The following is a 229259-nucleotide window of genomic DNA, read 5'->3' as shown; positions in this document are numbered from 1 at the left end:
CCCTGCGCCTCTCAGGGCCGGGTTTCCTCCTCGCACAATGAGGGCGATGACCCCTAACCGCAGCGCGCCCCGCGGTGACTTGCCCAAGGTCACCACGGTCCCGGGCCCGTGGCGCCCCGGCTCGGGAGGACACGGGCCAGGCGGGCGCGGGGTTCTGGGGTGGGGGCCGGCGCGGGGCGGTCCCGGGGCGCGGCGCGCGCTGACGCCGGGGCCCCGCGATGCGGCGGGGACTGGGCGCGGGGGGAGGCGCGTCGCGAGGCGAGCGTCCTCCTTTTGTGCGAGCGCCGGCGGCTCAGCTTCTCGAAGGTAAACAGCGCTTCCTCTTCCTCCTCGCCGCGCCTCTTCCTTTTATAGTTATTTCTCGCCTGGCACTCGCCCGGGCTGCTGCTGCTGCTGCTGCCGCCGCGGCGGGGGCAGCTCGCAAACCTGTGGCGGTGACGTGAGCCCCGCCAACCCGGAAACGGCGGCGGCGGCACCGGAGGCTCCGAGGCTCCTGCGCTCCCGCGCCGCGCTCCCCTCGCCCGCCCGGGCCGCCAGGTACGTGCCGGGGCTCTGAAGGCGCCGCCGCCCGGCCGGCCCGCGCGCGCGCCCCTGGAGCCGATTTGCCCCTGGAGAGGGCGCGGGGTGCGGGGCGCGCGCGTGATGGGTGCGGGGAGAGGCGGAGGTACCATCCGGGCCGCCGGGCCGGGCGCTGCCGCGGGTGGACAGGGGGCGCCGCCGTGGTGGGGGCGTCCGGGCCGGCGGGCGCGGGGGTCCTGGGGGAGGCGCCTCGAGTGCGCGGGGGGCGGCGTGCGGACGCAAGGGGAGCGCGCAGCGGGGCCGCCGCCCGGGTCCACCCAGCTGCGGAGCCGGCGCCTTGTGCGCCTCGAGGCAGGGGGCGCTCGGGTCGGGGTGGCTGGTCCCGGGCAGACCCTTCCTGCGAGCCAGGTGTCTGTGCGGGGACTGACCCCGGGAGCAGCGCTGGCCCCTGGCCACCTCCCATCAGGGTCTTGGAAGGCCAGTCGCATTCGATTTGAGGAACTAGAGGGGGTGAACAAAATCTCCACTGGCCTCAAGACTTCCTCCTGGGGTAGCCACCCGCCTGTGTTTAAAGAGCACTTCCTCTTCGCCTTTTATCTTTTCATCATCTTTCTTTTTAAATGAAAGTTCAGTGTTAGCGGGTGGGTGCCCTTGCAGCCTGCAGGGCTTTCCTGGGGCTGTGTACACACACACTGGGGGTGGGAGAAACCTGTGTGTCCTTTGAAACGTGTGTCCTGTGTCAGGAATGGAAGGAAGGAGGAATCGAGGTCTTCCCATGCTGGAGCTACTTGGGATGTGTCTTTGCTACCCACCCTGCTGCAAGAGGTGGAGGGGTGCGGAGGGATAGAGTGGGAAGCTGGGGCTGCGGGGGAGTGTCACGTGCACTTTGCACCTATGTTTAATTCCTGGCCCTGCCGCTTACTAGCTGTGTGACCTTGGGCAAGTCGCATACCCTCTCTGAGTCTTAGGGTCCCGTCTGTGAAATGGGCTGCTGCGAGTGGGGCCTTGAGAAAACAAGCGTAGATTTCCTGGCCTGGAGGGGGCGCAGTGATAGAAAGTGTCATTGCCAGTCACCTTGAATTTCTGCATCCCCAGCACCTACAAAGGGTTCCTGGGAGCACGTGGGAAGCACCCCATAGATAATTGTAGGATGAACGGGTGGGTGGTGAATTTTGAGAGGTGAGTCGGTGTGCTTCCACATTTTGGCTTCCTTGCCCTGTAACATCCATCCACGATCCCCAGGAAGCAATTTTGCTATCTGGGTTGGATGGACTCCTCCCCTCTCTGAGGAAGACCATCTTGTGAAAATACTGACTCCCTTGTGAAAAAGGGCTTAAACTCTGATTATGAGACGCTCCCATTCTTGGAAGATTACCCTGGGGGAAAAATAAAAAGAAGGCATCATTTTGATTGCCACTGCCAGGTGACTGGCTGAGGCCAACAGCCAAGACTGAGCCAGGGCTGATGGCTGGGATGGTTTCCCAGGCCTGGGGTTACTGTAATGTAGGGGAAGCCCGGAAGAGGTGGCTTTTCTACCTTGGTCGGCATGCAGAAGTGGTCAGCTGGCCTGAGTTTTCTTCCTGGGGAGGCACATTGGAATTTGCACTCTAGATCCTTGCTGGGCTCACAGCACGGAGAAGGGCAGAGTGTGTGATGCAGGAGGCTGAAGTGGGTTCCAGCACGGGGAGACTTGGAAATGGTTTTCAGATAAAGGCCGATATATGTTTCTTCCCTTCACTTCGGGAGATTTTCAAGTAATTTTGCTCCTCTGACAGCCACCCCTTCTCCTTTCTCAGCTCCTAAAGTCTTCTGCATGCCTCTCTTAGGATCCTTAGCTATGTGGGTCCCCCAACTCCCGACCCCCGTAAGTGCTACTATTATTTTTAAGAGACAACGCAGACCCTTCTGTGCAGCAACATGCTGCAGTTTGAGCATGTGCAGATTCATTTTGTTTGTGTTTTGACAGGGTCTCATGGTATTGCTGAGGTTGAAGTAGTGCAGTGGCGTGATCATGTCTTACCACAGCCTTGACCTCTCAGTCTCAAGCCATCCTCCTACCTTAGCCTCCCAAGTAGCTGGGACCACAGGTGTGCACCACCATGCCCAACTAATTTTTTAATTTTTTTTTTTTTTTTTTGAGACGGAGTCTCGCTCTGTCACCCAGGCTGGAGTGCAGTGGCACGATCTCTGCTCACTGCAAGCTCCGCCTCCCGGGTTCACGCCATTCTCCTGCCTCAGCCTCCGGAGTAGCTGGGACTACAGGCGCCCGCCACTACGCCTGGCTAATTTTTTGTATTTTTTAGTAGAGACGGGGTTTCACCACGTTAGCCAGGATGGTCTCGATCTCCTGACCTTGTGATCCACCTGCCTCGACCTCCCAAAGTGCTGGGATTATAGGCGTGAGCCACTGCGCCCGGCCTATAATTTTTTAATGTTTTGTAGAGACGGGGTCTCCCTATGTTGCCCAAACTCCTGGGCTCCAGGGATCCTCCCTGTGTTAGCCTCCCAAAGTGCTGGGATTACAGGTGTGAGCCACTGTGCCCGGCCCAGATTCATTTTTAATGACTGAACTGTGGAGTGGCCAGGGTTACCTGTAAAGGAGAGCTAGGGTTCTCATTTTCCTGAGACTTAGAGAGATTGCAGGACTTGGCTCAAGACCTTCAGTCAGGAAGGGGCAGATTGAGGGTCCTCGCCTAAGTTTTTGGCCTGCAGAGCTCACGTGTCTTCTTGCAGACACCGAGTGGTCTTTGTGCTTCCTCTGGCACCTGACCTGCTGCCTGGCACATGCAGGAAACAGTACGTATCTTTTGACAGAATGAGCAGAAGGATGATGGGTTCCCCTTTGCTCTTTGAGGATGTACATTCTTTTTCCATCTCAAGGTCAGCACACTAGCCTGTAGTTGACCTTGAAATGGTTGTCCCGTGGTTCCTCCCTATGTGGAATCCTGGTCCCTGACAGCTCTTAGATCAGGATCCAGAGACCCATGCACAGGAAGCACAGGAAGGATGCCCGAGGGACGCGGGTGCCAGGAGGTTGTGGCCTCACCCGTGCCCAGCATTACTGCCATCTCGTTAATTGAAGAGACCACGATTTGTGTGGCTTTGGCGGTCTGGGACTTGGATGTCTTCAGCGAAATCGTCCACGACTGAGTATTGTAAAGGAAGTGTTGTATAGCTGAAAGTTCAGATTTTAAGTATGAATTTTGTCAGATACACCTTCACTATCTCTTGGCTGTGCAGCCTTCTAGAGGTCACTACACTCTCGGCACCCTCTTTTCCTCATCTCTAAACAGGCAAAAGAATCCCCATTGGTCTCCCAGGGCTCCTGAGTAAGAGAGTAAGATCCAAATTCATGCCTTGGTTTTCTTTCTCACTGCTTGTATGCATGGAACCAAGTTTGTTCCCTTCTTGGAGCCTCAGTGTTCTCATCTGTAAAATGGGCGCATATGTTATGGGGATGTGTTGCTCCTGGCAGTAGCGTAAGCGAAGCCCTTAGCGAAGGCCCCTGTTCCCATTGCACACCCCGTATAATAGTGATCACCATCCATGATTATTGTTATCATCATCACCAACAGTAATAATCACTGTTACCTCAGCAGGCGTATAGGCATCTCAAAGGCCAGATTCAGCTCTCTGTTTTAGCTTGAATTGGAGCTTCTTAAAAGAAAGAAATTCGGGTGGGAGGACTGAAGGATTGATTTTTTTTTCTCTTCCCTAAAGGGGATACTTGATAAAGGCCTGTTGAAGACAGACACCTTGTGATCTTGTTTTTCATCCTTCTCTGGGCTCTCAAATGGATCAAGTCCTTTTGCTTCAGTAGAGCTTTGGCAATTAAGTCTTTGATAGTCTTAAAACGGGTGATTGGCCTCACCAGGCTGAAAGAAAGGCAACTTTGTTAGCCTAGGATGCATGAGGTTAAGAGCAATATTTTTTTTTCCTCTCCTCCTTTTCTCGTTCTAGAGGCAGTGAAGGTTTTGGGGCCCTACAGCCTGGGTTCACATCCTGGCTCTGCCACTCACTAGCTCTGTGCCCTTGGCCAAGATACTTCCTTTCTCTTTGTCTTTCTCTTCATCTTTCAAATGAGGACTAACAGTTGCCACCTGGAAGTGTTGCTGTGAAGATCAACCCAGAGGTTGTATGGAAAGTGCCCAGCAGAGAGCATAGCACCTAGTAGGTGCTCAGCAATGTCTGTTTCTTCCCTCGGCCCCTGGTGCTCTTTCTGTCCCTCCCCTGGTCCCATCATCTGTCCCTCCCCTGGTCCCATCATCTGTCCCTCCCCTGGTCCCATCATCTGTCCCCGCATCCATTGTCTTGCCCTCCCCTGACAGAGCTTCAGTTTCCTTTGGGAATAGAGCCCTTGGCTGGCAGGTCATTCCTAGATTAAACTTGGAGCCTCCAAGCTTTATGAAGTCCAAGTGTGCTATTTTAAACCAATCGTGGACTTTTGTGTGGTGCTTCCGCTGAATGGAAAGATAATTGTACCAGAGCTTATCGAGAAGAGTAAATGGACGAGTCATGGAACTTACATTCTGTCCCATTGATTTTTTTTCCTTCTTTTGGAGGACTTACTAGCTGCCATCTGCTCCTTGAACATCGTGTTCATAAATATATAAATAATCGAAGTTGATGAGGAGGTTTGCTTAAAGAAGTGTTGCTGAGAGTGATTTTTATAAATATTTAAGATAATCTGAAATCATTAAAGGAATTGCGGGGTTTATTAAAAAAATGAAGACGTGTTTTGGAAAGGATCCTTTTCTTTACAAGCTGAATAAATGTCAAGAGTAGAGAAATGAGGGAAGAGAGCTTTCTGCGCGTGGACATGGGATCCATGCGGGTGAGTGGGCAGCCAGTCTGTCTGACTCTGCCAGGCCTCAGCGTTCTTTTTTTTTTTTTAATTATTTTTATTTTTATTTTTATTTTTGAGATGGAGTCTCGCTCTGTCGCTCAGGCTGGAGTGCAGTGGTGCGATCACGGCTCACTGCAAGCTCCGCCTCCCGGGTTCACACCATTCTTCTGCCTCAGCCTCCTGAGTAGTGGGACTACAGGCACCTGCCACCACGCCCGGCTAATTTCTTTTTTGTTGTTGTTGTTGTTGTATTTTTAGTAGAGATGGGATTTCACCGTGTTTGCTAGGATGGTCTCGATCTCCTGACCTTGTGATCCGCCTGCCTCGGCCTCCCAAAGTGCTGGGATTACAGGCGTGAGCCACCGCGCCCAGCCTAATTTTTATTTTTTGAGATGGAGTCTTGCTTTGTTGCCCAGGTTGGAGTGCAATGGCATGATCTCGGCTCACTGCAACCTCTGCCTCCCGGGTTCAAGCGATTCTTCTTCCCCAGCCTCCCGAGTAGCTGGGATTACAGGTGCGTACCACCACACCAGGCTAATTTTTGTATTTTTAGTAGAGACAGGGTTTCTCCATATTGGCCAGGCTGGTCTCGAACTCCTGACCTCAGGTGATCCACCCGCCTCAGCCCCCCAACTTGCTGGGATTACAGGCGTGAGCCATTGCGCCTGGCCACCTCAGCATTCTTGAAAGCTTCCTGGGCTTCCTTGAGGGTCGGAGAGGGCCAGTGAGTAGTGTGTGCCAGGAGTCCCCCCGGGGAGCACACATTTCAGATTCTGCTTATGAGAGTCAGTGGTGGGCTTCTAGAAGGTTCCTAAGGCAGATCTCTTTTGGTTAATGACGGGCTATGTTTTAGTGAGACCTGCTAAGGCTCACAGTTCCAGAGGCTTCTAGGTGGTAGAAGCAAGGGAGGGAGGAGTTGGAAGAGAACTTTCCAAACTTGAGTGTGCTGCGCATCATGTGGGGATTGCCTTGGAGGTTCTGAGCAGGGGCTGGGGCAGGCCGAGATGCTGCATTTTGAACGCTTTTGCACATGATGTGATGCCTCTGGATTGTAGACCGTACTTTGACTGCAGTGGGCCAGGAGATCATCCAACCTGACCCGCTCCCCGTCATTCATTCAGGAGCCAGGCTGATGCTGATGGTGCAAATCTGTGCATGACCCTGGAGGTTCCCAAGGTAGCTTGGTGGAGGAGGCAGGCATGCGAAAACACATACGACAAAGTGATGAAGGCCTAGCTAGGATGGACCTCAGGACAGGTGACAGTGGGAGCAGGAAGGGGTGGGAGAGAGACCGCCTCTGTCTGCCAGCAGGTGCTGAATAAGCCCAGGAGGGCCTAGATGCTGTGAGCCATTGAGATGGGGCTGCCTTCAGGAAGGGGGGGAGGAGAGGCAGTGTGAGCCGAACAGCTCCTCCACTTAATGGTGGCCTGTAAGGACTGAGCAGAAACCCCATACTCAGAGTTTCAGGCCTAAGCATCCAGTTCTCTAATTTTAACACACAAGGGAACTGGGACCCCCCGGGGGGAAGCGTCTTGACCAAGAGGCACAGTCAGGACTGGAACCCAGGCCTCTGGCTCCTGAGCCTGGTTTTTGCTCATCGCTCCACAGCGCCACCATCTGCATCCACTGCTGTGTTTAGCAGTAAGGCTGTGAGAGCAGGAGGATGCTGAGGACTTTCCCTAGTTCAAAATGTACCTCTGCCCTTGACCTTCCTTCAGCAGGGGACCAGGCACTTAAATCCACAGTGAAAAAGAAGGCCCAACGTGGGAAAAGCGGCAGCTTTGAAATCAACATAAACCATGCCAGAGACTAATCCTCTTTCTGTCTTTTCCCCCTCCTGGCACCAGCATCCTTTGATAAGAAGGTCGGGGAAGGACAGTGAGGGCCCCGTTGTGCAGAGGAGTTAAGGATGGGAAAGCCTTGGGCGGTAGGAGGAAGAAAAGCTCCATTCTTTCCTCATCTGCCTGATAGAGTCTCCTGTCACTGGCTCTGTCTGGCTGCTTTAAGCTCTTTGGAATTTTCATCCAGTGCTCACTCAACAAAGCCTATTGCATGGCAGGGCTGATGGAGCCCTGGCCCTGCTTCTCAGCACCACATGACCTTGGGCAAATCACATCCCACTGCAGAACCAGAATTGTCTTTGATGAAGCTGGGCTACTATCACCTGCTTCCCTGGAATGTTTGGAGGATTGAGTGGGATAATGTGTATCAAAGCATCTAGCATAGTCTAGCAGAAAGCCTCCATATACATGTCCTTCTCCCATGGGACATAGTCACAGGTGGGTGAGAGCTGTATGATTTGTCCAGGGCTATCCTTCTGGCAGAGATGAGATCTGAATTTAATGCAGGGGGGACAGTTTTTCAAGATGCTTTTGGGCCGGGCACAGTGGCTCACACCTGTAATCCCAGCACTTTGGGAGGCCGAGGTGGGTGGATCACCTGAGGTCAGGTGTTCAAGACCAGCCTGGCCAACATGGTGAAACCCCGTCTCTACTAAAAATACAAATATAGCTGGGCATGGTGGCTGGCACCTGTAATCCCAGCTACTCGGGACGCTGAGGCAGGAGAATTGCTTGAACCTGGGAGGCAGAGGTTGCAATGAGCCAAAATTGTGCCATTGCACTCCAGCCTGGGTGACAAGAGGGAAACTCTGTCTCAAAAAAAAAAAAAGGTGCTTTTGAGCTCCTCAGGTGGCTTTATGAAAAATGAAACACTTTGCCATGTTAGTGGTTGGCACCTTTGAAAAAGGACAGTGGCAGGTTGAGAAGCAAGGACCTTGGAGCCAAGGAGATCTTTGATTCAGACCCGACTCCCTGACTGTGAAGTCGTTTGCACATTGCATAACCTCTCTTGGCATCTCAGTGTCTGTTTTCCAGCTTGTTGTGGCTCTTAGGTCAGAAGATGTCTGAATATGCCTGACACAGGGTCTAGCATCAGTGGGTGCTCAGTAATTTGAGGCCCTGGTCTACAGAGCCTCAGTGCTGGGACTCAGGGAGAGGAACGTGTAGACTAAAGGAAGTTTCTTTACCAGCCCCAGCTTTGCTCAAAACTAGAGTTGAAGTAGAATGCAGAAGACAACGTGGAAGTGAAACTTGGGCAATAACTTCCTAAAATGTGTGCTTTGCTCCCCTGAACTCTGGTTTTGTGTATTGCCCTCTGCTTCTGGGACACCAGAGACCAACTGGTGTGTAGACAGATCAAACAGGCTTGCAAATGAAAGAATCAAATGGAGGTTTCTGTGTTTTCTGAAAAGTGGTATTTTACAGTCATTCCTAAACATGTCTTCGTAACTCTCAAGTTTTCAGGTCTTGAGGGAGGAGTGAGATTCATCCTGCCATTCAACAACAGAACAGTCACTGAGTGAGCACCTCCTGTGTGCTAAGCCCTGTGATGGATCCACATGGGGAATGATAGCGTGCGCCCCACAGCCACCTCACACACGTCCCTGAGGCCTGAGCAGCTTGGAGAATGAAGGAGTTTGGGTTTATTTCTTTGGGTTAACTTAAACTCAGCCCTTCTAGGCTCTAGGCCCATTCTTCTCACTCAGGAATTGGATAAGCTTTTCTGAGGGGTTTGGAATGGGATGGCAGGGGGAGTCACCAGAAACCATGAATGACAGGCCAGCAGGTTGATGGTGGCGAGTGGAGCAGGAGCTAGGGAGTGAGGTCACATTTCTGGACTATGTGTGCAGGCAGCTATGGACCTGGCAGAAAGCCCCTCTATTTATTTATTTATTTAGAGACAGAGTCTTGCTCTGTCACCCAGGCTGGAGTGCAGTGGCACGATCTCGGCTCACTGCAACCTCCACCTCCCGGGTTCAAGCAATTCTCCTGCCTCAGCCTCCCGAGTAGCTGTGACTACAGGCACCTGCAACCATACCTGGCTAATTTTTGTACTTTTATTAGAGATGGGGTTTCACCATTTTGGACAGGCCGGTCTTGAACACCTGACCTCAGATGATCTGGCCGTCTTGGCCTCCTAAAGTGCTGGGATTACAGGCGTGAGCCACCATGCCTGGCCTGAAAGCCTCTCTTAACAGGGCTCCCATTAGGATCATGTCATGGGTTTCTGTGATTTTTTGGTCTCCTTTATGGCAATATTAACTTTGTTTTATGGAGCATGGAGCAGGTGTCCTGTACTTTTTGTTGTTGTTGTTGTTGTTGTTGTTTTTGGAGATGGAGTTTTGCTCTTGTTGCCCAGGCTGGAGTGCAATGCTGCAATCTCGGCTCAGCGCAACCTCCGCCTCCCAGGTTCAAGCAATTCTCCTGCCTTAGCCTCCCAAGTAGCTAGGATTATAGGCATGTGCCACCACGCCCAGCTAATTTTGTATTTTTAGTAGCAACAGGGTTTCACCATGTTGGGCAGGCTGGTCTCGAACTCCTGACCTCAGGCGATCCACCTGCCTCGGCCTCCCAAAGTGCTGGGATTACAGGGGTGAGCCACTGCACCCGGCCATGTCATATACTTTGAATATTTTATTTCTTACTTTCATGGTAACTCTGCGAGGCAGGTAATATTATTCCCATTTTACAGATGAGGAAACTGAGAAAACCTGGAGACTAATAAAAAGCAGAGCTGGAATTCAAACATACCAGGCCAGCTTCTGTGCCCACCTCCTCCTTTTACTACCTCCTTTGGGTGAACCTCGAATGTAACTGGAAAAGTCTATGAATGGAGTTGTGTAGCCGAGAGCAGACACTGCTCCTGCTGGACCCTGCTGGGAGAGGGCGGTGGTTTTCTCACTGGGCATCTCATAGCGATGGTCATCTCAGCAGCCCTCAGGGCCAAGAACCACCTACTGCAAACTCGTCAGCCGAGGAAGCTCAGAATTTATAATTGCGGTTGTAAGTAGATTACTTGAGCTAATATGAGCAGTGAGGTTTTTGGTAAAGTTAGTGTGAAACTGACTCATACTAATAATCTACCTCTTGATGCATTTGGTGTTGCGATTTGTAGCGCTTTGCATTGTCTGTATACATGCATCCCCACAAGAAAAGATTTGGGGGAAAGAAAGGTCTTGAGACCTTACACTCTGGGGGATTTAATTTGAAAGGAAAATTTCAATGTTTGGATACTGGTCTGTGTAGACTTGAGCAAATAAGGTGCACATAGGATTTATACCTCTGCTTTCAAGTTCCCCCACCCATTTTCTATATGTGACCTTGCCAGCATACTCTATGCACGTGTTCCCTCTTCTGCAGGATTTCTTTAGTCTGCTCATACCTTGGGTGTGCTTACGCTTCCTGGATGGGAGGGTCCAGATGTATATATATCTAATTTGTGTTTTTAATAGAGACGGGGTTTTACCATGTTAGCCAGGCTGATCTTGAACTCCTGATGTCAGGTGATCCACCTCCCTCGGCCTCCCAAATAAATAAATAAATAAATAAATAAATAAATATTTTATTTTATTTTATTTTTTGAGATGAGAGTCTTGCTACATTGCTCAAGCTGGACTCACTCTCCTGGGTTCAAGGGATCCTCCCACTTCAGCCTCCCAGTTAGATGGGACTATAGGTGCACACCACTGTACCCGGCAAGCCAGATTCTTGTTTTTCTTTTTTTCTTTTGAGACAGAGTGTCGCTTTGTCACCCAAGCTGGAGTACAGTGGCGTGATCTTGGCTCACTGCAACCTCCGCTTCCTGGGTTCAAGTGATTCTCGTACCTCAGCCTCCCAAGTAGCTGGAATCACAGGTGTGGACCACCACGCCCGGCTAATTTTTATATTTTTAATAGAGACAGGATTTTACCATGTTGGCCAGGTGAGTCTCAAACTCTTGACCTCAAGTGATCTGCCTGCCTTGGCCTCCCAAAGTGCTGGGATTACAGGCGTGAGCTACTGTGCCCAGCCTGGAGTCATATTTTTAATGAGCATTCTAAGTGATTCTGATGCAGAGGTCCCTGTCACTGGGTTAGAGAAATACCTATTAAGGGTAATCTGCCAGTTGTCATCTATTCTGAGTGTGTTGGGCATGGGGTGGCTGGTGTGAGATGGAAAGGACAGTGGAGATCACCTAGTCCCATCTTTTCCAGCCTTTACATTTTTTTTTTTTTTTTTTTTAAGAGATGAGGTCTCGCTATGTTACCCAGGTTGGTCTTGAACTCTTGAGCTCAAGTGATCCTCCTGCTTCGGCCTCCCAAAGTGCTGGAATTACAGGTTCCCAGCTTTTAATTTTTAAGGCACAGATGGAGCTGTGAAAGAGGAAGCATCTCCCAGCTAGAGGTGACCCACCCGGGGACCCCATCACCCTAGATGCTGAGGAGGTCAGTATCTCACACAATTAACCTCTTGTTGGAATCTCACTTTTGGGGCTCTGATTCCAGTTGAAGGTGGAAGACTGTTCAGAGGCAATGGAAGCCCAGAGAGGTGATGTGTGTTGTCCAGTGTCACACAGGAGTGTGACAATCATCTAGGCCACTCTTCATTTAAAGAAGGAGGGACCAGGCCAGGCACCTGAAAGCCCGCTAAGGGACCCAGCAGTGAGGAGGGCAAGTTCTCTTGACCAGATAGCCTGTCCCTGGGAGGCAGGTTGGGAAGCCACAAGGCCCTGCCCTGGCACCCACCAGCCTGGGTCCTGGTTTCCTGTTCTGATCCGAGCTGGGCTGATTTTCTGCTAGTTCCTAACAGACAGACACATGCCCCCAAGACCTAAAAGCACCAAAGGGGAAGAAACTCTGTTCAACAGAGTCACATCTTCATGGTGAAGTTCAGAAGTCAGCACAGTAGGCAAAAAAATAAAAAATAAAAAATTCTGTGAAGTTCAGAAGTCAGCACAGTAGGCAAAAAATAAAAAATAAAAAATTCCTGGCCAGCCACGGTGGCTCATGCCTGTAATCCCAGCACTTTGGGAGGCTGAGGCAGGTGGATCACGAGGTCAGGAATTTGAGAACAGCCTGACCAACATGGTGAAGCCTTGTCTCTACTAAAAATGCAAAAATTAGCCGGGTGTGGTGGCACCTGCCTGTAATCCCAGCTACTCGGGAGGCTGAGGCAGGAGAAATGCTTGAACCGGGGAGGCAGAGGTTGCAGTGAGCCGAGATTGTGCCACTGCCCTCCAGCCTGGGCAACAAAGCAAGACTCCATCTCAAAAAAAAAAATTCCTGACAATCTCCCAAGTTGCTCCTGAAGGTTAGTTTTCCATGCGCTGGTTTTGTGTGTGTGATGCCGTACAGGAACATCAGTGAGTCAATGCACAAAAGAAACTGCAGTAGACAATATACAATAAAGTACAATGCACAGTATACAAAAAATAGGAAACAGAGTGCTATAGCTCTTTTAGAATTTGTCCAGCAGGCGGCCGGGCGTGGTGGCTCACGCCTGTAATCCCAGCACTTTGGGAGGCTTAGGCGGGCGGATCACGAGGTCAGGAGATCGTAGACCATCCTGGCTAACACGGTGAAACCCCGTCTCTACTAAAAATACAAAAAAATTAGCCAGGCGTGATGGAGGGCGCCTGTAGTCCCAGCTAGGCGGGAGGTTGAGGCAGGAGAATGGCGTGAACCCGGGAGGCGGAGCTTGCAGTGAGCCGAGATCGCACCACTGCACTCCAGCCTGGGCGACAGAGCGAGACTCCGTCTCAAAAAAAAAAAAAAAAAAAAAAATAATTTGTCCAGCAGGCTTTCTAGTTTTCCCACACTAAAAAACAAAAACAAAAAACCCATAGAAACAAATACAAATAAATACAATAGGCAAAATACACTTTTATATTATTTAAGGTTTTTAAAATGGAAAAAGAAAAGCATTTGGCCCTTTGAGTATAGCTGAATTTGGCTCAGTGAAATGAGGGTGTGGCTGGGTGGCACACGCCTGCCATCCCAGCTTCTCAAGAGGCTCAGGTGGGAGGACTGATTGAGCCCAGGAGTTTGAGACCAACCTGGGCAACGTAGGGAGACCCCTGTCTCTAAACAAAAAATAAAAAATAAAATGAGGGTACAGTGGAATCCCATTGTATGTTTGATGCACTGAGGGCATCTTTGGAATGTGCGATGTTGTCTTGATACCAAGTGGGGGTGTTACCTGTGTATGTGTGATTATCCCAGGGTCTCTCATGCTTGAGTGTGATAACCTTGGAGAGAGTTTCTGGATGTCTAGTTGTCTGCTGTGAGAGACAGAGTGGACAGAAGGAGACAGCCTTTCTTGACCTGGTGAGGCCAAAATAAATAAATAGATACATAAATAAAGCAGAGTCTCTTTGGTTACCGCAGCCCCTAGATTTAGGCCCCTTCTGACTTTGTCATTGTTCCTGCATGTCTCAAATCTGCAGTTGAAGGCCCCATCCAGGAGTTGATCTGAAAGGGCTTTGGCCTCCTGGGCCTTTGGATTGGATCCCATAGTCCTTGAGGCCCTGCCTGAGAGGACCTGTCTCAGAATAAATGAGGAATAAACGAGGTATGACCTTTGAACGTCCCCCACTGTCCCCCATGATCAGTGTGGTTGGAAAATGCTTCTCTCTAGATAAACTCATCATTGTCCCAACACCTTGGACACCTAAAACCAAAAGAAGAGGAACCTGATCTTTCGTTTTCCCTGATCATCCCCAAATAGCTGCTGGGTGAGGAGGGAGCATTTGATTCCACCTTGGAGCTTATTCTCAAATGCATTATGGAGCTCTCATTCAGCAGGGCAGAGCTGAAAAGCACCTGAGATTGTGCAGCTATGTGCAGAGACCAGAATGTTCCCTAAGAACTCACTCCAGAGAAAACCCAACAGGTGTCCCTGACCCTGCCCTGTGATGCCTGTGAAAGGTATCACCCCAGTGAACCCTTATCTCCCTAACACAACCTCTGACACCATTTTGGTGGTGGCCAACCAGGTCTTTGAGTGACCCTTCTGGGCAACTATTGCAATTGATGTCAAGAGCCATGAACATCTTCATAACCTTTGACCCAGGGAACCCACTTTGGGAATCTTTCCTAAGAAAAACAGTAAAAAATATGGACAAAATGTTGCATAAAGATTTTTAGCTCAGCTTTATGTTGTTTTTAAGACAGGGTCTCACTGTGTCAACTAGGCTGGAGTGTAGTGGCACGATCATGACACAGCCTTGACCTCCAGGGTTCAAGTAATCCTCCCACCTCAGCCTCCCGAGTACCTCAGTTTTCAGTTCAACTGGGAACAGCATTGGTTCTCTAATTTGATTCCATAGCCTACTTCAGAATCCTCTGGAGTAACTACAGATACTCACATAGATTGGCAAGTGCCATCTCTAGAGGCAGAAGCTTGGACCACAGGTGCCTGCCACCACACCTGGCTCATTTTTTTATATTTAGTAGAGATGAAGTCTTGCTGTGTTGCCCACACCGGTCTCAAATTCGAGCTCAAGCCACCCTCCCCACTTGGTTTCCCAAAGTGCTGGGATTACAGGCGTGGGCCACCGCACCTGGCTAGCTCAGCTTTTTACAGTAACACAATAAATTGGAAATAATCTAAGTGTCTGACAGTAACCACATACTTAAATCAGTCATGCTTTAGCCACATGGTGGAATATTACACAGCCCCTCAAAGTCAGGGCCATGGAGGCTGTGAGGAGACTTAGAAAACCATCTGTCATCTATAGGAAACAAGACTTTGAGGAAATAGACCAAAATGGTGTCAGAGGTTGTGTTAGGGAGATAGGAATATGGAGATATTCTTTCCCTTTCTTTCGTTTGCACATTTTTTTGTAATGTGATTATGTTACTTTTATTGTAAGAAAACCTTCCCTTCTCCCCTTCTTTTTTCCTCTTCACTAAGATTCTCCTTTTCTTCTCTTCTGTTGCCCAGGTTGGAGTGCTGTGGTGTGATCACAGCTCACTGCAGCCTCGACCTCCCTGGCTCAGGTGATCCTCCTGCCTCAGCCTCCTGAGCAGCTGGGACCACAGGTGCATCCCACTACATCGGATTAATTTTTTAATTATTTGTAGAGATGGGGTCTCCTTGTGTTACCCAGGCTAGTCTAGAACTTCTGGGCTGAAACAGTCCTCCTGCCCTGGCTTCCCAAAGTGCTGGAATTACAGATGTGAGCCGCTGAGCTTGGCCTCTTTTCTTCTTCTCTAAGAAACCTAGAATACTGCTGCTTTCAGGAAAACAGAGAAAACCAAAGTTTAGATGACTCTTCATAAAAGATGTACCACAAAAACAGTTCAATTAATAAAACTTAGGCCCAGGCATCCCTGAGGTGAAATACGGACAGGCCTGATTAAAGAAAAGGCAGCTAGCAATTCTTGAATATAACAGCCACCACAGACCATCTCCTAGGTCTATGCAGAAGACATTATTGTTGCCATTTTATAAATGAGGAAACCTGGGGTCAGAGGAAGGTCACAAGATTTTTCTAGAATCTCACCATTCCTTCCAGGCGAACCACTGATGGGATTAAGGAATCTAGAGACATCCCCATACCAGTACCCATCTTCAGGTCCTTTAGAAATTATTTTCAGGGCCGGGTGTGGTGGCTTGCGCCTGTAATCCCAACACTTTTGGAGGTCGAGGCGGGCAGATCACTTGAGGTCAGGAGTTTGAGACCAGCCTGGCCAACATGGTGAAACCCCACCTCTACTAACAATACAAAAACTAGCCAGGCGTAGTGGCGCACGTGTAGTCCCAGCCACTCGTGAGGCTGAGGCAGGATAATTGCTTGAACCCAGGAGGCAGAGGTTGCAGTGAGCCAAGATTGCGCCATTGCACCCCAGCCGGGGTGACAGAGTGAGACTCAGTCTCAAAAAAAAAAAAAAAGAAAGAAATTATTTTCAAGGAAAGGTAAGATGAATGAGAGCCACTGATGACAAGTTGCCAAGTGTTTTCTGTTTGGGGACTTTATGTAATTTCCAAAGCGAAATGAACTTTGGTTCAGGTGGTGGGAGCTGTGTTCAGTGTGTTCTCAATGGAAGGTGAGCGACCTTATGGCTCCAAGCACCTGACCAATCTCTCTGCTCCTGCCTCCTGGTCGTCCAGGGAGCAAGGGTGCAGAGGGTGCGCCCAACTTCTCTTGGGGAGAGGGACCACTTTTCAGAACCCTCTTCCTGTGCTCTGTGGTGGGAGGCAGGGGCCGAAGAAAAGGATGCATCTGCCTCTGAGAAGCCCATACGGAGCAGACAGACGAAGGCACCCCAGCGGCTGGCTGAGCTATAACCGTTTATGGGATTGCAAATTTCCAGACAGACTCTTATGGTGTGTGATGCAGCCCACTTGTCATCTTTGCGTGTGTTTTGGAAGGGTTCGGATTCAATGCTCCTCAGCCATTTTTTAAAGGGAGGCACCAAATATAGAAAGTACCTGGTAGGTAGGTACCAAACATATGTTTGATGAATGAGTATATGAGTTAATTTTCTACTTTGGGTGGAAAATTATTTTTTTGGGAGGACAGTTTTTTATTATTAGATTTTTTTTTCTTTTAGAAATAGGGTCTTGCTCTGTTGTCCAGGTGCAGTCATGGCTCACTACAGCCTCTAACTCCTGAGCTCCAGGGATCCTCCCACCTTGGCCTCCCAGAGGGCTGGGACTACAGGTTCTCTCCACTGTGCCTGGCTGATAATTTAAATTGACATCTTTATTTATTTATTATTTTATTTTGAGACAGAGTCTTGCTCTGTCACCGATGCCAGAGTGCAGTGGCACAATCTTGGCTCACTGCAACCTCAACCTCTTGGGTTTAAGTGATCCTGGTACCTCGGCCTCTGAGTAGCTGGGACTATAGGCTTGAGCCACCACAGCTGGCTAATTTTTGTATTTTTAGTAGAGATGGCGTTTCACTGTGTTGGCCAGGCTAGTCTCGAACTCCTGGCCTCAAGTGATCTGCCCGCCTCAGCCTCCCAAAGTGCTGGGATTACAGACGTGAACCACTGCGCCTGGCCTAAATTGGCATCTTTAAAAATATTCATTTCATGCCCAGGATTTATCATTTTGATGTGTGTATGTAAGTATTTCTGTGATTAGATGCAAAAGGGGGACATGTCTTAGCATCTCAAATAGGCATTTATTGAATGTCCAGAAAAAACCCTAGGTTTGCTCATTGTCTTCCCCATCTCTATCCCTTACCCCATCTTTCTCTTGTCCTCACCTCTGGGCTCTGTGCTCCTCAGCACCTGGGAAAGGAAGTGATAAGTATAAGTCAGGTGCTGTGGCTGAAGGAGTGAAGAAGGAACCCAGCTACTTGCTGAGCTGGGCCCTGGGCTCACCAAGCTGAGTCATGCTGAGTCATGCAGGCTCCTTGTCCTTACAGTTTCGAGGGTCAGAGGAAGAAAATGAAGGACTAAAACACAAGGGGGACACGGTAACAGTAGAGGTTTCTGCTGGGTGTACATCATCTCATTTAATCCTCAACAAAACCTTATGGGAGGCTGGGTGCAGTGGCTGATGCCTGTAATCCCAACACTTTGGGAGGCAGAGGCAGGAGGATCGCTTGAGCCCAAGAGTTCCAGAGCAGCCTGGGCAACATCAGGAAGCCCCCATCTCTACAAAAAAATAAAAATGTTATCTGGGCATGGTAGCACTCACCAGTAGTCCCAGCTATTCAGGAGGCTGAAGTGGGAGAATTGCATGAGCCGGGAGGTCGAGGCTTCAGGGAGCCGTGTTCGTGCCACTGCACTCCATCCTGGGCAACAGAGTGAGACTCTGTCTCCAGCATATTAAAAATACAAAAGCACAAAACCTTGTGGGAGATTCCATCCAACTTAGCCAGTCGTTGGGGGTGCCCACCAGGCAGGAAGCAATTCTGGTAAAAGGTTTAGTTCTGGGAGGAGTTGGGGCCTGTGGCAGCTCCAAGGTTTTCATCACCTGAGGGTGTCAATTGCATCTGCTCCTTGGATGCGTGGCACACATGGGCCTCGCCTCTGCGTCGTGTCACTAGCCCTGCCATTTGCTCACTCTGTGTTGCTGGTGGGTCATGTCACTTGTCTGAGCCTCCCTTCCCTTCCCTGTGGACAGGGATCCCGAGACGGGCCTGGTGGATGCAGTTCAGCATGTTTGTTGCAGGCCCTGATGTGCTGCGGGCCCTGGTGACTAAGGTCGGCTCCTCCCCACTGGCCATACCTGGAGGGTGCTGTCACCTTGCTGCTCTCTCAGAGGAGTGTGGCTGCCTACTCGGCAGCAGCTGGGGTCTCTTCTAGTCTGTCCCTGCTCCTCTGCCCCTCCTGCCTCCCACCCCTCCCCCTGCCACGTTATTCTCAGAGCATGGGACAATTCCTCTGTTAGGGTGAATAATTGAGCGTTAACTCTAGGAACAGACGGCTATGAATAGATGTGAGGGAAGAAAGCGTTTTGCCAAGTTTGAGCTGAGCTGAGGATTGTCGGCGCTGAATTAAAGATGAGCTTCCTGGCTCTCTGTTCTACTTAGCATTGATCAAGCACCATGTCTTGAATTTTCAAAAAAAGAAGAAGGAGAAGAAAAAAGTCAGAAAGGGGTTTATGTATTTCACTTGAGGTCAGGAGTTCGAGACCACCTTGGCCAACATGGCGAAACCCCGTCTCTACTAAAAATCCAGAAATTAGCCAGGTGGGGTGGCACATGCCTGTAATCCCAGATACTTGGGAGGCTGAGGCACGAGAATTACTTGAAGCTGGGAGGCAGAGGTTGCAGTGAGCTGAGATCATGCCACTGCACTCCACCCTGGACGACAGAGCAATAATTCATCTAAAAAAAAAAAAAAAAAAAATGAGTTTCCTTAAGACATTGCAAAGCCAACAACCCCCCGGGGAGCCAGATTAAAGCATCAATGGGAAATTTTGTCAGCAGTGCTTAATCAAAGGCATTGATTGTTTTCCGGGCCCCACTGGTTCCTGTCCCATTTTTGTCCTTAATTGTGGAAACTTGTTCATTAGGGTTTCATTAAGGCTGGCCCTGGCTATTATCCCTCCTTTGCTCTCTTTGATCTCTGCAAAGTCATCCACTTCCTTGTGGAATCCTCAGGGTTCCCCAACATCTTTGCCACTCATGTTCAAATTCAGACCAGACCGCCATATATTTCATAACAGGGTCCTCCTCTGTACCCAGGTTCCTACTTGGAAGGACCTAGTGTGTGAGAAGCTGTTATTGGGAGGGACCTTAGCCAGTATCTGGTGCAGTGGCCAGATGTGGACACTGAGGTCCTGAGATGAGCTGACAGTGCTCTGGAAGGGGCAGCCTCCGTTTCTGAGGTGTTTTGTTTTTTTTTTTTTGAGACGGAGTCTCGCTCTGTCACCAGGCTGGAGTGCAGTGGAGCGATCTCAGCTCACTGCAACCTCTGCCTCCCGAGTTCAGATGATTCTCTTGCCTCAGCCCCCTGAGTAGCTGGGACTACAGGCGTGCACTATCACGCCCAGCTAATTTTTGTATTTTTATTAGAAACAGGGTTTCACCATGTTAGCCAGGATGGTCTCGATCTTTTGACCTCATGGTCCGCCCTCCTCACCCTTCCAAAGTGCTGTGATTACAGGCGTGAGCCACTGCGCCTGGCCTGTTTCTGAGCTTCTTTAGGTGCCTCTTGTAATTTGAGCACAGTTTCTTCCTCCAAAGGCTGTCCCCAAGGAACCTGCAAATCCACAGGATTTTTAAATGCAGTCTTGACAGGCTATGTGACAACCTAGTGGCAGGAGGGGGAGGGGAACCCACATTAGCTGCATCGTGATTCTCTGGCTCTGTCCAGAGGAACTTAGCACGTATCTCCCACCAGGGACCAATTAATTCTGCAGGAAGTTATGGTTTACATTTTCCCCTGGAAGCTCAGGCCCTGCACACATTTATGTGCCTTGGCCCTCAGAGCATCCTCCTGCGAGTTTTGTTTAATCACAGTCATGATTGAAAACGCACAGCATTTTCCTGTGATTTTATTAGCTAGTCCTTACCCACATTTCATCTGCTTTCTCTTAAACACTTTTTTGGGTCTGTGTTTATAGACCCTGAATAAACACAAATCCTTGACTTTAATTAGGAAGCCAGCAATGGCGAAAAAAGGAGGCTCATTCTGTCTGTTACTCTTCTGTGGATATTGAAAGGACAGTGAATGAGGACAGGGTATCCTGCAGTAGATAATAGAGTGGTCTTGGGGTGAAGGATTGTGTGGTGTCTCCTCGCCCCCAATAGACCATGTTCCCTGGGTCAGCTTAAGTGACATCTTGAATAGATCACTTGGTGTTCCCTCTCCCTCCTTCCCTCCCTCCCCCTTCCTTCCTTCCTTCCTTCCTTCCTTCCTTCCTTCCTTCCTTCCTTCCTTCCATCCTTCCTTCCTTCCTTCCTTCACAAAGGCATACCGGCTTTTCATAACACCATTTCATGATGGTATCTTAGAGGGCAGTGATTTTTGCTGTGTTCACGCTGGTATCTCTGCACTTAGAATAGAACATACTCTAGGTGTTCAGTAAATATTTGTTTAATGAATAAGTGAGTATCTGCCATTCCATCGTTAGGAATCCTCTTCTTTCTTTTAATCCCAGGCTTCTATCTTCAGGGTATCTGAAAAAAAATACCCAGGAAGGAGGGTACACAATACATTAGATCCCAAACAGTAAGTTGGTCACAGGAAGAGAGATGGAATTCTGTGGGCTGTGGGGGAGGGAGGGCTCAAAGCTGTCTGAGATATAGAGAGTTGGTTTGGAAATTGGTCTGAAGAGAGTGAGTGTAGAGACCCAGCTAGTTTACTAGCAGTAATATTGTGGGCAAGTCCCCCAAGCTCTCTGAGATAAATGTCCTAATCCACAAATGAGGAGGGAATGATAAAGCCAGATTCTTACCTTGAGTCTCCCCTGCCCTTTCCCACTTGGCTTCTGTTTCCCCACAGCCCCTCAGTCCTCCTGGGTCTTCCCACTGGCACTTCCTCAGGACATCCGTTCTGCTTCACTGTGTGCCAGGCACTGTACTAGGCTCAGAGGATGCAGTGGTGGATGGGGTAGATGAGTCCCTTTTGCATCTAAACCAGGAAGTTTAGATAGAAAGAGACCCAGTGCTGATACAGGGAGCTTGTGATATAGGGAAGTCTGGGCTGCCGTGGCCTGTGGGGTGTGAGGTGGGGGTTGGGGGACATTGATCCCAGCCTGAGAGGTTAAGGAGGGCTTCCCATAGGAAGTGGCAACCAATCGGCTAGCGGCTGTGTTTAATTACTCTTTAGATTCTTAGCTCTAAGCAAAGTGCCTTGGTGTTCAATGAATGAATGAAGGAGTGGATGCCTGTAAAAGTGTCTTATAAACTGGAGTGTGCAGTGCAAATGGTAAGCACTGGTATTATGATTGTGGAGGGTAGAGCAGGGGCACCTAAAACAGGGTTCATCTCCCAGTTTCCTGAGGACCAGCTGCTGACCAAGAGCTAAGGTCTGGCCAAGAGCACAGCCAACTGGCATGTTGGGGTCAGCCTCTGTGTCTTGTCTTCCATCCAGGGAAGCAGATTGCCATCTACCATGTTGACATCTTTAGCCTACCCGGTAGCCCGCAGCCCTTCCTAAAAGGACCTAGGTTGGCATATCCAGGCCTAGTCCTCTGGATCACGGTCCTAGGGCTGGTGGCTGACTAAGGAGGTAACTGACTGCGAGGAAGTATGTGTGTGTGTATGTGTGTGTGTTTAGAAATGTGTGATGCCCAGCAAATGCTAAAAAACATCTGGAATGCATATTCACATCACTAACCTCTAACCCTCTGTGACAGTTGCCATCCCCAGTGAAGCCTTCTCTATTGTCCTCTCCTCCAGCTTACTGAGCTTGTGGTCAGGGATGGCAACTCATTCATCTTTGTAACTCCAGTGCCCAGCATGAGGCCAGGCACATCTGGGTCTTAGGACAGTTTGCTGAATGAATGAACAAGCTTCAGATAATGTTATTCACAATGTAGCTGATGCTGAATGGCTTCTAGGGTAGGGGAAGAGGGATGTTTCTGGAAATGACCTTTTGCTACTACTTTAGATGTTTTGCAATAGCAGATGCTTGCAATTCTGCTTCACACTTGTTCTCTGTGGTGAGAGATGAAGAAACACTTCCTTTGTTCACACTTGGCTCTGGGGCTGTGTAGACATGCAGAGGCCTCTCCCTCACTTCCGCCACCCTGGGAGCCTGAGTGTGATGGCACTCAGGGATCTACCTTTACTTAATTCTGCAGCTTGGTGGGTTGGTAGGTCTCATGGGTAGTTTTTATATTTTGGGGTGCTCAGCATTCCACCCACCTTCCTGGTTGGGGGAACCCTCAGTATGTAAGTCTTGGAGGGAGGCAGAGCCTCTTCTGCCAGTATGGAAGCTGAGGTGGACCAGATATTCTTTCTTGCAGCCTGTGGCCTCAGCTTGGCCACATGACCACTGCCACCCTCTGCCCTGACCCTGGGCTGAGGACTGCACAGATGCAGGGGCAGGAAGCGGTTGTCTAGAGTCGAGGCCCAGTAGGAGTGGCAGTGTCTGCAGCAGACGTCCTGTGATGTGGCCTTGGCCACATTTTCCCCCTGCACATTGTCCGTGGTCCTTTGTCTGAGCGTGGCTGTGCACTTTGCCTGTTGATTCTGGGAGTTTCTCATATCTTCAAATCAAAATCCTCTTTTCCATAAAATAGTCATAGCTGCTTTCTGTTGTCGATGTTCCGTAGCTCTGACTGGTGTGTACTGCCAGGCTGTAGCAAGGCGCCCTGTGCCTGCTGTGGGCCTTGGTGACATGGTGAGACGGGGAGCTTGGGTGTCTCTCCGCACCTGCCTCCCATTCTGGGAGGTAGACGGCCCCCCAGCCTGATGCCGTGCCTTGAACACCCAGGCTTCTGCAGTTCAGTTCCATAAAGGTGAACCCATTTTCTGTGTGGCAGGCACTGTGCTAAGCACAGGCATACAGAGATAAAGAAACCTCATCAGCTTCCAGGGCTGCTTTACACATCTCACAAACTGGGGACTCAACAGACACCTACTGTCTGAGAGCTGTTCTGGGGACTGGCAGTCCAAGGCGAAGGTGCTGGTAGGGTTGGTTCCCTCTTGGGGATGTGTGGGAGAGTCCATTCCATGCCACCCCTCGCCCCAGCTTCTGGAGTTTTGGGGCAGTCTTTGGCGTACCTTGGCTTATAGGTGTGACACCATGTGCTCGTGTGCACGTGGCCTTCTCCCTGTGTGTGTGTCTGTGTCTTCATGTGGTTATCACCTTATTAGGGCCCACCCTACTCCTCTATGATCTCATGCTAACTCATTATACCTGCAAAGATCCTAAATCCAAATAAGGTTACATTCTTTGACATTAGGGGTCAAGACTTTAGTGTATGAATTTTGGGGGACACAATTCAGTATATAACCAAGCAGTAATTCTGGACTTTAAGGAGCTTACAGTCCAGAGGTGGAGAGAGACACACAATTGGATGATGGTGTCCAGATGGTGGGAGAAATGAGGGAGGTAGGCAGAGGTGCTGTGGTGGCACAAGGACTCCTTTTTTTTTTTTTTGAGACAGGGTCTGGTTTTGTCACCCAGGCTAGAGTGCAGTGGTGTGGTCTCAGCTCACTGCAACCTCCACTTCTTGGGTTCAAGTGCTTCTCCCACCTCAGCCTCATGAGTAGCTGGGACTACAGGTGTGAACCACCATGTCCGGCTAATTTTTTTTTTTTTTTGAGAGAGTTTCGCTGTCGCCCAAGCTGGAGTGCAGTGGCGTGATCTTGGCTCACTGCAACCTCCACCTCCTGGGTTCCAGAGATTCTCCTGCCTTAGCCTCCCAAGTAGCTGGGACTACAGGTGCCTGCCACCACACCTGACTAATTTTTGTATTTTTAGTAGAGACTGGGTTTCCCTGTGTTGTCCAGTCTGGTCTTGAACTCCTGACCTCAAGTGATCTGCCTGCCTTGGCCTCCCAAAGTGCTGGGATTACAGGTGTGAGCCACTGTGTTCAGCCAGAGTTCTTTTTTTGTTTTTTTCAGGCAAAGTCTTAGTCTGTCACCCAGGCTGGAGTATAGTGGTGTGATCTCAGCTCTCTGCAACCTCTGCCTCCTGGGTTCAAGTGATTCTCCTGCCTCAGCCTCCCAAGTAGCTGGGATTACAGGCACGTATCACCACACCTGGCTAATTTTTTATTTTCAGTAGGCACGGGGTTTCACTATGTTTGCCAGGCTGGTCTCGAACTCCTGACCTCAAGCGATCCGCCTGCCTTGGCCTCCCAACGTGCTGGGATTACAGGCGTGAGCCACCGCGCCCGGTGGGGAAGATGAGTTCTGTAATGAACGAGATGAATGAGAGGGTGCTTGCAACCACGGTTACCCTGTTGACCCCAGCCTTGCCCATCCACAGTAGGCCCCACCTTTGTTTTGTAGAATTTAAAGGCAGCCAGGAAACGCTGTGCTACCAGAGAGGAAAGGTTGCTCTTCCTTCTTGCCATGTATTCCTTTCTTCCCTGGCTGCCAGGAAGCTCAGAGCCGAATTTGCGCTTAGTCACAGCAGCTGTCACCAGCCCGCAGGTTCAGGCCATTTGCTTAGTCATGGTTCCCACTATCATATTTTCTTCTGTTTGTAATCCTCACGTGTTCTTTTCTTGTTGTAAGCAATCTCAGCTGTCTCTTGGAAAGAGGCAAGGTATAATAAACACATACATGATAAAGAAAGGTAGAGATATGAACAATGGGTGATCAGGGCTCTGGAGCTCTGCCCTCTTCCAAAAGTATTGGTCTGAATTAAATACTTCTCTGGAAAGACTGGCTGATCTTGGAGATTAGGAATTTTAGGCTCTTGGAAAACAGGGTCTGTGTGTCCTTCATCTCAGGGTCTCCAGCATTTATCACAGTGCCTTACAGTGTTCATTAAAGAGCAATGAAAAACAGTGAACTAATAATAATGATGGCTGAAACTCTGTTATCTTTCTGAGCGCTGTTCCAAGAGGGGGTTGCAGTAGGGTCATTTCTTGCTCTGACAAGTGGGCAGGGTCCTGAGGGGACATTTTCCCCTCTTCCAATTCATTTTCAGATTGTATCAGATTTTTAAAAAATGTTTTTTTTTATTTTTTGAGGCAGGGTCTTACTCTGTTGCCCAGGCTGGAGTGCCTTGACTGCCTGAACTCAAGCAATCCTCCTGCCTCAGCCCTCCGAATAGCTGGGACCACAGGCATGCACCACCACACCTATCCAATTTTTCTATTATTTGTAGATACAGAGTCTCACTATGTTGCCCAGGCTGGTCTCAAACTCCTTGGCTTAAGCACTCTGCGTGCCTCAGCCAGGCCTCCCAAAGTGCTGGGATTACAGGCGTGAACCACTGTGCTCAGCCTAAAAAGTGTTACTTGGATCATACCATACCTCTGCTTAAAACCCTTAATAGCTTCCTGTTGTCTCTTTTTTTTTTTTTTTTTTTTTTGAGACTCTGCTGTTGCCCAGGCTGGAGGGCAGTGGCGCAATCTCAGCTCAGTGCAGTCTCCACCTCCCAGGTTCAAGCGATTCTCCTGCCTTAGCCTCCTAAGTAGCTGAGACTAAAGGGGTGTGCCACCACACCCAGCTAATTTTTGTATTTTTTGGTAGAGACAAGGTTTCACCATGTTGGCTAGGTTGGTTTCGAACTCCTGGCCTCAAGTGATCTGCCTGCCTCGGCCTCCCAAAGTGCTGGGATTACAGGCATAAGCCACTGTGCCTGGCCAGAAATTTATTTCTTACAGTTCTGGAGGCTGAGAAGTACCACGTGGAGGGGCTGCGTCTGGTGAGTCTTTTTGCTGGTGGGGACTCTCTGCAGAGTCCCGAGGCTGTGCAGGGCATCACATGGTGAGGGGGCTGAGCTTGCTCACATCGGTAGCTCAAGTCTCTCTTCCTCTTCCTATACAGCCACCAGTTCTCCTCCCATGATAACCCATTAATCCATTAACTCACCAACCCATAATCTATGAATGGATTAATCCATTCATGAGGGCAGAGTCCTCATGATCCAATCACCTCATAAAAGCCCTGCCTCTCAATACAGCCACATTGGGGATTATGTTTCAATATGAGTTTTGGAGAAGACTTTCAAATGTCCATTCTATTCAGCCAGTATTTATTGAGCACATACTTAGTGCCAGGCAGGCACTGTGTTAGGGCCTAGAGATACAATGGAGAACAAAAGACACAGTATTTGCCCTCCTGGAGTTTTCATTTCAACTCCTCAGCCTGTTGTACCTTTTTTTTTTTTTTTTTTCCGAGACAGAGTCTTGCTCTATTGCCCAGGCTGGAGTGCAGTGGCATGATCTCGGCTCACTGCAACCTCCACCTCCCGGGCTCAAGCGATTGTTCTGCCTCAGCCTCCCGAGTAGCTGGGATTACAGGTGCCTGCCACTGCACCTGGCTAATTTTTTGTCTTTTTGGTAGAGATGGGGTTTTGCCATGTTGGCCAGGCTGGTCTTGAACTCCTGATCTCAAGTGATCTGCTCACCTCGGCCCTCAAAAGTGCTAGGATTATAGGTGTGAGCCACCGTGCCTGGCCTTGCTGTACCTTTAAACCGTGTCTTGGCTGGGCACAGTGGCTTGCAGCTGTAATCCTAGCACCTTGGGAGGCTGACCTGGGAGGACTGCTTGAGGCTATGAGTTCAAGACAAGCCGGGGCAACATAGTGAGACCCTGTCTCTAAAAAAATAAAAAGGAAATTAGCTAGGTGTAGTGGCACGTACCTGTAGTCCCAGCTACTTGGGAGGCTGAGGCAGGAGGATCGCTTGAGCCTGGGAGGTGGAGGCTGCAGGGAGCCGTGATCCTGCCACTACACTCTAGCCTGACAGAGTGAAACCCTGTCTTGGGGAAGAAAAAAAATACACACACACACAGACGCACACACACACACACTGTATTGTTCTTTACCTATTATTTGCTCAGCAGCATGAAATATTATACATATTATGTATATACCAGTCATTTACTGAACACCTATTATGTGTTATAGATGAAACATACTTTATCTAGATCTATAAAGCATGCATATACATGTGTGTGTTAAGACTACATAAAACAAGCATTTATTGAATGCCAACTATATGCTACAAATAAACACGTTTGTATGTATAAAACATGTATATACAATATATACATATATGTATATTCACGTGTTTATGGAGCACCTACCTGGTGCCCACACCGTGCTGGGCACCAGGGAGAGCACAGCCTAGTAGAAGAGATGGAGAAGAAAACTGTGCCTTCATAGATGGGGAAGTGCCCTAAAACTGAGGACGAGTTGGAGAGGTGGTCCTCTTACTGCCTCGGAAAGTCAACGATGTGAAATAAGAAAGGGCATCAGGCTTTCGAGGTCCTGAACACATCCTGAGGCTGGGGTGGGAGTGACTTCTGGTTGCGCTGCCCTGCTGCCTTGATGAGGACCCCTCTGGCCATGCACCTGCTACCTACACCCCGGTCCCTGCAGAGGGAACGACTCAGAGTGCCCCTTACGTGTTGATTTAGGTGCTTGCCAAAATCAGAGATTGTCTGAGGAGTAACTTAATTTGAGTTCCTTCAAAATAGTCAGTGAGATGGAAACTTGAGAACAGCCTCGGTCCGCTTCGGGAAGTAGAGACCGCCTTTCATTGCTCAGTGGGCAGCTGCCATCTGTGCTGCTGGTGTTGGCGATATTTATGGGTAGGAGAGAGGGTGAGAGACCACAGAAGGTCTAACGCCTGGAAGGCTCCAGTCATCCCGCTGGTAAACACAGAGACTCCATTTTCCAGAGACCCACTGAGAGGTGGTACCAAGAGCAGAAATCACATATGCTTCTCTGTGGCTTCCATTCTTGAGTGCGTAATGAGTGTTGTAACAAAAAAAGTGAAAATGAAGATTCAGTTATTAATAAATGTTGGGGGGAAAAGACAGAACCTAGTGTTTGTCCTGGCAGGTCAGCCTCCTAGCTGTGTGATGCTGGGCAGTGATTTCACTTCTTGAAATTTCAGTTTCCACTTCTGTAAAATGGGAAGGTTGTACTAGAAGATCTCCAGGGTCTATTTTGAAATGAACTCTCCCAACGTTGCGATGATAAGTGCTCTCAGTTCATGTGCAGCGTTGAGAGAAGTTTTCTTTGTAGACTTTTTCTTAGGGCTCTTGCTGAAATGTACACATCTGGTTGTTTTTCAATTAAAACAAGGAGGAAAAAAAAACCCCACCCGCCATAATTTACATAACAAGGACATATTGAACTCAGCCTCTTTCTGTCCCAATGTGGGTGTTAGACAGCTTGGGGGATTATGGGCCTTGGTAATCACGGAGGGGAAGAAGCTATGTTTATGAGGTCCTTTCAATATTTATCCAACGCCCACAGGGAGCGGAGGCTTTGACCTCAGTGGACTGGTTGTGGGTTATAGAATATGAGCAGTTACCCTCATCCTCAGAGAGCTTATGGTATAAAGTGGGCTTGCTAAGACTCCTAAACATTTGGAAACACTGTTCCTGTCAGGTGACACGTGCAAGTGCCTGGAGGTGGGAAGGATCTCAGCATAGTCAAAGAACATTCACAGGTCCACGTGGCTGAATTAGAGGGTTCCTGAGTGTAAGATTCTTCCCGGGGGCCTGAAAGCTTAAGGAGATGAGTAACTCCTCCCTTCTCAGGCCCAGTCCCTGGGCGCAAGGCTACTTGCGTCAGCAGCGTGCGTCAGCAAGACAGCGGAATCGGGAAGATAGCCGGCCGGAAGACACCCGCCCTGGCAGGAAGATACGTATCCCTGAAGATCCAGAAAGAGGCCATCCGGGTACCACGTAGAAGTTTCGTACGGCTAGGAGACTTCCTGTTACAGGAGACTATGAAACCTTTGCTCCGTCCTCACTTGGGGCTGCCTCCATTTTAGGCCTCAGCCCGCCTGCATCCAGGCGCTCATTAAAATAGCATGTTGCTCCACACCGCCTCGTGTTGTCTGTTGGCGTGCTCTCAGGGTTCGAACCGATACAAAAACTTTACATTGAAGACATCAGCGTCAGGTGATGGTGGCTTTGTAAGCTGTGTTAAAGGGACTTGCGTCCCAATCTGTAGGCCATGGGAGCCAGCGGAGGATTTGTGTACTAGAAACGGTGGGGCCGGGCGCGATGGCTCACGACTGTAATCCCAGCACTTTGGGAAGCCGAGGCAGGTGGATCACTTGAGGCCAAGAGTTTGAGACCAGCCTGGCCAACATGGTGAAACCTCATCTCTTCTCAAAATACAAAAATTAGCTGGGCGAGGTGGTGCCTGCCTGTGGAATCCCAGCTACTCAGGAGGCTGAGGCAGGAGAATCACTTGAACCTAGGAGGCGCAGGTTGCAGTGGGCCAAGATCGTGCCACTGCACTCCAGCCTGGGCGACAGAGCGAGACTCAGTCTCATAAAAAAAAAAAAAAAAAAGAAAAAAGAAAAGGTGGGAGGTGGCAGATGAGAGAATGGAGTCCGGGGCCCACAATGAGAGAGGGATGTTGTGTTTGCATGAATGGAGGGCTTGGGGACTTAGCCCAGCCTCCCAGGTGCCATCAACAAGCCACAGTCACACCCGAAATGGTAGCCAGGGTAGGAAGTGGGGCCTAGTAGCAACCAGCAGCCTCTCATTAACCCACAGAACATCGTGTCAGTCAGCGCTGTGTTGCAAGTGACAGTAACCAAACTCAAGCTAGCTTAAATCTAGGAAAGATCATTTATTGTGTCAAGTCACTACCTGGTTAGGCATGGCTGATCCAGGGGCCCCAACTGTGTGGGCCAGGTTTTGTCTCCTGTGTCCTGGCCCTGCTTTTCTTTCTTTTTCTCAAGCAGTCTCTCCTTTCAAGATGGCAAGAGGCCATCAGCTTGGATTCAGGTTTCTATCTACTCATGTTAGCAACCCTGTAGGGTAGGGGGAAGGTACCCCTTTCTTAGTGGCTTCAGCCAAAGTGTGAGAGAGGTCTCTTATTGTCCAGTTAGGGGCACATGGCTGCATTTGAGCCGGCTATTGGTTCTGGAGGTCCCGTGTTTTGACTGTCCTCCTCTAGGTAATGTGCCACCCCTGGAGCATGAGGGGAGGGTTAGGGGATGCCCCAGAGGAAGACAGTGCCATTACCAGAAGGGGCTTGGAGGCTGGCATGCAGTGCCGGATTTGCTTTTGCCTGGTGTCTTTGTCCGTTTTCTGTTGCTTATAACAGAATACCTGAAACTGCGTAACTTATAAAGAAAAGGAAGCTGTTTCTTACAGTTCTGGAGGCTGAGATGTCCATGGTTGAGGGGCTGCATCTGGTGAGGGCCTTCTTGCTGGTGGGAAATCTGTGCAAATTCCCGAGGCTGTGCAGAGTGTCACATGGTGAGGGGCTGAGAGAGCTCATGTGCTAGCTCAGGTCTCTCCTCCTCTTCGAAAGCCACCAGTCCCACTCCCAAGATAACCCATTAATCCATTAACCTATTAATCCATGAATGGATGAATCCATTCACGAGGGCAGAGCCCTCAGGATCTAGCCATCTCTTAAGGTCCCACCTCTGAACACTGCCACATTGGGGATTAAGTTTCAACATGAATTTTGGGGGAGTACAAATGTTTAAACTGTAGCACCTGGCTTAGGAGATTTCTGCAGTGGTGACCTGAACTGGGATAGAGTGAGTGGCCTAGAGGAGGGAGGCGTGGGCAGTTCTGGGGCCTGTCCTCGAGGCCACTGAACTACGACTTGAATCACTTTCCCTTCTCTCTCCACTTCGACTGCTTCCCCTCTCTCTTCCTTTAGCAATCATTTATTGAAACCTTGTCCCTCTTCTGAATCCCCCAGAATTTCGTTTGCATCTTCATGCCCCTTACCGGTGCTCAGGGGTGATGGCCAGAATATTTAACCTCGGGCACAGATCGCAGTACTTTCTGGAAGCCTCTACTGGTGCCCCGACACTAATTCTTTCCTTGCTGCATCCTGGGGGAGGTCTGGGAGTGCTGGGGGAGGGACACTTAGGGTGAGGACTCCTGGGGCATCAGCTACTTCCCAGCCTGTGTGGAAGGACAGTATTTTAACAGCTGGGCAGCCATGCCGGTGGGAAGTGGCTGGTTTGAAAGCGTTCAGGGTAGGGCTGGGGTAGACTTCCTTCCATCGCTTCCCAACCCCTGCTCACCCTCAGGGGCTTTCCAGTGGGCCTTTTGCAAAGTAAATGTTGCATTAATTTGTTGTGGAGGTGGACTGAGAAAAGTGGAGGGCGACTGCTCTGGGCTGGTGTGATTGTTCAGGACCTGCTGCCCTGTACCCTGAGGTCCCGCCAGACCACCTGTGCCACACTCAGTCTATTTGCTCTGAAGCATTTTTTTTTTTTTTTTTTCTGAGAGCAATCAGGTTTATAGGCTTTGAAGAGTGTGCAAATATTTGATTTTAATTAAGGAAGTCTGGAATAGGGAATAGAAAAAGGTTACTTCTCGTTTACTATTTCTGGGGCGTAGGGGAGGAGGTGGTACCTCCAGCCACATGGTGGGTCACCATTGTCTCCATGGTGGACCAGGCACCCAAGAAGAATGGCAAGTGAGAGGCAGTGGGTCACTGGCTCATGGAGCCTGGGGAATTTCAAGGGGGTGAATAAGGCAAGAGGGTGAGCAGTGTGGAGCTTTCCCGGGCCAGGATGGAGTGTGGAGAGGCCGTGAGAAAGACTGGCCTTCTGGATGGTGGCACCTACTGCCTGTTAGTACTTGCTGCCAGCCGCTGTGGTGCCCATCCCATCCTCTGGATGATCTCACCTAATAATCCTCACCACAACCCTTCCTGGTAAATATTATCAGTCCCACTTTACAGCAGAGGAAACTGAGCCCAGAGAGGTTAAGAAACTTGTCCTAGATCACCCAGCTACTGAGTGTGTGTCAGGCTTCAAAGCTGTGCTAAAAAACCACCACTTGGGTCGGGCACGGTGGCTCACGCCTGTAATCCCAGCACTTTGGGAGGCCGAGGCAGGCGGATCACCTGAGGTCAGGAGTTTGAGACCAGCCTCAACATGGAGAAACCCCGTCTGTACTAAAAATACAAAATTAGCCTGGCATGGTGGTGCATACCTGTAATCCCAGCTACTCGGGAGGCTGAGGCAGGAGAATTGCTTGAACCTGGGAGGTGGAGGTTGCGGTGAGCTGAAATCGCGCCATTGCACTCCAGCCTGGGCAACAAGAGCGAAACTCTCTCTCAAAAAAAAAAAAAAAAAAACAAAACAAACAAACAAAAAAACCCACCACTTGGTGGTTGGAGGGCATTCCTAGAGGACTCAGGACTATTTTGAGGAGGACAGGTGGGGTCCTATGAATTAAAGCCCTAGCGTGTGCAATGAATGAAGTGTTATTCTGACTGGTAGAGCCTGCCTGTTTTCTGTAAGAGGGAGGAAAAAAGGTGTTGGGGGAGGTCAGGACAGTGGCCGCATCCTGGGGTACAGGGAGGAGAATGAGCCCTACAGCCCAGTGTTCCTGTGCCAGCCCTGCCCCCAGTATCATGTGGCCTTGGGTGACTCATCCCATCTCTCTGAGCCGGCTTCCTTCCCAGTGAGATGAGGGTAGCAAACACAGTAACAGCAGTGACTGTGGGCTTTCTAAGTGCCAGGTGCATGGATTAGGCCTCCCGCACTTGGATGCTCAGTGGGTGGGGAAGAGGGCCTCCCTGTCAGCCCTGCCTGGGAGACACTGGATGGGGAGGTCCTGGGCAACTGGAAAGTGCTCAGCCATCTGCAAGGAGAGGGAAACAGCTTGTGTCCCGTGTCTGGCTTCAGGCCCCTGCAGCCCTCTGACTGTTGTCCCTGCAGCCAGAGAGAGGCAGGGGACTTTTAAGGATAGGACTTCTTGCCACAGCCTTAAATAGTGCTTCTCTCTGCTGGTGGGTGGTGCTTCCCGTCTTGGCAGCTCAGCAGGATCACCTCCTCAGGCATTCAGAGGAAAAATACAGAGGCCCCAGCTGTGCAGCACCATCACCTGGGAGCTGTCTGTAAACCCTGATCTCCGATTCTGGGGAACAATATTTTTAAAAAGCTCCCCGGTGATTCCAGTCAGAGGCTGGCTTCTCCTAGGACCTGCTGCCGGTTCCTGCCAATGGGATGTATTCATTATGGCCTGGGAGGGGCCCCGGAGAAGATCTGCTTTATGGGGCAGCGCTTCGGCCTCTTGCACCCGGTCCCGCACCCAGTGGGAGGGAGAGGGCTGCGTCCTCTGCAGGCCTCACAGAGCCCGGCGATGCGCAGGACGTGCTCCTGGGCGGTCCCCGGTGTCCCTGCATCCCCGCGTCCCCAACGTCCCCGCATCCCTGTGGCTGGTGCAGAACGCACGTGAGCGCTGCCTTGTCCCTGCTCTGGGACTGGCCTGGATCCCTCCCTGCCCTGGATCCCTTCCTGCTGGTGGGGCTGTGTGGGGCCACACTCAGGGTGACCTGGCACAGTAACTCCCATCCTGTGCCTGCTGCCCAATGGTGTCTTATTTAAAAACTTTTTTTTGTGGTTAATTTAGCAGGTTTAGCAGGGTATTTTTTTTTATATCTTTTATATATCTAATATATATATTAGATATATATATATTTATTTTTCAGTTTTTTTGAGTCGGAGCCTTGCTCTGTCGCCCAGGCTGGAGTGCAGTGGCGTGATCTCGGCTCACTGCAAGCTCCGCCTCCCGGGTTCTTGCTATTCCCCTGCCTCAGCCTCCCGAGTAGCTGGGACTACAGGTGCCCACCACAACGCCTGGCTAATTTTTTGTATTTTTAGTAGAGACGGGGTTTCACCGTGTTAGCCAGGATGGTCACGATCTCCTGACCTCGTGATCTGCCCACCTTGGCCTCCCAAAGTGCTGGGATTACAGGCGTGAGCCACAGCGCCCAGCCTTATTTATATGTTTTTTAATAGAGAGAGCGTCCTGCTGTGTTGCCCAGGCTGGTCTTGAGCTCCTGGGCTCAAACAATCCTCTCTCCTCTGCCTCCCAAAATGCTGGGATTACAGGCATGAGCCACTTTCAAGGGTATTTTTTTTTAACAGCTCTACTAAGGTATAATTGGTATATGAAAAAAATTGCACATATTTAGTGTATACATTTTGGAGAGTGGGACATGTATGTTTGTACCTAGACTGTTGACTGCGGTACCTTCTGAAGTGGCTTGGTTACAGCCAGCTGCAGGCCTGGGGACAGAAATTAAGACGTGGTGAGCCCAGCTGGACAGCCATGACAATTTAGAATGAGAATTTAAAACAGGCAAGGGTTTTAGAGATCTGCTGGAAATGATGTTCATGCATTTGCTTTTTTGGTTCAGAATCAGATTTTTCTTGCATTTGTACATATATTTGGTTGAGTTGCTTCTAGACAAATCCTATTTCTTGACGTTCTGCTACTGGCCAGTCACTTCACTTTCCATACATTGTTGCAAAGTAAGTTTGTGAGGATTACAGATGAAGAAACAAGATTCCCTAAGAAGTGCTGTATTGGTAAATGAGTCAGGATTTGGATCAAGGTCTGTCTGGCTTTAAAGTTCATCCCTGTGTGCAGTGATGGATTTGGATCAAGGTCTGTCTGGCTTTAAAGTTCATCCCTGTGTGCAGTGATGGCACACTAATTCCATAAATGGAAAACCAGAATCGAATTGTCCAACAGAGTAGCCACTAGCCACATGGGGCTATTTATGTTTTGGTTAATTAAAATTAAATAAAATTAAAAATTCAGTTCCTCAGTCACAGTAGCCAGAGTTCAAGTGCTCAGTAACCACATGTGGCCCAAGCTAAGGTACTGGACAGTTCAGATAGAAATCATCTTCATCGAGGCAGAAGGTTCTATTGGACAGGGCTGAGCTGGAGGGACCGCATGGCACAGACAGGGCTCATGGGCCTGGGCTGGGTGTTGGAGGACGGTTAGAGAAGGGGAAAGTGTGACCAGGCTGTCTGATCCTGTTAATGTCGCTACCAGTGACCAGCCATCTTGGTTGAGGGGTTTTCCAGGACTTGGGACTTGCATTGCTAAAGCTAGGAAATTCATTGGCCAATGGGGACAAGTTGATCCCCTGTTCACTACACACAGTGTCCATGTGATGTCATTACTGCACTCAGTACCAGGACACAAAGAGGAATGCCCACTCGAGTTACTGTCAGTCCAGTGGGGAAGCTAGATGAAAAGATGATGGTGTCCTTCGCCTATAGCGTGAGGAGTGCTCTGAGAGAGGGGGACAGTGGTCGGGTAGACCAGCGGGGGCACCTGTCTGGACAGCAGGCTCCCTGAACTGAGACCTGAAGCCCGGGAAGCAGTTCACCAGGTGAAGGGCTTTGGAAATAGGAGGAAGCTCAGTCAGGAAGCTTGGTCCTGGTCCTGCTCTGCTGTGATCCTACTCTCAGGCCCCAGGCGTGTTCTTTTCTTGCAGACTTTAGATTCCCTCACCTATAAAATCAGGGAGTTGGACCAGATACCCAGAAATAATATTCTCTATCTCTGCAAATGTCACATTTTCAAGTAAATAGTGACATACCTTTAAAAGTGATACATGCTTACACTGGGGAAGTATTTGATAATCAGTTCTCCATTGCCTCAGAAACATCATTTTTATTTTGCTCATCTATTAGTGAGCTCCTGTCCATGTCTCCACTTAAAAAAGGGTGGGGCTGGGGCCAGGCACAGTGGCTCACACCTGTAATCCCAGCGCTTTGGGCGGCTGAGGTTGGCAGATCTTTTGAGTCCAGGAGTTTAACACCAGCCTGGCCGACATGACGAAACCCCATCTTTACCAACCAACCAACAAACAAAAATTAGCAGGGCATGGTGACATGTGCCTGTAGTTCCAGCCATTCTGAAGGCTGAGGTGGGAGGATGGCCTGAGCCCAGGAGGTGGAGGTTGCAGTGAGCCGAGATTGCACCACTGCACTCCAGCCTGAGCAACAGAGCCAGGCCTTGTCTTGGAAAAAAAAGGTGGGGGATGGGGGGCTAACTCTGTCTCTCAGTTTAACTGAGATGGTATTGGGATCTGGCTTTTCAGTACACAATAGTTTGTTTCCTTCCTCCTCTATCTCCTTCCCATCTTCATATTATGTTGTTTTGTTGTTTGTCTTGTGAGTGTGTGTGTGTTTTTTTTTGAGATAGTGTCTCACTCTGTTACATAGGCTGGAGTGCAGTGGTGCCACCTCTGCTCACTGCAGCCTCCACCCCTCAGGCTCAAGCAATCCTCCCACCTCAGCCTCCTGAGTAGCTGAAACCACAGGTGTGCACCACCACAACCAGCTAATTTTTTTGTATTTTTGGTGGAGATGGGATTTCACTATGTTGCCCAGGCTGGTCTTGAACTCCTGAGCTCAACTGATCCTTTCGCCTTGGCCTCCCAAAGTGCTGGGGTTACAGGCGTGAGCCACCGTGCCTGACCTCATATTACGTTTTTTTTTTCTTTTTTTTTTTTTTGAGACAGAGTCTTACTCTGTGGCCCAGGCTGGAGTACAGTGCAACCTGTGCCTCCCAGGTTCAAGCGATTCTCCTGCCTTAGCCTCCCGAGTACCTGGGATTACAGGCGTGAGCCACCGCGCCCAGCGCATATTGTTTATTAAATCAACAGTGTGCTGAACTGGACTTCTTGAAAAACAAGACTGTGTATTAAAGTACACAGTAATAATTAATGTTATTGGTTTAAACAGATGATTGGCCTAAAAGCATCAAAAAACTTCTTTTGAACATTTATGAACATGTTAAGCACCACATTATGTAGTTGTCCTTCCCCACCCCAAAAATCAGATTTCTTGAAGCAGATTTATCACTTGGACATAGAGTTACAAGTACTACAGCTTTTTTTCTTTTTTCTGTTCTTTTTTTTTTTTTTTTGAGATGGAGTCTTGCTCTGTCGCCCGGGCTGGAGTGCAGTGGTGCAATCTTGGCTCACTGCAACCTCCTTCCCTGGCCCATTAAAAACAATTTTAACTATGTAAGCAATAGATCATGATACTGTGGAAAAATGAAGATGTGTGTCTTAAGCTGTGATCAGCCTATGCCAGGAGTATGGTAGGCAAAATGTAGAAACTGTGTTTTTATTTTTATCGTGCGTCAGAATTTGTTCTGGAAGATGGTTCATGTTTCCAGGATAGAATGAGTTTAAAGGGAAATGATAATTACTTTATTTTATTTTATTTTTTGAGGTAGAGTCTTGCTCTTGTCACCCAGGTTGGAGTGCAATGGCGTGATCTTGGCTCATTGCAACCTCAGCCTCCTGGCTTCAAGCAATTCTCCTGCCTCAGCCTCCCAAATAGCTGGGATTACAGGCGCCTGCCACCATGCCAGGCTAATTTTTTTTTTGTATTATTAGTAGAGACTGGGTTTCACCATGTTGGCCAGGCTGGTTTCAAACTCCTGACTTCAAGTGATCTGCTTGCGTTGGCCTCCCAAAGTGCTGGGATTACAGGCTTGAGCCACCACGGCCAGCTGGGAAATGATAATTAATAGACCCTCCTGCTGTTTATCATCTTGAAAGAGAATGGCCCAGTATTATAGCAGTATCTCCCCAGATCTTGGGCCCCAGTTCTGGGCGAAAGGTGTACTCTGGGCGCTGTTCTAACTTATCCTTCCAGAAGAAGTTTCCAGCTAATAGTGGTTCAACCTAAAAGGTTATAGTCTCAGAGAAGACAGTTTGTGAATAAAAGAACCTCTAATAGGCTTTATTCCTTCATATGTTATCATAGCAAAATGTTATGCTACTATTGACAGAAAATCCAAGCCAGAGAATGTTTATAAACTTGTGGTGGACCCAAGAATCAGTTATGTTATTTCCAAGGCATCCCGAAACGTGTATGGGATTTGCATCTTGGTGGTAAACATGCATTGAAAATCAGAAGTACTTTGTATTTTCCTTGTGTTAGGGTTGTAAAACATTGATATATTATTTATTTATTTGTTTGTTTTGAGACAGAGTCTCGCTCTGTCACCTAGGCTGGAGTGCAGTGTCACGATCTCTGCTCACTTCAGCCTCTGCCTCCCGGGTTCAAGTGATTCTGCTGCCTCAGCCTCCTGAGTAGCTGGGATTACAGGCGCACACCACTACGCCCAGCTAATTTTTTCGGTATTTTTAGTACGAGATGGGGTTTCACTATGTTGGCCAGGCTGGTCTCGAACTCCTGGCCTCAAGTGATCTGCCCGCCTTGGCCTCCCAAAATGCTGGGATTGCAGATGTGAGCCACTGCACCCAGCCAACATTGATATATTTTTAAAAAGGTGTGTGTGTGCATATGCATGCACGTGTGTGTGTGTGTGTATGTACACGCACTTAGCTGGTTAGCAGTAGTTATGAATAGGAAATTAAACACCTGGGAATGTGTTTCAAAGGACACCCCCCCAACCCCAATGTATTAGCATCTTTTCTGAACTGCAAACTTGGGAAATAATAATAATAACACACATTGACGGAGGGGTAGAGAACCTGGCTAATATAAAAGGACATGTTCTGAATGGATCGAGGGATACTTTAGAAAACTAGCACAGGGGAGGATTCCTCCAAATGCATTCATTTTTGAGGTGCATCTTTTGTTCTGTATGATCCTGGCACATGCCTGGGGAGATGCTGCCCACAGCACAAGGCTCGAGTCTCTAGGGATTCTCTCTAAATCTGTTACAGTGGAGGTTTCAGACATTGCGGTTTTTCCTACAAGTTCAAATCAACCAAGACAAATTGGAATCACTTGTGTGAAGCCTGCCCCACAACCATCTCACAATAGTCATTTAGTGCTTGGCTGATCGAATATTAAATGAAAACATAAGAAAGAGAAGTTTTATTATTGAGGTAATCTGATTGTCTAGCTATATAACACACTCTAGACAATTCAATTAAGAGGATCAAAACTACAATTAGACTGGGCACGGTGGCCCACTGTGGCTTTGGGAAGCCTAGATGGGAGGATTGGTAAGGCCAGGAGTTCAAGATTGACCTAGGCACATAGCAAGACCTCGTCTCTACATAAAATAAAAAAAAATTAGGCATGGTGGCACACGCCTGTACAACTGAGTAGTACCCCAGCTACTCGGGAGCTTAAGGCAGGAGGATCTGTTGAGCCCCGGAGTTCGAGGCCACAGTGAGATATGATGGTGCCACTGCACTCCAGCCTAGGTGACAGAGCAAGATTCTATTAAAAATAAATAAATAAATCAAATTAATACTTTTACTACTGCTAATACAAGATGTCCACCCTTAAGGTGCTTATGATCTCATTGAAAGAGTGAAGACAGGCTGGGCGCAGTGGCTCACGCCTGTAATCCCAGCACTTTGGGAGGCTGAGGTGTGCGGATCACAAGGTCAGGAGATCGAGACCATCGTGGCTAACACGGTGAAACCCCCATCTCTACTAAAAACACACAAAAAATTAGCCAGGTGTGGTGGCGGGCGTCTGTAGTCCTGGCTACTTGGGAGGCTGAGGCAGGAGAATGGCGTGAACCCGGGAGGCGGAGCTTGCAGTGAGCCAAGATCGCGCCACTGCACTCCAGCCTGGGTGACAGAGTGAGACCCTGTCTCAAAAAAAAAAAAAAAGAGTGAGGACAAATATTAGGTGACAATACCAAATGGTATAGGATGGGAGTTGGCCCATGTGTGATCATTTTGTACCTTATTATTGACATTTACATACAGAGACGTGCACATCATTATTATTTTTGGCTGGGTGTCGAGTCCAGTTGATTTAAAACATGAAATGGCAGACTGGGAGCTGGATGGCCTTAGGAAGTGAAGCATAGCAGAGTTCATGTGTGAGCCATACAGAGGTCTACTGTGAATGAGTGTGAATCTTGAGCTGCACATGGCTGAGCTTCCCACATACCTGTTAGATGCCTTCTCTGTCTGGCACAACACAAGAAAAGATGACTGGGGCAGTTTGTGCCAGCAAGGCAAGACATTTGGAAATGGCCTTAATAAAACCTCTTTGTTCTGGCCGGGCACGGTGGCTCACGCCTGTAATTCTAGCACTTTGGGAGGCCGAGGTGGGTGGATCACTTGAGGTCAGGTGTTCCAGACCAGCCTGGCCAACATGGTGAAACCCTGTCTCCACTAAAAATACAAAAATTAGCTGGGCATGGTGGCACATGCCTGTAATCTCAGCTACTTGGGAGGCTGAGGCAGGAGGATCACTTGAACCCAGGAGGCAGAGGTTACAGTAAGCAGAGATCGTGCCGTTGTACTCCAGCCTGGGCAACAGAGCTAGACTCTGTCTCATTAAAAAAAACAAAAGCAAAAACAAAAAAACCAACAACACATAAACACACACACACAAACTCTTTGTTCTGATTCAGAAATTCTGTTTCTTTTTTTCAAACAAATGTTTGGCTTCTCAGAACTGAGGGGTAATGTAAACATTAAGAATCACCTTCCAAATTCATGCTCAGAGAGGCAGCCGTAAGGAGAAATTGGAAGGAAAAACCACTTATAACTAATTGCAGTATTAGCCTCTCCAGGTAACTATGGGAACAACTGAGCAGGGCCCCCTTGAATGGGAGATAAGTTCACCTGTGTAATGACTGCATTTAGTTTTTTCCCAGGAAATTATAAAAAAGAATTGCTTTGCTTGAAGGTCTGTTTTCTTAAGTTTGTTAAACATTGCCCTAATAATTTTTTACGTTGTTGCTAACTGGTCCTAATAATGTGAAATAAATTTCAGTCTAGTTTAGAAAAACGGTCATGAATTCTGAATTAAAGTAATTCTGAATATCCATTATTATTATAAATAGCAGATGTTTATTGCAGATTTGCTATATATTAGCCACTGTACTGGGGGAAAGTTTTATTAAATAAAGCAATAAAGGGTTTTTAGAAATATTACAGAGCTCTTGTAATTGAACAGGATTATAGGTATAAGTTTATAATTTTATTAACAGGGATAGAATGAATCATGGTAAAGAAAAAAAAAACAAGGGATAAACAAGCCAATAAAATAACAAGATGAATCCACTGAGGGGAAGGAGTAATTATTTAAATTATTATTTTTTGTTTAATTAACATTTATTGTCTTCTGGGTAACAGACACTGTTAGGGACTTTTACATCTGCTATTTTATTCAATTACAAGAGTTCTTCATTTCCAGATAAGATTTCCCATGGGCTTCCTTTGACTAATGAGTTATCTTAGCCTGGTTCTTGTCAGTCCCAGCTGCACATGAAAATCACCTGGGGAGCTTCGGCGCAATATGGTGCTGGGGTGCTTCCCCAGAGAGTCTGTTTAATTATGCATAGTGGGGACCCGGCTGCAGTATTTTTAAACTCTGGCCAAACCAGAGATGTCATTTCACTTGCAGGAAAAATACAGCAATAAGCAACTGCTGCAAACTTCGGCAGTAGAGCATGCTATGCCAGGTAGAATAAGCAAAACACCTGTTTTCCTTTGTCTGTTTCCTATTAAGTGGGATGTGGAAAGTGTCAGAATAATTATGGAATGAAGCAGGCTAGAAAATATTGCTTTAACAGTCTCAAACCCAGAATTTCCAGGTGCTCTTAACTTGTATCCTGGGTTTTGCTCCGTGGCGTTTATCAGAAACATGGTGTCAGTGACTTGCATAATAAAAGTTTTTGTCTTTTTTATTTTTTAAGAAAAAAGGAAATTATTTAACAATCTTTTATACAAAAGGTTATGTGTTTTAATGAAATACATACATATCTCCAGAGTACAGAACTGTGGATAAAAAAGTTTAGGAGGACACAGAATTGTAAGGAATTCTTTCTTTTGGTGGAGGGATTATGGGTAGAAATGTCTTCCTTAAAAATCATCTGTTCCAGGCGCAGTGGCTCACGCCTGTAATCCCAGCACTTTGGGAGGCCGAGGCGGGAGGATTGCTCGAGGTTACGAGTTTGAGACCAACCTGGGCAATATGGTGAAAACCTGTCTTTACAAGAAATAAAAAAAAATTAGGCCAGGCGCAGTGGCTTACACCTGTAATCCCAGCACTTTGGGAGGCTGAGGTGGGCGGATCCTGAGGTCAGAAGTTCGAGACCAGCCTGGCCAATATGGTGGTGAAACCCTGTCTCTACTAAAAACACAAAAATTAGCTGGGCGTGCTGGCGGGTGCCTGTAGTCCCAGCTACTCGGGGGCCTGAGGCAGAAGAATCTCTTGAACCCGGGAGGCAGAGGTTGCAGTGAGCCAAGATCGCACCACTGCAGCCTGTGTGACAGAGCAAGATTCTGTCTCAAAAAAAAAGAAAAAATTATCTGGGTATGGTGGCACGTGCCTGTGGTCACAGCTACTTGGGGGACTGAGGCAGGAGGAGCACTTTGAGCCCGGGAGGTTGAGGCTACAGTAAGCCATGTTTGAGCCACTGCACTCCAGCCTGGGCAACAAAGTGAGACCCTGTTTCAAGTTTAAAAAAAAAAATCATCTGTGATTTTTTTTTTTTTTTTTACTTCTAGTAAAGTTGTTTAATAGCAAAACATTTTAAAATAGCAAAACATTTTTAAAAATCGGGAAAGAACTAAGTGGTTTGGGAGGTGCAATTGTTTAAAAAATTATTATAGCCTTAGATCATGTAATAGATAATTAACTTTAAAAATGATCCATAATCAAAAATACATCCAATCCCTAAAACAATTCCTGGTCGCCTTTGTAAATAGATTTGCTTCAGTGGGAACTTTTAGTGCTGCCTAGAGCATCCCAGGAGTCATGAAAGTATGGCGAAATTGGTCAGAGAAAGGAAAGCTTCCATTTGACTTGCCAACATTAAGGGTTTTCTTCTTAAAATAAGCAATGCTTCTGGTAGGGGTGATAGATAGGCTTCCATTTAAGCGATGTTTTGCTCCTTTAAAAAAACCTTATATCACATTTGCTGAGAGACCTTGGGCAAGTCATATCATTCTTTTGGGCCTGAGGTTCTTTGTTGATAAAATGAGGGAATTAGACTAACATAGCTGTCAGTTTTCAAATTGGGATTCACAGGGCAGAGTCTCCTAGAGAGTGCTGGGGGGAGGAGTGTTGGGTCAGCTGGATTCTGGGTCTCCCGCCTTGGCCTCAGACAAGCTGCCCTGTGGGTGAGCTCTGGGCAGTGCTCATTTACAGGGAGGGAAATCGGTTTGGTCCTGTCTGCATTTGGGGGATCCACTAGACATCAGGCATAGTACCAGGTGCGGGGGACACTAGGATGACCAAAACCTAGCATGAGCCCTCAGGTGGCTCAAAGCTTAAAGTCCCTTGGAGGATCCTGATAAGGACACAGAGCATTTCTCAGCTAGGTGAGGGAATGGGTGGGAGAAAGGAGGGAGCTGGTTAGAAGGCTAGTTGGGTATAGGAGTCCTGGGTATTTTTTAATTTTTATTTTTATGGAGACAGGGTCTCACTATGTTGCCCAGGCTGGATTTGAACTCCAAGGCTCAAGTGATCCTCCTTTCTCAGCCTCTGGAGTAGCTGGGACTATAGGCGAGTATTTTTTAAAGAACTAAATGACAAATAGAGGACAGCTCCCTTCCCTGAGTCACTGTCTGGTCACTGCTGAGAGGAGACGAAAGAGGAAGGAGCAGGAGCCCCCCGTGAGGTGGTTGGGACTCCCCTTGTCCTCTGGAGCTGACTTCAGCATGCTGGTGGAAAGGCTGTCAGGGAAGGAGAGGACCTGGGCTCTCAGAATACGATAGCATCTGCCTTGAGGGCTGGGAGGGACCTCGGGGGGGGCACCTGGCCCAGGCGGGTTACCCTGGCAAGCCCACCCCTGACATACCGAGGCCCATCCCTCTTCCACCTCCTGTGCTTAACTGAATGGACCAGCAGTCTAACCTGCTGGCCTTTGCCTGTGCTGAGAGCTCTGCCTGGATCCCTTCCTGCCTCTGGCCAATTCTAACTTAACTTTTACTTCTCAGCTTCAATATCACCTCCTTGGGGAAGCCTTTCTTCGATTATCCATCACTTTCCATCCCCTGCTGAGTTAATTAAATACCCTTTTCAGAGATTGCCTCATCCCCTTTCCTTCAGAGCATTCATCTGCCTGTAATTGCTCCCCTAATCTTGGAGAGCTCCTGGGTGGCTGGGACGGTTTAATTCATGGAATTATCTCCATGGCCACAATGCTTGGCACACAATAGGTGCTCAGTAGCTATTGAGTGAATGAGTGTCCTCACTTTATAACAGAAGTTAAGTGACTCGCCCAAGTCAGATGCTCCGAAAGACTGAGAAGGGATGAGACCCATGGTATGAGTCTGAAGATGAGGCGAGATCTGGTTTCTAGAGCTGTAGTCCAGGCTTTCTGCCTATAGCTTGGAAATGAAAAGAAGCCACACTTGTTTAGAGGCCCATGTTACTTCTATCAGAGCCACACTCTATGCCCTTGGGTGTGCTGGGTGTGTGTCTGAGTGATGTGGGGTGTGTGTGTGTGGTGTGCATGTGTGTGGGGTATGTTCCTGGGATGTGTGTGGGGTGTGTGCATGGGATGTGTGTATGGTGTATGTGTGGTGTGTGTACATGGAATGAATGTGTGGTATGTGTGGAGTCAGTGTGTGTACATAAGAGGACATAGTTTGTGAGTATGCAGTATGCTTAGATGGTTCTTTTTTTTATTTTGTTTGGAGACAGGGTTGCTCTGTCACCCAGGCTGGAGCACAGTGCACATTATGGCTCACTGCAGCCTCGACCTCCTGGGCTCAAACAATCCTCCTGTCTTAGCCTGCCAAATAGCTGGGACTACTGGCATGTGCCACCATGCCCAGCTAATTTTTAAATTGTTTGTAGAGACAAGAGACCCCTAAATTACTGGGCTCAAGCAATCCTCCCACCTCAGCCTCCTAAAATGTTAGGATTATGGGTGAGCCACCATGCCTGGCCTAGATGGTTCTTAAATCCTCTTCTTGGCCACTGAGCAGTTGGGTGATTATTATTTAAGAGGGAATGTGAAGCCACGCTCATGCCATAACAAGAAGAACAGAAAGAAAACCTACACTGGCAAACAAAAAGAGAGCTGCAAAAGCAGCCGAAGTGGCTGAAATTATCAGCAGATAGGGTTCTCTCTGGACAATTAGACATGGCCCCTAAACCTTTTGTGAATAAAACAAGGCTGGTTAAGTGGCTTCCGGTAGTTCCAGCACCCAATGAAAAGCAAAGAGAAAACACTAAGGCAGCTAAAGATTTAATCAGAATAAAAGCCAGAGAAAAAGTCATCCTGTTTCTCTTCCATTCAATAGTAAGAGTGTCTAGACACTGCCGACTTTGCTCTGATCTTCACACTAACTGCTGGCGGATGCATTAAATGGGATGTTAACTGTGGTTTTACGAAAATTCTCTTTATTTCATCAGCTTTTGTTGCTGTAGGAGATTTTGGAGGGTGACAAGGCTGGCGTAATGTACCTGTTTGTGTTTCTTTCTCTGCAAAGTAGAAACCTAAAACAGGAAGTGATTCAGGGGACAGAATGACTAAGACTGTTTTAAATTCAAGTTGAACTGAGCATTTTGCTGGGACCAAGACTTGCTGCTGCAGCCAAGGGTCCCAATATCCTTTATACTGAATCTCCATGGATAGCCCTGGCCCCACCATATATGCTCCTAAGGACAATACAGTCCAGCCAAACTGCCCTTCAGTCATAGGAGTTTGGTTTAGGTCTTTGTTCTTTACTTGCTGTGCAACCCTCAGCAAATTATTCAACTTCTCTGAATCTCTATTTATTTGTAATATACCAGACTATTTTGAGCCTTAAATAAGAAAACTGTTTGCAAAACAATTCAGTGATATAATGGACTGTACAAATGCTATCTGGGGCCGGGTGCGGTAGCTCATGCCTGTAATTCAGCACTTTGGGAGGCCAAGGCTGGCAGATCATTTGAGGTCAGGAGTTCAAGACCAGCCTGGACAACATGATGAAACCCTGTCTCTACTAAAAATTAAAAAATTAGCCAGGCATGCTTGCTGGAACCTGGGAGGCGGAGGTTGCAGTGAGCCGAGATCTTGCCACTGCACTCCAGCCTAGGCGACAGAGCAAGACTATGTCTTAAAAAACAAACAAACAATCAAACAAACAAATGCTATTTGGAGTTGTTATTCCCAAACTGTGCCTCTACTATGGGAAAAAAAACAATAGCTAGGATTTACCGGGGGCTTTCTGTGTACTGAGAACTGTTGTAACTTGCTTAATCCTTGCTATAACTCTTTTACAGGAGAAGAAACTGAGGCCTGGAATTTGATTAACTCATTCAAGGTTACCCAGTTGGTAAGTAACAGAGCTGGAATTTGACCATGGTCGTCTGGCTCCAGAGCCAGCACTCTTAACCACACTTCCTATGAGGAAAAATTAAAGTGGATGGTGATGGCTACAAGATGGATTTCAGTTGCATAGAAATAAGAACCTCCTACCTCTGCTGAAATCAGAATACGTATACATCCCTTCATTCACTCTATGAATATTCATTCACTCCATGAACCTACAAGGTTTTTAGGTCAAATTATTAGTTTAAATAAGAACTATAGGCTGGGCGCAGTGGCTCACACCTATAATCCCAACACTTCGGGAGGCTGAGGTGGGTGGATCACTTGAGGTCAGGAGTTCAAGACCAGCCTGGCCAACATGGTGAAACCCCATCTCTACTAAAAATACAAAACTTACTAAAAATACTAAAAATACAAAATATTCGCTTGAACCCAGGAGGCGGAGGTTGCAGTGAGCTGAGATTGCGCCGCTGCACTCCAGCCTGGGTGACAGAGCAAGACTCCATCTCAAAAAAAAAAAAAAAAAAAAAAAAGTAAGTCAGTGCTCTTAACTAATGTAGTCTTGTCAACCCTATAAGGCCCTTCACGGAAAACCATTGACTCTTGGAGCCTGGGTGCCCTCTGTCTGTGACAGTGCACTTCCCTTTTCTACTTCTTTTTTCCCCCAGTTTCCTAGACTCCCTACTATCCTCACTGGTGAGGCTTAACCATAGGATGGGGACCTTTGGCAAAATACTGTACAGCCATCTCTACGTAGGCATGCTTTTAACTTTTATTTTAATCGAGTTACCTTACATGCTGTAAAATGCACAAATCTTAATTGTACAGCTTGGTGAAATTTTGTTACGTTACACCCATCTAACCACCACCCAAATCAGGATATACAATATTTCTAGAAAGTTCCCTCATGCCCTTTGCACTTAGTATTGCCCCAGAGCTAAGCACTATTCTGACGTCTGTCAACATAGATTCATGCTTCCACCTTAGCTGTATCCAAATATACTTGCTCAACAAAAACAAAAGGATAAAAACACCACTTTAAATAGTGTAGGTGATCCTGTCATTCTACCCAATGGGCGTCTCTCTTGGAGTGGGTGTGAATGGCAGACATAGATCTGCTGTTCCGTCTGTTGGTCTTTGTTCTCATGGCTTTTCAGGATGTGAGTATCTTGTGCCACCAAGTATGTTTCTCATATTTATGGATTTTCATTATCACACAACATGGCCCCTAAATCTAAGCCAGTTATTACATATGGTGCCCAACCCTAAGAAACCAAATCCAGTGCTGAAGGAAAGACTGGCTGTGTTGGACTTCATGAAAGATGGTTTGTTTGTCTCCAACCTGAGACCTTATTGTGGGATTTTTCAAGAGGAATTTTGGCTTCTTTCAATTTTCACACAACATGCTGGCTTTAGAAGCTAACCCTTGAGTAGATACAATTTTAATGTGGGCAGAACTCAAGTGTGGATAAGTGGTTATATTAAATTTAGTGACCTGGAATACTTCTGGCAACATGGTGGACTAAGCTGACTTGTCCTTCCTGGTATGAATACAGAATTGATGGAAATGTAAGAATTTTTATCTAGGGGAGCGCTGAAGAAAGGGAAACCTGCGAATGTCAAAAATGAGGATAGGCCGGCCGCAGTGGCTCACGCCTGTAATCCCAGCACTTTGGGAGGCCAAGGCAGGCAGATCACTTGAGGTCAGGAGTTCCAGACCAGCCTGGCCAACATGGTGAAGGCCTGTCTCTACTAAAAATACAAAAATTAGCCAGGTGTGGTGGCACATGCCTGTAATTCCAGCTACTCAGGAGGCTGAGGCAGGAGAATTGCCTGAACCTAGGAGGGGAAAGTTGCAGTGAGCAGAGATCACGCCACTGCACTCCGGCCTGGGCGACAGAGCAAGAATCCACCTCAAAAAAAAAAAAAAAAGAGGACAAATTTAAGCTAAAGGGTGGCATGTGAGCTGAAGCCATGACTGTTCCTGGGGCTTTTGCACAGAAGCTATAGAGCCTGGGGGCCAAAGTTTTAATGCCACAGTGGCTCTAGGAAGGAGACCTGGGCTCAAGGTAGAATTGAGTGCTCTGGAGCCTTGAAGTTCTGACTTTTTCATGAAAAGGCGCTAGAAAAACTTCAATACTTGGAGAAACAGAGAGGAAGCTTGTCTTGACTGGAACAAAAGTTACCAGCAAGAACTTAAATACATGGGATTGTACCATATGTGGTTGTGGAATCTGTATTTTTTATTACTTATGAGGTATGAGACCCTTCAACCTGAAAAATTAACATAAAAACTGGTCTAGTACCATGGAAACCTCTACTGCCAACACAAAGTCATTCCATAGGCATATTTCAATAACCCATACCTAACAGCACTCCCACAGTGAGAATGACCTCTGAAGACAGTTCACAATGAAAAACTATAAACTATTCAGGAAACCATTCCAAGTTGGAAATAAAACCATTTAAAAGAGATTATAAAAATGATATATTTAAAATGATTAAGATGTCTTAGTTTAGGTTCATAAGAAAAAAGAAATAAAATGATTAAGAACTAAAGGTAATATTAAAAATGTAGAGAAAGATGGAAAAAGAATAGGTTGACTTGAAGAGCAGCTGAATTGAAAGGAAAAATAATCATTAAAATTGAAATCCAACAAAAGAGTTCAATGACAGATTAGACATAGCTAAAGAGAGAATTAATGAGCTGGGAGACAATGACAGTTAAAATTTGTTAAGTGCATAGTACATGCCATTGTTCTGTGTACTTTATTTGCATTAACTCATTTCCTCCTTAGAACAAAATTATGAGGAGGCATTATTATGATCATCTGAATTTTGTAGACAAAGAAACTAAATAGCAGTTTAAGCCACTAGCTCATGGTCACATAGCCGGTAAGTGATGGATCTGGGATTTGACTCCAGTCTGTCTTGGGTAGCCTTGAGTCTGTGTTTGCAAGTATTATACTATGGGAAATCACCAAGAGTAGGCACTAAGCGATAAAGAGATGGGTATATGAAATAATGGTGAAGAAGTATCAGTGGCACTACTTACATCTACATAGAGGGACTAAGGGAGAGGCAGTATTAGAAGACATAAGGATTAGATGTCCTTTCAGACATCTTCCAATCCTTAGGTTCCAAGAATTTGTGACCAGGTCACCATTGAGGGCAAAATATTCAAAGGAGGGTGGTATACCCTCAGTTTTTACTGTAGTCTACATTGGTGTGCTGGTAAATGTTTACAGTGATTTAAAAAGAAAAGAAAGCCGGGCACAGTGGCTCACACCTGTAATCCCAGCATTTTGGGAGGCTGAGCACGCCTGTAATCCCAGCACTTTGGGCAGACCACGAGGTCAGGAGATCGAGACCATCCTAGGTAACAAGGTGAAACCCCGTCTCTACTAAAAATACAAAATATTAGCCAGGCATGGTGGCGGGTGCCTGTAATCCCAGCTACTCGGGAGGCTGAGGCAGGAGAATTGCGTGAACCCAGGAGGCGGAGTTTGCAGTGAGGCAAGATCGCACCACTGCACTCCAGCGTGGGCAACAGAGCGAGACTCCGTCTCAAAAAAAAAAAAAAAGAAAAAAGAAAAAGAAGAAAGAAAAGAAAAGAAGCCCTAATTTGTAGCATTTGCTGATTCCTATGGTGTAAATACTTCCACCAGGACCAATTTCAAGCTACCAACATGATGCCACTGAACGCGGAGTTTGGAAGAAATGAACGTGGTCAGGACTCTTGAGTCAGTATAGCCACCTTCAGAACACCACTGCCTTTGGCATTCATTTTATTTTAAAATCTGTTTGTTGTTGTTTTTTTATTTTTGAGATAGGGCCTTGCTCTGTTGCCCAGGCTTGAGTGCAGTGAAGCGATTATGGGTCACTGCACTAATTTTTTAAAAAAACACTCATGGATAATTTTTTAAAAAATTTATTTTTGTCTGTGCTTGGTGGCTCATGCCTGCAATCCCAGCATTTTGAGAAGCCAAGAAGGGAGGATCACTTGAGCTCAGGAGTCTGAGACCAGCCTGGGCAAAATGGCAAAACCCTGTTTCTACAAAAAATATATAAATTAGCTGGGTGTGTTGGTATGCACCTGTAGTCCCAGCTACCTGGGAGGCTGAGGTGGGAGGATTGCTTGAACCCAGGTGGCAGTGAGCCAGGATTGCTCCTCTGCATTCCAGCCTGGGCCATGGAGTGAGGCCCTATCTCAAAAAATAATTAATTAAAATGTAAAAAATAAAGTAAAATTTATTTCTTATAGAGGCTGGTCTTGAATTCCTGGACTCAAGTGATCCTCCTGCCTTGGCCTCCCAAAGTGCTAGGATTACGGGCGTGAGCCACTGTGCCTGGCCTATTTTAAACTTTGATCTCTGGGTTTTGCATCCAGGGGTGGAATTTTTAAGAAGTAGTCATGTCATTTATGATGTCACAGGGGCAAGAAGAGACAATGGGACAAGAGTGAGCTCTGCCTTTCTTCTTTTGTATTTAAAAACAAAACAAAACAAAACAACCTTTTGTGACTGTGATTGGAGAAACTGGCATACTCATTCCGCTACTGATGAGAGTGAAAATTAGTACAACTTCTTTGGAGGGCCATTTGGCACTGTCTACCATTTTAAGTGCACATACCCTCTGATCCTGCAATTCTGCTTCAAGGATTTTGTCTTATAAATTCTATGTTTCCTATAGTTATACATGTGTGTGAAGGTGCATGTAACATATATTCATTGCAGCATTGCTAGTAATAGAAAGACTGTGGAAGCAACTTAATGTATATCAATAAGGAATTGATTTAGGCCGGGCGCAGTGGCTCATGCCTATAATCCCAGCACTTTGGAAGCTGAGGTAGGCAGATCACTTGAGGCCAGGAGTTTGAGACCAGCCTGACCAACATGGTAGAAACTGTGTCTCTACCAAAAAATACAAAAATTAGCTGGGTGTTGTGGCCCACACCTGTAATCTCAGTTACTCAGGAGGCCGAGGCAGGAGAATAGCTTGAATCTGGGAGGTGGAGGCTGCAGTGAGCCAAGACTGCACCACTGCACTCCAGCCTGGGTGACAAGAGCAAGACTCTGCCTCAAAAAATGAACAAACAAAACCGTAAAAAACAAAAAGTAAGGAATTGATTGAATATATATTCTTTTTTTTTTTTTTGAGACGGAGTCTCACTCTGTCACCCAGGCTGGAGTACAGTGGCGCGATCTCGGCTCACTGCAAGCTCCGCCTCCTGGGTTCATGCCATTCTCCTGCCTCAGCCTCCCAAGTAGCTGGGACTACAGGCGCCTGCCACCACGCCCAGCTAATTTTTTGTATTTTTAGTAGAGACAGGGTTTCACCGTGTTAGCCAGGATAGTCTCGATCTCCTGACCTCGTGATCTGCCCACCTCGGCCTCCCAAAGTGCTGGGATTACAGGCGTGAGCCACCGCGCCCCGCCTGAATGTATATTCTTAAAGTAGATTGCTCTGCCACTGTTTAAAATAGTAGGTCATATCTGCTAAGAAGGAATTATTTTCAGGATATATTCTTAAGTTTAAGAATAAAGCAATTTGCAGGAAAGTATATGTGGTATGCTGCCAGATGTAGGAAAACAAGAAGAGGGTATAAGTGTTTATACACACCCACCCACACACATACTCATGCTTGATTATGCCTAGGCGATTGCTGGAAGGACACACACACACACACACACACACACAGCGTCTGGGGAAATTCTGTTTACCTCTTGGAAAAACTTAGGGGATTGTGGGTCTTGGGTGGGTGGAAGATATCCTGCTATATGTCCTTTTATGTTTCTTTGAATGTTTATAGAGGAGATTTAGCAGGTCTCCTTGGTGGGGTTGCACATGCCCCATAGGAAACAAACATTTATTGAGCATTTGCCAAGCACCAGGCAATTACCTGTGATATCTGCTCACAGGTAAGACAGATCACACAGGTAAGGATGTGAGGATGTGTCCTCACACACCCATAACACTGGAGTTCTCTCCATTGCCTGCTGATACCTGGACTGCAGATCTGCTCAGTAAATGTGTGATAAATTATAAATCTCATTTTCTTTTCCTTTTTCTTTCTTTAGAGACAGACTCTTGCTTGATTACCAGGCTGAAGTGCAGTGGCACGATCACGGCTCACTGCAGCCTCGACCTCCCAGGCTCAGCCTCCTGAGTAGCTGGGACTACAGGCATGTGCCACCACGCCTGGCTAATTTTTTTCATTTTGTAGAGACAGGGGTCTCCCTATCTTGCCCAGGCTGGTCTTGAACTCCTGGGCTCAAGTGATCCTCCTGACTTGGCCTCCCAAAATGCTGGGATTACAGGTGTGAGCCACTGTGCTTGGCCCCATAATCCCATTTTCCAGAAAATGGGTGGTACCTTTGTTGTGCAAAGTCCTGTGGCTTGCAGGTAGAGGAAGGGAAATTCCGTGACAGCCTGCAAGGTGTTTTGGAAACAGGGGTAACCCAGCTGCTTCATAGAAATCGGAGTTATCTGGGAGGCATCTCATGCCTTTGTCTCACCTGACAGTAGTCCCTGGCACCTCTCTTGAGTTCACACAGAAGTATTCAGTCAGTACTAATTTTTCCAACTGTAAGATTCTTTGTTCTGGAAAGCTGTAGCTTGTGTTTCTGGACCACATGAATTGCTGATGTGTTTAGAAACAACAAAGGCAAGGAGAATTTGTCCTGCGATGTCCTCCTTTTCTGAATTATTTTATCTTTACAACTTTCCCGTTGAGTATGCATCATCAAAGGTCTAAGAGACACCGGCGTCTGTTCACTTAAAAAGAGTGACCTTTAGGGGCCTTTCTTCTCAAAATAGATGTTCCCAGAGATGCTTTTTATTGTCGTTATTGTTGTTTTCTGCAATCAGCCACATTTCTAACCCATCAGGAAATGTTTTATAGAACCAGAGGCTTTCTCTCTTCCCCTTCCCTTGATCATCTGGAAATAAATTCAGTAAGTAGGTTATTCATCTTGAAAGGGCTGTTTTGATGCTGTCGTGATGTGATCAACACACGAATGGACAAGAAATCCAAATGGTCAAGAAAACTGGAATGAAAATTTAAGCGTATGGAATCAAAATCACAAAAACTGACCTGGGTAGTATTTAAGAGCGTTCCATTATCTGCACAATTCAGATGAAACACTTGCAAGTGAGAGTTATTTGACCTGAGCACTTTGCTGGTCTCTTAAGACAGTATTTTGTAGGCTCAGAGAGAGCTGTTAAGAGCTTTAAGTATCATCGCCCTTATGTGCAATGTGGGATGTAATGGTTTTAGTTTACTGTAAGATGAATGTGAATCAACAGTGTTATCTGACTCCTCCAACTAGTAATTCCATCGTCACTGCCTGAATAGAGATAGGGAATAGGTTTAATCGCCATTGCTGTGTGAGGCCTTCCTGGACCCAGGTGCTTTGCTGTGCTCATATTGCACTGTGTAGCATTTAATTAAAGCAGTTATCTTATTGGCTTTAAATAATTGTAGTTGTTTGTAGCTATCTCCACATCAGCCTGTGAGTGCCTGGAAGGATGGTATGGATCACCTTGCTTCATCTGTGTATAGCCAGCATGCAGCATACACCACAGCACTTCGGATTTCATTAGTCAGGATTCTGTCGACCTTGAAACAGAATCTCGCCTCGAACTGGCTTCCGCAGAAAGGGGATTTGTTGGTTTATGTAATTGAAGAATCTAGGAATGAAACATAAGGCCTGGAGGATCCAAGGCTTAAAGTGTTGCCAAGGCTTACACAGTTTTTCACCATCTTCAACGCTGCCTCCCTTTTCTTTTGGATTGTGGTCCAAAATGGTTGTCAGCGGTTCTAGCAGGAGGTAAAAAAAGGCCACTGTTCCAGTAGTTCAACAAGTCTTAGAACTGAGTCCAACTGTCTTTCTGATTGGTCTTTTCTGGATAACATGCACAGCCCTGAACCAATCGCTGTGGCAGGCAAATGCGACGCTCTGATTGGCCATCTTGGATCGAATGCCCTCCCTCTGAGGGAGATTGGGTGCAGCCTGCACCTGCTCAGGTACAGAGACTGAGAATGAGGGAAAAAGACTACAGGTCTCCAGGGAAATGCGGGTACCGTTTGTGAATGGTGGGTAGGCAAAAGCCAAGGATGTCCAGTATAGTAGGTTTTTAATCAGTGTTTACTCAGTGAATGAATTAACAGATGAATGAGCAAACAGGAGCGTGCTGCTGATTCTGCGAGCTGGTTATGCAATACCCCAAGTGGGGTTTTAACAGATGGAGCCTTTGCAGAGGGGAGGGATAGAAGAGGACTCTGAAATCAAGTCATTTAAGGATACCATTAAGTTAGCTGAAATATTTAACAAGAAATAGAAGACAGAGGAGACATATGATAGCTGTTTCCAAACGTAAAGGGCATTCATAGGGAAGGGACATTTTCTGGGTCCCTATTTTATGCCATAGATGCTGGGCTAGACACTTTAATTGACATCACCCCACGTTTATTTTTATTTTATTTTATGTTATTTTATTTTTTTGAGACAAGGCCTTGCTCTGTGGCCCAGGCTGGAGTGCAGTGGTATGATTCTAGCTTACTGCAGCCTCAATCTCCCAGGCTCAAGCAATCATCCTGCCTCCCTCCTGCGTAGCTGGGACTACAGGCACACATCACACCCAGCTAATTTTTTTTCTTTTTCTTTCCTTCTTTCTTTCGTTCTTTCTTTCTTTTTTTTTTTTTTTTTAAAGCAGGGTCTCACTGTGTTGCCCAGGCTGGAGTGCAGTGGCACAATCATGGCTCACTGCAGCCTTGACTTCTCAGGCTCAGGTGATCCACCTCAGCCTCCCCGAGTAGCTGGGACCACAGGCAAGCACCACCATGCGTGGCCAATTTTTTGTATGTTTAGAGAAGGGTTCTCCCATGTCGCTCATGCTGGTCTCTAACTCTTGGGCTCAAGCCATCCTTCCGCCTCAGCCTCCCAAAGTGCTGAGATTACAGGCACGAGCCACTGCACCTGGCCGCAATTAAACATTTTTATTTAATCTTGATAATTATGTTTGTTAAACTAGCTCAGAGAGTTTAAGAACTTGCCTGAGGTGGTAGGCCTGGGCTCTGACAAGGCCAGAATTCAGCCTAGGTCTGCTAGTTTCAGAAGCCCCTTGCATTGCCTGGTATTTGATTTAGCTGCTGCATAGCCAGTAGACTGTACTAAATAATAGGGTTTTGCCATAGTTCTCTTCTGAGATCTTGATTTCATCAATATTTGTTTATCCACTCATTCATCTTCACTCATGTACTCACGAAATATTCCATTGATTGCCTACTGGGTACCAGAGATAGAACAGTGAATGATTCAAGCCCCTGCCCTCCTGGAGCTTACAGTCTGGCCGAGTTCCATATTACTTCTAAATGGTTAAATGACAGCCTCTAAGGTTGTACAGATCTGTGATAATGGGAGTTGCACTAGTCCTACCCCTCTGTAAGGAGGCAACCAGCAAAACCAAGAAGCTGGATGGCCCAGTTTTGTCTATGATGTCTGCCTAGGATGCTGCTCCTAAAGGGACTGATGGATGTTGAGGTATGGGAGGCTTAGGGTGTGCCTCACCTGTTCTCATGCTCCCAGGGCTGGCTCTGCTGGGTGATCTGGGCTGTGTCCCACCACTCTGTCCATATGATGACTCCCGTTTCTGAACCCCAGAGCAGAACCCATGGAATGAAGCAGGGTTAGCTGAACAGGGGGGAAATAAATATTTCTTGAATGAGACCTCCCCCTGGTTCTTTGACATGGCTCCTCCTGCCCAGGGAAATAGGTATTATTGTCCCCATTTTTCAGGGTAAGAAGCCGAGGCTTATTTAGAGTCACGATTTGAGCCCAGTCCTGTCTGATGGCTCCAAAATCATATGGGCTTCCTCTTGACCCTCCTTTGATCCAGGTAGGTCTGGGGAGTAGGGCTTTCAAAGCTTCTGAAATGTGAGGTGATTGGTAAGTTTCCTAGTTTCTTTCTTTCTTTTTTTTTTTTTGAGACAGTTTTGCTCTGTCGCCCAGGCTGGAGTGCAGTGGCATGATCCTGGCTCACTGCAATCTCTGACTCCCAGGTTCAAACAATTCTCCTGCCTCAGCCTCCCGAGAGCTGGGATTACAGGTGCGTGTCACCATGCCCAGCTAATTTTTGTATTTTTAGTGGAGATGGGGTTTCACCGTGTTGGTCAGGCTGGTCTCGAACTCCTGACCTTGTGATCCGCCTGCCTCGGCCTCCCAAATTGCTAGGATTACAGGCATTAGCCACCATGCCCAGCCTTTTTTTTTTTTTTTTTCTTGAGACAGAGTCTCGCTCTGTCGCCCAAGCTGGAAAGCAGTGGCTTGATCTTGGCTCACTGCAACCTCTGCCTCCCAGGTTTAAGCGATTATCCTATTCTCCTGCCTCAGCCTCCTGAGTAATTGAGATTACAGGTGCCCGCCATCATGCCCAACTAATTTTTGTATTTTTAGTAGAGGCGGGGTTTCGCCACGTTGGCCAGGCTGGTCTCAAACTCCTGACCTCAGGTAATCCGCCCACCTTCGCCTCCCAAAGTGCTGGGATTACAGGTATGAGCCACTGCGCCTGCTCATGATTTGTTAAGTTTCATTTCATTCACTTATTTAAAAAAGTACTTACGGAGGGCCTGTGTACAGAAACTCTGTTTGGTCCTGGGTGACCAAGATTGACCAGGGTTTCTGCTCCCAGGGAACTTAAAGTCTGAGTTAAATAATTGGAAGTATGTAATCTTTCATTCAGTGATTTATTCAGCCATGCACCAGGATGTATCAATCAGTTAGATGCTTTGAATTGGAAGTGTCAGAAATCCCAGTTCAAATGGAATAATTGATAAAAGCAGTTAAGTGGCTCACATAACCAAAAATTGGAGAGGTAGGATAGGTCAGGGCTCCTCTTCCTTTCCTTATGATCCTTCCAGCTCTGTACCTCTGTCTGTGGGCTCTGTTCTCAGGTTGACTTCCTTTATGGTCGTGAGAGAAAAGAGCTACCATCTCTCCGTAGCGCCACTGAACAAACTTTCTGAACTTTGTCCTGATTGGATCATTTCAGGACATGCATTCATCTTTCAATTAATTGTGGTGGGAAATAGGATAATACTGATTGGCTTAGACTATTCAGGACCTGCCCTTGGAATTGGAGGTGAGGTGTGCTTGACTGAAGAATGCCTCTCGATGGGGAAGGAGTGGAGTAGATGTGGTAGGATTGGCGTACAAAGATGGATAAAAATATTATCTCTTCTTAGACACTCACCTTTTTCTTATTTTTTAAAATAATAATAGAGATGGGGTCTTGCTAAGTTGCCCAGTCTGGTCTCAAACTCCTGGGTTCAACGATCCTCCCACCTCAGCCTCCTAAAGTGCTGGGATGACAGGCGTGAGTCATCACACTGGACCAGAAACTCACCTTCTCTAGTATGGTTCCTGAGAAGGGCATTTACCTAGTCTTAATTGAATGCTAGGTATTCTACATGTATTTTTCAGAGTAAATTCTCATAATATCTTTGTCAAATAAATAAATATTTCCAGTTTGCAGATGAGGAAACGAGTTCAGAGAGCTGGAGTTGCTTGCGGGCAGTCACACACCACACACACCTAGGAAGCAAGTGGGGTGTGGCTGTGGCTGTGGCCCCTACACTACTTCCTCTGCTTTTTTGTGACGGGGGTAGAGAAAATAAATTGTTAATAGAGACCCTAAAAAGATTTGTTGAATGACTCTTCCACAATAAGCAGGGCCTTGGGAGTAGTTACTGCTTTTCATTTCAAGCTTTTGTTTGAGAAATCCTGCCTGCCTTTTTTTTTGAGACAGAGTCTCTGTCCCCCAGGCTGGAGTGCAGTGGCACGATCTCGGCTCACTGCAGTCTCTGCCTCCCAGATTCAAGCAATTCTCTGCCTCAGCCTCCCAAGTAGCTGGGATTACAGGCGCCTGCCACCACAGCCGGCTAATTTTTGTATTTTTCGTAGAGACGGGGGTTTCACCATCTTGTCCAGGCTGGTCTTGAACTCCTGACCTCGTGATCCACCCACCTCAGCCTGCCAAAGTGCTGGGATTACAGGCGTGAGCCACCGCGCCCGGCCTCTTTTTTTTTAAAAAAAAAAAAAACTAGTGGTAGATGGGAGGAAAACTCTGCTTCCAGGTTCAGGTAAATAACTGAAATTGAATGAGCTCCAGAGAAAAAGCAGAACCATTGTCAACTGACAATGTCTCCAAAGAGATGATTGCATCAGATAATTTTACAGAAATGGTTTCTCTCTCCTTTTGACTTTTCTGCCGGGGGCTGCCATTAGGTTTTAAAGTAATAGAGTAACTATTATGTAATTGTATACAATGCTTCCTTCCCTTGGGCCCACGTTAACTTGTGCCTTCAAAATACAGAATACAGTTTTTTTGGTAAAGAGTTTATGTAAAGCCAGTGTGATTCCTAAATTAAACTGCCAAAATGAGGGCAAACAAGCTGGGTTTTCTGGTTTTCTCCAGGTTCTGCAGAGACATAACATCCGACAGATTAGGAAGATGATTTGCCAAAAGTCATTTGTGTGCTGGTGCAGAATGTTTTCACACTGCTCTGCCCCCAGTGTGTGTGTACTGCATTTCACTGCCCAGTGGAAAGGCCCTCTTTTCTTCATAGGTCCCCCAACCTCACCTACTTCCATTCCACCCCAGCAGATACAATTTTATCCAGGGAGAAATTAATAATTTGTTTTTTCCAGAGACAGAGTCTCACTCTTTGCCCAAGCTGGAGGGCAGTGGCACGATCTTGGCCCGCTACAACCTCCGTCTCTCGGGTTCAAGAGATTCTCATTCCTCAGCCTCCCAAGTAGTTGGGATTACAGGCGTGCGCCACCACGCTTGGCTAATTTTTTGTATTTTTTGTATTTTTTTTTTTTTCTTGAGACGGAGTCTCGTTCTGTCGCCCAGGCTGGAGTGCAGTGGTGCGATCTCGGCTCACTGCAAGCTCTGCCTCCCAGATTCACACCATTCTCCTGCCTCAGCCTCCCAAGTAGCTGAGACTATAGGCGCCCGCCACCATCCCTGGCTAATTGTTTGTATTTTTAGTAGAGATGGGGTTTCACCGTGTTAGCCAGGATGGTCTTGATCTCCTGACCTCGTGATCCAACTGCCTCGGCCTCCCAAAGTGCTGGGATTACAGGCATGTGCCACCGCGCCAACCAATTTTTTGTATTCTTAGTAGAGACGGGGTTTCACCATGTTGGCCAGGCTGGTCTCAAACACCTGACTTCAAGTAATCCACCCACCTCCACCTCCCAAAGTGCTGGGATTACAGGCGTGAGCTATCGTGCCGGCAATAAAAAAATTTGAAATCCAAATGGTGGTTGGTGACAAGTTGATAAATAAGGTTTTCAGCTTAGATGCTGTGCTTTTTGAGTTCTTGTGTCTGCTTTTCTTCTAGGTTATTACTGATGATAACTGATTTAACTATCCAAATTTCTACCACATTGTGTGCTGTGTTTTAAGTCTTGGGGACAGAGAATTGAGCAAAGTACAGCCTTAAGTACTGATAGCCTTTAGTGGCCTTCCTCTAACCAGATTTCCCCTAAGTCTGTCCACATTGGTGTCATCTTTGGGTGCTGATTTACTCTGGGCCAGGCAAACTTTAACTGGACTTGGGGAAAGGTATGAAGTAGAAGTAAATAGAACATGAGAAAGGTCTGAGGATAAAATGCAGAGGCTTAGGCCATGCACAGTGGCTCATGCCTGTAATCTCAGCATTTAGGGAGGCTGTGGTGGGAAGATTGCTTGAGCCCAGGAGTTTGAGATCAGTCCTAGCAACATAGCAAGACCCTGTGTCTACACACACAAAAAGAAAATAGAAAAGAAAAGAACAAAAATCAGCCAGGCACAGTCGTGTGTGCCTGTAGTCCCAGCTACTTGGGAGTCTGAGGTAGGAGGATCACTAGAGCCCTGGAGGTCAAGGCTGCAGTGAGCCATGGTCATGCTACTGCACTCCAGCCTGGGTGACAGAGCAAGAGCCAAGAAAGAAAGAGGGTGGGGGGGAGAGAGAGAAAGAAAGAAAGAAAAGGAGGGAGGGAGGGAGGGAGGGAAGGAAAGAAGGAAGGAGGGAAGGAGGGAAGGAGGGAGGGAGGGAGGGAAGGAGGGAAGGAAGGAAAAAATAGGCTTAAATGTCAAGTAAAGACCAAAAAAGAAAAAAGAATAGGCTTAACTGTCAGGTAAAGACCAGAAAAACAGGGCTTCTGGGCTCATTGTGACCCTGCAGGGGTGATCAATTGGTTTTCATTAGGGATGAGATTCAGGGGCTCTGTTACCACAGCATAACCCAGCTCACCCTAAGTGATATAACCACTACTATCATACAGGGAGCACAATTCATGGAACTTGGGAGCAGGTGCGTGTGTGTGCAAACACAAAGACATGTATGTGTATATATGAATCTTGCTGCCTCTTGAAGCTGGTTTCCAAACTTGTCTACACTTTGGAATCACCTGGCAATCTTTTAAAATCCCAAGCCTAAGGTCATACACTAGATGAATTACGTCATAGACTCTAGGGGTGGGACACAAGCATTAGTAGGTTTTTTAAGCTCTCCAGGTGATTCTAATGTTCAGGACAAGTTAAGTTCAGAAATCACTGCTCTATGAGAATTATAATCTCATTATTATTATTATTTGAGGAGGGGTGGGGATAATGGAAGTGACAGTGGTAGTAGCCATCATTATTATTTACTGGCTGCTACCTATATGCCAGGCAGCATCCTGGGTGTTTTACAAAGATAATCACTTCAGATTCTCACTGCACTCCACGAGACAATTTTGTAGGTGGTTGGAGAAGGAAAGGAGAGGGTCATATCTTTCAAACTTATGTAAGCCACAGAGTTGGCTAACCAGATTGTCAGGTGAAAATGAGAAAGATGGGGCTGCTGGACTTACCTTCTTGACCCCAGAGGGACCATTGTGGTCATCCTTAGGGCTGAGATTTAGGTATTCTTTGTTACCACAGCATAACCTATCCCATCCTGATGGATGCAACCATCCTTTTAATAACCACAGTGGATTCAGGCATTGGTGCTCAGAAGCACATTTTGCAACATTATAAATTGAGGATGAGTTTATTTTGGCTTGTGGCTTGGAAAGAGAAAAGAGTGCAGTAAACTAGGCTATTAATCTTGGATTTGTTGGCTCATCCATCAAAACCACTTTGTATGTGTCTCAAGGAATCAGATTTAATAAATTAATAAAATGCTACCTTGTGTTTTTGTAGCGCTTTTCTCAATGGAATACACAGTGCTATGCAAACCTCTTACTGTTGTTAGTCTTTTTGATACACCATAGAATGCTTGTAAGAGGTAAATAGGGCTGTTACCATAAGGTAAAATGAGGACATAAGTTACGTTGAAATGCTTATCTAACATCTCTATAGATTTCTGATGTCTGTAGAGATTTCTGATGGGAGCTTCCATGTGTAGGTAGGGGTTTGGTTTGGAAATGTGGGAGTGTTGTGGAAGGTGTTTCTAGCAGAGGAACAGCATAGACAAAGGTGGAACAGCAAGAAACAGTATTTACATGAACTCTGTAAGCAGGTTAGTGTTGTGACTGAGAAAGATACCATTCCTCGCTGTTATGGGTGATTGGGAAATCTCATAAAACCTGCATTTCCACTTACTTCTTCATCATGCAGCACATACTTTTTTTTTTTTTTTTTTGAGATAGAGTTTCGTTCTGTCACCCAGGCTGGAGTGCAGTGGCACGATCTTGGCTCACTGCAACCTCCGCCTCCCGGGTTCAAGCGATTCTCCTGCCTCAGCCTCCCGAGTAGCTGGGACTACAAGTGTACACCACCACGCCCAGCTAATTTTGTGTTTTTAGTAGGGATGGGGCTTCACCATGTTGGCCAGGCTAGTCTCAAACTCCTAAACTCAAGTGATCCGCCCACCTCAGCCTCTCAAAATTCTGGGATTCTAGGCGTGAACCATGGCGCCCAGCCGCAGCACATACATCTTCTAACATTTTGCAATGGTGGAAGAGATTTGTGTGTTGTGTGTAGTAAGGGCCGAATAAGGACAGCAATTAATTGACCTACTTTTACCCTGAAAGATCACACCAGATACCATACCAAATGGTGCACACTGCTTATTAGTATAGATATTTCACAGGACTTTACTGATGCCTCAGTGATGTAGACTAACCTTTGGAAATAAAGACAGTATAGACATAAATCCCTCTAATCTTCGCCCTGGGCCCAGAGTTCATGACTGGGGGATTGTGCCCCTAGACAAGTTCCTTAACCACTTGGGCCCTGCATTTTCATAAGCAAAAATGTTGGATTGAAGGTGAATCCCAAAGTTTCTCCCACTTCTAAAATCAGTTGATTTCATCCAGAAACTCTGATGCAGGCACTTATAAGTACAAGCGGCCTATTAAATTAAAAAGCTAGGCCAGGCGCAGTGGCTCAAGCATGTAATCCCAGCACTTTGGGAGACTGAAGTGGGTGGATCACCTGAGATCAGGAGTTCGAGACCAGCCTGGCCAACATGGTGAAACCCCATCTCTACTAAAAGTACAAAAATCAGCCAGACATTGTGGCGGGCACCTGTAATCCCAGCTATTCGGGAGGGTGAGGCAGGAGAATCGCTTGAACCTGGGAGGCGGAGGTTGCAGTGAGCTAAGATCATACCACTGCACTCTGGCCTGGGGGACAGAGCAAGAGTCTGTGTCAAAAAAAAAAAAAAAAAAAAAAAAATTAAAAAGCTAAGTAAATACTGAAATGGACTATAGACATTTTCTCCAAGTGTGTGGGTTGAGATAAGACCAGAGCTTGGGCAAGGTAACATTCTCCCCTTTGCCCTCTTCTGTGCATTACAACTTGGGGAGAGGGATGCATTCTCATTAAACCTGTGTTCTAACACGAAATCGGCACCAGGATTTTAGAACGGAAGCTTGCTAAACCAGTTACACTTCTTAACTGGACCATTTTTTTTTTAAGGCTTATGCAATATCTTTCCTTCTGTAGCCTCAAAAAGTGACTGTGAGAACCTAAGCTCTTTCAGACTTTTAGTTTATGTTTGACTTTTTCCTGTCATTCTGTCTAAATCTCTGTATTTCAAATACTAGGTTACACAGTAGTGACCTGATCATTTAGGCCAATTTTGGGCGAGGGTTAAATCTTACCTCCTTGTCTTGCTTATCTGATTCCCTGGTTCCAGCTCTGTGGCCATGTTGGGGATTCACAGTAGCATTAAAACCTAGGCCTGTGCTGATTCAGGCTGGACCAATGCCATCTCCTTGACCAGCTGCAGCTGTTTGTTGAGTGCATGCCTTGTGCCAGGCTCCATGCTCTCACTGGGGATATAGTGGTGACAAAACAGTGTGGCCGCTACTGTCCTGGAGCTCACAGTGTTCAAGGAACCACACAATAACCATACAATTACAGTGATGGTGTGTGCTGTAAACAAAAAGCACAGAGGTTAAGAGCACCTGCACAGGGGAACTGACCTGGTTTGCTCAAAATGGCAAATGCATGGCCGTGATGAGGAACCCAGGCAAGCAGCTGGGGGCTGGGGGCATTAAGAGCAGCAAGTGATCTCAAGTACAAGTTGGGACCAGGTGAAGGGGTCAAGAGTCCACTCACGAACAGCACTAGGGTCCCTGTTATTGGATAAAGTGCAGGACAAGTCCTTCCCTGGACATCTCCCTGCCCCCTCTCCCCTGACCTTCCCAAGCTAGAAGGAACACTTCTAGCCCTTTAATTTTACAGGATATATCATCCGTGTCATTTATTTGGCAGTTGTGTGTTGCTTTGTATTGGAGTAAGTAGTGTGCCTTTCATCCCCTGGAAGACAAGTCTGTTTCCTACACTCTGTTCCCCCAAGTAGGTGGCCCTAGATGAAATGCTTGATGGATCAGTTGGCTAGTGAAAATGCCTGTGGCATTCAGTTAGTCTTAGAACGTGGGCCTCCTTCTTCTTGCCTCCAAAGCAGCAGATCAACAGAAGGTTCGGAATGAAGAACAGTAACACATAACAGTTGCAAGTGTTCCTTTGTGCTGAAATTTACCAAAGCTTCTGTGGATTGAGGCAGTTAATGGGGGAAATTCTATCAACCTAGGAGTAGTTTAATAGATATTAGCTTGGAATTAAAAGTTCAAGGTAAATTGTCTTTCCTTTATCTATTTACTTTTCTTTCTGCCTGTGTGATTCTGTTTCCATTAATAGAGTAACCACCAGCCATGAGCCTTCTGTTTGCTTTGGCCCCTTCTATCTTTCCTCATTTTCTCCATCAGGTTCTCTCCCTTGGCCACTTCTGCTTCCTTTCTCTTCCATATTTCTCCTGTTCACACTCTTTCTTCCTTTTTAAAATGCCATCTTTTTGGACAAACAAAATGGTTCAAAACGTTAAAGGAAAATGAAAAAGAATATTATTTCATTCCCACGTTCATCTTATTATCATTGAGTTTTACCTTCTCTGATCCTCTCTACTATTTCTCCATAGGGGTACATATTTTATATTAATTGTATATACAATTTTGCATTCTATTATATATAACTTTATTACATATTTGTTATATACATACATATACATGTAATATACATAATTATAAATGTAATTTTTGGCCAGGTGCGGTGGCTCACGCCTGTAATCCCAGCACTTTGGGAGGCTGAGGTGGGCAGATCACCTGAGGTCGGGAGTTCGAGACCAGCCTGACCAACATGGAGAAACCCCGTCTCTACTAAAAATACAAAATTAGCTGGGTGTGGTGGCACATGCCTGTAATCCCAGCTACTAGGGAGGCTGAGGCAGGAGAATCGCTTGAACCTGGGAGGCGGAGGTTGCGGTGAGCCGAGATCGCGCCATTGCCCTCCAACCTGGGCAGCAAGAGCGAAGCTCTGTCTCAAAAAAAAAAAAAAAAAAAAAAAAGTAATTTTTGCACTTTATGACATATGTAGTTTTGTACTTTGTTCTTTTAAATTAATATTCACATTTTTAAATTCAACGAATGCTAACTGAGCTCCTACTATATGCCAGACATTGTTCTAGGGGCTGGGGACACATTTGTGGACAGACCAGCCATAAACTCCTACTGTCATGGGCTTAGGTCTAGTTCATGGAGAAAGATAATAAACATAATACAAATGATGTTAGGAGGTGACAAATGCTATGGAAACAAAGAGTAGGGTGAAAGAAGATTGGGAATATTAATTTATAAAAGTTTCTTGTGTTTCTACCATTTTCTTTTTTTTTTTGAGACAGAGTCTCGCTCTGTCACCCAGGCTGGAGTGCAGTGGCACAATCTTGGCTCACTGCAACCTCCTCCTCCCGTGTTCAAGCAATTCTCCTGTCTCAGCCTGCTAAGTAGCTGGGATTACAGGCACGTGCCACCACGGCCAGATAATTTTTTGTATTTTTAGTAGAGACAGGGTTTCACCATGCTGGCTAGGCTGGTCTCGAACTCCTGACCTCATGATCTGCCCACCTCGGCCTCCCAAAGTGTTAGGATTACAGGCATGAGCCACCGCGCCTGGCCGTTTCTACCATTTTCTTATGTCCTCAGTGGTATGTTGTCCTTGATGTTGATGGATTTTAATTTATTGAGAACCTTAGGACTATTTAACTTTATTATTATTTTTTTGCTTTGTTTTGTTTTTGAGATGGAGTCTCACTCTGTCGCCCAGGCTGGAGTGCAATGGCACAATCTCGGCTCCCTGCAACTTCTGCCTCCCAGGCTCAAGCAATTCTCCTGCCCCAGCCTCCTGAGTAACTGGGACTATAGGCGCCCGCCACCACACCTGGCTAATTTTTGTATTTTTAGTAGAGATGGGGTATCGCCATGTTGGCCAGGCTGGTCTCAAGCTCCTGACCTCGAGTGATCTGCCTGCCTTGGCCTCCCAAAGTGCTGGGATTATAGGCGTGAGCCACCCTGTCTGGCCAGGACTATGCAACTTTAAATCATGAGAGGATGTGGGAGTCATTGAGAGCAAACCCTTCATTTCTGAGATGAGGAAACGGGTCCAGAGAAAAGAAATGACGTGCTCAAAATCATGCTGCCCCCGAGTAGCAAAGCAGGGCCTTGGATTATAATTAAAGTGATCTTCATTAATTCTAAAGATGGTTCTTTCAGAATCCTACTATGCCCTTTCCCTATAGTGGGAAATTTAATTTGTGTCTGGCTTTTATTATAAATAATGCTGCAGTGGGCAGCTTTATACAAATAGCATCTTAATGAAAGCAAGTCTGTTAATAAAAACAATAATAAATAATAGAAAATGTTAATATTTACTGAGCTCTTAAATTTTCTGTGCCCTGTGCTAAGCACTCTACATGAAATAATTTACATCTGACAATGAATACCATTAGTTTCTTCATTTTTTTTTTTTTTCTTTGAGACGGTCTTGCTCTGTCACCCAGGCTGGAGTGCAGTGGCACGATCTCTTCTCACTGCAACCTCCGCCTCCTGGGTTCAAGTGATTCTCCTGTCTCAGCTCCCCAAGTAGCTGGGATTACAGGTGCACGTCACCACGTCTGGCTAATTTTTGTATTTTTAGTAAAGATGGGGTTTTGCCATGCTGGCCAGGCTGGTCTTGAACTCCTGGCCTCAGGTGATCTGTCTGCCGTGGCTTCCCAAAGTGCTGGGATTACAGGCCTGAGCCACCGTGCCCGGACACTTTCTTTATTTTATAGATGAGAAAATGAAGGGATTAAAACTTAAGCCTGACCAAGCCCAGGGTCTGACTGTCAGCTTCTATCATATACAACTTTGCGAGTTTGAATATTAAAAGAGCAATTGTCAACAAAAATGCCCCAAACTCTCAAATTAAAAAAAAAAAAAAGCAAATGTCAAAAGCCAAGATAATCAGGTACATACATTTATTTAAGAGTTTACCAAACATTAAGTTTTACCCAACCTTTTACTGATTATGTTTCATATGTAATTGTTGCTTTTTATAGCCAAAGACAGTTGGAATTGGCAATTTCCTAAGTTCTACCTATTATTGTAGTCAGTGCTCACAATAACACAGTGAAGTAGGTGATAATTGTGGCTGCTTTATAGATGAGTAGTGTATTATTATTATTATTATTTTTTAAGATGGAGTTTCGCTCTTCTTGCCCAGGCTGGAGTGCAATGGCGCAATCAACCTCTGCCTCCTGGGTTCAAGCGATTCTCCTGCCTCAGCCTCCTGAGTAGCTGGGATTACAGGCAAGCGCCACCACGCCTGGCTAATTTTTGTATTTTTTTTTTTTTAGTAGAGACAGGGTTCCTCTATGTGTTGGTCAGGCTGGTCTCGAACTCCCGACCTCAGGTGATCTGCCCACCTCGGCCTCCCAAAATGCTGGGATTACAGGCATGAGCCACCGTGCCCAGCCTTAGTGTAATATTTCAGGTGGAGCTTGGACACTGAGGGATTTAGTTAATGTTTACAGAAAGGAAAACAGGGTGGGGAAGCAAGGCAGGTGGAATGATTTATGCAAAGCAGGGAGCTAAGACTTGGTCTAGAATCCTGGTTCACCTCCTCCTAGGTATGTAACCTATGGCAAAGTACTTGAACTGTTTGTCCCTCCATTTTCTCATCTGAAAACAGGGAAGTAATAAAATATCTTTCATAATGTTGTAAGGATTGCATTATAAATGGGTAGAAATCACTTTCTATAATACTGGCAGAAACTAAGCAATTGATCAGAGGTATTGGTCGTAATAGTTCTTCTGTCATTATATTTCACATTAAATCCTTTTGTCTTCTAATGATGGTATTTCTGTAAAACATACAACAAATCTTTTTTTTAACAGCATTGATAAATTAATATACTTTATCAATCTTTTAAAATGTCATTGATAAATTAATGACTGTGGACACAATTAAGAATTCTCATTTTCTTTTCTTCTGAGACAGGGTCCCACCCTGTCGTCCAGGCTGGAGTGCAATAGTGCAGTCACGACCCACTGCATCCTTGACCTTGTGAGCCAAAGCAATCCTCCTGCCTCAGCCTTCCAAGTAGCTGGGACCACAGGCTCACACCACCATACTCGGCTAATTTTCCTTTGTTTTTAAATTTTTTTCTACAGACAGGGTCGTGTCATGTTGCCCAGGCTGGTCTCAAACAATTCTGGGCTCAAGCAGTCCTCCCACCTTGGCCTCCCAAAGTGCTGGGATTACAGGCGTGAGCCACCACACCTGGCTGGAATTCTCTTTTTCTATAGGCAAAGATTTAATCTAATTATGCTGGTGTGCTATGTAAGATGGGTGGAAAAGCAGAGATGAACTAACCTCTCCTTAGGTTTTGGGGTCACAGTGGGGTGAAGCTCAGAAATGAATGGCCCACCCAGCCATTTTTCTCCCTTCCGTTCCTCTGGAGCCATCTATGATTTTATGGCATCTTGTCCCTCCCTTCAAGTGGCGCCCTCCTGTGCCTGTGCCTTTTCCTGATGGAAGGAATGGGATTGTCAGAGCTAAACATGCCAAGTGAGCAGTCCTTTGTGCTGCTGAACCACACCAGGGGCTGCAAGAGCTGTTCGTGGAAGGGGTGGCACATTCTGAGCATGCCCTCTTGGATTTTTTTGCAGCCAGTGAGTCTGTAAATGGAGCCACGGACTTGGTCTGCAAACTGCTTACAGCATCAGTCAGCATGGGGGGCGGGGGGGAACAGCCTATCCCTTGGGAAAAACCTCTCCTCGAGGGTAGGGCTTGGGAAGAAGTGAAGGCGTGCAGAAAATCTTTTCCTCTTCTCCCTATTCAAATCTTGGCAAGAAAGCACACTCTTCATTTCTGTTTCCTGTATCAGCAGCACATTCCCCATTTGAACTTCAAGGCATCGTCCTTGCTTCGTCATACGTCAGCTTTTCCGGCTGCAAACAATTTTGCTTCTCTAGTTGACGAGGACTCTAATAACTCCAGGTGGTGAATGGGCGGTGGGGAATACAGTTCTGTAGAAATACAGCTCTAAAGCAATACAAACACAGAGGGAAAAAATGGGAAGCTTGGCAAGGGGGAAATGCTGGAATAAAGCATTTTACCTTTATCGACATTGAAGAAACCTCCCTTCAGCTGAACTCCAGAATCATTCAACACTTCATGGTTTAGCTGCACAGCAGAGTATTATATAGCCTTTAACAGTGATGTGGCTGACGTTCCTTTATTAAGGAAGGTTGATAAACTGTGAGGTGAAAGACAGCAGATTACAATTCAGTAAATGAACCATTTTAATAAAAATATGTGCTGCCTTTATATAGATATAGACAGGAAAAACATTTGGAAGGGTGTCCACTGGTGTGGGTGGTTGGATCATGGGTGTTTATTTTTTCTTTCATTTGCTCATATGTATTTTCAAACGTTTTTGCTGCAATCAATATGTATTACTCATATAATCAGGGTGAATAGTGCATCGGGGCACCTCATTTACTGCTTGGGTCCTCCCTTTTTTTAATCCATTCATTCAACATATTTAGGGAGGCTCTCCTAGGGGCCGGGCACCATGGCAGGAACTGCAGTGGGCACGGTGATAGCTCTGTCTCTGCCATCACAGCTGACATTGTAACAAGAGGTGGTTTTTGGTTGTTTATTTCTTTGGTTTTTTTTTAGTTAAAACATTTTTAAGCTAAAAATGTAAAATAATTAGAGGCTGGGCACAGTGGCTGACATCTGTAATCCCCACACTTTGGGAAACTGAGGCAGGAGGATCACTTGAAGTCAGGAGTTTGAGGCCAGCTTGGCCAACATGGCAAAACCCCGTCTCTACTAAAAATACAAAAAAATTAGCTGAGCATGATGGCGTGTGCCTGTAGTCCCAGCCACTCGGGAGGCTGAGGCAGGAGAATCACTTGAACCTGGGAGGTGGAGGTTGCAGTGAGCTGAGATCGCACCACTGCACTCTAGCCTGGGTGACACAGTGAGATTCTGTCTCAAAAAAAAAAAAAAAAATTAAAAGAATTAGAGTTTGTGATAAGCGCTGTGAAGGAAAAACACCAGTGACATGCTAGGGAATGAGTGAAGGTAGGTGGGGTTCACCTTTGGAAGGGTGATGAGGGTTCACCTTTGGAAGGGTGATGGGGTAACCGCTTCGAACCTGAAGGCTGACAAACAGCCAAGTGAAGAGACTCGAAAGTGTACTCGAGGTACAGAAGGGAACAGCCAATGTGACGCAGTGGGACCCTTTTTTCTTCCTGCAGGTCACCTGAAGGGTTGGGGAAATGAGACTTGGAGTTGCCCCACTTAGAAATATGTTAGATTTGCAAATGTGATGGAGGCTCATAGATAAACCTTATAACTCGGGGGAAATATGGCCCTAAGGACAGCTTTATGGCTCCTGTAAGATTGGTTAATGTTTTGCTAAATAACAGGAAGGTGTCAGTTTGATTGGTTGCCTTCTTACTTGGGTTCTTTTTGAATAGCGGCTCTGATGTCATCTTTCAACGCTGGATGAGCTTCTAGCCCTTCCCAGGGGATTCTCAGGCCTCTGTCCCATGTCCTCTTCCCCTTTCTTCGTTAAATATCCACGGAGTCCTCATCCCTAAGGCAACACTGGAGTCCCTGACTATGGTGGAAATGTTTGGAGCTGTCTCTTTTCTAAAGGATTCAGTGTTCATTCATCCTGTGAAAAGGAAGAGAGAAACAGTTGGTAGAACTCCCTGAATGTTCAATTGAGGAGTGAGACTGGGTACAGAGGCAGCAAAAACTATACTCTAGGTGCTGAAGCGTATTGAAAGATGTCTTTGAGTGAAGGCTGGCAGCAAAATATAGAGTCTTCTCTAAGGACAACTGGGCAATAACAAATCAGGAACCAAAAAATTTTCAGATCCTTTGACCCAGTAATTACAATCCAGGGAGCTTATGCTGAGGTCAGAGTTTTTTAAAGGGAAAAACAAAGACAACAAAATGTCTCTAACAAAAGTTAACAGTCAATAATGACATAGTGCTTTGGAGCTTTGAAAGTATTTTCTTATACAGTCTTCATGAGAGCTTCCCAACATTTCTGAGAAGTAGATAGTCTTATCCCCATTTCACAGATAGGAAGCAAAGATCAAGTGAGTGGGTCTAGTTCACTCTGGCAGATTCAGGACCTGAGCTCCAGCTCATGGATGGCTGCCCAGTGGGTTTGGTCAGAAACTCAAGGTACAGCTGGGTGCAGTGGCTCACGCCTGTATTCCCAGCACCTTGGGAGTCCAAGGTGGGTGGATCACCTGAGGTCAGGAGTTTAACACCAGCCTGGCCAACATGGTGAAACCCCGTCTCTATTAAAAATGCAAAAATTAGCCGGGTGTGGTGGCTCATGCCTGTAATCCCAGCTACTTACTCAGGAGGCTGAGGCAGGAGAATCACTTGAACCCGGGAGGCGGAGGCTGCAGTGAGTGGAGATTGTGTCACAGCCCTCCAGCCTGGGGCGACAGAGCAAGACTCTGTCTCAAAAAGATAAATAAATAAAAACAGAAAAAAAGAAACTCAAGGTACAGGGATGGGGGTCAAAAAAGCATAAGACTGAAAACAGTTACTGAGCTTAGTCTGTGCCTCGTTCAGTCCCCAGCATTTTACAAGTTTTCTCTGAGTTAACACAACAAACTTGTGGGGGAAACTGAGGCTTTCAGATATTGAGTAACTTGTGTAAGTTGTAGAGCAGGTTTCAAAGCCTGACCAGAGCATAGAGGTGGTTTCAGCTCTGCTGTGTTGCTCTCTGCATTCACAGGAATGCTTTGTAGAAGGAGTGAATACATGAACACATGAATGAACAAATGGATTAGGGAGGTTAGGACATGAGAACTAGCTTCTGTGGAAACTTGGACCTCAGGCTCCCTGTGGATGACAGGTTCCTTTCCATAGTTCTGCATTTTCTACCTGCAATACAGTAATGCGGTTGCCCAGGCCCCTCCCAGGAGAGTTGCAGCTTCCCCGGAGGCCAGAGTTCTCCAACACCTTTTGCCTAAAGGCTCTTTTTCCCTAAAGGCTCAACTCATCCCTTGCAAAATACCCAAAGCCAAATGATTATAGCGGGTACACCAGCCATGTAGGATGTGGACCTTTAGCAACTAAAGGAAACTGAGGTATTTCAGTATGATGAAATACTCTGTAGTCATTAAAATGATAGGTGTGTGTAGAAATATGAAAGTATTGGGAAAGAGTTGCACATATCTGAAGAAATCAATGAAAGCAATGTGCATTTATTTATTTATTTTTGTTTTTTATTTTTTTGAGACAGAGTCTCACTGCATTGCCCAGGCTGGAGTGCAATGGTGGGATATTGGCTCACTGCGACCTCTGCCTCCTAGGCTCAAGAGATTCTCCTGCCTTAGCCTTCAGAATAGCTGGGAATACAAGCGTGTGCCATCATGCCTGGCTAATTTTTGTATTTTTAGTAGAGACGGGGTTTCACCATGTTGGCCAGGCTGGTCTCGAACTCCTGGACTCAAGTGATCTGCCCGCGTTGGCCTCTCAAACTGCTGGGATTACAGACGTGAGCCACCGTGCCCGGCAAAGCAATGTGCATTTAAATGGGTAAAGATTGGAATATAAGAGGAATGAAAACTGTGTAAAAGTATTGATATCACATGGTGTCACCATCCAGTTTGTCTGCTAAGCCAGGAGCCTCTGGGTCATCCCGACAACCCCAGTCTCCTCTTCCCCCAGATTGAACTTGCAGATTCTGCATCAGTTAGCATCTTAATTCCGGTGCCTGTTCTTCATCTTCGCTACCAGTTTCCTTGAGCAGGCTCTCCTTATCCCTCCCTTGGACCCCACAGCAGCCTCTTAACTGGTTTGCTGGCCCTCTGTTCTCTCTACCACTGTAGTCCATATTGTACCCTGTGGTCAGAGTGATCCTGATATAAAACATATCTGATTATGTGTCTCCCTTGGTTAGAAGCGTCTCTTTACTTATTGTTGCCTTCAGAAGGCAAGTTCAAATTTCTTAGTATGGTGTATGATGTCCTTTACAATCTCAGTGTGTCACAGCACCCCCACAATCCCCCCAACCTTTGGTCCCCTGTGTTTTCTCCTTGGCCCTTTCCCCTTCCTGCTTCAAGACCAAGCTAAGAGGTCCCATTCTTTTTTTTTTTTTTTTTTTTAAGATGGAGTCTCACTCTGTTGCCCAGGCTGGAGTGCCGTGGTGCAATCTTGGCTCATTGCAATCTCTGCCTCTTGGAGTCAAGCGATTCTCCCGCCTCAGCCTCCCGAGTAGCTGGGATTATAGAGGCGTGTGCCACCATGTTCGGTTAATTTCTTCTTCTTTTTTTTTTTTTTTTAGTAGAGATGGGGTTTCACCATGTTAGTCAGGCTGTCTTGAACTCCTGACCCCAAGTGATCTGCCTGCCTCAGCCTCCCAAAATACTGGGATTATAGGTGTGAGCCACTGCACCTGGCCAAAGGTCCCATTCTTTGTGAAGCCTTCACAGTTGTCCCAGGGAAAGCTGGTTCCTCCACCCTTCTGAATTACAATGAATCATGCTTTAAGTGCAAGATGACAGCCTGTCCTTTCACTAAACTCTCAGCCCCTCTGGAGCAGGGACTTGGTGTCTTACTCTCCTTCTTCCCAGACCCTCAGCCTGACACCTAGGATACAGGGGGGGGGGGGGGGGGGGCGGGGAGAGCAAAAATGTGTGTTGATTGAATGAATCAATGATTGAGTGAAACCATTTATTCTCTATAGTGTTTTAAAACTGATTTAATAATAAATAAAAATTTCCAAGAAAACAGCACTGAAGGAAAGCCACAGGACCTTGTGAAATTTAAAAAAGTAGACAGAGACAATGCAGTGTCCATAGAAGCTGTGGAGTTGACAGATTGGGTTTGAATCCTGGATCTGTCACATATGGAGTTTCGGTTGCCTCATTTGTAAAATGGGCCTGATAATAGTACCATATAGGATGGTTGTGAAAAAGCAAAAGAAGAAAACAAGTCAAGAGCTTAGAGCTTAGTACAGTGCCTGGCACATTGTAAGGACTCACAAAATACAGCTAGCCACAATGCTTAAATCATCAAGAGACTAGTGCTCTTATGTAAGCCCTTTTTTTTTTTTTTTGCATCCTTTTGTTCAGTTTTTCAACATAAATCTTTGAAAGCTTTGACCTCAGCAAAAATGTGATCACATTCATGCAGAATGATGAAGAAAGGATTATAGAAGAATAAATTCAGCACTTCTCATAGGAGTCTTGTTTTCTGAGCCAGCTCCCTCTTTCAGGGAATTCCCACGTGGGGTAATGGAAGAACTTACTTGTGAGTTCTTGTACATGGCAGGAATGGGCCCAGGGCAGCTAAGGAGAAAGGTGCATCTGAGAGGGGTATTCCATGTTCCTCACAGGACTCATTGTATTTTGTTATTATTATTATTTGTTGAGACGCGTTTCGCTCGTCATCCAGGCTGGAGTGCAAAGGCAAGATCTCGGCTAACTGCAACCTTCACCTCCTGGGTTCAGGAGATTCTCCTGCCTCAGCCTCCTGAGTAGTTGGGATTACAGGCGCCTGCCACCACGCCCAGCTAATTTTTGTATTTTTAGTAGAGACGGGGTTTTACCATGTTGGCCTGGCTGGTCTCGAACTCCTGACCTCGTGATCCACCTGCTTCGGCCTCCCAAAGTGCTGGGATTACAGGTGTGAGCCACTGCACCTGGTCCAGTATTTTATTATTATCACTTCTCAGTGGACTGCTTCTTTGCTAGACTGTAAGCTCCCTAGGCCAGCGTCATGTCTATAGTGCTTTCCATAGAGAAAATTAGGACCAGTGGATGAAAATTGTTGTGCATCAGATTTTTGCTTACTGTAAAAGAGGTTCCTCACAATCAAAGGCTGATGATTGCAGTAATGAGCTCCCTGTAGTTGGAGATACTGGAGCTGAACTAGATATTCATGTCTTGAAGATACTATGAAAGATTTCTGCTTTTGGTGGGAGATAGGGTTAGAGGTGTGTGGTTACTCAGAGCTCACATCTAAGGGACTGTGCTCATGTATGAACTCTTCCTCTGGTTCACATTGAGGACAGTGGTCTATCTGGACCCAGGTTATCTGAGGTTGGATGTCAGTATGTCAGACAAGTGGACCAAGCTTCTTGGATTATGAGGACTTTTCTATCAGCATCAACATTTGCAAAACATCATCTCCAGCCAGGTGCGGTGGCTCACGCCTGTAATCCTAGCACTTTGGGAGGCTCAGGCAGGTGGATTGCCTGAGCTCAGGAGTTCAAGAGCAGCCTGGGCAACATGGTGAAACCCCGCCTCTACTGAAATACAAAAAATTAGCCGGGCATGGCGGTGTGCGCCTGTAATCCCAGCTACTTGGGAGGCTGAGACAGGAGAATCACTTGAACCTGGGAGGTGGAGGTTGCAGTGAGCCGATACTGCGCCACTGTGCTCCAGCCTGGGTGACACTGAGACTCCGTCACGAAAAAAAAAAAAAAAAAAAAAAAAAATCATCCCCTTCGGTTTCATTGAAATTGACCAGAACTATAATAGCTACAATATAGAACCCCTGAATCCTCCTGAAGTATGATAATTAAGGTAAAAGTCTGAGGCCTAGGAATGTTGCCCTTAGTGTGTGCCTTGAAAAAGCCACTTAATCTCTCCATGACTCAACACGTTTCTAAGTAATATGCCCACCATGTTACATACCATTTGGTTTCTACAAAACTCAAGAGGAAGACAAAAAGGCTAAGGTAAGGGCTGCCCTTCTGTGTTTTGTGGCAAGGAGTGATTTCTTGGCCCCATACAGTAAGGCGCAGATAATTACTGGAACCTTAGCTCTTTGACTAGAGCTTCGTTCATAATCAGGATTTCATGGATAGGCTCCCTGGTTGCATGAAACTCCTGAAATTTTATGCAAACGTGTGTGCATGTCTGTATTTTCCTGGGGGGAAAAGTCCATACTTTTAAGGGTTTTTCAGTTGGGCCTGTGACCCCAAAATGTTCATAATCATTTACCTCCATCTTAGTGATCTGCTCAGCTGTCAAACTGAAAACAACCCTGGGAGAGACAACATTGTCATCTTTTCCCCTTTAATGTTAATGAAAAAAAAATCAGCTTTATAACAGGATTAGGAGAAGGTAGCTAGATGGGATGTTCTGTTTTTGTCTGTAAAGGGGAAGGGATCATTTATGTTCAAAGAGTGAAAGGGGAATTAGGGAAGTAATTAAGAGGCTGCGCCCTCTGTCACATCCAAGTTTCTGCCCACTAGATATTTTTGCCCAGAGTCGACCCCACAACAGGGGTCTGATTTATCTGAGAGTGTTGTAAGTGGAGTCTAATTGTTGTTCTCAGAATGATCATTTTTCACCTCCCAAGGGCGTCTCCGCGATACCATCGCAGGCGGTAACGGTACAGTCTCCTGGCGTTGGGCGCCTGCCAGGAACACGTGCCGCGCCAGGAATCGCGGGCGAGGCTCAGTACCTGACCCGCGGGGGAGAGGCGCGCCCGCAGCCTAGCGGTTCCAGGCGTGGGGGGAATATGGCAACTTCGCAGGGCTCGGCATTGAGTCCCGAGGTCCAGTTCCTGCCATTTTCAAGCCCGCTGACAAGAGGCAGGTCACCGCCACCTCTGAACCTCCGTTTCCCATCTGTACATCTGGAAGGCTGGAAGACCCCAACCCACTCCGAAGCTATCTCGGCGCGAAGGTACTGCCCCTTTAAGGAGGCTGGGGGTGCAAGGGGGTGGCCACGCCTCCTTCCTCAGCACGCCGCGCCCGCCGACCACCTGTCTCCGGCTTCGCCCCGCCCCTTCGGGAGGGGCGGGGATGAGGGGCGGAGAAGATAGGCTAAGGATTTACCTTGCGGGGCGGGCGTGCAGCGCATGCGCACGGCCGGACAGGTCCGCGGCGCCCTCACTTCCTGGCATTCCCTCCTCCCACTCCTCGTCGTTACCCTGTACATCCGGGTCACTTGCCCTCCCCGCTCGGAGCTGCCGCCGCTGCCGCCTGGCTTGTCGCGGCTCCGCCACAGGGGCAGGTGTTGAGGGGCTCCCGGTCCGGCTGCCGCCGCTCCCCCGCTCCGGACCCGGGGCTCCCCCTAGCGCCGCTGAGGAGCCGCCTCTGCGGCTCGAGGAGGGCGCAGGAGCGGGACTGAGAGTGCCTGGAGGCTCGAGCGGAGGGTGAGTGATTGGTTTTTGCCATTTTCTCCTCTTCCTTCACACTCCTAGCTTTCCTGCTCCGCGACCCCATTTTGGCGAAGAGGCGGGTGCGGCGGGGCCCGCGCTGGCGCGGGGCTTCCTCCTTCCCAGGCGCGCTGGGCCCGCCCCCGGCCCCGCGGCGCCCCGGGGCCGCTTCCTCTCCGGCCCCGCGGCCCCGGCCTGTCCCCGGCGCTCATTCATTCGGGTTTTCCTTTCTTCCGCCCCCTTCCTTCCACTGGCACCTCCACGCGCGCTCTCGCCGCCCCCTCCCACCCCAGATCCTGCGCCCGCCAGTGACTCCTGGCTCCCCGGCTCGTCCCTTCCCGCGTCGGCGTTGTCCCCCACCCCCCAATCCTGGCTCCCACCACTCCTTCCTCTTCGCGGCCGCTTTTCCTCCTTCTCATCTCCTGTTCCCGTCCCCAGCTCCACACCTCCTTCTCCCCCGGGCTTCGCCACGCCTCGCCTCGACACCCAGCCCTCCTGGTCCCTGGTGTTGAAGTTGGTGTCTTTATCGCTTCGCATCACTTCGCCTTCCACCTGCGCGGCCAGACCTTCCAACTTAGATACTGCGTTGTCCTTTTAGTTAATGCTCAGCGTTTAAAGTCCAGATTCTCAGTCTTAGGGTGTGGTCTTAGTGTATTTCCAAACACACAATTTCTACTATAATTACCCAAATCTATAACTGTCAAACTCTACAATTGCTCTCTCTCTCTGTGTGTGTGTGTGTGTGTGTGTGTGTGTGTGTGTGTGTGTGTTTTAACCTCATGGCTATTCTGGGTCATACTGAGTACCTTTTTTCTTTTTTTCATGGAAGACTTCTATGATGGATTAATTTCCTCTGAGTGTAAAATTTGGCAGAAAATTATTATTCTTTCTACTCCTCTGGATTCCTCCTCACTTGGTCCCTTGACTGATGTGCAACATTACCCGTTAATACATTGCTGTAGAAATGTTTGTTGGTGAGACTTTCTTGTCTCATCTGTCAGCAACATTGTTTGAGTACCTACCCCCTATGTGCGGAATACTGATGAAATGCCTGAATCCTTGGAGTACCACAAAGTGCCATTCTGGATAAGACAAAGGTTTTTGGAATTTGCTTACACGTTTTTTCCTACTTCTGTGTAAGTGTATTGAGTTTGCCACCTTTTTACTGCTTAATCTCTATGTGAAAAATGTGTGTCAATCGATTTTGTGTGTTTTAAGTCTTACGGTGTGGGAGATCGGCATTCCAGAGGAGTGTTTTATATAGCTAAAAGAATTTCAGTCACTCGGGTGTTTGGTGACTTACTATCGCAAATCATTTTAGACTAATATACCTCAAGAAAAACAGATTCTTTTAATTCTTTAATTGTATTTAGTAATAGAAACAGAAGCTTTGTGTCTAGAACTGCTTGATAACTGGGGCTTATTTGGTAGCCTGTTTGTAAAGTGTTGCAGTTAACTGAAACTCCCTAATCAGCATTCATAAAATGAAATGACAGCACTTTTTTTTTTTATGTGACTTTCATATCCATAATAACGAACTCGAAGAGAGGCTCTTAGTCCTAAAGTACACCTACCTGCATATCATTATGATGATGCTATTGCTGTCAGTATTTATGGCAACATTTTCTAACAGCTTCGTTTTTGGGGAGCTTGGTGTTAAAAAGGTACTTGGCTGTTTGTCCCTGCTTAGGTTTTGGATAACCACTTCAGCAGTAAGATTCTTAACTCATGAGAGAGAGAGAGAGAGAGAGAGAGAGAGAATGTGTATTTGCAGAACAGTTTTGCTAGATAGTAATCTTTAAGAATTCTTTAAAACTTTAATAGTGATGTAGCTGTTCGTGAGGAAACTCCTGCTTTGTAAAATGTTCTAGGATATATAGTATGAATTCTAGATTATATCATTGGATGGAGGCTAGATTTTTGTCTCCCAAGAAAGTGGTTGGTTGATCAGAGGGAGGCGTGGTTAGTAAGTTAATTCTAGTTGCCCCAGAAAAAGTATAATTTCAGATGTTGAGTAAAACTAAGTCAATGCAGTTTATTTTTGATAGATTTTTGATTGACATTTAAATTAATCAAACTTAAAATTCATTTCTCTGAACTCTCCAGGAATAAACGGGTTTTAAAAATTTACAGGTTAAATTAGTGTCGCTCTTGAGATTATTTGACTCATATTTGAAATGGTCATTTACCTTTACATAGTAAATAACAATTGATGGAGAAGTATACAGGGGTGCTTATTTTACTCCTAGTCTCCATGGGGGGAGATATTGGATTGTCACTTATTTGAGGTTACTTGACTCTTACTAAGTATTAATGCATTCAACTGTGAGAACTTACAATTTTCTCTTACATTGTTTAAGGAAAGCAAGACTATAATAGTTGGAAATAGCTTAGTGGCATACCTTCTATTTTTGGTCTCTTCTTTTCTGTAACTATACCAGAGTTTAGCACAGTGCCTGCCTGGTGCATGGTGGATACTCAATAATTATGTTTTGAACAATTGAGTTAATGGCAAGGTCAAAGAATCTTAGACTGTAAAGCATTTTGTAATTATGTGGCAAAAAATTTTGAAAAAGATGTTGATTGCTCTGAGCTGTAGTTTTTTCAGGTATCTTGTATATTTTTAAGACTGCTGGCCGGGCGCAGTGGCCCACGCCTGTAATCCCAACACTTTGGGAGGCCGAGACGGGTGGATCACGAGGTCAGGAGATCGAGACCATCCTGGCTAACACGCTGAAACCCTGTCTCTACCAAAAATACAAAAAAAATTAGCCGGGCGTGGTGGCGGGCGCCTGTAGTCCCAGCTACTCGGGAGGCCAAGGCAGGAGAATGGCGTGAACCCGGGAGGCGGAGCTTGCGGTGAACCGAGATCTCGCCACTGCACTCCAGCCTGAGCGACAGAGCAAGACTCTGTCTCAAAAAAAAAAAAAAAAAAAAAAAAAGACTGCTATATTGGGTTATTTAATTTGCTTTGAGATCTTTGGGTGAGGAAGTATAGACATGATTTTGTATTATACTTTAGTTCATAGAATGGATTTGTTTGCTTAGAATGGGCACTTGATATATGTATCTTGTCAGCATTCATGAACAACAGTGAATTCAAATAATTTCTTGTGCATTTAGAGTTTCTAAAATTATACATAAATGTTCTTGGATGTGTGAACTCATTCTATATTATGATCAGTTCACTAAACCCTGGCTCTTAATTATGCTGTAGTATTGAACACCTACTGTATGCCAGATTCCTTATAACCATTAGGTTAGTTTTAGAACAACTCTGTAATGTGTAGGTTAACTTCTGTTTAATTCCCAATTAACATTAGGAAAGTAAGGCTCAGAGAGCTTAGGTTAGAGGTATGTCATTAGTCATAATTAAATATTTCCAATTAGGTATACTTGTTCAAGTATACTCCCAAGTGGGAAATGTGGAAGACTGGCATTTGAACCCATCATGTTTGCTTAAATTCTATTTCAACGTACTAATTTGAGGTCTTATATTTTATATTAAGTATTTGTAAAACATACTTAAAACAGCAAATCTCAAAACTTTTTCAGCTGCCAAGGAGAATGGATAATGTTCACTTGTTCTGTACTCTCCTGTAAGCATATACAGGATTGACAGCTAGCTATAGCTTCACCCCTTTCCCACTTATGCAAGTAATTAGAATGCAAATGAGTCACATTTGTAAACTTTTTAAACAAAGAAATCATTCTTAGAATTTTGATTATTTAAATATAAACATTTCTTGCAACACACCTTCACATCTGGATAATGGTACCATGGGTCAGAATGACTACTTTCAAAGATATTGTGTGATTTTGTTTAAGTAGAAGACTTAATGCAGAGGTATATTTTTGTAGCTATTTAATTCATTTTGAAAAGATTGATCATCAACATTAAGGTACTATTGTATGTGACACTGTGAAGCCTGAGTCCTGTACAGTTATTTTCTGCTAATAGAGTAATCTCTTCGTGGTATATTTTAGTTGATGGATTGTGTATGATATATATTAAATTCTAGATTGATACAGACCCTTTCTACTGTGTCTAGAGCAGGGGTCCCCAACCCCTGGGCCATGGCCTGTTGGGAACCGGACTGCACAACAGGAGGTGAGCGGCATTACTCCCTGAGGTCTGCCTCCTGTTAGATCAGCAGAGACAGCATTATATTCTCATAGTAGCACGGACCTTGTTGTGAATTGTGCATTAGAGGCATCCAGGTTTTGTGTTCCATGTGAGAATCTAACGCCTGGCGATCTGAGGTGGAACAATTTCATCCTGAAACCATTCCCCCTGTCGCCCTGTCCGTGGAAAAATTGTCTTCCACGAAAACATTTCCTGGTCCCAAAAAGGTTGGGGACCATTGATCTAGAATATTTATTCCTTCCATTGGCATGTCCTTAGATAATCCAGATTAACCTGAATACTACTTTAGGTCAAGCATTTTCAGAAAACACTTGCTAAGAAAGAAATTATGACATAGTCCTGGATGTCATAATGTGACATAATATGTCATACTGTTCCCGGACCAAACTGAGGATCACTCTGCTATTTCTCATAGCCCAATAACGAGATGCAGGTGATCTGGAGAGGAAGAGAGTTTTTATTTTCTGCAACCTAGTTATAGGGAGAAGGCCTGGAAATTATTGCCAGACCAACTCAAAATTACAAAATTTTCCAGAGCTTATATGCCTTCTAAGCTATATGTCTATGTGTAAGTTTGCATTCATCTAAATACATCAGTGATTAACTTCTTTTAATCTATAACTAAGGTCTAAGTCTTGAAGAGCCTCCTCTGGACCCTCAGTAAATTTACTTAATCTAAATGGGTCCAGTTGCTGGGAGTGATTACCCTTATGTTGTCCCCTGCGAAATCATGAAGGTTTGGGGAATTCCTTCGGACCCCCAGTAAACTTGTTAGTGGAGGCCCAGGGAGTTTCTTCAGACCCACAGTAAAACTTGTTTAATCCTAAATGGGTCCTCTTAAGAATTCCTTCATTATTTTGTCATGCTTTAAGGCCCAGGAAAGGCCTAGGCAAAACTCGTGATGGGCTTTTGTTAATCCCAGGCTTTGTTTAAGGGCACTGGCTTTTAATATTTAACTTAACCACTCAGTCAGTACTGAAACAGTTGTTGTGGAGGCCTGCATTAGTGAGACCTGGCCTGCCGCAATATGACATAATATAATATATATTATGACCTATCATGATATGACATATCATAATGTGCTATTATATTTTAAGGATTAATTTATGCCATTTCTCTTAGGATAGTAGAGAATCAAATGCACTAGTTTAAATGAAATCTGAAATCTGTGACTTGAGGTACACTTTTATAGTTTGTTGACTTGACCTTTTGCCAAATCTTCTAATCAGTAAAAATCCTGTAATTGAGAGATTCTTCTCATTGTAACATTCTAGTATGTATGGACAAAAACATTGAATTTAATTTGACAAATTTGCTTCATATGATAATATGAAGATCCTCAGATTATTAAATGGGAATAATGTCCCTCTTACATGCCTCACTAAACTGTTGTGAAATTTTTATGTTAATTTCAATTCAGCATAATAAGGAAGGCAGCATCTAATTTTACTAATGTATTTCTAAGTCAAATGATTATTAAAAATAATTTTGTTTTTGATCACCTGGCACAATATGTGGTATATAGATTGCCATTAACTACCCAAGTAGTTATTGAGCACATAAGTGGGGTTATATTACAGTGAATAAATCATTTGTGATTCTTCCTTACAGTAGAATAGAAGATACAGAAAGAGTATGAATTCAGTGATATGTGTTACATGGGTACCTAATCTTTTTTTTTTTTTTGAGATGGAGCCTCACTCTGTTGCTGGGCTGGAGTGCAGTGGCACGATCTCGGCTCATTGCAACCTCCGACTCCCTGGTTCAAGAGATTCTCCTGCCTCAGCCTCCCCAGTAGCTGGGATTACAGGCACATGCCACCACGCCTGGCTAATTTTTATATTTTTAGTAGAGATGGGGTTTCACCATGTTGGCCAGGCTGGTCTCGGATCTTCGGACCTCGTGATCTGCCCTCCTCGGCCTTGGGTACCTAATCTTAACTAGTAAAGATAAAAGTCCCTGTTGTAATGTCATCTAAACTCTGACCTGAAGAGTAGACCAGTCAGTCAAGAGGGAGAGTTTACATGGGGGTAGGAAGAGAGAGAGAGCTAAAAAGCCTGAAGATAAGAGAAGTCGTGTTAGAAACTGATACTGGTTGTAGTATGACAGCAATGGAGGCTGTAAAGGAAGAGAGAAGTAAACCATCTGCATGAGTCATGTTAACAAGTCCCATTCAGTTCCAGCTGCAGGCAATGGGGAAACCATTATAGGATCTTAATAGGGAAGAGTAAAATACTCAAGTTGTCTTTTGGAAAGATTGTCCTGACTGCTTTTGGAGAATGTATTAAAGGTGAAGTGAGATTGGATACAGGGAGACAAGTTAAAAGGCTGTTGCTAAAGTCCAGGAAAGAATATTGATGATGTCAAATCTATAAGATGTGATGATTTACTGGATGCGGGCTTCATTGAGCCAGTAGCTTTGCCTCCAGTGGTAGAGTAGGGGATAAAGTTTTCCCCAAAGGGCTAGGTGCCAGCCCTTTTTCATGTAAAGTTGAGATCCTTTTTGGGGCTAAGGCTAAGCCAGGTGTGTTTCACATAAGCATTTTCCATTGATTGACCGCATTGTTAGTCATTGAATGTAAGCTGACCCACCTCGAAATAGGAACATCAGACTTGTGAGGCCTCCATGAGTTAGGCATTCAATTTCCACTGGAATCCAGAAGCAAGCTAATGGCTGCTTTTCAGAAGGCGTAAACTTGATTGCTGTGTCAGGGAGGCAAAGCGTTCAAAACCCCAAGGGGCACCTGTAGGTGGAGGCTGCCTCCTTTTGCCAAATCCTCTAATCAGTGAAATCATGAGACTTATGGCTCAAAGTGATCCTTAGGATTGTGGGGCCCCAAAGGTACTAGTGCACTTTTCTACATACAGCCCTTTCTGATTGGAAAAACTCTCTCTTGAGTCTTGTAAGTACAAGCACATAACACATCAGGTTCTTCTTCTTTTTTTTTTTTGGTGACAGAATCTCACTCTGTCACCCAGGCCGGAGTGCAATGACGCAATCTTGGCTCACTGCAACCTCCACCTCCTGGGTTCAAGTGATTCTCCTACCTCAGCCTCCTGAGTAGCTGGGACTACAGGCGCATGCCACCATGCCCAGCTAATTTTATATTTTCACTAGAGACAGAGTTTCATCATGTTGGTCAGGTCTCGAACTTCTGACCTCAAGTGATCCGCCCCCCTCGGCCTCCCAAAATGCTGGGATTACAGGTGCGAGCCACCGCACCCGGCTCATCAGTTCTTACTATACATTATGATGTAGAGGCAACAATAAGCACATTGAATTGGTCCAAAACATCCCACCCATAAGTCACATTTATTTTCCTAACCACTGTAAACCCTGCCCAGACCCTATTAGCTTAATCTGGGTGTCTGCCTGACAGGACTAGATAGAATGGTTACCTCGGTGCCTATTTCCAAGAGAACCATAAAATTTTGAGTCTCTCCCTGAACTTCTCTGGGCAAACCTCCTGGTATGTCTGGCCTTCAGTCCATCTTGGGGATCAGGGAGACCTCAGCCCCATTCCTAACCATTATTCTCATTAAAGCAGAAGAGTTTGGGGGTGGGAGCAGAGAGGGATCAGGGAGTGTGGAGGGGGAGAGAGCAACTCGGTGCTGGTAATCAAGGCTTTATATTCACTTTGGGGCATTCTCTCGCAGTTTAATGTTTCCGGTCTACTTGAAGCTCTGTAGTTGGCAGCAAGGTCATCATTACTTAGGCCATTTCTTTTAGTTTAGGGGATTCCTTGGCTCAGCAGTCACAGCCACAGCCTTTCACGTGGGACCATGGTGCTTGTTGCCCTTATTGTTATGATACTCCCCTCCTTCCACCAGCCCAGAGGATAGTGAACAACTACCAACCCACCATTTGGGTGGCTAATTTCAGCCTCACTTCTCACTGCTCAGTTTCTAAACTTTAATTCCACCCTGTTCATTAATAGGTAAATAGGTGGGGGAGTCTTTATTCCCACCTTTTTCCCATCCACCACTAGGATCACTCTCAGATTCCAGGGTAACTTCCCTTGTCCCAGAACTCAGTCTGCAGGGCCTTTATCCTTTCTCTTAGAGAGTTATGGCTATGTCAGCATCCCATCCTCTTTCCCCAGAACTGTCAAGAACCATGATGGTCTGAGATTTTATCCTACTTGCAAGCTAATAAGTTATCCTACCACATTTTCATGGAATCTGGTAGAAGACATGAAACTCCTGTGTTAAAGATCAAGGGCAGAGTATTATTCTCTATAATAGTAGTAGCCAGAGTATCAGCATTTGTGCTGGTTTTCTGAGACTCAGTCTACAGGATGACATGAAGAGGACCAGGTAGTACTTGTACACACAGTGGGCTATCTTGTTGGAGAGAAGCCCTGAGTTAAGGGAACCCAGATCTTTTCTAATGAGCAATAAGCATGCCTGCCCTTTGCTCTGGAGGGATACATTGTATTTATTATACTGAACAGACAGTAAGCATGCTTGTCCTTTGCTCCAGAAGGAGATACTATCTTTATTTCTCAACGCTGTTCACTCTACAAACATTCTTGAAAAGATACTCTCTAGAGCAAAGGGCAGCTGGTACCTCTGCCTGTACTGTATGCAAAAGAGATACCTATGAAGCAGCCTACCCAACATGGGGAAACCCTGTCTCTACTGAAAATGCAAAAAAATTAGCTGGGCGAAGTGGCGAGCGCCTGTAATCCCAGCTACTCAGGAGGCTGAGGCAGGAGAACCTGGGAGGTGGAGGTTGCGGTGAGCCGAGATCGCGCCACTGCACTCCAGCCTGGGCAACAAGAGTGAAACTCCATCTCAAAAAAAAAAAAAAAAGATACTTATGAATTATTTCCTAACATATATAAATTATACGTCATTAAATCTGACATTTAAAGAAGTACCAGGCATACTGACTCACTCCTGCAATCCCAGCACTTTGGGAGGCTGAGGTGGACAAATCACTTGAGGCCAGGAGTTTGTGACCAGCCTGGTTGACATGGTGAAACCTTGTCTCTACTTAAAATACAAAGATTAGCTGGGTGTGGTGGTGCACGCCTGTAATCCCAGCTACTTGGGAGGCTGAGGCACAAGAATCACTGGAATCTGGGAGGTGGAGGTTGCAGTGAGCCGAGATCATGCCACTGCATTCCAGCCTGGGTGACAGAGGGAGACTCTGTCTCAAAAAAAAAAAAGTTCCTGGCATGTGATAAGAACACGACACATATTATTATTATTGGTGCTGTTCGTTTTTTAATCTGTTTTTGAGGGCAAAGTTATATGTAATTTCCTTGGTGGAAATTTGAGATTAATTTTCTCAAAGATGAGTTGGTCACTTTAATAACATTTACTCAAAAAATAATGACTGACATGTTCATACGTCTTTCAATTTGAAAGAGATCACAGGGTTTTAAGAATTTCAAGGACATTGAATTTAAGTGAAATATGAGAAAACCATCTTGGGATGCAAGGTGTGAGATTAGTTTGCTTTCTTTATATCAAACCACAGTTCTCTACTTTAAATTCTGGCAAATTCCAACAAACTAAATGATGTTAATTAAGCACATTTTTAGGGATGCTTCTTTCCCTTTATACTATAGATTTAGGTAAATCAGAGGCTGGCATAGTTAGTGAAGGGAATGTTCAAATTCACAATTTTTCTTTTTTTTTTAGGGGAGTAGGGCTCCGTTTTATTTATTAGCATCTTATAAATTATCCTCCCTTCCAGTGATTTTCTGTAAACAAGTCTTGTAAAAATGTTATTTTGAAAGCTAACTTGCTGAAGATTATTTGTTATATTCGAATTTATTTTGATTTAAATGTTAAATAATAAATGTGTCCTGGTATTTAGTAAATATATTTATCGAGTTTTTTTCAAAAGTATGGAGAAGTCAACTTCATTTATTCCATTCATTTGGGTTAAAGCATACATGAATTTAGAGACTTGGAAACTTAAAACAATCTTCTTGCTATGGAGCTAGGTCTCAGTTGCCAGTGGGTAAAAGCAGGTGGATCCCTAAAATGAGGGATGAAGCATTTTGGAAAGTCTTTTTGATAATTGGAACTGCCTGTATTAAAATGTGAATATAGTTAAGCTAAAGCTTTGTCTCTTTATTTATAGAACAGTATGTTGAAGCAGTAGTCAAAATATGTAGCCTGGTTGGCAACCTTTTGAAATGGGTGTGCCAAAGTTCCATTATGGTATGTGTGATGGTGACAACTGGCCGGTGTTCAGTCTTTGGTATGTGGCACTGACCTCTTAGTAATTTATTAACATATTAAATGTGTGTCTTTTAAGAACTTAAGTTTTAGCAGATTTTCATTATTCATGCCTTATAAGCAACTTTTAAAAACAGTGTTTTATTAAAATTAAAGTTTTTAAACCATTTTCAGTATGCCTAGTTTGGATAGGAAGGTAGCCTATGGATTTAAATAATTTAAAAAATATATATATATAAGCACTTCACAATTCTTCCTAGTTGAGGTCTGCAAGTGGAACTTTTTGTGAAATTCTTTTACTGCCGCTTGTCTCTCAGATCCCTTCTAGGATCTTATTAGGGTCTCATAAGTAAGAGATAAATGAACAGTTCTATTTGTTTGTTTGTTTTTTGAGACAGAGTCTCGCTCTGTCACTCAGGCTGGAGTGCAGTGGCACGATCTCGGCTCACTGCAAGCTCCGCCTCCCGGGTTCAAGTGATTCTCCTGCCTCAGCCTCCTGAGTAGCTGGGATTACAGGCACGCGCCACCATGTCCGGCGAATTTTTGTATTTTTAGTAGAGATGGGGTTTCACCATGTTGGTCAGGCTGGTGTCGAACTCCTGACCTCGTGATCCACCTGCCTTAGCCTCCCAAAGTGCTGGGATTGCACGCATGAGCCACTGCACCTCGCCAGTTTTGTTTTTAAAAGCATAACTGGTTAACTGTATTACAGAAACTGTCCTAAAGTCATAAAGTAGGGCTAAACAGGTACCAGTACCCTAAGACAATTTATTCCAGGTAGTTTTAACCACTGTATCCAGGTTACGTTGCACATAAAGTCTTGTAGCAAATTCCTATACCTAATCATGACCCTTAGAAGTATTCCACTAAAAGGTAGAAAGTGAAAATCACTTATATAATGGGGATAAGTGGTGTGTGTGCCATTTTGGTATGCTATTTTAATTTATGTTTTCATTTAAAATGTTTTGTTTTCTTACTGGTTTTTGGCTTTGGCATCTAGAAAAACCTAATCTTTCCTTCAGTAAACATAATTATGTACTAACTTTTTTTCACCATCTTTTTAAAAACAGTTTTATTGAGGTATACTTTATACACCATAAAATTCATCCATTTCAAATGCACAATTCAGTGATTATTAGTAAATTTATTCAGCTTTGCAACCATTACCATAGTCTAGGGTATTGTCTGTTAACCCAGTAAGATCCCTTGAAATCGTATTCACCTTCCATACTACGCCCTGCCCCAGGCATCCACTTTCCTGTCTTCTAGCTCTTACACATTGCCCTTGCCTTCCTGTCCCTCTCCCTCTCCCTCTCCCTCTCCCTCTCCCTCTCCCTCTCCCTCTCCCTCTCCCTCTCCCTCTCCCTCTCCCTCTCTCTCCCCGTCTCTCACTCTGTCCCTCTCACACTCTCTCCCTCACTCTCTCACTTTTGCTTGATTATTCTTTCCTGGACATTTCTTATGAATGGAACATACAGTATCTTTTATGTCTGGCTTCTTTCATTTAATTTGTGGTTCATGCATGTTGAGTGTGTCGGTAATTTGTTCCTTTCTATTGCTGAGTAGTAGTCCATTCTGTAGATATGCCACATTTTGTTTATTCATTACCAGTTGATGGGCGTTTGGATGGTTCACAGTTTTTGGCTGTTATAAATAATGCTGCTATGAACATTTGTATGCAGATACGTGTGGACATATGTTTTCTTTTGCGTAGATGCCTAGGAATAGAATTATTGGGTCATATGGAAAACTTATATAATTTTTAAAGAAACTGCCAAAACCAGACTGTCGGTGCTATTTTATGTCCTACCAGTAGTGTATGAGGATTTCAGTTTCTCTGAATCTTCCCAACACTTGTCATTATCTTTTTGATTATAATTATTCTACTGGGTGGGAAGTAGTATACATTGTGGTTTGAGTTTCCCTAATCACTAATGATGTTGAGCATCTTTTCAAGCCATTTTCTTCTTTTCTTTTCTTTTTTCTTTTTTCAGAAAGGATTTTACTTTGTCACTCAGGCTGGACTATAGTGGCATAATCACACCTCACTGCAGCCTAGAACTCCTGGGCTCAAGCGATCCTCCTGCTTCAGCCTCCCAAAGTGCTGGGACTACAGGCGTGCGGCACCAAGCCATTTTTTCCATCTGTTTTGGTGAAATGTCTGTCAGGTCTTTTTGCCCATTTTTAATTGGGTTGTCTTCTTACAGAGTTGTAAGAGTTCTTTATATATTTTGTATCCAGGTCCTTTGTCAGATACATTATGTGCAAATATTTTCTCTCAATCTGCGACTTGTCCTTTTATTTTCTTAATGGTGTCTTTTTTTTTTTTTTTTTTTCTTAAGAGATGGGGTTCAGAGTCAAGGTCTTGCTGAGTTGCCCAGGCTAGACTCAAACTCAGGGCTCAAGTAATCCTCCTGCCTCTGCCTCCTTAATAATTGATGCTACAGACGTGCACCACCACACTTGGCTGTTAACGGTGTCTTTTGAGGTGTAAGGGTTTTCACTTGGTAAACTCTAGTTTATCTTTTTTTTTTTTTTTCTGTTAAGAATGGTGCAGTGTGTGTCATATCTAAGAAATCTTTGCCTAACGAAGGATTATGAGATTTACTCTTGTGTTTTCTTCTAAAAGTTTTCTAGTTTTGGTCCTTACATTTAGGTTTATGATCCATTTTTGTTAACTTTATGGTGTAAGTTACTAAGTTCAACTTTTTGCATGTGGATATCCAGTAGTCTCCGAACCATTTTTGAAAAGACTATCCTTTCCTCTACTGAATTGCCTTGATATCTTTGTTGGTAATCAGTTGACTACAAATGTTTGTGTTTTTCTGTAGACTTTTATGTCTGTTTCATTGATCTATCATTCTGCTTAGTACCACATGGCTTGATTACTGTAGCTTTCATACTGTATTTTAATAATGAAAATTCTTGTAAACATACATGCTCATATTTATAAAAAAATTGAAACAATATAGAGTAGTAAAAGAAAAAAGCAAAAATCACCATCTAGGTAGTCTCTGTTTTGGTGACCATCTTTCCAGCCATCTTTATGCATGTATATATATGTTAGATGACTACACACACATACTCTCCACATTTATTCATAGAGACATATCAGTATTTGCCTACGCTCATTGTTCTTGTGTACTTTTTGAGTGAATACATTTATTGTCAGCTTTAAGAGAGAGCTGATTATTTTTCTTTCTGCGGGGACTTTTGTAATTTTGTGCATTTTTACTGACTTAAACTTCTCAGCAGACCGAAGCCTCTTTGAGCTAAGAACTATGAGTGCATTTTTCTTGGTAGCATGTTTAAATGGAATTTACTTCTCACTTCATCTGGTAAAAGATGACTTTAAAACTTTTTTTTTTTTTTTGGAGACAGAGTCTCGCTGTCACCCAGGCTGGAGTGCAGTGGCGCAATCTTGGCTCACTGCAACCTCTGCCTCCCGGGTTCAAGCAACTCTCCTGCCTCAGCCTTCCAAGTAGCTGGGATTACAGGCACGCACCACCATACTTGGCCATGTTTTTTTTGTTTTTTTTTTTTTTTTGTATTTTTAGTAGAGACGGTTTTACCATGTTGGCTAGCCTGGTCTCAAACTGCTGATCTCAAGTGATCTGCCCACCTCGGCCTCCCCAAAGTGCTGGGATTACAGGCATGAGCCACTGCACTTGACTCTAAGACAATTTTTTAAATGTGTGCTCTATGAATGGAACACATTATGTGTAGAACTTCCAACAAAATTAATTCCCAAATCCAGTTTAAGACATTTAAAGTTTTTATAAATCTGCTCTTGAGTATTAGATTAACTTTTTGGCAGTTGGTGATAATGAGTGTGGAGCCAGTAGATATATGTGTAGTGATACAGAATATTATTTGCAATCATGTGAGAACTGATCCCCACTGCAAGCTTAGTTTTATCATGCTGATAAAGGAATAGCCACCTTTGTTCTTTTGCATTTCAGAATTTGGTCCCAGTTCCTGTTGAAAATATCTCAGGATCCAGCTTCGTTGAGGGGTTACAACGTTGAATTAGCAAATTCTGAAAAGTTTCTCTCCTGCTAGTGTAGGTCGCATCCCATTATTAGGAACTCCTCTAACACCTGCATTTTTCTTGTAGTATGATTTTATATGGTGCATACGTGGTTCAAAATCGTATTTAGAGATGTAACACCTCTAGGAGACTGTAGATTACACTTTTAAAAGATTGAAGTTTAATCTCTGGTAGGGAGCCATTAAAGGGTTTGGACTTCAGAGTGGCACAGTGAGACAAATTTTAGAAAGAGCAACACACTAGTTCAGTGGAAATTTGAAAAAGGTAATGTGCTTAAATTAGGTGGTAAACTGGATTGCTTAATGAAATTATATAAATAAAGTGTTATTGTATAAGGTTTTAAAAAATTTAAACTTACATTTTTAAGTGGCATAAAGAGACAGTGTTAACAGTGGCTGAGTGGTAAGGTTGTGGATTTTTATTTTCTTCCTGCTTTTCATGGAAAATTTAGAAAATACAAAATATGAAATAAGGTGCTAAAATGGGTGGAACTCTTGTATTCTGTGTTTGACCCTAAGTCAACAGATGCATATTTCTAAAGTGAGTTTTAAGGACACCATGCGGGCGTTCAAGAGAGCCAGAAATTGGATCTTGTGACTTCTAATACCTATCCATCTGTTGTTGTAAAAGGTTTCATTCAGAAAGTTGGAAATTGGAAAAGAGTTTTTGACACGTTGTTAGAAATTGGAAAAGTTTTTTAACCCAGTTGGTATTCTAGGAGTCTTTCCTAACCTGTTTCCTCCGTCTTTGTGGGAGGGATGGGAAGTACTCCCCCTCCATTAGAGATAGAAGGGCTTTATAGTGACCACTTGGGGAGCTTAATATGTAACTCCTGCAATTTGGGGGACACAGTGGATTGATGTCTAACTCATACCTGGAAATTTTCAAGGGTGAAAGAGAGACTATCTGCTTTGGCAGCACAGCAAAAGAAAGCAAGGTTGCTGTGTAGATGGACTGCCAGTGCTCCCGAAGTTTTTTGGACTAAGAGATCTGTGTTTCCCATAGATCACATGAGGGCCACCTGAGAGAAGTGGGACCACATAAGGGAAAACCCAAAAGAGTAGTATAAGGGGGACAGGATGGAGGCTGGATTCCCAGAGGAGATGCATTACAGGAATTGGACTGAGAGCTGCCAACTTTCAGGGAACCCCTGAAAGCATTCCTGAACAGAATCAGCTTTAAACTTTATTATCATTATTATTATTATATATTTTTTAAGACGGAGTCTCGCTCTGTCACCCAGGCTGGACTGCGGTGGCATGACCTTGACTCACTGCAGCCTCCCTGGTTCAAGCAATTCTTGTGCCTCAGCCTCCTGAGTAGCTGGGACTACAGGTGCACACCACCATGCCCGGCTAATTTTTGTATTTTTAGTAGAGGAGGGGTTTCACCATGTTGGCCAGGCTGGTCTAGAACTCCTGACCTCAGGTGATCCGTCTTCCTCGGCCTCCCAAAGTGCTGGGATTACAGCTGTGAGCCACTGCGCCCGGCCTAAACAATTTTTGAGTCATGAAGGTGTCTAAGCTCTCTGATAGCACATAATTGCCCCACCCAGGGTTAGCAAGGTGGAAAGGAGTGGAGTAAAAGCGTAGTGCTCTTGTACTGTGTCGGGCTGAGCTGGGAAAGCAGAGAAACTAACTTTAAATGAGGAAAATTTGACGATTATACTAAAGATCTTTCAGTCACTGCAGCCTCGACTTCCCAGGCCTGAGCGATCCTCCTACGTCAGCCTCGTAAGTAACTGGGACTATAGGCATGTACCACCACATCTGGCTAATTTTTTTTTTTTTTTGTAGAGACAGGTTCTCCCTGTGTTGCCCAGGCTGGTCTCGAGCTCCTGGGATTAAGTGATCCTCTGTCTCAGCCTCCCAGATTGTTGGGATTACAGGTGGGAGCCACTATGCCCAGCTGGATCTTTCAGTTAAAAGTCAGATTGTTTTTATAACTTGGGAGTGACCAAAGTCATTATCATTAGCCTAAGTGAAAGTTCAGGGGCATTAACTATGGCTACAGAGTAACTTTAAAGGCTAGTCGTGGACAAAAAATTGCTTTTTATAGTTACATCCCACAGGTTCAGCTTGTTCAGTATAATGGTTACAATTGTTTTTCTAATAAAAAAATTAATGAGAATGAATTTTTAGAAGAATGTGCTCATGGAGGCATTTTGTTGTGAATAAAGTGGCATCAACTTTGGGATAGGCAGATCTGTTCTGGAAACAGATCGACCCCTTATTGTCAGTGACCTCGTATTAGCACTGATGTGAGGTAAGTAACACCCTCCTCCCTTTTTTTTTTTGAGGCAGGTCTCACTCTGTCACTTGGGCTGCAGTGTGGTGGCATGATCATAGGTCACTGCAGTCTTGACTTGGTCTCAAGCAGTCCTCCCATCTCAGCCTCATGAGTAGCTGGGACAGCAGACATGTACAACCACACCTGGCTAATTTTTATTTTTTTTTTGGTAGAGATAGAATCTCACTTATTGCCCAGGCTGGTCTCAAATTTCTAGGCTCAGGCAGTCCACCTGCCTCGGCCTTGCAAAGTGTTGGGGGTACAGGCATGAGCTACTGCAGCTGGCCTAAGCCAGTTTTTGAAATTCATTTTCCTCATTTACTTTTTGTAAAAAGGTAACATCACCAGTTTTGCAGTGTTTTACAAAAAAAATTATCGTCTATAGCAGAATGCATGGTACATACTAGATATTCATATATATTCGTACTTTTTTCCTCCTTAAAGCAGATACTCCCTATGAAGTGTTTTTACTCTTTTTCATGTTTTACTTCTTCAAAATGTATTCCTTAAAAATACTAAATGGAGGTAGGGAGTTTAGTACATAAATGGTGTACTATCAAGGATGTAAGAAATGTTTAATCTTTAGTATAGCCAAAAATTATACTTTTGATTTGAAATGTGAAAAGTTTTCAGAAAGAATGAAAAGTAGTTTTACTGACATGTGTGAGGGAAATGTATGAAGTAAGAGACTAAAGGTAGACTTGGCCGGGTGCAGTGGCTCACACCTGTAATCCCAGCACTTTGGGAGGCTTAGATGGGTGGATCACCTGAGGCCAGGAGTTTGAAACCAGCCAGGCCGACATAGTGAAACTCCATCTCTACTAAAAATACAAAAATTAGCTGGGCGTGGTGGCGGGCACCTGTAATCCCAGCTACTCAGGAGGCTGAGGCATGAGAATCGCTTGAACCTGGGAGGCAGAGGTTGCAGTGAGCCAAGATCATACCATTGCACTCCAGCCTGGGTGACAAGAGCGAAACTCTGTCTCAAACATACATACATACATAAATGTAGACTTAAGTGGAGATGTTTTTCTTTTTCTTTTTCTTTTTCTTTTTTTTTGAGATAGAGTTTTGCTCTTGTTGCCCAGGCTGGAGTGCAATGGTGCGATGTCGGCTCACTGCAACCTCTGCCTCCCAGGTTCAAGTGATTCTTCTGCCTCAGCCTCCCAAGTAGCTGGGACTACAGGCATGTGCCACCATGCCTGGCTAATTTTGTATTTTTTTTTTTTTTTTAGTAGAGACGGGGTTTCCCCTGCTGGTTAGCCTGGTCTAGAACTCCCGACCTCAGTTGATCCATCCACCTCTGCCTTCCAAAGTGCTGGGATTACAGGAGTGAGCCACCACGCCCGGCCTTTATTTGATATTTTTTAAATGATCTTGGTGTTTTGCCATTTTTTCTGGATGTTCTACTTTTATATTAATGTTCAAATTTTATGTTTTGAAACTTAAAGTTTTCTTTTTAATTATCCTGGGACCTCTTAAATATCTCAAAAAACTGATCTATACCATCTTTAATTTTTGAAAATCTTTATTATCTGTATTTATACTTCGGAGTTATATTTGTAACGTAAATTCTGCTTGTTTGTAGGAATGGCTTTAAATTGGGAAGGAAATTACAGTTAGTTTTCTATTCGAGACCAGAATATTCTTTATAATTCATTAGCGGGTCCTTGGTTGCAAATAGCAGAAACTGACTAGGTAATTTGGATATAAAAGGAATTTACTGGGATGATGACAGGTAGGTTACAGAATTGATGGAGAGAGTGGGAATCCAGGTTCACAAAATGAGCAATAACCAGAGGCAGATGAGCAGCAAGAAAATACTGCCCAGATTATGTTACCATAACAGTGTGGTTAGTGCACTGTGGCCACTGGTCTCTTACTGTTGCCGCTGTGAACCATTTCAAATGTCCTTGGTCTTTGGATACAAAGTCCTGCGGTGTAGATAAAGTATTTGTGATCTGACCTCTTCCCTGAACTCCATACTTCTGTATCCATCGTTGCCTTCTCAACATCTTCAGATTGGTGGCTCATAAGCCTCTCAAATTTAACATGTCCAAAACTGAACTCCTCTTCTTTTTTTAATCTTCACACCTGCTACTTTTCATCCAGGCAAGCTGTCTGATAGAAAATATTTCATAATCAAGATTTGTCTGCTTTGTTTCTTGATAAATAGAATCAGTTTATATATACCTGACAAGTTTATTACATAGGGTAATGTTGAATACATCCCATTGCATTACATCATCAGGCATATAATGTCTGTCACATTTTTGGTGATACTAAATTTTATCCCTCAATTCAGATGGTGTCAACCAGCCTGGGCAACACGCTGAAACCTTGTCTCTACAAAAAAAAAAATACAAAAATTAGTCGAGTGTGGTGGTGTGATCCTGGGAGATTAAGGCTGCTGTGAACTGTGATTGTGCCGCTGCACTCCAGTCTAGGCGAGAGAGCGAGACCTTGTAAAAGGTCTCGGTTTGGTGATACTTTTAAACCATGTGAATATCTGGTTGCCCAAAACTTTTCACTGAGTAGCCTAACATAGGAGAGGACAGACACTCAAATAATTTCTGTTAATGTATATCTGAATAATAGCTATTAGTTATTATCAAGAAGTTAGCGAAGAAGAAAACCTTCCTGTTTTAGTTTCAGTTTTTAATAGTGTAGAGGAAAGTTAAGTAAATTATTATGAATCTCAAATTCTGAAAAGAAGCATTAACAGTCATTCTCCAATATGGACTGCAAAGGTGACAAATGATGGCTACATACAATTTAACTTTTTTTTTTAATAGATAAGACTCATGTCTGAGTAAAAGATACATTAGGAAGGAGGCTGAAAGAAATGGCTAAAATAAATATTGATGATCTGTTCACTTCGGTGGTCAGTACTTTCTCATACATCATTTAGCATAGATCAACATTTTTCTCCATTTTTGTGGTTTTAGTACTTACAATTTTTTTCCTATTCTTGCACTTTAATATTTTTTCTGTTAATTCAAGGAAGCAGGGTCTACTTCCCAAATGACTAAAAATTTGTCTCTTGTTATAAGAAATCTATCTCTGTAGATAAAATAAATTCCTAGATACTGCAAATAGTAAACTAAACAGTAAAATCTGGAATATGTAAGTGCTTCTACATTTGGTGGAAATCAAATGAAAGGGGAAGGGGAATTTCTAAAATGTACAGGTTTTTGTAAGGTATTAAATTAGTGAATGAGTAAGGTAGCAGAAGGTAAAACATCTAGGATGTTATGAGTTAATGGTTTCAGAATTTATTTTAAAATCAAATTTTGTTTCTCTTTTCCAGTCTGAAATACCTAGGTAAAAATTACTGATGATACGGAAGTCTGTCACATAGCAGTTGAAGTACAGTTATGGCACTCATTCTGTTTGTGGGTGACTATCTGTTAAAAATCATTTAAACTAAGATGTTTAAGTCTAGGAAATAAAGAAATAGCCAAAATCTGAAAATACTGAATGTTTTCTACTTAATTATCTCTATGAAACTTCTAAATGTTAGGAAAAATAAAGTTCTTCTACTGAAGAATTATGAGCTCTTTTGAGAAATGAACGTGTCTGATACGATATATTTATAGTTGTGTGTATTGATGTCTTGTCTGTTGAACCCATTAGATTCCATGTGGCTACTAATGAGCACTTGGGAGAAAAGCTCATAAGACATGTAAGGTAGTTTTTAAAAGAGAAGATAGACAAGAAAGAACCACTTCATAGGACATTTAACAGGCTGGACTTACGTGTTTTAAAGATAAAGGTTTACTACATAAATATATACTCTGACCATGAAAGAGTAATTTTTAGAATAGTACATTTTTTTTTAAAGTGTTTTCCCCTGATTTGGTTTGTAAGTTCAGACTTGATAGTCCAAATTTTGGAATTATATAAGCTATCCAATAAGTAGAAATAACAGAAGGGCAAACAGATTAAGGTTCAAACATGGATAGCAAATGGGATAGAAATTATTGAAGAAATCAGTGCAGTTTTGTATTTATTAGGACTGAAAAATCTTACCCGGTGTTCTTCTGAATTCTTGGAGTTGTCTCAGTCTCAGTTTAATAAAGCCTTTTTCTTAAGGATTTTAGTATTATTTTATTATGTTACCCCATTGTTAACAATCGTAGGTAGTAATTAAAATGCTTTGTATAGGAGAAGATAAGATTTTCCTTTTCCAGTTTAGTGTATATGCTAACATAAATCCTAAAATTAAGTTATTTGACTTAATTTGAAGCATATAAAAATGTCTTTGGAAGTTGTTAGTAGTATTGGTGTTTTTTTAAGTATGTAAGGCACCTAGACATCTCACTTCTCTAGCTTTCTCTGACATTCTTCTCTAGACATAATGAAATTACTCCCTCATCCGTTTTCCCATAGCAGTTTAACCACAGAACTCTAGCACAGCATTTTATTTAATTGTACTGTATTGTAGTAATTTGTTTACATGTCATCTCATAGACTGTGAGCTTTATGAGGACAGGTCTTGTTTTTACACAGCATTTTGTACTTTGCCGTACATAGAATATCTGGCCTATTGGGAGTCTGTAACTGATCTTTGTTGAGTTTTGAGGATGTTTTTAACACTATGTGACAAAGTATTTTTCATAGTTTTAAAATCTATTGTTTTATTGCTACCAAGACATGCAGTAATATATATTACCACATATCAGATATATAGTATCACTCCAAAGTGGTTATCTATGCCTATTGGTGCAACGGAGTTTTATCGGTCCAGAAAAACTATATCTATCTGTAGGCTGGGTGGGCACAGTGGCTCACACCCACAATCCTAGCACTTTCGAATGCCGAGGCCAATCACTTGAGGCCAGGAGTTCGAGACAAGCCTGGCCAACATGACAAAAACCCATCTCTTAAAAAAATAGGTCGGGCGCAGTGGCTCACGCCTGTAATCCCAGCACTTTGGGAGGCCGAGGTGGGCGGATCACGAGGTTAGGAGATCAAGATCATCCTGGCTAACACGGTGAAACCCCGTCTGTACTAAAAATACAAAAAATTAGCTGGGCGAGGTGGCGGGCGCCTGTAGTCCCAGCTACTCGGGAGGCTGAGGCAGGAGAATGGCACGAACCCGGGAGGCAGAGCTTGCAGTGAGCTGAGATCGCGCCACTGCACTCCAGCCTGGGTGACAGAGCGAGACTCCGTCTCAAAAAAAAATAAATAAATAAAAATAAATAAATTAATTAAAATAATTTAAAAACGGTATCTGTAAAACCGTGGTGGACACAATTACATATTTTTCTAAATTTTACCAGTTTTCTGCTAACGATACATTGACCTCTCCTTATCTCTCTTTTCCCCAAACAAATCATTTTAGCAGAATGACAGCCTTTTGGAACCTTAACTTTAGACGAGTTGCATTTATTCTAATGTACTTATATCATTTATGATGTTTGCTTATTCACTCATTCAGCATCTATACTTTGGAGACTGTGATGTTTCAGGCATTGTGCTTAGTGCAGAGCGGAGTGTAGTAACAATGAACAGCCTGTGATAGCCACTTTGAGTCATGGGAAAGGGTCCAGCGTTTTGATGAGTGATATGATGTGCTGTGAGGCCTACTGAGAAGATTTTTAACTCACACGTGGAATATACCTTTATCTCACACTGTCCTGTTCTCTAAATTTCTGTTGTAATTGTAGTCTGTAACAATACTTTGGTGTTGACAGAATTATTATGAATTTGTTACTTTTTATATATGCAAGTATTATTTCCACAGGAAGTCATTAACTGCTTTCAGGATAAAGATTGTTGTTTTCTTTTTTCAACCCTTAGAAAATGTAAAAAGCATTCTTAGTGTGCAGGTAGAACAAAAAGCCATGGGATTAGGCATGGTCTGTGGGTGGTTTGCAGACCCCTGCTTTAGATGGACAAAGCAATATTATCATATCTGGGGTTGGTCACTTTTCTATGTAAAGTTTCTTAACCTGGGATGGGGCAATCCTGGCTATATATTAGAAACATTGTGTGGCTTATTAAAAAAACAAATGCCATGGCGTACTGTAGACTTAGTGAATAAGAATCTGCTGTGGTAGCTCTGTGGCATGCATAGTTAAAAACAGGGTGGTGGTGTTCCATGGATGATTGTGGTGGGCAGCCATTATTGATAGCACGTACTGGCCAGTGGTCACTGGTAACACGTGAAAATGAAGTAATACGAGGTAGGGTGGATTTTCTTTTTCCAATTTTTTTGTTACTAAATCACTGCAGTAGTAGGGTGGATTTTCTAATAAAACTAGAACTGAAGTATTTAAAGAAATAATTAAATTTCTTAAAAAGCTGCTTTAACAATACATAAAAAAGACTTTTTCTTTTTTGAGATGTTGTCTCGCTCTGTCACCCAGTCTGGAGTGCGGTGGTGCGATCTCGGCTCACTGCAACCTCCGCCTCCCAGGTTCAAGCGATTCTCCTGTCTCAGCCTCCTGAGTAGCTGGGATTACGGGCACGTGCCACCACGCCCGGCTAATTTTTGTATTTTTAGTAGAGACAGGGTTTCACCATGTTGGTCAGGCTGATCTCAAACTCCTGACCTCATGGTCCACCCGCCTTGGCCTCCCAAAGTGCTGGGATTGCAGGTGTTGAGCCACTGCACCTGGCCAAGATATTTAAGAGAAATCTTGGGAAATTTTTTTTTAAGAATTTAGTCAGCCTGAGATCTCTGTGTCTTATGCCATTACAATTACAGATATAGACTAATGGGAAGGATGATGTGTACATATGTGATCAGGTTTCTGCATTAGAAGGATTATTCTAATAACATTATGGAGAATTAGAAAAGATTAGAGGTGGAGCAGTGAGACCCAAATAGGCTATAGTAGGAGTCCTGGCTTGAACTGCTAGTTCCGTGGTTGTGTGAGTAGAGATCTTCAGGAAATAGAATAGTCAGGTTTTTCAGGTCCTACAGTACGGGTAAGAATGATGACTGGTGTTTTCTAACTTGGATGGATGAATGGTATTGGTATGTATTAATACATAAACTTCTTTAAGATCAGTGCTTAAATCTTAAACAGTTTGATATTTCTAGAACCTAGTACAATATCTGCCACATGGTGGATATTTAATCTGTGTTGCTAATAATAGCTACAACTAAGCGAATGTTTGTGATTTTTCCTAAGCACTAAACATGCATTCTCATTGAATCTTATTTAATGCTTGCAACAGTGCTGTAAGGTCTGTTAACTCCATTTGACAAATGAGGAAACTAATGCTTACTAGCTGTGTGATCCTGAATTATGGTAATTGTCAGAACTAGGATTCAAACTGGTATTTGGTTTCAAAGCCTCTAGACTAAAACTTTTCTACCTATATATGCTATGCTGTTTCCCTTCGTTGTAAAATACTTAAGCACTGCATATTAAATAGGGTACAAAAGACTGGAGAAACAAATTTTATCTTCCCTCAGTTATACAACTAACATCTGCAACCAATGAGTAGCAGTGTACTATTGGATGAAAATGCTTTAGAATTATAGGGATTGATGTGGGCTAGAGTCCTCGGGAAAAGCCTGTCGAAAGTAGGAATAGCTTTAAATTGGCCCTTTAAGGATAAGAACCTTTTTAGAAGGAAGAAAGGAATGCCATTTTAGGAGGAAACAGATTTCACGACTGGAATCAGCATAGGCTGTTGGGGGCTCTGCTCTAGTTGCATGTTTATTAGGAGTAGCCTGAAATCAGAATGGGTATTCATTCCTAAGTGTGCCAGTTTGAGAGTGTATGCTGAAGAGTATTGGGAGCTATTAGAAGTTTTTTTTTTTTTTTTAATAGAGCAGTGATGAGATAAAATTAGTGTCTCTTATAGTGCTTGACTAATATTAGGTACTCAGGTATTTGTGTGATGGAAATAAAGTGGGGAGAGAACTACAGAAGTAGGTTAACCATTTAGGAGATTATTGCAGTAGTTAGGAGTGAGAGCATAAAAATCTGAGCTACGGAAATGACAAAGAATAAATACGAATTTAGGATAAATTGAAAGCAAAGGAATAGAAGCCTTTTTAGAAAGTTGGATAGAATTTCATTTCAGAAGAAAGAATAGAAGATTTGCGTTTTATTACTGACTCTGCCTAAATTTAACCTTTCCGGGTCTCAACTTTCCCATTTGTGAAATGGAATTGGGACAAGATACGATTTTAAATTGAAATCATAAAGCTTATTTTTAGCTTTAAAACTTTTGTCTCTATGGGCTTTTCTTTTATTGAACTATTTCAGAGATCACCTATATATCAGATTTCAAAGTTAAAATATAAATACGAATGTAATAGGATGTCTTAAGTTCTAAAGCTGGACACTCTAGGCATTAGATCCTCTAGATCACAGAGTAAATACATACATTAATGTGGATCTTGGAAAATGGAGTTTCTCAGGCTTGACCCACAAAATTTAGTGGGTCGTGGCAAGCCTGAGAATCCACATTTTTGGCAGATGCATATGGTCCATGGACCATTTTTAAAAGTTTTATTAAGCATACAGTTTGTTGAGCTTCAGCATAGTTAATCACCCATGAAACCATCACCACAATCAAGATAATGAACATAATCACCTTCAAAGTTATTTCCTGCCTCCTTCAAATCTATCCACTCTACCTGCCCCTAGACCCCAGTCAACCACCTATGCCCTTTCTGTCATTATAATATTAGTTTGCATTTCCTAGAATCTTACTTTTTTATTAATTAATTTTTTTAGAAACAGGGTCTCACTGTGTTGTCCAGACTTGACTCCTAGAATCTTATATATGAGGACTCATATAATATATATTCTTTTATATCCGGCTTCTTCAACTCAGCATAGTGATTTTGAGATTTATACTTTTTATTAGATGTGTCAGTAATTTGTTTCTTTTATTGCTGAATAGTATTGCAGCATATGGAAATACCACAGTCTGTCCATTCATTTGTTGATGAACGTTTGGGTTGCTTGCAGTTTGAGACTACTACAAGTAAAGTTGCTATGAACATTAGTGTATGATTCTTTGTATGAACATAATGCTTTCATTTTTCTTGGATAAATACCTAGATGGAATGACTGTGTCATATTGAAGATGTATATTTAACTTTTTAAAGTGGCTTTGCACAAGTGTATAGGAATTCATTTGTACTGTATTCTCACCAGCACTTGGTATGGCCATTTACAGTATTTTTTTAGCCATCTGGTATGTTTTCAGTTTGTATTTCTCTAGTGCCTGATGGTGTTGAGCATCTTTTCAAGTGCTTATTTGCAATCCATTTAACTTTGGTGAATTATCTGTTGAAATCTTTTGCCTCTTTTTAGATTCAGTTGCTTTCCTTCTTAGGTTGTAAAAGTTCTGTATACAGGCAGTTCTCATTTTGTGCTGTGGAATGTAAAAATACTTGTGCAGACTTGAATTTTGCAAAGCAATCTTAGAAATTACGTTGTTCATGATTTTTAGAAATTTTCGTCAAAACATACTCTCATTGTTGCAAAATGTATAGGGAAATGGATAAAACAGTAAAACTAGTATTTACTTAGTACAGTGTAATTTAAACCTTGAAAATTAAAGTGTTTTATTTCTTTGTAAAAATCTTCTCAAGAGTAATTAGAACTGTGCCTGGTTTCTTCCTCCCTGTTGTACAGTGTGGAGTGAGCATCATTTCTAGGCCTTGGACAAGTTGTTAATACTTCTAAGTTTGGATCAGCTTCAAACATTTTATCCATTACATCGTGAATGTCAAGAAGTATATGTAAAAGTTCCTTTAATATGAAGGTTTTTTGCTGGCATGACTTCCTCTCAGACATTGTCATCCTTTCACTGTAACCACTCTCTTCTTTTATGTTGATCAGTTTACCTTCAGAAAGTTCCTCTGGCTGCATATTTAGTCTCCCTGTTGGCAGCAGTGTCAACGTTCTCACAGTCAACTCTTTCTTTTGTAATTCCATTTATATTCCATTAGAATTTTATTTCCAGCTTTATCGCTTTTGTTTCTTTGCTTCACTTTCGTCTTTGTTGGCAAATCCTCTCCTTCAGTTACCCATTTAAAAAAAAAGTATCTCATGGATTTGTCACTGGGGGACAGGGAAGTAACACAGCTACATGCTCTGCAGCCTGTACATATAGTGAATAACAGGTGTGCAGTGACTAGTGACTGACTTTACAAGAAGTGGTATGATTGGTCATGGATCAGGATATAAAAAATTGGAGAAAAGGATAAAACCGTAAAGAATTCTGTATTTTCAGTATCTTCATTTCTCATTACATTTTAAAAAGACAAAAACTAGATGTTTTAGAAAAAGTGTATTTATGGTTATGGTCTATACAATAGTAATAATGATAATAACATCAACTTTCATTTATAGAGTCCTTATCTGGCAGGGACATTTTTAAATGCTAGACATATTCTTATTTAATCCTCTTAATAACCCAATTAGGTGGTAGGTGTTAATATTATCCCCACTAGAGAGAGAGAAACTTGTCCAAGGGTGAGCCTCACAGTTTGGCTCCAGAGCCCGTGCTTTATTTATACTAGTGCTACTCAAAGTGCACTTTGCAAACCAGCACTTGGTCATAAACTGTTCACACATAGTCTGTGAAGAATTGGAATTTGCATTTTGTAAGTTTTTAAAAGTTAAAAAAATTCTTTTTTTCCTCTGGTAATTTCTACAAAAACATTGGATCATAGTAGCTGGAAAATACTCTAGCAATGGCTTGTCATTGAAGAATGTGCTTTGGTTTTCTTAAAAAGGATTAGCTAATGAATGCACGTGTATGTATTTTAAATGTTTCTATCAATAATTGCAATTAATTGAACAACTAGTTCTGATTATTATGGAAAAGCTTTTACATAATACAAAGTAATTGCAGCACTGTGGGGAAAGACAAGGTTTATCCCAAGAGCTTCTGCTTATGTAGGCATGATTTTGAAAGTGGAGCAGATTCCAGGGGTGGCTCACGCCTGCAATCCCAGCACTTTGGGAGGCCGAGGCAGGTGGATCATGAGGTCAGGAGATCGAGACCATCCTGGCTAACACGGTGAAACCCTGTCTCTACTAAAAATAGAAAAAATTAGCCGGGCCTGGTGGCCAGCGAGGCAGGAGAATGACGTGATCCTGGGAGGCGGAGCTTGCAGTGAGCCTAGATCGCGCCACTGCACTCCAGCCTGGGCGACAGAGCAGACTCCGTCTCAAAAAAAAAAAAAAAAAGTGGAGCAGATTCCTGAAAGTCAAGGTATTGCATTGTAGGATTCACTTTTGCGCTTTGTATTTAAATTTATCAGCAGTAGAGATTAACAGCAGTAGAGAACACACTTGTTTTCTGTCACCGTAAACTTGACACACAGATTAGGAATTCACTGAATCATTTTACCTGAACCACTCTTTAATATGCCTTCATTAGTTCATCCTGTTGATTATCATATAGAATCATTTGAAAAAAAAATGACTTGCAAGACAAGAAAGACCCAGCCTGGTCATCCTAATAAGACCCTGTCTCTAAAATAAAAAAATAAAAATAAAGAAAGGCAAATATAGAAAAACCCAAGTCTTTGTTTTCATTCAAATGCACCTTCTCTGTTCCCAGTCCTCCTCTTCCCCCAACCCCAGAGTGCATCTCTGCATCTTTTGAGGTAATTATATGGCTTTTTTCTTTTAATCTGTTAGTGTGGTGAAAACAGTAGGTATTCTGAACCAACCTTGCACTTCTCAGATAAGCCAAACTTGGTCATAATTTAAAAAAAAAAAAACTTTGTAATTTCAGATAACTGCAGCATATAGGACTAGGGGTGGAGAGAGTGGTGCTGGGGGAGTGGTGAAGCAAGGTGAGAAGCTGGAAGGAATGGTCATTTCAGTGCTAGTGCAGTTTGCAACTTCAGATAATTTTGGAGCGTATATATATATTTAGCAGGATGTATAAATTCAACTATTTGATCTTTTATAAAATTGACCCTGGGGTAAATTTGGAGCGTGTATATATATAAACTGTAAAGCTTTATTTGCCTTATGTTATTACCTCTGTTTGTATTTACCATTCCTTTAAAATTATGTGTGTAAATGTTATAAGGGGTTTTGAACATGTGGGGTAGATTAAATGAACACTAAAAACTCTATCTTTTAACTAGCATTTAATTTTACAGAGTTTGAGCTTATAGAGCTGCAAAATAAGGTACTTACTTGTTTTCACAGAACATATCTTAAACCTGTGGAATCTTTAGGTTAGTACAGTTGCAGCACCTGCCATCAAAAATGCATTTTTACAGTCTCTCCATGGCTGTATGTTCCAAAACTTAGCTGAGTTGAAGTATCAGAAAAGTCCCATTGTAGATGGCCAGTAATCAGGGCAAGATGTTGACAGTAACCAGGAGATCTAGAAGTAAGAAGGTTCTGTATAATGTCCTCAAAGCCTGGTGAGCCTCTTAATCTAGCTCTTGCCTTTTAATTTAGCCCTTGCCTCCGGGTTTTCATAATTGAAAACAGCATAATTGCTGTTGTAGGTTTTGTTTATTGTTGTTTTTGTTTGTTTTTTGCACACCACCACAGTCGGCTAATTTTTGTATTTTTAGTAGGGACAGGGTTTCACCATATTGGTCAGGCTGGTCTTGAACCCCTGAACTCGTGATTCACCCACCTTGGCCTCGCAAAGTGCTGGGATTATAGGTGTGAGCCACTGCGTCCGGCCGTGGGTTATTTTTTTAAAGAATCATTTTTAATTTTACAATAAAAGAAGTTAGTGGAAAAGTAGTATTTGTTTTACAAGAAATCACATTTACAGAAAGGAATATTATAATAAATATTGAACAAGATTGTTTCCTGAAAAGTAATTTTCTCCCTCTGTTCCCTTCCTCATTTCTGTCCCTTCCCCTCCTTTTCCCAATTCCTTACCCTCTAATCATGACCTTGGACAAACTACTTAACCTTTTAAAGCCTCTGATTGCTCATCAATGAAAAGGGTTTAATTTTAACCTATTAGGTTGACAGGCTTATGTGAAATATATCGTGCAGTACAGTGTCTAAAACATAGGAAGTATTTAGAAAAAGACAGCCGAGTAGAAAGGGACAATTTTAAAAGACTATACCTCACGTTATACATTTATATTGAGTATCTGATCAAGGAAGTTCAGATTTGATAGTTATTTCCTTAAAAATACATAAGGCCTTGATAGAAAATGGGAAGGACTGAGTTACACAATTGTGTAGAAAAAAATAGCTGGCCTCAGTAGTTAAAAAAACAATGGGAGAGAGGCCGGGCAAGGTGGCTCATGCCTATAATTCCAGAGCTTTTGGAGGCCAAGGAGGGAGAACACCTTGAGGCCAGGAGTTCAAGGTTACAGTGAGCTATGATTGTACGACTGCATTCCAGCCTGGGCGACAGAGCGAGACCGTGTTTCTTATGTTTGTTTTTAGAATTAGGGTCTTGCTCTGTCGCCCATGTTGGAGTGCAGTGGCACTCATAGCCCACTGTGGCCTTGAAGTCTTGGGCTTAAGCCATCCTCCTGTCACAGCCACACATGTAGCTGAGACTACAGTTGTATGTTACTAGACTTGGCTGTTCATTTTATTTTTTGTGTGTATATGGTCTTGCTATGTTTTCTCGTCTGTCTCAAACTCCTGGTCTCAAGTGATCCTCCCACTTCAGCTTCCTGAAGTGTTGAAATTATAGGCATGAGCCATTGCACCTGGCCCTTGTCTCTTAAAAAAAAAAAAAAGTGAAAGAAGGCACCACTTGTCAAGGATGCTGTGAAGTTGGCCAGTGCATCATTCTGATGGTAATGTTAATTAGAATGTATCTTTGGGCAGCAATTTGGCACTAGGTATAAAGACCTTGATGTATCCTAAACATTTTTAAGTTATTTCAACAAAGATTTATGTTCATAGCTGAGATAATTATTCAAGGTGTTCACATGGCTCTCTGCACAAGGGGTGCCACACCCATGGGTATATCAGGCATGAGATAGACATGTCACATTTGAGAAGATCGTGGGTGAGTGAAGGGATTGTGGGCCTTCTGGCCACATCTTGGAGCCAGGAGTTCCAGGTTACAGTGAGTTGCCTGGTACATAAACCCATACTAGCACCTATGGCATGCAAAGACTCTGGAGAGCTCCTGTGAGGACACTCTGTCCATGCAGGTGGTTACAGCATGGTCTTGTCCAGACTGAGCTCCAGACTCCAGGCATCCCCTGAGGTGATTTCTTTCGCTAACTTGTCCACCACTCCAGTCTGACAGAAACTGGTCTGGTAGTCTCATTTGAGAAATTTGGGGCAAGGGTGCCTGGCACTGGCTTAGGTATGTTTTTGTGTCTTAATGTTCAGGGATTATGTTTGTCAGTAGGCAAGAGTGTGACCCTTGTGTGCAGGGGCATGTGTATGCACAGCCAGGGTGTTTGCTTGCTGGGGTTCTTAAACCCCAACCCAGGCAGAGCTATATTGTGTAGTTATTGAGGTGGTGTAATAAAATAATAGTTCATAAACATTTTTATATTAGACTGGGATAACTTTTTCTATTCTCACAAAGTCTTTATGTGCTTATGGAAGTCTTGGGCATAGCATTGTTTAAAAGAGCAAAAGGTTAGAAAAACCTGAATGTCCAGCAGTGAGAAAATGCTTGAAAAAATGTGGTACAACCATATGATGAGTTGGTATGTAAAGACTAAAAGTAGTATTTTGGCAGAGTTTTTAATGATGTGAAAATATTGCTCATGATATGAATGATAAAAAGCAGTACGCCGGGCGCGGTGGCTCACGCTTGTAATCCCAGCACTTTGGGAGGCCGAGGCAGGCGGATCACTAGGTCAGGAGATCGAGACCACGGTGAAACCCCGTCTCTACTAAAAAAAATACAAAAAAATTAGCCGGGCGTGGTGGTGGGCGCCTGTAGTCCCAGCTACTCGGAGAGGCTGAGGCAGGAGAATGGCATGAACCCGGGAGGCGGAGCTTGCAGTGAGCCGAGATCGCGCCACTGCACTCCAGCCTGGGTGACAGAGCGAGACTCCGTCTCAAAAAAAAAAAAAAAAAAAAAAGCAGTACAAAGAAATGGTGTTAAATATACATAAAAGAAATTAGAAGAGAATAAATTGTTAAAGCTTTGGTTGTGGGATTATAGGTAGTGGTACTTGTTTCTTTCCACTTTCTTTATGTATTTTGTGTAGTGAGCATGTTTTACCCTTATAATAAAGGGGAAAGTTAAGATTGTAAGAACTTTTTAGACTACAAAAATCAGGTCATGTTCTGAAAGCCTGGCATTACCTAGGCAACCGTTACTGGCAATTTACTTTTTCCTGGAGGTAATTAAAAAAAAACTTTAGAGATAATGAGAAATGTTGGTATTTCAGATCTTCTGGAGCATGGGTTTACAATAGAGATTAAGAATTTCTTGGCCAGGCATGGTGGCTCATGCCTGTGATCCCAGCACTTTGGGAGGCTGAGATGGGAGGATTGCTTGAGGCCAGCAGTTCAAGACTAGCCTGGTCAACATAGCAAGACTCCATCTCTATTTTATTTAAAAACATTTTTAAAAAATCTTTATAAAAAAAGAATTTATTGATATTGTATTAATATTTAGTATTAATATTTGCACAATATTAAGATTTATATATATCATATATGCCTTGATATTTGTTTTTATATAGAAAATGTAGTTCCAGGTATATCAAGGAGGGTGGCTCTTAATGTAACCATTGTGCTTTCTTCTGATCAAACTATTTTGTGATAGTAAGCATGGTGTAGGATGACATAGAGCAATCCTCAGGTGTTTGAGTTCTGGTGTGTGTTAGACATGGTTTTCTTAAGAGTACTATACTTGAGATTTAGTGTCAGTAGAGAGATACATATTATTGTAATTTTAATATTAAATACAAAAGGTAATGACCATGTTCAGCAAAACTAGCATTTCCATTAATCTACACACTTTGAGTTTATTTTTGCTCTTTTACAAAGGAAAAGGATGCATAGATAACATAATTTAAATAAGTGAAAATCTGCATTTTACAAATAAAGATGCTCAAATAACTTAATAATTTAAATAATTGGAAATGCAACCCAAGCCTGTCTCATGTCAGAACCGGTTCTCTAAACCATTTTACTATATTTGCTTTTTATTATTAGGGAGTATACATTTTTTTCATAATTTATTGTTTTGCCTCCCTGTTACAAATTATCAAGATTATTTTTTTCTGTTGCCTTCATGTGATTTATATACACTCCTATGAACTATTTTAAGACATTTTGGTATCCCTTATCTTTAATTTTTACATGATTGATTCATCTTTCCATTTTAAATTTCTTATAGTGCTTTATATTTTAGCATATTATTCCTCCAAAGATAAGAATCTTTGTTCTATTTTCTGAGATTTAGTTTTGAGAAATTAAACTCGAATCCATGTGTAATGTATAGTTTGAGAAGGGTCTTTATTAGTTTTCTATGGAGTTATTTCAACACCATTTATTTATTTATTTATTTATTTTTTGAACAGAGTCTCACTCTGTCACGTAGGCTGGAGTGTAATGGCGTGATTTCAGCTCAGTGTAATCTCTGCCTCCCAGGTTCAGGCAATTCTTGTGCCTCAGCTTCCCGAGTAGCTGAGATTACAGGCATGCACCACCATGCCTGGTTGATTTTTGTATTTTTAGTAGAGACGGGGTTTCGCCATGTTGGCCAGGCTGGTCTCAAACTCCTGACCTTAGGTGATCCACCCACCTCGGCCTCCCAAAGTGCTGGGCTTACAGGCGTGAGCCACTGCACCAGGCCATCAGTGAGATTTAGGTACCATCATTTTAAATACTACAGAGCTATAAACATGGTTGACAGAATGGTCTGAAGTCATAACTCATGTCTTGCTGGAGGCAAGTACATTTTTTTCATATATATATAGTTTTTTAATTATTATACTAAGTTCTAGGGTGCATGTGCACCATGTGCAGGTTTGTTACATACGTATACATGTGCCATGTTGGTGTGCTGCACCCATTACCTCGTCATTTACATTAAGTATATCTCCTAATGCTATCCTTCCTCCCTCCCCCCTCCCCCCACCCCACAACAGGCCCCGGTGTGTGATGTTCCCCTTCCTGTGTCCAAGTGTTCTCATTGTTCAATTCCTACCTATGAGCGAGAACATGCGGTGTTTGGTTTTTTGTCCCTGCGATAGTTTGCTGAGAATGATGGTGTCCAGCTTCATCCATGTCTCTACAAAGGACATGAACTCATCATTTTTTATGGCTGCGTAGTATTCCATGGTGTATATGTGCCACATTTTCTTAATTGAGTCTATCGTTGTTGGACATTTGGGTTGGTTCCAAGTCTTTGCTATTGTGAATAGTGCCACAATAAACATACGTGTGCATGTGTCTTTATAGCAGCATGATTTGTAATCCTTTGGGTGTATACCCAGTAATGGGATGGCTGGGTCAAACGGTATTTCTAGTTCTAGATCGCCGAGGAATCGCCACACTGTCTTCCACAATGGTTGAACTAGTTTACAGTCCCACCAACAGTGTAAAAGTGTTCCTATTTCTCCACATCCTCTCCAGCACCTGTTGTTTCCTGACTTTTGAATGATTGCCATTCTAACTGGTGTGAGATGGTATCTCCTTGTGGTTTTGATTTGCATTTCTCTGATGGCCAGTGATGATGAGCATTTTTTCATGTGTTTTTTGGCTGCATAAATGTCTTCTTTTGAGAAGTGTCTGTTCATATCCTTCGCCCACTTGTTGATGGGGTTGTTTGTTTTTTTTCTTGTAAATTTGTTTCAGTTCTTTGTAGATTCTGGATATTAGCCCTTTGTCAGATGGGTAGATTGCAAAAATGTTCTCCCATTCTGTAGGTTGCCTGTTCACTCTGATGGTAGTTTCTTTTGCTGTGCAGAAGCTCTTTAGTTGAATTAGATCCCATTTGTCAATTTTGGCTTTTGTTGCCATTGCTTTTGGTGTTTTAGACATGAAGTCCTCACCCATGCCTATGTCCTGAATGGTATTGCCTAGGTTTTCTTCTAGGGTTTTTATGGTTTTAGGTCTAACATGTAAGTCTTTAATCCATCTTGAATTAATTTTTGTATAAGGTGTAAGGAAGAGATCCAGTTTCAGCTTTCTACATATGGCTAGCCAGTTTTCCCAGCACCATTTGTTGAATAGGGAATCCTTTCCCCATTTCTTGTTTTTGTCAGGTTTGTCAAAAGATCAGATGGTTGTAGATGTGTGGTATTATTTCTGAGGGCTCTGTTCTGTTCCATTGGTCTATATCTCTGTTGTGGTACCAGTACCACAACATGGTCTGAAGTCATAACTCATGTCTTGCTGGAGGCAAGTACATTTTTTTCATATATATATAGTTTTTTTATTATTATACTAAGTTCTAGGGTACATGTGGTTCTGGTTACTGTAGCCTTGTAGTATAGTTTGAAGTCAGGTAGCGTGATGCCTCCAGCTTTGTTCTTTTGGCTTAGGATTGACTTGGCAATGTGGGCTCTTTTTTGGTTCCATATGAACTTTAAAGTAGTTTTTTCCAATTCTGTGAAGAAAGTCATTGGTAGCTTGATGGGGATGGCATTGAATCTATAAATTACCTTGGGCAGTATGGCCATTTTCACAATATTGATTCTTCCTACCCATGAGCATGGAATGTTCTTCCATTTGTTTGTATAGAGGCAAGTAAATTTTAACACTTAACTTGAATAATCTCTTGGTTTGTAGATTTTTAGGTGCCTGGATTATCTAATTTAAATATTAGTTAATATTTACTATTTATGACCTGATATTTGATTTCTAAGGGTGAATACAGTTACAATTGTTTTATTGTGTTGTGATTTATTAAGAATAAATAATTAAATTTTCCCTCATGGTTTTATGCAGAGTGGCACTGTTTTTTTTGCTGTGGTTTATAAAAGTGGTCAGTCAAGCCACTTGTTTTGTTTATTTCTGGGAGCCTGCAGTGGGCCTTAGAGAAGGAAGTTTTATCTTTGGCAGAAAAAGCAAAAAAAGTGTTTATTCATTTCACTTCTAGTAATATTGATCCAAGGCAAGCTTTTGAGAAAAACTAGAGCGGTTAGGCTTTGAACGTGACTCCCATTTGTGAACTAACTCATAGAGAAAAGTGAAAGATTGTAATCCCAGCACTTTGGGAGGCCGAGGCGGGTAGATCACGACATCGGGAGATGGAGACTACCCTGGCTAACATGGTGAAACCCCGTCTCTACTAAAAATACAGAAAATTAGTGGGGAATGGTGGCAGGCGCCTGTAGTCCCGGCCACTCGGGAGGCTGAGACAGGAAAATCGCGTGAACCTGGGAGGCAGAGTTGCAGTGAGCCGAGATCGCGCCACTGTACTCCAGCCTGGGTGACAGAGTGAGACTCTGTCTCAAAATCAGTCAATCAATCAATCAATCCAGCCTGGGCGACAGAGCGAGACTCTGTCTCAAAATAAATAAATAAATAAATAAATTAATTAATTAATTAATTTAATTAAATAATAAATTGTAGACAACCTGAGGTTCTAGAACAGAAGTCGCAAACTGGTGGTTCATCCACTTATAGCCCTTAGACTGTTTCGTTTGGCCTATTGAGTGTGTCTGACTTATTTCATTAGTTGCTAATGTCTAAAATCTGTTTTACATGGATATTGAGCTCTGTATCACCTGTATTTTTAGCATGGCATGTTGATAGCAGTGGCACCATTTAGATAAGCACACACATGTTTATTTGCCTGGTTAACACTTATCTAAGGTGGCCCCAGCCAGCCAACTCCATATGCATTTTTGCAGCCTCTGTTCTAGTCTCTTCAATATGAAGTAGTAGTAGATCTGATAATGCTCAGGCAACAGAATCTTCCGCCTTGAGTTAGTAGGAGATAGTAGGCACAAGGATTTTAGGTAGTGAGAGTTTGGGTGGAATATGGGGTGTGCAAGAAAGTGTAGTCGAAATTAAGAAGGAACATCAAGTGAGGTAGGATGAAAAGGGATTATGGTATCGTGGAAATCAAGTGTCTTGACCTAGTTTCACTCCAAAAGCAGAAACTGAGACGGGTGCTTTCTTACAGGTAATTCATTTGCACACCTGTTAGCAAGAAACAGAAGTTGAAGGACTGGAACAAGTAAACTAGGAAAGAGGGAACGCCAATCCAAGGGTACGTTATTGAGCTGCTAACTTTTGTGAGCAACTGGGGCTTGATCCTGAAGAAGCCCTCTGAGAAAGCAATAAAGATAGGCCTTTTGCTGGGAAGAAGGTGGTGTTTATTTGCTAGATCCCATCTCTCATTGGTCAAGGGTTGCCCATGGTGTTAACACCTTCAAATTTTCAGGTTTGTTTATATCTCTGGATAGCTGAAGAATTCCTGTAGACGTCTCCTATTGCAAAGCCCCAGAGCAGAAAGTGAACCACAGATAGTACAATCAGGAAGAGGTACCTCAGCTAGAGTGAAAACATGGGGCTTTTTCCTGATAGAGTGATCCATACCTTCTTCTCCAAGGGGTTGATGTCTTTATTTGCTTCTTATAACCTTATTTGGAAAGTTATACTCTTTCTGAAGATTCCATTTTGCCTAAAATTGTGTGTTTGAAATAGTAAAACCAAGCCTGGCATGGTGGCTGATGCCTGTAATCCCAGCACTATGGGAGGCCAAAGCAGGAAGCTCACTTGAGCACCAGGAATTGGAGACCAGCCTGCGCAAAATAGCAAGACCCTCTCTCTGCAGAAATAAATAAATGAATGAATGAATGAGTGAAATAATAAAACCAATCCTAGAGAGGGCTTTGTGGTTCACTTGAATTTTGCCAAATGTGTCCCTGGCAAATAATAGGTTATTGTCACAGAATAAGGATTTTAATACCTTGAGTGAAACTGATTATTAATACATTGAAACTGAATGAACTTAAACTGTGATAAGAATATATAAATATGCCTCTTTTGATAGTTTTAGGCCCCTGCTCTAAGACTAAAGAATTACTAACTTTCCTTTTCTTACCCTTTGCTTCATAAGCTATGATGAGAATTGTGTACTTGTCTTCATACACTTTTTACTCTCTTGAGTATATTGACGGTGACAACTGGGTTGTCTTACCTGTTGTTGTTTCCAGGGCTTAATATGATGCCTTACTCTAAATAGGTCCTCCATAAATGGTGGTTGAGTTAATCCAAGGAAATAAATAAATATATGTGTGTATGTATAAAATGTGCATGTGCATGATAGCATTCGTGAACTTTAAAGTTAACTGTAATAAAAACTTGTTTTAAAGTAAAATAATGTTTTAGACTTTCTTCCTTTTTTTTCTTTCTTTAAACAGATAGAAGGACAAGGACAGAATCACCAGCACTGGCTGAAGGTAAATATGTCTTTGGGGGAAATGATTATTTAAATATAAATGAAAAGTTATGATTTCAATAGAAACTTATATTAACTGTATACAATTTAAGGGAAATGTTCTATACACAATATTGAGTTGCTAAAAATGTTGTTAGGAAATATCGATTGTTTAGTTTTTGGCTTAGAATAGGACCTGGTGGGGAAAATGTAAATTAATTAGAACTTTTTTTAACAGCTTTCTTTCAATAGGAGAGGTATGTGTTTTCCTTTGAATTAAGTCATTTTAGCTGTCACCAGTATAGTTGATCAAGAACGTTCTAAGCCATAATTTTAGTAGTTTAAAGTATATGTATGTACATATATATATATTTTCATTGAAAACAGAAGGGAAGACACTTTACACATAATCTTAAGAATTCTATCCATTGCTGGTTTTGGTCCTTTTTTAAAAAAAAATTTTTTAGAAACAAAGAATTGTTACCATAAAAGGTAGTTACTGTTAAAGGGTCCTGAGTACTTAAACATTTGAAATCCTGCAATTGTTTTAATTATAACAAGTTATTAAGTATTCAAAATGTAATTTTTTTTTACAGACATTGTGTTCTTAAGTGAAAATGACTAGCTTAAAATCCCTTTCCGTGTTCTTCTTAGTTATAAGCAGAGTATATTTTTTCAAAACTAGCTCATCAGGCCGGTCGTGGTGGCTCACCTGAGCCTGGGATGTCCAGGCCGCAGTGAGCCAAGATTGCATCACTACACTTTAACCTGGGCGACAGAGCAAGACCCTGTCTCAAAAAACAAAAACAAGGGTGGGCGCGGTGGCTCATGCCTGTAATCTCAGCACTTTGGGAGGCCAAGGTGGGTGGATACCTGAGGTCAGGAGTTCAAGACCAGCCTGGCCAACATGGTGAAACCCCGTCTCTACTAGAAATACAAAAAATTAGCCAGGTGTGGTGGCGTGTGCCTGTAGTCCCAGCTACTTGGGTGGCTGAGATAGGAGAATTGCTTGAACCCGGGAGGCGGAGGTTGCAGTGAGCCGAGATCACACCACTGCACTCCAGCCTGGGCAACAGAGTGAGACTCTGTGTCAAAAAACAAAAACAAAAATCCAGCCCATCATTTTATTAGAGCTGGTACAACAGTTACTACTGTGACAGTCCTTCAGAATTGTTATCACCTTGCTTACTCTGTATTTTACAGTTCAGAGGTTCTTAACGAGTCTTTTTTGTGCCAAGGACCTCTTTGGCAATCTTATGAAGCCTATGAATCCTGCCTCAGAATAGTGATTCTAATAATGATTCATGATTGTATGAAGTAAACTACATAGGATTAAGAAGGAAACATTACATTGAAAAGCCATTAACAAATACTAAATACAAATTTGTGATAAGTAATATGTGCTTATTACAATAAGTAATGTGTGCTTCTTACATTAATATGTGTGTTTCTCATGTTAGAAAATAAGCGTTAGGAGTAAATATACTATATATCATAATTTTAAATAGATGTTGTGTGCAAAAATTGTAATACGAAAATACCTATGGTTTCTATTAAAGACAGATTCATAGGTCTTCTAATACTACTCTAGTTTGTTACTTATATTCTTGATTGAAGGAATTGTTAATTTTTGTATAGAGGTTAGTGAAAAGGTTCCCATCCATATTCACAGATCCCTGAATTCTCTATGGACCCCCATATTAAGAACCTCGGTTAGTGAAAATTCAGCTAGATCTTTCTCCACCATACTTCAGTAAGTGTAGTTTTTCACGTTCTATATGACTAATCTTAAAGAAGTAGTTACAGGCCGGGCACAGTTGCTCATGCCTGTAATCCTAGCAGTTTGGGAGGCCAAGGCAGGTGGATTGAGGTCAGCAGTTTGAGACCAGCCTGGCCAACATGGTGAAACCCCGTCTTTACTCAAAATACAAAAATCAGCCAGGCATGGTAGCACGTGCCTGTTATCCCAGCTACTCAGGAGGCTGAGGCACGAGAATCACTTGAACCTGGAAGGTTGCAGTGAGTGAAGATCTCACCACTGCACTCCAGCCTGGGTGACAGAGCTAGACTCTGTCTCTCAAAAAAAAAAAAAAAAAAAAGATATCCTAATGGCATAGGCTAGAAGTTTGTGAAATAGCTTTGAAGAAGCTTCTATTTGCTGGCCCATAATAACAGAAATGCCATCTCTACTAGAAATACAAAAAATTAGCTAGGTGTGGTGGTGTGTGCCTGTAGTCCCAGCCTCTAGTCCCAAATTTTGTGGAGAAAGGGAGTAGAAAATAAGTGTTAAGCCTTGGCAAGTGCCTGCCTTCAAAGAACATGAATATGTAAAAAACAAGTATCAGGGCTGGGCGCGTGGTGGCACATGCCTGTAATTCCAGCACTTTGGGTGGTTGAGGTGGGTGGATCACTTAAGGCCAGGAGTTCGAGACCAGCCTGGCCGACATGGCGAAATCTCATCTCTACTAAAAATACAAGCCGGGCATGGTTGTGCACACCTGTAATCCCAGCTACCCAGGAGGCTGAAGCACGAGAACCGCTTGAGCCTGGGAGGCGGAGGTTGCCATGAGCTTAGATCATGTCAGTGCACTCCAGCCTAGGTGATAGAGCGGGACATTGTCTCAAAAAAACCGCCCTCCCAAAACCCAAGTGTCAGTATGAGACACCAAAATTTTAAGAAGAGAAACGCCATCATTGCCATAGGAAGGATACGAATAGTAGTGCTCTGATAATTGTGTTCTGAAAACAAGAAAAAGGTAGAGACTTGCAGAAAGTCACCAGCTGTTTTGCAGTTCCATCAGTAGTATAAGCTGTACAGTGGTAAGTTTCAGCCTGATCTAGAAAGAGCCTAGAATGATGTCCCCGAATCCCAGTGTTTGCCCAGCAGCTGACAGCTGACTACAAACTGAATGGCAGGTCTGTTGAAGTTTGATTAACAGCAAAAACAGCATTAACAATCATTTTAAAGGGACATAGTGGGGAACCTGACTTTCGTTTTTGTTTCCTTTGTTGTGGTGGTACTTGATTCTTTTGATGTGATCTGGTCCTGATGCCATGTTTTAAAGAGGTTCTCAAAAGCTGCACTGCCAGAGTCAGTGGATTAAGCCCCACATTTTTACTCATTTGCTGCTTTGTCCAAGTCACCAAGTTTCTCTAGTCTTTATTTCCCTTCTTTCATAAAATTAGGGAGTTGAGCTTATTCAAGTCATTTCACAAACCCTTTAGTCTGGGCTCAGATTTTCTATGCTTTGTCATCCCCTTTCTCCGTTTTTTCTCCCAGCAACTTTAGACATGTGGTAGTGAAAGTCTTCAGAATCAAAATGGAGTTACTAATGTTGAGGAAACCCAGGGAAGCTGTGTACAGAGCCAGGGAAGGCTGTGAAGACAATGTTCTCACACTCGTATGCCTGATAATGAAAGAGACTACAAAGACCATATCCTTACACAAAGGCCATCACCACCTTACACCAAATAATACTTCTGCAAGGACATCTGCCCAGCAACTGCCTGTTCAGCCTCCAACTGGTGTCACCCTTGTTATTGATCTTTGTAGCTAAGGATATTTATTTCAAAACTAGTATATAATCCTTGTTTTTCCTTTAAAAACCTTTGTCTTCCTTTACCTCCCTGAATATGTATGGCATAGTTTACTGTGTCATGCATATTCCTATTGCAATGCTCTGTTCTGAAATAAACATCTTTTCTTTGTGATACTCTCTCTGTTATGTAGGTTGACAGTAAAAATTCAAAGTGGTTTAGTGATTTGAACTTTGATTTATATAAACATTTCTTTTTTATATGCTTTGTGAAACTAGAAGCTGTAATAATTAATGGCATACTTAGTTCAAAAAATGTATATGATATGCACATACTGCATTTGGTCCTAATAATGATCTCAACATTTCATTTACAATTAGCTTATTCCACAGTATTAAGAAAACATAGGTTTCTTCCTATTCTGTATAAATCAGCCTTTAAAATAAACCAGCTTTTGCAAAATTATTTACAAAGATACCTGGCCTTGTCATTTGTCATTTGAAAATAAGTATGGGACCTGCTTTTTAAATTTACTGAGGGGGATCTCTTTCTTCTGTAAAATTTTACTTTCTTAAAATTGTATTTTAAAAAATGATATACTGAAAGGCCAGGCACAGTGGTTCATGCCTGTAATCCCAACACTTTGGAGGCTGAGGCGGGTAGATCACCTGAGGTGTCAGGAGTTCGAGATCAGCCTGGTCAACATGGCAAAACCCTGTCTCTACTAAAAATACAAAAATTAGCCGGGCGTGGTGGCACATACCTGTAATCCCAGCTACTTGGGAGGCTGAGGCACGAGAATCACTTGACTTGGGAGGCAGAGGTTGCAGTGAGCCGAGATCGTGCCACTGCACTCCAGCCTGGGCGACAGAGTGAGATTCCAAAAAAAAAAAAAAAAAAAAAGAAAGGCAAAGTAAAAATGTATATATTCAGTTATAATTATCACCTCCTTGGCAACATCAGAATGTAAATGACCTCTGCTGGACTCTTTTTAGTGCTGTAAGAGATACTGATTTATTAATGTAGAAAATTATTCAAGTACATATCTTTAAAATTCTGTTACCAAGAGAAGAAAAATATGTTTTTGTATTCTGTTTGGTTATGATAAGCCTGGAGGAGATACATTTAAGAGAATGATTTTAATTTTAGTTCAGTTAAATTAAGTTCAAGAACCAGGAAAACATTTGTGCCTTTTGTAATTTCACTTGTATTAAATTCCGTTAGTGTACTAGGCTCAAACAGAAAGACCTGACAAACTGTTGAAAACTATTTAGGAACATTTCTTAACATCTGTCTTCTTTTCCTAATAAGCATACGTTTTTCTTTTTTAAATTTATTTTACTTTTAGCTTCTGCATCCAACCATCCATAACATACATACTGCTTTTCTTAAAAAAGTTTTTTCCAGTGAAATTGTTTTTCTAACTTAGAAGTTTTATTACTAATTTCTTTTAGGAACACTTGAAATTTTTCTTGATTGTTTTTGGATGAATTGTATGTGCCACAGTAAGCGTTCATTTATTAACTTAACATTAGCACTAACGTCATCATGCAAAGCCCTCTGCAGGGTGCTTTGGAAACAGAAGTTAAGATCACAGGGAAAAAAGTTTCTACTGCCCTTGGTTCTTTAGCCTATAATGTTTAACAAGGTCTTCGTGATGAGTATTCCCTTAAAAAAAAAAATAAATAAATAAAATTTTAGATGGGGGCCAGGCACAGCAGCTCACGCCTGTAATTCCAGCACCTTGGGAGGCCGAGGCGGGTGGATCACCTGGTCAGGAGCTCAAGACCAGCCTGGCCAACATGGCGAAACCCCATCTCTACTAAAAATACAAAAATCAGCCGGGCATGGTGGCAAATGCCTGTAATTCCAGCTACTCGGGAGGCTGAGGCAGGAGAATCACTTGAACCCAGGAGGCAGAGGTTGCAGTGAGCCAAGATTGCTCCACTGCACTCCAGCCTGGGCAACAAGAGTGAAACTGTCTCAAAAAATAAAAATTTAGATGGAGTTTCGCTATGTTGCCCAGGCTGGTCTCGAACTCCTGGGCTCAAGCAATCCTCCCACCTCCGCCTCCCAAACTGCTGGGATTATAGGCATTAGCCGCCCACCATGCCTGTCCCTACCTAGAAAATCACTTATAAACTCTACTCAGAAGCTAAATTCTTGGCTGGCATTACTACATAGGAGATGTCTTGTTTGTAACTTTGCAAATGTGAACATACATAATCTGGTGGGTAACTTTCTTTTGACCTCATTTGACTGTTGTTTTAAGATACTTCATATATTTAATGGTTTGTTAAGTAGCACAGGGATTGTGTTTAGTTTATTTCTAGGAGGCCAAAGAGAAGTTAAACCAAGGAAAAGTTAACAAATGGGTGAATTTCAGTTTAATACAAGGATTGTATGGTTTTCGAGGGTAGAAGTCATGTCTTAATTGTGCTTATTCAGTCATTGTCTTAAGTTTCTACAAATTTTTCTAAAAATTGACCAAAGTCTAAAATTTAACTCATGTAGAGTATTTAAGCAGTGGTGAGATGGCTACTTGGTGTGGGTATGTTGTAGAATAGATTCATACTAAGGTTAAATAGTCAAGGGTGAGTCTTCCATTTGACTGTGAACGGTCCCTTCCTGGTCTGAGATTCTCTTATTTATTGGTAATGGGATATAAAGCCATTCCGCCTGTTGTCTTTTGCTCTTCACAGTGACTATAGTGTTGAGAAGAGCCCCTAGTCAACTCCAGAAATTAAGGGATACTTAACTTCAGAGAATACCTTATCTTTTAACTCAAATTATGAGAGAAAGCAGAACAATTTTTAAGAATCTCTTATCCATTTCAGTCATAGTGAGGTGACTAGTAATGACACTTTACTTCTATATGCCAAATTCTGGCAGATTTCCTTTCAATTGTAGGCCTCCTGTTTCCCGCACTTTCTCCTTTTCCTGTGAAATCTCTGAGGAGAAGAAAGAATGATGGACATTTTATCCTTTCACTGCCACAAGGCCTGTTTACTTGGCAGTAGGTCCTTAAGTTCCTTGCTTTTTTGCTGCTGTTTGGTGACTGGAAGAGGCACCAGAGACTCTCACTCTGGGGATGTGGGTGGCATGTTTATAAGTAGTGGATGAGAATGTCTCTGTAGCCCTTAGTTATCTTATTCTCTGTGCAAAAACAGAAAACTAAAATTGCTACTTCTGAAGATGACTGTTGGTCATCAGGATTTTTAAGGATTTGAACTCTCGTTGTGATAATGCATAAGAACGTGGGAAACACCATCGAAGATTAGTTCAGAGGTGGTAAAGAGTGTTGTGGGAAAATATTATTGCTGTCTAGGCCAGCTTTAATGTTTTAGCAATAAACCTTTGCCTGTTAACCTTGTCCTTGATTTTCTTGATGTTTATATTTGAATTATCCCTTCGTAGGTAAGCATATATTTGAATTATCCCTTTGTAGGTAAGACCAAGGGATTATTCCATAAACTTAGTCCCTAATTTATTAAGTTGCACTTTGTTTCATTTGACCTAAACCTACTCTTTTTATGGGATGCCCTTAGTTTAGGAATTCTCTTTTCGGATAAATAAGCTGCTTTTTACTTGAATTGTTCATTATTCATTAATTTGACAAATATTTATTGAGTACTGGCTGTGTGACAGAATGTCTGTTAGAGGCTGGAGTTTCAAAAATGAAACAGATGTGGACTTCTTAGATGTTTGGAAGAGCTTTCCTATAAAACTCATTGAGTAACTGATACATTGTATTGTTTATAAATGGTTCTAAATAATAGAAAAAGTCTATGTATAAAATATAGGCTTGACAGCAAAACCAGACAGGAACAGAGAAAAAAATTACAGGTCAGTCTTACAAAATAATCCAAGGTGAAATGTAGCAAAACCAAATCTAGGAATATATTTTTTTAAATGACCAAATAAACCAGGCGCAGTGGCCTGTAATTGTAGCACCTTGGGAGGCTGAGGTAGGAGGTTTGCTTGAGCCTAGGAGTTCAAGACCAGCCTGGGCAACAGAGTAAGACCCTGTTTCAAATTTATTCATTCACCCTCATTCATGTATTCATAAATAAATAAATAACCAACCAAGTAGACTTGATCTCAGGAATGCAAGAATGGTTTAGCAATAGAAAATGAATTTATCTAATCTGTCATATTCATAGATTAAATGACAAAATGATTGAAATTATAGAGATGGCAATTATATATTTAATGCAAAATCAAATCAAAATCCCATCAGAATTTTTTGTAGAATTTGACAATCACTGGAGTGAATAAAAGGGCAAGAATAAGGCAATTTTGAAGAATTATTATTTAAACAGTAAGCACAGACCATGAAGAAAAGACGAAAAACTGAACTGTTATGACAAACAACACCATAAACAAAGTTAAGATATGTTAGAGCCTAGGAGACAGTATCTGCCTTGTATATAAGCATTAAAAGATTGGTATCCAGAATTTCTAAAGCTGCCAGATATGATGGCTCATGCCTGTAATCCCAGCACTTTAGGAGGCCAGGGTGGGGGAGGATTGCTTAAGGCCATGAATTTGAGACCAGCCTGGGCAACACGATGAGATCCTGTCTCTACAAAAAAAAAGCAACAACAATATCCCCCCCCCCAACACACACACACACACAAATTAGCCAAGCATGATGACATGGGCATGTAGTCCCAGCTACTCAGGAGGCAGAGGTGGGAGGATCGATTGAGCCAGGGTGGTCGAGGTTGCAGTGAGCCATGAGCACACCACCACACTCTAGCCTGGGCGACAGAGCAAGACCCTGTCTCAAAAAAATAAATTCATTAAAAAATATATGTATATATATATTTCTAAAACTCTGTTTGAAAAAAGAAAGAGTGGTATGACAGTTGAAGTTAAGTTAGGAAAACTTACCACTCTGGATATTTCAAACAATTTAATATAGAAGATTGGCTACAAAGATACTAGAAAAGCTCGCAGAGCAAAAGGAACAAGGGAGAGAACAGAGTAGCAAAAATAAAATAAGAAATTGTGATGCTGCTTTTACCAGAGACAAGCTGCTGCCACCACTAGGCTGGAACCTACAGGCTGCACCTGTCTGTAATTAGGGTATTGGATACTATTCACACTGCTCCTACAACAATCAGTAACCTCTCTTCCTCCTGTCTTCTCACCCTCCAGTGCCTCCTATTGACATAATCTAACAGGAACCCAGCTGGCAAAGATGTCTGGGAAATGTCATTTGCATTCTCAGCCCCAGCAGTGCAGAAAGGTAGGAGTGGGGCTGAGAAACAACAGAGAAATAAGGACCATAGGTGGCAAAGGAAATGCATATACACTTCACAGATGGCCCATAAACATATAATACAAAGAGGTGCACATTTTTACTGATAAGTAACTACAGATTTAAACATCAATGAGACATTTCAGACTCTAAAAATTAAACTTGAGGTTTTGGAGGACAGGAAATAGGAAATCTTTCTACCTGTAGAACAGAATTGATGGAAGTACTTGGGAGAGCAATTTAACACCATGTAGTAAGAGTTGCCTTTTCATTTTCAGATAGCTGTCCTATAGGACTCTTGTACATGAGCTTAAGTATATGTAGTGTGTGTATGGAGGTGTAAAGCATAACTGTTAATATTTAAAAGTGGAAAACAGTCTCATTGTCAATCAGTAGAGGAATGAATAAACTGGTTTCTTTGAATAATCAAATAGTATGTAATAGCTAAAGTGAACATATTAGTAATTTTTAAAAACCATTGAGTAAGAAAATCCAGTTTTCAAAGAATATGCACAGTATGTCATGTATGCAAATTGAAAAGCAGAACAATACTGTATTGTTTATGATGAATATATACCTTTGGAGTAAAAAATCTTAAAATATGTTTGGCAAGGAAACCATGCTGAAAAAAAAAAAAAGGCCTAGTGTGATGGCTCATGCCTATAATCCCAACACTTGGAGAGTCTGAGGTGGAAGGATCGGTTGAGGCCAGGAGTTCAAGACCAGCCTGGACAACATAGCGAGAAACCATCTCTATCTAATAATTTTTTTAAAAAGATACTAATTATCTTCAGTGAGAGGAGGGGAGGGGAGGCAAGTTGATTGAAAGAGGTTGGGAGGTCAGCTGCACACACAAAAAAGTAGCCCACCTGAAGCAACTATTGCCAAATTGTTATAGTTTTAATCTGGGTGACAGACTGTGAATAGTATTTTTTTTTTATACTTTATGTTGGAATTACTTCCTAATTTAAATAAATAGCAAACAAGAAAGAATTAAGAATCAGCCCCTCTGGGAAGCTTTTATTTACTTTACGAAGACTGGGTTAGGTATTCCTTTTTCTGTGTGTTCAGAATGCCCTTTGCTTGTTTCTCTATGAAAGCATACCCACACTTGCTTGTCTGGTCTCTTCCACTTGTCTGTGAATTCCTCAGCACCAGATATTCAGTATTCATCATAGCCATTGGCAGACAGGTACTAAGTAAACGTTGTTTGATTTAAAACAACTACCACCACTGATACTGTAAAAGCTAAATATGTAGAAGTATCTGAGGCTTATATAATGATACATTTTAAAAAACTGATCATCCATGCATTGTAGCATGTGTATTAGAAAGAGGTAGGCACCTGAATTCCATTCTAAACTTTTTTGTTGGGCATCTTTCAGTGACACATACGTGTTCTCTGAGCATCAGTGGCTTTACATTTTTAAACATTTAAAATTGCTGATTCATACAAGAGTGTGCGTACTTCGTTTGTAAATTGTGAAGCCTAAAAATAAAACTCCCACGAATCCACCACTAATTGAGGAACTAGAATAATTCTCAGGTCTTTAGAGTTGCCCAATCCTATGATTGTCTCCCCCTATGAATAACCAGTATCTTTAATACAGTGTTTGATTTAATGGTATTATATTGTGTACAGTTTTCCGATAGCATTATAGTTCTCTTATCCACCTTTATTGTATGTAGCTGGAGTTAATTTGTTTGCACAGTATTATAGTTCATTATGTGAATATTGCACATGAACTTCAGAAGGAATGTCAGACTAATTTCCCAAACTTGTCATAGTAGTTTACACTTCCACCCAATTGTGCCCATTGCTCTTGCATTTTACATCAGCCTAGTATAATTTTGAAATATATAGTGAAATGAAACTTTTCTAAAATAAAATATTTCCAGAAGTGGTCATTGAAACTATTGGCGTATATTTATTTTACAGCATGATATATAAAGAAAGCCATAGTTAAAAGCAGAATGCTACTCCACAAAAAAAAAAAGTCTAACAATTTTGGTAATTAAATGTGACAGTGGACTTGTGTGACCAGGCTTTTCTTTTGAGTTGTTGACATGAAATAAAATTTATTTTGCATTCATTGATTTTAAAATAATGTTGTTTGCAAAATGAATTCAAAATACTCTATTTGTCTAATGATAATGTATTTTCAAGAGAAACTTTCATAGTAAGTAAAATAGGTCATTTTGAGTTGTTTTGCGTATTTCCATCATATTCCATTCCAGAAACTTCTGTATTACTTGCCTTGAGCCTTTGTACTAGCCCTTCCCATACTCTTTGTCTGTACTTGATGCAAACCATTGTGGCAGGATGTGTTTCTGTGCTTTCATGGTCTAAATATGTGGCTCTGACAGTAATTTGCATTGGTGGTTAAACTCTTCTTTTTCCTACCTCCTGTAATACAGAAGGTTTTTAAACTTTTAATGGCTGGAATCATGGAAGAGTGCCAGTAATCTTTGAATCAGACTCAAAGATACCATGACAATCTGATCTAATACTATTTTATTGTGTTTCACTTCCATGTGAGGAACAGTACTGGTCTCATAATTTATTATATCCATTGCACATGGCCCAACAGAAATAGGTGAAATAAGATTTTTCGTTCTATAATATGAAGTCTAAGTATATCCATCCACTAGATGTCAGCATTAGGCAAAATGGAGTGGAATGGATGTAGAATAATAGCCAGAAGCTCGGTAAGAGATTTAGTCTAACAAGTAAACTGACTTGTATAAAGTCACACATTTTATGATAGAGTCAGGACTAGAAATCAAGTCTCCCAATTTTTATTCCATTGTTATATCACATTTCTTTAAGTCAAGTGACCTAACTGCATGTAATTTAGTAGCTAAAATTAAAATATATGGATCTTAACATTTGCTAGGGCTTCATGGGGAGATTTTAGTACTACTATGTTGATATTAATGCTGGCATCCAGGAATACCTGAATCCTGTTGTACTAATTTCTCTGTCTCTTCCTTTACGTTTCACAAAAGATGGAGAATCAAAGGATCACTTTATTAATAGCTAAACTAGTACTTGATAGCAGTGAGTTAGATAGTGTTAGTAAGGTTAAGGATTAAGCTCTTCTCTAGAACTTCCCTGATATCAGTCAAATTCCAACCAGGAAAGCAGAAATCATTTTAAAACGAGGGATTTTAATATATGTATTTAGTTCACAAGTGTTGGAAACCTGAGCCAAAAGAGATTGCTGAGGTAACTTAGATATTAATAGAAACCACAAGAAGCAGCAATTACTTTTAGGGCTGAGGGAACAAAAGAGAAGAGATGGATTTGGGAGAATTTAGGAGCCTGAAGAAAGAACCCCATAGGCCTGGAGTCTCAGACCTTTGAAGGGGGCCAGATAATGCACTGCTGCTGGGAGTCCCACAAGAAGCTAGAGCTTGGAGCCCAGCTGTCTTACTGCTGGAAGAAATTATGATAGGACTTGAAAGGTCCCTTTGTTTTTCTTCTTCCCACCTTTTCATTTCCTTTTGGTGACATTGCTTGCTTTCTCTTCTCTTCTCTTTTCTTCTTTTATTTTTTTCTTTTTTTTTTTTAATTTTATCTTTTTTGGGACAGTCTCACTCTGTTGCAGAGTGTAGAGTGCAGTGGTGTGATCTTGACTCACTGCAACCTCCGCCTCCTGCGTTCAAAAGATTCTCATTCCACAGCCTCCTGAGTAGCTAGGACTACAGGTATGTGCCACCACGCCTGGCTCATTTTTGTATTTTTAGTAGAGACGGAGTTTTGCCATGTTGGCTAGGCTGGTCACAAACTCCTGACCTCAAGTAATCTCCCCACCTTGGCCTCCCAAAGTGCTAGGATTACACGCGTGAGCCACCGCGCCTGGCCCACTTTCAAGTGATGGTACAGTTTCTTAGAAGCAGTTCAGTAAGCAGACTTTGGGCAATATTTGATGAGGGTGGTGCCTTGAATATTTTCAGAAGGGTTACTGAGATTATTGATATGATTTATTTCTAAAAAACAGTGTACATACCTTAATTTAAAAATACTTTATTGATAAAAATGCTGACAGTTATCTGAGCCTTCATTCAGCAGGTCGTAACCTTTTTGCTAGTGGAGGGTCTTGCCTGGATGTTAATGGCTGCAGACTGATCAAGGTGGTAGTTGTTGAAGGTTGGGTGGCTGTGCAATTTCTTAAAATAAGACAACAATAAAGTTTGCCACATCAGTTGACACTTCTATGAAAGATTTCTCTGTAGCATGTGATACTGTTGGGTAACATTTCACCCACAGTACAGCTTTCAAAATTGGAGGCAGTACTTTCAGACCCTGCCAGTGCTTATCAGCTATGTTCATGTAATACTCATTTTAACAGTCTAAACAACATCTTCACCAGAGTAGATTTCATCTCAAGAAACCATTTTTGGCTGGGAGTAATGGGTTGCGCCTGTAATCCTAGTACTTTGGGAGGCCGAGGTGGGTGGATTGCCTGAGCTCAGGAGTTCGAGACCAGCCTGGGCAATATGGTGAAACCCTATCTCTACTAAAATACAAAAAATCAGCTGGCTGTGGTGGCTTGCGCCTGTAGTCACAGCTACTCAGTAGGTTGAGGCACAAGAATTGCTTGAACCCGGGAGCTGAGGTTGCAGTGAGCCAAGATGACAAAGTGAAACTCTGTCTCAAAAAGAAAAAAAAGGAAAGAAACCATTTTCTTCGCTTATCCATAAGAAGCAACTCCTCATCCACTGAAGTTTTTATCATAAGATTGCAGCAATTCAGTCACATCTTAAAGGCCCTTCTAAGATGAACTTCTACTCTAGTTCTCTTGGTATTTCCACCACATCTGCCATTCCTTTCTCCACTGAAGTCTTGAACACCCCTCACAGTCATCCGTGAGAGTTAGAATCAACTTCTTTCAAACTCCTATTGATGTTTGACCCCTTTCCATGAATCACAAAGGTTCTTAATTGTATCTAGAATGGCGAATCCTTTCCAGAAGGCTTTCAATTTACTTTCTCAGATCCATCAGAAGAATCCATATCTATGACAGGTTTAGCCTTAAGAAATGTATTTCTTAAATAATAAGACCTAAGAGCCAGAATTACTCTGTGATCCATGAGCTGCAGAGTGGATATTGTGTTAGCAGCATAAAAACAACATTAATCTCCTTATACATCTCCATTAGAGTTCTTGGGTGACTAGGTGCATTGTCAGTGAGCAGTAATTTACTGAAATGAGTATTTTTTTTCTGAGGAGTGGGTCTCAATAGTGGGCTTAGAATATTGAGTTCACCATGCTGTAAACAGATGTGCTGTCATCTAGGCTTTGTTGTTCCATTTAGAGAGCACAGGCAGAGTGGATGTAGTATAATTCTTAAGGGTCCTAGGATTTTATTTTTATTTTTATTTTGAGACAGAGTCTCGCCCTGTTGCCCATGGAGTGCAGTGGTGCGATCTTGGCTCACTGCAACCTCTGCCTCCCAGTTCAAGCAGTTCTCCTGCCTCAGCCTCCTGAGTAGCTGGGATTACAGGCGCCTGCCACCCTGCCCAGCTAATTTTTGTGTTTTTAGTAGAGACGGGGTTTCACCATGCTGGCCAGGCTGGTCTCAAAACTCCTGACCTCAGGTGATCCGCCCACCTCGGCCTCCCAAAGTGCTGGGATTACAGGCATGAGCCACTGTGCCCGGCCTCCCTGTCTGTTTTTAATCATGTATTTTTTCAGCAAATACTTACGAATACCGACTACATCCCAGGCATTGTTCTAAGTGCTCAGGATAGAGTAGTGTACAAAACAAAACCCCTGCCTATTCAGAGGAAGACAGAGTAAATAGATAAGAGTAATAGGAATGTGTGTTAGATAGTACGAACCATCAATTTGGGAAGGGGATAGAGAGGAGGATGGAAGGGGCATTTATAGATGGGTAGGTAGCTCAAGGATTCTCTCTGAAGAGGTGAGGCCTTACTGAGCAGCAGAAACTGCAAGCAGGCTTTTGTGGTTAGATGCGCATGTGCGCAGTGGACAGTGAAGGGAGATGAGGCTGGAGTGTGTCAGGGGCAGATTATGTAAGATTTTGTAGGACCTCTGTATTAGTCTGTTCTCGCATTGCTGTGAAGAACTACCTGAGACTGGGTAATTTCTAAAGGAAAGAGGTTTGATTGGCTCATGGTTCTGCAAGCTGTACAGGAAGCATGGCTGGGGAGGTCTCAGGAAATTTTGAATGGTGGAAGGCGAAGAGGAAGGTGGCACATCTTACGTGGCCAGAGCCGGATGGGGAGGTGCCCCACCCTTTAAAAGAACCAGAGCTCATGAGAACTCACTATCACAACAGCAGCAAGGGGGAAGTCCACTCCCATGATCCAATCTCCTCCCAGCAGGCTCCTTCTCTAACACTAGGGATTACAACTCAACATGAGATTTGGGCAGGGACACAAATTCAAACCATATCATTCTGTTCCTGGCCCCTCCCAAATCTCATGACCTTCTCACATTGCAAATATAATCAACCCTTCTCAGCAGTCCCCCAAGTCTTAACTCATTTCAGCATTAACTCAGAAGTCCACAGTCCAAAGGTTCACCTGAGACGAGACAAGTCCCTTCCACCTCTGAGTCTTTAAAATCAAAATGAAGTTAGTTACTTCCAAGATACAATGAAGGTACAGGCATTGTTTAAATACTCCCCTTCCAAAAGGGAGGAATAGGCCAAAACAAACGGGCTTTAAGCCTCACACACATCTGAAACCTAGCCAGGGCAGTTGTTCAATCTTAAAGCTCCAAAATAATCTCCTTTGACTCCATGTCTCACATCCAGGCCACACTGATGTAAGGGGTGAGCTCCTAAGGCCTTGTGCAGCTCTGTCCCTCTTGCTCTGCAGGGCTTACCTCCCATGGCTGCTCTCAAGGGATGGCATTGAGTGTCTGTGGCTTTTCCAGGTACATGGTGCAAGCTGTTGGTGGATCTTACCATTCCGGGGTCTGGAGCACAATGGCCCGCTTCTTGCAGCTATGCTAGGCCGTGCCTCAGTGAGGACTCCAACCCTACATTTCCCCAGTGCACTGCCCTAGTAGAGGTTCTCCATGAGGGCTCTGCCCCTGCAGTGTACTTCTGCCTGAACATCCAGGCATGTCCATACATCCTCTGAAATCTAGGCAGAGATTCCCAAGCCTCAACAATTCTTGCTGTCTGCACACCTGCAGGCCTAACACCCATGGAAGCTGCCAAGCCTTATGGCTTGTACCTGCCTGAACAGCAGCTTGAGACATAATCTAGGACCCTTTTAGCCGTGGCTGGAGCTGGACTGTCTGGGATGCAGGGAACAGTGTCCCCAGGGCAGCCAGGCCCTGGGCCTGGCCTGTGAAACCATTCTACCCCGCTAGACCTCTGAGTCTGTGATGGGCGGGGCTGCCACAAAGGTCTCTGAGATGCCTTCGAGGCATTTTCCCCATTGTCTTTGATTTGTCATTTAATTTGGGCGGAGACACAAATTCAAATCATATCAACCTGGTAAAGGATTTGGATTTTATTCTGAGTGTGTTAGTGAGTCATTGCATGGTTTTGAGCAGAGAAAGGATGATTTATATGTTTAAAAGAGTGCTTTGCCTCTTATATGTGGAAGAGATTATAGGAGGAGGCTGGATTGGAAACAGGAAGACCAGCAACCCTAGCAAGAAGTGAGGGTAGCAAGAAGTAGGGAGGTGTGGCAGTGGGGGAGGTGAGACGTGCTGCCCTTTAAGCTAATGATAAAAGTGTGTTGAGGAGGATGAGGGGAGTGTCAGGGCAGATGCCCCTGACAGACAAGGTAAGGGGTGAGGGCTGAGGATTGACATTGGAATTAGCAACATGGAAGTTACCTGATGGCCTTCCCAGTGCAGTTTTGGTGGTGTGGGATGGGGATAAAAGCCACATTGCAGTGAGTTTAATAGAGAATGAAAGGAGAGAAATAAAAGATGCTGAGTGTTAGATTATTCCTTTTAAGGAATTTTGCTGCAAAGAGAAGCAAGGGAATAGGGCGGGAGCTGGTGAGGGAAATAGAATCAAGGTACATTTCTGTTTATGTTTTAAGATGGAAGAAATAAATGTATGTATGCCAAACAAGGGTACTGAAAAAGAAAAACTGAAGTAGGAAGGAAACTGAAGATAATATATTGTTCAGAATGTCAAATTTTGAAGAAAGTGATTTCAGGAAGGCGTGGGTGATAACTGGGTCAAGAGCTGCTAGTTCAGTAAGTTGAAGTGTGAGAATTGTCCTTTAGATTTAACCAAATGCAAGTTTTGGTGACCTTGACAGGGACAGCTTTATTGTAGTGGGCATAAAAGCCAAACTGGAATGAGTTGAAAGAATAGGAGTTTGAAAAGTGGAAAGAAACAGTTACAGACAGTTCATTTGACAAGTCTTGCTATAAAGAGGAGAGGAAAGATGATGTCGTAGTACATGGCACATGAAGTCCTTGAAGAGACAAAGGCAAGTGGGAGAAGTAGTGCCCTGGAGGAAAGGTTGTCCTTCAGGAAACAGGTACAGAGGGTGGGCATGTGGTTACTGAAGAAAGGGTGGTAGAAAAGATAGGTGCTTCTGTGTTTTGTGTGTGAAAAATACAGTGAGATCGTTTCCTGCAAGTGAGAATGGAGGATGGGTTGTTGGGGTTTCTTCTTCTTCTTCTTCTTCTTCTTCTTCTTCTTCTTCTTCTTCTTCTTCTTCTTCTTCCTCTTCCTCTTCCTCTTCCTCTTCCTCTCCTTCTTCCTCTTCCTCTCCTTCTCCTTCTCCTCCTCTTCCTCCTCCTCCTCCTCCCCCTCCCCCTCCTCTCTCCCCCCTCCTCTCTCCTCCCTCCTCCCTCTCCTCCCTCCTCCCTCCTCCCTCCTCCCTCTCCTCCCTCCTCCCTCTCCTCCCTCCTCCCTCTCCTCCTTTTCTTCTTCTTTTTTGAAGAGATCATGAGGAAGGTAAGAATTTTTTTTAATGTGTGGAATAATCACCTGGGAAAGTGGGAGAGGAGATTGAGTGAGGTAGCAAAACTGAGGGTGCACTTCAGGTTGGTGGTCATATGTTAAAAGCAGCAGCTTTCAACAACAGGCAGTTTTGCCTCCCAGGTGGCATTTGACAATGTCTGGAGGCGTTATTGGTTGTCACAGCTGCGAGCAGGGGTGATAAGAGGTATCTAGTGGGCAGAGGCCCAGAATACTGCTAAACAACCTACGAGGCACTAGACAGTCCCCCACAGCAGAGAATTGTACAGTTCAAAGGTTAGTGTTGCTGAGTTTAAGAAGCGCTGATTTAAAGTGAAGCTGGTCAGTGTGTTTGTTACTTTTCTTTCTTCCCCCTCCTTCTCACTGGCCACTCACAAATCTGTAATACGTTTATAAGCTGGATGTGAGGAAAACTGACACTAAACAAGAGAAATTCGGATTGTGATAAATATGCTTAAGAAATAAGTTGGGTGAAGAGGTAGGTAGAAGATTATCACTAGAAGTCCGGTGCAACTCCTTTGAGAAGGTTGGCAGAGAAAAGCCTTTTCAAAGAGATGCCTTTTGAGATGAGCCCTGAAGGATGCAAAGAAGCCAGTCGTGGGAAAATCTTTGGGACTAGCATTCTAGGAAGAGGAGACAAAATTAAAAAGTACCTTGAGGAGGAAAAAGTAAGTGAAGTAACAGCATCTCTTAGGAAGTTTCTAGAAAGATAGAGGAAATATTATAGTAATTGTAGGGTATAGTTGTTTCTATTGGCTATTATTCTGTAAGGAAACTTCTTTTCAAATGTTTTATGGGAAAATGGTCTAATGTATTTAAGTGCCTTTTGTTAGCTTAAAAATACATTCCACAGACTACCGGCCAGGAAGGGCGTGTTCCTTTCCAGATAAGTTGTCAACGTGGAAACAAATGTCTAATGTAAGGGCTCATAGTAAAAAAATTCCACCAGAAATAGGACAACTCCTGAGGTAAACCATGTCTGGTTTCTGTGTATGTTAAATTTATTTTTAGCTTATTTAGTCAATACAATATTTAGTTTAAATCCAAGGATTACAATAGAAAATAATTTGAAAGAAGATTCTTTAGCTTTTCCCTTCTAAATTCAGATAGTAAGAGTTAGTTTATTATTCTAAATGATACTATTTGTTACCTCTAAAATATATCAATAGTGTTTTGGGTCTGCTTTATATAGTCAGCTTTAAAATCTTAAATCCGGCCGGGCCTGGTGACTCACGCCTGTAATCCCAGCACTTTGGGAGGCTGAGGCGGGTAGATCACCTGAGGTTGGGAGTTTGAGACCAGCCTGACCAAGACGGAGAAACCCTGTCTCTACTAAAAATACAAAATTAGCCAGGCATGGTGGTGCATGCCTGTAATCCCAGTTACTCGGGAGGCTGAGGCAGGAGAATCACTTGAACCTGGGAGGCGAAGGTTGCAGTGAGCTGAGATCGTACCATTGCACTCCAGCCTGGCAACAAGAGTGAAACCCCGTCTCAAAAAATATCTTAAATTCTTTGGTATCTTTCATATCAAAAGTATTCATCCGAAACTTAGAAATCTTACTAGTCTCCTTTAGATGGCAGAAATCCAACTCAACAGCTAAAAGGGATATTGGTTTAAAAAAAACTAGGATATCTTAAAACCAGAGGAAAATCAAGCAGCTGGACTGAGAGAAGTGACAGCTGGAACTCAGGAATGAATGGAAGGTAATTAATGACTCCAGGACACTCTTTGAGACCTTGCACTGTAATATTGGTTCATTCTCTTGTGACAGACTGCCATCCTCTAGGGCAGGAAGTATGACTGCCACATCCGCCCACGCCTCACATTCCGTAAGTTCTGCTGCTGGGAACAGAGCCCCTAGTTAGGTTGCTCTGACAGCTGCAACAGTAACAGTAAATAAACTGCCAGGTATGGAACTAAATGTGGTGCTTATATTAACCCATTTAATGATTTTAGGAACCCTCTGAGGTGAATATTATTAATATGCGCCTTTTACACATGAGAAAACTGAGGAATGGAGAAGTTAAAAAACACTTGACTAAAGTCATAAAGCTTGGAAGTGGCAGAGCTGGGTTTCAGACCCAGGCAGTCTGGTCCCACCTAAGCTGATGATTAACCACTGTCATATTAGTTGAAAACAGTCACAGTGAGAGGACAGCAGGGTTTTTTTTGTTTGGTTGGTTGGTTTTTGGCCAGGTTAAAATATAGCAAGATAGGGTTATGGTTTTAATTTTTTGTTTATTCTTATAAAGGATAGGAGAACTGATAATGTTATAATGGGACTGTTTTTAGAGCTTTGAAAACTTCCATGAGTTTTTGTTCAAAGAGACATTGTGATATGGGCTGCCTATGTAGCATCTGTCCTGTGTGCTATGTGGTAGAGCGAATTTTTGCGCTGGGCAGCAGTTGTAGTGATTCTCAGTCGGGTGATTTTGCCCCCAGGAGACATTTGGCGGTATCTAGAGACATTTTTGATTGTCACAGCCTGTATGGGGGGTAGCTGCTGGTATCTAGTGGATTGAAGCCCAAGATGTTGCTGTATTTCCTACAATGTGAGACAGACTCCAATAACAAAAGAACTCCTCAGCCAAAAATGTTAATAGTGCTGAGACTGAGAAACACTGTGTTAGATATACTGAGCCAATTCCTTTTTTTTTTTTTTTTTTTTTTTTTTTGAGAGGGAGTCTAGCTCTGTTGCCTAGGCTGGAGTGTGCAGTGGCGTTATCTTGGTTCCCTGCAACTGCTGCCTCCTTTAGTAGAGACGGGGTTTCACTGTGTTGGCCAGGCTGGTCTCGAACTCCTGACCTCGTGATCTGCCCGCCTTGGCATCCCAAAGTGCTGGGATTACAAGCGTGAGCCACCGCGCCCAGCCAACTGAGCCATTTTCAAACTAAGTGTTTGTGTATGGGATAAATAGGCAAGAAATTCTCAATCCTTATGAGAGCAAATAGGTCAGGACCAAGTCTGATGTAGTGGTCATACTCCCAACTATGAGGAGGGGAGGATCACATTAGCCTCGGGTGCCTGGAAAGAAGAACCATATACAGAGGAAGAAGTTTACAGAACGAGCTGTAGGAAAATGGAGCAGACATACCTGGCTAGTTCCAAAATTTTCCCCAAGGTTGGACTGTGTGCATACAGGTAAAAAGGTAAGGAAACCTAATCTCCCTCTTCTCCATGCATACCTGATGATGGTTTCCTGTTAATAGAACTAATTTTAGGACAACATTTCAGCGATATTGTTGACAAATACGGGCTTCGTTCTGATTTATAACATTGGAATGTGTTGATAAGGACTCAGGTTTATGTTAAAAGAAATAGAGCCATTATTACTTTTAAAAGGTTATTTTGTGATATTTAGGTTTTAATTACAGCAACAGCCAATATTTATTAAATGTTTTCTGTGTGCCAGACACTAAGCTGAGTCAGTGCTTAATCTCATTTAACCCTCATAATAGGAATTTAAGATATTTACTGTAATTACCTGCGTTTTACCAATCAAGAAGTGAGTCCCCAGAAGGGTTAACTACCATCCTTAAGGTCAAACAGCTAGTAAGCTGGAGTCGAATTTCTGGTTTGATTCCATAAACTCCTAAAACCAAATGGTGTGCTGCCTTTTTCCTACTAAAAATAATTATAGTCCTTTCTCATGATATAGTTTTCATCTGTAGTTGCAATTTTGATACCACTAGGTAATTTTTTGTGTTTTTGGTCTCAGTTCTTGTTAGTGAGAAATTTATATGTTTGGATACAGTCATTCCATATATGTTGGAAAGCTTTTAAAAATTAAAGCTGTGAAATATGCTACTTCCAAATGGTTTCTTCCAACATTTATTGAATAACTTTAGTAACCAATTTGAGATAATTATTTGGGTGTGATGATTTAAGAAAAATGTTTATCCTTTCCTTTAATATGAAAGCTTGGTATTATTAAATGTTTTACAATGTATAAGGTAATTAAGACGAAATACTAAATATTTCCCTATTAGCTTAATGTCACCTAATCCACTTGTGTAAAGTATTGTACAAAATCAGACCATTGAAATTCTGTGTAATAGAAATATTAATATAAAAAGAAGATAGATCTCCACCTCCTCTATTGGGGGAATATTGTTTCAAAAGGGAAGAACCATTCAGTATTTACCATATATGAATAAATTAGATTGCTTTTAACATTTTATAAGAAATTTGTGTTTCCGTACATCAGACTTTGACCTCTAAAGCAAATAGCTCTTACACACACATATTTATTTCCTAATGGGAAGCTTACAGTTAGAAACATATGCTGATGTTGGAGAGTAGGTGGAAGAGGGGGATGCCACAGGTGACAGAAGTGCTAACTTTTTTCAAGCTTCTTATAATGAGAGTGAGTGGCAAGTTGTCTTTTTTTCTTAAAAAAATATTATTTTATGTTTTGCCTTATTTACATTTGCCAGCAATGGGATCTTTGGAGAAAAACACATAGCAATTGGAGGAAAAGTACAGCAGTTGGAGGGAGGAGGATGTGGGTAGCCGTGATACCATAGTTTGCCTCCCCCTTTGTTACTCTACCTTCCAGGTTTGAATCTGGTTTCCTGGATGTTTCTGACCCCATTTCCCACTTTCATCCTCACTGCATTTTGGAAATCTTGGGCAATATTTATGCCAATGCCGTATTTTCACTTTTTTTCCTCTGCAAACCTACTAAGTTGTGATAATTGCTGGCTCCCTATTGTACCTGTTTGCTGTGTTAACTTTTAAGTTCCATACATGGTGTAGTTGTGTATAGCTGATTATTCAGTCTAAGAGTTAAATAATAAGTTTGATTAATCTTAGGAGATAGAAGATATCAAAAACATGTTATGTGTGGTAAAGTTTTTTTAGATGGGTCATTAATTGGTAACTTTCTTTAGGCTTTAATGGTTAAATGTGGTTTGAATACTTTCTTCTTTGTATTCCCAATAGGATTTGACTCTGCAAGAAGGAAAATATCCCTATTATTTAAAAAAATGGTTTCTATATTTACTGATTTGAGAAATCTAGTTTTGCTGTTAATTTAAATTGAGAAATATATGCCTCAAAAATTTTAAAGGAGTAACACTAACATAGATAGTAATAAAATGTAAATATTGCAAGTTATATGTCAAAATCTAGTCATTTTTCCCATCTTGCTTTATGTAACTTTTTTGATACGTGGAAAAGAGGGACAGGAGCTATAAACTCAGAGCCAAACGTGCTTTTGTTGTTCCAAATTCTCAATGCCAAAAGCATATAAACCTGCACCTGTTGATAATTATGAGCAAGCCAGCCTTTGCCAAATCCCAGGCCTCTGCTTAAAATTTTTTACTGGAACTAAATGATGTTGCCATTTTTATTTTTAGGTTTGCTGGCATGGGTAATCTCATTAAGGTGCTAACCAGGGACATAGACCACAATGCAGCACATTTTTTCTTGGACTTTGAAAGTAAGTCTCTTTAGCCCTTCACAGCTGGTGCATAATGGTAAAGGTGAAAGATGAATTATACTCACCACAGTGAAGGCCAGCCAGAATATTTGTTAATTAAACATGGGAATCAAACAAAGGTTGCATGATTTTTTCTTAATCGTAGGCAAACATCACCATCATATGTATAATTTAGTTTTTCATTTGCTAAAATCATGTTGAGTCTGTAGCCAGTGCTGTCCTTTCATTAGTCCATGAAGCAAGTAGCCTTATGATGAACATTCTAATAGTATGCTTTAGTGACTATGTCAAACAATATTCGCTTATAATCCTATAATAATTTCATTTTAAAAATCAGAATTGTGCTGCATATCTTGAATCAGTACTCTCCATACCTCCACAAATTACTGACAATCCAAATTTGGTTAGAAATATATGCTTTATTTAACCGCATGCAGGAAGAAAGTTTTATACTGTTTTAAGATGAGATGCAAAGGTGAGACATGGCCAAATGTATTAATATTTGGCTTTGAAATAAATTGTTGTTTCAGTGCTATATTAACAGTACTACATGTAAATAATTCTTGATCAGAAATTTCTTTTTCAGAATATTAGCACTATTGGAATACTTAAAGAATTTTTCATTATAAGGCCATTAATGAAACTTGTCTTGGGAGAATTTTGAGAAGAATTAGAGCAACAGTTGTGCCATTGTGTACAGGAAAACCACATTTCACCTCTAGGTCCTACATATCAACACCTTGAGAACCCGATTTGCTGTCTGCCAGAGCACAGTCTGGGTAACCTGAAGAATGAATTCATGGCCTAATGAACATTTTCCCTGTTACTATTTTTCTTTAAGTAAACTTCAGATGTTCTTTTTTATAAAGGGATATTTTCTCTTTTCTCATTCTTGTCTTGACAGGTACCTTAACATGGGGAATCTTCTTAAAGTTTTGACATGCACAGACCTTGAGCAGGGGCCAAATTTTTTCCTTGATTTTGAAAGTGAGAAGATGATTTTATATCTATTTCTCTTTGCCTGCAGTAGACTGCGTTTGTCTTGCACTAAATGAATGTTTCCACTTTGCCATCTTTTTAACTGCTTTGCATGACTGAGCTATGAATTGTTTGAGTAAATTTCTGATGCCTTCTAGAACTGGAAGTCCTATTTTATAGATTAAATTGTGATGATAAAATGTCTTTGAGTTTTTATAAGAGATTTCATATCTCTTAGTTGGAGATTATTTTGTAATTTGAGATCTGTTCTCTAATGAAAACATTTTTATGAAAAAATTTTGTTGGAAAGGACAAGTACTACCTCAAGATTTATTAATAGAAGCAATATTTGGGGGGAAACTTATATTGTAGTCAAGAAAAATCGACCAGGTTTCAGTTATTCTAGGGTACATATTTAAGTATTTCAAATATCAATCTGTTCATGAAGGCCATTCAGAGCTCAGTAATTTGGGCATAATATTAAAAGGTAAGTGTGAACCTAAATTATTTAATCTTTGCAGATAATTTGAAAAGTTAAAAAAATGGAATGTATTTATTTCAGGAATTTATTTTTTCTGACTCTAAATAAAAGGAAAAATAATGGGTTCACAGACCTTTAAGTAATTTGCCTTCTGTTTGTTTTATGTTGCATGACCTATTGTAATATGGTCTAAGAGTGGCAGGTAAGTGTCATTGACCTCGGTGCATGTTGCAAAGCTTTTGCTTTTTTTGGCTGTTGATATCGCTTTAGCTTGTCTGATTGTTAAATTGAGAAGAATTATTAAATTGGTGTTTTAGTGTGAATGATGCTAGTTTAACTGATCAATAGAAAATTGTTAGGAAAGGGTGAAGAGGTATTCCTTAGGTTTTTAATCATGTGATCCCTTACATTTTTAAGTGTTAGAATGTATTTTTATATACTTAAAATTTAAGACGTTTTCTGATTTTAAAAACAAAACAAATAAATCACTTAAAATAAACCCCCAGAAAGTCACTGCCTTTTCCTCCAACTTCAATTTAGTTTTTACAGTTTTATGTAATTCATTCTATTTTGTGAATCATTTTAAACCATGGCAGTTCATATGAACACATCAATTTATGGCTATCTCCATTTTGTAGAATAATTTGTGGTCTCTGGTTATTTTCTACTTTTATTCCATTTCTATAAAGGATCTGTTACAGTTTGGGTACTGTGTACAGGCTAGTAAAGAGTAGTAAATCAATATCAGGTCCATGTGAAATTGGGTTTCAGGGGAAATTGGGTTTTTAGGGGAAATACTGTTAAATATTAGATGAATATTAGTTTTCTTGACCCTTCTCAACAATTTACCAGTGCTATGTTAAGTGCATGTTTAGCATGACTTTTAATCAGCTTGAGGATGTTGGGCACATTGCTGACTTGAAGATATTCTTTCAGATGAGGCAACTTACATTAGAGCTGTATTTTAGTTTATTTGCATCTGTTTCAAACTTGGTCTTGTGTCTTTTTCTACTATTCTGTCTCCGTTTTCCTCTTTGTCTCAAATTCCTTACGTTTACAGAATCTTGACTTTGATAGTCAAGATCTTGTTCAAGACTTGGCACTTGATCTTTTTGTAAACCTAGCATTATGTTATGGTCAAGTGGGAAGCATGAATTTAAATGTAGTATTTAAAAGATTACTTGGTCTTGGCTTTCCAATCTGTGGGAGTGTTTGGATCATTTTATACACACACACACACACTTTTTTTTTTTTTTTTTTTTGATATGAGGTCTTACCCTGTCACCCAGGCAAGAGTGCAGTGGCGCAATCTTAGCTCACTGCAACCTCTGCCTACCTGGCTCAAGGGATCCTCCCACCTCAGCCTCCAGAGTAGCTGGGACTACAGGCACATGCCACCAAACCCAGCTAATTTTTCATATTTTTGGTAGAGATGGGGTTTCACTGTGTTGTCCAGGCTGGTCTCAAACTCCTGAGCTCAAGTGATCCACCCACCTTGGCCTTCCAAAGTGCTGAGATTACAGGTGTGGGCTACTGCACCTGGTACATTATTATAATTTAATAATAGTGACAGGAAAAGGTAAAAGTTGCGAACAATAATAATAACCAATAATGCAGAAATACATATAAAATGTTAACTGTAAGGACAGATATTGTTGCCTATATCAGCCAATGTAGATCTTCTGGTTTTATACTTACTGGTATACTATAAATGAAATTTAGTGACAGCATACTGTATACCAAACTAGAGTTTACCCATTGTTATTTCTTATTTAGATTTTTAGATACATTTTCTTTTGATTCTAACACTGGCATTATCTTAATTTAATCTCCAATCCATTTGTATATTTTTCTTCTTTTTGGAAATATGCATTTTAAAAGCTTACCTTATCATTAAGCTACTATAATGACCTTGGCCCATCAGATGGGTGCTTTCTTAAACTGTTTTATACTGCTTTATACCAGACTCAAAATTGCCAACATAGTTGATCTGCTAATTCTCAGTAACTTAAAGCCTCATTATTTTTGCTAGAGTAATTACTACTACATTGTTTATTTCTAGATGCACTTTAATATTCGTGTCACCAGGGTAATTTAGTTTTACTGTTTCTATTAATCTGATTGGTTAAGTCTATCCCAATATGTCTCTGCAGTTGGGTAACTATAGAAATAATTCATGCAGATTACCTGGCTATTTGTATCATATTATATACAAATGACATACTCTAGTGCATTTGAAAAGTAATTTAATGGAATCTTATAGTTTACAAAATTAAGATTGTCTTTAAATCATTATTCCTTTAACTTACTCCTCTCATGACCCCTGTAACTGTTTTTCACTTCAGTTCAACATACATTTATGCCTTGCCTCCTGTATACCAGCCAGTAGGTGCTGGGGATGCAAAATAACTAAGATACAACCCATACGTGCTGGGAGCTCTCAATCTAGTAGGAGAGGATAGAAACGAAAGCTCATAATTTTGTTTTGTTTTGTTTTTGAGACAGGGCCAGTCTCTGTCACCCAGGCTGGAGTGCAGTGGCATGATCTCGGCTCACTGCAGCTTTGACCTCCCAGGCTGAAGTGACCGTTTCACCTCAGTCCCCAAATGTAGCTGGAATTACAGGTGCCCACCTGCCAGAAAACTCAGTTTTACTCAAATTATTTATTTTCAACATGTAGCTCATGAAGATACTAACTTAAAATGGCAGTGAGTAGACTGAGAATCATCATGGAAGACCTCTTTTTTATTTTTATTTTTTTTTTGAGATGGAGTCTCACTCTGTCACCCAAGCTGGAGTGCAATGGCATGATCTTGACTCACTGCATCCTCCACTTCCTGGGTTCAAGTGATTCTCCTGCCTCAGCCTCCCGCCTCAGCCTCCCGAGTAGCTGGGATTACAGGCATGCAGCACCACACCCAGCTAATTTTTTTATTTTTAGTGGAGATGGGGTTTCACCATGTTGGCCAGGCTGGTCTCAAACTCCTGACCTCAGGCGATCCACCTGCCTCGGCCTCCCAAAGTGCTGGGATTACAGGTGTGGGCCACCGCACCTGGCCCATCATGGAAGACTTTCTGATGGTGATGTTTGAATTGGGTTTTGGAGAGTGAATTAGAATGTTTTGAACTAATATAGTAAAGGACAGTAGAAAGAAGGAACAACATGGGCAGAGACCTTAAGGCATGAAATGTTATTCTGTATTCAGTCAAACGTTTAGTCTTGATAGAAGGATTTTTTTCCTTAGAACAGATTACACCTATGTGATAAGGTTTTATTTTGTTTTTATTTAATAATAGTTCAGTTAAAATATAAGCCCAAAAATGCTCCATAAAATTTGGCAGCAGTTACGCTATTGACAGCATATAAAAAGCACTCAATCGAGCTAGGTACAGTGGCTCATGGCTGTAATTCCAGCACTTTGGGAGGCCACAGCAAAAGGATCACTTGAGTCAAGGAGTTTGAGACCAGTCTGGGCAACATGGCAAGACTCTATCTGTACAAAAAAATTTTTTTTTAATTAGCTGGGAATAGTGATGTGTGCCCTTGCAGTGAGCTGTGATTGCTCCACTGCACTCCACCTTGAGTAGCAGAGTGAGACTGTCTTTGAAAAAAAAAAAAAGCACTGAATAGAGGCCCATATAGCCTCTTCTAGTTGTTGGAATTTCCTGTTTTATAACAACAGTGTTAATTTATAGCTTATTCTAATGACAAATCTTTAGCCTCAGTAACTTCTATATCTACTAGCTCACTAAATTCTAGTTCTTGGGAGAAAAGAGACTTTGTTTAGTTTTGTGTCCTTTCCCAATGTTAGCATAGTGCTTTTTAAATGATAGAAGTTCAGTAAGTATTTTTTAAACTTGATTCACTTACCTCCAGGGAAATCAAAATAGGAGAGTAAATAGAGGTAGTCATTTGTTAAGGGAGAAATAGAATATATTTTCTCTAATTCTGTTATAGTGCTTTTCCATTGAGTCATGCATTTCCTCTATAGTTTTTGTGTCCTTTGTGTTACTTGTTTCCCCTTTATCATTTAGAAATATTGGGACCTACTCTAACTTATTTTTTCATTTATCTCTTGCATAGTTTCAGTTGGTTTTGCCCTGTACTTTGAAATATCTTTATTCTGGTGTCATCTTTCTTATATTTATTTTTCGAAAATGATACAGGATCATATTTATTCAGAGATCAAAAAGCATAGTAGTCTCCTTTAATTCATGCTGGAGGCTTATTTATGTCTCTGTACCCTCTCATTCATTCAAAATGTATTATAGAAAATCTAGGTGCTGAGTTTACATATGTACCAGTGGTACGTACTGTACATTCTGGTCTCTGTCTTGATGTAACTTACAGAGATAGATTGCATAGGTTTATTAAATGAATTAATGTGAAATTAAAGCAGAAAGACCCCTTATCACAATTACAATTTTTATGTTGACTTTTTATTTTTTCATTTCATAGTTAATCTTTGCTTCTTTTTATATTATAACGACTTCAATTTTAGCAGTTATATTTAGTGACTGTTTTTCTACCCTCCACCGTATAGGAAGTTAGTGTGAAGTTACTAAAATTTTTAATTTACCTTCAATAAGGACAGTTGAAACATGCCTTAATTTCCCTTGAACAGCTTTAAAAACTAAGCTTGATGAGTAATGAATATGTCTACTCTCAGCAGTAGATACATTATTTTGCGATTTTGAATGTCCTTTTGTAAGCTGACTAAATGGTACTTTTTTTTTTTTTAAATAGTAAAGCCATTTTTTTCTATGGAAAATCAAAGTGACAAGTCTTGGTTGCATTATATAGTACCGTTTTTTAAAAAAAAAAAAAAAAAAAAAAAGCTTTATTTTATACAGCTTTTCCCCCTTCCTAGTATTTCTCCCTTTTGCATGACTTGCTTTCAGTAAAGTAGTGCTTACTTGTCTGCTATTTTCTGTTTGTCTTCATTTCTATAGCAGTCTTCAGCAGCTTTCAAAATTATAAATGTGACTTTCCTGTGACAGTCTAAAAAATGTTTAATCATTGTGGTGCTGGGTGTTTTTCTCACCCTAAAGGGAAACTTAAATCTTCTCCTCTATTTTTAAATTTCTTGGTACTTATTAAACCTTTACTAGTTATTAACCACTTACAAGGTCTACTTAAGTCTACTTGATAATGTTTTGTTTGTATGTTAAGTCTCAGTGTCACATTTTTATGTTAACAGCTAGTCACCGCACCTAAAATACATAGTCTAGCATTTTCAAACTTCACAGATACCTTTGATATATAATAGCTAAACTACTGTCCTTTGTCATGAATTCCCACTTCATGAATTCAAACTAAATACGTGTCTACTATTGATGTTATGTCTGTAGTTTCACAATTCCATATGAAAAAGTGTAAGACTGTCATTTTTTGCATGTAAAACATATTTTTCTCTACTGCATCTGATGTAAGTATAAAAGTTATGAAGTGTGCTTTTTTAAAAAGAATGTATGTCTAACTATTACATTGGAAAATATGGTCTGGCTAAATGTAAAATATTTAGCAGTAAATTATTACTGCTAAATAGCAAAGCTTGATCTATAAGAAAGCTAACCATTTAGTTGCAATATCAGTATTTGTTCCTAGTGATAATACCTTTGTAGCCTTGGATAGAGAATCTTTTTAATTTTTCAATTGGCTCCTCTTGTATAATTATTTTGTCACTGTATTTTCTTCCTAAAAAATGATTTCTGAAAAGAAATTTGAAAAATAAGGGAACAGATATGTAAACACATTCTTAAGTTGACTTTCCATATGAATGTTACTTTATTGTTGCTATAGTACTGTTTTACATATGTTGAGTTTAAAATTTGGTAATGTAATTATTGAATTTTTAAAAAATATGTTGTATATTTGACTATTTGGCAGGCTTAATAGGTAGAATTGAATTATGGCTTGCTCTAAGCACAAAATAAAGTTACAGTTTTTAGGGATCTTTACTCCCAGTTTCATGTGTAAACAAAGTTTCTTTACAATGTTCTAAGTAAAGGAATAAAGAAATCATTGTGTATTTGTGGTGAGGTGAAAAGGAGCAGAAAAGTCTGGTTAACTGATTTTATATGATTGGTAGACAAAGATTTACCAAAAACCTTCTTGTTTGTTAAAATATTTTTAAACTTAAAGACCAGTGTGATAGTATTAAAAACGTTCTCACTTCATCTTATAAATTTGGACTGATTCCTTTTCCCTCATAAGAGAAAATTTTAGCATGGAAGAATTCTGCCGCTCATTTTTCTCTAAAATATGATAATCATAATGTTTATGATTTTAAGTGCTTTATGCCTTACCTGTGGTGCTGAATGTGGCCTAGTTGGAAAGATTCATGAAGAAACCTTCATTTCCTCTTAGAGTCCACCTTTTTTCTTAAAATATAAAAGATTTGTCCTTAGAGAAACAAATGACCAGTATTATTAAAAGCAAGATTTCTGTTAGCTTGAGTTAAGCAGAGAGAAATCCAGATTTAGTCATTCATTAACATATGTTTTGCAGCTAACACCACAGGTGGTGAAAATGCCCATATGTTTGTCCTTGATTCTGCTCTTTATAACTGTAATTCTTCCTTCATTTTTCTCTTACTCCCGAGTGTGTAGGAACTCAGATTTTCTTTAGTATTTCAAAATTTCAGTAATAGTATTGTAGTGTAGCTTAAAGTATCTAGTTTTCAGCAGCTGAGTAATTGTGGAGCAGTTTTATAACTTGAACTCCTCTGCACAGGAGTTGACCTTCTTGACCTTCTGTTCATCAGCAGAATAGTTCAGTGATACTCTCTTGGGTTTGTTGTTAGATATATGTATCCTCTCTTCTTTAACCTATAATATCATATATGTTGAGACACTTTTGAAGTGATTCTTGGAAAAGGGGGTGAGCACCTAAAAACTATTAAAGTTTTTTAACTTTTTTATATCAAAACTCAGTCATTAAAAGTAAAATGAACTTTATAGGAAAATAAAAATAGTTTGTCTTAAACTATACATGAGCAACATGTTTTAGTAGGCTTTCTTTTGCATTAAAATCTGTGATTTCTGATGCATTTACAGTGATAGTGATGAATGTAGTAGAAAAAGTGATTGTTAAAACTATCACAATTAAAAATTTTAATTATAATTCTCAGATTGGTTTAATATACCAAGTCCTAATTTGGAACTTAAACTAAGTTGATAATGTTTGGTGTTCCCTTGTTTTCTGTAATATCTATAAACTTGAAACTAGTCATTTAAATGTAGAACTATGGAAAAAGTATTAGTCTTTTCTTAAAAAGTTCAAAGTTAACATTAACTAGAATGAACTCATCTTTGGAAAGTTGGGTTGTTAATTGCTTAGAGTTACACATGTATTTTAAAAAATTCATGTCACTGTAAATTTTCTTGTGCTTTCCTGCTGTTTAGATGCCCAGCCTACAGAGTCTGAGAAGGAAATTTATAATCAGGTGAATGTAGTATTAAAAGATGCAGAAGGCATCTTGGAGGACTTGCAATCATACAGAGGAGCTGGCCACGAAATACGAGAGGTAAAGCACATTTATGTATTTTCTAGTTAACTAAAACTTACTGTCCCACCTCTTTGTAATCTCTATTGTTTTCTAGACTTCAGAATTCTATATTTCATATTAAGTATTATATTTGAAGGATGCTCACTTGGCATTGTTTCAGAAGTGATTGCAGTGAAATGAGCATAATAGGAAAAACTGTGTTCCATAAGTAGGTAGTTTTTGTACATTAAGAAAATGTTATTTAGTTTTTGGGTTGCTCTTATACCTGAAATTTGCAGTATTTATGTGGTGCTTCCTAGGAGAAAGTGGAAATATCCTTGCAGTCAGTACACCTTCCCCATGACTTTACATCACAAAGAAAATATGTAGTGTGGTCTCCCTCAACTTGCCTCTCCCAAACTGCTAAACTTTTTCAGGTTTGCATTCATCTCATTTTTTGTTTCTTTTGTTTTTCAGAAGAAGCTGTGTCCTTGCTTCTTTCCAAGACTGACTTCTTTACCTTTGTTCTTCATCCTGTTCTGAAACTTTACTCTTTTAATTATTTCTTCTCTTAATTAAATCTTCTATCTTTTTTCTTTTACTGAATTCTGCCCTGTAGCATATCCACGTTTAGGTGTCCAGAACTACACAGAGGAACTCCCTGTCCCCTGGGCCTTCATCTCTCCCCTTCTCATTACTGCATTTCTTGAAGCCATTGCCCGTGCCATGTTTCTTGATTCTTCCCATCCTCTGTTTTGTTTATTATTGTCTATAACAAAGAGTGCAGAGGTCATCAAGGTCACTTTTTGGGGCATACATTCCATATCCACCTTGATTTCTCTTCTGACATTTGGAGTACTAGTGAAGGCAGAATCAAGTGCAGACACCAGAAGGTGGTGATTCAAAACGTGTTGGTGATTGATCAAATGTTTAGGGTAAGGGAAGAGAGAGAGTTAAATGATTCCATGGTGTTTATTTTATTTTGAGACAGGGTTTAGCTCTGTCACCCTGGCTGGAGTGCAGTGGTGCAACCATAGCTCACTGCAGCCTCAGTCTACTGGGCTCAAGTGATCCTCTTGCCTCAGTCTCCCAAGTAGCTGGCACTCACCGCCATGCCTGGCTAATCCCCCACCAAATAGAGGCAGGGTTTTGCCATGTTGCCCAGGCTGGTCTTGAACTCCTGGCTTCAAGTGATCCTCCCTCCCCCGCCTTGGCCTCCCAAAGTGTTGGAATTACAGGCATGAGCCACCACGCCTGGCCCTTGTTTTTATTTTACATTAGCAGATCGTAGTGTCATTAACTGAGGGAAATTCTGGTGTGAATTCTGTTTGTTGATATGCACCCTTCCTTTTTGTCTGGAATGCCCTTCCTTTCATTTTTTTCTTCAACCCCCTCCTCACCCCCGATAATCTCCTACTTCCTCTTACTCTTTTGCCCACTTTATACACGTTTCTTTTGTGGGAACCATTCTTTTTTTTTTTTTTTTTGGGCGGGGGGGTAAACCATTACTACTGAGTGTTTATCTCTGTACCACTGTACTTCCAGCTTGAGGAAGGTAAACCTGGTTTCTTATATATTTTGTTATTATCAGCACCTAGTACGTTGTAAGCTTACAGCACTTAGTAAGCAGTTACCTGTTGAACAAATAAATACAAGGGTTTTGGTCTTGGCAATGTTATTGGCTTAAGTAAAACCTTAAGATTTCAGTAACTAAGGCATATAACCATTTCTGTGAAATTCAGTTCTCTAAACATTTAAACGTATTTTGAAAAATCAAACATTTGCGGAAGTGAAATGATTTAGTAGGATCTTAATTAATTGGTAAATTTTTTTATGATGGTTATCAGTGCTACAAATTAGTTTAAATTGTTTATAAGTGTCAAGTCATTAAACTTCTTTAAAGCTTGTTGTTAGGAAGAGAAAAATCTTACTCGCTGTAGAGACAAACACTATTCATTACCTGTTTTTACCTGTTTGATTTTCTTTTTTGAGGCAGAGTTTTACTCTTGTCACCCAGGCTGGAGTGCAGTGGCACAATCTCGGCTCACTGCAACCTCCACCTCCCAGGTTCAAGCAATTCTACCTCAGCCTCCCGAGTAGCTGGGATTACAGGCGTGCACCACCATGCCCAGCTAATGTTTGTATTTTTAGTAGAGATGGGGTTTCACCATGTTGGCCAGGCTGGTCTCGAACTCCTGACCTCAGGTGATCCACCCACCTCCGCCTCCCAAAGTGCTGGAATTACAGGCATGAACCACTGCGCCCAGCCTTTCTTTTATTTTTTTTTTCCTTCTTTTTTTTTCTTATTCTTTTCTTTCTTTTTTTTTTAATATAGAACTCTTAGGCTTTTTTTAATGGGGTTTTGCTCTGTTGGCCAAGTTGGTCTTGAACTCTTAGCAGTCCTCCTGCCTCAGCCTCTCAAAGTGCTAGGATTATAGGTATGAGCCACTGTGCCCAGCCCGGGTGTTTTTGTTTTGTTTTTTTTTTTTTTTTTTTTTAATTGCAGTACTTCCCATTGGGAGAATTATTCTGCTTCTGTGTGTGGGAAGGCTTTCTACAATAAAATAATAATAATAATAATAATAGTGTTTTCTCTAAAGTCTGTTTATAGATTTGATTGAATGCATATTAAGATTCATTTGTAATCTTCTGGAATAGAGTATAGTGGTAGAAAAATTTACATATAGGATATATCAAAGAGACTTTCTAGGGCTGTGAAACCAGGATCTCGTAATGCTATGACCAAAGATTGAAATTTTGCATAGGATACCATAGTCACTCAGTAGTGCTGTTTTCCTGAGGAAATACAAGACATAGCCATGCATAGTTCACTCAAAAATAGTCCATAATTGGTGATGTGAGAAAGTAAGTGTCTCCAAGTTTAGAAGAAAAGAGAAAGTTTACATAGAAAAATAACATTGAAGAACACCAAAATATAAGGGAAAAGTAAAAAGCAATGGTAAGTGATTATCTTACCAGGCTTGAAACAACTTATAAAGGTACCATTGTTAAACGTTGATAAATGAAGTAATAAAAGAGAAATAGGCATTGAAACACAAAACATGTAAGCTAAAAAACTGAAAAGCTGCATTTAAATCTACTGTAGATCGGGGACAAATATGTAACTATTCAAGCAGTTGAAATTTTTGTTGAGAAGTTGATGCAGGTTTAATGATACAAAAAGAAAAGATTTCTGAAGAGTAGAGAAACAAATTAAGAAAGGAAGGTACAAATAAAAGATGAATATATACCAAATATACAAATAACTGATGTATTACAACATAGGACAATAATTAAATTGCTAATAGTGTTAATTAACTTAGAGCAGCCAACTATTCTACCTATGAAAAAGCACAGACAACAGAAAAAGTGTTCAGCCTTGCTAGTAAGTGCACGTCACTGTGAAGAAGTTTTAGTTGGTTGGTTTGTGAAGAAACAGTAATCTCAGTCAGTGCAAGAAGTATTGTAAAATGGGTAGTCTTTTTGGAGGTCGGTTTGGAAGTATATTAAAAAAAAACTATAAAATTGTTTGTGCTCTTGTACCAGGTACTTACACTTTATAAAACATTGCAAACAACTGTAATTTAAGAGGAAATGTCAATGTAAAAACTGGTATGGCCGCCTTATTCATAGTAGCAAAAATGTGGAAGCAATTCACAGAGTTACTATGAAGATAAAATTAGACAATCCATGTAAACAGCATAGCACCATGTCTGATACAAAGCTAACATAAACTGAGAGTCTTATTATTATTACTATACTAATGATGTTGAATTATATTTAATATATTTTAGTTTAAATAATTTTTTAAACATTGTAAAATAGAATAAAATTTGATTTAAGATAGAATCTATTAAATAAACAATGCTTATTGTCTAGGATTAACCACCTAGAGGGAAATAAGTACTTTCCATTAATGTAATATGTCCATAACCGTTTTAACATTTTTTTTGTAAATTAAAAAAAAAAATAGCCGGGTTTGGTGATGCACACCTGTAATCCCAGCACTTTGGGAGGCCAAGACGGGTGGAACACCTGAGATCAGGGGTTCGAGACCAGCCTGCTTAACATGGTAAAACCCCATCTCTACTAAAAAAAAACAGCCAGGTGTGGTGGCGCATGCCTGTAATTCGAGCTACTTGGGAGGCTGAGACAGGAGAATCACTTGTACCTGGGTGGTGGAGGTTACAGCGAGCCGAGATTGCACCATTGCACTCCAGCCTGGGCAACAAGAGTGAAACTCTGTCAAAATAAATAAATAAATAAATAAGAGAGAGAGAGAGAGAGAGAGAGAGAGACTTGCTATGTTGCCCAGACTGGTCTTGAATGAACTCCTGGCCTCAAGCGATCCTTCTGTCTCAGTGTCCCAAAGTGCTAGGATTACAGGCGTGAGCCAGTGTGCCCAGCCAGTTTTAACATTTTTGAAAATGAGTTATACCTACTCCGTAATAATCTCACCATTGACGTTTACTAAGTGCCCTTTTGCATGTTGGGCTATAATGGGTGTTGACCCAAAACCTTATCTAACAGAGTACATTATTGTGAGAGGACAAGGAATTAGAAGTATAAGGAAGAACCATAAAATGTTTATTATAAGAGAGCAGGCAGTGTCTTCAGTTCTAAATCTAGGCAAGGCGGGGCCAGGGAAATAGTTACCTCAGCCCAGTTATGAAAATGGGTGACATTTGCTAGAGCATTTTTATATTGTGAGAATGAATTGATATTTAGAAAGGCATTTTTAGATCCTTGCGATAAAAATAGGATCGACTTCTTTAAGAGAAGAAAATAAAATTTTAACTTTTGTCTATTTGCTTTTTTTGTTGTTATTACTGTTTTTAGTTTAATAGACATTTATTCCTTTAGTTGAACAATCTCTATATACAGTCAAAACGTATGGTTTAAGTTATTTTTTTTTTTTTAGTAGAAAGGAATTTAGATCTCAAGAACTTCTGTGAACTTTCTATGAATATTTCCTGGAAATCAGTTAACCAAGCCTTTTGAATCCCATAGAGAAGATAGGAGAAAAATTAGTCCATAGAAACCAGTATTTAAATTAAAGTCAGCAAACCCAGAATTGAGAAGAATTGTGCAATTCCTTTTCTGCATTTCCTTCACTCTCAAATTTACCCTGGGCGACAGTAGCTTAGTCTATGGAAAAACGTGATAAAAACAAATGCAATGCATTGTGGTGGTATGTAAATGTTGGCACATACCTGATGTTCCAGCTTTGTGGAATGATAAGGATTTTAGGGTAGTTTGAGCAGGGACAAGAAAAATAACTGCAGACAACACATACGGTTAGATTGGAAACCAGGAACTTATATTGGCTTCAATTATGACTCTTCTCTGTAGCCTGTGAGTACGGACAGAGTGGGTTGGCTCAAGATGTTTTTATTTGTAAGGCTAACTGGTCTAAGAGTGATGTACATACTTGTAAATAGCCAACTATTTTCCCCTGATGTGGCTGAAGGGATTCATAATGGTCACAGATTAGTGTTACTGATAAGTATTTTAAAAACTGGATTAAAGTTGACTTTTTCTACCCTCACACTTGAAAGGTATGTATCTAAAGCTTACTGGCTTCCCATCCTAGCATTGATTAGTAGTTTGTAAAAGTTAAGGTTAATAATTCATATTTATATAACATTCATTTTGACTATACACCAGTGTAAATAGCCTTACTGACTACTATCCATTGATTTCTATAGAGCTATGGCATTGGAACTTTTATGTGAACTTAAAATGCTACTGTGGAGACTGAGGCAGTTTTGTTTAGGTTAACCCAGATTTGTTTCATTCCTAAGAAAAACCTCTTGCAACACGTTTATTATTCTGAGAAATGGTGGCATTTTTGGAAACTTTTCTCTCAGAAACAGCAGTCATACAAATGGAACAATAGATTAAATTTAAAAATGTGGATTCTGTTTGAGCCCATGTTTTTCTACATATGATCACGACGTAGGGTTAAGGTATCCTCCACCCACTCTACAAATGTCTAAAGCAAAACTAAACTTAAGAAGTTTGTACTTGCCGAACCCAGCCACTTGAAAGTAAACCAGCACAGTGTTGCCATCACCCCAATAAAGCTGTAAGATTAATCACATGCACTAGACAAATCTGCAGAGCTAAATAATTTATTTTAAACCTCCTGCACCACACAGCATGTTTTACTTGACATGTAACTCCCAAGTTTATCTTACTGGAAAGAAGACATACTATCACTTTAAGTTTTATGATTTGACAAAGCATTCATGAAATAATCTGCAGACTGTTTTTAACAGACAAGTAACATCTGTAAACAGACATAACTGTCCTAAATTGTTAATTAGATATTAATTATACAAACATTACATATATTAGTGGTGAAGGTGAAGCTAGAGAGCATTGTACCTTCTCCAAGCTGCATGGCAAGAACCAGACACAGTTTTGTGGAATTTAGGGACCATCCAAGCCATTGCTCTTTCAGCCGGCAGATGTCAGCCCACGCATCACCCTGTGCTTATAGACTGGTATGGTGATCTGTTGGGTGTCGGGAGTTCTTCTATAGCTTTATGGAATTGATCAATGAGGAAAACCTCAAAAATGTGTACGTGGAATCTTCACCAACCCAGTAAGAATTCAGGACATGGCCCCATAGTGGAGTCCAGCTCACTCCTTAGCGATGTACTGAAGGCTTCGAGCGAACTTCAGCAGATTACCACCATAAAGGACAGGCTACCTGTACGTTGCACCCTTAGGAACTGGGCATTTTCAGCCGCCACAGTACACACGAATCCTATATATGACATAACCTTGTGTGGCCTAGTCTGCACACTTTATTGGGCTGGGTGGGGCCAGGATCTCTGTGGAGAGACGAGAGCTGATGGTACTGCCAGCAGTGGACCATCAGTGAAAGCACATTACATCAAACTACTTCTTCCTCCATGCCTCCTGGATGGACTTTTGTGTACCCATCTTGGCTTATTTGATGGCTGCCACCAGACAGAAAGGCTTATTTACTTGTTTGCTGAATAACAAATACAAGAAACAAATTTTTACTACCTGATAGAAATCATTACCAAGTCTGGGCCTGAGGCCAAAGGATTTTTTTTCATATATATCAGCATATCAAGGTCTCTTTGAAATGTTCTTATTACTATAGAATGTGAACAAAGGATTGTTACATGTTGTAGTGTCAGATTTTCTTGAATATTACAATATTTCTAGATTAATGACATAAGTAGGATTGACTTCAGGCTTCTGTTGGGTTTAAGCATTTAAAAATATTGAATAAAACATCAATTTGAAAATGGTACCAAGATTGTAAAGTAAATTGCTTAACCAGTATATAGCCCATTAATTCAGTTTACAGCTAATTTGTTCAGAGCATCCTTTAGATCTGTCTGGGTTCAATTTTATTTTGCTTTACTGATTTTTTGTTTTTTGTGTGGATGGAGTCAGAATACCAGTGCCTTGGGAGTATCGCGACATGTCATATAACCTCTTGATAGTGTTTATAAGCAGGTCCCTGCTTGAGTTCTGAATTTCAAACGGTATGTTTAGTTTGTTTCAAGATGTTAGAGACAGTAAATCAGGTTGTTGAAAAACATGTTAACTTCTGTAAAGGAGTACAAAAAACATCTATAGGCAAATGAAAGATAAAGACAAAAAAATGTATTTTTGGAAATAACCCTCTATTCAGAAAAGATTACTTAATGATTTGAAAGACTGAGTATAGAATAAGTCATTTATATTAAGGATCTCTAGATTATATTTTCCTCCCTTTCAGATTTAAAACTAGTTTTTCATCTTATTCAGGAAAGCCTGAGAAAAGTTGTTATCTAGAATAGGATAGGATTTTAGTTATAGAGAATAAGTGTCTGTGACAATTTTTTTTTTTTTTTTTTTTTTTTAAGACAGAGTCTGGCTCTGTCACCCAGGCTGGAGGGCAATGGCATGATCTTGGCTCACTGCAGCCTCCACCTCCCAGGTTTAAGCGATTCTCCTGTCTCAGCCTCCTGAGTAGCTGGGATTACAGGCCTGCACCACCACGCCTGGCTAATTTTTGTATTTTTAGTAGAGACGGGGTTTCACCACGTTGGTCAGGCTGGTCTCCAACTCCTGACCTCGTGATCCGCCTGCCTCGGCCTCCCAAAGTCCTGGGATTACAGGTGTGAGCCACGGCACTCAGCCGACAATTCTTAAATCACAGTTTCAGCTTGATTTAGGTTCTTAAGTCGTAGGTAGTTTTCTTAATGCTAGTTTGGACCCTGGAATTTTAATTATTGGAAATTTCTTAGCCTGTTCCCGGAGTTGGCATCTTATTGTCTTACTTTTTGAGTTTCCTTTTCTACTACTAAAATAATTCTTTGACAAAGAAATACTAAGAGACTCTATGATATGGGAAACATATGCAATATTTTTTTTGTGGATCTGCTAGGCACCAAGGCATAATATATTTAACAAACATATTGGACCATTTTAAAATTTTCATTATGTTCATATCTATTGCAAGGATAACTAAGAATTTATTATCTTAGTTATGTATCTAACTAAGGTTGAAGTATCTACGGAGTTGAGAAGACCTACTCTTAGCACTCCTATGGAGTGTCTGTGGAGTTCAGAAGACTCACCCTTAGCACTCAATATAGAATATTCAACACTCAGCCGTGCGTGGTGGCTCACGCCTATAATCCCAGCACTTTGGGAGGCCAAGGTGGGTGGATCACCTGAGGTCAGGAGTTCGAGACCAGCCTAGCCAACATGGCAAAACCCCATCTCTACTAAAAATAAAAAAATTTAACTGGGCGTGGTGGCGCATGCCTGTAGTCCCAGCTACTTGGGAGGCTGAGGCAGGAGAATCACTTGAACCTGGGAGGCAGAGGTTGTAGTGAGCCGAGATCATGCCACTGCACTCCAGCCTGGGCGACAGAGTGAGACACTCTCTCAAAAAAAAAAAAATTCAACACTCCTAGGTTCAATATTCTATATTTTATAGATTATACCAGGGTTTCCTATGTTTGCTAAAGCCTACATTTTAATGTAAAAGTGAACTGTTTTTTTTTTTTTTTTTAATCTAACTGTTTTTATTCTTTGGATTTTGAAGGCAATCCAGCATCCAGCAGATGAGAAGTTGCAAGAGAAGGCATGGGGTGCAGTTGTTCCACTAGTAGGCAAATTAAAGAAATTTTATGAATTTTCTCAGAGGTTAGGTAAGTTGAAAGTTTTGTAATTGTGACTTCCCTAGTGAAAAAAATGTTTATTCATTCCAGAAGTTTAGAGTTTTTTATGTTCATGATGCTGAATTTGGCTTAGTATCTGTTTTACAAGTAAAGCAAGCTTGTTAGACCGTAAGATTATACTTAATCTTCTTTCAACCCTGGCCTTTTAATTCATTTAGACCATTTTTGTCCACAAATTATTTTCCTCATCATCTATCATTTTACATACATGAATCTGAGCATTGATTTTAAATGATTTTAAGAACACAAAAGTTTAACTAACCAAGGGCCTGAGGATTACTTTCCCGTATATGGGAAAAGGACTTACTGTAGAGATGGAGAGAGATTCTACCAAATGATTTCTCATAATAGGACCGTTTAGCATCCAAAGAAAGAGGTTTCCTTGAAATTTTTACTGGTTACACTTAATTCATGTGTCTAAAACTGTAGAAGATGAGAAATAGGCTGGGTGTGCTTGCTCATGTCTGTAATCCCAACACTTGGAGGCTGAGGTTGGGAGATTGCTTGAGCTCAGGAGTTCGAGCCCAGCCTGGGCAACATGGCAAAATCCCATCTCTTAAAAAACAAACAAACAAAAATAAGCTGAGTGTGGTGGCACATGCTTGTGGTCCCATCTACTCTGGAAGCTGAGGTGGGAGGATCACCTGAGTCCAGGAGGTCAAGGGTGCAGTAGCTGTGATCACACCACTGCACTCCAGCCTGGGCGACAAAGTGAGACCCTGTCTCAAAAAAGAAAGAAAGAAATAGAAAGCTAATGATATACCCAAAGTTGTCTAGGGAGTTATTAAAGCGAAAAGAATTCAAAACAGTTTGCTTTTTCCCTTGCTTGGGAAAAATTATTCAAAGGTCAGAATTGTGTCTTCAATATGAGTGAGCAAAATTGGAACTCCCTTTGTTGGAGGAGGAGGAGGTGGGGCAGGTAAGATTTAGCCAGTTAGCTTTGTGTGATTTTAAAGTTGTAAATGTGAAGCACTTTATTTTGTACAGTTAATAGACACAGGAGAGGAATAGTATAGATGTGTGTCAGAAATTAGGACGACTTGAATGTAGTTAAAACACGTACTTCCATATAGTTTGAATTTTTGAAATGTATAAACATTACAAATTAATCATAAGAAAATCATACTGTGATTGTTTGTTTTTTGAAACCAGGGAGTATATACTGTAAGATTGAAGTCAAACTGGGACCCAAAAGCTAAATTTAGACTTGAGAGATGTGATTTGTCTGGCCCACATAATTTTAAAAATTTCTAATTAGTTGCCAGGTTTAACACTTGGTCACTGTATGGTGTTTTTTTTTTTTTTTTTTTAAGCCTCCAACTAGCAATAATTGATCTGCGCGTTAGAGAGCCAGAACCACATGGCAAACCATCTCTCTCTCCATTAGTTAGGACTTGTGCTTTCTATTCTGTAATAAGTTTTTATTGCTTCATGTTTTTTAATACCTTACTCTATTTATATTTGCTATTTGGCCATTTGTATTTGTAACTTCTGAAGTTGGAGTCCTATTTTTTAAAAATGCCTATGTTCTTAAAAAAAGACAATTGCTGTTTTTCCTTCAGATGCAGTACAGCCTGTTAAATGTAATGTTAAGACTGACAATAGTTTGGATAGAAATATTGTATAAATTATCTTTTTCTTACTGGAAATAAGAATTGTAATTTATTTTCCCAATTTTAGAATTAGTTATTTTACAGTATTTGTCTTTCAGTCAAGTGTCTCTGTAGTCTGTAGCTTTGTACTTTATAACCCAATCAGCCTAGGTTTTCTGTCTTGGTTGTCTTGTCTACTATATACAGCTTTTCTTATGCTGGTTTCTGGCTGCATTTATAGTTAGATTGCTTTTGATGGTGCTCAGATGCTATTCAAGCTCATCTTGGTCTTTTAGCATATCCCAATAAACACAGAATAATTGTAAAATAGGCCAAACTAGTTGGACTTAAGTGTTATATTTTTACCATGGGAATTAATCGGTCTCGTGGTATATGTCCCATCATGGGTGCTATTACAGCACAAACAGCACCATGGAGCAGCATGCAACTGTGAAGATGCTCATGATCCTTCGGAACCTTGCAGTTCTAAGGAGAAGGTTTCTTGGCCAGAGCACTACAGATACATCATGGGTTATACTTCAGAAGAAGGACCCTGATCCCTTGCCAGTTTGCATACTTACAATGGGACAGGGCAAGGATTACCTGCTTAATTTTAAGATACTCAGTTTTGCTGACAGGGTTTAACCACACTGCCCTGGTAAACTTGCCATACTTGCTTGTTCTGTACTTGCTTGTTTTGTTCTGAGGCCTTGGAGCCCCTCCTGTTCAGGCATATACCTAAGGGAAGGTTGTATGGTCAGGCAGTAGGACAAACTGCTTTGTCTCCCCTCAGTCTTCCTCATGCTTTAGGGGCTTACATTAGGGACTGCCTCCAAGGGTCATAATGAGTAAGTCCCTCCAATATGTTAGCTTTTCACTGGGCAGAATTTATCAAAATGTATTTTAAAGGCCCCAAATGCCCACCGCAATTGTGGTCATGACTCTTGGTTGTCTTAAATCCTTTAGAATCCATGTCCTCAGGTTCTCTTCTGCGGATTTGAGAGTAGATAGATGGCAGTTGGTGAGAATAAACGGCTGTTGTCTCTATAGGGAAACTCTTCCCAGGGGCCTCTTCTTCCTAATCAACTAGTTATTCTTCCCTATCCTAGCTTGTGGACTGATTTGTCATCTTTATCATTCCTTCTAGTTGTCTTTTCCTTGCAATCTCCTTCTGTGGTTTTGGCTCCCACAATCATCTGCCAGCTTCCTTTGGTTCTTCCAGAATTTAGGGCTTAATAGACTATTAATTTTCCCCTGGTCATCTGCTTTTTAAAAAATAATCTCATGGTTTTGTTTTAGGAGCTTCATCTGAGTCCAATCCCACTCATCTTTTCTTTGTCCTCTCTTTCTGTCCTCATCCAGAGACCTCTGGGACATTTTCTGTGGGGTTCTTTGTCTCCAGTTTCTCTCTTGAGACGAGCATTGTAGGCTAGTAGGACTGATTTGTGCCAGCACAGGCCTGCAGAGTGAGGCTGATCTAGCTGCTTCAAAGGCAGATTAGCAGATCTATCATCTTGAGCTTCCCTTTCATCGTAGATCTACTATTGAGGGCCTCAGCCATTCATAGACAAAAGTTCTGCAACTACTGGTCACTGACCACCCCAACTTAGCCAAGCGACCTGACTCCAGTCCCAAAAGTGGCAGAGAACTTGGAATGCTGAAATTAACCCTGAGACTTGATGAAGTCTAGGCAAATGCATTTTTCTTTTTTTCTTTAACAGACTATAATAATATTTTGTAAAAATGTTTTTTCTGTTCGGTGTCTCTCTTACTTAAGTTTTCCACTTAACACCAACAGATAGAATGAATCTTGGAAGAAGTAAACCATTTTTAAAATATAACCCAAAATGTTTGACTTTTAATTGATCTTCTTCACATCCACTGTTACACCTCAATACACCATCCATATGCCTACAGTCCATGCTCCACACTGCAAATGAAGTAGCATTTTAAAATGCTCATCTGTTGACGCCACTCCTCTGCTGAAATGATTTCTCCAGGGACGTTAGGATGCCAAAGCCGGAGTACTTAATGTGGTACAGAAACTGTGTGTATGAATTATCTTAGTCCTGGTTACCCGCCTCCTTGCCCTCTGTGCTCCTATATTGGTGGTCTTGCGGTTCCTCAAGTATGTCATGGTCTTCTCAGTTCAGGGTCTGGCTCCCTGCTTTTCTGTCTGCAAACTCATGTTCATCCTTACTACATATACCTCAGTCTTAGTCCAGGAGTCACTTAATCAGGGAAATCTTTTCCTAGGCCTTCCATTAAGTGAGGTCTTATTTTTATACCTTTCCACTGTACTGTGTACTTATTTTCAGCACATATCACAACTGTAATCATTTGTCTGTCTTCTCTGTATATAATAAGGCTCCATATGGGCACAGGGAGCATGTCTGTCTACATCCATTTTCCCAGTGCTTGGCACAGGGTAGCCAGTCAATACATTTTCTGACTTACTGGAAAAAAAAGGATAATAGCTGTCATTTGGAGTTATTGTATGGATGAGAAATAATGTCTGTGAAGAGGTAGTTCAATACCTGGTATCTAACAGACACACAGGAAGTACCTACTACTGTTTTTAATCCGTAGATTAATGTTTCGTAGGGTTACAGAAGTAGTTGGTACTATTGGTAGTAATCAGGAGGTTAATGTTTTATAAGGTTACAGAAGGCTACGTACAATGTTGCTTTATTTCAGAGACAGTTTATTGTGGTAGAAAGAATAGGGCTTTGGAGTCAGAAATACCTAGCATTTACTAGCTATAACTTTGGGCTCTAAGCTCTTTGAAACTCATTTGATCCATCTGCAATGACCATGTCATAGTTGATGGTAAAAATCAAATGGGAGACTATATTCAGTGTACAGTAGATGTTGACTCGTATGTAAATCTTCATAAATAGGAAAACTGGGGTTTTTTTTTGTAAGTTACGGGCTGATGACCTGACATAAAGTTTTAAATTTATCATTAATATTTGTTTATTAATCTGACATTTATTAATGTCAGATCATAATTTAACTCTGCAAGCTCTTATTTTCCCTGACCAGAATCTAGCAGCATTTTCCAGTTCTTTGATCTGTCACTCAATTCGTTTGATTTCTATGGCTTTTTGAAGTATTGAAATGAAATATTAGTATTTAGTATTTAATATTAGTATTAGTATTTAGTATTTCCATTATCAAACACGGTATTTATTAGCCTGGCATCCCAAAAGTAGCACTTATTTCAAAGGGACCATTTTGCTCACATAATGAATTAGAATATTTATATCGTAGTCTTGAAATGTCAAATTCTAAGACAAGAAGCTTATTGAACCACATATTTTGTTCTCTTTAGTAGCTGAAAGCAAACAGTTTATGTTTATAAATAAACGACGTATTCAAAGTATGAGAAATTGGTAACTGATTCATAGGCATATACAGACAGTGTGGACACAGTGCCATTGAAGAAAGTTACTCAGTTGTAGATAATAGTTACCATTTCATAAAACCAAATTCCACACTATGTGAAGTGATTAAAGTAATATAAAATTTGCCCTTTGATCCTGGTGTTGAATTCAAAGTAACTTCTACACTATTTTCAGTCTGGGTTTACAGAATTATAAACCCTTGAATTAGTCCCTTTAAGGTTTTTATTCTGTTAAATAGTATTCAGAATGTGTGTAGTACATTAGCAATGGCAACATTTAAACTTCTTAATTAGTTTTATTATATTTAGATCATCTGTTTTTTAAAGAGAACTTTTCTGGGAATTAACATTTATGAATTGTTCATTTTTTAATAAACAAATATCACACAGATACAAACAACTTAATGTGTTTTTCAATTTTTTTTCTTTAGAAGCAGCATTAAGAGGTCTTCTGGGAGCCTTAACAAGTACCCCATATTCTCCCACCCAGCATCTAGAGCGAGAGCAGGCTCTTGCTAAACAGTTTGCAGAAATTCTTCATTTCACACTCCGGTTTGATGAACTCAAGGTAGAATTATCTATTGGCCCTGATTGTTACGAAAATCATGGATCTTTTAATGAGAGGAAAAGCCGGGAAACGTTGTTAAAATGTATTTAAATGATGTCTGCTAGACCTTAATAAAAATGGAAAACTGGATTTAGAAATTACGACTGGTCTTTTGATACGTGGCAAAGAGCAAATTACTGAGTATTCAGTCTCAATCTTTTTTTTTTTTTTTTTTTTTTTTTTTTTTTTTTTTGAGACAGAGTCTTGCTTTATCACTCAGGGTGGAGTGCAGTGGCGTGATCTCAGCTCACTGCAACCTCTGCCTCCTGGGTTCAAGTGATTCTCCCACCTCAACCTCCATAGTAGCTGGGATTACAGGCATGTGCTACCACGCGTGGCTAATTTTTGTATTTTTAGTAGAGACGGGGTTTTACCATGTTGGCCAGGCTGATCTTGAACTCCCGATCTCAGGTGATCCACATGTCTCAGCAGTCTTCATTTAACTTTGTTTAAAAATTAATCTCCGAAACAAAATTTTGAGCTTCTTTTCTAAAATTTTTCCTTTCTGCTCACACCCCCTGCCCCCGTTTTTCAACATTCTTTTATATTAAAATGTTGATAAAATTTCTTTTTTCTCCCTTTCTCCTTTCCCACTTTCTTCCTTTCTTTCTGTTTCTTTTTTCCTCTGTCATTGTTTATAGTGTTTGGAACTATAAATACCTTGTTGTTAAAAAGAATGAATTAAAGGAATAAACACTAGGTCTCATATCAAGAGACCTGAATTCCAATTTATAGTCTGCCACAGTAACCCCAGTCATGAGACGTTGGGCAGGTCCTTTGATTTTTCAGGGCCTCTGGTACCCTGTCTAGAAAATGGAAGAGCTGGATTCCAAACTTCAGCATTTTATAATTGCATCACAGTCAGATTTGTATGTAAAATTCTAGTTTGGGGATTGCTCTGTTGACCATATCTACATACTTTTATCATAATAACTAAAAACAAGTGCCTAAACAGTCCTTTTTGTTTTTGTTTATTTGATAAACAAGCTTTTAGTAATTACCTGAAATTAACTGAAAAGAAAAGGGAAAGTATACTGCCTGTGGTCTTTCGTTTTATATGTTCAGTAAGGACTGAATACAGTTATAAGCCACCTTGGGTTATACTAGTGCTAGTTCTTAAAATGATACTATGAATTATGGAATGTTTTATACTAATTAAAACTAAAGATTTTTTACTTAATTTTTTACATTAGCATTTAGTACATGACATTTTTTTTCCCACAAATGTCTTCTTCAGATGACAAATCCTGCCATACAGAATGATTTCAGCTATTATAGAAGAACATTGAGTCGTATGAGGATTAACAATGTACCAGTAAGTTAATGCTTTGAATTAGGGCAATGGTAAGAATAACTTAGTGCTCAGCCTGTTCATTTTATTATTTTGTTTGTTCATTCAGATTGTGTTAAAGCTAGTAATAAAGTTAGTAATTATGGGCAGCCATAGCTGTAGGAGGAAAAGCAAACTGTAACAAACCATGTGGTGTTTACCTGTTTTTCTTCACAGTCTCTTAAATTCCCACAACTACTTCAGCAAAATTGCTTATCTGTGTAACGTTGATCCTTATAAAATTTCGCGATGTACTCTCATTTTAATGAGAATTCTGTGAATTCATAGTTAAGAGTTTTTTGGCTCCATATTCTTAGAATGGAAGGGTCTTGGAGAGAAATTGACGTGGGTTAATTTCTTGGAGAGAAATCTTGAACCCAAGTCAGTTTTCCTCCAAGAAATTAATGGTTAATGCTGGCAAGAGTGAGGTCATGGCCTGTTAACACATCTGTGCCTGATATGGCTGTTTGAGAAAATGGCTTGTGCCTGCTCCTTGGCTAGTATAGCATTTCTTCTGGCATCTTTAGGTCTGTTAACTTCTTACCATCCTCCTCTTAAGCTGTTTATTACTCTTTTCTACCTTCAAGGAACTAAATACCATAAGTAAAACTAGAGCGGAAGAATATTAACTTGTTCTCTGTATTCTGAGAACCTTATAATTGGTCTGAAAAATTTCAAACATCAACCCTTGTTTCAAGTAGATAGTTTAGTAGAGAAATACTGTAACTATGTAAGGAGTGATAAGTGGCATAATAGATTTAAAAAATATGTATCAAAGACTATCATTCATTTTCTTTTTCCTTGAAAAAATATTTTAGGAAGCACTTGCACTAAGGCACTGGGTTGGAGGAAAAGATTCCTCTTTATGAAACATCTGTAATTTGCATCAATTTGATTTTTCCATAGACCAGTTCCTGGTGTGAGACTGACCTTAACATCTGTCTTTTTCATACCTACCATGTAAAATAAGATAAAAGCAAAAAGCAAAGCAGCCAATCCTATACTATACCCATCCTTGCCATCACTTAAGGCTAAAGACATTAGTCATCTTGGTTCTTCCTTTTGCCCTCAATAATTACAGGTAAAATCCAATTTTTTTCAAGTGAAATATCTCTGAAATGTCTTCTCCATCCCTGTTTCCATCTCCTCCTCCCACTGTTCCAACAGAGAGCCTAATTCCCACTCTTTCTGGCAGTCATTCTGCACAGCATAACTCATTTCGGACCTACAAGTCTTTTTCCATTTTGATACAGTCCACCCACGATCATCAGTTAATTTTCTCTAGGAAATTGACTTAGTTGTCATTCCTTTCATCTAACATTCTAAATGGCTCCCCATTCCATATGGAAGAAAAATATGAACTTAAGCTAGCATTTATGGCACTATACAGTCTGACCCCAACCTGTATCTTTCATTGGTTGCAGCCCCTTATTAACACTGAATATGCTGAATTACTCTTTAGGGAGTCATTTGAAAACATACTCTTTCCCCTGCCAGATTGGAATACCTTGTTTACCTGCCCAATATCACCTGCAAAAGGATAACTCTTAATCTCTTTAGTTTCGTCTATTCCAACTTAATGTTCCTCTGACTCCCTTTTTGTGTTCTCACCTGTTAGAATCTTACCATGGATGTTGTATGGATACTTATTGTTCATAATGGAGGACAGGGTACAATTTTATAATCATTTTTCTGTCCTCCATAACATTTAGAATCTCTTGTATGTAGTAGACAGTTCATCAAGGTTTTATTTAAATTCCTTAATATCATTTAAAATATTTTTGAAGAGGTTAATCTTTTTAAAAAAATAACTTTTTTTTTTTAAAAGAATATTTAAGTATTATCGATACATGAGAGTCTAAAATGTAATTGAGGCAGGCACCCTGCCTGGGTCCTTTTATAATTGTTATTGTATGTAATAATTTGTGAACTAACATCAAGTGCTTTTACCTTTCCCACAGGCAGAAGGAGAAAATGAAGTAAATAATGAATTGGCAAATCGAATGTCTTTGTTTTATGCTGAGGCAACTCCAATGCTGAAAACCTTGAGTGATGCCACAACAAAATTTGTATCAGAGGTAAGCATTGCCTAGGCAGGTACTCTGTGCTGTTACTCATGCCCCTGTTGCAGACGTGATCTCGGCAAGCCCAAGACAGTAAATACCATCATGAAACCAACAGACTCCCAAATGTGTGTGTTGAGTCCTGACTTTTTTCTGAGGCCCGCGTGTGCACACCTGTCCACCTACTTGCAGTTTCTCTGGAGGGATGGTCTACACCTCAGTGATAGCTGATAGCACGGCCAAACCAAACTCTGGGTTGCCTTTTGCAACTCTGCCCTTTCTTTAGTTTTTGCTTTCTCAATTAATAGTACCAGTGCAGGCAAAAACTTACAAGTTAACGATTTTTTTTTTGTTTTTTTTTTGTTTTTTTGAGACGGAGTTTCACTCTTGTTGCCCAGGCTGGAGTGCAGTGGCGCATTCTCAGCTCACCACAACCTCCGCCTCCCGGGTTCAAGAGATTCTCCTGCCTCAGCCTCCCTAGTAGCTGGGGTTACAGGCATGTGCCACCACGCCCGGCTAATTTTGTATTTTTAGTAGAGACGGGGTTTCTCCATGTTGGTCAGGCTGGTCCCGAACTCCCGACCTTAGGTGATCTGCCTGCCTCGGCCTCCCAAAGTGCTGGGATTATAGGCATGAGCCACCGCACCTGTCCATCATCCTAAATTCCTTTCTATATCTCACTCCCTACATGTATTCCATCAAACAGTCTCGTTGGCTTTCCCTCCAAAATACTAATATATCATGAATCTGAAAACTTAAGTTACTTTCTTGCCACCAGCCACATCAGACTTCTCATCTGGATTACTGCATTCGTGTCCTGACCATTCTTATTTCCTCCACTCTTGCCCCAATATAGTCCTTTCTCCATAGAGCAGGCAAGTAATCTTAAAACATAAACCATGTTCCCTCCCTCCTCCATGTAAAATGTTCCCAGTGACTTCCTAGTACCCTTAGGATAAAATCCAACTATTGCATAGCCTATAAAACTCTACACCTTTGACCCCCTGTCTGCATTGTTGCAGTTGTTCTTACACTGCTGGAATGCAGGTGCCTTTCAGAAGAGTACTGCCTCCGCTATCTTGCTCTTAGCTGTATCCACAGTGCTTGGAACAGTTGCTTAGAGTCTAGTGCGTTATTTAGAAAATTAGGAGTAGAAACCAGGTTTTAAAGTTGCTAATTTTTCATGTTATGCTAAATTTTAAATTGTGCTTAAGTAATAACGTTTGTTACTTTTACCTTTTTTGTTCTTCATATACTTCTACAGAATAAAAATTTACCAATAGAAAATACCACAGATTGTTTAAGCACCATGGCTAGTGTATGCAGAGTCATGCTGGAAACGCCGTGAGTATCAGCTGATCTTTTTCACTTTAACAGTGCTGTTGAGATGACTAATATTTCAAAACATGTTCATATATGAACACGTTTTATCTGGAAGGTGGAAAATAAGTATATTCCAAATACTGAATATTAATATATGAACAAACTTAAAATAATTTGGCTATTTAATGTAACTTCTGGTTAACTATAAAATAGAGTTAGTTGGTCTTCAGGTACCTCAGACCAGTCAGACTGACTCGGACTCTTAGTTCTCAGAACAGAAATGTGGTGGTGGTGTTTTGGTAGCTGGAATGTAGGAGAAGAATTTTAAAGCTCCTTGGTTATACTTACCATAAATGTTCTTTTTCTATATTTAGTAAAGAATCTTACCCTTTTGCCAAAGGGCTGGAATTATTCTTCTGTTTATCCCTTTTTCTCTCATTTATTAATTGACACTCTTTTTTTTTTTTTTTTTTTTGTTTCAACACGAACCTGAATTCTCTTTTTTTTTCTTCTCCTCTCTAAAGCATTTATGATGTATGATACAGTGTGTCCTGGCTGGATTTTTCCTGTTAGCAGGCGGAAAGAATCCCTCCTGGATTCCAGAATAATAAATACAGTCATGTGCTGCTTAATGACGTTTTGGTCAACAATGGGCCCACATATACAATGGTCCAAAGCACTATACTGTACATCATCTCATTGGAAAACTATCATCATAATCCTCTTCCTTCCCCCCACCGCCAACTTCAGGGAGTGAGGTCCTGGGAAATGAAGGGACACTATCCATGTGCTTGGATGTCTCTGTCCTGGTTCCGTACTCTTTCTGTTATGATATACTGCCTTCTATATGTAGATAAAAGTTCAATTTTATTTTTCACAAATGAGAGGAGAATATGATTGAGTTTTAGTAAAATTGATATCCAGTAATATTATAATGTATTTAGATCAAGTTAGCCCCTAAATAGCAAACCTGCTTGCTCTATTAAGCTAGTGGTTTTTCATCACAGGTGGTAACAGCCTTTGCGTAGCATCCATTCTCTAAAATTGTTGCTATCGGTCTAGCAGAGGAGCAATACACTAATGTGGGTGCAGATATTATGGAAACCAGAATACATGGGTGTTGACTGCTGCACTCACCATCTTCTCATCTCTCTGGGGATCTCATTGTGGAATAAGGGGCATGATGTTAGTATCCCTTTTAGAGATCAAAGGGGCAAGGCAGCATCAGCTGAAAGTTGAATCACCTCATTAAAGAATTTTGTGTCTCTTTCAGGGGGTTGATATGGAAAGGAAAACACATAAGATTTGAATGTATCAGTGTGGCTACTTGTGAACATACTGCATTCAACTAATTGATAGAAATTTGAATAAAATGTTTCAGAAGAGGTTTTTCTTGTGTGTGTGTGTGTTTTTAAAAAGAATTTTGTAATGCACTTCTTCCATGCATATCTTCTCTACTCTTCAGGGAATACAGAAGCAGATTTACAAATGAAGAGACAGTGTCATTCTGCTTGAGGGTAATGGTGGGTGTCATAATACTCTATGACCATGTACATCCAGTGGGAGCATTTGCTAAAACTTCCAAAATTGATGTAAGTTATTGTTTTATATAAATAATTTCAAACGAGTTTCTCCATGGAAACCATAGGATTTAATTTTTTGATAAGAGCCAGCAAACTGGACTCTCACAAAACTCAGATTTATACTTTGTGAAATGGTGGACTTTCATCTCCTCTGTCCTTGTGCTGTGTTTCTTGTGGCCTGTATTCAGGTGGAATAGAATGATCAAAGGATGACTGTATTGTCTACTGAGTACCTCCTGGAAGGCTTCTACTACATATTCGGCAATATAAATAGATAATTAGATATAAGGAATTTTGAATCATGTCCTTTAATTCCTTTGGCCAAAGGCCATTTCAAATAAAATGTTTATTTCAGAATGCATATAAAAAGTCAGTAGTGCTGCCGGGCTTGCTAGCTCATGCCTGTAGCCCAAATACTTTGGCAGGCTGAAGCAGGAGGATCACTTGAGCCCAGGAGTAGAAGACCAGCCTGGGCAGCATAGTGAGACCCCCATTTCTACAATAAAAAGAAAAAATTAGCCAGGTGTGGTGGCACACATCGGCAGTCACAGCTACGTTGAGAGGCTGAAGTGGGAGGATCCCTTGAGCCCAGGAGTTCCAGCCTGCAGTGAGCCACGGTCACACCACTGCATTCAGTCTGGGTGACAGAGAGAGACCCTGTCTTGAAATTAAAGAGACAGCCAGTAGTGATGCTCCAGTGGAAAAAGATGAAGACTTTATGTATTTTCCCTCCTCTACCCAGTCACAATAATTTGTGACTGTAGTTGGCTCTCGGCTTTTCTTCTCTCTGTAAAAGTTTGTATTAGAAATAGTCTTCTAATTTCTCTACTTCGTAGTTCCTTTCCCCAACCTCTCACATCTAGTTCATTAATGTTTGGTGAGAACTGTCTTCCTGTCTCCCTTTCATAGCTAGTTTAGGCTCTTAGCATTTCAGATCTCGATTACTGATTACTAGGCCAAGCTTCTTGCCTTCATGTACACCTGCCATATGTAAAGAGAAATGAGTTAATATTTACTGTATGGTTGCCATGTCCCAGGAATTTTACATTTGTTCTCCCTTGTGACTCTGATAATACTCTAAGGATGTTAGGTGTCATCTCCCTTTATTGACAGGGCAACTAAAGTTTAGCAGATTAAGTAATAGAATTGCTAGTAGGCCAGGTGCAGTAGCTTATGCCTGTAATCCCAGCACTTTGGCAGGCCGATCACCTAAGGTTAGGAGTTCAAGACCAGCCTGGCCAACATGGTGAAACCTCATCTCTACTAAAAAAAATACGAAAATTAGCTGGGTGTGGTGGCACACACATCTGTAGTCCCAGCTACTCGAGAGGCTGAGGTGGGAGAATCGCTTAAACCGAGGAGGCAGAGGTTGCAGTGAGCCAAGATTGCGCCACTACACTCCAGCCTGGGTGACAGAGTGAGACTCCATCTCAAAAAAAAAGAATTGCTAGAAAAGGTAGAACCCACATTTCTCTGGCTTCCAAAGCCTGTGTTCTTTCTGCTGTATTATGCTTTTTTACAACAATCAGGCTAATATATCTTAAATACCATCGTCATCAAGTGGTTACCTTTTAAGATAACCCGTGAGTCCCCTGCTGCCAGGCATAACACTTCATATGACTCATCCTGGCCTTCAGCCTCTCATAACTCCAGGTGCAGCGCTGAAAAATTCGTATCTGTCCTCTGTGTGATACTTTACTCTGTGGGGTTTCTCTACCTGAAAGCTCCTCTTTTCCTTACTAACATACTCATTCTGTCCTTTATTTTTTATTTTATTTTATTTTTTGCGATGGAGTCTCGCTCTGTCGCCCAGGCTGAAGTGCAGTGGTGTGATCTTGGCTCACTGCAACCTCTGCCTCCTGGGTTCATGCCATTCTCCTGCCTCAGCCTCCCGAGTAGCTGGGACTACAGGCGCCCACCACGACGCCTGGCTAATTTTTTTGTATTTTTAGTAGAGACGGGGTTTCACCATGTTAGGCAGGATGGTCTCGAACTCCTGACTTTGTGATCCGCCCGCCTTGGCCTCCCAAAGTGTTGCAATTACAGGCCTGAGCCACCGTGCCCAGCCCATTCTGTCCTTTAAATCGCCACTCAGCACCTTTTCCGGGAAGTCTTCCCTTAGCAAACCCTTTGTTTTTCATTGCATGTGTGGTACTTTAGTTTGACTGATTTTGTTCTCAAAAAGATTTTGTTCTAATTGAGAATAATAACACTTTGGGTTTTTTTCTGTTCTAAGAATAATTAATTTGATATAGTATGTAATCTCTTGGGTTCCATAGTTATGGTCTTGACTTATTTTACTATTTTGAAAAGGAATGTTACATGAAAAAAATGACTATTTTACCTTTTCTGTTTTCTTTTTCTTTAGATGAAAGGTTGTATCAAAGTTCTTAAGGACCAACCTCCTAATAGTGTAGAGGGTCTTCTAAATGCTCTCAGGTGTGTATATGTACGCGTACATATGTACAGAAAAAATCTGTAAGGAAAATGGTTTATATTTATGTAAAGAAAATGCACTAAGTGTGAATAGGATATAAAAATAAGTGTTCAAGCTAGAAATATGAAGATCTTATTTTGTTACTGATAATCTTGCTTCCAAACACTGGTTACAGTATTTTACGATGAGAAATGTGTGGGACACATGACAATAGCAGCTTCATTTTCTGGTTGAAGATTTTGGCTTTTACTTGTTGCTTCTCTTGGAACAGAGATTGCTTGTTTTTTTAATAAAAGTATTATATACCAGTTATAAATAAAATTCAGAAAACATAAGAAAATGTAAATTAAAAGAAATAATGTAATCTCACCAGTTTGAGATAAGCCATTATTAGCATATAGCCTTCCAGAGTTTTTTCTTTACATATGTAGATAATAGCTGTACGTAGTAGTTATCTTTTTACAAAATAATATCATACAAAGTGGCTTGTAACTAGCTCTTTCCTCTTAATAGAATGTAATTAGTGTTCAGACTTGTGTTCTGTTATTTTTATGTATTTCTTATAATGCAAATTAAGTAGTCATTATTTAATGTCTTTTCTTAGGTTAGTTTTACTTAATTTAGTTGCTCATACTTCTACAAATGCTAGAACATTATTTCTTTATTTAGAGATGGAATCTCGCTCTGTCACCCAGGCTAGAGTACAGTGGCACGATCTTGGCTTATTGCAACCTCAGCCTCCCGGGTTCAAGTGATTCTCCTGCCTCAGCCTCCCGAGTAGCTGGGATTACAGGCGTGTGCCTGTATTTTGTATTTTTAGTAAAGATGGCGTTCCATCATGTTGGCCAGGCTGGTCTCAAACTCCTGACCTCAAGTGATCCACCCACCTCGGCCTCCCAAAGTGCTGAGATTACAGGCGTGAGCTACTGTGCCCAGCTGCTAGAACATTTTTAAATGAAAATCTCAGTACTTTGTAACATTTGACTACAGAGATTTAATTGGTAGTAGTCACATGACATAAAAGATGATGTCCTATTACTTGATTTTTTGGGGGTTTAAACACAAAAATTACATGAACACAGAAATATTTATATAATGATATTTACCACATAAAATGTAGGCTGTATCATTTCAGCTAAGTGGAACTGTCAAATGATTTTATTAAGATTATGAAAAAATGTTTAAAAATGGTTTTTAAAAGATTATGAAAAGTGTTGCATAAGCGGTGACTGCCTGAATAAAGGTGATCTATTCTAAATGAACATCAGCAAGATTAAGGAACATAATTTAAAAACCTTATAATGTCAAACTGTTTTAACCATAAGCCTAGTTTTTAGAATTCTGTGTTCTTGGAGTTTTTACAATGCATACTTCAGTGGTTTTGCCAATATTTAATGATATCATGAGTCTTTCCTCCTTGGTTTCTTTCTGAATACTCCCTGTGTCTCAGTCAACCTGATTTTTCTCCCAAGCCTTTGTCTTTCTGATTGGTCAGGCTCTTTGAAGCCAGCAAGTGGCAGGAAATCTTTTTTAAAAACTTAAAGGTAATTGAGATCTAGGAGGTTTTAGGATTCTTTCTTGAGCTTGAAGGTAGTATGCCTAACTCAAAATCTACGTTTCACTCTAAGGGTAGTTGAGTTTCCTTCTCCTTGGAATGAAAGCAGAGGAGGGCAGTGACGGCAGTGAAAGACAGGGTTGAAGTCTCCCGCAAAGTAATCTGTGTTTGAGGAGGGGGAGGGAAGGAAAGCACCGCGGAGGCAAGTCGCCTGTCAGTTTGGTACATTTTCTTTCCTATTACAACAGATAATGGAAACTAGAAAATAAAATGATGCTTTTAGAAACAACAAAATCAGGTCTGACTTGGGACTCAGGCACTTTCCTTTTAAACAAACACCCTAGCTGTGATGTAGATAATGCTGATACCTTGAAACATATTTCTTGAAGTAAATCCATCTAGCCTTTAATATGTTTTACTGAAAGCACATGTTTAGAAAGCATTTTGTAACCCCAAAAGTACTACACGAGTGTTACACACCTCCACAAAATAGAACTTAATGACCAAAAGATTTTAAATGAGAGAATAATTCCATATGTATGTATATGTTGTTTTGAATGCTTTTCTGTAGTAATTATTTATATAGAACTTCCTGTGCTACTAAGAGAAGGCATCAAGTCATATGTCCATTTTACAGGTGGAAAAATGGAACCAAATACATTTAATCATAAGAGGGAAAGAAAAAAAGAGAGCTGGGAGTTCAGATTCAGTAGTAGATAATTGTCTTTATTAAATTTAAGAGTAAAGGTAAATAATAATTGGTTTTCTTTAGTAGAACAGTCATGCACTTGGAAAAAAAATTTGTTTTTGTGCACAAAGGAAAATAATGCCATATATCTTCATGTTTTATTTTTGCGTATATTAGATAATATTGGCCTTTTCTTGATGAGTGAGTGTGGTGATGCAGTGTGCTCTGGATTGGCTTTGCCCAAAGAAGGAAGCTAAGATCACATCCCACAGAAGGAGCGAGAACTTGCGTCATGGGTAGAGAGGAAAACACTTACCACTCTTCGAATAGTACAGTACATTGCTGAATAGTGATAGTTTTAACTACTCTGCAGTAGAAATTCTACTGTGCACATTACTTGGCTCTTTCTACTATTTAGTTGTATAAAGAAGTGGAGGAGAAACAAATGAAGAAATGGATTTTGAGAACTACGAGACATCTGTAGGATTTCGTGTAATTGCATATACTTTATCTACATAAAGAGAACAAAAAGGTTAAATCTTTGCGACATCACTTAGCATTTAATGTCAATATTCCTTTATGGAGTTTTTTTTCTTTCCAACCTGGCTGCTTATCTTGTCTTCCTTCCACAAGTATTTATTGAGCACCAATTATGTGCCAGGCACTCTGATTATGTATTCAAAAACATGAGAACAGTTTGGAAGTGACTTCTCAGTAACATTGTAGACAGTGTATCAGGTACTTAATAAGCATTCTTCAGTTTTTAAATTAATTTGAAATGAACCTAATAGGAATTGGGTTTAAATTTCTTAAACACAGAAAGATCTGTGTGGACCTGCTGAAAAGGATGTAGTCCTAGCTGGGCATGGTGGCACACACCCGTCATCCCAGCTACTTGTGAGCCCAAGGCAGGAGGATTGCTTGAGCCCAGGAATTGAAGGCCAGCCAGGGTAATATAGCCAGACCTTGTCTCTATAAAAAACGATCTAGTCCTTAAGATTTTATGTGGAATTCTTGTGAACCAAATTTGTCTGTCTGAGTTATCTCCAAAATACAGTCCACATTCACACATTGAACACCTGTCTCCATTGCTACTATAATCTGGCCCAAGCCTTGACATCTGTTTATCTCACACTTGGTGCTCAGTAACAGCCCCCTTATTTAATGCCTCCCTGCTGCTTCTTCTGTTCTCCACAGCTTGCCCTGAACAGCCAGAATGATAAAACTTAAGTGGCATCACACCCCTCTCCTGCTTAATATGCTCCACTGGCTTTCACTGCACTTAAAATAATCTCCAAACTCCTTAACTATGTATGGCCTCTGGGTGTCCATGTGAGATGGTGTTTCCCTGTCTCTGTATATAGCCTCCTCTTGTTATACTTCTCTCCTTTGCTGCTAGGCTTTACCTGTCACTAATATTAGTGTATCGTTATCTTTCTCCGTCTGCTAGGTTGTAAGCTCCTTGAACAGTGCCTGAGACATAGTAGGCTTGCTTAGCGGATTTTTACTGTTTAAGGGAATACTGTTGTGAACTTTATATAATAATCACTCTTTGTGATTCTTTTTGGGATTCTTATGTTGGATTTGCATGCATGTAGCAAAACACATGCCTAGAAATAAGGCACTTGGAGAATTGAGACATTTTAGAGATATAACAGCTGTAGTAATTGAGGCATCTTAAAATCAGAATAGAAAAGGGGTTGGAACACTTTTCTGTAAAGAGCCAGAGAGTGAGTAGATATTCAAGGCTTTGTGGGCCACGTGGTTTCTGTTACAGCGCCTCACCTCTGCCACCATAGCAAGAAGGTAACCATAGATGGTACAGGAATGAATCAACTTGGTGTGTTTCAATAAAACTTTTATCTGTAAGCACTGAAACTTGAATTTCATAGAATTTCCACAATAGCACATGAAATATTACTATTTCTTTTTTTGTCTTCCTTTGTCCCCCAGTCATCCAAAAGGTTAAAAAATAGAATTAGCTCACAGTCCACACAAAAATTGGTGGATTGGATGGCCCATGGGCTATAATTTGCCAGCCTCTGGGATAGAACAGCATTTTCTTCTGAGTGAGAAGTTCCAGCTAATTGTTTTCTTGAGAGGTTAACCAATCATTTCAGCAGTGTAGTTGTAACTAAGTTAAATAGCTACTAAATAGCTACTGGCTATTCAGTTAGAAAGGGGGTGAGGATGAGAGGCTGTGCAGAACCTGAACAGGGTTAAAGCTACAATGAGAAGCCATAATTTTGTGAGTTTTGCTGAGACCAGTTCTCCATCCTGTCATAATTAGAGAACCCGATGCTGATTCTTTTTTAAGTTCCTAAAATTGATCTTTTTTCTTTTCTTTTTTTAGGTACACAACAAAACATTTGAATGATGAGACTACCTCCAAGCAAATTAAATCCATGCTGCAATAACAATTCTGGAATAAGCACCTGCTGTAGACAGAAGACAGTATTCTGCAATGACTGAGAATGCACAGTTTTTTAGTGATTGCAATTACTATCTCATTTATTCTTGCTTTTATTTCTTTCCTCTGTTCCTCTTCCCTCTTTTTTAATCATGTTCTTGTTCTTAAGACTTCTTTTCTGTGCCAAAATCAGTAAAGTTACACTCTGAAGGGATATCATCCTTTCAAACGGGCCATCTAAGGCAGCTAATTATGCATTGCATTGGGGTCTCTACTGAGAAAAATTCTGTGACTTGAACTAAATATTTTTAAATGTGGATTTTTTTTGAAACTAATATTTAATATTGCTTCTCCTGCATGGCAAAACTGCCTATTCTGCTATTTAAAAACCCTCAATGACTTTATTTTCTACTGCCGCCTTTTTCATGTGCAACCAAAATGAAAATGTTTAAATTAACTGTGTTGTACAAATGGTACCCAACACAAACTTTTTTTAAATTAGTAATACTTTTGTTTAAAGTTTTAAGTTTGCATTTTGACTTTTTTTGTAAGGATGTATGTTGTGTGTTTAACCTTTATTAACTAACGTTAAAAACTGTGATGTGTGCGTAGAATATTACGTATGCATGTTCATGTCTAAAGAATGGCTGTTGATGATAAAATAAAAATCAGCTTTCATTTTTCTAAGTGTGGCTTGGTTTACTGATGTTTTGTTTTTAGGCTTCTGAAGTTTTCCCCATGTATGTTTTTATGGAATGCATATATACATTATATGATTTTTTCTTCTTTTAGGGGAGAGCGGGGTCTTTTCATTAGAATTTTGATCATTGTCTATGTATATACTTTTAATTGCCTTTAAAATTTTGCTAAGTATATTAAGACCAGTGATCTTTTCATTAACTGGACTTTTATTCTTGATTTCCTCTTGTATGGATGTAGTAATGGAAGGAAAACTGCATCCTCGCTTGATTCTCCATTTCCAGGAGAGCGGGTAGCAACTTGAAGGCATGGTAGCCCTTTAATCCTGGGAAGAGAGTGATTATAAGAGGGACTTCCCATGAGAAAAGCAGAGGCCATGATCTCACTAGTGGTAGAAAACTAACATGTTTCAGTTAAAGATCATAAAACCTAAATCCTGAAATCTAAATCTTATGGTTGGAAGAAACTACTTAAAGGTTGTCTAGTTCAACCATGCCAGTGTTTTAAATATTTAGGAATATCCGAGGTATAATACAATTAAAATGCTTAACCATGGAAGAGAATCACAGAGGCTTCCATCAGACCCTTCTGGATTAATAGGGCCAGATCATGGCACACACAGCTTCTGAAGATCACATCCCTGCTGATCTCTCTGGCCCTCCTGATCACTGCTCCCCTACTTCACACCCTGTTCTGCAGCCAGGCCCTACTGCTTGCTGTTCACAAATTGTTCCATGCCATGTCACTTCCTTAGCTCTGGTCTGGCTGGTCCCTGAACCTGACATTCCCTTCCTCCCCTTGTGACCATCTAATGAAGGCCAACTTTCATCTTTGAAGGGTTAGCTTGTGTATTACCTCCTTCATGAAGCCTTCTGAATAACATTGGCCGTATCCTTCTAGGCATCTTCTAAGAACAGTGTAATAGGCTGAATAGTGGTCCCCAGGAGATACATTCACTGGGAATCTGCACGTGTGACGTTATTTGGAAAAAGTTTTTGCAGATGAAATCAAGGACCTGGAAATGAGATCAACCTGTAGTAGGGTGGGCCCTAAATTCAATGACTAGCTCTTATAGGAGAAAAGAAGGGGAAGTAGACACACAGAGCTGAAGGCCATGGGAAGATGGAGGCAGAGAGTAGAGCAATGCATCTATGAGCCAAAGAACCCTAAGAATTGGAGGAAGTCACTAGAAGCTAGGAAAGAAGCATGTCACAGATTCTCCCTCAGTCTCGAGAAGGAACCAACCCTACCAATATCTTGATTTCAGACATCTGGCCTCCAGGATTGTGAGGGAATGAATTTCTGTTGTTTTAAGCCATGCAGTTTGTGGTATTTTGGTACAGCAGCCTTAAGAATCTGATACATGTATCTCGTAAAACACCTTTGATACTTAACCTGCACTTGTGGCTGTGTTTTCTGATACTATGAGAGCCGTAGTATCTGGATACTGGAGAGTCTGCGAACTTGAGAGAAGGGCCATGTCTGATTTTCCTTCAGTGTCCCAAAGAAGGATCTTCCACAGTACCCAGATTTGGAGAGGTGCCAAGTGAATGCTTCCGTGGACTGAATGAATACAAATCAAAAGTAATGACGCAGCTGGAATGGATGCAGGAAGATTGCTGTGCCCTATGCAGTTCACACAGTTCACACTCTGCATGTTGAAGAATAAATGGACAAATCTCTTTAGCCCAGGGGCTAGCAAACCAGTCTGGGCCAATTTACCCACTATCTGTTTTTGTACAGCTCGTGAGCTAAAAATGGTTTTTAAAAAGGTTGAATACAATCAAAAGAATAATATTTTGTGGCATGAGAAAAGCATATGAAATTCAAATTTTAGTGTTCATAAATAAAATTTTATTGGAACCTAAGCCTCATTTGTTGACACATTATTTATCGAGACTTTTGCACAACAGCAGCAGAATTGAGTTGTGACAAAGACCATATGGCCCTCAAGAGCTAAAATATATTTACTATCTGGCCCTTTCCAGAAAGAATTTTCCTCTCCCTCCACTAGATCCAAGAGTAGGTTCATCTGAGAACCTAGTGTGATTGAAGCTGAGGGCTGCAGTGTGATCAAAGAAGACAGCTCTGCAGCCAAAAGATGATTCAAACTCAGATCTAGTACTCGCCAGTCAGATAGCCAAAGAGAGCAAGCAGGCGTCTTCTCTGCCAACTCTATCTGTAGTTCTCACGTCTGTCCTTGGAGTGAAGTATTATGGGGGGTAGGCGTGGACTCAGCCAGTGTATTAGTCCATTTTCACACTGCTTATGAAATACCGCAATACTGGGCAATTTACGAAAGAGAGGTTTAATTGACTTACAGTTCCATGTGGTTGGGGAGGCCTCACAATCATGGGAGAAGGTGAAAGTCTCATCTCACTTGGTGGCAGACAACAGAAGAGAGCTTTTGCAGGAAAACTCCCCCTTAAAATAACCATCAGATCTCATGAGACTTACTGTCATGAGAACAGCACGGGAAAGACCTGCCCTCTATTCAGTTAACTTCCCACTGGGTCCCTCCCACAACAGGTGGGGATTCAAAATGAGATTTGGGTGGGGACACAACAAAACCTATCAGCCAGGATTAATTACTGCCCACTGGAGGGAGGTATGAGTCTGCTCTGGTGTAGATAAATCCTTTGAACCCCAGTCTTGTCTCTAAAACACACCTGGTTAGTGTGCCTATGCCCCAGCCTTTCTTCACAATTTAGAGAAATCCATTGCCTCATCTCTTCCACCAAACATGCCCATAATTAGCTCACCAATGCCCCATTTCCACAGCCCTCAACATAGATAAGTGGAACTTTTCAACTGGCTGGCTTCTCACTTTAAAGATAAGAGCTAAGAAGCATTCTGGACCATTTTAAGATTGCTGCAAGTATTTTAGACTTGTTATAAGGATTGATGACATTTGTACTCAAATCTAGGTCTTTTGAGTTGAAATGTCATTCTGGTTCCATCTGAGATTGCAGTTAACTGCAGTTTTGAAGTTCTTACTGTTTGAAGCATATTTTAAACTTCAGAGTAAGATTCAATCATAGAAGATACAATGCAAAGATCTGTGGGTCAAGGGTCAGGAGACCCAAGCCATATCTCTTCTTTGAAACTCTATTTTCCTCATCAGTAAAATGATAGAATTGAAATAGATGAACTCTAACACTGATTCCATGTCTCATATACTGTCTGCAAAGGCAGTAGTAGTTTGGATACTTAAAAGACAGGGTTTAGGCAGTGGAGTGTAGTTTATTCTGGTCTCCCTCTTTAACTCCATGTGACTTTGAGCAAGTCTCATGTGTCCTCATAACAGGGAATACTCAAAATACCTACCTCTCTAGGGTGGTCCTGAGAATTGTGCTAGTTTAATGCCCACAATGTCCTATGCATATCAGAAGTTTTATTGTGGCCATCATGACATTTGACTACATTAAATGCAGTAGGTATTATATCCATTAACATGTATTGTTTCCCATTCTAGAGTAATCTACAGTAGTAGTTTAACTACTTTCCTCAGTCAATGTGGGTGCTAGGCAAACCTGCACAATTTTTTTTGTTTGTTTTGAGACAGAATCTTGCTCTGTCGTCCCCCTGGCACATATGGTGAAATGTTCTGGGTGGATGGATCTAGGATGAGTCTCTAATCTCTACTCTGAGCTGTGGTGGCATTTTGTTCACTCATCTGTGATAGCACTGGACATTGAAGCAAGCATCTTACTGCAGTGGGCACCAGGGAGCCACAGAAGGTTTGTGAGCAGGGCAGCCACCCAGTGCAATGGGCCCAAGGCCCACAATATATATTGAAGGGCCACGAAAACATTTGACTATATTAAAGTCAGAAGAAAAAAAATACGCTTGTAGGTCTAAGAGAATGTCTTAATGCCTAAGAAAAAAAAGTATTAATATATTCTTTATACCAACACAGTCTTAAGTGATAATTTTTCGTATTTTTCTGGAGGAAAGGCCCCACGAAAGCCAAAATGCCTGGGGTCCCCGAGAGTCACAAGCATGGGGAGCAGGAGACAATGACTCAAGAGGGGCCTGTTTCTGGAGTTGTCAGAAGTGCACCCACTGGGCAGTGGGGAGGAGACAGGGAGGGGACAGCTGCGCAGGTGCCACCCAAAGTCGGGTTCTGCCTCCGGTGGGCGGGACCGAGCAAGAGGGTCTCCAAAGGCCACAGGGCCAGAGAGGGGCGGGGTGAGGGCAGGGATGGGGAGGCGGCTACGCTAATGCCCCTTGGCCTGCCCTCCTCAGAAGGGCCACCTGAGATACCACCTAGGTCCCGGCTTCTGGCAACCCTGTACCTGAGGCTCTGGGTTGCTGCTCCAGGGCCCAGGCTGTGCCTGACACGGGACCTCACTGGCACTCCTGGCCTGGCCACTGGAGGATTGCCTGAGCAATCCTCCAGTAGTTGGGACCACAGGCAGGCATCACCACACCCAGCTAATTTTTTTATTTTTTTGAGATGGAATCTCACTCTGTTCTCCAGGCTAGAGTGCAGTGGTGCGATCTCAGCTCACTGCAACCTCTGCCTCCCAGATTCAAGCAATTCTTCTGCCTCAGCCTCCTGAGTAGCTGTGATTACAGGCACCCGCCATCATGTCCGGCTAATTTTTGTATTTTTAGTAGAGACAGAGTTTCGCCATGTTAGCCAGGCTGGTCTCAAACTCCTGACCTCAGGTGATCCACCCTCTTCGGCCTCCCAAAGTGTGGGATTACAGGTGTGAGCCACTGTGCCCGGCCGCAGCTAACTTTTTAGTTTTTGTAGTGATGGGGTCTCACTGTGTTGCCCAGGCTGGTCTTAAACTCCTGGGCTCAAGTAATCCTCCTGCTCAGCCTCCCATAGTGCTGGGATTATAAGCATGAGCCACCGCACCTGACCACAATCAATCTGAGAACATTTCATCACCCCCAAATAGACCCTCCTCCCTCCTTGCCATCCCCTTTCCCTCCCGGCCCACCCCGTTCTTGCTAGCCCTGGCCTTGAGGCAGGAGATCAGCAGGACTTGTTTTCCCCAGCTTGGTCACCACCCTGCTGATGAAAGGAGAATGAACTAATAGCAAAGAAACTAGCCCACACCAGCTAGGACCAAGAAGGCCATGAAAGCGACCTCTCATTGCTCTAATTGTTCGTTATACGCTAATTATAATATGTTTGCATAGGACACTCCTACCAGTGCCATAGCAGTTTATGATGTCATGGCAATAACCTGGAAGTTACCTTATATGGTTCTGGGAACTCCCCGCCCCTTTCCCAGAAAGTTTGTGAATAACCTGCCCCTTATTTAGCATATAATTAAGAGTGGGTATAAGTATAGCTAGTCCACCAGCAGTCCACCAGTGCTGCTCTGGGCCTCTCTGCCTATGGGGTAGTTCTGCTTTGTGGAGCAGCTATTTTGCTGTATGCTGTTGCTCTAATAAACTTTCTTTCATCCTTTTTTTTGAGACAGGGTCTCACTCTGTTGCCTAGGCTGGAGTGCAGTGGGGTGGTCCTGGCTCACTGTATCCTCCCACCTCAGCCTCCTGAGTAGCTGGGACTATAGACGTGTGCCACCAGCTGGGCTAAGTTTTGTATTTTTAGCAGAGACGGTGTTGCGCCATGTTGCCCAGACTGATCTTGAACTCCTGGGCTCAAGTGATCCATCCATCTTGGCCTCTCAAAGTACAGGGATTACAGGAGTGAGCCACCACACCCGGCCAAACTTTCTTTGTTTCACTGCAAGTTTGCTCTTGAATTCTTTCTTGGGTGAAGCCAAGAACTCTCCCCGGGTGAGCCCCAATTTTGGGGTTCACCGGCATCAGTCTGTGGATTTGCCTATTCTGGATATTTCATACAAGATATGATCCTTTGTGTCTGTCATCTCTTAAATAACAAGCTTGTGTTCCTAATCAATTGCTGAGCCTTAGAAAGTATCCATGGATTGACCATGGAAGATGAGGATCTGGGGCCCCGTCTCTCTGTACCACACACAAGTCCTGTCCCTCCTCTTTCCAGTGGAGTTACACTGGTTCCCCCTCACCCATCTGGCCATGTTCCAAGGCCCCCAGTGGATACTGGCAACCACAGATAGTAGCGACTCCTGTATCTGTTGTTTTTTTCTGATGTGATAACCCCTATAGCTACTGAGTGACTGATGGGCAAGTAGTGTAGACAGTGTGAAGATGTTGAACAGAGGGATGATTCATGTCTCCACAGGACAGAGGAGGACAGCACAAGCTTTCATCACGCTACTCAAAACAGCGTGCAATTGAAAACTTATGAATTGCTTATTTTTTGAATTTTCCATTGAAGATTTTTGGGGTAATAAACCACTAAAGCAAAACCTTAAAGAGAGACTACTATACATCCTAATTTCCTGTGTTCATTATTATTTTAAAGACTAAAAATGCTATTCATTGATTAGTAAACTGTGATTATTTTTCCTTTCTTGGTGAATTTTTGTTTTACTTCTTTTGTCCTTTTCTTTTTGCTTTTTTCCTTGTTTTCTATGTACTTATGTATATCTAATTAAATTCAAACTCTGCTAATTGCATAAATCTCCTAATATGCTCAGATTCAAGGCATTAATTTCGCTTCCTGGAGAAATCTCTCGGGAACTCAGTATCATCTTGGGAATTCCTCTGTCTCTGGTCTACATAAATCTCCTTTTCTAGTGTCCAATGTCTTCCTCTTGGATTTCTTTTAACTTTGGTATGTCACACCCTCTTACAGCTTTCTGGTAATGAAAACATGGGAAGCATTAGAAAAAAAAAAACTTTATCTGAAAATGTCCTTATTCTACCTTCAAGCTTGATATAGAATTCTAGGTTGGAAATAATTTTCCCTCAAAATTTAGGAAGGGATTACTTCTAGTTTCCTGTGTGGTTGTAGTTTAAAGTCATTCTCACATATGGTCTTTTGTAGGTAACTTTTGTTCTTCTCTCTGGATTTGTACATTGTTTGAATGTTCTGAAATGTCATGAAAATATGTTTTGTTGTGAACCCAACTTCCTCCATTTGTGTCAGGAACTCGATGGGCTCTTAGATCTGGAAACTCATATCTTAAGTATGGAATATTTTCTTGAATTATTTTGTTGATGATTTCCTCTCCATTTTTTAAAATGTATGTGTTCTCTTATTTTGGAACTTGTTTCATTCAGATGTTAGGCTTATTGAACAGCTGCTCTAAAAGTCTTGTTTCTCTCCTATTTTTCATCTTTTGGCTTTTTGCTTTACTTTTTAGGAAGCTGCCTCAATTTCATCTTCTAATCCCTCTATTGGATTTTTTATTTCTCCCATCAAAGTTTGAATTTCTAAGAGTTCTTTTTATGTTCTCTCAGTGTTCATTTAAAAATATCATCTTGTTATTATTGCAATAAATTTTCTTCTATTTCTCTGAGGATGTTAATGATGAAAAAAATACAATATATGCTTTCTTCTTTCTGCATGCATTCCTCTGATCTGCTTTTTTGGTTTGTTTTGGTCTCTGTCTGTTTCTGAGATGTCCGGTGATCCTTGTCTGCTCCCACTCTGAAGAGGGGTGTTAAAAAGCATATCGGGAGTATTGAGCAGATGAGTGATGCTTATTAACAGTGAGCTTCACCAAAGGCCTGTGGTGCCCAACCTGGTTGAGATTAGAATCATCTAGTGCTTTTGAACTTTTCAATGCCCTTACCACAGAACAATTAAACCAGAATTGTGGGGTGGACCCCAGGCATCAGTTTTTTTTTTTTTTTAAAGCTCCCCAGTGGATTCCTGTCTGCACCTAGGGCTGAAACCTCTGCTAAGGGTTTCAAACCATCTGCCCCGCTGTTTCCTCGGGGAAATCAGATGTCTCAGGGAAACCAGATGTCTGTATCAGTTGGTCTTTTTCTTAAACTGAGTCCCCAGGGAGGAATCTTCCAGTCTTCTGCCTGGAAGGCAAAATCCTGGCTGTCTGCCATTTGGGAACCCAGTAGAAGCTGGGCTGGATGGAAGTAGCCTTACAAGTGTAAATGATCACTTATTCCTTTCTTTTCATTTCTTTTCTTTTTTCAAGGCAGGGTTTCACACCTGTTGCCCAGGCTGGAGTGCAATGGCATGATCTCAGCTCACTGCAACCTCTGCCTCCTGGGCTCAAGCGATTCTTCCACCTCAGCCTCCTGAGTAGCTGGGACTACAGGAGCACACCACCGCACCTGACTAATTTTTATATTTTTAGTAGAGATGGGAGTTTCACCATGTTGGCCACGCTGGTCTCGAACTCCTGAGCAATCCTCCCGCCTTGACCTCCCAAAGTGCTGGGATTACAGGTGTGAGCCACTGTGTCCGGCCTATTCCTTTATTTTCAGTTTGATACCATTGTTCACAGTTGTGCCAGGTTATCCCCAGCCTAGTGACTCTGTCTTCTGCTCAAGTAACGGAGGGGCAGTCTCCAGCTATGGAGTAAGGGAGATCTGAAGATCTGATCTGTTTCTTTTTTTTTTTTTTTTTTTTTTTTTTGAGGCGGAGTCTCGCTCTGCCGCCCAGGCTGGAGTGCAGTGGCGCAATCTCGGCTCACTGCAAGCTCCGCCTCCCGGGTTCACGCCATTCTCCTGCCTCAGCCTCTCCGAGTAGCTGGGACTACAGGCGCCCGCCACCACGTCCGGCTAATTTTTTGTATTTTTAGTAGAGACGGGGTTTCACTGTGTTAGCCAGAATGGTCTTGATCTCCTGACCTCGTGATCCGCCTGCCTCGGCCTCCCAAAGTGCTGGGATTACAAGCGTGAGCCACCGCGCCCGGCAGATCTGATCTGTTTCTTAACCATACTTTTTCAAAGATTATTTTAGCCTCTGTGCCCCGGACCCCCTATTTCCTCCCATGACCCCCTCCCTGAGATACTGGATCCTCTGGAGGACTCTGCAGTCTGTGGCCTGTAAGAAACGGGCTGCACAGCAGGAGGTGAGTGATGGGCGAGTGAGTGAAGCTTCATCTATATTTACAGCCACTCCCCATCACTCACATTAGCACCTGAACTCCACTTCCTGTCAGATCAGCAGAGGCATTAGATTCTCATAGGAGCATGAATCCTCTTGTGAACTGTGCATTTTAGGGCTCTAGGTTATGTGCTCCTTATGAGAATCTAATGCCTGATGATCTGTCAGTGTCTCCCATCACCTCAAGATGGGACTGTCTAGTTGCAGGAAAATCAGCTCAGGGCTCCCACTGATTCTACCTTATGGTGAGTCGTATAATTATTTCATTATATATTACAATGTGGTAATCATAGAAATAAAGTGCACAATAAATGTAATGCACTGGAATCATCCCGAAACCATTCCCCCAACATCAGTGGAAAAATTGTCTTCCAGGAAACTGGTCCCTATTGCCAAACATGTTGGGGGACCACTGCTCTATAGGCTCTAGGGGAGAACACTTCCTTGCCTCTTCCTGGCTTCTGGTGGATGCCGGCATCCTTCATGTTCCTGGGCTTGTACGCTTCACTCCAACCTCTGCCTCCATCTTCACATGGTCTTCTCTTCTCTGAGGGTCTCTGTATTTCCGTCGGCTCTTCTGTAAGAACACCAGTCATTGGATTAGGGCCCACTTTCACTCAGGATGTCCTGTTAAAGAAAAATTTATTCAAGACCCTTATTAAAGGATGGTATGGCAGGCTTTATACAGGACCATGGCCATAGGTGTAGGGACCCCTAAAGTGGGGTTTTGAAGTAGAGGAGAGAGATTAGGCTCAACTCCAAATACAACAAAGAAAAGTGGGAATTTATAGTCAAGTAACAGAGTAGTGGGGTCAGTGGATGGAAAATTGTTTAGAGGAAACATCAGGGGAATTCTTGCCAAACAGACTGATATGGTTTGGCTGTGTCCCCACTCAAATCTCATCTTGACTTGTACTCCCATAATTCCCATGTGTTGTGGGAGGGACCTGGTGGGAGATAATTTGAATCATGGATGGGGTAGTCTCCCCCATGGTGTTATCTTAGTGAATAAATCTCACCAGATCTGATGGTTTTATCATGTTCTCTTGCCGCCACCTTGTAAGAAGTGCATTTCACCTCCTGCTATGATTCTGAGGTCTCCCCAGCCATGTGGAACAGTAAGTCCAATTAAACTTCTTTTTCTTCCCAGTCTTGGTTATGTCTTTATCAGCAGTGTGAAAATGGACTAATATAGTAAATCAGTAGTAGTAGAGTGGGGCATTGCTGAAAAGATATCCAAAAATGTGGAAGTGACTTTGGAACTGGGTAACAGGCAGAGGTTGGAACAGTTTGGAGGGCTCAGAAGAAGACACGAAAATGTGGGAATGTTTAGAACTTCTTAGAGACTTGTTGAATGGCTTTAACCAAAAGCCTGATAGTGATATAGACAATAAGTTCCAGGCTGAGGTGGTCTCAGATGGAGATGAGGAACTTGTTAGGAACTGGAGCAAAGGTGACTCTTGATACGTTTTAGCAAAGAGACCGGCAGCATTTTGCCCCTGCCCTAGAGATTTGTGGAACTTTGAACATGAGAGAGATGATTTAGGGTATCTGGTGGAAGAAATTTCTAAGCAGCAAAGCATTCAAGAGGTGACTTGGGTGCTGTTAAAGGTATTCAGTTTTATAAGGGAAACAAAGCATAAAAGTTTTGAAAATTTGCAGCCTGACAATGTGATAGAAAAGAAAAACCCATCTTCTGAGGTGAAATTCAAGCTGGCTGCATAAATTTGCATAAGTAACAAGAAGTCAAATGTGAATCCCCAAGACAATGGGGAAAATGTCTCCAGGGCATGTCGGATGTCTTCCCAGGGGCCTAGGAGAAAATGATTTCGTGAGCTGGGCTGTGCTTTGTGCAGCCTAGGGACTTGGTTCCCTTAATCCCAGCCACTCCAGCCGTGGCTGAAAGGGGCCAATATAGAGCTCAGGTCATGGCTTCAGAGGGTGCAAGCCCCAACCCTTGGCAGATTCCACATGGTGTTGAGCCTGTAAGTGAACAGAAGTCAAGAACTGGGGTTTGGGAGCCTCTGCCTAGATTTCAGAAGATGTATGCAAATGCCTGGATGCCCAGGGAGAAGTTTGCTGCAGGCATGGGACACTCATGGAGTGCGGAAGGGAAATGTGGGGTTGGAGCCCCCACACAGAGTCTCTACTTGGACATTGCCTTGTGGAGCTGTGAGAAGAGGGCCATTGTCCTCCAGACCCCAGAATGTTAGATCCACTGACAGCTTGCACTGTGCACCTGGAAAAGCTGCAGACACTCAACTGACCAGCCCACGAAAGCAGCCAGGAGGGAGGCTGTTCTCTGCAAAGCCACAGAAGCGGAGCTGCTCAAGGCCATTGGAACCCACCTCTTGCATCAGCTGACCTGTTGTGAGACCTGGAGTCAAAGGAGATCATTTTGGAGCTTCAAAATTTGACTGCCCTGCCGGATTTCAGACTTGCATGGGCCCTGTAATCCCTTTGTTTTGGCCAGTGTCTCTCATTTGGAACGGCTGTATTTACCCAGTACTTGTACCCCCACTGTATCTAGGAAGTAACTAGCTTGCTTTTGATTTTACAGGATCATAGGTGGAAGGGACTTGCCTTGTCTCAGATGAGACTTTGGACTGTGGACTTTGGGATTAATGCTGAAATGAGTTAAGACTTTGGGGGACTGTTGGGAAGGCATGATTGGTTTTGAAATGTGAGGACATGAGATTTGGAGGGGCCAGGGGCAGAATGATATGGTTTGGCTCTGTGTCCCCACCCAAATCTCATCTTGAATTGTACTCCCATAATTCCCGTGTGTTGTGGGAGGGACCTGGTGGGACATAAGTTGAACCCTGGGGGTGGTTTCCCTCATACTGTTCTCATGGTAGTAAGTCTCATGAGAGCTGATGATTTTATCAGGGGTTTCCACTTTTGCATCTTTCTCATTTTGTCTTGCCACCACCATGTAAGAAGTGCCTTTTACCTCCCACCATGAGTCTGAGGCCTCCCCAGTAATGTGGAACTGTAAGTCCAGTTAAACTTCTTTTTCTTCCCAGTCTCGGATATGCCTTTATTGGCAGCGTGAAAACAGACTAATACATGGCCCCAACAGGATTCTTGCTGAGGGCAGGCCAAAGTGATCACACATCACCTGGCGGGGGAGGTGGTGGGCAATGAGGCATTTGGTCAGACATTGAGGGTGCCCAGATATTGAGGGTGGGGGTTCTGGCTAAACTGACTTAGCAGGATTCTTCATAAAATTTGGATAATGCAGGACAGACATGGAAGTCCAAAAGTCAAAGCCTAGTTGGAAAGACGATTAAGAGGAGCCTGACTAAAGTTTGGTTAAGGAGAAACTCTTTGTCAGACCTCATTTTAGTTTAATTATATCTGCAAAGACCCTATTTCCAAAAAAGGCCACATTCTGAGATCGCTGATAGACAGATTTTTGTGGGGGTGACACTATTCAACCCAGTGCAATATCTTTATACACATTTTTCTGAAAAAAAAAAAAAAAAAAAAAAAAAAAAAAAAAAAACTGAGATAGTGTCTTTTAAAAAATCCTCTGTATTTCCTGATTTTCTCATTCCCTTCCCACCCAATTTAGGTAAAAAATGGACTCTGCTCATTGTCTCAGGTGAAGGAGGTAGCAGGGCAGAGAACATGGGGGCTGGGGAGGCTGCCAGATTTTGCACCTAAAGGTCCATGAGCCAGAGAAGGAGGGTTTTTGGGGGTAGCTGCAGAATGCCTTCTCCTGAGTCTCACTGCCAAGGCCTGGGGTATCTTCATGTGCCTTGTCATTTCTTTTGAGATGAATGAGGCAGGGAGAGAACATTCCAGAATAATGTCATCAACTGGTGGGTGGAAGGGAGGAATGGAAATAAACACAGGGCCTGTTACTGACTGATATTAATTAAAATTTGAGTCATTCTTTACATTTCACAATTATTTTCACATCCACAATCACATTCATATGTCATGAAAATTCTGTTACTGAAGTAGATGAGTAAAATATAATGAAAGTTATCTCAATTTTACAGAAGAACAGAGAGGTTGAGAGACTTGACTAAGGACACACAGCAGTACTAGGGTGTGAATTCTTTTTTTGTTTTCCTTTAAATCAGTTCTACCCAGTAAAAATATAATATAAGCCACATATATAATTAAAAATTTCTAGTAGCTACATTTGGGAAGTAAAAACAAATAAATGAAATTAATGTAATATGTAACATTTTATTTAACCCAACATATTAAAAACATTTTACCACATCATCAATATAAAAATATGAATTATGTCTTTTACATTATTTTTTCTCATACTAAACCTTCAAAATCTGGTATGTGGTTTAGTCTTACAGCACATCTGAATTTGGGATCGGTACATTGCAGGTGATTAATAGCCACATTGGCTAATTGCTATCGAATTGGACAACACAGATCTAAACCATGTGCTATTCTAATTGCATTATCCTGCTTACCCCTGAAGAACAAAGAGAAACAAAAGCTATTGAAATATCAAGTAGTATGAGAACAGAAAAGGCTTGTGTCTTCACTGGTTGCTCCAGGCTGAAGTGACTGTGACCATCTCATATGAAACACTCTTGCCTTGTATAGTAATTGTTGTGCTTTTGTGTGTTCTAGCAATGGATGCCCCAATTTTCTTCTAGACACTTCTGATTTGAAATTTTCTGTCCTGAACTCACCAGGAATTTTTGGAAGATCCAGGTATTACATTATTTTGGCACCTGGCCTTCCTCTCCCTACCTGCCTCTTGCCCTTGGTGTATCAAGTATCCTGATATCTCTTTCTTTCTCTTTATATATATTTAAAAGCGAGCGAGAGAGAGAGACAGACAGACAGGGTCTCACTCTGTACCCAGGCTGGAGTGCAGTGGCTCAATCACGGCTCACTGCAGCCTTGACCTGCTGAGCTCAAGTGATCCTCGCATCTCAGCCTCTCAAGTAGCTGGGACCACAGGTGCACCCAGCTAATTTTTAAATTAAAAAAATTTAAAAGCCTCCTGAGCAGCGGGACCACCATGCCTGGCTAATTTTTACATTTTTTGTAGAGATGGGTAATATGGTTAGGCTTCGTGTCCCCACCCAAATCTCAGCTTGAATTGTAATTCCCATAATCCCCATGTGACAAGGGAGAGACCAGGTGGAGGTAATTGAATCTTTGAGGGAGTTTCCCACACGCTGTTCTCATGATAGTGAGTTGTCACGAGAGCTGATGGTTTTATAGGGGGCTCTTCTCCACCTTCTCTCTGCACTTCTCCTTCCTGCTGTCTGGTGAAGATGGTGCCTTGCTTCTCCTTCACCTTCTGCCATAATCGTAAGTTTCCTGAGGCCTCCCCAGCCATGCTGAACTGAGTCAAGTAGACCTCTTTCCTTTATAAATTACCCAGTCTTGGGCAGTTCTTTATAACAGTACGAAAACGAACAAATACAACAGGTTTTTACCATGTTGCCCAGGCTGGTCTTGAAATCCTGAGCTCAAGCAATCTGCCCGCCTTGGCCTCCCAGAGTGTTGAGATTACAGGCGTGAAGCACTGTGCCCTGTGCATCCTAATATTTTTGTTGCTAAAAATTAAGGGCTATATGAGGACACCTGACCATTTCCCATCCAAAATCAGGAGTCTCCATCTATTTACTGCAGTGGCTGTCAAACGTTAGCTGCATCAGAATCACCAGGAGGGCTCGCCCCCAGAGTTTCTGAGCAGGTCCAGCATGGAGCCCCAGAAGGTGCGGGTCTAACAGGCCCCCCCGCCGGGAGGCTGGTGCTGCTGCACTTTGAGACCCAGGACAGAGGTGGCTTGGGGTCAGCCTGAGAGTGGAGGGGACTCTGTTCTCTCCAAACCCTGCCCCCCAGCTCTGACTGCCTTGATTGACCCAGAGTCCCTCAGTGTGACCCCTCAGGCCCAGGCATCTTCTGCTTGAAGAAGTGCTTTTCCTTTCTGCTGTTAGTTCCATAAAGAGGCGCCGGCTGAGCCAAAGCAACTGCACCTGGGGGGGGGGCCGATCTGAGCCCATCCCAGGGACTCTCGGACCAGGCCTGTTTGGATGGGGGAAGCTTGGGGAACGTGAGTGTAAAGTTCTCTGGAGGACATCCTGCAACAGTTTTGTATACGAACACAAGCTCCCGCTTTCTGAGTGCGAAGTCCCAGCCAGGTGCTTCACATGTCTTAGGTGATTTACAACAACGCGATGAGGTTGACTATTATCATCCCTATTTTAACAACAGGAATTTGAAGCACAGGTTCAATTACTTGCCCCTGACACACCACTGGTAAGTGACAGCGCTAGGGTTTGCACCCAGGGCAGTCTAGCTATGAAGTTTGCAGTCTTAACCTCTGTGCTGTACTTAAATGAACAAAACAGCCACCACCAATAAAAAACCAGCTTCAAAATCGCTGAGAAAATAGTGCATCTTTATTGCTGCTCTCTGCTGCCGCCCTGCGGTTTTACATTGAGAAACAGTTTCCACCTGAGCCTTCTCCTTGTGTAGTCCGCGTTAACAGAGCAGGAAGAAATAGCCTACAACAGGGAGGACCCGATGGTGAGTTGGCAGAGCACGGGTGGGGGCCACAGGCATCTGGCAGGGACAGCTCTAGGGTGGCTGTTTGAGCTTGTGGCCACTGCTAATGCGGCTGACGAGGGTGACCTGCAGTGCCGGGTTTCAGTAGGATGGGTCCTGCGTCGATGAGGGCTGCCAGTTCTCATGCCATTCCTGCGCCTTGCATTTGTTCTCCAGTTCTCTCCAACTTTAACATCTGGGTTGCGGCCGGGTGCAGTGGCTCACGTCTGTAATCCCAACACTTTGGGAGGCCGAGGTGGGTGGATCACTTGAGGTCAGAAGTTTGAGACCAGCCTGGCCAACATGGTGAAACCCCGTCTCTACTAAAAAAATACGAAAATTACCTGGGCGTGGTGGTGTGTACCTGTAATCCCAGCTACTCAGGAGGCTGAGGCAGGAGAATCGCTTAAAACGGGGAGGTGGTGGTTGCAGTGAGCTGAGATCGTGCCACTGCCCTCCAGCCTGGGTGACAGAGGGAGACTCTGTCTCAAAAAAAAAAAAAAAAAAAAAAGAAAAAGATCTGGGTTTCCAGCCACCAGCCCTGCAACAAACAGCACAGGGCGGCATTTGGTTTCCCCTTTGTTGTGGTCTGAATGTGTGTGTTTCCTCCAAGTCATACTGAATCCCTCACAGTAGAGTGACAGAATTTGGAAATTAGGCCTTTGGGAGGTAACTGGAGTTAGAAGACGTCATGAGGGCGGGGCTCTCATGATGGGATTAGTGCCCTTATAGGAAGGGATTCCAGAGAGCTTGTTGTCTCTAGAGCTCTCACTGTCTCCACCAGAGGACACAGTGAGAAGGTGGCCTTCTACAAGCTACGACAAGAGCCCTCACCAGAACCTGACTGTGCTGGCACATTGATCTTGGACTTCCAGCTTCCAGAACCTTGAGAGAGAAATTTCCACTGTGTAAGCCACTCAGTCTATGGTATTTTGCAATGGCAGCCTGAGCAGATGAATCTGTCCTCCCTGTAGCATGGATGTTCATAACCAGGTTGGGCTCCGTGACATCGTTAGTGGGAGATCTACATAGAGAGATGGAGGAGCAGGCAGCGCTGCCTTTCTGTTTAGGAATAAAGGTGTGCATTTGGCTGGAGCTTCTCTTGTGCAGTGTCTCAGGGACCCGAGGAAGATTCATAAGAAGAGGATGTCCTGCTTTGACCCAGTGGCTGGTGTTCCTTGACCAACGACCGCTTCCTCCCCGGCCACTGAGCCAGGGCTCCATCTAGGCCTGGCCTCTACCTCTCCTCCTCAAGTGTTGCTGGGGCTACACCTGGGGTTTCCAATCTACTGCTCTTTAAGCACAGCAGAGCCAGAGTCAGAGAAACCTTAGTTTGAACCCCAGCTGTGTTTCTCACCAGCTTCATGAGCTTTGGAAAGTTATTCTATCCAATAGCGGGTGGGAGGAAGGGCCTCAGTATGCACTCCTGGGATCACTGGTCTCTGACTCTGCTGTGGGAGCCTGGGACAGGCTTCCTTGCCCAGCTCAGTCACCAACCTCTCGGGTGACATGCAAGGCATTGCAGCTACCTCACTTCTCTGAGCTTCAGAGAAGCAAAGGAGTAGGCTAGGTGATCTCTAATTACCTTCTAAAAATAGATAACCCAACTCCTGTGAACTCCTGACTTTTTCTTCTTGTGTTCTCCATGTAAGGTTGAGGATTCCACTCAAGACTGTCGTTAACTGGAAACAGTTCTGGCCTCAGATATAAGTACCAGCTCTGTCTCTAAATGCTGTGCGATCCTAATCAAGTCCCTTGGCCTCTATGTACTTTCAGGTCTGGCCAAGGATGATACTTGTCCTATCTATTTCATAGGTGTAGCCTGAGGGTGCAATGAGATAATGAATGGGAAAGGTTTGGGTAGGCCAAAGCTACGCAAATGATGCCAAGACTTTTTTTTTTTTTTTTTTGGGAGACGGAGTCTTGCTCTGTAGCCCAGGCTGGAGTGCAACGTTGGTTCGCTGCAACCTCTGCCTCCAGGTTCAAGCAATTCTCCTGCCTCAGCCTCCTGAGTAGCTGGAATTACAGGTGCCCACCACCACGCCCAGTTAATTTTTGTGTTTTTGTAGAGATGGAGTTTCACCATGTTGCCCAGGCGGGTCTTGAACTCCTGACTTCAGGTGATCCACCCATCTCTACCTCCCAAAGTGCTGTGCTGGGATTACAGGCGTGAGCCACCATGTGCGGCCATGCCAAGACTTTCATGTAGCTATGAGTGAGGGTCCCCTATCCCTGGTGCTGAATCAGTTTCTCTCTCTGTCTCTCTTTCTCTTCTCCAACCCCTCTCTCCCCGGAGAGACAGTATAGTGTAGTAGTGACTTTGAGATGAGATAAACATTGGTTTGAATCCCAGCTCTGACTCTTACCAGTTTCATGATCTTTGGAAAGTTATTCACCCCTGTGAGTCCAGGCATCCTCATTTGTGGGATGGGGATTCTCTCTCTTAACTGGATGGAAGATTAAATGTATTCCTGTGTGAAAGTGTCCAGCATATAATTTAGCACATGGTAGATACTTAGTCAATGTGAATTCTCTTCTTCTCCTCTCTCCTTTTTCAAAGGTGAAAGTGAGACTTACTGGATCTTATATTCAGATATTCAATAGGAGATGAGGTTGTATTATTTTTCTTAATTGAGAGTTATTTGGTTACAAAAGATAACTGCCTTAAGGGAGAAAGGGGACATAAGAATATACAAGGAGTGTTAAATAGCAATTTTTTTTATAGTAGCAGAAGTTACCAAAAGGCAAGGACATGGATGGCAAAGGAAAGAGGATGAATCTGTGCTTCTCAGCTTGGCAAACTCTCCTGTCACTCATAAGTGATGGCTGTAGAGGCGCTAGGAGCAGGAGTGAGTCATTTTTGAAAGATGACACTAAAAACCTTCAGCTTGTAGAACAGGGGAGGGGAGAAGTGCGTGCTGCCTAGGGCATGACCCTGATCTTCCCTTGAAAGGAGAGCTTTCCCTGGCCACTTCTGTGCCCCACTAGAGACGTAGGAAACTTCTGGAATGTACCATTCTGTTTCATCCCCCCGCCCCGGGTGGAAAGAGAAAAGATAAATGCGAAACACCCAGAGCTAATTATTGTTTTTTAAAAAGCAAACAAAAAACCCCCCAGAACATTTTCAATACAGGTGAAAACAGAAAATATGAATGAGACACGATCTCCTGGGGAGCAGGAGGAAGCTGAAGTGTCCTTTTCCTATGCTTGGGTGGGACATTAGAGATACAGGAGATGGGAAGCGGGGAGGGCAAGACTGGCTCCTGGGAAGAGAGAGGTGACTTGGAATGCAAGTGTTGGGGACGGCAAAGCTCTCTAAGTGAAAGGTGGCTGTCACACCCGTGACCCTGTTCTCAGAGTAAGAGGGCTTGCCTCGGCTCTGAGTCACTTTTTTCTCCCCCAGGCAAGGCAGGCTGGCGCTTTCAAGGGACTGAAGACTCCTGAGGAGGGAATCCTTACCCCCTCTGCTCTTGGGAGGGTCTCCAGGATGCGAAATAAACTGGCCCAGGGGCTGGGACTCTGAGGCTGGAGGCTGGAATCATCCACCTCCAAGGACACCTTCCGTGATCAATGGCCGGTTACTTTCCAGGCCTCAGGGTCGGTCTGCATTACTGGTGAGTCATCCCAGTGAGCATCCTGACCTTGGAGAGAGGTGTGATGTGAGGATGAAAGATCACAATATTGGAAGGACTTCGGAGAGGTGGCATCTAACCCATTCCTTTCATGAGGTTGAGGGCCAACCTTGTGACTCTTCCACCCTTCCCTCAAATCACTGTCACCCATTATGGCTTCAAGAAGGTAGAGGAGGTAGGGTCTTGGGTTGAGCCATGGGTTGCTTGAGTTCTCTCCCAGCTCATTTAGGATGGCACTGCCAAGGCCATCCAGAGAATCTGAGGGGCCAATAATACTGGAGGAGGCAAGTATTATTGGTAATAATCATAATACCATATATCATAATTTGCCTATGTCTTCTGTATCTATAGGTGATAACCAAGGGGTGAGGGTGAGGGCTCTGTACCTCCCCCAGGAAATTCTGAGCAGCCTCCTTATGTGGGGGCTGCACTCCCTGGCCCTGAATATGCCTTGGGCCAGAGTCCCCAGTCCTTCTCATTGCTCTGGCATCTTGCTCATTCCTCCTCCCCCGTATATCTTGGTGGTCATATCTCCCAAACCTGTCTCTTTACAGCTCTTTACAGCTTTGATCTCCCTAGGCAGCTGTGAAATCCCTCACTGTCCATCAGGTCCTATAGAGCTCCTCTCTCCCCAAACATGACCAGGATACTATAGAACAGGACACCTTGAAGGTTTGTTGAGAGCTGGGTCAGTGCCTCCATTTCTTGAGAAAACTCATCTTGTAGATGCTTGAAATCTGCCTCAGACATCAATACCAACCAGAAAGTGGGCACAGTTCTTTGGTGAAAACGTCCCTGAAATGCTAAGTCCTTCCGCATCAATATAAGCCAGGCACCTCCATTCCTTTAGGTATCAACCAGAAGCCTCTTTGCAGATGGCATGTTGGAGCTCTGTGTGCATCCACAATTGTTTGGAAGGAGAAACCAGTGCTCCCTCACCAAGACTTGTCTCCTCTCCCTCTTCCTCTCTTCCATTTCCCTCCTCTCCTCTTTCCAAGTCCCTCTTCTTCCCCCTTATTTCTCACCTCTAACCACTATTGAGAGAGATGGAGCCCCAGGTAGCCCCCAACCTAACACACACAGACACACACACACCTCTATCCTAGAGTTCAGAGGAGAAAGGTAGGATTCCCTGTGGCCCCAAGGGTTGTGGGTGGTCAGAGGTAGGGGAGAGTGGCAGGTGGTGTAGGAGCCTGTCTGGGAAAGGTTCCCTGTGGGTTGTTGGGGGGCTGGGCCCCCAGCAGCGCTCTTAGGAGCATCTGTATTAGGTTGTTTTTGCATCACTATAAAGCAATACCCGAGGTTCAGTGATTTATAAAGAAAAGAGGTTTCTTTGGCTCACAGTTCTGCAGGCTGTACAGGAAGCATGGTGCCAGCCTCTGCTTCTGATGAAGGCCTCAGGAAGCTTCCAATCATGGCAGAAGATGAAGGGGAGCCAGCATGTCACATCACATGACAAGAATGGGAGCAAGACAGAGAGAAGGGGGAGGTCCCAGACTCTTTTAAACAACCAGATCTCATGTGAGCTAACTGAGCAATAGCTCACTTATCACCAAGGGGATAGGGCTAAACCATTTGTGAGAGATCCGCCCGCATGAGCCAGTCACCTCCCACCAGGCCCCACCTCCAACGTTGGGAATCACATTTCAACATGAGATTTGGAAGGTACTAACATCCAAACCATATCATTTCACTCCTGGTCCCACAAATCTCAGGTCCTTCTCATATTTCAATATATATTTGTACCTTCACAGTAGTCCCCCAAAGTCTTAACTCATTCCAGTATTAACTCAAAAGTCCCAAGTCTTAAAGCCCAAAGTCTCATCTGGAGATAAGCTCCTTCTGCCCATGAACCTGTGAGATAAAAAACAAGTTACTTACTCCCAAGACACAATGGGGGTACAGGCATTGAGTATACATTCCTGTTCCAAAAGAGAGAAATTGACCAAAATAAAGGGGTAATAGGCCCCATACAGGTCTGAAACCCAGCAGGGAAGGCATTACATATTAAAGCTCCAACATAATTCTTGACTCCATGTACTGCATTCTGGTGTGAGGGATGGGATGCCAAAGCCTTGGGCAGCCCTGCCGCTGTGGCTTTGGAGAGTGCAGCCCTCATGGCTGCTGTCATGGGTTGGAGTTGAGTGCTTGCAGCTTTTCCAGGCAGAGGGCATAAGCTGCATGAAGCTACCATTTTGGGGTCTGGAGGGCATTAGCCCCCTTCCCACAGCTCTACTAGGTAGTGCCCTGGTGGCAACTCTATGTGTGGGCTCCAAAACCACGTTTCCCCTTGGCACCGCTCTAGTAGAGTTTCTCTGTGTGGGCTCTGCCCCTGCGGCACACTTCTTCCTGGGTACCCAGGCTTTTCCATACGGCCTCTGAAATCTAGGTGGAAGCTGTCAAGCCTTCTTCACATTTGCATTCTGAGCATCTGCAGACGTAACACCATGTGGAAGCCACCAAGGCTTAAGGCTTGTGCCCTCAGGAGTGGTGGCCCAAGCTGTACCTGGGCCCCTTTGTGCCAAGGAAGGAGCTGGAGTGGCAAGGATGAGGGAAGCCGTGTCCCGAGAATGTGCAGGGCAGTGGGGCCCTGGGCCTGGCCTATGAAACCATTGTTTCCTCCTAGGCCTCTGGGTCTCTGATGGGAGGGGCTCTCAGATGACTTCTGAAATGGTATTGAGGCCTTTATTAGGCTGTTCTTGCATTGCTGTAAAGAAATGCTTGAGACTGGTTAATTTATTTTTTAAAAAGAGGTTTAATTGGCTCATGGTTCTGCAGGCTGTACAGGAAGTGTGGTGCCAGCATTTGCTTCTGGTGAAGGCCTCAGGAAGTTTCCAATCATAATGGAAGGTGAAGGGAAGCCAGTATGTCACATGGCAAGAGCAGGAGCAAGAGAGAGAGAGATTAACAGAAGGGAGAGGTCCCAGACTCTTTTAAACAACCAGATTTTTGTATGATCTAACTAAGCAAGAACTCACTCATCACCAAGGGAGTAGAACTAAACCATTTGTGAGAGATCCGCCCCGCCACCCCCCCCCACCCCCGCCCAATCCAATTACCTCCCACCAGGCCCCCCCTCCAACATTAGGAATCACATTTCAACATGAGATTTGGAGGGGACAAATATCCAAACCATATCAGCATCCAAAGGGGGTCAGGGCTCAGCAGGGCCCGGGATCCAGGCAGAGGACCTGCCCAGCTCTGAAACTCCCCTACTTGAAAGATTTTGTGCTTATTGTCATCTGAGATGAGAAGACTGGCTGGAAGAAGAAGCCGCCTGGTTAGGAAAGCCAAGGGATGCTGAGGTCATTGCTGCTTAGTCTTCCATGGGCTCTGCACTCAGCCTCCCCAGCTCCCTCTGTCAGATCAGGTGTGGCAGCTTTTCTCAGTGTGGCCTGGCTCCCCACCCCTGCCATTAGAATCATATGGAATGATCGTTAAATTGACCTCTGACCTCACTGTATCTTTTGAATCAGGCTCTCTGAAAGAAGACCTTGCAACCTGCATTTATTATTTTATTTTATTTTGATGGATTCTTGCTCTGTCACCCAGGCTGGAGTGTAGTGGCACGACTTTGGCTCACTGCAGCCTCCCAGGTTCAAACGATTCCCCTGCCTCAGCCTCTCAAGTAGCTGGGATTACAGGCATGTGCTACCAAACCAGGCTAATTTTAGTATTTTTTTTAGTAGAGATGGGGTTTCACCATGTTGGCCAGGCTGGTCTCGAACTCCTGATCTCAAGTGATTTGCCTGCCTTGGCTTCCCAAATTGCTGGGATTATAGGTATGAGCCACCATGCCCAGCTGGAGCCTGCATTTAAAATAGGCCCTTCTAGTGATCATTGTGCCCTCTAACGCTGGAGAACTGCCTTTATAAGGTAAAGAAGATCAGCTTCCTTCCTTCCTTTTCATGCAGGCTTGTCCTCCTGTTGCCCTTGGTCTTGCTGTCATGGGGCCTCCTTCCTTCCTCCACTCCCAAGCCCGCCATCTTCTTGGGTGATTTCAAATTCATGGAGAGAAATGTACTGAGGTCTGAGGGTAGCAAAAAACTGAAAGTTAAGTGTTCAGGAGGGGAAAAGAGACTTTGAAAGGGACAGAATAGAATCCAATAAAAAGAGACCCCACAGACTGTGGTGTCTTGGTATCCAGGGAGAAGAGAGTTCCTATGATGGAGTGATCAAGCTGTGTTTGGTAGTAGCTAATGAGTGAATTCACTGGAGGTAATGGCCTGCAGTGGCTGAGGTGTATGGAAATGCCAGAGGAGGAAGTGACAACCCAGCGTGTAAATGACTCTTGAAATATGTCGGCTGTGAGGAGACAATGGGTGGGAGGAGGTGACAACTAATGCGGGGATGGGAGGGCGGGGTGGTGGGGGGGAGGCACTTGGAGCAGAGGGTTTATGGCAGAGACCTCAGCGTGTTGTCAGGTTAGGGGAAAGATCCTGTTGAACTGGGTAAGGTGAAGATAAATTGGTATCAGTTGCATTGCTGGACATGTAACTCCATTCCTTGCGTCAGCCAGGGAGAGAAGGTCTCATTTCCATTATTTGCGAGAGAAGGCTGTTTAAGGACAAATAGAAATTAAAAATAAGGCTAATTCTCCCAGTTGAACATAAGGGAAGAGAGTTTCCTGGCCTCCTTTTTCTTAAATTTAGAAAACTTGTAAGTACTTTCTCTTCTCTTTGAAATGTATAGATAAGGTGCGGTGGCTCACATCTGTAATCACAGCACTTTGGGAGACTGAGGCAGGTGAATCGCTTGAACTCAGGACTTCAAAACCAGCCTGGGCAACACAGTGAAACACTGTCTCTACAAATAATACAAAAATTAACCATGTGTGGTGTTGTGTACCTGCAGTTCTGGCTATTTGGGAGGCTGAGGTGGGAGGATCGCTTTTGCCTGAGAGTTAGTGACTGCAGTGAGCTGTGATTCCACCACTGCAATCCAGCCTGGGTGACAAAGTGAGATCCTGTCTCAGAAGAAAAACAAAAACAAAAACAAAACAACCCCAAAAAACTGTATATAAATCCTTTTGAAAACTAGATAGCTTGTTTATTAGCTTGACTACTCGGGAATGTCTTTCTCAAGGACCTGAGAACCTGTCTTTCAAATGGAAACAACCCTATCTTCTATTTTCTGTGGGAAGATAGGACCCTAACTGGGCGAGGTGGGGAGGGGATGTATCTTGATTCACATTGCAGAATTACCTCCTGCCATAAAGATATTAGAGGTTTGTTTTTTCTCTGGATAAAGCCAGTTCGCTAACAGGTGGTCACATCGATTACCAGGTGAATCTGGGATGCACCATGTCTGACAGATGGTGCTGTCAGATCCTCATACTTGGGGACTAGTTATTGCTTATCTTGAAAATAATTATGTAATTGGTGATATCTGCTTGTATATATAAAGGGTACAATTTTATCCTTGTCTTTGCAGTCTCTTAGTGGATTGCTTGTGGTTTAATGCTTATTCAATTAAAAAAGTGTTTTCTTTTTCTACTACCTATGGATACAGGCTTTCTGGGTTGGAAGAAGATTTCATTTTTAATTATATTTTCCCAACAGCTGATACTTAAAAAGGGATTCGAATTTCCTCTGAAGTTACACAGCAGAGGCTATTGGAAATTATCGGACAGTTCCGCACAGTATTTTCCTTCTTGACTTGCTATGAGGTCCTTGGTGTTGGGCCAGTGTTTCCTGCACGGGCACAAGCCAGGTTGCTTCCCTTGTTCCCTAAGCCTGGATTGTGTTCAGAGACGCCTCGCTCGCCTCCTAGTGGTCAGGTCGTGACTTGCAGGCTCTGCTATGAGATTAACCTGATTTCATTCACTTCCCGCTTGTCAACACATACGAAATATGTTATTTTTGAAAATGAAGTTTCTTATCTTTCCCTCTCTAAATTAAAATCACAGTATGGTTCACCACGATCTTGAAAAGAGCACCACTATTTCCTGGTGCCCTCAGCAGGGGTCTCTGACCTCTCTCTAAAGTGTGAATCTGATTCTCATGCCTACTCCTCATTAGAGAGCTGCTTTGGATATGGTTGGTCTTTGTAGAAGCAGAGTCCGCTAAGTGCACAAGTTTGGAGGGTTTAGCCTTTTCCTGTTTATGGCCACCAATAGGTGATAACTGACACCAGGACGCTCCCTTGACCAGATAGAGTGACGTTGTAGATACAGGTAGCAGAGTGTGAGAGTCAGTGATGGGGTGAGGGCATTCCCTTTTCTCAGAGGAGCTGAGCCCCAGATGAATCAGGATGATCTCCAGCTGGGACTCAGCATTTGGGAAGGGAGAGGACAAGGACTCCCTCCCCACTGTGCTCTTGGGAGGGTCTCCAGGATGCAGAATAAAACTTATTGTGCCAACTTAATTTTCATAATGTTGGTAATTTAGGTACCCTCAGTTCTTCAGTATCATAATAATGCCACAGTAAGTATCTATACCTAAATATTTGTTTAACTTTTGGATTATTTTCTTAAGACATATTTGTATGTGCAAAATTACTGATTCAAAGAACATGAACTTCAAAAAATTGTTTTAATACCTACTACTACAAGCTTAGAAATATTTTACTAGCTTATGTTCCCACCAATATTTATATGAGTTCTGGTTTTACTATATTATTGGCAGCACTGCAAAGTATTTGTATTTTTAAATAACTTTAATCTGGGTGTGGAGGGTCATGCCTGTAATCCCAGTACTTTGAAAGACTGAGGCAGGTAGATCACTTGAGCCTGGAAGTTTGAGATCAGCCTGGGCAACATGGTAAAACCCTGACTCTACAAAAAATAAAAAAAATTAGCTGGTCATGGTGGTGTGCACCTGTAGTCCCAGCTACTTGGGGGGCTGAGATGGGAGGATCAATTCAACCTATGTGGTTGAGGCTGCAGTGAACTGTGATTAACCCACTGCATTCCAGACTGTGTGACAGAGCAACACATTGTCTCAAATAAAATAAAATAAAATAAAAAAATAACTTCCAAGTTAAATCCAAGTGAAATCCAAGTGAAAATGCAATCTTAATATTACTTACTTTGATTGCTAGTGACCTTCAACATTTTTAAATGTTCATTTGTTTTGTATTTCTTTGATGAGTTATCTACTTTTGTCCTTTACTCATTTGTTAAGTTCTGTACTTTAAAAAATTTTATAAGGCAATGGTATTGATTCTGTCATTTTGTGGCAAATAGTTTCTTCAGTTTACTCCAAATTTTTCTTCATGACTTTTTCAGGCACCCACAATTATTTGATATAGTTAAGTCAACTGATATGCTATTTTTTATTGCTTTTCCCTTAACTTATAAAATTGCACAACTTTCATTTTCAGTCAAAAGCATGAAGAAGTGGAGTGGGAATTCCAGCCCTCATCTTCCACAGAATCATTGATTTAATGATGACCTATGGACAAAAATACCTTTATGAAAAGTCCAGAATCCAGTTAAGAAGTTGTGGTAACCCAGATGAGCACAAAACAAAGAACAGCTGCATTGAAACAGGTAAGAAGAGAAATTTCACTGTACCTGAGTCAGCCCTCCTCCAGCCAGCAAAGCTCTGCTGAGAGATCACCTTGGCTCATGACTTCTTTAGTGGGTAAAAGAGAGTGAAACCTTTATTCGACATCCCAGCCTTTTGTGATCCTGCACAAAGGACTTGTTTCTGTCCTTACTGAAAAGCTGCAAGCATAGTTTGAATGTCTGGAGGCAGGCAAGGACAAAGAAAAGGGATAGATGGCTTACTGTAGGCAGCAGGGCTCTGCAAGATTGGAGGAAGGTGCATAATCCTGAGATCCCTCTCCAAGGAGAGAGGAAGGATAGTAGAATGTGCATTAAATGTCTCAACCTTTCAGTGCACTGCCCCAGGGAAAAGGGGCAGATGGCTTAGTGCAGTCAACATGGCTCTGCAAGTTTGAGAGAAGGTGTATAACCTTCAGCTTTCTTTCCCAGGAGAGATGGAGAGATGTAGGATTTGAATATCCATAGAAAATGTTTGAGAGGCTCTCAAAATCTCTAGCCAGGCTGATTAGTGAAAGTCTTTCCCTTTGAAGCCATTCCATAAAGACTAGGAGAGGTGTCTATTTCTTCAAATGTGTCAACACCAATACAAAGTGATAAGGAACATGAAGCATGAGGGAACTATGACATAACCAAGGGAACAAAATAAATATCCAGTTACAAACCCTAAAGAAATAGAAATCTGTAAATATCTGACAGAGAACTCAAAACAATAGTCTAAAGGAAGCTAGAGAGTTACAAGACAACATATCCAGACAACTGAATGAAATCAGGAAAATCATGAATGAACACAATGAGAATATCAACACAGAGATAAAAACCAAAAAAAAGAAAACAAACATTAATTCTGAAGCTGAAGAATATAATAATTAAACTAAAAAATCCAATAGAAGGTTTTAACAGACTTGATGAAGCAGAAGGAAGAAACAGCAAACATAAAGAAAGGTAACTTAAAATTATATAGACAAATAAAGAGAAGAAAGAGTTAAGACAGCCCAAGGGGGTTGGGTGAGGTGGCTCATGCCTGTAATCCCAGCACTTTGGGAGACTGAGGTGGACAGATTGCTTGAGCTCATGAATTTGAGACCAGCCTGGGCAACAGAGTGAGACCCTGTCTCCACAAAAAACACAAAAATTAGCTGGGCATGGTGGTTTGTGCCTGTGGTCCCAGCTACTTGGGAGACTGAGGTAGGAGCATGGCTTGAGCCTGGGAGGCAGAGGTTGTAGTGAAATGAGATCATACCACTGCACTGGGTGACAGAGTTAGACCCTAGCTCCAAAACAAACAAACAAACAAACAAACAAACAAACAAACAAACAAAAAAAAAGCGAGAGAGCCCAAGGGACTTTTGAGATACCATCAAGTAGAGGAATCTAAATATACACTGAGAAACATTATCTCAAATTGTCAAAGGCCTCTTCTGAATTTTCTTGTGAAAAAAATTAAAAAATTGTCAAAAGTCAAAGATAGAGACAGAATTTTTAAAGCAGCAAGACAAAAGCAAATCATCATGTACAAGGAAACCACAACAGGATAATCAGTGGATTCATTAACAGGAATATTGGAGGCCAGAAATGAGTGAGATGATATAGTCAAAGTCCTGGAAGAAAAAAACACTGCCAACAAATAATGCTATATCTGGCAAAAGTGTCTTTCAAAAATGAAGAAGAATATTTTGCTCCAGATAGCTGACTATAAGCAGTTAGTGTGTTCCTCTTTTATGGAGAGAAAACTAAGTGGCAACTAAATTTTAGCTCTTTAAGTGAACCATCTAAGAGATCATGCTGGGATTCACCAAGGAAGCAATGGGATCCATGAACAACAGAGAGGAATGAAGCTGGGTGGCTGCCAAACTGGAATGGGGGTAGAGCTGCGGGAAGCTCCCTAATGTGGGAATGATTCCCCAGTGTATCCACCCTTCTGCCATAAACCTTTACAATTCTGGGCATAGGAATGCCACCCTGACTCCCCTAGGTTTCCAGACCAACACAGAGTGCTGTCTGGAGTCTGTGTAGAGGCACTGCTCAAGACCATATGTAGCCCTATGTGCTTTTGATCCCTGAGCAGCCCAGCACCAGCTGACATAGCCCCACCAACAAGGAAGGACAAGCTCTGTTGCATGCTTCTAGGATAGATGCTACAGTCATGGTACTGAATAGTGGACAGACCGTGTGACCCTTCTCACCACTGCTGCTCCTCATCAGGCAAGACCTGCCTGCTTGGGCTCCCAGTGCAGCCACCCCATCCCCACCTGAACACTGCAGTTGGTTGTGGCTCTGTCTTCCTGTGGGACCAACTTTCCCAGAGGTAGCTGACAAGCCCTTCATAATCACCTTTGCCAATGCAGCTGCCCCTGCTACACTCAGGCCAGGGAGGAAACAAGAAGACTGGGCATTTTTGTTCACCATCAGCACTGATGTCACAGCCATGATACAGAGGAACAATGGGGAGACTGTGTACCCCACAACTCCCCACCCATATATTGGGTTGAATGATGAGGTCCTGTCCTGAAACCACTCTAATAAAGAATCACAAAACAGGCATTTTTCGTGGCTCTTAACCACATTGTGGTCTAGAAATAGACTACAGTGTGCTCTGATCTAGGAGTCATGAGCTCCAGAACAGGGGTGTGATAGGGAAACAGATCACATTCTTGCCTATCTAAAAGGAGGAGCCTGTGCAGCCCCTACTCCCCCTAGAGAGACATCAGTGCATTTCACCAGGAATGCCTCCCAGCCGCTTTCATCAGAGTTGATGTCTGCACTCACTATTGGTGTCTTTTTGGGCAAGCCAGGGGCTCCTGTTCTGTTAAGCTGTGTCCCCCTACACCCTGGGAAGAAGAAGCTCATGGGATTAGGCAATCCACTGTCCAGCCCATCACCTGAAACAACAGAGAGCATCTCATAGTAAACAAAGATCAAGTACATACACATCTGCCTGGGAAGCAGCTGGCTTTTACTTGTAAGCACTATCTACTGACCTGTAGGCCAAACTGCAAAATCTAATATAAAACCTGCTGACAGAAGTACACAGGGGTATAGAAGCAAAACTGCAAGACCTTACTCAACATATTCTATAGTCACACATCCTAGGAAGGGGCAGGAGAAGGAAAAGAAAAAAATCCATCTGTAAGAAAATAATTAGAAAAATTAGAAGTGCTAGGCTCTCCAGATGAGAAGAAACCAGCATAATTCTGGCACCATGAAAAATTTGAAGGCTGTGATACAACTTGTATTAGTCTGCTGCTAATAAAGACATACCTGAGACTGGGTAATTTATGATGGAAAGAGGTTTAATTGACTCACAGTTCAGCATGGCTGGGGAGGCCTCAGGAAATTTAACAATCATGGTGGAAGCAGAAGCAAACAAGCCCTTCTTCACATGGCAGCAGGAAGAGAAGTGCCAAACAAAGGGGGAAAAGCCCCTTATGAACCATCAGATCTCAGGAGAACTCACTATCATGAGAACAGCAGCATGGGGGTAATTGCCCCCATTCAATTACTTCCCACTGGGTCCCTCTCAAAACACGTGGGGATTATGGGAACTACAATTCAAGATGAGATTTGGGTGGGGACACAGCCAAACCATATCACCACTAAAGGATCACACTAGCACTCCAGCAATGTTCCTAACCAAAACGGAAACCCAGAAATGTTAGATAAAGAATTCAAAGCATGGATTATAAGGAAGCTCAATGAGATCAAAATTAATATGAAGAAACTACTAAGGCAATTCAGGAAATGAAAGACAAGATAAACATCATAAAAAATCAGCCAGAAATTCTGGAGTTGAAAACTCTCACTTAAGGAATTACTTTGAAAGCTTTCTCAATAGACTAAACCAAGCAGAAGAAAGAATTTTAGAGCTTGAAGACCAATCTTTTGAACTAACCCAGTCAGATAAAAATAAATAATTTTAAAATATGAACAAAGTCTTTGAGAAATATAAGATTATGTAAGGCAACCAAACCTATGAATTATTGGCATTCCTGAGAGAGGAGAAAAAGTAAACAACCTGGATAACAGATTTGAGGGAATAATTCAAGAAAAATTTCCTCATCTTGCTAGAGAGGGAGACATCATGTATAAGAAATCCAGATTGGGAGGCCAAGGCGGGTAGATCACAAGGTCAAGAGTTCAAGACCAGCCTTGCCAACATGGTGAGACCCCATCTCCACTAAAAATACAAAAAATTAGCCAGGCATGGTGGCACATGCCTGTAATCCCAGCTACTCGGGAGGCTGAGGCAGGAGAATAGCTTAAACCCAGGAGGCAGAGATTACGGTGAGCTGAGATTGCACCATTGCACTCCAGCCTGGGTGACACAGCAAGACTCTGTCTCAAGAAAAAAAAAAATCCAGAGAATACCTGCAAGATACTCTATAAGATGAACATCACCAAGGCATATAGTCACCAGACTATCCAAGGTCAATGCTAAAGAAAAAATATTAAAGGCAGCTAGAGAAGAGAGTCAGATCACTTACGAGGGGAACCTCATCAGGCTACCAGTAGATTTCTCAGCAGAAACCTTACAAGCTGCGAGAGTTTGGGGGTGTATTTTCATCATCCTTAAAAGAAATTCCAAACAAGAATGTCATATCCTGTCAAATTAAGCTTTATAAGTGAAGGAGAAAAAAAATCTTTTCCAGATGAGTAAATGTTAAGGGAATTCATTACCACTAGACCAGTCATACAAAAGATCCTCAGGGAGTTCTAAACATGGAAATGAAAGAACAATACCTGCTACTGCAAAAACACACTTAAGTATATTTACAGATCCTATTAAGCAACTTCACAATCAAGACTACATAGCAACCAGTTAACAACACAACTGGATCAAAACCTCACATATGAATATTAATCTTGAAGGTAAATAGTCTAAATATTCCTCTTAAAAGATACATAGTGGCAGCTATTGTCAAGAGACTCATCTCACAGTAACAACTTGCACTGGCTCAAAGTAAAGGATTGGGGAAAGATTTATCATGTAAATGGAAAACAAAAAAAAGCAGGGGCCACTGTTCTTATATCACATAAAACTGACTTAAACCAACAACAACCAAGAAGTACAAAGAAGGGCATTACATAATGATAAAGGGTTCAATACAATAAAAAGACTTAACTTTCTTAAATATATATGTACTCAACATTGGTGCATCTAAATTCAAAAAACAAGTACTTCTAGACCTATAAAAAGATTCTGATAGCCACACAATAATAGTGGGGCACTTCAACACTCCCCTGACAGCATTAGATTATTGAGGCAGAAAACTAACAAATTCTGGACTTAAATTTGATACTTGACTAATTGGACCTAGTAGAAATCTACAGAATATTTCACCGCTACCACAGATTATATATTCTTCTCATCTGCATATGGAACATACTCTAAGATTGACCACATGCTTGGTGATAAAGCAAGTCTCAATAAATTCAAAAAAATTGAAATCACACTGAACACACTCTTGGACCACAGTTGAATAGAAATAGAAATCAATACCAAGAAGATCTCTCATAACCACACAATTACATGGAAATTAAACAACTTGCTCCTGAATGACTCTTGGGTGAACAACAAAATTAGGACAGAAATCAAAAAAATTTTTTGAAATAAATGAAAACAGAGACACTTATATCTACATCTCTGGGATGCAGCAAAGGCAGTGTTAAGAGGAAAGTTTATCATTCTAAAACACCTACATGAGGAAGTCAGATCTCAAATTAACAATCTAAAATTGCAAGTAAAGGAATTAGAAAAGCAAGAACAAACTAATCCCAAAGAAATAACCAAATCAGAGCAGAAATGATTGAAATTAAGACCTAAAAATTCATACAAAGGATTGATGAAATAAAAACTTTATTCTTTGAAAAGGATAAACAAGATTGATAGACTGCTAGGCAGAATAACAACGAAAAAAAAGAGAAAGATCTAAATATGAATGAATGAATGATCAGCAATGACAAAGATAACATTATAGCCAACCTTACAGATGCAAAAGTTCTTCAGAGACTATTATCCATACCAATATGCATACAAACTAGAAAATCTTGAGAAAATAAACTCCTAGAAACACGTAAACTCCCAATATTGAATCAGGAAGAAATGGAAGCCCTGAACATATCAATTATGAGTTCTGAAATGAATCAGTAATAAAAAGTCTACCAACCAAAAAAAGCACTGGACCAGGTGTATGCACAGCCAAATTGTATCTGACATATAATGAAGAGCTGGGACCAATCCTATTGGGACTATTCCAAAATATCAAGGAGGAAGAACTCCTCCCTAAGTCATTCTATGAAGTGAGCATCATCCTGATACCAAAATCTGGCAAAGACGCAACAAAAAAGAAAACTACAGGTCAATATCCTTGACAAACATAGATGCAGAAATCCTCAATAAAATACTAGCAATGAAAGCCAGCAGCACAAGGATGCAAGGTTGGTTCAACATATGCAAATCAATAAATGTGACTCATCACATAAAGAGAATTAAACACAAAGACAGTATGATCATCTCAATAGATGCAGAAAAGGGTTTTGATAAAATCCAACGTCCCTTTGTGATAAAAACTCTTAACAAACTAGGAATTGAAATAAAATACATAAAAATAATAAGAGCCTTCTCTGACCAACTCACAATCACATCAAGCTAACAGGCAAAAGGTAGAAGCATTCCCTTTAAGAACTGGAATAACCAAGGATACCCAGCCTCACCACTCCTATTCAACATAGTACTGGAAGTCCTAGCCAAAGCAGTCAGGCAAGAGAAAGAAATAAAATGTATTGAATAGGAAAAGAAGAAGTCAAATTATCTCTCTTTGCTGATGATATGATCCTATACCTAGGAAACCCTAAAGGCTCTGCCAAAAGGCTCCTAGAACTGATAAACTACTTAGGTAACATTTCAGGTTACAAAATTGATATACAAAAGTCAGTACCATTTCTATACACCAACAATATTCAATCTGAGAACCAAATCAAGAATGCAATATTATTTAAAATAGCCACACAAAAAATAAAATACCTAGGACTACATCTAATGAAGGAGATAAAATATCTCTGTAAGAAGAATGACAAAATCATTCTGAAAAAAATCATAGGTGACACAAACAAATGGAAAAACATTCCATGCTCATGGATTAGAGGAATCAATATTGTTAAAATGGCCATAAGCAATATACAGATTCAATGCTATTCCTATCAAACTACCAATATTATTTTTCACAGAATTAGAAAAAAAGATTCTAAAATTCATATAGAATCAAAAAAGAGCCTGAATAGGGAAAGCAATCCTAAGCAAAAAGAACAAAGCCAGAGGCATCACATTACCTCACTTCAAACTACACTACAAGGCTACAGTAACCAAAACAGCATGGTATGGGTACAAAAAAAGACATATTGACCAATGTAACAGAATAGAGAACCTGGAAATAAAGCCACACACCTACAACCATCTGATATTCAATGACGTCAACAAAAATAAGCAATGTGGAAAGGACTCTCTATTCATAAATGGTGCTAGGATAACTGGCTAGCCATATGCAGAAGAATGAAACTGGACACCTACTTATCACCATATAGAAAAATTAACTCAAGATGGATTAAAGACTTACATGTAAGACCTAAAACTATAAAAATATTTGAAAAAAACCCCAGGAAATACCATTCTGGACATCAACTTTCACAAAGATTTTATAACTAAGTCCTCAAAAGCAACTGCAACAAACACAAAAATTGACAAGTAGGACCTAATTAAACTAAAGAGCTTCTGTACAGCAAAATAAACTATCAATAGAGTTAACAGATGACCTATGAGAGGGGAGAAAATATTCACAAACTATGCATCTGACAAAGGTTTAATACCCAGAATCTACAAAGAACTTAAACAGTTCAATAAGCAAAAACTGGCTGGGCGTGGTGGCTCACACGTATAATCCCAGCACTTTGGGATGCCAAGATAGGCATATCACCTGAGGTCAGGAGTTCGAGACCAGCCTGACAAATATGGCAAAACCCTGTCTCTACTAAAAATACAAAATTAGTCGAGCATGGTGGCACATGCCTGTAATCTCAGCCACTCGTGAGGCTGAGACAGGAGAATCACTTGAACCCAGGAGACAGAGGTTGCAGTGAGCTGAGATTGTGCCATTGTACTCCAGCTTGGGCAACAAGAGTGAAACTCCATCAAAAAACAAAACAAAACAAAACAGAAAAACACCAAATAATTCCATTACAAAGTGAGCAGAAGAAATGAATAGACACTTCTCAAAAGAAGACACACAAGTGGCCAATAAGCATATGCAAAAAGCTCAGTATCACTAATTATCAGAGGAAGGCAAATCAAAACCACAAGGAAATACCATCTCACATCAGTCAGAGTGGCTATTATTAAAAACTCAAAATATAACAGATGTTGGCAAGGCTGTGGAGAAAAGGAAACACTTATACACTGTTGGTGGGAATGTAAAGTAGTTCAGCCAGTGTAGGAAGCAGTTGGGAGATTTTTCAAAGACTAAAAACAGAACTACCACTCAACCCAGCAATCCTGTTACCTTTCCTTTTGGTATATACCCAAAGGAAAATAACCTATTCTACTAAAAAGACACATGCACTCTTCTATTAATCACAGCACTATTCACAATAGCAAGGACATGGCATCAACGTAGGTGTCCATTAGTTGTGGACTGGATAAAGGAAATGTGGTACATATACATCATGGGGTACTACATAGTCATATAAAAGAATGAAATCGTGTCCTTTGCAGCAACATGGATGCAGCTGGAGGCCAATATTCTAAGTGAAGTGTTGAAAAACTACCTATTGGGTACTTTGCGCACTACCTGTGTGATGGGATCAATCACACCCCAAGCCTCAGCATCACACAATACACATTGTAACAAACCTGCACGTGTACCCCCCGAACCTAAAATAAAGGTTGAAATAGACAAAAACAAATACGAAATAACTTTATAATGCAGACATAAAATGTTATGTCTAAATGTTATGTCTAAATGTCATAAAATGTTATGTTATAAAAAGTTAAAATGTGGTATAAATCAATTTAAGGTTGTTTTCTTCATTGTCTTGGAGTCAAGATTCATACCTATAAATAAAGCTAAATCCACAATCTTCCCCTAAAAACAACAAAATGAAGAAGAGATAAAGACTTTCCCAGACAAATACTGAGGCAGTTTATCACCATTAAACTTGGCTTACCAGAAATGCTAAAGCGAGTCCTTTGAGTTGATACAAAAGGATGTTAAATAACAACATGAAAGCATATGAAAGTATAAAACTCTCTGGAGAAGGTCAATATACAAATACAGAAAACTGTAATATTGTAAATTGGTGTTGTATAAATCATTTTTAATTTTCATATGAAGTTAAAAAATAAGCAAAAGTATTAAGAATACCTATAACTATACAAATCATTGATGGATATACAATATAAAAATATATAAACTACTAGGCATGTTGCCTCATGTTTCTAATCCCAGCTACTTAGGAGGCTGAGGGGGATTGCTGGAGATCAAGATTGTTCAAAAACAATCCGGTCAACATAGCAAGACCCCGTGTTAGTCCATTTTGCACTGCTGTAAAGGAAAACCTGAGACTGGGTAATTTATAAAGAAAATTGTTTTATTTGTCTCATGGTTCATGCATGGGACAAGCATCTGCTTGTCTTCTGGTGAGGTGTCAGGGAGCTTTTTATCAAGTTGGAAGGTGAAAAGGGAGCAGGTGTGTCACATGGCTAGAGAGGGAGCAAGAAATATGCCAAGCTCCTTTAAACAACCAGCTCTTGAATGAACTAATACAAGGAGAACTCACTCATCACCAAGGGGATGGCACTAAGCCATTCGTGAGGGATCCGTCCTCCTAATCCAACATTTCTCACCAGGCCCCACCTTCAACATTGAGGGTCACATTTCAACATAAGATTCGGAGGGGACACACATCCAAACCATATCATCCCACCCCTCATTCCCCAAATCACACATCCTTCTATGGCAAAATACAATAATCTCTTCCCAGTAGTCCTCAAAAGTGTCAACTTGTTTCAGCATCAACTCAAAAGTCCAGAATCTCATCTGAAACTCAAGGCATGTGCCTTCCACCTATGAGCCTCTAAGATCAAAACCAAGTTATCTTCTCCCAAGATACAATGGTGGTACAGGCATTGGGTAAACATTTCCGTTCTAAAGGGAGAAATCAATCAAAAGAAAGGGGCAATAGGCCCCACACAAATTTGATATCCAGCAGGGCAGGCTTTAAACCCTAAAGCTCCAAAATAATCCTTGACTCCATGGTGTGTATCATAGTGTGAGGGGTGAGCTCCCAAGGGTTTGGCCAGCTCTGCTCCTGTGGCTTTTCCAGACCGATGTCAGAAGCTGCCAGCAGCTCTACCATCCTAGAGTCTGGAGGGCAGTGGCTCTGTTCCTACAGCTGCACTAAGCAGTGTTCCAGTATGGACTCTCTGTGGGGGTTCCAACCCCACATCTCCCCTTGGCACTGCCCTAGCTGAGTCATTCTGCAGGGGCTTTGCCCCTGTGCCAGGCTTCTGTCTGAGCACCTAGGCTTTCTCATACATCCTCTGAAATCTAGGTGGAAGCTGCCAAGCCTCCTTTACTCTTGTATTGTCTGATCCTGCAGACTTAACACACCATGGAAGCTAACAAGGCTTACAGCATCTTGCATTCTCCAAAGTGGCAGTCTGAGCTGTATCAGGAGCCCTTTGAGCCAAGGCTGGAGCTAGAGGAGTGGGGATGGGGGAGGGGGGGAACAAGTTTCCCAAGGTGGCACAGCACAGTGGTGCCCTGGGCCTGGCCCCTGAAACCATTCAGTCCTTTTAGGCCTCTGGACTTGTGATTGAGGGCAGTCTAGAAGATTCTGAAAATGTCTTACGGTCTTTTTCTCCATCATCTTGGCTAGTAACACTTGGCTCCCTTTTAGTCATGCAAATCTCTCTAGCAAGTGGTTGTTCTGCAACCTTCTTGGATTTCTGTCTTGAAAATCCTATTTCCTTCTCTAACACAGCCTGGTGGCAAATTTTCCAAACTTTTATCCCGTTTCCCTTTTAAATGTAAGTTCCAACTTTAAGTCACTCATTTGCTCCCATACTTGATCATTGGCTGTTAGAGGCAGTTGGGCTTCATCTTGAATACTCCCTGCTTAGAAATCCCTAGGACATGTACATAATGTAGCCAAGTTCTTTGCTAGGGCATAATAAGGTGACCTTTGCTTCAGTTCTCATTAAGTTTCTAATTTCCGTCTGAGACCTCATCAGCCTAGCCTTCACTGTCCATCAGCATTTTGGTCACAACCACTTAACAAGTCTTTAAGAAGTTCCAAATTTTTCCTTGTCTTTCTTTCTTCTTCTGAGCCCTCCAAACTTGTGTAATCTCTGCCCACTACCCAGTTTCAAGGCTACTTCCACATTTTCAAGTATTTTTATAGCAATGTCCCATCCCTCAACATCAATTTCCTGTATTAGTCCATTTTAAATTGTTATAAAGAAATAACTGTAATTTATAAATAAAAAGGGTTTATTTGGAGCATGATTCTGCAGGCTGTATAAGCATGGCACCAGCTTCTGCTTGGCTTCTAGTGAGGCCTCAGGAAGCTTTTACTCATGGCAGGAGGTAAAAGGGGAGCAGGCGTGTCACATGGTGAGAGAGGGAGTGAGAGAAAGAGAGAGGAAGAGGTGCCAGGCCTTTTTAAACAACTAGCACTCATGTAAACAAATAGTGAGGACTCAATCATCATCAACCTGGTGACACTAAGCCATTCACAAGGGATCCACCTTCATTATCCAATATGTCCCACTAAGTTCCACCTCCAAATTAGGGATCACAGTTCAACATTTGGAGGGGATGTGTATCCAAACCATATCAGACCCCACTTCTAAAAAATTCTTTTAAAATTAACCGATGTGGTGGTGTGTACCCATAATTCCTGCTACTGTGGATCCTGAGGCAGGAGGATCACTGGATCCCAAGAGTTCAAGGCTGCAGTGAGCTCTGATTGTGCCGCTGCACTCCAGCCTGAGTGACAAAGATGTTATATCTTAAAAAGACATAAACTCTGACACGAAGAATGTAAAGTGTGGTGATGAGAGAAGTTAAGTGTCAAGTTTTATTATCCAATTAAAGTTATATTGTTACCAGCCTATAATCCATAGTTATAGTTATAAAATGTTTTATGTGATCCTTGTGGTAATAACCTCAAAGAAAATACCTATACAATCCTATGCAGCCATAAAAAATGATGAGTTCATGTCCTTTGTAGGGACATGGATGAAGCTGGAAACCATCATTCTCAGCAAACTATCGCAGGGACAAAAAACCAAACACTGCATGTTCTCACTCATAGGTGGGAATTGAACAATGAGAACACATGGACACAGGAAGGGGAACATCACACACTGCCTATTGTGGGGTGGGGGGAGCAGGGAGGGATAGCATTAGGAGATATTATGTTAAATGATGAGTTAATGGGTGCAGCACACCAACATGTCACATGTATACGTACGTAACAAACCTGCACGTTGTGCACATGTACCCTAAAACTTAAAGTATAATAAATAAAAAAGAAAATACCTATAGAAAATATACACAGAAGAGAAAAGAACCAAAGTATACCACTTCAGCTGAGCAGCTGCCCTGTGTGAAAGAATACAGGGCTTCTGCCTCCTTCTCACAAAGCCCAGTCCACCATTTCAAGGAGGTGGAAACCTAAAGCTAAATATCAAAATAATCTCAAATGAGAGTAATGTTTTATTTGGCTTAAGTGCCTTTGTTTATGGGGCTTGGAATTAAAAGACCTCAGTGGGGCTTGTGCCTCTTGCAGGACTAACTCACTAACCTTTTTGAGTCCTCTTCTAGGAGTAACTCACCAACTAACCTTGGGAAGGTCATTTCACTTCCCAGTTACTTTTCTTTAGTTTCTAAAGCTCTTAAGTGTGGACAAATGACACATAAAATACATTGCGTAGTATTTAATATTATAACACACACACACACACACACACACTCACAAACCTTCTATGTCCCTAGCACACTCTTTAAGTGAATACATATTTGATAAATGAATTTGGTTAAGTTAATTTAAAGTATTATAGTTGGTTATTGTGAGTGACTTAGGTAAATCACATGTGCTTGAAGATTTTTCAGTCTCGTGCCATAAAACATTTCTGCTCAGAATGTTATAGCATTTGGGGTACTTTAACTGCAGAGGTTTGTGCTGGTGGTTCCTTATTTTTTTTTTTCCAGCTATAAAACCAAACATGCATGTAGTATAGCAGCCACCCCTTTAGATCTTCTGGAATCCATTATTTATCCAAAGCAAAATGTAGTATCACATAATTAAATTTTCAATTTTATCAATACTGAATAGTCTCATATATTAAAGCACTCTAAATGAGAATGTTAGAATATAGTCTCAGGACAGGAGTCAGGTTTTCATGGCACCCAAGAAGTGGGAAATAATTACCCCACCCCTTCTGACCTCCCAGAAACAGGTCCTGATTAGGATCCAGTCCCCGCTTGGAAGGGAGGCTGGGCTGGCTTGCCCTTGTTGTCCCCATTCCACTTTAGGGTGGCTCTGTGTTTTTCTTTTTTGAAACAGAATCTTGGTCTCTCTCCCAGGCTGGAATACAGTGGCACTACCACAGCTTACTGCAGCCTTGATCTTCTGGGCTCAAGGGATCCTCCCACCTCAGCCTCTTGAGTAGCTGGGACCACAGGGATGTACCACCATGCCTGGCTAATTAAAAAAAAATTGTAGAGACGGAGTCTTGCCACATTTGATCAGGCTCATCTTGAACTCCTGGGCCCCAGCAATCCTCTCACCTTGACCTCCTAAATTACTGGGTTTACAGGTGTGAGCCACCACACTTGGTCAGTGGCTCTGTATCTTGACATAAGTATTCCAAGGATGGACATTTGCTGAAATCAATCATACTGCTCTTGGCATTTAGTACAAGAGTGCTGATCAGTTCTGTGGCCTCTGTTACCACATACAGGTTCTCCCTTCTCTTATGCACTGCTCCAGAAATAATGGTTCTTGGTCCATCAATCCAGCAGTTTCCTGGGATATAAGGCAGGAGGAAAAGAGTATGAGTTGAGGGAGAACACTTTCTTATTTGTTCTGAATTACACATCTCCTCAGGTGCTGGACATTGTGCAGTGTCTTTGGAAGTTGACAGGTGAACCCTCAATAGGTAGGAAAATCAATTAACTTTGTAACTGGCCGAAAAACATTACATCTCCTGCATCCCATTTACTAAAAGAATCTCATGCCTTATTTTTTTCATATTTAAAGTTTTGACCTCAGGGTTACTTATTTCTTTTAGTGCTAGCGAATAAAATTTATCATATAAGTTGAGCCTCTTTCAATATTAAGAAAAATCTAAAAGAAATCTTGTGGATGACCAGTGAGCACCAGGTGAATTTGTTGGAAGTGGCAAAGAGAAGGAGAATTTTCCTTCCAACAGGTAAACATATGCCTGTCTAATGCCACTGTAGTTAAGATCAAGCTGGCCAAACTGTCTGATTTGTATTCATCAACTAGAAGACTGCTTTATATATGTGTGTAAATTGCCTGCTTGGTGCTGCAAAACCCATGCTTTTCAAGCATTTATGCAAAGTTGCTGTGACTGAAATAGGACAAGGCTATAACCTTCATGAAGATGGGCATGAAATGGTTAAATATAAAAACCCAGAAGCCTCACTGTTATGCCAACTAGACCATAATCCTCTGGAAACATCAGCACAGGACTGAAGAGATGTAGACATGATCGTCAGTAGTTGGGATGGGCAGGAGAGCCAAGGCCCTGGGGAACGCCTCTGAATTCCTTCCACGTGAAGCTCTGTGTACCAGGAATTAACTGCACAGATTATGTAATCCAATCTTGCAACAACCTTTATTTTAAAGATCAAGAGAAAGGAGATTTGTAAAAAGGACAACTTACCCAAACCCATGTTTTCTCAGTTGTTCCCCTTAGCCTTACGGAGTAAGTGAAGTTCCCGTAAGACGGGAAACTGTAGGACAGGAAGGTCACAACTGTAAGTTTTCTGGAAAATCCTCTAACTTGACACTCAAATGGCAACATTCATTCACTGACAGTGTTTCAAACCATTTTTATTTCACTTTCGTGCTCTGTCTTGTTCCTTCCCATTAGTAGCTGGAATAAGTCCTAAGTCCTAAGCCGCGTCCTAGCAGGATAATCTCTAGGGAACAGAGATGAGATAACTAGGCTGTGGGTCCTTGCCAGGATCAAGGCAGACCAGTGAGCACCTAGTGAATTTACTGGAAGTGGCAAAGAGAAGGAGGAAGGCCCAGCCTTCCTGGCTCCTGCTTGTCTCTTCATCCTCTTTCTGTTCCCTAAGGACCAACCACGTTGCTCTTCTTCCTGACCCTTACCAGGCCAGGCTTGTGCCCATCTGAGGCCTTTTCCACTCGCTTTTCTTCACTGGGGAATGCTGTTTGCCAGTTTTTGTCACGCCTGTCTTCTTATCATTCATGTCCTACTCAAACTTAAAGATGAGCATCTTGTGATAGTACCCTTACTGCCAACTCTCTCTTTACCATTTAATTTTATGTATTTTGTCAACAACTTTTTTTTTCTTCTAAGATGGGGTCTTTCTCTTCCTCTGTCACCAAGACTGGAGTCCAGCAGTGGCAAGATCATAACTCACTGTAACCTCAACTCCTGGGCTCAAACAATCCTGCCAAGTAGCTAGGACTTACAGGAGGATGACACTACACCCAGCTAATTTTTCTGTGTTTATTTTGTAGAGATGGCATCTCTCTGTGTTGCTCAGGCTGGTCTTGAACTCCTGGCTTCAATCCATCCTTTTGCCTTGGCCTCCTAAAGCACCAGAATTATAGGTGTGAGCCACCACACTCGGCCTATAACTCTTATCAGTCCTTGAAACTGTCATATTTATTCTTTTTTAAAAAACATGTGGCTTGTCTGGCTCCCATACTAAAAGGCAAGCTTTTTGGGTCTGGGATTCTGTCTCGTTAACCTCTATATCTAGACAAAGACTACCTCCTTGACCACACTTTAGGCAGGTTCCTCTGAGCCCTCTTCTCAAGTAGACCTCAACTTTGGGCTTCTGTGTTGTCCTGTATTGCCCAGTTTTAGAAAAAAAAAAAATCCTGTTGAGTGGGTTTAGCCAGAATTCCCACCCTAAATACCTGATCACCCTCAAATCTGATCAGATTCCTTATTCTCCCACCATTCCCCAGGTGATATTTGATCACCTTGGCCTGCCTGCAGCAAGAATCCTCCAAGGTCAGTTTAGCAAAAATTACCCTACCTTCATAGTAATTTTCCATTCACTGACCCACCATGCTGCTTTGGTTAACTCCCTACTTTTCCTTGTTGTGTTCAGTATTGAGCAGAGTTCTATCTATCTTACCTCTTACTGCAATAGTTCCTAAATAAATTACTTTTGCTGCCCCTTTAACTGCTGTCCAGTTCTGATTTTCTTTGACGATGCCAAATAGGCTTGCCAGGAGTGAAGCAGAGGCTGTTGTAGAGATAAATAACAAGAGGGTGCTATTTATACACTTAGCATGATTCCTTGCAGAAGAAACTTGGAGTTTTCTTCTCACACTTTCCAAGAGTGCTGTTTCCTTAACAAGATGCTGTGTCCCACATAGGAGAATCAGACATTCTTAGCTGCTGCTACATGTTTAGTTTCCCATATTTTATCTTTTATACCCATCCTCTGGGATGTTGTAGGGTGCTTTGTGGTGGAGAATAAGAAAATGTGTCAGTAACTTTCTTGGCTATTTATTATGATGATCATAATACTAAACCTCTTTTGTTCTAAGCCTAATCAAAAAGTACGGATGGTTTGTTGGACTGTGAAATTTTTCAGAATAAAAATGGAGTCACTTGCATTAAAAACTCTGACAAATGGAGCAGGAAAAGGCCATGACAGGAGGGATTCATGCAGGAATGCCTGATAACAAGAACTGTCACAAAAGACTCTGCAAAACCACAACCTGGGGAGGCAGAGAAAGATGGCAGAACAGAAGCCTCCACCAATTGTACTCCCTGCAGGAACACCAAATTTAACAGCTATATACATAAACGAGCACCTTTATAAGAACCAAAATTCGGGTGAGCAATCACAGTACCTGGTTTTAACATCATATTGCTAAAAGATGCACTGAAGAGAATAGGAAAGACAGTCTTGAATTGCTGACACCACCCCTTCTCCATCACCCCAGCAATGGCTGGCTGTCTGGTACAGAGAGAGAATCTGTGCTTGGAGGAGGGAGAGTGCAGCGATTGTGGGGCTTTGCACTGGAAAGCAGTGCTGTCAACACTAGGCAGAATTCGGTCAGTGCTCTCAGAGGGAGCATTTAGACCTGCCTTAACCAGAGGGGAATCACCCATCCCAGCAGTCAGAACTTGAGTTTCAGCAAGGCTCACCATGGTCTAAAATGCTCTGGGGTTCTACATAAACTTTAAAAGCTGAATGGGTCACAAGGACTGCAATTCCTAGGCAAGTCCTAGTGCTGAGTGTGTTTCAGAGCCAGTGGACTTGGGGGAGCATGTGACCTAGTGAGACGCCAGCCAGGGAACCTAATGGAATGCTTATGTCACTCCTCCCCCAACCCCAGGCAGTGCAACTTGTAGCTCTAAAAGAGACCCCTTCCTTCCACTTGAGGGGAGGAAAGAGTAAAGAAGACTTTGTCTTGCAACTTGGATACCACCTCAGCCACAGAAGGATAGGGCACCGGGCAGAGTTGTGAGGCCCCCATTCAAGACGCTAGCTCACGGACAACATTTCTAGACACACCATGGCACAGAAGGGAAACTGCTGCCTTGAAAGGAAGGACCCAGTCCTGGCAAGATTTATCACTAGATGACTAAAGATCCCTTGGGTCCTGAATAATATAATCAGCAGCAGTAACCAGTTAGTACATGCTGTAGGCCTTGGGTGAGACTCTGAGATGTGCGAGGTTCAGGTGTGACTCAGTACATTTACAGTTGTAGTAGCTATGAGGAGAGACCCCCTTCTGCTTGAGAAAAGCAAAAAGAAGAGTAAAGGTGACTTTGTCTTGAGCTTAGGTACCAGCTTGGCTGCAGTGGAGAAGAGCACCAAGCAGGCTCTTTAGGTCCCTAAGTACAGGTCTTGGCTGTTGGATGAGATCTCTGAACCTACCAGAGGGGAGCCCACTGCCCTGAAGAGTAAGGCCCAGGCCTGGCAGCATTCACCATGAGCTTACTGAAGAGCTCTTGGGCCTTAAGTGAACATTGATAGTACCCTGGCAGTATTCTCTGGGGCCTGTGGTGGTAGACATGGGGAGAAACTCCTCTGTCTATGGAAAAAGAAGGGAACAGTGGGAAGCATAGGGTGGTTTCCGCTCCAGCTCAGCTGCAGTAGAATAGAGCACCAGGTAGATTTCTTCAGGCCCTGGCTTCTGGATAGCATCTCTGGGCCTGGATAGGGCTCTGGGCAAGACCCAGTGCAGTCCCAGTAGTGGTAGCCACAGAGGTGATTGTGTGGTATGGTTTGTATCTGTGTCCCCCTCCCAAATCTCATGTTAAATTGTAATCCCCAGTATTGGAGGATGGGTCTGGTGGGAGGTGAGTGGATTATGAGGGCAGATTTCCCCATTGCTGTTCTCCTGATAGTGAGTTCTCACAATATCTGGTTGTTTAGAAGTGTGTAGCACCTCCTCCTCCTCTCTCTTCCTCCTGCTCTGGCCATGTAAGATATGCCTCCTTCCTCTTTGCCTTCTGCCATGATTGTAGGTTTCCTGAGGCATCCCTAGCCATGCTTCCTGTGACGTCTGTAAAACTGTGAGTCAATTAAACCTCTTTTCTTTATAAATTACCCAGTCTCAGGTAGTTATAGCAATGAGAGAATGGACTAATACAGAAAATTGTTACATAGGAGTGGGGCATTGCTATAAAGATACCTGAAAATGTGGAGGTGACATTAGAACTGGGTAACAGGCAGAGGGTGGAACAGTTTGGAGGGCTCAGAAGAAGAAAGAAAGATGAGGGAAAGTTCAGAACTTCCTAGAGACTTATTAAATTGTTGTGACCAAAATGCTGATAGTACTGATAGTGATATGGACAATGAAGTCCAGGCTGAGGTGGTCTTAGATGGAGATGAGGAACTTATTGGAAACTAGAACAAAGGTCAGTTTTATTATGCATTAGCAAAGAGGTTAGAAGTATTTTGCCCCTGCCCTAAAGATTTGAACTTGAGAGATGATTTAGAGTATCTGGTGGAAGAAATTTTTAAGCTGCAAAGTGTTCAAGATGTGGCCTGGCTGCATCTAATAACATTTGCTTATATGTGTGAGCAAACAGATGATCTGAAACTGGAAGTTATATTTGAAAGGAAGCACAGCATAAAAGTTTGGGAAATTTGCAGCCTAACCATGTGGTAGAAAAGAAAAACCCATTTTCAGGGGAGGTGTTCAAGCTGGCTGCAGAAATTTGCATAAGTAAAGAGGAGCAGGAATGTTAGTAGCCAAGATAATGGAGAAAAGGCCTGCAAGGTATTTCAGAGACCTCCATGGCAGCCCCTCCCATTACAGGCCTGGAGGCCTAGAAAAGAAGAATGGTTTCATGGGCCAGGACCAGGGTTCTGCTGCCCTGCACAACCTCAGGATGCTGCTCCCTGTGTCCCAGCTGTTCCAGCTCCATCCTTAGCTAAAGGGGTCCCAGATATGTCTCAGGCCACTGCTCCAAAGGGTTCAAGCTGTAAGCCTTAGCAGCTTCCATGTGGTGTTAAGTCTACAGGTGTGCAGAAGGCAATGGTTAAGGCTTGGGAGACTCCACCCAGATTTCAGAGAAGGTGTGGAAATGCCTGAATGTCCAGGCAGAAGTCTGCTGCAGGGGTGGCGCCCTCATGGAGAACCTCTATTACAGGAGTGCAGAAGGGAAATGTGGGGTTGAAGCCCTCACACAAAGTCCCCACTGGGGCACTGCCTAGTAGACCTGTGAGGAGAGGACAGCCATCCTCCAGAACCCAGAATGGTGGATCCACTGATATCTTGCACTGTGTACCTGGAAAAGCAGCAGGCACTGCACTCAATGCCATGAAAGCACCCATGGGGGCTGTACCCTGCAGAGCCACAGGGGCAGAGCTGCCCAAAGCCTTGGGAGCCCACCCCTTACATCAGTGTGGCCTGGATTAGAGACATGGAGTCAAAGGAGATTCTTTTGGAGCTTTAAGATTTAATGCCTGCCCTACTGGGTTTTGGTCTTGCATGGGGGCCTTTAGCCCCTTTGTTCTGGTCAATTTCTACCTTTTGTAATGGGAGGATTTAGCCAATGCCTGCACCCCCATTTTATCTTGGAAGTAAATAACCTGCTTTTTATTTCATTGGCTCATAGGTGGAAGGGATTTGCCTTGTCTCAGATGAGACTTTGGACTATGGACTTCTGAGTTAATGGTGAAATGAGTTAAGACTTGGGGGGATTGTTGAGAAGGGAGGATTGTATTTTGCAATGTGAGAAGGATATGAGATTTGGGAGGCATCAAGGACAGAATAATATGGTTTGGATTTGTGTCCCTGCCCAAATCTCATGTCTAATTGTAATTCCCAGCATTGGAGGAGGGGCCTTGTGGGAGGTAATTGGGTCATGGGGGTAGATTTTCCCCTTGCTGTTCTCATGTTAGTGAGTGAGTTGAGTTATGAGATTTTGTTGTTTATAAGTGTGTATCACCTCCCCCTTCTCTCTCTTCCCACTGCTCTGGCCATGTAAGACTTTATCTCACAGGGGTCCTTGGGGAGGGCTGCCAGTGGGATTGTGGAAGGACCACAGGGTAAAGGAAACTTCCAGCTGAACTTTGTAATAATTTTGGCTGAGCATGAATTTTCCAGGGTAAAATCCGGGGGTGGGGGGAAAACAGGAAGTGCAGATTTGAGCACAGAAGCCATGGCATGTGGGTAGGGGTGAAGCCTGAAAGCCCCACTTGCTTTCTCAGCAGGAATGCTTGTAGCCTGGGGCAAGAACCCAGCCCTGCACACAGACTGCCTGGATATAAACCTAGTGATTTGGTGGGGCATGGTGAGAGTGAGACTGGCCTTGCTGGCTGTATGAGAGCTGGCTGAGGCCCATCATGGCTGGCTTTCCCCCACTTCTCTGGTGACATGTATGATGCAGCAGAGGCAGCCATAATCCCCCTGGGAACATAACCTCATTGGCCTGAGAACCACCAACCCCACAGTGGCTGCAGCAAGTCCTGCCCAAGGAGAGTCTGAACTCAGACATGCTTAACCCTGCCCCCAACTGATGGTCTTTCTCTACCTGTCCTGGGAGCCAAAGACAAAAGATATAATCTCTTGGAAGCTCTATGGCTCTGCTCATTGCCTGAGAAACCCAAATACTTATCCAGACAGGCTTGTATCCCTGCTATACTACCACAGTTGATGCTGTCTTAAAAGCACCACCTCCTCGCTGGTGGTCAACCAACTCAAGCCTTTAGAGCAACTCATAAAAGAAAACTCCTGCTCCAAGAAAGGAGAAAACAACACCTAATTCCACTGCCTGCAACATCCTGGATAACCACATGTCCTGAGTCTCTCCATGTGACAGCTTCACTGCTAGCACAACCTCCATTTGAGAAAACCTGCACACTAAAAAAACTACAACCAAGGACCCTCACAGAGTTAACTTCACTCCCCTGTTACCTCCACCAGAGCAGGTGCTGGTACCCATGGCTGAGAGACCTAAAGACAAATCACATCCCAGGACTCTTTGTGCACACTCCCCAGTACCAGCCCGGAGCCTGGTAGCCCCATTGGGTGGCTAGACCCAGAAGAGCAATAACAATCACTGCAGTCTGGCTCTTAAGAAGCCCCATCCCTAGGGGAAGAGGGAGAGCACCAAATTAAAGTATTACTCTATGGGACAAAAGAATCTGAACAGCAGCCCTTGAGCCTCAGATCTTTCCTCTGATATAGTCCTAGAAAAACAGTTCTGGTAATATGACAAAACAAGGATCTTTACCACCACCAAAAGGTCACATGAGCTCCTCAGCAATGAATCCAAACCAAGAAGATATCTCTGAATTGCCAGAAAAGAAATTCAGAAGGTTGATTATTAAGCTACTCAAGGAGGCACCAGAGAAAGGTGAAAGCCAACTTAAATAAATTAAAAAGGCTGAGCACGGTGGCACACACGTGCATTCCCAACACTTTGGGAGGCCAAGGTGGGTGGATCACCTGATATCAGGAGTTCGCAACCAGCCTGACTAACATGGTGAAACCCCGTCTCTACTTAATACAAAAAAATTAGCCAGGCGTGGTGGCGCATGTGTGTAATTTGAGCTACTTGGGAGGCTGAGACAGGAGAATCGCTTGTACCTGGGGGACAGAAATTGCAGTGAGCCGAGATCATGTCATTGCACTCCAGCCTGGGCAAAAAGAGTGAAAGTCCAAAACTCCATCTAAAAAAAAAATTAAAAAAAATTTATAGGATATGGATTTAAAAACTCCAGAGAAATAGATTGCATAAAAAAGAATCACAACTTCTGGAAATGAAAAACACACTTAGAAAAATGCAAAATACACTGGAAAGTTTCAACAATAGAATCAAACAAGTGGAAGGAAGAACTTCAGAGCTTGAAGACAAGGCTTTCAAATGAACCCAATTCAACATAGACAAAGAAAAAAGAATAAAAAAAAAGAACAAAGACTCCAAGAAGTTTAAGATTACGTTAAGTGACCAAACCTAAGAATGATTGGTGTTCCTGAGGAAGAAGAAAAATCTAAAAGTTTGGGAAACTTATTTGAGGGAATAATTGAAAAAACTTCTCTGGCTTTGCCAGAGATCTAGACATCTAAATACAACAAGCTCAAAGAACACCCAGGAAATTCCCTGCAAAAAGATCATCACCTAGGCACATATTCATCAGGTTATCTAAAATCAAGATGAAAGAAAGAACCTTAAAATCTGTGAGGAAAAAGCATCCGGTTACCTATAAAGGAAAGCCTATCAGATTAACAGCAGATTTCTCAGCAGAAACCCTACAATCTAGAACAGATTGGGGTCCTATCTTCAGCCTCCTTAAACAAAACAATTATCAGCCAAGAGTTTTTTTTTTTTTGAGACAGAGTCTCACTCTGTTGCCCAGATTGGAGTGCAGTGGTGTGATCTTGGCTCACTGCAACCTCTGCCTCCTGGGTTCAAGTGATTCTCCTGCCTTAGCCTCCTGAATAGCTGGGATTACAGGCATGCACCACCATGCCTAGCTAAGTTTTGTATTTTTAGTAGAGATGGGGTTTTGCCATGTTGGCCAGGCTGGTCTCAAACTCTTGACCTCAGGTGATCCTCCTGCCTCAGCCTCCCAAAGTGCTGGGATTACAAGGGTGAGCCATGTGCCCAGCCCAGCCAACAGTTTTATATTCCATGAAACTAAGTTTCATAAATGAAGGAAAGATACAGTCTTTTCCAGACAAACAAGTGCTGAGAGAACTCACCACTACCAAGCCAGCACTATAAGAACAGCTAAAAGCAGCCCTAAATCTTGAAACAAATCCTCAAAGTATACCAAAATAGAACCTCCTTAAAGCATAAATCTCACAGGACCTATACAACAATAACATAATGAAGAAAAGAGGTATTCAGTCAAAAACTAGCATGATGAATCGAACAGTACCTCACATCTCCATACTAATGTTGAATACAAATGGACTAAATGCTTCACTTAAAAAATACAGAATGGCAGATGGATAAGAATTCACCAACCAAATATCTGCTGTCTTCAACAGACTCACCTAACAGATAAGGACTCACATAAACTTAAGGTAAAGGGGTGGAAAAAGATATTCCATGCAAATGAACAGCAAAAACAAGCAGCAGTAGGTTATCAGACAAAACAAACTTTAAAGCAATAGCAGTTAAAAAAGACAAAGAGGGACATTATATAATGATAAAAGAACTAGTCCAACAGGAAATTATCACAGTCTTAAATATATATGCATCTAACACTGGAGCTTCCAAATATATAAAACAATTACCACTAGACCTAAGAAATGAGATAGAAGGCAACACAATACTAGTGGGGGACTTCAATACTCTACTGACAGCACTAGATGGGTCATCAAGACAGAAAGTCAACAAAGAAACAATGGACTTACACTATAACTTGGAACAAATGGACTTAACAGATATTTACAGAACATTTTACCCAACACTGCAGAATATACATTCTATTCATCAACACATGGAACATTCTCCAAGATAGACCATGTGATAAGCCACAAAACAAGTCTCAATACATTTAAGAAAAATCGAAATTATATCAAGTAGTTGCTCAGACCACAGTGGAATAAAATTGGAAATCCACTCCAAAAGGATCCCTCAAAACCGTGCAAATGCATGGAAATTAAAAACATTCTAAACAAACTAATACAGAAGGGTGGGAGGGGGTGTGGGGCAAAAGAGTACACACTGGATACAGTGGACACTGCTCAGGTGTCTTAAAGTGACTCACCTAACACGTAAGGACTCACATAAACTTAAGGTAAAGGGGTGAAAAAAGATATTCCATGCGAATGAACAGCAAAAGCAAGCAAAAGTAGCTATTCTTTTATTAGAAAAAACAAACTTTAAAGCAACAGCAGTTGCTTTTGGGTGCACCAAAATTTCAGAAATCACACTAAATTTCAGAAACTACCACTAAAGAATTTATTCATGTAACCAAACACCACCTATTCCCCAAAAACAATAGAAATAATAAAAAAAAAACCTCAAAGGGATATTGGAGAACTTCCCAGATCTAGGAAAGTTAACAATATTCACGTACAAGAAAGTTATAGAAAATCTAGCAGATTTAATCCAAAAAAGACTACCTTAAGTCATCTCATAATCAAACTTCCAAAGGTCAAGTATAAAGAAAGCAAAGCTAAAGCAGCAAGAGAAAAGAAAAAAAAAACATACTATGGTGCTCCAATACTCCAATATATCTGGAAGCAGACTTTTCATTGGAAACCTTACAGGCCAGTAGAGAGTGACATGACATTAAAAGTGCTGAAGGAAAAACACTTTTACCCTAGAATAGTATATCCAGCAAAAATATCCTTCAAGGATGAAGGAGAAATGAAAACTTTCCCAGACAAACAAAAGCTGAGGGATTTCACCAACACCAGACCTGTCCTACAAGAAAAATTAAAGAGAGTTCTTCAATCTAAAAGAAAAAGATGTTAATGAGCAAGAAGAAATCATCTGAAGGTACAAAACTCAATGGTAGTAGTAAGTACACATAAAAACACAGAATATTATAACTGTAATTGTGGTGTGTAAACTATTCATATCTTAAGTAGGAAAACAAAAGATCAACTGATCAAAAATTACTACAACAACTTTTCAAGATAGAGTATAATAGGACATAAAGAGACACAAAAAAGTTAAAAAGTGGGGAGACGAAGTTAAAGTGTATAGTTTTTATTAGTTTTATTTTTGCTTTTTTGTTTATGCAATCGGTGTTGTCAACAGTTTAAAATAATGGGTTGTAAGATAGTACTTGGAAGCCTCAGGGTAACTTCAAATCTAAAAACATACAATGGATATTCTAAAAAAAAAAAAGAGCAAGAAACTAAAATGTACCATCAGAGAAAATCACCTTCACTAAAAATAAGAGAGGAAGGAAGGAAAGAAGGAACAGAATTTCACAAAACAAGCAGAAAACAAATAACAAAATGGCATGAATAAGTCTGTACTTATCACTAATAACACTGAATGTAAATGATCTAAACTCCCCAATGAGAAGATGTAGATTAGCTGAATGGATTTAAAAACAAAACAACAACAACAAAAAGTCTGGGCACGGTGGCTTACGCCTGTAATCCAAGCACTTTGGGAGGCTGAGGTGGGTGGATCACTTGAGGTCAGGAGTTTGAGGCTAGCCTGGCCAACATGGTGAAACCCTGTATCTACTAAAAATACAAAAATTAGCCGGGTGTGCTGGTGCAAGCCTGTAACCCCAGCTACTTGGGAGGCTGAGGTAAGAAAATTGCTTGAACCCAGGAGGTGGAGGTTGCAGTGAGCTGAGATCACACCACTGCACTCCAGCCTGGGCAACAGAGTGAGACTCTGTCTCAAAACAACAACAACAACAACAAAAACAAAAAACAAACAAAAAACCCCCAAAAACCAAAAAACCAAGCACCAATGATCTGTTGCCTTCAGGAAACACACTTCACCTATAAAGACACACCTAGAGGGAAAATAAAGGTTGGAAAAAGATATACCATGCCAATGGAAACCAAAAAAGAGCAGGAATAGTTATCCTATATCAGACAAAATAGATTTCAAGACACATACTGTATCAAGAGACAAAAAAGGTCAGTATACAATGACAAAGGGGTCAATTCACCAGGAAGATATAACAATTCCAAATATAT

At 42.3% G+C, this 229259-nt stretch overlaps 1 protein-coding gene, 2 non-coding genes and 1 pseudogene across 19 annotated transcripts; 3 read left to right on the top strand and 1 right to left on the bottom strand.

The window, feature by feature from the left end:
* The first annotated feature begins 215 nt into the window (after positions 1-215).
* On the top strand, positions 216-178119 carry FAM49B (family with sequence similarity 49 member B). 17 transcript variants are annotated; one of them, XM_030795472.1, is made up of 15 exons: positions 253-537; positions 46183-46235; positions 113944-114030; positions 115187-115225; positions 138306-138388; positions 139293-139375; positions 147255-147376; positions 156423-156528; positions 161988-162124; positions 163401-163478; positions 165455-165571; positions 166821-166900; positions 168345-168471; positions 170831-170901; positions 175496-178119. In XM_030795472.1, the coding sequence occupies exons 6-15, from the start codon at positions 139303-139305 to the stop codon at positions 175557-175559; spliced, it is 975 nt and encodes a 324-aa protein (XP_030651332.1). In that variant the 5' UTR covers positions 253-537; positions 46183-46235; positions 113944-114030; positions 115187-115225; positions 138306-138388; positions 139293-139302; the 3' UTR covers positions 175560-178119. The 17 variants fall into 17 exon arrangements, with proteins under 17 accessions (XP_030651329.1, XP_030651337.1, XP_030651333.1 ...); XM_030795469.1 differs by lacking the exon at positions 138306-138388 and having other exon boundaries at positions 216-306; XM_030795477.1 differs by lacking the exon at positions 139293-139375 and having other exon boundaries at positions 216-306.
* On the top strand, positions 12627-12688 carry LOC115830719. The gene has a single exon (XR_004026271.1). It is a non-coding gene; the product is annotated as a U7 small nuclear RNA (small nuclear RNA).
* Positions 150023-150149, top strand: LOC115830724. The gene has a single exon (XR_004026276.1). It is a non-coding gene; the product is annotated as a small nucleolar RNA SNORA25 (small nucleolar RNA).
* On the bottom strand, positions 153605-154430 carry LOC115830695 (annotated as a pseudogene).
* Positions 178120-229259: the final 51140 nt, after the last annotated feature.

Source organism: Nomascus leucogenys, chromosome 16 (assembly GCF_006542625.1).
Source record: "Nomascus leucogenys isolate Asia chromosome 16, Asia_NLE_v1, whole genome shotgun sequence".
Lineage (NCBI taxonomy): Eukaryota > Metazoa > Chordata > Mammalia > Primates > Hylobatidae > Nomascus > Nomascus leucogenys.
Note: the sequence above shows the minus strand (reverse complement) of the source record. Positions and strands in the feature narration are given on the sequence as shown.

Excerpts from the sequence above, each read along its gene's own strand:
- FAM49B (XM_030795473.1), top strand. The coding sequence starts at position 139,303 with ATGGGGAATCTTCTTAAAGTTTTGACATGCACAGACCTTGAGCAGGGG. Across the intron at positions 147,377-156,422 it reads CTGGCCACGAAATACGAGAG|GCAATCCAGCATCCAGCAGA; the intron begins GTAAAGCACATT and ends TGGATTTTGAAG. Across the intron at positions 163,479-165,454 it reads TGAGGATTAACAATGTACCA|GCAGAAGGAGAAAATGAAGT; the intron begins GTAAGTTAATGC and ends CCTTTCCCACAG.